At 38.6% G+C, this 215,809-nt stretch overlaps 2 protein-coding genes across 2 annotated transcripts; one reads left to right on the top strand and one right to left on the bottom strand.

The window, feature by feature from the left end:
• Positions 1-29,445: 29,445 nt before the first annotated feature.
• JMY (junction mediating and regulatory protein, p53 cofactor) lies at positions 29,446-102,498 on the top strand. The gene is made up of 11 exons (XM_084304902.1): positions 29,446-30,510; positions 49,062-49,235; positions 63,219-63,369; positions 65,437-65,606; positions 75,490-75,655; positions 79,876-80,063; positions 86,955-87,041; positions 89,253-89,348; positions 90,661-91,213; positions 93,588-93,898; positions 98,336-102,498. The coding sequence occupies exons 1-10, from the start codon at positions 29,716-29,718 to the stop codon at positions 93,893-93,895; spliced, it is 2,688 nt and encodes an 895-aa protein (XP_084161028.1). The 5' UTR covers positions 29,446-29,715; the 3' UTR covers positions 93,896-93,898; positions 98,336-102,498.
• A 12,817-nt stretch (positions 102,499-115,315) lies between these two features.
• HOMER1 (homer scaffold protein 1) lies at positions 115,316-179,228 on the bottom strand (the record flags this gene model as incomplete). Its single annotated transcript, XM_084305143.1, has 9 exons — positions 115,316-115,504; positions 119,462-119,542; positions 121,025-121,135; positions 135,136-135,292; positions 159,237-159,379; positions 166,443-166,535; positions 171,164-171,295; positions 178,408-178,701; positions 179,208-179,228. The coding sequence occupies 9 exons, from the start codon at positions 179,226-179,228 to the stop codon at positions 115,316-115,318; spliced, it is 1,221 nt and encodes a 406-aa protein (XP_084161269.1).
• Positions 179,229-215,809: the final 36,581 nt, after the last annotated feature.

The following is a 215,809-nucleotide window of genomic DNA, read 5'->3' as shown; positions in this document are numbered from 1 at the left end:
TAAAATACAAGCTACAATTGCTACAGAAGTGCTTTGTGCAATCATTACCAGTTTAGGGACTTCCTGTAGGAAAAGATGCAGCTTGACCATCATTCTGTACAGAAGCAGCTGGGCTGATTTTTTTGTTTGTTTGTTTGTGTGTTTTAAAGCCCAAACATGCAAAAATTCGTATTGGAGTGAATTGTCAAGGTTGGAAGGGCCTTGCAGAGAGATCTGGACAGATTGGAGAGCTGGGCGATCACCAGCCACATGAAGTTTAACAAGAGCAAGTGCCGGGTCCTGCACCTGGGACAGGGCAACCCTGGCTATACGTACAGACTGGCGATGAGATTCTGGAGAGCAGCCCTGCAGAGAGGGATCTGGGGGTTGTGGTTGACAGCAAGTTGAATATGAGCCAGCAGTGTGCCCTGGCAGCCAGGAGGACCAACCATATCCTGGGGTGTATCAAGGGTGGCACTGCTAGTCAGTCAAGGGGAGGAATTGTTCCATTCTAGTCTGCACTGGTGCAGCCTCATCTCGAGTAGTGTGTCCAGTACAAAAAGGACATGAAACTGTTGGAGAGTGCCCAGAGGAGGGCTACAAAGATAGTGAAGTGCCCAGAGGGGAAGACGTGTAAGGAGCGGCTGAGGTCACTTAGCCTGTTCAGCCTGGAAAAGAGGAGGCTGAGGGGGGGACCTCATCACAGTCTACAACTTCCTCATGTTGGGGAGCAGAGGGGCAGGTGCGAGTCTGTTCTGTCTGGTGACCAGCAATGGTTGGACTAGGAGATCTTGAAGGTCTTTTTCAACATTAATGGTTGTATGATTCTATGATCTGAGGAAATGGAGTCAAGCTGTGATGGGGTTCAGGCTAGACATCAGGAAGAGGTTCTTCACCGAGAGGGTGGTTGCACACTGGAACAGGCTCCTCAGGGATGTAGTCACAGCACCAAGCCCGTCAGATTTTAAGAAGTGTTTGGACTGTGCTCTCAGTCATATAGTCTGAATTTCTGGGGACACCTGTGTGGAACCAGGAGTTGGACTGGATGATCCCTGTGGGTCCTTTCCACCTTGGGGTATTCTATGATTCTGTGATTCTATGACTTGACAATACACAACATTTAAGAACCATAACATTTAAGATAATAATCAAATATTATTTTAAGGACTTACTTTTAGACACCCATTTTTAAAAGGACCAAATTTTAATAACTAATACTGATGATGAGAAACATTGAGGAGTTAAAAAAACATTCAAAAGGGGACCTGGCCCGAGTGTAAAGGTGCATGATACCTGTTTGGTTGTTATCTCAAACTGGGCTTAGAAAGAAATTGACCAGGTGCTTTATTGATCACTGCATAACCCCCAAACTCTACAGGAAAACAAACAAAAACCAAACATAAACAAAAATCATGCGGAAAAGCCAAAAAAGTTTTATTTCCCATTTCTTTCTGTGTAACATCTGAGTGAGAAGTTAAGGAGCTGTTAGATTTTTTAAAGCTTTCTAACGCTTTATTATATGACTAGTTAAGGAAATAAGATGGACCAACAACACAATCCTAGGAAATTTGTTTCCCTAGGAAGCCTGTCTGCAAACTTTGACAATTAGAAATGAAAGCGGCTTTAGGCAGCCACAGGCTCTATTTAGTACCCTAAGGCAGGATCAGCTGTTCATAGGATGCATTTGTATCAACTGTTTGGAAATGCACCTAACCATAGAGACCCTGTGCCAACCCCACCCAATGTGGTTACTTCCTTTGTCTTGAAATTGTTCTTAATTTGGTGACCCCGCTTGAGTAGCGGTGTTGGACTAGATGATCTCCAGAGGTCTCTTCCAAGCTCAACCATTCTGTGATTCTATGATTAATCTGAATACTCCTTGATATAATTTGAATACACCATGATGGAATTTTAATCCATTATTTCTTTCCAGATCATTGTAGAAATGAAGAATTTATTCCCTTTGTCTTCCCTGAAGACTTTTATACAATTGATTAATACACATTCCTTCTTTCTCTCTTCTGATTGAGAAGAGAGAATGCAACACTTTATTCTCTCTTCTGCTTCTTCATTCTTTCTCTGTGGCTTCCATGTCTGTGATTCATCACAAATCCAGAGGTCATCTCCATCAGATCTTTTACCAGATCTTCCTAGGTCTTAGCATTTTTCATGTGGAAGCAGAAGTGAAATGACCTGAACTTTGGAAGTTTAGGTCCAGAAGTGAAAATACAAAGTCTTTGCTATGTAAAGAACAAACCTTTCCTAACTAGGATGAATGTAAGGACAAGAGGGATTTGAACAATAAATAAGCTTTGGAAACTTCCTACAAGCTCACTGTGCTTCACAGAGAAGAGAACTACATTTTTGGTGAGCTCCAATTTTTTTCAGGAATCCCATGCAAAGAATGTTTGATGGCTTAAAAAAATGAGTTTTACAATCACATCTCTTCATCCATCTTGCTGGTTGGCTTGATTTATCACTGCTTGATTTATAACTGCAGGAAAGCAAAGACTTTCTTTTGTAATATAGGATATTCTGGAGTAAGACACAAAATCATGGAAAACACTTTTTTCCTTTTGCTTTTTGAGAAGAGTTTGATAGGAATCCTACTGAAACAGAAATCTCCATGTACCACCGAGTTCTTCCAAAAGCAGTTTGTGCCTCATGCCTTCTTATTTCAATTATATCCTCAAATGCAGTGGTAAGTTCAGTGACAGTTTTTATCTAAGCATTGAAAAAGGTCAATTCATATATCTGTCTTGTTCTACCGTATTGACTTTATAAAATATCTAACATAAATAATCTAATTTCATCCTCCAATGTCTTAAATTATTCTAGGTATAGATACTAATGAAATAGGATGAGCAGAATATTTTCATAAAATATATTTTTAGTATCTCGCTTTATTATAAAAAATTCTTCTGTATTACCTTTTCTTTATGTTCCACTTATTGACATGTTTATGGACAGATGTTTTCTGCTGTAAGTTTTGTAAAGAGAGAGGTTACAGAGCTCCATCTACATGCAGTTCTATGGAATTATGATAATCAGTTTGGTTAACAGTGGATGATCAGATCCTGAGACAGACAGTAATCAATTACATCCCAAATTTAGGAATCAGAAGATAAAATTCAATATATTTTGGTCAACTTCACCTCAGAGCTTCTATATCCAATAATGTTGCGAAACTGAAAAGAAAAACAAATTCTGGGTAACAAGATTTGAGGCATTCAGAGCAGAGGGTAGTAGCTAACAAAAGAATTTCAAAGCAAGTTCAAGAAGTGAGTATGTGGAATACAGAGAAGAAGCATAATTCTATCTCATGACTAACAGAGCAATAGCAAATATGCATTGAGCAAAAGATGCTTTACAGGCATTACCAGTTATCAACTGGTGGTTCAGAAGTGTTTTGTAGCATTCATTTGCAAACATTTGCATGCCGTCATTTCAATGCAATGGAAGAAAGAGACCAACTGGCAACTGAAATACAATAGGAAAATGGTGAAAAATGAATAAACCCTACTTTGCAATTTATCTGCTTGCAAATCCAGAGACCAAACCTGTTCAGCCCAGTATGCCAGTCATTGCCTTTTAGCAGTCAGGGTAATAAGCTTTACAGCAGGTGTATTTTCAGCCAAAGAACAAAAGCAGGAGAGTTTGACACATGGAAGATAGAGAATAAAAAGACTGTACTATTATCTCAGTCAAGCAGCAGTGTTCTTTTACACTGGGAAGGAAGGGAAATCTTTTCTGCAAAAGGTGTGCAGTGGAGTGTAGAAGGAAGAACATTCTTATTCTTTGATCTACCTACCTTATCCCAAGTCCCACATATCCTGTTGATGGTTCTCCATCAAAGATGAACCTCATATCTTGGGTTCCATAGATAGTTCCATAGGCTGATTTGCCATAGCTGTACTTCTCCCAATACTTTATGGTCCCTTTTAGCTTTAGGGACCCTCATGCATTAGAATGTCAGGTTGTAACTACTTAATAGCTTGCTGTTACTTATCCTGAGTGTGGTGCAGTTTTTAGACATTTTTAAAAGATCAGGCAAATTCCGTTGCACTAAAAATGCTAATTACAAACAGTGGTACTAGTAAAAGCCTACCTACATAGTAATCCAAAGCTAAATTTCTGATAAGCAAAAGCTAAATCCATACACATTTGCTGATGCAATATCATTAAAGTTGCTGAATCTCTGGAACTGCTTTTTTTTTTTTTTTTTTTTAATCTCTCTAATAGAGGAATTTTGCTCAAATACCAAAGGACTGAAGTAAAGACTGTGATATTGTTTTTGCATTTCATGAAACTGGATATAATTGTTGTCATACAAATGACTCCTCTAATTGCCAACTCATTTCCTTGATCAGTGATCAGCACATTAGTAGAATGTAATTGTTTCCAAAAAAAAGTTATATGTTTCTGTATATTATGCATTATATATAGTTACAGTATAATTATAGAATCAAAGAATATCCCAAGATGGAAGGGACCCACAGGGATCATCCAGTCCAACTCCTGGTTCCACACAGGTGTCCCCAGAAATTCAAACTATATGACTGAGAGCACAGTCCAAACACTTCTTAAAATCTGACGGGCTTGGTGCTGTGACCCAGGGATGGTGCTCCCATCCCTGAGGAGCCTGTTCCAGTGTGCAACCACCCTCTCAGTGAAGAACTTCTTCCTGATGTCCAGCCTAAACCTCCCTTGCCTCAGCTTAACACCATTCCTGCAGGTCCTATCACTGGTGATTACAGAGAATAGGTCAGCACCTGCCCTTCCACTCCCCTTCATGAGGAAGCTGTAGGCCATGATGAGGTCTCCCCTCAGCCTCCTCTTTTCCAGGCTGAACAGGCTAAGTGACCTCAGCCACTCCTCATATGTCTTCTCCTCTAAACCCTTCACCATCTTCATAGCCTTTCTCTGGACACTCTCCAACCGTTTCATGTCCTTTTTGTACTTTGGTGCCCAGAACTGCACACACTACTCGAGATGAGGCTGCACCAGTGCAGACTAGAGTGGGACAATTCCTCCCCTTGACTGACTAGCAGTGCCACCCTTGATACACCCCAGGATATGGTTTGCCCTACTGGCTGCCAGGGCACACTGCTGGCTCATATTCAACTTGCTGTCAACCACAACCCCCAGATCCCTCTCTGCGGGGCTGCTCTCCAGAATCTCATCGCCCAGTCTGTACGTATAGCCAGGGTTGCCCTGTCCCAGGTGCAGGACCCAGCACTTGCTCTTGCTAAACTTCATGTGGTTGGTGATCGCTCAGCTCTCCAATCTGTTCAGATCTCTCTGCAAGGCCTTTCTACCCTCAGCTGAGTCTACAACTCCTCCAAGTTTGGTGTCATCGGCAAATTTGCTCAAAACACCTTCTGGTCCTACACCCAAATCATTTATAAAAACATTGAAGAGGACTGGCCCTAAAATGGAGCCTTGAGGGACCCCATTAGTGACCATCTGCCAGTCTGATGAAAAGAAGTTTCTTTTCTTATGAAAGAAAAGAAGTTGAAGAAAGGCTTGTATGCAGGAAACCTTGCATTTATTTATTTTTTTATTATTGTTTGTTGGCCTGCTGGAAGATATTACCTTTTCTTAGTAGAATCACAGTACTACAACTTCATGAAAAAAACGAACAGATGTCTTATTATAGCTAAAGCTTTTTTAAAATCTTGGGTTTTACCCTTTAGTTCCTGCATAAACTCTTTTTTCTGTGTGATGAGATGTCATCGTATTGCAATTTAAACACAGAGGCTTGTTGAAACATGTAAATGCTGCCTCCTGGCGACTCACTGCATGGCTACAGGATGGGGGAGTGTCAAATGGCTTCTCAGGCTTATACACAGAAATCAGAAGAGCATTTTATTTATATCTAACTTCAGAACAGACTTAATCACACCTGTATTTGTTACTTAACAATGAATTGTTTTTTTTTTTTTTTTTTTTCACAAGAACTGTTGAAGATAATGAAGCACCCGATTGTGCAACATTTCATTCTTATTTTCCTGCCAGGAGGAAAGAGATGGAGTTTTACTTCAAGTATGCTCAGGCTGGCTCTTATTTTGAAATGTTAGAGAATGTAATATGGAATATGATGTAGACAAATATTTTAAGTTATATGAAACAGGGTAGTGGAGAAAACATGAAAACAGAAGGTAGTTAACAAGTGTAAAACCTAAAATATATCTAAACTCTGCCTTCTCCTCCCCTCCCCTCTAGCACTACTCTGAAGTCCAAGCATTACTAAATGCAGATTTTTCTCCATAGTTTATTCTTAATAGTTAAGAAACTTAACCAGTCATCCTTAACTCTGTCTGTGTGCTCGTCCTGTACAATGAGTAATATGTAGGCAAAGAGATACTGTGTGCAATATTAAATGGTATTCAACACTGTATCAACCACACAATGGGGCAGAAATTAGCTGACTTGACAGGCATGCAGTGCTACATCCACTGTAGCCACTGCTCTCTGCAAAGCTAGAACTTGCCAGGTTTTGTCTGCTGTCCTGGTGAGACAGACCTCTGACTGAGCAGCAAATCAAGGCCATATTCTTTAAACCTTTTTACTGTCTTTCTTGATGCTTTTATTAATTTATGAATTGTTTTCACAGACAAATCTTTGTTATTCCACCCTATTTTGCTACTGCTACACCTGTGTTTAATATGACTGGTTCTGCTGGTTGTGTGAGGCAGACAGGACTCAAAGATAATTAGTATTTTCACCACTGACCTGAAAGACAATTTGCATTTGTTTTTTGGACCTGAAGGTGTATGTGCTCCATTCTGTTCACACTGATATGACAGCACAAAGGAACGGAAACTGGATTAGTTGTGTTTGCCTGGAAACTAAGCAATCCTTGGGTAGCACAAAGATGATATGTGTGACTCTTGCTACCAGCTTCTTCCCAGTTGTGGGAATACAGAACATTCCAAAGATGTGACGGCATGGCCACAAGAACTCATATTCCAGCTACCTTTGACTAGAAAATTAAAATATCAATAGTTTTGTCATGTAAGCCTTTGAAAAGAGGGCTGCATAGGACTACAAGTAAAGAATTATGATCTATTTATTCCTTACATTCATTCTGGATAGAATTATTACCAGCTGCACAGGGTTTAACAGCATAGCAATTTAGACTTTTAATTTTCACTTGTAATTTCTACCAAAATATTTACTGTATATACACACTGAGACGTTACTGAAAAGCTGTGCAGGAAAGTTGTCTTCAGCTGAGGACAGGAGATAGGAGTGTGTCCAAATGGCAACTGCCAGATGTATTTTCAAATGGTATACAGAAAATTGTTTGGCCAAACAAGGATTTGGTCCCTGGTCCAAAGCTTCATGAAGAAACCATGGAGAAATTCTCTGTAAAACAGATTAGCTATTCTGTTCTCATGAACAGAAGCAAAATAAATAAATAAATAAATACAGATTTAAATCATTATTCCCTTGGGTTATTAATAGCCACACATTATCACTCAGGTGAGCATTAATGGCTGGCATACCAAAATGCTTTGCTCCAGACCTCCAGGCTGGTTGCTTCCCTGTGGCATAACTGAGTAGCTGGGATCAAGACAACAGACAGACCACATGCATGTAGTCCACCGCAGTAGGGACACTAGAAGCAAGAATGTGTTGTGTTCACTGTAAGGTACATTTTTACTGTTTACAGCTTCGTTTAATAGTCTGGCTGATACAGTACCTGTATTAATAGTGTGTCTGGTTAACAAGCAGTTATTTCTCTGAAGCACAAAGAGATTTCTGAGTAACACTGACTATTCAGTTACTCAGCTAGCTAGTTGCAGCTAATAAATCAAAGCTCTTCTCATTCTTTTATCCTAATATTCTGGCCTCATTTCTAAAAGTAGTGCCTCAATATGTGCTGTGCATGTGATAGATTTACTTATGAAACCAATCCTACAGGCACTTTACAGCTTTGCAGACACATCTGTTAGGACATTTTTTTTTTTTTTTTTTTCCCCAGCTATAGAGAACATGTACATCAAGCTTCTACAAAACAGCAAAAAATCACTTTCATTTACAGGAGCATACAGTGACATATTTGTTATAATCTTCAATGAGGTGATGCATGGAATTCATTACAATAATAAAGTGTGCGATACTCACAGCTCCGTATTTCCTTAAACATGAAAGACAGTAATATTTTCCATGTGAAAACCTGCTGCCCCTCACTGGTTTCTAAAAGAAACAATGGAACAATGCCATCAATCACTGAGAACAGTAAGGACCTGCTTAGAATCCACAACTTTTAGTTAATAACTAAATCAAGAATAGTATGATGTCAGGGAATAGCCTGTAAACAGAGCTAATCATGATGCCTTGTTGGTCTACTTACTTACTAAGCCTAGCACATGCACTTTCTTCCCTCCAGTGTTTGTTGTCATTTCCCATAGAATGACAATGAACTTTGAGTTAGATTATAGCTAGAGGTCATAGTTGATCCTGGAAATGGCACAGAGGGAAATGCTGTAGTAAAGAAATTCTGAAATTCTTCAGAAAGCCCTATGTTTAGAAACATTCAGTGTTTGCAGCTACAGAATGAGGCAATGTGACCTGCAAGCAGTTCATATGTTCAAAACAAAATTCTTCACCGAGTAAAGAAAATAAGGCTGGGATTCCTCATCTGAAATAACATCTAGTCTCTTCAACCACTAATAGCATGAATAAACAACAAGGATGTAGCAGAGGGTTATGGTAATGAAAGTGCAATTCATCTGAAGAAGCTTATGTAATTGGATTATATTTATATAACCTCCCTTTTTGCAGCATCTCATTGCTCTGTACTCTTATAAAGTGCTTGATTTTACAAGAATCCAGCCAGGCAAATAACTACTGAACACAGATGGGAAACCAAATTAAAAGAAAGAATCAGAGCTACATTCAGACTGATTCACAAAATTAACTTCACTATCATAAATGCCTCCTCCGTCGGTGCTGTAGGGTCTTTCAGCCTTGCAGAAGCAGTGTTCTGAATTGTTGTGTGCACTCCTAAGCCTGGATACCTCAGCAGTGGCAAAACCAAAGGTTTGTACTGAGAATAAGTGGGCTGAATGGGGCCCTAAAGAGCTTTTTCATGGTCATGCTTTATTTGAAGTAAAACAGACAGCTGTAGTTAGATGTTTCACAAGTCCTGCTAGTCAAGCAGGAATAATTTTGGGGAAGCAGTAGTTCTGTAAGTAATCCTTTAATGTAATGACAATTTTAGGTGAGCCAGGGAAAAGTGCAGTCCCCTCTGTGCAGCTTCCTAAGGTCTTGTAAGTTTTTGGCAGATACTCACACACCCGTTTTACCCCATGATTCCTTTCTTCCCCACAGCTAGTTAGTCCCTCTCTCCTCTGCGACCTTTTTTCCATTTAAGAGACCAAAAGCCTTATTTTCAATTCAACTGAAGATGATTATAATTGATGTGAATTATGCAAAGCCTCTTGTCACATTTTCCATTCTGGCTGATTCAAAGCCCTGGATCTCAAACCCCACTCTGCACTGCTGTTCCAGGTCTGATTCTATAGATCAAATCCATTTCTAGTTTCAGAGATCTTTGTCTAGTTGATCATATTAGTAATTATGGTCTGTATGAACATAACTCACAATATTTAAATGTGAGTTAGTGGATGAATACCATCAGATGAAAGTGTCCTTTAGTAAGTCCTTTGTAATACATAAATAACTCTGCTGAGAGCAAAACAAAGGCCCTTTGTGTTATTGCAGAGTGGAGCCAAAAATGTTCTTGAAGCAAAGTTTGTTTTCAATATAATTACATACAGCTCATACATAAAGCAGCTTGCCATGCTGTAGCCAAAAATGTAGTCCTTTAGATTCCATGAACATCTCCATCTATCCATATTAACAATAGAAACAAATATATGGTAAGACTGTTTATATTTCACTGGTTCCTTTATTTTATTCTACTTGATGTATTACTTGTTGTCTAAGGACGCAGTCCTGCAAGAATCTTACTGCTGGCACAAATATCTGCCTGTACAAACGGCCTCTCAGCACTGGGAGTCCTGTGAGTTAATTCAGGACTGTTTTGGTATGTTTTGGGATAGCGCCTGTTACTGATTGTGACTGGGGACTTTAAAAGCTGCAGTGACAGAACAGAGCAGAAAATGTAGCATACATATTCTAAGGTACTATAGAAAAGGATGAAAACAAAATCTTGGACAATTTCTTTAAATTAGGTGTGCTAAGGACAGGAGAATATATTCAAACTTCCCAGTGAAAGCTTAGATGCCTAAGAAATTATTTTAGGAAAATGAACATGTCCCCAGACACCTGATATTAGCCAGCTGATAGATCGGCTGAAGCATCCTGTCAGGATGATGTATTTGGAGACTTCTCAACAATTAAATAACCCTTCTGCACTTGAAATGATAGAAACAATTCTGAATCCCTCAGTATTGATGGGAAAACACTCCCTCCAAGGAAGCACCATAATTCATCTGGAAATTTTGTTCTTTAGTTATTTTTCCTCAAATACCTGCATCCTTCCATTCCACAGTATAATGACTGTAGAGCCAAATGCCAATCATAACCAACTCTCCATTGTTTTTTCACTTGTATATCAGTATTTAACATCTTTCTTTCTGAATGCACTAACAGAAAAGCAAGTGATGATAATCCACAGTGCAGTCTCATTACTCAGTAGTGTATGTTTCTTTGCCACTACAACATGTTTATGTGGTTCCAGGAAGAATCACCACTACAGAAATAATTTTCCTTGTATAGAAGTCCATAGTCAGTAAAGGCCTGCTATAGTTGGACAGTTGGGATGTGACGTCTATGCCACACTGAGATGTGGAACAGACCAAAGGAGAGCTGGTAGGTGAAACACCTCAGAACAACATAAAAGCTTCCTTTAAAATCCTTCCTCTGCTCAGGATAGGTCAAGTCCCTGGAGGTCTCAGACCAATGTAGACATGATTTGCACTGAGCACAATTTACTTTGCTAAGAGAGCATGAACCATGATGTCACCAAAGGATCTAGGTCTCTAGAAATTTTCTCTCATTTTGGGGGAAAGTCCATTTCCATCTCTGCTTATGAATTATTTTTTTTTCATGAAGCAGAAGACAATTGTGACCCTGACACAACCTACACAACTGGAACATTACAGAGCTATTATTTCCACCAACAGGCTGGGAACCACATCATCAAACATCCATAGTCCTCTTATTCTTCCCATCTGCCACTACCACCTGCATCTACTCATGTACTAGCAAAAAACATGAATAAGGAAGCCATCCTAAACCCTTTTACATTTCTCACACAAGCAAGCAGGCTAGACCACAGTCTTGTCCTAAATCACTACCTGTTTAACCTAGAAATACTAACAGCACACCAAGCTGTGCAGGAGTGTTTATCTGGTTAAGGCTGGGAAGACTCTGCAGAAGGATCTGGACAGGCTAGGTGAGTGGGCTGCATCCAGTTGTGTGGCATGCAGCAGGGCTAACTGCTGGGTGCTGCACTTGGGGCATGACAACCCCTTGTAGTGGTACAGGCTTGGGGCAGGTGGTTGGAAAGTTACCTGGCAGAAAAGGAGCTGGGGGTGCTGGTTGACAGCCGGCTGATGTGAGCCAGCTGTGGCCCAGCTGGCTAAGAGGGCCAACGGCCTCCTGGCCTGCACCAGAAATGGTGTGGCCAGCAGGCCTAGGGCAGGGATTGTCCCCTTGGATGCAGCACTGGTGAGACTGCATCTTGAGCACCTTGAGTCATCAGTTTTGGGACCCTCACTACAATAAATTGAGCTGCTTTTTATAAAAAAGAAGTAAGATCTGCTCCAAGGATCAATATGCATTTTATGTTTGTTGTTAAACCCCTGGAAATAAAATTGTTTAAATGACTTCTTGTCTAAATAGTTTCAAACTAACTGATAAGCTGCACTAACAAAAGTACTTCTTGTTCTGAGAGACAAATGAAGAGGTAAAACCAGCCATGATGAGTATTCTCTGTCAGAGAAGGAAAGCTCTATACACACTTTTCCAACATGTGTCACAAATGAAAGCTGGCAGATACAGGATCCACCAAAGAAGCTACAAGTTCATAAAATCACAGAATCATAGAACCATCTGGGTTGGCAAAGACCTTCAAGATCATCAAGTTCAACCACCAACCTGACCTGCCAAGTTCCAATGCTAAGCCATGTCCCATAATGTTCCATCCACACATCCTATAAATAACTCCAGGGAAGGGGACTCCACCACTTCCTTGGGCAGCCTTTTCCAATGTTTGACCACTTTCTCTGTGAATACATTCTTCCTAATGTCCACTCTAAACCTTCCCTGGTGCAACTTGAGACTGTTTCCTCCTGTCTAAGACAGGATAAGATATCACTTCTAAATTTAAAATTGAAGCAGGGAACAAACAAACAAAAATTAACAATGGGGTTTTGGACTCTTGAAACTTTAAGCAAAGGTAACTGAGTCTGCCAGACCAGGACCACCTGTATCCAGTCTCAAGGTAATGCTGCACCTCAGTTTCAAAACACAGAAACCACTTTTATATCTCTGCAAACTAACACCACGCTGGCAGTCCAGGCCCTAAGTTTTATCTTTGGACACTCTCCCTGCATTCCAATAAAAATTTCAAACTTAAATAAGAACAATATTGATCAGATCCACTAGATACCTAATGGAAAAAAAAGTCAAGCTGAAATTTTTACTAAAAACATCATTTAAATATGTGGAATTTAAACTACCTAGAACTCACTGAAGAGGACATTTCCAGAAAATGTGTATGCCAAAGTAGAAGTAAAGCCATGTGTTATATGTTGTTTTCTATGCATACCCCTAAAATGGTGTTTCAGTGTACCCTGCATTCACAAGCATTATGGGTTCCTGAAGACAGATCAGTTCAAAGCATTCCTGTTAACGCAGTGACTAAAGGTAAGCACACAAGAAGCCATAGATGTTTTCTGGTAAAAACGAAAACCTTGGTTTTCAGGAATAGATATTGCTCAGTCCCAAGCTGTGCCATCTGCAGAACAAGAGGGCCATAAAGGATGATCTATCTCTCTCTATCAGCTAAATTCCCCATAAGCATGTCTTTGATCTGTGGACAATTGCATGACTTAGCTGAAGTTTCTGGGCATGATAATTACTTACATTCAGCCTATGTGAGGAAACAATTTAGAGAGACCCCTTTGTCTGGTGATGGCTAAAATAGGAGCAAATCTGTCACACGGGGACTGAGCCATGCGGAGGCCACAGCAACCACGGAGCTGCACAGTCCCATGGGCTCTCCCCGCGTGTGGGAAATAGCACGGGCGTATGGGATTGATTTGAATGCAGAACAGTGTGTGTGCATGCATGTGTTTGTATATGCATGCATATGTATACATGTGTAACAAACACAGCAGTGAAGAGAAACTCTGCTGATACAAACAAGTTAGCAAAAAAAGCAAGACCCAAGCAGAGAAACAGAAGCTGGAACGTGACCACAAACAAAAACTAGATCGAGCAAGAGGTTTGGGGCTGCCTGTGCTGAAAAAGGCCTGGAACTGAGAACAGAGAAACTTGTTCCTGTTACTTGAATTCAAATATACTCAGAGAAATACGCTTTGCTTCTGTAAAAGCACTGAGTTGCATTAAAAAAAAAAAAAGAAAAAAGAAAAAAAACAACAACAACAACAACAAAAAACAACAGCATTTAGCATTTTCAGTTTCTTGTTTTACAGGAAATATCTCAAGACTCATCCCAAAAATTATTCATGCCAAAACAGGGAATCAACATAAAGGTAGAAAATTTGGGAAGCTGTACAGGAACTGGAACTAAAATCTCAAATCAGAAGATTATCTGGAATGTATCTGCAACTAGTTGAATTTCTTGGTTTGGGGTGTATGCATTTGAAATTGAAATAAGTAATGCCTTCAGCTACTTGATTTATGATAGTTGCACAATGCCAGGTCTTGCACCTTATGTTTTTATAAAATTGTTGTTAAAAAAAAAAAAAAAGAAAGAAAAAAAAAAAAGGTTGCAATTCAGTTTTGATGAGAGAGGAGAGAGGACCTCCTCAGTGCCTTCTCTAGCCAAGTAGTACCTCCAGAATGCAGACAGTCGTCTTTCTCTGGCCTGCTTGTTCCTTGCCTCATCTATTAGAAAGTAAATAAAACTGCACAGACCAACAATGTTAATGAGAACAGTAGAAGTTCTTACTGAATGAAATCACCATATTGGAAAAGAAAATGTACCACATATATATTACAAATTAATTGCACAATATTCATGACTTCCCTTACCACACAAAAGAAGATGTAAAAAAGAAGAGATAACGTAGTGATTCAACTGGACTCACATATTATGTTATATTTCAGAGTATCTGTGTTCTGCATTTTCTACTTTGGTTGAGGTACAAACCTATGTACTTGCTGAATATTGGAATATACTCTGAATATTATTTTATATATAAAATAATAATAATATTATTTTCCTCCCATTGTTATTGAAAAAATTTAGAAGAAGTTGTAAATGATGCTCCTTTTTTTAGAGGTGCCTCCTCCACATGAGAATCAAGAGGCTACAAAAGGTCTTACACCAACAGGGAGTTGTACCTAGGAATCAGAAACAACCTTGCAATTAGAAGTCCCAATAGCAAAATGAAAGAAAATGGAAGTAAAAAGTATGCAGAGCAGAGCTAGCCAAAAATAAAGGCACAAAGATTATTGATTTGATTTAAATTGTAATAATTTTAGAGGGAAGAAGGTAATAAAATATCTTTATCTCTATAACGCGTATACTCATGTACAAGGTAGAAAATTAATTGAAATTTTTGAAAAAATATTTCAGGGTCAAAATTTCAATAAAATTTTATCACAAACCAAAAGGGTTTAAGTCAAATTAGGTTTTCTAAGGAGAGTGTAGTATTTATATAACATATATATATATATATATATATATATATATATATATGCTATAATATATATATATATACATGTATATAATATATATATGTTATATATAATATATAACAATATATAATTTGTTTTATAAGTAGTTATAAAACAAGTATAATTGTTTTTTTTAATCCAAACATGTACTTAGATATTATTTGGGGCAGTCAAAGGCCAAACAACAAGAAGGCAAGTGATGGAGTTGGAGAGGAAAGAGGAAAACAATAACCAGACTAGAAAGGAAACAAAAGCAGGAAAAGTAGAACAGTAAGGAAGAATGAATCAAACTGCTTACCTCTTGCTGCAGTGCTCTGGAAGGTTTTATGTCTGACTTATCTTTTACACTTACAGTGTCCCACCCAGGGATTTCAGTGTTGAAATGCATCATCATAAGAATGCATTTGCCTCACAGTATACCCCACATTCTTTCAACCTTCTTTTTTCTTGAGTTGCCTCACACCTGCATCATTGACGACAGTCCATCAAAGTTATTTACAGTGCGCTGCTGAGCCATCAGTCTGTCTGCAACTAGTTCATCATTTTGGATTCACACCCAGCAGTTTCCTGTCCCTCTGCAGCTGCACCTCCCACTTCCTTCCAGGCTGCAACTTCTCAAGCTGACAAAGTTCGTGGTGGTAAAATGGATGCATGTGGTTAAACTGGAGAAACTGCTTCTTTCAAGGTGCTTCAAGACCATAACAAACAGTACTAATCCCTTATCCAGGCACCAACTAATTCTTCCTGAACCCAGAAGTGAATAAATAAATAAGTAAATAAAAAAATAAATAAAGGTGGTGTTTGGGGAGAGTGGGAGGGGGAGAGGCACTGATTTTCTTCAAATCTTGTTGATTCTTTCAAATCCTTTTGCCTGCAAGCAAAAAGGTGTGCCCAGCTTCTGGGCCAAGAGGCAGAAACTTACATCTCAAATTGTCCAAAGGAAAAAAATCCAATGCTATCAGTATGAAGAAGATGCAGAGTTAATCTGAAATTGTACAGTGAAGATGGGAACTACAAAGTAGACTGTATGACAGGATATCATGAAGTGTAGGTTAAGAGAATGTGTGCTGCTGCCTGAAGAAAAACACAGAGGTTTGACATGCCATGTAGAATCCCAGACAGACCAACTGTTTTGAACACTGGGATCATCTGGTCCTAAAAAAGAAGAACCAACCAAACAAAAAGCAAACAAACAAACCTTTCCTTACAAAATAAGGTTTTCTGCCCAAGGTAAGGAAGAAAATGGTTAATAAGGACTAGTTAACATTTACCTTGTATCCATTCCAGCTCATAAGAAAGTCCAATCATTCTTTAAGGAAAACACAGACAGCAGTGTGGTAAATTATGGTATTTGAAGAGTGATGCATGGCTGTCAAACTGTAATGGGAACAGCATCTCAGATTATCTGATATTCAATGGCACATGCTCTGAAAGAAGCTCAAACTGAGAAAAGACAGACAGGAAACATCACTGTTGAACAGAAGCAGCAGGATGTTAAACAGTATTATTTATAAAAGTCAGAAAAGATTAAAGCTAGAAAGGTCTCCAGGTACCCACCAAGACAACCCATAAAGACTGTGTGACAAACAAATAGATCCACCACTGGGTCTCCTTTCCTCAGCCCTAAGGAACTTCCTAACAAGAGGTGTGCCTAAGGGAAGGGCATGCATGACACTGCCTCTTCTGCCAGCTTAGCAAACGCTGGGCTGGAAGACAACTTGCACTCCTCCTGTCACGTCTCTTCAGTTGTTCCCTTTTGTTTCCCCAGTGTAGATCTTCTTGCTTCTGTTCCTCTCCCTATGCCGTCAGCTTATGTCTTAGCTGGTCAGATCAGTATTTTTGGCAGCACCGATGCAAGTCTAAAACAGGGAGGCAGAGGAAAGCAGTGCCTTGAAACAGCTCAGTGCTTATACAGGTTAGCCAAATCTTGGAGTCACTGTGTGCTGTGCTCAGTCTCCTCTAGCAACAAAGTTGTAAATTAAAGTCAGGAGCAGAAACAGAAGGTGCACTTTCTAACTTGGCCTTTCCCCCCCCCCCCTTTATTCTTTTGTGTGTGCTTGCCTTAATTTGTCATTGAAGAGGCAGATTTAGGCTTTTAGTGCAACAATAATAACAGCAGCTCTGGCTCATCATCTTAATTTCTTCTCTATCCAAAAAGAACAGTTATTATCATCTTTAATACCACCTAAAAGACTGCCAAATACAACAGCTTCCCTTATAAGAAACAAAACAAAACCAGCAACCACTACTGCAGCTATGAGGAAGGAAGTAAGAGATGTGGTTAAAATCTCACTCAACCATTTTCCCTGTTCTTTTTTTTTTTTTTTTTTTTTTTTTTTTTTTTTTTTTTGTGGCTAACAAATGTTAAAACTTCTTGGCTCTTTTAGATGTGGGTATTTGCTGAAATACATTTGGTTGTCTCTGAATGGCCAGACCTTAACTACTTAGCATTATACAGTGGGTCATGTAAATAAATACCTCTGACCTTCTTGACTCATTTGTTCCAGTAAAACATGCTTAAAGCTTCTAATTAATACAGGATGTCACTATCATCTTTCCATCCCCCACCAATGACTCCATAAACACTGTGCCATTGTTTCCTCATTATTTTCTTCTTCTCAGTGCTTCTCCTCTCACTGCTAGAAGCTGACACTCCTTGGGTTACTTCCTCATCCCTACTGACTTAGGAGCACTAGTTGTTGCTGCTTCCCCCAGGAAAGAGCTGCTGCTACACTAATTCCTTTACTGAGCTGAAAGGTCAGTAAAGGAATTTTTTATTAAAACCTTTATGCCAGACCCCAGGGTTTTAATTACTCCCTCCCAGTGACATAATATTTCTGATACCTGAGAAAACATACTATTTCTGGCAATGACAAGATGAGGCCTGAGTGCCTTTTTATAGTTCAAATCATTCATATTCTTACCCTCAAGGTTCTGGCCCATTTCAGTTCAGAAGGCTCTCCTTTCTGGTCTCAGCAGCCATTGCAGCATGTCCATTTCTTTGACGTTTCTTTGAATCTTGGAAAGATTCTCTAAGCAAGCCAGGCTTCCAGATATCCATTCACTCCCAATTTGTTATTCTTTACTAATATCACATGTTCTAGACAATATAAAGCCAAAGGACTTCACCCAATATTGAAACTGCAGAAGGTAAATCAAGTTAGATACCAGAAAACACATTCTCATTGCAAAGAAAACTAGCCATTGTAATAGTTCACTGAACAAGAATGAGGAATCTCCATCTTTGGACACTTCAGAAAGGAGGTGACAGGGACATCTGGCAGTGTATTATGTTCTGGGAGAATGGGATCTTCGGCATGATCTGTCCAGGTCCTTTCCAGACATGGTTACTGTTTCTGTAATAAAAATAGCAATGTCTGAACCCGTGTAACCCAGATAGCCTAACCTGATTTCTGTTCAAGAGGTCACTTCAAACCAGTGGTCAAATCACACTGAAGCCAGCCTCTTCATAACAGTTTAACAAAAGAAACTTTCCCACTACGTGTGGACCCAATGCATGTGCCCTTTTTGTACCTGATTTTCCCCATAACCCCTCCTCTGCTTCTTAGTGCCTGCTCTGACTACAAACTTGTTCAGACAAATAGCTTACCTGAAATCTTGGCCATACCATTCCTGGAATGGAAGATATTCTGTTTAAATCAGTGGGATAATTCAGGGTAGTGAAGTTAAGCACATACTTGTCTATAAGATATTAGCATAATAATAGTGCAGATTTGAAGGACAGTGGGGACTCTCATTCAGATAGCTGTAATATGGAATTACAAACCACCTACACTGACGTTAAACTTTTGATGACTGAAAGATGATGATTGAAGCTTTTGCAGTTCTTTAAAGTAAAAACAGGACCCTGCAATTAAAATAAACAAAACAAAACAAAAACAAATAAACAAAAATATTGTTTTCATTGCCATATAAAATTATAAAATGCACTTGGTAGTACTCAGAGTCCTCAGGAAATTTCCAAATGAAATTTGGGAAACTGAAATGAAGGGATGATGAACACAGTCACCAGATGGGGAGTCTCCTTTTAACCAGCAAGGTCGCCAGTGAAACACCTCAACTCTCAGAAGGAAATGATAAGCATCTCACTGTAGCAAGGGTAAACAAAAGATGAAGCAATGGATTTTTTTTATTTGAAATGTTGAACTTTGTTGACATATCTAATAAAATCAGAGTATCTTACAGCTGATGTGACTTACTCACAAGTGAAAATCTTCAGCATACTGGTTTCTGTCAGCAAACATATTCAAAACCTTGGCTGAAAATGATCAAAAGATGGAACACAGATTAAAGTCCATCAATCTATTCTAAAGCCTTATAGAAACCAGGAAGCATTAAAAAGAATGCAGTTGGTAATTGCAAAATGATCAGTGATATTTTAAATAAGCAAAAATAGAGAGATTAATGTATAAATAAGCTTGCTATGTTAAATCAAATGACAATACTTGAATACTTTTTCCTCCCAGCTATATCTGTCTAGCAAAAGATCTCTCTGTCCCTTGTTTTGAGTAGTTAATCTTTTATTTTTGATAACTATGACAACCAGGATATCTCCAAAAGGAATAAACATGCAGAATATACTTTTGATACAATTAAGCAGAAGGGATTTGCCACAGGACAATGACAATAACTTACCAACAGGAACTTCAATGACAGCTCAGACCTCTTTAGTTCTTGCATCAACAGCAAAGAATGTTAAGATGCGTTTGTCGTATGATGCAATTCTAAGAATAAAGACTGGCTGGAAAAGGTGTCAGCTGATAATTAATGACAAGCACATGAGAAGCCATTAATAAAACCATTCCTGCAGATGACCTGCTCCTCTGTAAAAGAAAACAAGACTGCAGTCTTAAAGCAAATATACCATACTGTTATGAGAAATGGCCTGTGTTATGTATGTTACATCACGTTACATCATGTTAAAAACCTAGCAGGTGATCACAGTCTCACTAAGTTTCCTTTCAGTAATGTCAGGCATGGATCAGATTTGTAGAACAGATGCTGAAAGTAAACCTTGGTAATATGAAAAGCAGAGCCTGGGCTAGCAACACTGAAATGCCAGTGCCACAGCCCATTGCTAAGTATGCTGTGGTAGCCTGATCTGAGAAAGCAAGGATTACACAGTCACCACCAGTCAGTTTGTGCCTCTGTTACTCCATCCCTTACAATATTTGAAAATGCTGGCCAGTTTTAAGCAAATTTGAAACCAGCATTGAATTGCAAAATCATTCAGCTGGATGATTCTGGCAGATTAAACGTCCAAAGGTAAACTAATTTTAACTGTGTTGAAGCACAAACTGATTCTGGTTGGATGAGACCTCAAGAAGTCATCCGGTTCACCTGGTGAAGTGCCAAAAGGGTAAATCAATCTTTCACAACTTTTAAAAAAAATAAAATAAATCAGTCATTATATATATATATACATAGCTTATATTTTGCATCAGATATGTGACTAAGACATACATACCTATATTAACATAGCTTTGGGCAAGTCATAGCACATTCTGATTCTTACTCAGATGGGGTGGCACCGTGGGGTAGTGTATGGTGAGTTAGGATATTGAATTGAGGATACAGAACATAAATCTGTAAGGAAATAGTTTTGAATATTCTATTGCTCATATTACAAATTGTTTGCCTAAGGCATAAATGTTAGAATTGAAAAGAGTAAGGCTCATCAAATAGGCTACAGAATACTAGTGTTAGTCTTCTGCATAAAATCTGACAAAAGCAACCTTCTGATTTTAATTAGAAAGGCTATGTGTCATTTCTGCCTATAAACATCTTTGTACAGTAATGATTTAGATGCTGTTTCCATTCTGAAGGGCCCACAGTCAGAAGCTGAATTTTTCTGCAAAGGATTTCAGATACTGCTTAAGAGGAAAAATATTTATTTCTAAAAATAAAAGCTGCTCGTTTTCTTACAAGTCTGATTTGCTTTCAGACCAGCTATTCATCACCAGTCACATGACAGTAACAAAGAATCAGATCAACAACCACTTTCTACTAATGCTGAACTTATTTGGATGCAGGAAAGTGTATTATTTCTAACACTACAACCTCTCTCATCCCATATCTATGAACTCTGCTGTTTCACTGTAGAATGACAACTTAAGAGGGTTGCCAATCAGCAATGCCCGGTGACGTTAGAAAAAGAAACAAAACACATTTCCCCCTTTTTCATTCTCCTTTAAACTACAAATTACTGTTCTGTATGAAACCTCTCTTGGACTTTACTACTCTTCCAGATCTGATCATCTGGATTCAAGGAGGGATTTAACCATTCACTGGGAAGCACGCAGGCCCATCAACACGAGATTTGGACTTCTTTTTACAAGGACTGCTTCCCTTTTTCAGCGCTGCCGGTGGGATCACATGGCAATTCAGCTGAAGATGGAACCAGATGAAGATACCATCTGTTTCTCCTGTACTGAGTAACTGGATCAGACTCAAGAATGCAGCAGCTTTGGGTGTAGCTACATCTACAGACAGCAGCTCATGCTACCCAGTATTTCTCCAGAACAGTTTAATTGGGATGAGAACTTGTTTCATAAGTGAGGCTAAATGTCAGGCCTTCTACTTAGGCAGGCAGGAGAACACCTAAGATCTCCTAGATGTAGGTGTCTCACCCTGACAAACTTCGGAGAGGACACTTGTGATTCAGGCTTGCCTATAGCATTAGCAGTGTTGTTGTGACTTTTCACTCCATATACTGAGTTTATTCTGTTGTGTAGAGTGTTTATGCAGCGCTCTGGAGAATTTTGTTGCAAGACTTTCTCACTAGTATGTATTTTATTTTACTCAGCAGGCTGTTCTCTTTCTTGAACTGTCTCCAACCTCGTTGGATCCCCAAATGCTGGAACAAATATCTGGCAAACTGTAGCTGCTATCTATAATTATTTCTGCTCAAAAACTGTTAAGACTTTAAACATCTCTCTAGCCTGCTGACTCGCATTTTATTAGGAGACAGACTTCCAAAATGCCTTGGAAAATACTCTGTGCTTAGTAAACATCATACAAGTCTAAAATGTTTTATGCTGCAGTCTGTTGGTATTGGCATTATTCTGGCTTGTGTTTTACCTTCTGCCCCAACTCTGCCTCACATGCTAGCATACTCAGTTGCTATTGTGATGACCAAAGATGAATGTATAGATTTTCTGAGATGTTGCTACTTAAGACTATTTACACCACAGCCAGGGCTGTTACTATATCTTTCACATATGTTTATAAGGCAGCTTTAATATAAGCAGGTTGTGTATTTAGAACAGTGTAGCTGAAACTGTGGGGAGATAACATACAAGCTGGACATGAACTAGCTTCTGTGGAGAGGCTAACAAATGATTCAAAATACACTAGGCATTCTTGAGACAGTGTGAATAATAAAGCTAATCAATAAGTATCCATGGTCTTCCCTGACCTGTATGAAAGTGAATGATAAACAACAGAATGTTCTGCTGGGAAAAAATAAATAAATAAATAAATAAATAAAATCACAGTGTTCCAGTGTTAACAGTGTGATGTTTACAAATCAGAAACTTAATTCAATAACTACTATGCTTAGAATACTTTTGATTATAGCACTGTATTTTACAATTATTTTTCAAGAGTCTTTATCCATGAAACATGCAAGAACAGAACTACCATCAAATAGAAAGTGTTTCTATTAAAACTTACATTTTTTGGATGTATTTTTACTTACGCAGTTCACATTTATCTAAAACTTAAGCAATACAAAGAAAGCAGTAAGGATTAACTGGACTGCAAAAGACAAATTTCCTGTCACTCCACTTAGGTGTTTTGACTGGAAATCTCAGGATTCCTTGTCTGCTATGATAACTGAAATTTACAGAAAATGCAAACAAATCCTGGCACTTTCTTGGCTCAGTGGCAATTGTTGACACCTTAATAGATGAAATCCATCAGATTCAAGCTAAGACCTCTTGAGTATTCGCTAGAAGTGCTATATTTACCGCTCACATTTTATGTAATTTATGCCCATTACTTAATCTAGTCTTAGCCTTTTAGAGAATGTATTTAGAAATTTTACCATCCACTTGTGACCCAAATACAGCATTGGCTGTACATACAATAGTCTGTTATGCTCATCTCAGCCAGCGTACAATGTAATGACACAAGTCCTGCAGAATCTTACAGGGGTCAGATGGCCTGGAAATGTACTGGAAACAGAGTGACTCATCCAGTCTTCAAAGTTTTTTTTCCCTCAGAGCAAAGGAACAGCAGCTTACATGTTTATGGGAAGTGTCAGGATCACACACTAAATCAAAAGCTCAGTAGTCTTCAACCCAGTCTTTTCATCCAAATGTCAGTACAGAATTCCTCAGATAAACCTTTTTCCATATAATCAAATTATTTTAGTATAGACCTTGTATGATCTTGCAGACAGATCAGGCTGTTTGTCAATTTATCTGTATATCAGGTTGAGAAAGGATGGAAACTGAAAGGCTAATTAAAAACATCTGAATTGTGTTCTTGTCATATGTTGCACTGATTAATCAGAAGGTAGACTGCATTCACAGCCACGGGAACTATGATTTCCTTTTTTTAGATTCACATAGGTATTTTGTCTGTTATAACTCAATGCTTGTTCTGTGGTTTGGGGCTTCCCCTCTCTAGTTACAAATGTTCTTGATTGACTGAGGTGAATTGTGGATGTGGCTAAGCATATTGCTTCCTCTTTCCCTGAATAACAACGCCCAATACTCCACTACAGCCTGTATACTGCTACACAGCTGGACACACTGTATTCACAGGCAAGCAGGCATTTTCTTTATTTCTCAAAATATCTTGGACTGGACTTTTTCACTCTGGACCTAAAAGAAAATATGACTTTTAAGGAACTATTTATGAATTCCCTTTTTTTAATTACAAGATACTAAACATGACCAAAAAAAAAAAAAAATGCAGTTAGAAATATTTCTTGCATTTTTGCACTTAACATGACTTTAAAAAAAATGTTTTCTCAAAACTACAAATTTTTCTTTCCGTCATCAGGATCATTTTTTCTATTCCCATGTACTTGGGTGGAGCACATTAGAATATGGTTTCTGTAAACAAACAAGTTGAAGAATTGCTTTGTAAACCACTACAGAGAGCTGGAAGCACCATCATTCCCAACTCATCCAGCCTGCAAGACAGGACTGCTCCTGTTGTGTCTCTTGTTGCAAACTTTTTTTTTTTATTTGCCACAGAGCCTACTAATTACTTTCAAATAACTTAATAAAATTCTTATGAAACTTGGAATTTTCCCACTATAATAGTACATTTAAGTTGGAAGCTTAGTTTTTGTATCATCTGAGCTTTCAGGGAGGGATTCTGGAGTATTACTGACACATTTTTCTCCATTGTCACTTAGACAAACTTTATGAATCTCCTTGATTGGTTAAAAGAGAAAAGATTGACTTTTATGAATGATTCCTTTCAAGGGAAGATTGATTTGTATTTAAATTATCGGATCCTCTCAGCAGTGAGAGATTCCATTTCATGTTCAGCTTACCATACATTTGTAAAGCTTACCACACAGTAATAATTCCACGTTCTACAACTGCAATAATATTTGGTTGCAGAAAATTCTTCAGTTTGGAGCCAGCATAAATATCCGAAGTATCCAGTTCTCCTACATTCAATGGATGGGCTTATCACACACACTGCACCTCTATTGTTTCCCCTGTACAATACAACTCCTTGTACTTGGAAACTGCCCCAAATCTCTTCTTATATCAAACGGGTAGAGACTTCCAGAATTTCAAGTGCAGAGACAACTATTACTAGAAAGTGTGCTTTTTGATGGATGTTTTATTGGAAGAGTGTTACTAAGCCATCAGGAAGTCAATAACGCTTTCACGCAGTTAGCTTCTAGTCACACTTCACACAGACATACTCTTAAAAAAAAACACAACCTTTTGCCAGAAAAAGACTCCTACTAACAACAAACAGACATAGCTGTTTGGCTTGCCCACACTAAAGTTTGAATTACTCTATCAACAGAAACCTCTTAAAAATGCTTGTCTGCAATAGTTGCATTAACACAATAACAGCAATTAAAAAATTAATAGCAATTTCAGGACACCTCAGAATACCCACAATGCTACAGTACTTTGAGGCATGCTAAGGAATATTCTTCTCCCTCCATCTCAGCTACTTTTAGGGAATTGCACAGCTAGTTAACTAAATATACAACTGTCTTGTATTTGGACAGAAATCATATTACAATAGTGGTAGTTTGGAACTGATCAAATGTTAAATCAGGCTTCTCGGTTGAGACCTCGTTTTCTTAAAAATGCTTTGTACTAGAACTAGTTTACTCAAGGTGTTCAAAGATTCAGAGGGGTGTAATTTCGCTTCAGCCTGAAGCATTCTGTAGGAGTTACACTCTAGCTGGAATGTTTGTATAAACACTTAGAGGTGTATTTCTGTTCTTGTTCACATCATTAGCATGCAGAAGACAATTTAGACAGCACTATGAGATCACTTTGCAGAGGGTCTGGTTGTTCAACCCACAAATGACCCAACCTTTTATGACAGACAATTAATGACCCACCCTACACATCCACAAATATGTATGAGCAGTTCTATATGGTATCATCCTGTCTCCAGCCCTGTTCAGCATTTATTATGCCTGGATCTGCCTAGGCAGTCTACAGTCAATGCAGCTGAGAAGCTTTCAGTATGTCTTCTTCTGTGCTGAATTTGGATTCTGTGTTTTTCCAACACGAATGTGAACTGAGATCATGTCTAAGAACTAGCATAAACAGGCTCAGGTAAATGATATTGCAATGCACAAAAATCACAGATTAACACACAGAACTTTGCAAAATGACTTGTCATTGGCTTGCTAACTAAAAATTGTATTAAAAATCACTGCTTGGAGACTGCCCAAGGATAGCAATGACTCAAAGTACTCCCTGTATAAAAGTTCTGGCATTTAACCCAATTCTTTAAAAAAAAAAAAACGACATCAACTAAATTCCCAAGCTTACATTTCAGCTCACTAGCAATAGAGCACTTGTGGCTCTCAGAAACCTTTGGCTCTTTGAAACATAATAATCTAGCTTGCTGGCTGAATATCTGCTACTTCCAACAGCCCTGCTCGTAAGGTTGACCCGGCCCCTCCCACGTGCAGTTTCCAGGTTAGCGATGTGATCTACACACTGAGGTGCAGCAGCACTTCCTCAGCAGCAGCGCTGCAGGGCTCTCCACGCAGCTCATGTTCTCTTAGATGACAGAGGCACTCCCCAGTAATTGCTGCACTTTTCACTTTTCTAAACAGTGGAAAACAACCACAAGCCAGGCTGATTGGGTGCTACCTAACCCACTTCTGGTTAGTGTACAGAGTCGCAGAGTGGCTGAAGCTAGAAGAGAACTCTGAAGGCCATCTGGTACACCCTCCCTGCTCAAGCAGGACCATGCTCTCAGATGGCTCTCGAATACACCCAAGAACGGAGACACCACAACCTCTGTGGGCAACCTATCCTGTTGCTCAGTCAAAGTGAAGTCATGCTTCCTGATGCTCAGGAGGATCCTCTTGTGTTTCAGTGGTGCCCGGTACCAGGACAGCACAGAAAAGAGGCTGTCTCTGTCCTCTTTGCGCCGCCCTTTCAGGTATTCATGTACATTGATGAGATTCCCCTGAGCCTCCCCTTCTTCAGGCTGCACTGTCCCAGCTCTCCCCGCCTTTCCTCCTACGAGAGGTGCTCCAGGCCCCTGACCATTTTTGTGGCTCTTTGTTGGACTCTCTGCAGTAACTCCACCTCCTTCTTGTACAGAGGAGCCCAGAACTGGATACAACACTCCAAGTATGGCATCGCCAAGTGTGATGAGGAGAGAGGAAGGATCACGTCCCTCAATGTGGTAGCAACACCCCTCTTTAAGGCAGCCCAGGATACCAGCACACTCCACTACAAGCCCTGTTTGGAAGGTCATTCCTAGCCTTTCAGATTTTTTTTTTTTTGCTGTTTTACTCAGTGGAGTTCATTGACATATTTCTTTTAACCACCTTTATGAACAAATCAACATAGTCTGAAAAGCCTGTCCTATTATATTGCTATGAATGAACAGTTATGCATGTACTGCAATACAGACATTACTCTGAAGTTTACTCTGTGCTCCTTGACAATGTGAGCTTGAAAAATTGCTACTACCTTGCAAGTTTTGTTTTGTTTTGTTTTCCCATAAGGGTACAATTTTGGCAAAATGTAATAGCTGTTGAGATCTGATGGCATAGCTTTTCTGCTGCATTGGAAGAGGCCAGTCAGAAACTTGACTGTTGCTGAGCAAGTTTCGTACCAGTTTTCATGCTACATTTACCTGTTATCTCCTTTAAATTCTACAGGTTTGTCCCTCTGCTATCAGAGCACAGCCAGGTGAACAGTGCTTCAAAGACTGTTGCAGGAAGAACGGCTGAAGTCATAACACACACCAATATGGTCAGATCATGCTCTCTCTTTATTACCCGAATAGCCTGACTCTTACAGCAAATTTAGCAGGGGCGGATAGCGTTTCACACAAGATTATTGTTCGAAAGCACTCAGACAAAACAACTGCAAGAAAACTACCCCACCTGCAAGAAAACAACCCCCTTGTGATTAGCAGTCACGTAGATCTTGTCCTTGAAGAAATGCCATCTGCTTGCAACATTATTTTTAATTCCTCAATCGGGCGATAGAAGAACATCTTTATGGCAACTCTTCGTAGTCATCCTGGTAGCTTGGCTTGCTCAGCTGCAGCAAGTGGTGGCCTCCTTGCGGCTTCAAAAATTCCTCAACAAAAGACCTTGGCTTCTGCAGTAGCTTACCTGAAATATTAGGACTCTGATCCTTTGGCTGATGAGGAATCTTGAATCCATGTTTAATTCTTTTAAGCCTGGATATACACAAATGCATCTTCATTGTTTTTTCTTTCGTGCATTACTGATGACAAGACTGGTTTGCTGCTTACATTCATCCACTGCAAATTTGCTTCTGAATACTTAAAAGAATCAAACTGTAGTTCCTCCACCAACACATTGATGGCTTGTTTTCTTAGCCACTTCTACATGGGGTATAACCTTATCTTTTGGATCATTTCACAGATGCTTTGATCTGCACCTGAATTTACAGCAACAGAAAAAAATGTTGTTCTCCAAGATGTAAAGCACACCCGTTTATGGTCCTTTCCTGTGGCTGCTGAGCCATCATTTCCTTCTTTTCCCTAACAGCTGTGACTTTTGGTATTTGAGATGTAACCATGAGTCTCCTGAATACACGAGGTTTCTGAGTTAATGACCTGAGAATGTTTGGATTGTCAGAGGCTCTCCCCAAATACTTTAGCCTCCAAGGACAGGATGCTAGTCAATACCTTAACTTCAGAAAAAAGCAGTGATGGTGACTCACTCTGTTTCTCTGGCAAGCTCAACTAGAAATGTTTTATTCCCGTGGTGCTTCTTAAATTTACAGAGGAACAACAGCATCACAGATGAGCCAATGCATACTATGTTATTTTTGATTAAACTATTTTTGGAGCTCTATCATTAAGACTTTTTTTTTTTTTTCATTTATACAAAGCGAAATGGAGTACCCTAAAGGGCAACAAGAAACGGACCACGGGCCTTAAAATTGCATTTGATTAATCATTCCTTTCAGACTTGAGCTGTCCCTGCTGGCTTCCTGTAACCTTCGACGTGCTCTGCAATACACTTGGAAAACTCCGCGAGGTTTCCACGCTGCCAATTCCTAAGTAGGACAGGCCAACACAAGCACAGAACGCCGTGCCTCGGCGCAATCGGTTAGCTCCGTTTTTTTAAAGGCACAGAATTGCCCGAGACAGCTACTGCAGAACATGCCCTCCTCCCCAGGGCTCCCTGCAGCCGCTGCGGGGCACGCTCGATTAGGGCCTTTCAGCTATTCCGCTTCAACCTCTGGTCACGACGAAGCACGTAAAGCTGACGGGGCGACGTGCACCTCCGCGGTAACCACGCAGACAAAAAAAAAGGCTTGGTGGAGCGGGAAGAGCAGGAAACAAGCTGGAAAAAAAAAAAAAAGAGAGAGAGAAAAAAACAAAAACAAACAAACAAACAAACAAACAAAACTCTGCCAAGGGCTTTGGGGAGGGCTCGGGGGGGGCGGGGAGCTGCTGAGGCCGGTACCGGCATGGGCGGAGCCGTGAGGGGGGACCCGTGAGGCGCCCGCCCCCAACGGCCGCCAACGGCCCGGCACGCGCCCGCCCCGGCATGCCCCGCGCACCGCGTCCGAGGGCCGGGGGCCGGGGTGAGCGCGAGGGGCGGGGCGGAGGAGGGGGCGGGGCGGCCAGCCAATGGCGGGAGGTCCCGCCGCGGGTGGGCGGGGCCGGCACCGAGTTGCCGCAGCGCCGCCGCCGCCGCTTGTAAACAGAGCCCTCGGCCCACGTGACGCGGCGGTACCTGCGCGGCGGGCGGCGGGCGGGCGGGCATTGTCCGCCGGCAGCGCGGCGCGGCGGGCGGGCGGGAGGAGGGCGCTGCGCCAGCACCGCGCGACGCTGCCTCACCTCACCTCACCTTAACCCAACCCCCCCCGCACCCCCTCGTCCTTCCTCCTCCTCCTGCTCCTCTTCCTCCTCCTCCTCCTCGCCGTCCTCCCTCCCTCCCTCCCTCCCCCGCCCCGCCGCTGCGGCCCCCCGGAGCGCCCGCCCTAAGATGGCTGATGGTGGGCGGTGAGGCGCCGCGCGGGGCTGCGGGCCGGCCGGCGAGAAGCGGGGGCGGCTGAGGCGCGGCACAGCCCGGCGGAGCACGGCACGGCCCCGGGTCCGGGTCCGGGTCCGCGCAGCAGCAGCGCCATGTCCGCCTTCGCGCTGGAGGAGACGCTGGAGGCCGACTGGGTGGCCGTGAGGCCGCACGCCTTCCAGGAGCGCGAGAAGCACAAGTTCGTCTTCATCGTAGCCTGGAACGAGATCGAGGGCAAGTTCGCCATCACCTGCCACAACCGCACGGCGCAGCGGCAGCGCAGCGGCTCCCGCGACGTGCGGCGGGCCGGGGCCGGGGCCGAGGCCGAGGCCGGGGCCGGGGCCGGGGCCGCCCCCAAGGCGCTGCGCAGGGGCCCGGCCTGCGGCGCCGACCCCCCCGTGCCGGCTCGGGGCTCGCTGCGTGCCCGCAGGCCGGCGGTGGAGGACATCGAGGTGCTGGAGCTGGGCCGGGAGGAGGCGGCCGGCTCGCTGTCGCTGTCGTCGTCGCCGCCGGTGTCCGAGCCGGCCGCTGCCGACGCGGAGCCGGCGGGGGAGGAGTGCAGCTGGGCCGGGCTGTTCTCCTTCCAGGACCTGCGGGCCGTGCACCAGCAGCTGTGCTCGGTGAACTCGGAGCTGGAGCCCTACCTGCCCGCCTTCCCCGAGGAGCCCTCCGGCATGTGGACGGTGCTGTTCGGGGCCCCCGAGCTGTCCGAGCAGGAGATGGACGCGCTCTGCTACAAGCTGCAGGTCTACTTGGTGCACTGCCTGGACACCTGCGGCTGGAAGATCCTCTCGCAGGTGCTCTTCACCGAGACGGACGACCCCGAAGAGTACTACGAGAGCCTGAGCGAGCTGCGGCAGAAGGGGTACGAGGAGGTGCTGCAGCGGGCCCGCAGGCGGATCCAGGAGGTGAGGCTGCTGCGCTTGGTCCCGGTCTCTGTGCCTTTTCCTTACGCTCTGACATCTTCTGTAGTTGTTCTCCCCAGCTGCTCCTCCCCGCCTCTGTAGAACTGATCGAGCCATAACAGACACACACACAAAAAAAACCCAACCAACCAAACAAAAAAAACAGGAAAACTATCTAGTTGGTTTTTTTGTTTGTTTGCTTGTTTTTTGATGCTTTGAGAATCACAGTAAGAAACCAGGACTTAACCTTTCCAAGGGGTCTAGGGCCAGGATTTAAGAATGTGTAGATTCCTCGCGCTATCTCAGCATGGCTCCCTACTTTACCCTGTGCGATCAAATGTTCACAAATGTCTACAAGAATCTCCAGGACTTGGCAGTGTCTTGCTGCCAGATTCTTGTTGTTGCGTTGCTTTGCAGCAGGATGTGTTGGAGTCTGAATTCTCCTGTTTAATAGGAGCAGCAACATGTGGTGTTTATTTTGACAGTACAATTTAGGCACTCGAGGCCAAAAAAGCTCTAGGTTTTTACAGGCTCTGGGTGCTGAATCTGGTATTTCAAGTGAGATGATGTCTTCTGGTGGAATTGGCATAAATACAACTTTTGTTCGTTCTTGGTTGGGATTTCAAAAAGAAAGCTATCTAATCTCAGCGAGGATTTACTGCGTTGACATTGCTGGAGTCTGACAGGTCTTGGATGTTTCAGGACTTGAGTGTTTCAGGATGTTTCATCCCGCTTCCCCATACCCATACTCTGTTTAGACAGAAGCAGTTGAGAAGGTTGATTCCATTAACTTCTTACATCAATGTGTAAGATTTTTTTCACATACTTGTGTGCTGAGTTGTATGAGGACCCAGACTTTCCCAGTTAAAAAAAAAAAAAAAAAAAAAAAAGACGTTTACATTTGTTTTTATGCTCCTGTGGCCTTGGATCAGGATGCACCCAGAGTGCATCTAGGTGTGACTGTGGATGAATCAGGTTATGGAATCTGGGGTTTTTGCAAACGCTCTCTAAACTTTGTTGTATCACTGTAAATCAAGTTGGGTTGCTTCAGCTGCCCCCTTATATTCTTCCAGGATTGCGTGTTCAAAAAATGTGTGATGGTGAATTTTTTTTTTTTCCCTGATGGAGTACGAGCATATGTGCTTGCTGTCTGTTTTGATGGCATAGCTTTGGGTCTTTGTAGGATTCTGTCTCAGCTTTTCCATAGTGACTGAAGCTACAGAGTACGAAAAAACTGTTGTCAGCGATGAAATCACGATAAGGGCATCTCAGTGTAGCATTTTCAGGTACAAGCTTATTTCCAAACTATAACATTAGGATATGTCATGGGAAAACAAAAAGGAAGAAAAAACACAAATAGCTATTGAAAGGGAAGAATTCAACCTCATTAATTTTTCTGTACTACAGGTAATTTGTCTAATAGTGTTCTGCAGTAGTCTTAGTCCAGAGAATGTGAAAGCGTATCATTGTCTACTTCTTTCTATGGATAAATGAATGCTTGGTTGTATGTACTTAAATTAATTTGGCCCTCAGCTGAGCAGTTTTTGGTCAGGACGAGAGAAGTTCCTGTTAAACATCGAGTTTTGGAACTGGCTATTGAACTCAGCGCGTAGTGCTTCTGAAGAAACACTGATTCAGAATTACTGTGCAAGAACTATTTATTTGTTTCTTGAAGAATTTCAACTTCTGTTTTGTTAGGACCAATGCTATGGTCAAAAATTAAATCAGGTATTAGTAGGCAATGAAAGCTTTATCATAGTCAACCCACCGTTCTCTGTTAACATTGAGAACTTGGAGGAGTCAAAATGGCAGAATGTATTTGTGCATTTGACTACAGTACAACCTTCCTTTCCAATGGCAAACAATCCTAGCATGCCTCAAGTCGGTACAGCTGTACTTCTGTCACTGTTCATGATGTAAATCGATCCTTCTTTAATTAAAGGTAGTTCATCTTTAAGAAAAGAAACCAATTGAATGACCTGCTTGACCCTTTTGGCTCTCAGGTTTCTCTTTCCCTTACCTGTTAGTGGTTTGTATGGTCCATAATGTCTTCCTTTCAGGCAAATACTGATGTTGCTTGTCATTGAATTCTAAGCGAATTAAGCAGTGGGTGATGGGTACCGCCAGGTATTTCTGAAGGAAAGGTTTTTCATACTTTCAAGCAGAACCTACTGAATCAATGCTTTGTCTCTCATTTTAATTTACTTTTCCATCTGTACTTGAAGCCTGCCTGTTAGCTGTTCGGAATGTTGGTTTCCGGCAATTTAAAACAATTTTACCTCTCTTAAGAGAACTTCTGAGGAGAAGGGGAAGGACTTGGCACTGGCAACTGAAATAGTATGAAGGAGCATAATAAGTATAGAGGGTTTTCATGCATGTAGAGTTGTGTAAAATACAAGTTTAGAACTCCAAGATTTTGGCTTAACTTTTTAAGATATACAGGAAATAATTATAAAACCCAGAAGTGTATCTTTATCCAGGACAGTTATTCTCTGTGCAGTTACAGTATTATTTAAGAAGTGCTTGTAGTTTCTGTTGATCATGGTCTTTGGGGTGGAGAAGCAAAGAGCAACAAAACCTCATTGTTTCAGCATGCCCTATTTGGCCATTTGTTGCTTTCCGTAAGTTACACACAAGCAAGTTTATTTTCACAGCAGTTAATAATTGTTGCTTTTTGTAATAGGCATTTTTATCATTGTCTCAATTATAAAACTTTAATAGGCCAGAAGAATGTTACAAGTAAAAACAGATCCAAGATGAGAAAGCTCTTCTGCAAGTATTTCTATATGACATGAAATTATTTTCTTCTGCATAATTTGCAGTTTAAAATTAGCACGTCTTTTATTAAAACACACACACACACACAACAATTCTGGAATAATTTAGAAACAGTAAATTTATGCTACAGTGAAGCTATGTTACAGTAAATATGTGTATCTAAAAGAATACATGTGAGTGTAGTAGTATCTAAGATGGTATTGTATCTCTGCTTTGTTGGCAAAAGGTTGAATGTAGTCACAGTATTACTGGATAAAAACTGCAGTTATTAAAAACTATGGTTAAGGCGATTTGTTAGCATAGTCATGCCAACAAACGCATTTTTTCTATGGTTATCTTTTTACTTGCTCCTGCATAGCAAGTTGTGAACATGGGAACCCTGTCTTTACATTTCACGCTTAGTTCAGCATCTTTGAATTAGTGGTACAAATGAATCTCTCTTTTTCCTTAGAGTTTTAATTGCTATAGCATTATGAAATTTGGCAGGTAATAGTCAATAGCTATTGACTACTGAGTGCTAGTTATAAGACTAGTCACAGACTTGCTTTTGTTTTGCTGCTTCTCTAGGAATTCTTGTGTCTGTAGGCAGACTCTTGAAAGACTACTTAGTGTATCTGTTTTCTGTGTGTTCTTCTGAGTTCTTTTAATATAAGAGCTCAGAAAAAAAACTCTTAGTAGTTGATTAAACTCTAAAGAAATTCTGAGAACCTTATTTTCAGCGGCTAACTTAAGAATGCCTTGGGAGTGGCAGTGTCCTTGCCCTGTATAGTGGAATATCTTACTAAGCACCAGAGTAGCCCTGCAAATTTTTATGTTGGTTGGCTTAGTTTCCTTTTGACTCAAAGGGTTAGAAAGGTTACGAAAAAATAATGTCCAAGTCATTTACATGTTTTGTTATAGTAACAACTTCTTTATAAGAAGATTTTTTTTTGACAGAAAGCTGTTTTGCTATTTTCTTTCAAATTAGTGTGTATATATATAATTTTTGAAGATACTTTTGCACAGCTTTAGTAGGGGAACATTGTTTTCAATGAGTGAAACGTGACTGTCAAATCACACAGATGAGTAAGTATTGGCTCACGTGTAAATCAAAGGATCTCACGTGCTTTCTAAAGGCACTGTCAAATATTTTTATTTACAAGAAAAAAATGTAAATAGTATCCATAGGTTATTGTTTTGTTATTCTGATATTTCAGTGAAAAATAATAGTTGTGGTAGTCTTAGTAACTTGTCTTTATTTTCTTGCTTCTGACCATGTGTGTTCAGTTCTAAAGTAAGTGTATATATGGTAGGTAGTGAGGCACTCTATGAAAAATTAAAGTTTTCCAGAGGTGAGGTGACCTCTCCCTACTCAGTGATCTACTCCTAAGCACAATGTGATTTAAAGAGAGACTTTGACATCAAGGTGTTAAATAATCCAAGAGTAATACAAAACAGTACAAAAAAGTATTCAGTGACGCAAAAATTAGATACTAGCAGTGGCGTTCCCTTCAAAACCGGTGAAACATCTCTATGCAAGAGGCAAAGAATCCTGGATGTTAACTACAACAGCTAGATCTAGAAGACACACAAGGTGTTTCATGAGGGAACAGAACACCAGTTCAAATTTAAACTAGGGTGCGCAGAAGATTAAAATACGATATACTGTAGATTATTGTTACTATTATTACTTCTCTATCTCTGTTGAAATTAATAGAGCAGGGTTAATTATTAATTACTGCTCAGCAATAGTCTAGGGCATTCTGGAAATCCAAGCTTATTTCTGTTTGAAAGCTGTTTTCATGCACTCATCAGTTGTAGTGGTTAACACTTGTTTGTGGTACAACTACTTTAATTCACTCCTAAATGCTCTGTAAATAAGCCGTCTAACCAATGTACTGCTACGATAAGTTAATAGTAACCAAAATATAATATGGCAGCAGCTGTAGGGCATGCTCTATAGAACAGGTAAGTAGTCTTCACCTTCCTAAGAAACAGTTGCGTGGTAATAGTACTCTGCCTAGTACTTCTGTCGTTGCCGAACCAAAGACTTTTTTTTCCCCTCAGTGTTAAACCTTGCCAGCCATCATCTTTTTTATGTATCTAATCTGCAATTGGAGCTATTAGCAGTTAGGTTTGGTTGTTACAAACTAGTCCTCAGTTACTAAATATTTTAAAGGCCTGGCATTTTAGTGGTTGGAAGTTCATACCTGACTCATTCTGCAAGCATCAAACACTGGTGAGGATACCATGACACATTTTCAGATAAGCAGAATGAAGCATGGAGTGGTTGCCACACTTTTCTGTGAATAATAAAAATTTAAGTCACGCTTAGAATGAATTCTGTGAATGTAAATAAATGTTACAAGTTAACCACTTTATGATGTGATACCACTGAAAGGCAGGGAGCTGACGTAGAGAAGGCTGTATCATTTGAGATGCTCGGTCCTTGTTGCGGCAAGGATAAATAAATACTGTAACAACTTAATCATATGGTGGACTTAAAATTGCTGAAAGTCAAAGCTATTATTGCATACCATTGTAAAATGCATGCTTTAAATTGGCTTCTAGGAATTTAGCATTTAGGGGACATTGACATTACCACAGTCTTTGCTTATCTTAAGCCTGTGAGTTAAACCCTTCCAAGTACTACGCAAAATAACTGTTTACCTTTTAATTTGAGATCTTTTATCTCTCATCCTTCTGTTGGATATCTTCCTGACTAAATGTTTATTTTTTTTTTCTAGTGCCCTTCCATTTTACTTCTCTTTCATAGGTAGCAGCAACTTGCTTTTGATTGCTTATGACTTGCAATTGCAGGTTAATTAAAGTTTTGGGTGCTAGGTTTGTTTTTGTCAATGCTTTGACAAAGACTACTTTGTCAAGACTACTGTGTTGTCTCTTTTTCCAGTCTGAGTTTGATACTTCTGGATTTGAAATTATATCTTTTTTTTTTCCTTTTGTAATTCACTTATGGCATGCACATGTAGATAAACTTAATGTGTTTTTCTAGTTTTGCCTTGCTAGTGTGACAAGAGCTAGCTAAAGGTGATGAATACTGCTACTGTATCTGAAAACAGTAGAGAACGTTTAAAACAATACATATTTCTTCAAGATGTATAAATGATATGTGCACAAAGAAAAGGACTTCTGCTTGGAAAGTTCAGTTTCCCTTGACAGAATGCAAGTACAACGTGAAAAATAAAAGTACATTCTATAGAGTATAGCAATACCGATCAGGATGACCCTTAATCAGTAAGCATAGGCTTAATATTTAGAAACTGAACACAGCAGTTTGCCATTCTTATAGTTTTCTGCCCTATCAAAATACCTGGGAGAAATGCAATGTATGCTCTGTTTAACAGTCTGAACACAGGTTGAGGAATCATTTTTGGCTTGTAGTTGAGGAAGTATTCTAATGAAGAGTTTATTTTAGAGATAGACTTTACTTTTAAAAGTTGTTGCCTAATAGGCAGGTGTAGCATTTTCATGTGCTGGAGTACTTTGACAAGGTGGGCACAACCTATGTGATAAACACTCTGAAACACATTATGCTCTAGGGAATTCACAGCCTACCTTATTTCTTAGCTTTTAGATACTGTGTTGGGTTGTTTTTTCTTCATATTTACATTATCTTCTTGCATATTTTTCCCCCATTTTACCATTTAGCAATACCGTTTACCATTTTTTAGCATTACTTTCCTTCTCACTCCTGAACTGAATGTCCTCCAGGCCTTCAAGTCAATGCCTTTTAATACTGCTTTCAATATCCAGTAACTTTTTTCTTCTCAGTTTCTTGCTGTGATAATATAACACAGGTTGGCTTAGAATTGGAAAGCAGATTCTTTCTAATCATTGCACCTTCTTACATTTCTTTCTGTAAGACACAGCTTACTAGTAGATGGTCTTTGAGGTTTATGTTGTACTTTATAAACATGATATAGCTTCCACAGAGCTTAAAAAGTCACTCTAAAGCCTTATATTTCAGAAATGGCCAAATCTACCATTTTTCCTCTTTTGGGAGGTGAATTTTTGATCTTAATAGAAACAAATCCTTGTAGTCCAACATGAAACTGCTGTTACTGAAAAGAACTTCAGATAAAGTGGGGACCTGGTGAAACTAAAGATACATATATAAAACTCTTCTTTCAGGAGATGAAAGCTTACCTGTAAGGGGTATGTTGGGGAGAGAAAGAAGACAGGCAGAACGAAAGGGAAGGGAAGGAGAATAAATAAAGGTTTTCTGAAGATACATTTTAACTAACTCAGTTATATTACGTATATATCTGCCCTGTTGCTCAGAATGCTATCTGCTAGATAGCAGTAGAGTAAGGTTGCACCTGTTGATTTAGCAGTTGAGAGTATCTTCTAAATAAGCTCGATCCTCCTCTTCCTCCTGTATTTTCTCCAAAGAAGAATCAACATTAAGATTTCTTTCTACTAATTCTGCTATGGTTGATAGTGTAATGCCACTAAGTACTTTTTTGTTTTTTTTTAGTACCATGCAAAACCAGGAGAAGCAAATGAGCATGTATTGCACTCAGCAGAGGAACCTGCAGCACCTAGAACATTATTCTAGGTGCAGTGTTGGGCAACTAGAGTGCTCAGAAGTTGCCAGTAACATAACACATGTTACATTGCATCCTCCCTGTATCCTAGAAAGCAAATGAACAGAAAGGTAGCTAAAATAAGTAAGTTTAATTTTCAAAAACTTGTCACAAGTTGTTAATTTACCTTGTAATAAAAGCATGAAAGTGAGGTATTCTGCTGTTGTAAACCTTCTGCTATGTTAAAAGTGGAGTGTCCAGTTGTTTTGTCCTGCTCTGTCAGTGGTCAGCATGATAGTGCTCTGGGGAAGGGCTAACATACAAGGCCAACAGAATCTGTAGGTTTAACCATGTTATATATACACCAATCTAGATGGTTTTGAGAAAGGGTGCCAGTATACACTGGAACAATTTACTTGAACTAGTCATATGTTTTGCATAGTACTAACATGACTATAACCATTCAGAGCAAAGATCTTGGATAGTTCATTGAAAATCCTCCTCTAAGTGCAATGCTGTTTAATAGCAAACAGGCAAGAATGTTTGAGGAATGGTAATGAAAGAATTCTTGAACCCTTAAAAGAAGTAATAATATGATCTCATCAGAAATCTGATGTTGATATCTACTAGAGTATGGGTTAGTCTCTAAGAATAATTGTTGAAGCTCATGCAAAACTTGATATGAGATCGTAAAGTCTAGAAAATAGTCCAGATTTTTTGGACAGGAGAATGGATGATTTCATAATATCTTCCAGTCATAAATTGCATAAATTAACAGGGGAAATGTGTTTTTGTTTTAATTAGTTCGGTGTTGAAACTTGCCCAATTCCCATCTTCTGAAGAATTTGGGCCTGAAATATAAATCCAAGCCATTATAAGTTTGCCTGAAGACTCCATGAAGAACTTTGAAACAAAGTGCTAGATTTTAACTTGCAACATTTCCACAAATGTCTTCTTGTTTTGTAGCTCTTACTTTTCAGCTATGTACATTACTCCTAATAACTTCTTACTAGTGGCACATTTGTGCAGTTTGGATTTTACCTTTTGCTTACGTCCTTCAGCTATAGCAGCCAGAAAGGTGTTTCAGTGTGATGACAGCTTCCTAGGCAAGCTAGTTTTTGAAAATCTTCATCTGGAGCTATTGAGAGTAGATATAAATAAATTTCTGCTGTTTAACTACCAATGACTGGTTGCAAAAATTTTGGCATAGGTTGTTTTAAATTAAAAAACCTTTTACTGGTAAGTTCCTATCTTTGGGTTTCCTTCTAATCTTTTTTTTTTTTTTTATGGTATTTGTGTAGTAAAACTATGGATTTTTTTTTAATGTATAGGGCAGACAAACAATCACAACAATTTGAATGCTTAGTAAGCATTTCTGTGTTTGCTGTTCTTTTTGTCAATTCAGTAGCCCATTTTATTGTTTCTTTTTCCAGTTCTGAAAATTGTTATTTTTTGTGCTACTGTTACAATACTTTTCCAACTGGATTTATTTACTTTTGAAAAACATTGCTATTGCTCAACTAACGTTAACTAAAATGAGTTGTAGAGCAACTTTTCACATGAGTCTACAAAACCCAAATTGTTGCAGTTTGCTTCTGTAAGGAAGTTATTTTGCTTTTGGAATAGTACAATATTTGTTTATAATTGTGATGTCAGAATTTCAAACTGAACCCTTTGTCACTTCATAGAAGTAAAATTTAGGAAAATATCCATACATGGCAGGACTTCTAAAAATCAGCAGATGTGGAAGAGTTTAGTTAATAGGTAAATTGTATGCATTATTTCAACTGTGTTTTATCATGCTGATTTATCACACATGTATTTTATTTCTTTGTGACATTTAATACATATACCCATATATATTTAATACATACATAATTTCTTTATGAAAACAGGACTAAATCCAGCCCAACTGGGTAACACTGCAGAACACAGGTCTATGATCACCTGATATTAAATTGCTCTCTCCTTAAATGTTATGCTGCTACAGAGGTGAGATAATAGCTTACTATTTGTGTGGTATTTGTTGCTAGAGCAGAAGGAAAAATAGCATGCATGATACAGTGTTTCAGGAGTTTCTTCATACCACAGCCTTTTATTAGTAGCAGTGGACTGTAATAGTGGACTGGATGTTATATTTTACTTCTAGAAGCTTTAAAAATAGGGTGTAGTCATGTGTAAACCTGTTCCTTTCTTAGGCCTGACTTTATCTGTCTTTCTGTGATTTCACTGTTATATAAGGTGCTGCAGAGTTAGAAGCAGTATTGAACTACACGAGCCCTGCGAAGCTACACAAAGGGCCATTTCAGTTACACGTCATCTGTTGTCCAAGGTTTAAAGGTGGCTAATCCACCACCCTGCTGAAGAACTGGACATGCTGTAATGCATCGCTTACTGATGCTGAAGGTGGGGGTGGGTGGGATCCTCCTGCAGCTTTGTGTGCCTTCCTGTTCTGCATCTCTGTCCTTGATGATTCAGTGCAGCATAAAACTCAGTAAATTCATCCAAGGGAAGTAGCTTTTTGCCTGGTGCTTAGTTGGCTTGTTGAAGACGTGACAAAGGTAGTGCAAAGGAGGAATGGTGCACCTGAGAGGAGAAAAACGTGGAGCCAAGGTGGAGCTGGAAGAAGAGGGGTGGGAAGTGGGATGTACTTTCAGTAAGAGCAAGCTCACCTCAGCTTTAAAAAGTAAATTCAGGCTTACTGGTGCCTGGAACCTGTTGTCATAATGCTTTACTGCCTTTGCATTAGATTAAAAAGCCTAACATTAGGCAAATACCTGATTAGTATCAGGCATTTGAGAATATTTGCTGCCATGACAAATGTATTGTAAGATTGGTAAGAGTACTAATCCTTTACTGAATACATGGGTCCCATGAGTTGACTTCAGCGTGACGATGATAATATACTTGTTGTTGCCATCAAATTCTCACATTTGTTTTTGTAGAAGAGTATTTGTTGTTTAGCAGAGTGGGTGTTTCGTTTGTATCCTGTGTGTATCCTGACATTGCAAACCTTACACAGAGAAAGTGTTTTTTAGAGTAGTGTCGTAATACTTTGTCAATTAAATGTACTCAGTGTATGCGAGTATTAGTTGGAGATGGCTGTCAGTTTTGACACTCTTGAATATGTTTTTCTGATGAATAGCGTAGTTCAGAAGCACAGAAAAAGAGGACCAAAAGGACCAAAAATTAATGTATTTTGTGTCACAGCATGAACATGTCTTTAATGTATGTTCTAAATCTTTTTTTTTTTTTTTGATCGGATTACTGCAGAAAAAGTTACTTAGAACTCATTAGGACATGAATAAAAAACTAGCTCTTTGCCAAGCCTTCAGGGTGAGGTGTTGCCTAGAAGTTTTTTGTTCAAAGTTACCATGTTCCAACTAATCAGTGATTCATTACTGACTTTATCTTTTAGTTATTTTACCCCTTTCCAAGGGGAAGGAGTCCCAGAGTACCATATTAACTTTGAAATAAGGTAACTATTAGATGCCCCTAAGGGGTCTGTCCTGGAACCAGTACTGTTGAACATCCTTACCCATGATACAGACAATGGGATTGAGTGCATCCTCAGCAAGTTTGCATATGACACTAAGCTGTGTGGTGCAGTCAATACACCAAAAGGAAGGGATGTCTTCCAGAGCGACCTGGAGCAGGCTGGAGAAGTGGGCCCATGTGATCCTAATCAGGTTCAAGAAGGCAAAGTGCAAGGTGCTGCACCTGGGTCCGGACAATCCTAGACATGAGCACAGACTAGAAGACATCATTGAGAGCAGCCTTGCAGAGAAAGACCTGGGGTTTCTGGTGGACAAAAAGCTAGACATGAGCCAGCAGTGCGTGCTTGCAGCCCAGAAGGCCAACTGTGACTGGGCTGCATCAACAGAGGGGTGGGCAGCAGGTGGAGGGAGGTGGTTGTGCCCCTCTGCTCTGCCCTTGTGAGGCCCCACCTGGAGTGCTACATCCACATCTGGGGCCCCCAGCACAAAAAGGATGTGGGGCTGTTAGAGCAGGTCCAGGGGAGGGCCACAAGGATGATCAGAGGGCTGGAGCACCTCTCCTGCACGCTGCGATTGCTGGGACTGTTCAGCCTGGAGAAGAGAAGTCTCAAGGGTGAAGGCTCCAGGGTGACCTTATCACAGCTTTCCAATACTTAAAGGTGGCTTATAAAAAAGGTTGAGAGCAACTTTTTGGTCAGATAATGACAGGACAAGGGGGAATGGTTTTAAACTATAAGAGGGGAGGTTTAGATGAGAGGTGAAGAGAAAATTCTTCACTCAGAGGGTGGTGAGGCACCAGAACAGGCTGCCCAGAGAAGCTGTGGATGCCCCATCCCTGGAGGTGTTCAAGGCCAGGCTGGATGGGGCTCTGGGCACCCTGGTCTGGTGGGAGGTGTCCCTGCCCATGGCAGGGGGCTGGAACAGCATGGTCCTTAAGGTTCCTTCCAACCTGAGCCACTTTATGTAGGGAATTTGTACCTTTGCTGTTCCAAGTAATACACTAAATTCAAATAAATAGCTGGCTTTTAGGGGCATTCATTTGGCATGTAGCATGATTTAAAAGAGCTACAGTTACATCATAAAGTATTGTAGAGTGATCAGAGATGTACCATTTCTATGTCATCTTAAAACAAAAGCAACTTTACCACACTGTTACACATATCTGTGTCTTGTTCACAGAAAAGGAGATGTGTAGTTTTCACTTGTTGACATCTCCCTGTCGAGCTTTTAGAAGAGATCTAGCATGCCATACTTTGTTGTCAGAGCTGGCAGCGCTAAGTCTGAGCCATGTGATACTCCCATGAGTTATGTATACAGAGTTCTGCTGAGATTTCTATTTAGGATTTTGGGTGGGAGGAGAGAAATGGCATTGTTCAGTAATGTTGCATACATGGAAATAAAGTTTTGGCTCACTTCACTGCATTAAAATACTACTTCATTTTTTTCTTACCCAGTAATTGAGTACTTTTTCTTTTCTGCTGACTTGTTTTACAGGTAGTACATTGAAATGAGGTGCATTTTTGGCAGGCAGTGTAAATGAACTTGACAAAAATAATTTTTACTATCCCAGGAGCTGTTAATCTGAGCATAAATGAAAATAAGTGTTACAACTGAAAAGAGGTCAAGATCACCAGTCAGCACTATGCTGGTCTTAGTCTTAGCCTTCTGGTCGGCTGTCTGCATTTAGGTACTTTAGGTGGTAAAAGACTGTTTTAAACAGGGTTTAAAGAGGATTTAATCGAGTAACTCACTCTATGTGAGCAGTTCTTCACAGCCCTAAAAAGAGAAGTGTGAAACATGTTATGAAAGTATTCCTTTTTGTATCTTGGGTTTTAAAGAACCTGTTTTACTTCTCAAAACCTTTTTGTTGCTGTTTTTTCTTGATGTTGTATGTGTTGCTGTTTGTTTCTTAGAATAGCTGTGAAGTTTGATAAACTTGTTTGTGTGTGTTTGGTTTGATTGTTTTAACTGGCTCAGTCCTTCTATAAACAGCCATTCAGAAACTCCTCCCCAAAATTCAGACAATAACCTTTGCTACACATTGGCATAGACTTGGTATCCCCTATCTTCAAAAGCCTGTTCGAAAAAACTGGACCTTTTGGTCCGCTCAGTAGGTAGAGGATTGCTTTATGTACTAATTATAAACTCTGTGATTTCCAAATAAGTTTAATATGTAACTAACTCGTTTGTATCTTTTAATTTTGAGACTGGAAAGATGTAGTGCTGCTTCCAACACTTCTGAGCAGTAGTATCTGGCTTATTTATAGTGTCCTGTAACTCCGTATCCTCTTAGATGGTTTATTTCTCAACATTAAAAAATATCTTAGATCTGGATTGGAGAGTCAAGCTTTGGTCTGCTTTGACTGAATTTAGCTGTTATAATAATGCAAGTGGTTCTTTCTGTTTTACATACAAAGCCAAGGCTGTTGATGGCAATGCAATCATACAAACAGAAGTAAGGATTGATCTTTTAACGACAGTGGGTGACATTTCATTACAGGAAAATACATTAAGGAGAGAGGAAAGTAGTTTACCTGTAGAACAGATCTCATGTAATTGAGACTCCTACTCATTACCAGGATATGTATGTGTGCATGTCTTGTGCATGTGTTAAGAAGGTGGTTCTTTGTTTAAAGACAGCTTTAGAAGAGAGAACAGAAACAATTTTAAACCTGTTCTAATGTGAGAGCTTGAAGTAAGTTCAGTTGCTGAAATCTTGCATCCCAATTTTATGTACTCCGGAAGTTTTACTTTGTAACTCATTGTCTGGAATTCATCGTGGTCTATTACAACTGTATCAGCAGGTGGATTAGTTCTGGAAGTAGCAAGTAATACTTCCAGGCATTTGAGAACTTAATAGGAGAGTATCACAGAATCATAGAACATCCTGAATTGGAAGGGACCCATAAGGATCACTAAGTCCAACTTCTGGCACCACGCAGGTCTACCTAAAAAGTCAGACCTTAAAAGTCAGCACAGTCCAAACGCTTCTTAAACTCCAACAGACTTGGTGCCATGACTACTTCTGAGGGGAGCCTGTTCCAGTGCACAACAGCCCTCTCAGTGAAGAGCCTCTTCCTGATGCCCAGCCTGAACCTCCCCTGCCTCAGCCTGACACCATTCCCTCGGGTCCTGTCACTGGGCACTAAAGAGAAGAGATCAGCGCCTGCCCCTCCACTTCCCTCATGAGGAAGCTGTAGACCTCAATGAGGTCTCCCCTCAGCCTCCTCTTTTCCAGGCTGAGTAGTGCATTTCTGTAATTACTGTTATTTCAAAAATATGTAAAAGCTTGGGAAGGGACTGAAAAATACATTGCTTGTTTTAGCTAAAATCAGGTATGTGTCATGCTGTAGAGTTTTTACAAATTCCCAAAACAAAATGGGGATAACGGTGAAAGTTTTGGGAATAACAGCAAAGGAAATGTATGAAAAGGCCCTTCACTGATTAAATGAAGCATTGGATTACACCCCCAACTGGTGGCAACTTACACATAATTGCACTGTCTTCTGTAGGGCTTTTTAAAGCTTTATGGACAAAATGTTTTTTTAATTCTGAAGACAGAAATAATCTTTGTTATATAGTTGAAATATGTGCTGTTAAATTGGGGGGAAAAAAAAGCCTGTTTCCTCTGGCTAGAGTCTATCTGCATAATAGTTGCCTAAAATATATGGATTCATTTAGTTGTGAACAATGTAGCATCTGTGAAACATGATTCTTAAAATAAATGCAGTATTCAATGGGTATTGCACTAGTCAGGCCTGTACAGGATATTACTCTACCCTCCTCCACCCACTTCTTTAAATAATTTAATTTTAAAAAGTTGTGGAAGTCAAAATTTCATACCAAGGCTGTTGAAGCAAATGAATGGTAGCACTGAATGTCTGTGTTGAGAATTAATCATCAGTGGGACATAAAATATGCCACAAAACTTGTTGATGTATTTTATGCTAACAGTTTGCAAACTGCACAGTTCGAAGGTACCGGGTTGGTTTAGGCATTTGGCCAGCTTAGCCAATGCCTCCATCTTTCTGAAAGGTAATGGCTGACTTTTTGTATTTCTAAAACAGCATATCCTCGAGATACTGCCTGCAAGAAAATTGGAATATACAGAGTTAAACAACTTGTGAGACTGTGGAGGGCCAGGTTTGCCTTATGACATTATTAATTCAGTGGATTCTGTGCTAGACCAGCGTTATTGTTATCTGATAGTCCAAGTACTGCCTGGATGGCAGCCAGCTAAGACAAATGCTTCATCTGCCTTGGATCTTTGACAGGAAATCTTCCACCAGACTGCTTTATGGAGCAGGGTGGGAGAGGTCCTCCATGCAGCTGGCAGCTCCATCCATCTGCAATATTAGTGGCCCCTTTAGGACTGGTAGCAGTAAACCAGCCTTCACTCTTCCTTGGGCTTATTAGTCTGTGTCTAGTAGGAGAACGTAAGCTATCAATCTTCTGTTCATACCATGCTGTATCAGTGAAGGGTGTGTTAATCACATCCATTCCAAACAGTGGGACAGAGTAGTTTCAGACTTCCATATTCTCTTAAACATTGCAAATCATAAATGTCAGTTCAAATGCAAGTCATAAATTCTGTGTTGTTTTTCTTTTCGAAAACTGGATCATGTGATACTTCTTCACTCTCTCCTTTCCATCCTGTAGCTTTTAACCCAAGTGGAATTTGAGGCAGCAGTTTTATGGTGTTGACTTGAGAGGATGAAATATAGGCATGCTTTTGAGCTGATTTGCAGCTTTTGTAGAGGAAGTTAATGTTTAGACATTTCCCCTCAAATGCCACCTGACTGCTTTTTATAAGAATGTGTTAATAGGTGGGTGGGTGTAGTGAGGCTATCTGTCACCTGTGCTTACAGTTCAGTAACTGTGCTACCTGTTTTGAAGAATATCCCTATTTGATAGCTCTTTCAAGTAACCAAATAAGGTGGTGTTTGGTTGTTTCTAAATCAGCTTTGCATTTCTGTTATGTCTCTTCTGGTAACTGTAGCTTGAATGAAACTGCATCACCATTTTCATTGAAAAAGATCTTCATTAGGCGCAGGAAATGGAAAATGGGGATTCTTGTAGGAAGTAAGAAAGGTTACTCGACTTTTGTTAATTTCAGAATATATGTATTATGTATAAATAATCTGTCCTCACTTGCATGTGTTTTTAAGAGTTTACTCCTTGGGGGTTCAGTGTCTCTGAAGGAGTTGAGGAGCAACTCTAGGTGTAGGACTGGGGGACCCCAGGAGCAGACCCAGTAAAATTGGACAAGACCCTGATATGATGCCCACTTATTTTTTCTATGTGCATGAACTTCGTGGTGCTTCTTGACATTATGAAAACTGTTTCTCATTATGGACATGATTTTCACTGAACAACCAGCTAATCATAAGTAGATGTATGCTGTTAGTGTCCTGAAAATGTATCCGTGCTATACTGATGATCATAAAATTTAAATGGATCTTCACTTCCTGGCACATTTTCACACTGAATTCTGCAAAGTTGTGACTGTTCCAGAATATCAGAACTTTTAGAAAGACCAAAAGATTGATCTGTGGAGGGAGGGGGAAAAAAAGGTACTGTATTGTATTGTTCTGTTCCTGAAATTAGATTACTTAAGGTTCTCCTTTAAGGGTGATAAGTTTTCTCTAGCTGTTCCTTTTTGTTGCTGTGTAGGATATGTTTTGCATTAGTTTTTTTTTTCAGTATGTTGACGGAGATGATTATAGTTTTGGGAATACAGGTAGAGTAGGAAAAGGCTTGAGTATGGCAGCTCTTTTTTGAGGCACTAGAAACATGCTAGAGGAACTGAGGAAGATGTTGGCTTTGCAGACTAAAGGGTTAAAACTGCTAGAGGACTGGAATAATGCATGAAGTCTGTAGAAACTTAGGAGTCAAACCCAAGAGCATCTGGGATGACTTCTGTCCCTACAATTGCAAGCTAAGGCATGCACATTTTGCCCAGAAAGCTCATTAAAATACTGGTTTTACAGACTACAAGCCACAGAACACTACCCAGTACTTTCAGTGAGAATTCAAACACCACGGAATATTACGCACCGCTGGAAGACAGGAGAAGGGCAGTGTTCCTGTCTTGCAGTAGGTAATGAAATTAGTAGGTAGGTGAAATTGCTTAGGGAATACAGCAGATTGCTGCTGAGAAACATCATATCCATTCTGCACCATCTGTCTGAGACCTCTCTTCCGTGACAAGCCTTGCTGAGGGAAAGCTCTTCTTGGCTTGTTGTTTGACAATCACTTTAATGCTGAACATGTAAATAAAGCTACTGCGAGCCTCCTTGCGTTCTGTCTATAATCTTGGCCAATCTTCAGAGCTTCAAAGGAAGTTGAGGTAGTGTTGCAAGGATCTTTAGAAGCAAACTTTACATCACAAAAAAAAAAAAAAAAGCTAATTCATTTGGGTAACAAAAGAGCAGATTAATACAAATGTTATGGAACAGAGTAGACACTATGGTAAAATGTCATGTTTTGACATTCTTGGCATACAAATGGACCAGATGCCAAAGGACTGTTGATCAAAGCTTTGGTTTCTAATCTGCAGTTCCCTCTGTATTGTCTTCCAGTAATTACACTTGATACAGCTTAGTATACTGAGAATATTTCATGTAGGTTGAGCATTCAGCTTGACTGAACACAGACAAGATAGGAAATGCTTATTCCATGTTATTCCTAATCTATATTAAGTTTACTTAAACTTGGACTGTGAATATATGCTTTTAAGTTGTTGATACAAAGAACAAGAGACCGACTTTAAATATCTGAAAGTTGCGTAAGAGGGGCATTAATTTCAGCTAATCTTGTCTCTGTGAACACATCAAGTACTCCACGTGTCTGGATGGATTAGTTTTAGTTAAACATTTGAATATTCTTTTGGAATATTGGAAATGGTAGAAGACTTCCAGCAACATGTGAGGTCTGCCCAGGCCAATGCCCAAAATAGATGCAAAGCAAACATATAAATTGAAAACATACATCATAGCAAATTTGTAGAAACAAATGAATTTTCCACTTCATAAGAACTAAAGGAAGGAATGGACAGAATCTTCAGATATTGTTTTACATGAATTAAGACATAATTCAAATAAAACAAAGTGTTTTTGTTTTGTTACTATTAAAAGCTTCTGATTTCCTTTTTTTGAAGATATCTAATGGAACCTTTGTGGATTTGAACTTCATGGGTAAACTGTCTAGGGTGAAATGCAGATCACTGTTCTGTTTTGTGTAGAGTCTTCTTTCTGTCTGGAGCTGCACTGATATAATAAAGCTCTGTGAGTCTAAAGTAAAAAGGAGGTTTAAAAAAAGCAACTAGAAAGCTCAAAATCTGAATTCTGCTTTGAATTCCCTTTCTTTCCCACCACTCCTTCTCCCCACACAACTGGAAGCAGGAAACTTTGTGAAGTAGCATATCTGATGAATACATCGTAGATTGTCTAACACTAAGTTGCTTTTTGTGCTCTTTTTGTGCTAATTTTTACTATCTTCTTGAGATCTTTGGAGAGAAGAAATCAAAAGGAGTGCTTCACATTTTGAGTTAAGATTATCAGAGAAATGACCATACTTAACTGGCTAAATTCAAAATATGGGTGGGGTTTAATACATTTTTTTGTTTGGTATATCAGAGTGGTGACTTTAGTCTATCCTCTTCCCTCATTAGTAAAAATGTTTTTAAAAAATTATCACTTTCAGTAGGAATTTTAAGCATATTAATTAAAATTGATACTTTTTTTTTGTACAGCTTCTGGAGAAACACAAAAACACAGAAAGCATGGTCGAGCTGCTTGAACTGTATCAGATGGAAGATGAAGCCTACAGTAGTCTTGCAGAAGCTACTACGGAGCTCTACCAGTACTTACTACAACCATTCCGAGATATGAGGGAACTTGCAATGCTTAGAAGACAGCAGATAAAGGTATGGTAAAGGTAACTGAACTTCTCATTAATGGGGAAATTGTGCTTTTTATTTACTGTGTACTAATTAGTTCCCTTACTGTGAATATATGCAGTTACAGTTTCTCCACTAACTGCTGACTGTATATTTCTGGTTGCTATGCTCAGAGAAGTGCTTTTGAAGAGAGAGAACATCTTTGACATATGTAACTAACCATTACTTGTTTAAGTTTTGTTTGACTTTCACCTATTTAGCAATGAGTAACTTAAAAATTTGTGATTACTGGGATACTAATACATAAAATAGAGATGCATGCTGTACAGTCTATATGTATCACTGTTAATTACTTTAAAAGATTCTACAGGCAGCTCCTTTTCGTTTTAGTTTTCTGAGAATTTGATAAACCATTAGGAGTCAGTAGTTTCCAATCTTACGTTGTGAAATGCTTAAACGTGGAAGCGTTTGAAAGTAGGAAATTTGTTGTAACACATTATTAATTTAGCTCTTTTTCATAGCCAGCTGAAGAATACTACGTTTGGGTGAAACTGTTTTATGACGCATGTGTTTTACTTAAAAATAATTCCCATCTCTTTAGACTCCTTTCTCATCTTTTAAGTGCTTAACCAAAAGGAACAAACGTCCTCTTCACTGTATTGCAGAAGTACTTTTGATAATCATCTGTTCCTTTGCTGTTTATTAGCCTATAGCCTTCTGAATATTTTTAAATCTATATTATGACATAGGAGCTAAAGTAAGCCCATTTCACGTAATCTGTATTGCAGATGTCAGTTTATCTCAGCTTGGCACCTTACTCAGTTAGCCAAAGTTCATTTTACTTGTTTTGATTCAAAAGATTTTTCTCTGTTTGAGTATAGAATAAGGGAGACAGGCAAGAGGATTTAAGATTCTGAAACTGGTTTTAGTTTGAGCTATTGCTATGTCTAAAAGCAATTTTTTTCCAGAAATTCAGCAATCTGAAACTTTCTCAAAATTTATCAGTGAGATAGTTAATATAAGAATATTTGAACTAAGAATACCTTTTACCAATGAGTGACCAATGTTGTTGTGTAGAGAATTGGGATGAATATTTTTTGGATGTATTATACTGTTGAAAATTATGAACAATACATTTAATAAAAAACCTTCAAATCATGTTGAAATAGCTTCCATTTTATTTGAATTTGTAGAACAGGAAAGGCCTTTTTTTTTTTTTTTTAAAAAAAAAAATTGCTCTTTTGTCAAAAAAGGAAGAGGTAAACACTGTATTGCATATAGAACATGAATTGAGTCTTTTCTATTTTCAGCTTCATTGATCTCTTGTATTTCAGTTTTAAAGAACTCATTTTTTTCCTTTTTGTGAAATAATAACCTCGGTAAACTAACAAGACATGTTCTGTGGTTTATTACTTTATTTGTACATAGTTGCATCTAATGTACATTAAGTTCTCTTCCTAACTTGGCAATTTGTGAGTTATAAAACTTGGTCATCTGTATTATGTGGTAGAGAAAGATGCCATCTCTTGTTTTTCATTTCATTGTTTGAGAGAAAGCAGTACTTGTATCTATGATGACAAAATATATATTACGCTGTGTAGCTAGGGTGGAGGAACTGGTTTATAAATAGAACTTGTGCTTGAGATGGTTTGTGTTAACTTGCTGCATATGTTTTTCTGGAAGGCTTAATAATAGAATAAAGATCCTTAGGTTTCTATAGACCATGATGGCTGGGGTTAGCTCCATTTTCATATATAACAGAAATATTTCTGGCACTTACTACCTCAGTGAGATGGGAACTATGAACATACACTGCCTAAATACTGACAAGGAGAAAGAGTTTAGATGTAGGGCAGGGTAAGGAAGGTAGAGGCTGTGGAATGAGTTAATAATATGAAAACAGTAAGTTACAGGGATAATTATACCTGGATACAAATACCAGTACTTGGTAAAGATTGTCTATGTCTCCTGTAATTCCTATATCTAGTATTTTTGCAGCTGTTCTATGTTGGGTACCTGTCTCTGATTTGTGAGGAAGTTTTATTTTTTTATGAATTTGGAGTTTTTAGTAAGCATTTCAGTTAGTTTCATTTTGTCTATTTTCAAAATAAGATTAGGAAGAAAGGAGTTTGTTTACCTATAATCCTTGAGAACAATGTTTATTGTCCTCTCCTTTTGGAGCAAGACATAAAAATTGTCATATATTATCTGGGTATTGAATTTCTACTCTTACTATGGAAATTTAGGTGAGAGAGACGCCTATAAGAGGGAAGTGAGAAACACCAAATTGTGTGCTCAGTGGAGGGTTGTTAGGGTAGGGCACCAGGATTCCCTACAGGTTCCTTCTTGGCTTAACATAACAACTTAACATAACACTTAACAAGTTTGTAACGAAGTTAAAGCATTTAGAAACTAAATTGCAGAGTTCGTGTTGTACATGAAATCTTTTTATTTTTTTTAACTTGTATGTCAGTATCTCAAATTGTATTTTGTATTTATTGAGCCCAAAGAATGGGTAACTCTGTACAGATGAGGAATCAAAGCTGTAGTTTGAAGCAGACAGTTTAAGCAGCTCCTCACTTAAATATTGCTGAATTGGAAATTTTAATGAAAAAGAGATGACTTAAGTAGTAGAATGACACTCTGGAAAACTGTGTTTGCCAAAATTCTATCATGGGCTTTAGAATAATTTGTCTGAGTTGGTTTTTAAACAGGGCATTTATTTTTTTTTTTCAAGTCTCGTATAATATTTTTGAGGGCATGATTTTTTGTGGTGAAGATTTGGAAAACAAAGTTACATAAGGCTCAGAGAGGACACTTAAAGCAGTGCTGATTAAACTATGCCATTTGCGTGGCAATCAGCTCAACCTCATTCTTCTCACTTTCGAAAACAACATTCTCCAGTAGTTACAGACTAGTGACTTACTGACAAGTTAGTGAAAAACATCTCATATAAAAACTATGGTAGTAAGCAGAAAGTGGAAGAAACACTTCAAAGAATGCCTAAGTCTCTTTCAGTATATCTGTAGCTGCAGATGTATTCTTGTATCATCAGAAATCATAGTTAGATGAACTTGGAATTTGGAAAACCTATAGAGCAGGTAATAAATATTAATCTAAGTTCATGCAAGATGGATGGATTTGCAAATAAAGGTAATAAACTGAAAATACTGCTTTCTTGTTTGAGAAACTGGTGTAGTATAGTGTATTATGATGTGATAGCTTTTATAGTTTCAAAGCCTATTTAAGAACTTATTTAAGAAAGGTTATATTCAGTCCCTGATTACATTCTGAGCTATAAATCCTGTAGATTATATAGCTTTTCTTTATATGAAACTATACCAAAATGTTTTGCTTACTTAAAATTAGGGGTTTATGGGCTTTCAGAAAAATACTTCTCTAAACAGGCAATCTGATGGAAGGCAGGCTGGTAAACTGAGCAGTGAGGAGCCTGAACTCTTTTTGTAAGGTTGCTGACTACAAATCATAACAAGTATCTGATCACTTAAATCTGTGAGTGAATGAAATTTAAAACTGCTTGGATATTCAGCTGTAAAAGTGACCAATAAGACTCTTAGAAAATTCTGTTTGTTTGGATGCCAATCTTCTGGAGAGTGTTGCCTTACAAAAGACAGGATTGGATAACAAAATGACAGATGAAGTTGTTAATGGATGAAAAGTAATGAAGGGTGAAATGAACAGAAAGGAGATGACAACATCTATGCTTGTTTGTATGCACTTAGCTGTAACTCCTGATGAAAAAGTATGACAATTATATCAGACAGTTCTCTGAAAATGGCTTGCCTTAAGCATTGTTAAAAAAAATGATTTTTTTAATTATTAGAGGGGGAAGAAAAAAGAGCATTGCATGGAGACAAGGAGGGGTATCACCCTCTATGTCAGTGAGAGGCTGGAGTGTGTGGAGCTCTGCCTGGGGATGGGTGAGGAGCTGACAGCTTGTGGGTCAGCATTACAGGGAGGACAGGGACAGGGACAGGGGTCATTGTAGTGGGGGTCTGCTGCAGGCCACCTGACCAGGAAGACCAAGCAGATGAGGCCCTCTATAGACAGGTAGCAGCAGCCTCACATTCACAAGCCCTGGTTCTCATGGGGGACTTCAAACACCCTGATAACCCTTGGAGGGACAGCACAGCAGGGCACATGCAATCCAGGATTCTGATGTGATTTCACTAAGGGCAGACGGAGCCTGACAAGTCTGGTGGGCTTCTATGGCAGGGTTACAGCATTGATGGATAGGGGAAGAGCAACTGACATCATCTACCTGGACTTGTGCAAAGCATCTGACACTGTCTCCCATGATATCCTAGTCCCTAAATTGGAGAGACACAGATTTGATGGAAGGACCACTCGGTTGGTAAGGAGTGGCCTTCCAGTACCTAAAGGAAAGCTGGGGAGGGACTCTTTGTCAGAGAGTGTAGGGATAGGACAAGGGGGGATGGCCTTACAATAAAAGAAAGAATTAGGAAGAATCATTTCTGTTAGGAAGAAATTCTTCACTCAGAGGGTGGTGATGTGCTGGCACAGGTTGCCCAGGGAAGCTGTGGATTCCCCATCTCTGTAAGTGTCCAAGGCCAGACTGGATGTAGCTTTGGGCAACCTTGTCTGGTTGCAGATGCCCCCACCCATGGCAGGGGTTTGGAATGAGATGGTCTTTAAGGTGACTTCCAACCCAATCCATTCCGTGATTCTATGTAGTTGTGAATGTGTCTGCATATACTTGCATTGTGAGCACTGCAGTTTTTGTTCCTTCCTCCCACTAAGATGCTGTAGAATTAGGATAGTTGCAGGATGGCAGTGAGAATGGTAAAGGTATTTCCTCTGAACAGCCTCAGTGCAAGGAGAGTAAATGAATCAGATTGCATGCTTTGAACAGCAAAAAAAAAAAAAAAAAAAAAAAAAAAGTAATGAACTTAAGATAAGAATTAGATCTATAAATCATGAATGCTGTGGGAAAGGATATAATGATAGTTGTCCAAGTATTGTATACATATTGTAGGCATTAGACTCTGTTCCTTGTGGGTCCCTTCCAACACAGGATGTTCTATGATTCTATGATTTCTTTTACTTTTTTTTTTTAATAAGAAAAAGCCTTGAATCTGACCACAGAATAGCGTATTTGGGGAAAGGGTGAAGGAAGATGGTAAACAGAAGTGTGCATTCAAAACACTTCTTGATCAAAATACAAAAGGATTTTAATCATGAAGAAAATACTAACTTGTGTCACTCCAGGGGTGACTCTTGGCTTGTGGCTCCTGTGACTCTTTTACTCTTGTAAAAGAGGATATAAACAGGAGATGTGATTTTTTTTTTTTTTTTTTCTTCAGCCATGATAGAGATGGAAGGAATAAGAAAGAAGGAAGAGACTTAAAAGTGGACTGTGGAAGGCAAGAAAGGGAGCTTAAGCAGTTCTTCAAAGACAGAAAAACTCAATGATGAGATTGTGAATTTTGCAAGTCCAATTTTTCCTAAATCTGTAAATGGATTAAAATCTAGTACTTTTTTCAGTAGTATTTTGGAAAAAACAAACAAACAAAAAAAAATAACACAGGCTTTTCTAACCTTTCACAATTTTTGCTGGCTTTATGCTGCACCTATTAGGGCTTTATTTGCAGTTACTACAGTTATTTGTAGCGTTCCTATTCTTGGGTATTTATATGGAGTTATTCAGATTTCTTGTCTAATTCTTAAGGGTTCTCATTTTCCTTTTGTTCAGTAATCTGTATATACAAACTACATATCAAGAATTCATGAATGTGTACATGTGCTTAACATTTTGTCTGTTGCATATGCAAAGTTTTCATTCACAAAAGGATTCTATAGCTTCCTGAAACAGCCAAACCCACTTAATTTATCATTTGAGCTCACTTTCTTAAGTGATGTGTTCATGTAACAAGTATTTTTCTTTCTTTCTTAAATTAACCTTTTGTAGGTGAACTTCTTTTAACCTGGAATTCAATCAGTGAAGTTGAAAAGTTAGTAAAGGTTGTATCACATATGCATGGATAAATGGGAAGCCAAAACTCAGGGTACAAGAATTAGCCTTAATCCTGTGAATTACTAATTAAAATCTTTTAACTGTAATTTAACTTTAGTACTTACATACACTGTTATGTGTCTGGAGATAAACAAAGAAAAGCAATTGAATAATCCCAGTCATTCCTCTTTACTCTTGTCATAACTCTGATCTTCTATATTTTTCTCTTCTGAATACTTTTAAATTTCTCATTGTTCTCCGTAGTTCTGGAAAAAAACATTCACCAGTGTAGTTTGCAGTACAATGACATTCTTGTTTTGTATTCTTTCTGTATATGCTAACATCTTATTTGCTCTTTAGTTTGTTACTGCTTTTACTGCTAATACCTTAATTAAACTATTTCTGTCATTCTCGTATATATCGATGCAGGTAATCAAACCCTTGGAGTTTTTAATGGTAGCCACAGGCTTCAGATACGTTTAGGATTCAAACCCTCTAATCTGAGCTGGTTTGGATGTATTAACATTAAAATTAATCTCAGTATTTGTTAGATAAAACCAGTAGAACTGCAAAGCCCATTTTAAAGCTGAGTGCTTTCACTGCATGTATTTAGGACTGTACATACAGCATTAGAACATCTGTTGGGAAATAGCATTGGGTTCATGTTACTAGCTGGGAGCATAATTAAATTAAAACCTGTAAGACGAGCTTTAAGAGTCCCTGAATGTGTGATGAAGCTGAAATGCATGCTTTTTCTTGCTATATATCTGGAATGCTGTGCTTAGTTTTTGTGTTTTTTTTTTTTTTTTTTTTTTGCCTGCTGGACTGTGTCAAAGAGAGGCAGCTAAGGGGTTGAACTGAAACATACCTTTATGTATGAAGTTGTTTTCCTCTTTGTATATTGCCTCTGCCATGTGTAGTTCTCTCTCGACTTACTTTTTTCATTCCTATAATATAATGACCTACTGTTGTTAAATCTTGTGGGTTCTTTTTTCTTCCTTTTCTCCCAATTATATCTAGGAAGATAATAAAGGGAGCTGGAGAGATAGGACAGGTTCCTACCTAAGCGGTAATGTGACGTGGGCTAAGTCTGTTTTCTGTCAGTCTTGTCCTTTATTGTCCCAGTTATCTTGAGTCAGAAATTAAAAATACTCAAGAGCCTTGAGGAATATTTCTTGGGAGATGTATACTGCATAAAACTTAACAAAGTCTTACAGTTGCAGGCCTGTTTTTCCTATCTTCTTGCAGTAAACTTACTTTGCCCTGTTTAAAAAAGGGATAAAAATGTGACATAAGAGCAATATCTCTGAAATTATTTGGAGAAACATGATTGTTTCTGTTAGAAAAGTTTTGCCTCTCCTATTTCTTCTCACTTTCTCACAGAGTAGGCTGGGGACCTCATTTCAGTTTGTTTCCTCTGAAGAACTAATTAATTGTCTTTCTGATACATATCCATGCAATGTAGGAATGTGTTTTTACGATCTGTTAATCTGAAGTGATACCAACTGGAGATAAATGTTTATGATAATGTGTTGCTGTTTCTTCCTTTCTTGTGTGCTTTCTGACAACCACTTGTGTGAAAGCTGTAAATAATTTTTTTTTTAATTTCAAACATGCAAAAATTTGAAAGCCTTCTAAAGCAAATCTCATCTTAAGAAAAAAGTGTCTTAGCCAATTTTACAATTAGACTTGGATTCTTCTCAAAGTGAACACAGTTTTTTTTAGGAAGTAATAGCTGGAATGTGCTTTCTGAGAAAACAGTTGATAGAAAGTAAACTTAGGATTTGAGGAAATGACCCCAAGTTGCAGCAGGGGAGGTGTAGATTGAATATCAAAAGATTTCTTCATGGAGTTGGAATGGACTCTCCAGGGAAGTGGTGAAGTCCCCGTTCCTGGAGATACTTAAGAGAAGTGTGGATGTAGTGCTTAGGGCCATGGGTTAGTGGTGGACTTGGTAGTTAGGCAGATGGTTGGGCTTGATGATGTTGAAGTGGTTTTTTCCAATCTAAATGATTCCATGGTTCCATGATTTGACTATGTGATCTGGTTGTGAGATGAGATTTATTTTCTCATAGACCACACTTATTTTAGAACTTCAAGTCCAAATGAGGAACTTCAGAACAAAAAGTGAGTTTGTTCTTTATGTTAGATAAACTTCAGCTATATAAAAATTCTGAATTCTTAACTAACATATTTTTTACTGAAGCAGATGCATAGGTTTGCAAGAAGTATCAATTAGATGATGACACTTTTTTAGTTTTTCTTTCTTGATGTCCATTTTAATTCTTCAGCATCTTCTTTTAGTCATATCTATCATGGGCAGTAGTCATTTTGATAACACAAAATATAACAGAACCACCTTAGGTGTAACCAAAAGTTAAGGTATATTAGTGAGGGCATTTCCCAAATGTCTCTTGAACACTGATAGGCACAGGGCATCAGCCACCTCTCTATGAAGTCTCTCTGTGTTTGACCACCCTCACAGTAAAGGAACTTTTCCTCATGTCCAGTCTGAACCTCCCCAGCACAGCTTTGTGCTGTCCCCTTGTGTCCTGTTGTCAACGGCCAGGAGCAGAGGCCAGCACCTCCTCTGCACGTCCCCTCCTCAGGAAGCTGCAGAGAGCAGTGAGGCTGCCTCTCTGCCTCCTCAGCTCCAGACAGGACAGCCCAGGTGTCCTCAGCCTCTCCTCACAGGACAGGCCTTCCAGCCCTGTTACCAGCTTCATTGCCCTCTTCTGGATGCTTTCAGGTAACTTAACATCCTTTTTTATTGTGGTGTGGAGCCCAGAACTGTACACAGTGCTCAACGTGAGGCTGCACCAACACTAAACATAGCAGGAGAATCACTGTGTGTGGCTGGCTGTGCTGTGCTGTGCTCAATGCACCCCAAAATGCAGTTTGTCCTCATGGCTGCCTGGGTGTGCTGCTGGCTCATGGCCTGTCAGCCAGTACCCCCAGAGCCCTTCTGAGCTGCTGTCTGCTGTTTCTGTTTATGACCTGTGTTTCTGTTTCTGACCCATGCTTTTTTATGTCCTATAAAAACAAAGGATGCTGGCATCATAGAGGTGTGCAGTGAGCAAAATTGAAGCCAAAATATATTACACATGCATTGCAAACAGTAATGGAATGCAGTAGCACATAGGATCTTCCTTTAATTTCTTAATGACATTTATTACCGTCACAAATGCATTTATTAAAAGGGATTAATTCTGAAAAGAACATAGAAAACAAAGCCTTCAAAAAGATGGGCCTATTCAAATTGCTGTTCAGTGATCCATGTGTGTTTCCCTTTTCCTGTTTAAACTGTCACCTACAGATTTGAGAGCGTTGTTTCTTCCGTCTTCCTCTTTCATGAAGGTATTGTAGGTGGGTAGGCAAACTGCCATGTGTTCTTCATGAGTCGCAACCTCCATAGACAGCTTCTATCTCTCTTCTCCCCAACTTCTTTCTCTATGACAACTGTCATCTTTCCTTAATTAAATAACTAGCTTTTTACTAGCTTTTTCCATGGACTTTCTGTTTCCTAAGATAACATACAACTCTAAATAATTACAGTTAATATATCTTATACATGAATATAATTTAATTATGTATCTTAAATGGTATATTACAATTTAACACTTACTTGTATATATATCCTCTCGTGAGCATTTGTAGCTCTTGATTCGCAAGGCTCTGTCCCTTATTCTTGTAGTTTCACATTCTGAATTTGTCACTTTAAACTTCAATTGCTTCTTTGTACTCAGGTCTCCAGTTGTGGATATCCTAAACAATAGTAGCAAAGACTAAACTTAGTGTTTCCTTATGGTCAAATGGTCCAGCTTATTTTCCCATTATTATAGGCTACTTGTTGGCTGTGAAGGGAACAAGCTTTTCAGTTAGTAGTATAAGGGTTATCCTTATGTCCTACCTAGCCACGTTTCTTAAGGAAGCAGTTATGGTTTTTTACTTGTCAAAGACTGTTTCCCACTGGTACCTAGATTCTGTCTCCATCTATTGAATGGCCATTCCCTTAGAAATGCCCCCACCTCCATAATTTCCTTAGTTCAGCAAGGAGAGGAACAACCTCAGGCACCAGGACATGCTGTGGATCACCCAGCTGGAGGGCAGCTCTGTAGAAAAGGACCTCGGCTTCCTGGTGGCACCAAGCTGAACTGAGCCAGCAAGGTGTCCTTGCTGCCAGGAAGGCTAGTGTTATCCTGGGCTGCATTAGCAAAGTATTGTGAGCAGGTTGAGGGAGGTGATCCTTCCCCTGTACTCAGCAGTGGTGAGGCTGCACGTGGAGTAGTGTTAATTTTGGTCCCGCCAGCACAAGAGAAGTGGACATACTGGAAAGAGTCCAGTGAAGGACCATGAAGCTGGTGAAAGGAGTGGAGTGTCTCTCCTGTGAGGTGAGGCTGAGAGAGCTGGGACTCTTCATACTGAAGAAGAGGAGGCTTAGGGGGACATCACCAATGTCCATAAATACCTGAAGGGAGAGAGCAAAGAGGACAGAGCCAGTCTCTTTTCAGTGTTGCCCAGTGCCAGGACAAGAGGCAGTTTACACAAGCAGGAACACAGGAGGTTCTCTCTGAGCACCAGGAAGCACATCTTTACTGTGTGGGTGACTGAACATGGGTACAGGTTGCACAGAGAGGCTGTGGAGTCTCCTTACTTGGAGGTAATACCAAAAAAAAAAACAAAAACAAAAACAAAAACAAAAACAAAAACAAAAAAAAAAAAAAAAAAAAAAAAAAAAAACAACAACACCTGAATGTGATCCTGGGCACCCTGCTCTGGGTGTCCCTGTTTGAGCAGGGGGATTGGACAGATGGCCTCAAGAGGTTCCTTCCAGGCTCAGCCATTCTGTGACGGCTTTGGAGCCAGTAAGTTAACATTGTGTGCATGTAGAAGAGCAATGGTTCTGCTGCCTTACTGAAGCTATGTAATGGAGAGGTCAAAATGCCTGTGTATTCCCCTTGCACATCGTGTACACTGGACATGCCTTGGTCATCTGTTTGGTCATCACTTAAGGAAGAATCCTCATCTCCTCATCTATTCTATTCTGAATGTCTTGCTAATTGACAAACAAACTGTGTAGCTACAGATGTTAAGCATAAAATCAGGTAGTTAAGGCCCATAAGTGAAATGCATCTGTCCTATGTTTCTTTCCAGGTCTCCATTGAACCTTTTATTTAGTGCGCTACTATTGTAGTAGCCCCAAGGTGTGAGGTTGGTCTGTTCCTGTTCAGGCAGCTTCTTGGGGATCTGCTTTGCAACAGTAGTCATTTCTGGAGAATGCTTCTTGGTATCTTTTAAATGAGAATATGTGTATGAACAGATGCATAAAGGGAAAGTTTCTTATGAGCATCTGTACCACCTTGAACAATCCTCATAAATGTTTACAACTCAATCTTATTGTGTTTCCCCAGTTTCTAAAGCTTTATAGAACCATGGCCGTCTGCCTTTTGTGTGGTGGTTTTACCCAGCTGGGCAGCTGAACTGTACCACAGCCACTCTCTCACTTTCCCTCCTCAAAGGGAAAGGGAGAGAAAATAAAACAGAAAGGGCTCAGGGTCTGAGATAAGAACGGGGAGATCACTCAAAAATTGTCATGGACATAGGGAGATTAAATAAGTCTATTGCCTACTACTAACAGACTAGAACAGTGAGAAACTAAAAGCAAACAACAACCACCTTCCCCCTGTTCACCCTTGTCTACCTCCTCCCTCTGAAATGATGTAGGGGAACGGGGAAAAGGGGCTGCAGTCAGTCCCTGACACTTTGCTTTCACCACTCCTTCACGGTCACCCTCTGCCCCTGCTCCTGCAGGGGCTCTCCATGGGCCGCAGCCTCCTCCAGGCCACATCCACCTGCTCCACCGGGGGCTCCTCCACCCATGGGGGGGCTGCAGCGTGGAGATCTGCTCCATGTGGGACCCATGGGCTGCAGGGGGACAGCCTGCTCCACCAGGGGCCTCTCCCTGCACAGCCCGCAGGGGAACTGCTGCTGCCTGCCTGGAGCACCTCCTGCCCTCCTGCTGCACTCACCTGGGGGCTGCAGGGCTGCTGCTCACTACTATCTCTCTCCACGCTGCTGTAACACAGCAGTATTTTTTCCTCTCTTCAATCTGCTCTCCCAGAGACCCAACTAGCACTGTTCCCTGGCCCAGCTCTGGCCAGCAGCAGGTCCCTTTTGGAGCTATCTGGAGCTGGCTCTGCTCACAGAGGCCACCCCAGCCTCACCCCTGCTACCCAACCCTTTTTCAGCCCTCTGATCATCTTTGTGGCCCTTCTCTGGACCCACTCTAACAGGTCCACATCCTTCTTGTGCTGCGGGCCCCAGACATGAATGCAGTACTTCCAAGTGGGGCCGAAAAGGTGCTTCCCTTTGATACTTCTAAATACTGGCTCTTTGGAACAGAGGCACACTTGTATTGTGTCATGCTAGATCTCTAGCTTGTGTTGTGTGTGAATAATGTTTTGGCAGGCAAAACTAGATGAAGAAATGTGAAGAAATGCTACTTTGAGGCTTCTTATCCTCATAGAAGTGATGGCTAAAAAGAATGTTACTCACATTACTCAGTGATCCCACGTCAGTTTCTATATCAGAATACCTCATTTTTGTCTAGGAGAAAAGAAGGAAGACTTTTAACTATATTGTTTTTGTTCTGCCTCTCAAAGGAGCTTTCTTCATAGTTCCGTGTAAATGAAAAGCATTAACTTACCAGTCATCATTCACTGATGTCTACTTACAGTTTGACTTCATTTAGAAATTCTTGTCTGTTCACTCATAAGCATTACCTGTGGAAACTGTGACACGTGTGCTTCACTGAATTACATGTTACAACCTATCTAGTAAGATTAATATTCACTTAAGATTCGTTCACATTTTTATTTTGCCTGTGTCTTTTTTAATGGCTTTGGAAGTAGAAGTATGAAATAGATTAAAGTATTGTATTAAACTACTTTAAACATTTTTCAGTAAATGAATAATTACATAGAATATACCTCCTATATTTTTACTTTTAAAAATCATCTTTCTAAGAGATGGGTTAAATGCATATGTAGAAGTAGATCTTGAATATTTTAGTAAACCTGTAGAGTGGAATGTTTTTTTTGAGACCAGAGTGAAGCCTTGTGAAATTGAGATGAATATTTGAGTCATTAGAGCTTCAGGTGAAAATATCTGGTTACACAGAAGATTATGAGTACTTCTGGCTTAGTTTTTTTGTCTTGACTGATATAAATGAAATATTCAAGTATGTGAATATGAAGTAGTAATTGAAAATTCAAATATGCAACTATAAAAATATAAAAATAATCAAAATCACAATATTTTGGTATTGCAGGATCAAGCTTAAATATTTAATTACTTAGAAATACAGTCTGTTTTCTGCAGTGGGACTACAGATAACTTCAACTTCTAAAGATGAGTAAAAAATCAGTTTGGGAGAGAAAGCTATAAATTTCATGAATTTAAAAAAACAAACAGACAAACTCCAGATCTTTTACTGGCTTCTCATAGCTACCAGATTGCTTTGGTCTTAGGAATGAAAAAGTATTTGAATTCCCAGACCCTGACTCTCCAGAGGTCCCTTTCAACCTCAACGACTCCGTGATTCTGTGTAAAACCGATGATAACTTCCCAGTGCCCCAGCACGTTCCCTGTTTCCAACTTAATTCTGACCGAAGAGATTTTGTTTATTTCAGACCAGAATATCCCAGGCTGGAAGAAAGCCTGCATAAAGCATGCTTTTTGTCTGAAGATATGAAATTTAACAAAAAGATACTGGTAAATCAGATTTATATTTGAGTTTGTTGTACTTCCAGTAAAAATAGTAACGAAACCACAAATGTACTTTTTCAACAAAAACACTTTCTCCTGTTGAGTAGGACACATGGTGATCTGCTGTTGGTTTACTCTCCTTTTTTTCTTTCTTTAAAGTATTTTCTTAGCCAGACTGAAACTGATCGCCGTTTGCAAAATAGCAACGATTTAATCGTGTTGTTAATTATGGTCTGATTTATTTTCAGATCTCAATAGCGAATGATTACCTAGGCCCCAGAAGAATTGAGAGTCTGCAAAAAGAAGATGCTGATTGGCAGAGAAAAGCCCACATGGCTGTGCTTTCTATTCAAGATCTTACAGTTAAATACTTTGAAATAACAGCTAAAGCACAGAAAGGTAGTTATTTTCTTCTATCCTATACTTAAATAAACTATAAAGATTTTTATTTTAATGCTTGTCATGCTCTGTATTGCGTTGTGTGACTTACTTTTTTTGATCAGTCTTCTGTAAGAAAAATGCAGTCAGCGTTCCCATTTGTTTTTTCCTTTATGTCTATTCATATATTTCACAAATAAGCCTTTTCAGAACATCATCAGGAGCAGGCAGAACAGAAATTATTAAATAAAGTTTCACAAGCATCTTCTCAGCGTGATTTTATTAGTTTCACTGTACATTTGGAAAAGGTTTAGGGAGCACGGAGTCCCTGACGAATTCTGTTTTCTGTACTGGTTATGGCAGACCACAGTAGTAAGTGTTTATTACTTTTCAGTTCATTTCTTTTTTCCTGTCTCCCCAGCCTTCAATTTTTTCATAGTTCTAAATACTGAGTAACATCTCAGTTTAACTCTCAGTGAAAACTGCTCTGCTTGGAAATCTTCATGGATACAACCTTTGCAGAAGTTTTACTAAACGAGTTGGTGCAGTTAAACAAGGTTGTATGACTTGCATAGACATCTGTATTGTTATCCTTGTACCATTTTAACCTAAATGGGTTAATTAGGGCAAACAAACCTCAGGGTGTGGTTTCACGTTACCTATTTTAGTTTGACTGTGGGCTACCACTTGCATGGGTTGTCCCACTCTTTTCCATGCCTGACTGATGGTTCCCGTCTCTTTCTTTGCCTTAGTGATAGTGATTGTACAATCAGATGAATGAGCTGTATCCCTGGGAGAAAATCTTTTTTGATGGGTAGGTTTCCTGTCATCTCCCTGCATGACAGCTAGATCTGCCTCAAGAGAAGCAGTCACTGCAAAACAATTCCTCTCAGTGACAACTCAGGTTAAGGATAACGTGAAACTCCACCTTACTTGGAAAAAGTGACTAAACCAGTTCAAGCATGTTGGAATTTAATTAGAGCAAATTCTAAATGTATTTAGTTCCTTTTCTAATGTGATAAATGTGTCAAATAAAATACCCCATTAGTTAATAAAGAATGTATCTTTATAGTTACTTTAGTTTTTTCTACATAATATTTTTATATACAGCTGTAAGGATTATGAGAGAACACTGGGAAACAAAAAGTCTGGAAAATATTGGCAACTGTAGAACTTTGGTGTGCAGGTTGTTTTCCTGTTTTGCTTTTTTTTGTGTGTTTTTTTTTTGGCCTCCTCCTTATTTCAGGGAGGTCTTATATACCAAAGTAATAATACATGACAGGAAAAAACACATGACTACAAATAAGTATTTATTACCTACTGACAGCATGTGATATCTTTTAACGTCTAGGGACCAAATGCTACCCTTTTGGTTGAATTGCAAGGCTTTTGCAAGTACAGTATCATGTGATCTGTATATTAAAAATGGTGAAAATCTCATGTATATTAGCTCAGGTGTTGTCTGGGGCTCAAAAAGAGGGAGTCTAAATCAAAGGCAGATTGTACTTTGCTAGTTAATTTAAATTAACTCTGTCAAATAACTTGCATTTTGATTTTTTAATTTTGTTATTTAAATTCATTCTTGCAGAATTGTAATTGACTTGAAGATGAAATTTTGGTTTTAAATTATAATCCTTGTTTCACTGCTAATTTCTGTTAAACTTACTACTGAAATGTAGAATTTATCAAGGGAACTGGAGACCAGTATGTGATGATAGAGGCTTTCTGAAGCAGGGGAAATTCAGGATGTAATTTAAGACCACATGGTAATATTAAACAGTGTTTTTACTAACTCAAGAATTTAAACTTGTTGTTCAGATGTTCAGGCATTATGTATTTAGAATAGTTCCTCTGTGAATAACAAAAACTGGAATTACAGTGATGAAATTATCAACAAATAGCTAATTGCATAGATCCTAAGAGTAATTATGTATTGGATATGAATGTTAGTACTCTGTAAAATAACTATTCTGCTAAGAGAACTTTGTATGTTTTTTGGTACAAATGTATGCATGGTCTCTACAGTAAAATTACTAGAGATTTGAAGACAAAACTGATAAGCTTTCTACTTTTTCTCCCCTTCTGTAGCTGTGTATGATCGAATGCGAGCAGACCAGAAAAAATTTGGTAAGGCAGCATGGGCAGCAGCAGTGGAACGTATGGAAAAGCTTCAGTATGCAGTTTCTAAGGAGACTCTGCAGTTGATGCGTGCTAAAGAAATCTGTTTGGAGCAGAAGAAACATGCATTGAAAGAAGAGGTAATTTTTCATAACAATAGATTGAAAAATTAAACATGAAGAAGAAAAAAGAACTGTAAAGAGTGTTAATGCACTTGAAAGTCATTATTTTTCAGTCTTTTATAATAAAAGTCACTATCTTAACATTCCCAGCATCTTACCATTTTAGGCAAATGGAGTTGCAATGTTGGTGTAGGTGGTAGGTACAAAACCCACCATTTATATTTTCCTTTCACCTTTTCCTGTTTAGTCAATCAGGAAGATGGCTTCTACTGTTAATGTTTACAGCAGTCCACTGAAATTAATAGAAGAAAGAGAGAGGGATAGGAACAGAAATATGCTGCTATGTAATCTCCACACTTTATCTCTCAGAGACATGAACACCTTTTTGGAGTAATTTCTGACAGTCCAGATGGAAGAAGTCTGCACATTAGTAATTACATGGATGACTAGCCTGTTCTACAGCACTTTCTTTGTCTCTGCTTAATCTATTTGTTAAAGCAGTCTTCCAGAGGGGATGGTGGTATCTAGAGCACTCAAGGAAAGAGTGCATGCATTAAAATTGTACTTAAATGCCTTAGCAGGAAAAAAAATAAATAAAACCACGTGTATTGGATTTTATTATACCTTCTCAAAGGAAAGGTACTACCAATCCTCTTCTAAAATTCACTGTCTTATGGATGCTAAATGTTAAGAGCTTGGCTGTCATACTTATGTTAATGTACATTTTAACCATGGAATCACATTTTTAGAGCACTTTCAGATTCACGTTGGCCAGCAAAATTTCACTAACCTGGTGGCTTTGCCTTAAAAAGGTTATGCAGAGAACTCAGGACTTTAACACAGTATAGATTGGTAGGTTTGCGGGCCTAATAGACTACGTACCTATTGTATGAGTTTCTGTAGAAGACAGACAACTTGATGTGCAAGGAAGAGAGATTAAATGAAAGACCCACAGCATGAAAAATAAAGTTGTCTTCTTTACACAGTTGAGTTTTATTTAGGAAGCCAAGAATTTTTAGAAAACCTGAGTTTATCAGGCTGAGTTGATGAGAGAATTTAGCACTGACAGCTGGAAATACTATATTTAATATATTCACATGTTTAGGCTAGGTGTGCACTGTCTTTCCATTAGCACGTTTTATTTTTCTCCAAGTGGAGTCCTTGTAAATTTTTGATAACAGAGATTCGGTTTGGTGAGTGAATTATGGTTTCAATGTGGAAAAGCATTTTGGGCTGGATAGAAAAACAAGTTATGTTACAGTGTCGTGGTGTGATGGAGGTCTCTGAAGTGAGAGGTTGAGGGCCTTTTGGGAATGAGAGATGAGAAACATCTGATGGGTGTGAGTCAGCATGGTGCTTCAGGATTACAAGCTATTGAGAGTTCTGGATCAAAACAAGCTGATGGGGCGATACGAAGATCAGCTTCTGTTCTGAAATGTCTTTTTTGTGCTTTGAGAATGTAATAGCCCTAACTGTGCAAATTTGGATGTGACAATGTGACAGGGAACCTCATATTATAGGTGGCAGGATGCAGTCTTATCATAAATGTTAGCTGGTGATATGTTAGCTGCTTGTTTTGGAAGAGATGGCATTGAAAAATAAATAAAAAGATGATTAGGTTTTTTTTCTTTCAGCTTGAGAAGTGCATTTCTGATGCATTTGGTTACACAGCTTTGTTCCTACTGAGTATGAAAGGGAGATGAATGGGAAATAATATACATGCTTTTCTTATACTTAATAATTCCATGTTCTCCCAGTCTAAAATCATCTTGCTGATTGATTTTTAAGAGGGATGAAAAATACATCCTTGTTTCTGAAAAATGTTATTGTTTCTGTAGTTTTCATTTAGTATGTAAATCAAGCACTTTTTTGTCTCCTAAAATGTGTCCATGCTTAAGTACCTAGAAAGTTGCTATGTTTTCCACATTATCTTTATAGGTGGATCATCTGCCTTTTTCTCACCTGAGAAGTAATAAAATGGTTTTCTCTATGTATAATACTTTTAAAAGACTTTAATGAATAGTTGCCTGTGGAGGAACAGTATCTTTTGATTTTGGTTTCAATACAGTTTTCCAACTACTGTGCAAAGCTCTTATTTGGAGATGATGGAAATAAGCATAAATACTACAGACTTAGTAAAGCCTGTGTAAGCTGCAGATAACAGCAGCTGTGTTGGAGGAGTACTGTTAGATTGGCATTCAGAAGGTTTGTTAGTGTAGTACACGTAGTGTAGTTCTTTCTGGTTTTTAGTGATGTCACAACAAAGGTGGAGTTTGTTGGTGACAAAGTTGGGAGATTTTTGTTATATGATTGAAATGACATACTGAAAGAGATGGATAATCCTAGAGACTAACATAGCGGAAACAGAATGAAAGCACTGGGGTCAATTCTAAATTAGCCAACTGACATAGTAGAAATGATACGCACATAGCCATGGCAGTGCCAAAAGCATGAACAGCTTCTGGAAATACTTCCGACCTTTACAGCCCTTTATTATTCTGCAAGTGTTGGTCTTCAGTTTAAATACCTCTTCTTCTTCACTGGCATTTATAATCTCTAATTTAGTTATAGGAAGCTGTGCTATGCCTGCTCAACCTTGGTTTTGCTAGAAAAAAGCAAGACAGGTGAGGCTCTATATTCAGTTTATTGACCTGATAACCTTTTCTGTAACTGCTCCACTTTGTGCTTGTTTCTTTAATAGAGATAACCACTGTTACATTTACTACACTTGCAGCAATACACTTCTGTCTTTTGTGTCAATTTATCTCTTGGAATAAAACTTGGTGAGCCTTATTGGGTATTATGTAGTCCCTGCATGTCGACAGGCCTACAGAGACCTAGCACCAGCTGTTCCTCTACCATGATCTTAGGTCAGCAGGGGTCTGTAGCACTATGAAGATTAGGGACTGAAATTTCCCAAAGCCTGGGATGCCAAACCGCTATGCTACCAGCCCTCTGAGTCTTGTAGGTATATAGAACTAGCGAATGGTTTGGGTTGGAAGGGACCTTAAAGATCACCCTCTTCAGCCCCCCTGCCATGGTCAGGGATGTCACCCACTGGATCAGGATGCCCAAAGGCCCATCCAAGCTGGCCTTGAACACAGTGATGGGACATCCTCAGCTTCTCTGGGCAGCCTGTTCCAGTGCCTCCGTACCCTCTGAGTGAAGAACTTCTTCTTAGTATCTAATTTAAACCTACCCTCTCTTAGTTTAAAGCCAATTCCCCCTTGCCCTATCACTGCAATCCCTGACAGAGTCCCTCCCCAGCTTTCCTGTAGGCCCCCTTTAGGTGCTAGAAGACCGCAACGAGGTCTCTCCAGAGCCTTCTCTTCTCCAGGCTGAACAGCCCCAACTCCTTCAGCCTGTACAGCTGATATTTGATCTGCCAACCAGCTGTCCCAGGTGTGTACAACTCAGGAAGACACAGTCATAGAATCGTAGAATCATAGAATATCCTGAGTTGGAAGGGACCCTTAAGGATCATCAAGTCCAACTCTTGACACCACACAGGTTTACCCAAAAGTTCAGACCATGTGCCTAAGTGCACAGTCCAATCTCTTCTTAAATTCAGACAGGCTCGGTGCAGTGACCACTTCCCTGGGGAGCCTGTTCCAGTGTGCAACCACCCTCTCTGTGAAGAACCCCCTCAGTCATTTGGTTTGAAGGGAGTACGTAGTTGTGAAATAAAATAAACCCTGCTAGGAAGTCACGTGAAAAGTTTCTTTAAAGGATTATGTTGATTATGAAGTTATTTACTTGGAATTACCATATGGTTATTAGAGAAGAATAGCTGGTCTCCTGCTACTTGATCCTTTTGCACCCTCATGTATATTATGTATTGGATAAAACAATATAAAACAGCTAAAGTTGGCAGTTGAACTAAGAATAAAGTCCTCTTTTTAATACGTCACTTAATTTATTTCTCACTGTGACAGTATTTTTTTTTTTTAAAGGAAAGCTTTTGCTTTTTTTTTGTTCATAGACTGACGACTACTCTAGTCACACATCAAAAGCTGCTTAAAGAAGCTGACCATGTAAATTATAGTGCCTTTGAAATGACTTTAGTGTCATCCACATTTTAATAAAATGCCAATTTTAATATTTTGACTTATCTGAGAGAAATGGAGATTCTCATAAATCACTAACACACTTACATATGTAGAAGGAGTGTAATTGAAAGTATAGAGTGAGGGCTTTAGGCAGTTTGCTACAGTAGGAGGAACAGCCTATGAGCTCTAACTTTGCATGCATAAATACTTGGGATTTGAACAACATCTGTGAAGTCTGAATGGTTAGCTTTATGGTTATCAGTATTTTTGTACCTTAAAGGAGGCTATAATGAGGTGGGAATTGGTCTTTTCTCCCAAGCACCAAGTGATAATACAAGAGGAAATGGCCTTAACTTGTGAGAGGAGGTTTAGACTGGATATCAGAGACATTTACTGAAAAAGTTGTGAAGTATTGGAACAAGCTGCCCAGGGAAGTGATTGAGTCACCATCCCTGGAGGTCTTCAGAAAACATGTAGATATAGAACTTAGTAGCATGGTTTAATAGTGAACTTGGCAGGGCTAGGTTAAAGGTTGGCCTATATGATCTTGGAGGTCTTTTCTGACCTAGATGATTTTATGATTCTATGAAAAAAGTCAAAAGAATATCTCTACACTGCTTACATATTGAGCTATTTTATTTCCTGATTGGTAGCACGCCAAATTGCATATGCTTTTCTGAATTTTGTTTGAGGGGAATGATGAAAACTTTCATTTTGAGGCAGACCAGAGTCTGTTTTTGTGGGCTTGTTCCCAAGCCTTGTCCTCATGACAGTAAACAGAATCACTAGATCACAGTGAAAATCCTTGGTAATCCTCTAAGTATGTGAAATAGTTTGGACAAATGGAAGTGACTGGACACTTAAACTCCAACAAGGACCTTCCTGCACATATAGGAATTAGTAACTAGTCTTTTTTTTCCCCTTTAGAGGTGTACAGTTGAGTTCTAAATGTTCACTTCAAAACAATTTAATTTATATAGTAAACATTTAGAGATATTTTCATAAAAATTAATTTCAGCAAAGTATTGCTTGGGTTCTTTAATTTTTTTTTCATAGTTTGGTAATTCTAAAAGTTCTTTTTCCTATACATTAAGCCTGAATCAAAGATACATCTGCTTCCAATGACTTTGAATATTTAAGCATGTCTTGGATTTCACGTCTGTCATTTTGCCCACATTGGATGTATTGGCAAAAATAGGAATTTTATTAGGGATTTTATTCAAGAGAGCATGACTAGCTATTCCTGGAAAATTAATCTGTTGTTGTTGTTGTTAGAAATAAAGAGCAATTTAGTAAAGATGCAACAAAATGTTTTTTTTTTTTTTTTTTTTCAGAGAACCGTTTCACTGTGGTATGTTTCTTTGTACCTTTTCTCAGCCATTTTTCTTTCTGTGATAGATTTTTGGAAAGGCTAAGTAAAAAAACTAAAATTGGGAAATCTTTGAATTTTTATTTAAACACATCTGATTCACTTTTAATAACATATTAAATGATTTTGCTTTATTCACTTCTAATGTTCCAGTTGATGGTGGCAATAAAATAACTGCTCAGTACTGGTGTAAAAACAAGTGGTATTAACTGAATTAACAAGCAAATATTTAAATACAGAAGAATATTTCTAGTAGGGTAGTAGAGGAAGGAGTAACTGGAACAGATTTCCAGTAGGAGTTACAAACAGAGGCTTTAGTGGGAGCTTTTTATGGTTTGTTTGTTTGTTGTTGTTTTTCTCCAAAAGCAGAATAAGAACTACAGCTACGACATGGAAATTACTTTAAGAACTTACTCTAAGAAAGCAGTTACTTTTATATTTGTCTGAAAGCATTCCATGATGGTAGAAAGCTGGATTTGATGACCCTCTGTGCTATATTCTGTTTGTCTATTTTTAATTAATTTTGTCTGTTCTCTTAGTATGTGTGCTACAGTTCTTGTAAGAGGTTTTCTGTTTTAATCCATTATATCTTTATTACCTGTGGGGTGGTTTACAGATGCTGTTTTTCTGTTGTAGAACTAGTAGGAAAGCTGGGTTCCTTCACTTAGTATGAGTGAGACAACAAAGACCTTAAACACTAACTTATATTAGGGCCAGAGAGATTAAATTGAGTAAATGCAGGAAGTTTAGGTATAGCAGGAAATTGATCTCATATCTCCTCAGTTCCAGTTCTTCATCCAACTGTAAAATGTTTCTTTCCTGTAATTGCATTCTCACTTTAAAATTCCTGGTATTTTTTTCGCTATGTTGATCAGCCTGCGACTTTTTTACGTGTTTCTTTCCTAGCAAGGATGCAGCAAATTACTAGAACAGATTAGATAACATAAAGAGTCAAACACTCTTAAATTATACAACAATGCTCAAATTTTCCTAGAAGTGGTGATGCTGGTTTATTATCTAGATGTACTATCTCGTGAACTTACAGCACAAATGGCTGAAATTAAAGGTCCTAATTTTTCTTTTTCATGAGGCAGTTGTATAGCTAGATTGTATGACATCCATATGACAATATTCTTTTTCCATTGCTGTTGCATCTCAAAACTGAATTATAGTGATGTTGTGTTCCTAAAATAGATCTGGTAGTTGGCAGCATCTGTAGTGTGTGCTTGCAGGGCTAAGATTTGGTTGGAGAAAGGTCTTTTATGGTGCAGACACTGGTGCAGCTGAAAGAAATTTTGAGCTGCTATAACTTAATTAGCTGACACTTTTGAAGACTGTACAGAGACATAAACTGACTGTCTTTCTGCAAAATCTGTGGATTTAAATTTGTAAACATCTTTTATTAAAGAATATATATGTTTGTCAGTGAACTGTAAAATTCACCCAAACGTGTGTGTGTATACACACATGTACATATATATGTATATACATATATTAATATATATGATATACATATTATTTGTATATATATACATATTATATGTATTATATATACACACACACGTTTGGGTGAATTTTACAGTTCACTGACAAAGCCCAAGAGTTCTAAGTTGTGACAGAAGTTTTAATGACATCTATACTGGGTCTGGCTGGGATGGAGTTAACTTTACCTGCAGCAGCTCATACAGTGCTGTGCTCTGCACCTGTAGCTAGAAGAGCACTGGTATCACACCAAGGCTCCCTCCAAACTCCCCCAGCAGCTTGAGGGTGGGCAAGCTGTGGGGAGGTGACACAGCCAGGACAAGTGACCTAAGCTGATCAAAGGGATATCCCATACCATGTGGTGTCACACTATTTCCTAGCAAGGAAAGCTGGGGAGGGGGAAAAAGAGGAGGGAGGGGCTCTCATTATGAAGACACCTGTACTCCTAGACAGCCCCTATGTACTGAGGCTCCACTTCCTGGGACATGGCCAAACATCTTGCTCATTGGTGGGAAGTAGGGAACACTTTTTTTCTTTGCTTTGTGCTTCTGCGTGACCTTTGCTTGTTTCCCCCCCACCTTCCCTTTCTTTTGCCTTTAATTAAATTAGTCTTATCTCAAACCATGAGCCTTTTTTCTTTCCATTGTACTTTCTTCTCCCCCCTCTTCTTTTGAGCAGGGGCAGTAAGAGAGCAGTTATGGTGGAATTTAGCTGCCCAGCAGGGTAAAATCAGCAGAACATAGCATTAATTTGTTAAATTAATATATATTATAATATAATATAATATAATATAATATGTAAATATTATGAATATAATATTATATTTATATATAAATATACTATTATATATAGTATATATATTAATACATACATATGTGTGTGTGTGTATATATATATACATATTCAGAATGAAAAAATAATTTTAAAATGCCAAAACACAGGAATCTCTCTGGCAAATTAACACTATTCCTGTAGTAAGGAAAAACTGGAAGGTTCAAGAGGATCTGTTCTTTTGCCCTGAAAACTTGCCAGCATCATGTCACTTACTGTTTTCATCACAGATAGTAGCTTGGTATGGATGTAGAGTAACAGACTGCTATAGCAAGACGTTTTGGTGTCACTGGACTGATAGACATGAATGATGCATTATTGACTGTAAGATTTATGATAATCACTTAAAGACGTAATGAGCCTTTCAGGCTGATAGCTAATATATCAAAAATGCATTCAGTAAATAATGTAGTAGAAGGAATTTCAAAAGTAGAAATTTCAAGAAGCTATTCACAGTCCTTCCATCTGTTAGTCTCATATGGAACAGAATATAATTAAGGGAACTGCTCCTTCGTGTTTAATAAAGCTGTGAAATACATATCAGTGAACAATGATGCAGATGCTAAAAGCTTGCATGCTTTTAAAAAAGGGGTAGGATAAAGTCATGAAGTAAAATGCAGTCAGTGTACTTAATATAAAAGTGTACTTAATATAAAAGCCATCTTTGGCATTGAGCTGGAAGCTGTGCAGGAGGCTGGAGAAGCATTTTATAGAAGTGTCACTGCACTGCTTGCTGCATTTCATCCTCCTGCATATTTGCTGTTGTAACCTTTGTCCAAAAAAGAGTATTGAATAAGACCAATTCTTGGTTTGATTCAGTACAGGTATCTTCCTGGTTTAGTATAATTATTTCTAAAAATGCCTGATAAATAAATCCTAGGAGACCCATTTGTGGCTATTAATTACAGTCTTAGTCTTTGAAGAAACCACTGAAAATGTGAAAACCTCCTAGCAACTAGTTTTTTGAATTTATAGTTCGCTAGTTCTTTTTATTTTTCCTTAGCAGATGTTGCTTTTCAATGCGATAGGTAGATCACAAGTCTTAGTAAAAATCACAATTACTTTCAACTTTCATATGGGAGAATTATAAGACATTAATTTTTGAGAAGGTAGAGAATTTGAATGTGGGTCTAACATGCAGATTATAGAGCTGCATGTCTTGGATTTCCCTCCACATTGAGCTCATAAGATCCACTTGCATGTCACTGTTTCTTGAATATGATCTGATTTGCCAGCTGATGAGTCGTTAAATCTTGTTTTGTTGAATGCATGCTTGCTGTAAGTGGAAAGGAGAATGATCTGAGCTCACTTAGGTTGTTCCTTGTGTATCTTTCTTGGGTCAGACATATGAGACAAGTGCTAAAATACATCAAAATGTTTAAATCTACATTTATTTTATTCTATGAAAGATTGCAGAAACAGTGCTGCTATAAAATTCTATACATTCTGATGAGATAGAACTTTCTTAAGCTTTCTGGGTCTTTTTCCTTCCAAGCTGCTGTACTAGGTAAAGGTTAAGAGATTTTTTTGAGGAAAAAAATAGGAAAAATCATATAAAGGACTGCGGCTTATTAAATATTTTGCTTTTCCGCTTTGTTATGCCTTTACTCAAGAAGGTTAACTGTGCAATACAGGAGAATAAAATATGACAAAGCACCAATTTACCCTCTTAGACTTTTTTTTTTTAACTTTTAAAGAAACTCCTCAGTTAAGTTGTTATTACAAGAGGATCAGTACATGTAATTTTCCCAGTTTCCACCACCTTTCATTTCTCTCCCTTCTTTAGCTTTACTGACAATTTTAACTTTATTTTATTAGATGCTGTTAGCAAACCAACTTTTACACTTTTTGAAGATAATAGTAATTTCATTATCTCATTAGAAAATCAAATGGTAGAGTAAATGACTTGTAGGGATATGTCACACTACTCAATATGTGACTTAGCACTTCAGCAATCACAAGGAGTAAGCCAATATCTTAACATATGGAAAAAATGTCAAGTATTATGGCTGAAAATGTATGCCTGATCAAAACCTATCTTCTCCTCTTGATGTGTTTAATTTTAACATGTTATATTTAGTGTACCAGACTGTATCTAGCTGTACTCATAAAGTCAGTGATGTATTCTTCTTATCCTGTAACTGTGTTGTTTTTTTCTCTTTCCATTTAGATGCAAAGTCTGAAGGGTGGTACAGAAGCCATAGCCCATTTGGACCAGTTAGAAGCCGATTATTATGATCTACAGCTTCAATTATATGAAGTGCAGTTTGAGATCCTAAAATATGAAGAGCTACTGCTGACAGCACAACTTGAAAGCATCAGAAGACTGATGTCAGGTGCTTTATGCATTTTAATTAACACTTCTTCTGTAGAAGATAATTCTCTTCCTAAAAATCTAGTAAAACCTGTGGGAATGAAATGAGAACAGTTTCTCTACCACATTGAGCTGGATTTTCTAACATACTGTTATCATTTACACTTGTTCATAAGATGAATACATACAGATACAGAAGTTTTGGTATGGTTGTCATTGTCTGTGTTCGGAAATAAGTATATAAGGTACTATGTAAGGTTTGGAAGACTAAATTCGGGGAGGAGGATATGTCTTAATTACTGGAATTGTCTCATGGAAATCTGCATTGGCAATACTTTTTTCTTCAGAGTGATTAGCTTCCAAAGTATATTCCTGTAAATCAGAATTCTTCAGCTAAACTTTAAAGCTTGTTGTATTGCCATCGTACTCATTTAGAGCAGTGATGCAAATACCATGTTTCCAAAACCTATTCTATATCTTATACATACAAACTATTGAAATTGTATAGGCAAGTTGTACAGCGTTTTTGAATCCAGTTCTGTCTTTGGACCTTTTTGTGCTTAACATCTTCATTCACATTAAATTCTGTTTTATTTAGCGAATAGGGCTTGTGGAACAAATTCTCTAGGGATAGAAAAGTCACTTGAGAATAGAGATATGAAGGTAGGTTGTATTTTTGACTTGCCTCTGGAGAAAGAAAAAATACACCTATCACTGTTGTGAAAGGAATCCTTCTTTCAAGCTTGTGGTGCCAACAATATTAACTGCTCCTGTGGAAGATCAGGATTGAAAATTCTGACTTGAAAGAAATATGGGAGCTTTGACCACATGCCTCTGTGGAATGCTAGTTAGTGCTTTATAGATAGTTGTTTGTACTTGGGAAATCAGTAGTGATTGTACTGAAGGAAACCTCTTGAACAGGAGGCTGAGAAGAGATGTGTATCAAAATCCTTTCTCTTTGGTGTAGTGACAGTAAAAACTCAGAGCCTTCAGACATTAAAGCTGCTGTAAAGACATAATTGGTCATTACAAGTTGTCACTAATGTTTTCTTCAGAAATCTAAAAAAAAAATGCTCAGCTCCACAGCCTGACCTGAAATAAAACAAAGCCCCAAGTCAACGAAACAAATAGCCCTCTCATTCCTGGATGGCAGCAAAATAGTTCACTGTTTTGGCTTCCTTTGCTGTTTTAAAATTATAAAGTATTCTTTAATAAAGAAATCTAATACATATATATTTAATGAGAGCTGTCTTCGTTAGTAGGAATTATTGTTTTTAATAACTCTCAGGCATATCAGAAAATGGAAAATGCGGTTTCTAAATGTATTGAAATTTTGTTCAAATGATGAAGTTACCTCTTCGGACTTTACTTGGGCAAGAGGAATAGAAAAATAAATTGTGTGAAAATTGTGACAGTAAACGAGCTACACCTTTTCCAAACTATGCTATACCTCATCTGAATGAGAGCTTCTCAGTGATGTAGTGGTCTTCTTGTATGTGCAACTTCAGTAGGTTAAAGCAGAAAAGTATGGTCTGTGGCATCTTCAGTTATGCTTTCTTTTTAAAGCATACTTACAGTCAGTAAAAAAAAAGCCTTTAAATTGGGCACAACTGTGTGATTTGAAATGCATGTGTCTTAGTGACGTCTAGAGTGTGTTGCTATTCTTTCTTCAGTGACTATATGGACTCTGTGCAGATGTATTGGAGGGTTTTGGGTTCTGTTCTGATTTACAGGACACTGGCAGTACTATAGATGAAGCCTCAACTGAGAATTTTTTGAGAGCATGATTTGATTTCTCTGCCAGATTGAATCTGGAGGTTGAAAGCTGGGAGAAAAACACTTCCTTTTGTGAATTCAGCACACTGAGTCTGAAAAATATTGAATAAAAATACATTGCTGTATTTTAAATGGCAATAGTAGGCTTTTACTGTCATTAATCAAATACCTGCACTAACATTCAGAAAATGTGAATTTACTAAGTTAAAATTCTAAAGAGTGTTGTTCTGTCCATACAAACATCTTTGTAAGATGGATTTGAGGTGGATGCATTGCCATCAGCAGAGCAAGTGATAATGGCTTACTGTTTCAGTTGGAAGTTACTAACAGTTAGAAATAATGTGGATCTTATCTAAGGAGGAGTCATTCTCATTGTTTTATTGAAAGTGTTTGAGCCATTAAGTTTAACTACTTACCAAACTTAGAGTTAAAATTACAGCCATTTTAGAAACTCAAAAGCAGTTCATAGAAAACTTGTGGAGTTTTTGAAGGAAGTTGCAAGAGAATTGCCAAGTTTTTCTTCTATTGGTAAAAAAAAATAAAAAAAAAAGTTTTAGATGTTTTAGGACTGGTATGTTTGACTAGTTTGCAGCTGAGCTGTTGGGGTTTCATTTATAAATTCATCCTTAACTCTTCATGAAAGCAAATTCTAAAACAATTTCCATATAATTTCTCCTGTTTTATTTGTGTGTAGCAAAATATAATTTAGTTACTTTTTAAAATTTTACTCACTGTTCCAAAGGTGTGAGAAAAATCTCAATTTTCTTCAGACAGGATCTTCTGTGAAGCTATTTTATTTGCGATTGCAATGGCAGGCGTCCTGCCATTTAGGAGCACGTTATAGTAAACAAATCATAACCATTTATTCCCTATTACCTGACACCTGATCACCTCTCCTGCTTCCTCATTGTCTGAGTACTACAGGTTCACAAGCTACTCAATGCTCCTCTAGACCATATATGTACAACTTTTATTTTTTTAACCCTTTAATTTCTCCCTTTTCCCTTTTTTCCCATTTCTTATGTTTTGAGAACCTGTGATCTTTATTTTACAGTTCCCTCACTGCTCATCCTGGTTTTCTCAAGCTTCCACCTTATTTTGGAATAGTGAGGCCTTCTGCTGTCTACTTACCTACTTAGCATTTCTCCTTGTTATGACAACTACCTTGAAATACAGAAAATTGGTTCTCTACTGCAAAAACACAGCTTAGTTTCTCACAAAGGGGGTTCTAATGACTTGGCTGTTTTATGTCTGCATGGAACTTTTTTTTTTTTTAAACTGAACACTAAAGTAAATTTAAGTAGATCTGTTTGTATTCAATTTTATTTTAGGGTTGATATAATTCTGTTAGTTCTTTTCTGGTTGTGCCATGTCCAGCTGAGCTGAAATTAGCATGACACAACCAGATTTTTGGTTACAGCAGAGACCTTGCACAAATAACAAGAACTAAAAACTGCTTTTATAAAACAGTCAGTGTTCTGAAGACCCTGCCCTCTTCCCCAGATAGTCTAGGAGCAGAAGTAGGAGGAAGTCATGGTACTTCTTGAAAGGTAGTTAAAGGAGAAAAGAGAAGGCTTGGTATTGCTGCAGAGGAGTCACTTGACAGTCATGCCGGCTATAGGTGCTTTTTAAGCCATCAGTAATGCATATCTTTCTTGGTGTATTGCAAGCAACTCGTACTGCTATGCCAATGAAGCAGGGAACGAGACCTTTTCTGCTTCTTCACTGAAACATTCGGCAAGGATTTATAATTATCACTCTTTCCTTCTTGGCAAGAGATGAGAAGTCAACAGTTAGAGATGAGCTCAATGTTACACTGACTGTTCCACTCAGGAGGCTGAAAATTATGACTGTTGATAAAATGATTTACAATGACAAGCCTGTAATGCTTTGAAGGATTCCCTTGAAGTTACCCTCCCACTGCTGCCTCTGAGCACAGGACGTGACTGGGAGGTCAAAAACCTCCCAAGAGGATTTTTATCGTTGTGTTGTTTAATTTCCCTCCTATGAAATTAATAGTAGGTTGTGGCAGAGGAATCTCATGTTAAAGACTTCAGAGAGTCTGTATATCCTGAACTTTGTAATGAAGACCAAAGGATATTACTGTGCAGCATGGATTCCTTGTATTAGTTAAGAAACCTGAAGACATGCATGGGCATTATGATCAAGTTAAATTACAGACTTAAGCACACATTAACAGCGTTTATTCTTTAATGCTCTGAGCTTACCTGAATAACAGGTTGTATGTTTCATTTGTATTGATTTCTGTTTGTCATACAACCTTTAAAGCCTTCTAGTGCTTTGCTCTTTAATGCTATTACACTGACCTTTTGTTTCTGTTCTTACTCAGAAATGACTAGCATTCTTATGCGTTATGTCTTGCAACTTGAGGTTGTTGTTGAACAAAACATTAATCAAATACAAATTATTGATTTGACTTTTTCATTGCTGACATTTTTAAAACAGAGAAGAGAGATGAAGTGGTATATTATGACACTTACGAAAGTATGGAAGCCATGCTTGAAAAAGAGGATATGGCAACATCTGCACACTTGCAAAAAGAGGAGCTGCAAAAATTGCAACAAAAAATTCGCCAGCTGGAAGCAAGGCGTGGACGTATTTCAGCCAAGAAAGCCTACCTCAGAAATAAAAAGGTACTACAAAATTGTAAATTTCTAGGGTAATTAGCAAATTTAATAAAACTTGTAAAGATTATATTTCAAAAGATTACATTACGTGCAAGTCTCTTAAAATTTTTGTGGACTGTATTTAATAAATACTAGAATTTATTTTACAGTGTAATTAGAATAGTATGTATTTTCAAATCAATATCTTTAAAATTCAGTATGTCTTGTAGCTTTAAAGGAACCTTTCATTACTTAGAAGTCAACAAATATAAAATTGTTTCTATTAACTACTCAGAATACTTGCATATGGAGATGTTATCATGTTTTTACAGAGAACAGATTTGTCTTGATTTACAATTTACAGAAGAGAATCTTCAAGAGTGTTTTCTCTGTCAAGTTATATTTTCATTCTCTCACTTTTGTCCTTTGAAACCTAAGTGTTATGTAATTGATTCTCTGTTTTCAGCAACCATATATGCAATGAATTCTTAATTTATAAAACTAGGTGTATAATTATGTACTAAAATTAGGGTCAGTTTCCTTTTTTATGCATTTCATGGTTGAGATGTGCAGAAAATGGTTTTAATACAGTAAAGGTTTTCAAATTGTATATGAAATGTAGATAAGTTTATTAATTCCTTTTTCCAGAATGACTTGGGTTTTGTTCACAAGCAGTTTGCATTTACATCAATATGCATTATTAATAAAATAGCTTAGTGAGTAGAATAGATCTAAATTTTGATAGAGGAGTGTAATACTTATTAAAAAGAGTATTTCCACCCCATGCTACATACTATAAGGCTATATAAAAGTCTCAGTTGAGACCCCATTCTAAATAAGCATCTTTTATATTTTGTGTTTTTATATGATTAGTAGAATATGGGAAGACTGTAAATAATTATAAAAGCAATTTCTCTTTTTAGCCAGTTACGGGAAGTAGTTTGCTCAAAGTCATTGTGTTTATTTTATGTGGTTTTATAAAAAGTATCACAAAACAGTACTTCTTAGTCCTTTAAGTAGTAAAGGACTCTTGTCATGTTATGTTAATTAATGCCTACATTAATTACATTGTAATAATTATGCTATTTTCTTCTGAATATGAAGAGACACTGCAGGCATCTTATGGAGTACACAGACCTGCTTAAAAGCCAGAGGCTAGTTGTTGTTCCTTACTTACCTTAAGGAATTACCAAGCTGAGAAGTAACCCTGCGGCTTGAGTAGAGATTTTTTAGCGTGTCATACCAATGTAATTAACTGGGCACTGTCAACTGGTTTATTTGTTTCATTGTTATGCTGTGATAAAATGCCTTGTTTATGGGGAAGAAATTGGTTGTTTCAGGCTACAGCACTGCAGCATGCCTACTTGTGCACTAAAACATGATGTAGGGATATGTATGGTAGTATTGCTCATCAGGGAAAAAAAAGAATCATCAAACTCAGTAGTTTGGTTGCATTCTGCAGCATTTGTATGAAAAGAGCACAGCACATCAGCCAACAATATTTATGTTAGAGGTAGTTATTGTGGTGGCTCTTACAACTGCTGAACATTACTGGGAACCCTTTTCAGCTTACTAGTAATTACCTAAAAAATCAAGACTCTTGTGTCTTTGATTGAAACATAAGCAATCATCATATGTTGAGTTGCCATTTTCGTTATATTGCAAAATATTTTAATGAATTCTACTTACAGTGCCTGATGCAAATTCATTATACTTTACAAACCTGTGAGGGGGAAAAAGGGGCTCTTGCTTTGAAGATTTTGTGATTTACCTTGGGTATGCAAAACAGATACAGAAGGGGTGCAGAAGAGGAGTCTAGATGGTGAGAATGAGTACAGTGATAACTGAATGCTAAATGGAGAAAAGAAAGAGGTTTTGAGGCTGGTTTTAGAAAGTACTGACTATATAAATATTTTTTAAAAGTCTGTCTCTCAGGTATGTAACGTTCATTGCTGAGAGTCTATTTCATGTTTTTCAGATTGTGTTCCTGATGATGTTTGTTTCAGCTTAAATGCAGTTTTAAGCAAGTTCAGATTGCATTGGTAGGGTTTTGGTAGGGCCTATGGTGGTGTGTCCAAAAACGTTGTGGTATATTTTGAATTTGTAGTCCTTGCTCATTATTAGCTTCTTGGCAATTGAAGAAAACTCTTAGGAGAATGCCTCCTTTCCAGCAGCATATGTGTATGATGATTAAGGAAAAAGCAAGCAATAGGAAATGATTCTCTATGATCAGTTTTCATTTTTCAGAGGAGGTTGTTTCACCATCCAAGTATTTTAAAATTTTGTCTATTGAGATAATGAAGCAGTTGTGATGTGTAGATTAAGACTTCTATGTAATACAAACTTCTGTGACTACAGTCACTTTGTTTTCCAGAAATTCTTTGCTTGTTTTTGCAATTGATATTTTTGTTAATAATATCAGATAATTTTAAATAACCTTTATTTAGAAGCTTTTTCTAAAGATTTGTTAGAGACCTCACACAGTGTTATTTCTGAGTTACTGGGCCAGCATTTTTTAAATGTATGGCTTGCTGAGGTTGATATTCTTTCACTACACTATTATTTTACTAGTATGAGTATAAATTCTTATTTTCAGCTTTTTTGTTGTTTTTACAAATTTTACATTTATTAAGCAGTCGTTTCCAGGTGTTACTTTGTGTTGATGGCAGTTACGAGCAAAAGAAGATTTTTTGTTGCTATTATTATTTTTCTTATTTCTTTAAAGCTTGTTATGGATTTTTCATTTTTTTTTTTTTGGTGCAGGATGTCTCTATTGTTATCCCAGTCTACCCCCTGCTGGCTGCACAGTAGTATTAATTAGTTTGTAGTATGAAAAACATCTGTTTTATTATGGATCTAGATTTATAGCATAGTCATGGCAATAAAGATAATCTAGAAGGTGTTTGTAAAAATATCTTAGAGAAAAAAAAAAAGGAATTAAGAAGAAATTGAATTATTTGACATCCCGTAAAAGTGTTCCTTCTCATGAGCAGTGGAGAGGAGCAACTGTTTGGTGGAACAGTTTGGGGTGTGCTTATAATGCATTCTCTGATCTAAGAAGCTTTTTTTGTTGTGTCCATTCAATAGGAGACCTTTACTACTTTGCAAGCACACAGGTTAAAGCATGGCCAACACCAAAGCAGTGTATGTACTTACAGCAACAGTTAACATTGGGTTATGTTGTATACTTTAATACTGTTATTATAATTACATTTTAAGGGTATAACTACATAGAAAGCTTACAATATGCTTCCTGCACACACTGAGTTTACTAAAGGAGAAGATAACTTTTTAAGTGGGATGCTTTTCAATTTGAATGCAAGGTTTAGTGGAACTAATTAAAAATACTAATACAGACCTCTTGGTTTAGTGGAACTAAAACAAAACTAGTACAAACCTCTTTTCTTATATTAGAAAAGAGCAATATATATATATTGCTCTTATATATATATATAATATATATATATTGCTCATATATATATATATGGTAATATATATTATTTTTATATATGTTATATGCTTCTCCCAAGCACCAACTGATATGCTGAGGGGAAATGGCCTCCAGTAATGCCAGGGGAGGTCTAGGTGGGATATTAGGAGAAATTTCTTTACTGTTGTGCAGCATTGGAACAGGCTGCCCAGGGAAGTGATTGAGTCACCATCCCTGGAGGTCTTCAAGAAACGTGTAGATGTAGAACTTAGTAGCATGGTTTGGTGGTGGACTTTTCAGTATGAGGTTAAAGGTTGGACTGTATGATCTTGGAGGTCTTTTCTAACCTGAATGTTTCTATGATTCTTTGATATTTCATGTTGCTAGTCTTAAATGTAGTAGCTTATCCAGTGATAAAGGTTGAAATGGTTCATTAGCTCTCCTTTTTCGTCTTTACGATAGAAGCACAAGTTGATATTACAGAAACCAGTCAGATGATTGAAAGAGAAATAAACAGTTCTGCTGTATGCTTTCTGAAGTTCATACAGTTAATGAACATGTTTTGTGAAGTGTGGCCCTCTGACTGGGCATCATGATCCTAATAAAGTTTTACCAGTCCCGAGATGGAAGTATTACTTCACATGTGTGGCAGTCTACACTCCTGTTCATATATCCATGTTTTGATGTTTTTTTGTTGGTTTTTTTTTTTTTTTTTTTGCCATAGTATGAGGTTATTGATTTATGTTAATCTTGTCATCCACTGAAGGACTTCTTGGTTCTGGTAGATGAAAGGCTCGACACGATCCAGCACTACATGCTTGCAGCCCAGAAGGGCATCTGCATCTCAGGCTGCTTCAAAAGAGGAGTGACCAGCAGGTGCAGGGAGGTGATTGTTCCCCACCTGCAAGGCTGCATCTAGGTCTGGGGTCCCCAGCACAAGGAGGATGTGGACCTGTTAGAGCACGTCCAGAGGAGAGGGCCACAAAGACAATCAGAGGGCTGGTGCACCTCTGCTATGAGGAAAGGCTGAGAGAGATGGGGCTGTTCAGCCTGGAGAAGAGAAGGCTCCAGGGAGACCTATTTGTAGCCTTTAAATACTTAGAGGAGTCTTACAAAAAAAAAGATGGAAAAGGATTCTTTACTCAGGTAGATAATGATAGGACAAGGGGGGATGGTCTTAAACTAAAAGAGGATAGATTTAGACAAAACGTTATGAGGAAATTCTTCACTGTAAGGGTAGTAAGGAACAGGTTGCCAAGAGAAGCTGTGGATGCACTATCCCAAGGCCTTGGCCAACCTGATCTTGTGGGTGGCATCCCTGCCTGTGGCAGGGGATTTGGTGTCAGATGATCTTTAAGGTCCCTTCAAGCCTGAGACATATTATGATTGTAAGAATCCAGGTCCCTTCCTTCAGTTCTTCCACCTGAGTATTTTTTCTTCATCCTTACTTTGCTGTCGGTTAATCTTGCCTACAAATAGAACCCTGCATTTGCCCTGTGAAATTGCAACCTTTCTTTTCTAAGAACATCTCTGTAATTAAGATGATTCAGAATTCTAGTCCTGTGCTGTAACATGTTTTCAGCCCCTCCTAGTTGCTTTTTAAAAAAAAAAAATATTATTTTCAAATAATGGAGACCTAATTAAATTAAAGTAGGTCATTCTTTATTAGTATAAAGTCAGCACCAAACATGTTTTTGTCCAGTTTATGATCTTTCTTTAAATGCTTAAAATATATTTCTTTATTGCTCTTATTCAGAAATATTTAAATATTAATGCTAAACAGAATATTTCAGAAAAGTTTGATCCCAATTTAAGAGAGTAAATATTCTTGTAGTTTGTATACTTTAGTCTTGCTAGCATATCAAAAACCCAACAACAAAGCAACAACAACAAAAAAAAAAACACACATAAACAGAACATACAATCTTAATTATTTCATAATATTCTTTTAATCAAAATGAATGCATAGAGAATAAAGTGTACAGGAAAATCAGTACAAGTTTTACAAAAAGTTAGATTCTCTAATAATATTCTTAAGCTATTACTGTGTCTTTGAAATGCAAAAATTAGGTAGAATGTAATTCTGTAGTTACAACTTTAATGGATTATCCTTTGAGATGATATTAATTGAAACCAGGGAGGAAAAACGAACAAACAAACAAAAAAACTACACAAGCAAGCATAAAACCCATCAGCATTTAGTTATATGTATATATACATATACTCTGAAGTTGGGACAGTATTTCCTCGGAAACTAGTGCTGTTGTCAGAGCATTGCACGTGTATGGCAGTGAAATTGATAGACATATGTTCAAGACAACATGGTATTTCTTGCCTATGCAGGAACCCTGGCTACCTTCTTACAAATGTGAACGTGGTCACATAGTCAGTATTTAGGAGAAAGTAGGCTTATTTCTGCAGTTCCCAGTGTCTAAAACAGGGCATTTTTATCCCTTCCCTCTGTGATTTTGTGTCTTTCTGCCACGACTGCAGAATCTTGCTTGATAGCTGATATTTGATCAGCTGCTCCGAGTAATGTGTGACTGTGAAGTGCCTGTCTGGCTCCAGCCACTCAGTCAAGCTGATGGATCCTGGGATGCCCCATAGGTTCTTCCAGTCACAGTCACACTCCAAACTGTTTCCTAGTAGTGGCCCCTCTTATACAGCCATGAGTCTTGTTTCCAACTACACATCTGACCTCGTTCTAGTTCTGTCTGGTGCCAGTACTGGCTCCAGTTTCGTGGCCTACAAGGGATGTCCTTTCCCTCAGAATTGTCCTATGAAGTTGTCCATCACTTCTGTACTCGAAGGGTATGCCCCATGCTTATTCTTTGCAACAGATGGTTAAATCAGGTCTTTTTATATAATATACCTTAAGTTTGAGTGTCATGCTTCTTCTTGTTATCTACTGTAACATGTCCCCTTTTCTTTTAATCTGTTCTTATTCTCAGGCAATGTAATAAATACTTGTTTCTAAAACAGATACTATAGCCACAAACTTGGTATAACAAGTAAACTGTGTTTGCATAAAATTGTAACAACTTTGTTAACGTTTGTGCTTTCATATTACAAATGCAAAAGATAAGCTCACACTTGTAAATGGAAGCTACCTACTTGTATAAACATACATAATACATAATAATTATCCATATCCATGCATGGAGCTACACAAGGCTTTTATGAAGTACCTGACAAATCAGTATTTCTTGCCACCTACCTGCTTGTAGAAGAGACTTTTCAAGCAGGTGTTACTTGTATATTCTTTTGACAGCTAAAAGTTATGTTTGTTGTGTTTTTTTTCCTCTTGCTTTGTTTCCATTTTATGGTTTTATTTGGAAGTTAAATCACCTTGGTTAAATTAGGTTGTCTGAAATGGGCTTAATTTTTATTTTTCTAATTCTTAGCACTGTTTGTGAAATATTACATTATGAATTGAAAATTAGTATTTAAAATTCATACTTTATAGATAATATTTGATGTCTCTACAGGAGATTTGTATTGCAAAGCATAATGAAAAGATCCAGCAGCATCACCAGAGTGAGGAGGAGTACAAAATGCACCATAATGTTCAGCTAGTAAGTTCAAGTTTTCTGCTTTTCAGCTTAGCCTTAAAGTTAATAGCTTGCATTCTTTATTATACAATCATTAGTAATCAAAGTGATAGCTGTTTTAAAAAGATGGTGCGTATCCTTGAACTTCAGATAATGGATTTTTATATCGTATTGTGCTGGTAAGTAAGAATGTATGCCTGTGTTAAGATGTCATTCAGTCCAATCAAGTAAAAAGGTTCAATAATACGAGGTTCACAGTCCAAGTGATTACTGTTAGACTTAAAGCTGCATGCAAAATTTGTTATGATGTGCACATAGAAGATTCTGGACATCTCTGAGTACAGCATGAGGTATGCTGAAATGAGTAAAGAAACCATCCACATTTATTCTTGCAAGGTAATAAGCTTGCTCTTCCTCTTTTCACTACAAAAGAAAGCAATTGGATTGTGTTGTGTAATACAGTTCTAGCTGTATGCTCCACAGTTCTCTGCAGTCTCATCACAAGAGTAGGCTGCCTAGTCTGACTGTTGTGCTGTACATAATAGACTTTATTTTAAAGAGTATTCAAACTCTGGGCTAGGTCTTTGGAGCTGATACAGTATCAATATTTAATAAACATCACTGACAAAGATGCATTGAAATCCAAGTCTTCTTAGTTCAGGCTTCATTTAGATTAGTGAAAGGGATTCTGTTTCATCCTTATACATTTTTAACATTGATACATTTGTCCAGGAAGTCAGCTGTATAATTTATTTTATGAAAAGGCTACTTGTAAAAGACCACATGTACTGGCATACTCTTCAGGAACTTAGAAATATACATTTTCAGTTCTTACAATGCAAAGGATTTTGCTGTGTGGATTGCAGTCTATTTATCACTCATATTTAAGACTTGACAAATGTAAATGACTTTCTTGTCTCTCAAATATTACAGGGCTTTTTTGTTATTTCATGGATTTGCCAACTTGCATTATATACAAGACATTTAAGCTATTTTTTGTCTTTTTTGTTCTGTAAATAATTTAAATTAAAATATCCAATATTACATAAAATAAATTTTCAGCCACTTTTTTCATGAAAAATTTTGAAAAGATAACCTTGGAGGTGTCCAAGCCTGAAACCAAATAAACGTTGCAATTTCACTGTGATTGCTAAAACAAACAGAACACACACATGGCCCACCTGCTCCTCCCTCAGGTTTGAGACTGCTTCAGGAAAAATTTGACTGGATTGCATATGAAAAATGCAGGTGTGGTGGTAGGAGAACTATCCTTTCTTCTTGTTATAATCTTTTCTTTGTACTTCTCTGTTAATTTATTTGCTCCATTTCTGTTACTTTCTTTCACCACGTGCTTCTCCTTTTTGTTTCCTGTCCTTACCATTTTTCACACGTCCTCCTCTTCTTTTCCCTAATGCATCCATATGTATCTCCTTCAAAATCACAGGAGTTGGCTCTTTGTAAAGGACACCAGGAAACTAGCTGATTTCTGAAAACAACAGGCAGGCAGACACTACTTTTATGTTGGTTGAATGAGAATAAAAGTTCATGAAGCTGATAATCTGAATGTTAATGACATTTATGAGCTTTTACTCACTTAATGCTATAAGCCTTTTAAGAATTAAGGCTCATGTTAATGCTCTGATTTTTCTTTTGTAGTTATTTGTTCTATGCCTCATCATTCTTCTGGTAATTCTTGTACTTATGCATACAGCAACTTTTGCCATCCGATAACTAGTGTCCATTTTTCAATTTATTTTCAATAAGTTTGACTGTAGCGTTTTCTTCAAAGAATTAGTAACTTTGCTGAAATTTTATGAAAAAGAATGACTAGTTAAAGGAGGTGGACCCACATGTGTTTCCACTGCAGTAAGATCTCCAAACAAGAAAAAATACTACTGTCTTAGCTGCAAGGAAGAGCTTCAAATGTTTATTTAAATAAGATTACTGAAAATCAAGCTGGATTAATAATTAAATAAAGTTCCAGTCAAGTATTCCAAATTCAGACTGAAATCTTTCTTTACTGAGTTTTGTATTTCACTGAGGTTATAAAATACAAAATTTATACTATTTTTAAGGGGAAAACAAAGGCACAGTTTTGAGGTTCAGAAATGTATTTATTGGAGAAATACATTAAGTAATTCATTAAAACTAGTAGAAGAGTTATTTTCATGCAGTATTTTTATGATGCTAAACATAGCATTGCATGTAACGGTTATTTTCCATATATTTTCTCAGAAGCGAGAACAACTGCAAGATGAAGAGGAAAGAAAGAGCTCCTGGGTTAGTCAGGAACGACAGAAAACACTGGACAGACTTCGCACATTTAAGCAGGTAAAAGAAGAATTGTTGTTCTTCTTTTACACGTTTTTCTTCTGCAAAACAAGTTTTTACTCATTCCAGGACTATACTATACTACTAGGTATTTTCTTTCATTGTTCACTTACCTATTCTTTGGAAAATTTACAACAAAATACGGTACAGGTGGTAGCAAATCTCTCTGGTCATTGCATTATCAGTACCATAATAAGCTTCTGTTGTCTGTCACGTATGTCAAGACATTTAGCAAACTTTTAGAAAAGAAATATGATCCAAAAGATACTTCCTACAAGGAGCATTGTCATCTGACATAGCCGCACTACCACTGATTGTTAAAACACCTGCCAGTACCTGTCCCTTCCTATTATGATGTTGGTATCAGAAAATCAATAGAAGATGGAATGAAGGAGAGAAAGTAAGGAAAGGAGCTGACGTGCAGGAAAATTGAGACTGTATTGATTCTATGTTAATTGGTGAAGACTAAGTTAGTTACGAGATAGAAGTTTCTTTACTGGAAAGCTGTCTTGCTTGTCAGTATACTCTTCATATCCCTATTTTTTGCAAGGCTTTTGAATTGCATAGACTCAGTAAATTGAGGCAAGTTTACTTATCTTAATCGTTTCTTGTTAGTGAACTGACTTTTTACATGAGTATGTTTATCTTGATACAATCTCTCTTGCTTTAGACTTGTCACAATTTTTAAAAATGTTTTAGACCTGTCTTTTAGAAGCAGTTTTTACTTTTGCATTAAAAAAAAAAACCAACAACAACAAAAAAAAACTTGTTTGAGGAGACAGACACACCAAATTTAGGAACTAAATTAAAACCTCTTTGGAAATTTTAAAATGTTTGGTATTTTTAAGAGGTAACTTTTTAAGCAGTGTAATTCACATCTACAGCCAGCATATTAGTTCAGAGAGGAGTTTGTTGCAGAGAGAGCCATTGACCAGAGTTAGACAAGAGATGCAAGAGAATTCAAAATGGAATTCTGAATTTTTGTTTTCAGAAAAAACAATTTTGAACATACAGTCAGATTATTAGTGAAATCTTAATTTTAAACTCATGTGTATCTCTGATTAGACCTATCTGCATGTAAATTATGGCTTAACTAGAAATATGAAAATATGAAATAGAAATAAGAAAAGTGGATCGTATTTGCATAAAGGTAAGGATATATTTGCTTTGTTTTTATTTTTAGAGCAAAATGAATGAAAATAATAGACAAATTCTACTTGTCAGAAAGGTAAACCCTAATGACAAGTATTTAATACCTAAAATGCTGTGCTTGCGTGTACTTACCTAATTGTAAGTATCTTATTCACTCTAGCGGTACCCTGGGCAAGTAATACTTAAATCAACCAGACTACGACTGGCTCATGCAAGAAGAAAATGTGCAGCCAGTTCAGTGTCCTCTGTAGATCAGCCTCAATCTTTGCCAGCAACCATACAAACCCAAGATAAAAGTGAAGAGGTGGAATTGGAAAGTGCAGTTCAGCCTTTGCAAGTGCAGGAATCCACAAGCTTAGAACAACTTCAAGATGTCTCGTTACCTCCCAATGGTGTTACCTCTGAACTGCCTCATGTTACTGCTTCTCCACTCATCAGTAATGAGTTTCAAACAGAGACTGTTACTGTAGTACCACTTCCACCCCCTTTGCCTCCACCTCCTCCACCTCCGCCTCCACCCTTGCCATCAAAGGAAGATGCCACCAAATCCTTAGAGAAAAGTGACAGCTTTGTTAAACGTCAAAGTGAAGAGAAGGGAGTCCAGCACTCTTCCAGTGTCCCAACAGCACATCTGTTTGACAGCAGTCAGCTAGTCAGTGCCAAGAAGAAACTTAAGAAGACAGGTGATCTAGAGGGTTTACAGAGAAGGAGAGGTAACGTTTTCATTTTTGTGTATTTATATGTAATATATATCAATTCCTCTTTTGAATTTCTATATAGAAAAGTGTATGCTGTGATTTAGGTATACTTATTGATGGGCTGAAGAACATTGGCAACTCAAAACAAATGTTAGGACCCTCATGACCGCATAATGTATACATGTTCGGTTAAACAGAAAACACTTACAAATCTGATTATGTGATGCACCATGTCAGCCTAGCTCGAAAATGGAGCTAAACATGCCTAAAAGAATCTTTTCATACCTTGTTTACAGCTTAAAAATGCAAATAGTATATGCTTAACCTGAGGGTTCAGTGTTTTTTTAATAACAGAATTTTACATAATTTATGATCTAATAAGATGAATACTTGTCTTGGGACGTAGGAAACCTTGAGAATGTTTTCTTCAAGGTTTCTTCAAATTTTCATACAAAAATCCACAAATCGTGGCATCAACTTGAGAGCTGAATAAGAATGTACAAACTTAACTACAATTGAGAATTAAACATGTCATAATTCAGTGAAGCATCTTAACTTCATTGGAAACTGAGGTGAGTAAATAGAGCACAGGGTTAAGTTAGATCTGTTACAGCTTTACTGTATGATTCTGTGCAGTTTTCTTTTAACTGTTTATCACATATTTAAAATGGGGAGATAGCAGCCATGTTTGAACAAAATGATGTTTAGATGAAAACTGCAATATTAGAGTTTTTATTTGAAACATGGAGATGGGATCTTCAAAAGCACTTGTCTGCACCATTCATTGTCCTAGGAGTTGCTGAGAAAAAGTACCTCAGGTGGACCTTGATTCACACTGCTGCAATGTGACTGCAATAAATTTCTATTAAAAATTCTGTTTTTGTCAGTTACAACTGCAGTAGACATCCCTCAATCAACATTTCTCCTCATCCATATAAAATCAAAATTACAGCTGTTTTCATCTATCAGGCAGAAGCAAAAGTGTTTCTTCCTTAATGCTCCTTAAATGGCTAAAATGCCTTGAAACAACTGAATAGTTATAGAATTCTTAAGTTCTTATGAGACTTGCAGGTCACAGGTACGGTATCTTCAGTTCGTTATCAATTTTGCTGCTGTTGTACTCTGTTTTTATTTTTCTGTAGTCCTATTTTTTTTATTTTTCTGATACCAATTCTAGCTTTCAATTTTACATAAAACATATATGTGCAATTTGATATACCTCATAAAACACCAAATAGAAAATTAAATTATATCCTCCCCCTTAAGAGTATCATTAATGTTCATAGCTGTACACTACCTGTTGCTCTGTATTCCATGAGATGTTTCAACTCTCTAAAGAGCTTCAGAAATGTCACTCTACAAGAGATGAGTGTTCTATAATCCTTCCTTTCTCCTTTAAACTACAAACCTTATATCTTCATATCTTTTCCTCATGTCTATTCTGACTGTCTGAGCCGTTAGTCACCTGGACAAGGTCCACTCATAAATACAAAGTGGATTTTAAGTGTATTCTACAATATGAAGAAAAGAACTAGAGCTCTGTATTCATCTGTGTGCTGCACTCTTATGTGCTAGTGTATGCTGACTAGTTTGGATTGTTTTACTTTATTGTATCACATTTTGAGACATAGAAATCTGCCTCTCGTTCTTGTATAGAGCCTGACTTTATTTCTGCAGAGAATGAGTTTCAAATTGGTGATAAAGGAAGGATTTCTAATAAAGAATAAACTCTTATTTCTCTGTCTTCATTAACTATAAAGGAAAGGAATTTATATAGGCACTCGGTAACGGTGCCTATATAGGTGACATATCTGAATCCAAAAGAGCAGGAAGATGTTCCTGTTGCAGCTGGCTGTACTGCTTCCCTCACTGGCATGTAGTAGTATTCATATTACCTACTATGTAGGTATATCATCCACAAAATGCAAGCGCTGGGGATATAGATTCTCCGCTCTGCTTGCATTCCTGTGACTGTACAATCTAGTACTTAAGATACATGTTTGTTACCTGAGTTTCAAAGTCAAGAAATGGAAAGTAATACACACTTTGATTTGGCTTACTGCAGCTATTATGATTTTCTGGACTGCAAACAGGAAAGCCGTCTTGTCCAAAAAGTTCTACCGCTGTCCTGTTAGGAGGTTACATGGTTTCAGAGATTATAATTGCCTGTATAATCCAATTTTGTCCTGGTAATAAAGAAGATTTGGAGGCTAACACAAAAACAGAGCTACAGAATGGTAAAATTGATAATACTAGAGTCTCCTGTATTTTTATGGTATAGGACTAGTACATGAATTGCATGTGGCTACATTTTGTTATATAGGAAACATAATCGGATACTGAATAAATTTAGTAAAAATCATACTGAAAGTCTTTTGATTTACTGCAGTGAGTTCCCCGATGGATGAAGTGCTGGCTTCCTTGAAGCGTGGGAGCTTTCACTTAAGAAAAGTTGAGCAGAGAAGTCTCCCTCCTTTTCCTGATGAAGATGATAGCAATAACATCTTGGCACAGATCAGGAAAGGAGTGAAACTGAAGAAAGTGCAGAAAGATGTTCTGAGAGAATCCTTTACAATTCTGCCTGATACTGACCCTCTGACAAGGAGCATCCATGAAGCATTGCGACGAATTAAGGAAGCATCACCTGAATCAGAGGATGAAGAGGAGAGTTTGCCTTGCACAGACTGGGAAAATTAACCTGTAATTAACTTACGTTTAAAAAAAATCTATTCAACATTTTTTTATAACAATAGCTGCTAAGCCTCAGGTTATGCAATCTAGGGGACATAGGATGAATGTGACTAAACTGTCTGATGTACAACATGACAAAACATGCACATATGAATTTAGTATCACTGACTTTTCAAAAGAATTAAGGTTTCTATTAAGAAAAAGTTTTATAAGGCAACATCTTAGTCCTGTTCTTGTTTGAATACTTTTGCTGAATAGTAAAAGGACTGCTCCTATAATAAATAAATAAAAGCTCTATTTTATTTAGTAAATTTGGAGGGACTGTTTGCAGCTTATAAAACAGCTTAAAAATCCTTTTAAGTAACAAAGCAGCACAGTCACTTTTGGACATACCCTATAATTATTTCTAATTACCTTTGGCCTTGTGAAAATGTAGTGTTCAGACTGAATAGCTCCAAATCAAGGATGATTAGATTTGACTGCTGGACACACTGAAATCTCATTGGTTATCCTGTGTGACTGACTCTTTGATAGCTTGGTTTCAATTTGTGAACACTCTGACTTAATTGAATTTCTAAACTATAAACAGTAAATGTACAATTTATACTTCAGCTACTCATACAAATCCCGTGAACTTTCTTTATATGAAACTACAGTGCCTGAAAGTATAGATATTAGACTTCTGCAGATGAAGTTAGTGATTTCAGAACAAAATAGAGATTGGCAAGAAAGGAGGTTTCAAATTTAAGGTTGTATCAGCCTTAATTCTTGATTACAACAGCACTGTCCTTCTCTGGTGATTCTTTTCTGCTACTGGTGTGCAGATAAGCTTAAGTCTGAATGAAAGGTCCCACTAAACTTATTTGTGAGTATTTAAAATCTGGAGAAAAGAGAGGTGTGACAATCTCTAAAGAATTTAAAAATCTGTTCAGAAATTGAGGAGTATGGCAGATAAATATTTACAATCCTTGCAACACAGCAAGGAGTAGGAAGAAGATAACCTTTTTGGATGCTTTCAGTCAGGCAGTTCTATACTGGTTATTTTTTACTGTAGCTGTAGTGTGGCTATTGGTACAGCTATTTAAGAAGTGATGGTGATGTAACTCATCATCTGCTGAATATTGTTCCAATTGTGTAATACTGTCTCAAATTGTTCATTGGTACGCCATTTTCAAATAATTCTATTTAAGATTTATAAAAAGTAAAATGAATGTTGCTTTTATTTTCTCATGAAATAGCAAATCAGTAGTGTGGCCAATACCTACTGTTTAACCATGGTGTGTTCCTACTATACGAAACATACTAGTACATGGTCTGTTCTGAAAGTAGTAGGACTCATTTAAAAAAAAAATAAAATTATTCATGAGAATAGAACAAACTATTAGAATTTTTCAAAGTAGCACCCTTCTGCATCTACACACTGCTGCCAACGAGTTTTCCAGTTTTCATATGCTTCCAGGAACACCTGAACCAGAATGTTGTTTAGCTCCCTCGTCATGGCCTCTTGAAGCACCTCTACCAATGCGTGGCGCTTCCCCTTGAGCATTGATTTTGTTCTCGGGATTAGAAAAAAGTCTGGCAGGGCCAAGCCGGGGCTGTAGGGGGGCTGAGGCAGTGTTGCCACCTTGTGCTGGGCAAGATACTCCACTACGCGTAACGCTGTGTGGCTCGGCGCCGTGTCATGGTGCAGCCGCCAATTGTTGACGATGGCTGGGCGGACACGAGCAATGCGTTTTTGCAGTCTTGTGAGGACTTCCACGTAAAAAACTGCATTAACTGTTTGTCCGGCTGGTACAAACTCTTTGGGGATGACTCCATGTCGATCAAAAAAGCAAATGAGCATGGACTTTTGCTTGGATTTGCTCATTCATGCTTTCTTGGGGCGTGAGGAAGCAGGGGTGTGCCATTCTGTGCTCTGCCGCTTACTCTCTGGGTCGTATTCAAACACCCACGTCTCATCACTGGTCATTACATTGTCCAAAAAGTCAGGCTTCTCATTCACATGATGAAGAAGCTCCTGGCAGATCACTTTCCGGTTGGCCTTTTGCTCCTCTGACAACACTTGCGGCACAAACTTCGTGCACACTTTCCTCATGGCTAAGTTTTCTTTCACCATCTCAAAAACTTGGGTTTGAGGAATGCTCAAGTCATCAGCAATCATTCTGATACTCATCCTGCGATCACGGTTCAGTAAATTTTTCACTTGTGACACATTTTCGTTGGTCTTGCTGGTCGAAGGGCGTCTGGAGCGGTCGTCGTCTTCCATTCTTTCCCTACCTTCTTGGAACAGCTTGTGCCACTCAAAAACACCCGATCTACCCACGGCAGCATCACCGTAGGCCTCCTTAATCGTGTCATGAGTCTCTTTGCCCGTTTTACCAAGCTTTACACAAGATTTGGTCGCGTATCGCTGCTCCAGTAAACGCTCCATGATTCTCCGTGAGGAGGCATTCGGACAGGTGTTCACAGTACAAGCGACCTGCTCTCTTCAACGGCCAACAGCTGACTGCCGATTTTTCCCAGTGTTCCCAATATCCCCCTCCACTGATCCTGCGTGCACAGACCGCCTCTCATCCGCCTGTTCGCCCAGGAAAAAGCCAGTCCTACTACTTTCAGAACAGACCATGTATTTTTGGAGTTAAGGAGTGCAGATAGATGTACTAAACTTGTGCTGAAACTCAAAGTTCTCTATTAGTTTGCATATTGAAAATTCCCGTTCTCACAGCCCTTTAGAAATGAAGTCATAGCTATAAGAAACTTGCCTTGGAATTGACTTGGTTTCTCAATGTAATTATTCCCTCTTCATTTCCTAGATAACCTAGCAAGAATACTCTTTAACAGTATAGAACTCGTAAGCAAATTTACTTTTTTTAAATCTTACTGGTAGACCCCATAACAATCTTCCATTGGAACTGTGTCCTCTTAGGAGTTTTATGCGCACATTGCTGTACAATATAAATACACACTTTTCTCTGCTGTCTTTCACAGCCCTTTAAAAGCAGTTCAAAGTGTAGGTTGAAAATCACAGCCATGCAGTATCTGTAGGGCCCAGTGCTTGTCTCCTTTTTAAAGGAGTACTGACCTGAATATGAATTATCTTGCCAGTTTACAGCTAAGATCTTTTCCCTTTTTAAGGATGTACTCCTGCCACACGCTGAAGTCCCAGTAAATAGTTGGACCTAAAGCAGGGTGCAGTGTCACTGTTCTTTGTGCTTGCTCCTTGGAGTTTTCCATGCATCTGGGATCTGCTCTCTTACCAGTGTCTTATTTCATTATGAAAAATACCCTGTTTTCATGAGATGAGACTTTAAATTCATGCTATGGAATTATGTGAAATAATCTGATAGGCCAGCAAGTTGAAACAAAGCCCTTGTGAAATTCAGCTGAATGAAAACTTTTCACATAGATGAGTGGTCACCCAGAATTTATTACAAAGGAATAAAATCTAACAGAAATCTGTTGTAGAATAATGTTTCTTACTATTATCAGTTAGTGCTGTTCCCAGTTTAATCCCATGCTTTATTTAAAAAAGAAAAGGTTGATCTACTGATTTCTAGGTTAAGCTCTGCATATCCAAAAATAGCTGCATAGAAATTTTAGGATCAAAGAAGTTATATAAAAGTACATCGGCACCTTTGTTACAAACTTCATTTAATATGTACACATCGTTGTAGGCTAAATGTAATGCAATTATTTGCCTTAAGAATAAAAGCTAAATTTGATATGATTTATGTTTATCAAATGCCAAAAAGTGTCTTAATTCACATGCAGTAGAGGAAAGAGTATTAACAAAGTACTGAAGTCATTTCCTTAATTATTGAGGTTTGAAGATAAAATAATAGTAATTAGTTCTTACAGGAGATCTAGTCATCTCTTTTATTAGCTGCTGTACGAGTTAACTTCTGTGTAGCTATGTTACTACCTTTTCTTTAAGAGCACTTCCTTCCTTATGGACACTCTAAGCCACGTACAATAGTGTTGAGGCATTCATGTATCTGAAGTACAGCTGAACAACCATTATAAAGATGTAGTAGCTTCCATACAATAGCACAGAATCTTGGTTATCAAAAGTCTCCCAAGCTTTTATAGCTCTTGAAGATCACAGTAGTACATTTGGAGGACTCTGAGTAATTCAAAGCCCACATTCCTGGGAGCAGTGGACAAAGTAACTGGGTGAAGAAGTGGCTTTTGTTCTCCCTTCTGCTCTAATTCAGGGCCTCTCCAAGCTCAGATGTGTGTTCGCTGCCAACAATACCAAAAGAAAAAAAAGACCCAGTCATATGTTGTGCTAAAGTGTCATTAGGCCTAGGAGCAAAGAGAACTGAGGCTTTTAAAGACATACCTTAGTACTGCATGTTGGAATTGCCTAATACATTGATCAGAGAGGATTTGTGAAGCTGTTTAGCTTTTCAGATGTTCCTTTTTTTTTTTTTTTCCTCCAAACAGGTGACTTACAGCCACTGGAGTGAGAAAAGAAACCCCAGTTGAAGATTACTTTTCCTCTTCATTTCTGAATATTGAGAGCCAGCAGTTTTGACCATCAATTCCCCAGGAGGTTTTTTTGGCAAAGAAATAGCATTTCTTTGGCAAAAGATTAGCACCTGGAAAAAATGACCTGAAATGTTACTTTTCAGATCACTTTTTTCTTTATTTGTTCCAAAATTCTGGTTTGAGTAGAAAGCTAAGTTGTTTAGACATGCATTTCATATAACCAAGAATGCCCAATTCATAAGCACTTTTCATATTTGTGTTACTAATGTGTGGCCAGTTAAGTGAAGGGAGTATTTTGAGTTGAGAGAATACTTGCATTTAACTAACTTTGGGATTTGGCTGAAACAACAGCTATAAAATCCACCCTTCACTGCACTGAATATATCATCTGCTTGAAAACCAATTAAATAGCTCCTTGCAGAGAAGCTTGCTATGTAGCAGTGTGATGTTACAGAAAGAACAGAATTTCTAGTTGCGCTACTGTAGCTGAAATTCAGTGTTGTGCAACCAAGATTTTTTTCTTCTTAGTTTGAAGAACTGTGTGTCAGGATGAAAAATAACACGTGGCTACAACATAATGAGAAGTAAGAATTGAATTCAGTACATATTCAAGAATGTATTTGTTTCCAGTATGGTACAATTCAGCAAGACATACTGCAGCACCTTTTTAGAAGGTCATTTGTAGTATTAAACCTTTTTAAAGTAGACATTTTCATGCTTTCTTAAAATAATATTTAGCTATGGGAAACCAAGTTAGTTATACTTTATCATTTACTATAAGAAGCAATATTTTGTAATTTCATACTTAAAATTATTTTTCTTTTTGGTTTAAAATGGCTTTGTTTGAATACTGTAAGCAGCCTTCTTTAAAAAAAAAAAAAAGATCAAAGCACTTAAATATACTAATACTTCAGTTGCTTCTCTTGCTGTTTTTTATTATTCTCTTTAGTGGCTGCAAAAAATATTTGTATTTCATACCCAAAAGCCTGTTTTCTGAAAAAACAGCTTCCTTTTGATCATGACTGTTGTTTTTTTCAAAGGAGAGTTATAATTTCCTCTGCAGTGAGTTCTTAGTAGTAATCATAAACTTCATGGCTAATGGCTGCAGGCAGCTACACTTACAATAAATATCACAATAGTAAGAGGTATGCCAGTACAGAGAGAGATAGTATTGGACCATCTAGAAACTCCATGTTATATTAAAATAAAAAAGCCCATTAAAATTTTTAAGGAAGCTTAAGTTTTTACTAGCATTGTATTTTTACTAGCATGACATACACTGTGTTTGAGAAGTACACAATCCCTGTCCTTTGTGTAGTGTGTTCCATTCACTTTTCCTTTTGTGAAGGACAAACTACTATGTGAATGATTTTTTTAAAGTGGAATTATGCATTGCTGCTGTCACATAACAGAACATATACTGTGTCAATGTTTATAACAGGAGATTTCATGTCTTGCCATTTACTTTTTTAAACAGGAGCAGGAGTACTTACCTTAGCAACAGACTATATAACCTACAGGAACCTCAGATGTTGGACGCATCAGCTGTTATGCTGTGGCTGTCCTGAAATTAAAGCTCTATCAAACATCTCAAATGGATGCCACTTTACCCTTGCTATTGACAGGCATTTTCTTAACCTTGTTGCCTTATTTATAGTTAGCAAACATTCATTTTCAAAGCACCTATGAGCAGCATTATTCCAGAGATGTATTGATTTTGCTGTATGTATTCGTTGCCAGGTCTGTATGCTTCTCTCCTGAGAAGATCAGCTCTATAAAATGCTTGATACTGGCTTTCTAAGGACCTAAAACCACAAGGTATATTTTTCGTAAACTGCTTCTCTGAACTAAAGAGTTAGACATCTTATAAGCACACCATCTAATACCATGCTCATGCAGCAGTATTAGTGATTTCAGAATTCATCATTATCATCTGACATTGCCTGTACTGTAACCTGTGACGTGTTTTTGCTCTACGTTTGTCTACACTTCCAGTCATACTGCACTTAAAACTGAGTTAATCAAATATTTTTTTGGCCATAGCACAAAGCAGAACTATGATGTAGAATGGTACTTCAAATTACATAGTTCATCTGAATCTTTGTGCTATGTTAATTAGTGGTGATTGAGCAACTTTTATGTCAATTTTCTCCTGTTTTCCAGCCTGCATTTTTATTCCTTACAGTATGGATATGGGACACCAGCAAAATTCCAAGTCAAGAGAAAATAGTGTAATTTTATGATACAGGTGCAATGGTCCCTTTGCACAGTGTTTGTGTCTACAGTTTACCATTGTGTTGTGATATATCTAAATAGCTCAATGCTTTACTGTACTACGATCTTCAGATTTATTTGCCATGTGATCTGTCAACTTTGCCTTGAAAATGTGTGCATGATGAGAAAAAAATACAAAATTACTGTCCTTAATCTGTTCTATATTTCGTTGAAATCGTAGATTCCTGTAATAGCTTAGTTTATAGAAACGGATTTCTCATAGTAGCAAGTGTTTTATGTGCACACAAATAGAAGTTGTTATGGTGAGCAGAGCAGTTTGTATCAGTTCAGAACTGCCATCTTCCCTGTGGAAAGTAAATGTTTTTTCCCCCCACATACTGCTAAAACCCCAAATGCTTGATTTTAAGCTTCCATGAGTCCCTAGATGTCACAGTTTCACATAAGTCTCCATTGTGATATGAAAATTGTGCATATGTAGAGTACAGTTAATGCATAAAACTTCCCATTTTTCTCTGCAATGTGAAGTTCTGCAGTGGGATGGCTGGAGCAGCAAATGGGGGAAGTATTTCCACAAGAAACTTGGAGATATTAGGACAATCCTACATGAAATTTGGTTCCTCCATAGCTAAGAAAATTTCTGATGAATATGTTGGACCTTGAGAAATCGTAGCAAGCATCATGACAGGAAAATAAACCAACAGTTAAACATATGCACAGAAAGAGAACGTCATTGTGGTGGCTGCCTTCGTCTGTTCTTAGTCATTTATCTTAAAGCAGTGTGTTAGTTTTCAGCCTTTTTTGATCTTTAGAAACTTGCTTTCTTGCTTCAAGTTAAAGCTGTTGTAGTATCGTATAACTGATCCAGTGAGATAAAGAGTTGGAGTGCATAATGTTTATTGTGTAAATGAGGACTGAAAAATCTTGAATGAGTGGGAACAGGAAATACTGAATTTCTGTTTACATAACCAAAATGTAAGGTAAACAGGAAGTTTTTCCTCAGATATAGAGTTTGCATCAACATGAATTTCATCCTTGCATTCACAGAATTTCCAGATCCTTAAAAAAATGACCAATATTCTTAGTTTGTGCACATTCTTACTCTTCTCATGTCTTAGTTAAATAACCTGTCTAAGGTAGATGAATGTTTTTTTACCTTCCTTAAGCATCTCCTAATTTTTCATTTTTTAAATCTGATAGTCTGCATCCTACACCAGACACTTTTAAAACAAATTAGCATAATTACATATTGTGTTCTTTTGTGGCTGCATCAGGGGTAGGACTCAACATACTTCACCACATTATTTGAAAAGAATCATTTTGAGCATAAGCACTATATTCTGTAATGTCTAATATTAAATTAATGACAGGTGCATTATTGAAGATGCAACTTATTGAGAAGAGGAAACAAGCTTATATTGGTTAATGTTCCCCGTATTCATTTGTTGCGCTGAATTTCAAGAGTGTAATTTGTAAATCAACTTTGTTCACATGTCTATCAGATTTTCATTGTAATGCTTATGTAATTAAGTTATCCATATATGTAATGATTCCATAAGCATGGACAATACATTGTTATGTTTAGCACTACAGAATTAATGTTAAGAACAAGTGAAGCTTAATGCAAAGAAAAGGAGCAAACAGAAGCACCTTACTGGGAGAGCGTGTTGCATAATTTCAGTGCTGCGGGAGCTGACAGACAGTAGGTCATTCTAAGCTAGACTGCAAATTGCTCTTTGGTGTAAGCACATTGACATACTGCTATCAATGCTGTCAAAAGTACAGCAATGGCTGTTTTTAACCTATAAATATACTGTAATTTAAATTTTTCCTACAAAACAAATTTATATTTAATTGCTGCCTAATACATGTACGTAAAATTAGGATTTTTAGCAGGGTTGAGGGTGGGTGGGCATGCCAGTGTATTTTGGGGATGGGTTGTTGTATATACATTTCTTTGCACTTCCTGTTCAGTTTAACTATTAATCCAAAACTCCCAGCTCTGACTGTCGTGAGTCTGCAACCTGACACTTATGTATTTTTATTCAGGTCTGCTATATTCTGTGGCACAGAGCTTCAGAATTTGACAGAAAAGGTCTTTCCATTCTCAAATGTGAATACTCTGATGTACCTCTAACATGGAAAATGACCAAGCAATGAATTTTACTCTGCTGAGTTTAATGTTACTGTGGAGTGTTATTTAAATCTGATACCTAAGGCTGTTAACCAATGGTGTGTCCATTTAGGAAAAGTATGAAGGGTGATTGTTATTTCAGTGGGTATAGTCCAAACTCTGCAGAGATTTTATTCTAGATACTGTCACCTGTTCAGTAACTAGTTTGCCTTAGACTGGCTTGACTTTCAGATTCTTTCAGGAGCATTTTTTTATTTCTGAATTACAGAATAGATATTGGGGATAAGGGACACTTCGTGTGTCCCAGCACATTACTATAGTTGCTATATGTTTTGGATTTTGTCTTACATATTTATGAATACATCATTATAAGATGAAAGAAATATAGATGGCTGCAGATTGTCTTGCATGAATGACATCAGTAAAGGTTAATGACACTAGCTTCTTTTTTTAAGCCTGTTGAATAAGAAATAATCGAACCAGTTTGCCATTCACTAGCTTTGTGCAATATTATTGGTAGAATCAAACACTAGCACACTGTGCTTGGCTTTAAGGAAGCTCTTTAACACCATTATATTCAAAAGGACATATTAAATGCATATTTTATTGTAAACAACTGCAAATTTGCTATACCTAAAAATGCTTAATGGTATAAAGTATTAAGCAACAAGTATCTTTAAGAAAAAAGGTAAAAAAACTAAGCAAAAATTTCCAGCAATACCTAAAAAAAAAAAAAAAAAAAATTAACTGTCTGCCTTTTGCTCTTTTTTCTTTACTGCGGCTTTTCTGCAATGCAAGTTTATTGCTGTGTATCATGGTTTTTTATTTTCTTGACTCAGAAGTTTAAACCTGTACACAAAGTACTGAACTCACCTTCTTGTACTTGCGATGTAACGTCATACTCACAGTTTTGGTGCTTAAAAATGATTCCTTTTTTCTTTATTAAAGGATATTTATTTGACCACTGTCTTGTTTTTACTTTGCATATATAGCAATGTTTGATAAAAAAATAAAAGTTTGGTTCCCACAGAAAAAAAAAAAAAAAAAAAACAAAAACAAAAACAAACAAAAAAAATATATATATACTATAGTTTTCATTGTTATTCTTTTAGTTCTTCAAGCTGCCTTACTGTCATTGCTTAATGGCAGATGATTGTGTATAATCTATGTTGCAGCAAGGAGTAATATCTTTGTAAATTGTTATATAAATCAATTAGGTATTACAGAAGAACCTTGCTCTTAAGTAATGCAGGATAATTGAGCTTAAATACAAATAAAAAGTAGTTTCCATCTCTTAATGAAAAGACAAAAACCCTTTATTAACAGAGCAGAAATTTAAGTCCAGAAATGTTAAGAGCTTAGATCCCTTATTGCAGTCTCCTACATTTTAGAGCTAGCTAGTGACAATGGCATTCTATGGAGAGAGAGAACAAGCCTTCAACTGCAACCACTTAATTTACAAAGAGCAGTAATGATAATGGAAAAGCTCAAATTGAAAACCTTCACTATTTTTGATTTTTTGGTGTAAGTGCAATATAATATTTCAAAAACAAACTAGATCATGCATGAATAACTCAGATACTTTACAGGTATCGTTATGAGTGTTTTGAAGAAAGTTTCTACCTGTTTTCTGAAGGAAAAATACCCTAAAATCCACAGCTGATCATTTTCCAGACTAGTGTTGCCAGTTGTTTTTTTGTTTGTTTTGTGTGTGTGTGTGTTTTTAAGTAATACCACAAAATGAATATTATCTAGAGATAAAACTACAAAAATACTCATGGTGCATAGGGGTCTGTTTGCATTGTGCACCTTTTTCCTTCCAATCCCGTGTTTCTGGTACAAGAACTGCACCATGGGTAAGTCAAAGGCAGATTCTATGCCCAGCTGGTCCTTTAGCATGAAAAAAGAAAAGAAATAAACTGTGTACTTATGCAACAAGAACCGTTTAGAGCTATATAATCCTGAGAAAAGTAGAAAAAATTACAATGTTTATAATAGCAACCTGAAGCAAAGGTTTGCTGGCAATGCAAACCTACACTGCAAAGAGTCTCATCAAAATACAAATCAAAATTTTTCTTGTATTGTTTGCCTCTGGTAATAATGGCATAAGCTATTAATTTTGCACTGTGGCAGAACAAGTAAGAAATCTGCTTTGAAATAAGCAAACTATTCAGTCATCTCTGACTATTGCTTGTGAAAGATGAGGATTATGTTTGTAGCCAGGGTGTATTACTAAATGCTTTCACTGTGCTCAGCAGTGTGCTCACATCTGGTCTGGCAAGTCTGCTTCCACACACGTTTTGCTCCACAGAACAAACTTGTATGTAAGAGCATTTGTTGCCATCAACTGCTGTCTACCCTGGCATTGGCTCGAGCAGGTCAGTAGCTCCTTTTTTAATCACTTTTAGGGGTATTCCTACAGCCTGGAAGTATGTCTAATGCATGCAGCAGATTTGCAAATTAATGAATGGATCTGGATGCACACTTCAAGGCAGCGATGTGCTACTCAGAATAAGGCCTAAATGTGTGCACAACACATAGAAGATGGGAGATGGGTAGAACCATCATTTATTTATTTTTTTTTTCATATTAGTTACATGTCAGATGGAAAGGTACATTGTAAATAAATATTAATTGGGCCACAGTCCATCTCTAAGTTATAAAACAACACCTCTTTCTCACAGAAATCATGGGTATATTTAGGGTTTGGTCTCCTTCCACCAGTTTATGATCAGTATATGAGGGGGTGTGGGGAAGGGAGAGATAAATATGGTAATTGAGTTTGTTTCAAAACCTGAGAAATGTTCCTTTTTTTGGCAGCTCTTACTGCTGCTTCCCATTGTACAGGTTTTGCTCCTTCTATTGTAGCAGGGAGGTTACAGCAAGCCACCCGTGTGTCAGCACTGCCAGCAAATCCCAAACTTTATGCTCATGCCACAAACAGCTTATGTAGATCTAATGCCATGAAGTTTTGTCAGCATGTTTTTTCCTCTTTTAGGATGGAGCAATGTAATTAACTGTAAAACATCTGTAAATTTCAGATGTAGTATGTAGGCCATGTAAGTGACGCAAGCATCACTTTGCTGATACTGCAAAAGATCACTCCAAAGGTTTTACCAGGTGACTACTGGCATGGCCATGTGGCCAGCCCTGGGTGCAGGCATGAGCAGTTTTCCAGCCTGCAGAACTGCAGTCGTCTTACTGCCATCGCAATGCCCTCCTGCCCCTTCCTCATTTGTTCCAAGACTCTCAGTTGTGTAACTCTCCAGACTTCATGCAAATCTGCATCCTTGTTGTGTTGACTGACTTGACTTTTGTTAAAGTGACAAAAGATGGCAGATCTTTGAAGATGGGGATCTTAATTAATGTTTTGGGGATCTTATAAATGTTTATAAATACCTTAAATATGGGAGACAGAGGCATTTAGCCAACCTCTTTTCAGTGGTTTGTGGGGACAGGACAAGGGGCAATGGCCACAAAAGGGGTTAAAGGCAGTTCCGCACCAACATGCGAAAGAACTTCTTCACGGTGAGGGTGACAGAGCACTGGGACAGGCTGCCCAGGGAGGTTGTGGAGTCTCCTTCTCTGGAGATATTCAAGGCCCATCTGGATGCCTACCTGGCAGCCTGCTCTGAGGAACCTGCTTTGGCAGGGGGGTTGGACCCGATGATCTCTTGAGGTCCCTTCCAACCCCTACAATTCCGTGATCTCCCTTGACACCTTGCCTTGGGGGGGAGGGCTGGTGGATAGAAACAGGCAGAGATTCTTGCCCAGGCTATTACAGCTGCTGCCTGTCTGCACTAGTGTTGGGGCATGCCCTCTTCCCTTTAATTGACAAAAACTGGCAAAAAAAAAAAAAAAAAAGTGTACTGCATTTAAGATCAGGCATCTGCCACTTTCTCCCATCATTCCTACTATAATTGTGAGCTGTCTGTGGTGTTTGTTGGAGGTTTGTGCCAGAGATAATCACTTGTATTATTTTTTCACTTTCTCCTTGCCACCAAAGACAGTAGGTGATTTTTCTCAGTGTGATTTCTCTTTTCACTACCTGCATCCTGCATTGGTTATAGAAGGCCAAGCACATTTATTGTCTTTCAAGCATCATTTACTGTTTACTTCATTTTTTAATCTTCTTTTCTAACTTGCATCATGCTCTCTCTGTATTTCACTATTTAAAAGTCACAGGAATAACAAAATCAAAGAATCATGCAATACATACAGAGCATTTATATTGACTATACTTTTTCTTCCTCGATATTTTATTTTGATCCCATTAAATTTCAGTAGAAATGCATCTGAACTCTTAATGTACAAAATCATCAACATATGCTCTAACTGCCATGCATGTTAACTACACAGTTTAACCACAACAGATGTTTTGTGAATCAGCTTTATATGAAGCACCATAAAGCGATGACCTTTCTTTTTCCTCCTGTTCACTTGCTGAGAGTAAACTGACAGACGGAGTGGTCTGAGACCCACAAAAATAAAACATTAACAAGCAATTGCACACTACGCTTGATTTGTAATGGCATGTTGGAAAAGGAAAAGTCTTGAGCAGGCATTAAGAAATAAACAAATCACATAGCCTATCCCCTTGTTGCTGGAACACATACACCTATGTTATTCCTGTAAGTTTCCTGAGGGCTTCTACTGGTGTAAGGTCACAGCCTCTGAATGAGCCGTCACGGTGCCTAGAGGCTGAAGGCTATTAACATCAGGCCATTAATTGCCATCCTGCCCACCACTGCTGTATGAACAAATTACTTCATCCTCTCTGCAACAGACTATTCATACATCCCCTTGCTCCCCACAGCTCCAATACACACACCCACCTTACCTCACTCTTCTACTCATCATTAAACCAAACAGCACCTGGAGGCTCAGCCTGGTGGAGGCTGGCCCTCTGAGAGGCCAGGACATTCAGCCTCCAGACATTCAGCCTCCAGCGCTCACGGCCAACAGATGCAACCAGGGAAAGCAACCTGCTGGTGAGCGATGCTCATAGCATGTGCATGCTGATTTAATCCTCTCTGGGAAAAGCTGGGAGGAGTGTAGGGCTCTACTTTTCTCAGTCAAAGGTGGAATTAATTAAACTAGCTTGATGGAGCACCTTTCTGTTCAGGAAATGAAATTTTGTCACTTAAAAAAAAAAAAAAAAAAAGAGTCTATTCAAGCTATGTGCCTGGGGAAAACATCTGCAGGTTGCCTACCATGACATGCTTTGCTTAGGTTTGTATACAAACTAGCATATCTTAGCAAACACATCTTAATTGCAATAAGAGATGTCAAACAGAAATCTAACCAGCATTTGCCAAGGCTGCGCTATCAGCGAAATGGGGTTGACCTGTGTTCTGCTCCCAGCCACCAGCTGCCCACAGATCTGAAGTCTTTCTGCCTTACCAGGCCTAGACACACAATTTTGCTGAAGTCCTTCCTTTGTGGATGCTAAGTTTCAGGAATGCTTCTGACTAAGAGGGAATGTAGTGCTGTTGGTACCAGCTTGCTTAAACTGAACACAAAATTTAGGTCCTGCTCCTTCTGGAACTTTCCCAGCAGCAGGGACCTACCCGTGCCCCAAGAGTTCATAAAGGTTTTTTTCCATTATTCCCTCAACCCTCAACATGTCATTGAGATAGCAGATTATGGCTTGCCTTAAAAATAAATAAATAAATAAATTATTATTAATAATAATAATAATAATAATAATAATAATAATAATAATAATAATAATAATAATAATAAAATCTCGTGAATATACTTCCATGCAGCAGCATTTTCCAACACAAGGCAGAGCTGTTCTTACAGGAGGTCATGGAGCTCAGCTTTCAATTTCCCCAGGTAGTAACTCCCTCTTCTGGTGTTAGAAGATATCAAAGGAGCGAGTGACAAAAACCTTCGACTTTACAGGACAGATCGCTACCTACCCAACCTGCCAGCCCAGGCTGGAAGCCTTGTGACGAGCTCTCCCAATCTGATTTGGGAATACTGCAGCTGCAGTCTTTCTACAGTGACATTTCCAAGCAGCGCATTTTGGTAACACTTGTTCTGAACATGCCTGATGCCTCCTCGTTGCCTCTTCTCTCCAATTCTGTGGCTTTCCAATTCCTCTAAGACTAAGTCATGTTCAGACAGAATCAACCTCACCCCATACACACATCCATGTACCTTCTGTGTGCTTCTAAATTGTATTTACGATAAGAACACGGATGCAAATAAAAAGGAAAACGAAGAAAAAAAAAAGGGTTGAAATAAAGTTTGGACCTGTAGGTTTGAAAGATAAAAGAAACCACCCCAAATAATACTTTCATAATTTCGTTTTCTTTCAAGGGGGTGGGAAAAAGGTGCTTATATCAAACCAGCAAGTTACTCTGCTTCTCTCAGAGCTGCTGAGCAAACATCCCCATCCATTTTCTCCCCCTGCATGCCCATATCCAGATGTGGAGAGTGTTCTGCAGCAAAAGGGTTTGACCAGCAGTGATGGTGCTGCAGCTCGAGTCAGCAGCTCCTGAACAAAGTTGAGCAAACCCTCAGGCACCTCCAGGATGGGCAGGGGTGCAGCCAGCACCACCGTGAGTAGCAGGGAGGAGCAGGGAGTGCCATGCAGGATGCTTGCTCCAGATGAACCCTTGTTTTTGCTCAGCTACCCCCTGCTACCCTGGGTACTCTCACTAAGTAAAAGTCAAGGAGAGAACTGTGTTTTTCTTTGTTTTTGAGTTATATTCTGGTTCCCACTGCTGTGGGTTCCTGAGGAACAACACTGCTGGAATCATAAAAGAACAGTATATTGAGAAGTAGAGAAAAAAATTTTTTGTTTTGTTTTGTTTTGTTTTTACATTTCCATCTACTATTTAAGGATTGTGATGTCTCTCTTGCAAAGAAGGACAAGATCATTTTGCTTCCCATTTGCTTTTTTGTGTTTGTTTTTGTTTAAAGAGAATTCTGCCATGATTTAACATATATAATCCAGACTAAGAGAACTTCAAAGGTCTTGTTTCCTCTTGGAGAAAGCTTAGCTTGCAAATGCCTATATGGCCATATGTAATGTGACTCAAAAGGGGGAAATCCATACACACAGATTTTACTTAAACATACCTTTTCAGTGTAGGTCTTCCTCTCCCTTTAGTACCTGGATGCATGTAGTGTTTGTGATGGTCCAGGACTCTGCATCCTTCTTGATCTACTGGGAAAAAAAAATTCTTCCTCTTCAGACCTGTCACAGGAATGTAAGTTCTCTTTACAAGAAAACTTCTGGTTGCTACTCTCAGTCTAGTGGAGGCATAGAGGGCTGAGACACTGCTGGATCCAATCCTTGCAGTGAGATGAGACTTGCATGGGAGCAGATGAGAATCCCCAGAGCAGGGATGCCAAACTACTTCAAAGTTAAAGACAAGAGTGAGAAACCCCTCCTAAACCCAGCTCAGAACTTTGTTTCACAAACACCACAGATGGTAGGAGCTGAGGGCAGGAAAAATAGGAAGTGTCTTCACCTGCTGCAAGTGCCTAATACCAACAGCAAACCTCTAGACTTGTGAAGATGAAAGATTGGAAATGAGTGGGGTTTGCAGACTGCCAGGATTTGGCTCTGTTCATAAAGCCTAATAACACTGACCTCAGGAAGCAGTATAGTTTCAGGGCAAGTCAGATGTGCTCAATATTGGCATGATGTGATGACCTAGAGGAAGCAGGACACAGTTTAACAAACTTTCTGTCACTGCTGCATGGTTCAGATGGTCTGTCCTCTGCTGTGAAAAACTTTCTTGCCTATTTTACAGCTACTGGTGCCATCTAAGGGAATCCTTTTGACAACTCTACATATCCCCCCCCCCCCCCAATCTGTAACGTCTTTGATAGTCATTCCTCCTTCCCATGCCCATCAGAATAAGAACTGGCATTTGAAAAGGACACAAACTACCAGACGTGTTGTTCCAGCCAAGCTGAGCTTATGCAGGACCAGGCTAGGAGGGAGAAAGCGTGTATAAACTAGGCCTGTGTTTCTTTGGTCCTAGGAGGAGCTGCCACCAGTGCAGAGGCAGCACTGACAGCTGCAAGTCCCTGAGAGGTTGTGGCAGGCAAGCTGTGAGACCCCGTGAGAGTGAGCACAAACCCACCCCACGACCCAGAGCTGTTGCAGGCACTGCGATGCCAACCACTGCACCTGCCTGCTGGCTGCGTTGCTTAGCCAGGACGGCGGAGGTGAGCTGAGCTGACTCTAGGATCAAACTAAACTCCATTTGTTGCTTCTGAACGTTTAACAGAACGGGTGAAATTCATTGTACTTATCTGAAGTAAGTGGAGTAAGCCAAGGAACTAATTCTATAATGCAAAAATCGATATTTTAGAAAATGTCTACTACTCCGTAAAATATGTTCTCTGCTTAGCACCATTCAGAGGTAGTGCACACATGCAGCATTATTGAGAAAATGTAAACAAGATGATCTGAACATTGTTTTGCACGGTCAGGTCTATTTCCCAAAAAAAAATAAAAATCAGCACAGAACTGTGCACTTAATTGTCATGTTCAGTTACCGAGACTACACACATTTCGCTGGAGTTTCTTGATGTTTGTTTTTCTCAGTTGTCTTTGACATCCAAACTTAATCTCCCTACTGGACTGATATTTGGCCTCAAGATCCAAGATTTCTTTAACCAACCAAGTTGAGTGCTTTTGTTAACACGCACAGTGCTGCAGAGAATTGAGATCTGCAACATCCCAGCCCTCTTTCCATGCTGTATTTCTGAAAAAAAATATTTTGATTTTTGCCTTTGAAATGAACCTCCTAACGAATGTGGTGTTCACAGATCACTGTTCAAAAGCCGCTTCAGTACAGAATATGAAAGATGATTAAAAAAGTAAGATTTATCCCCTTATTGAAGGGGCTAACATGGAGTTAGTCCCTAAATGGTAGAAAAATTAACAGAAAACAGAAACCTTCCACAACTGACAAGACACATCCCAAAATATTCATCTTTAATTGATGCATCGTTCATTCCTGTAGGGTTTTTGTTAAAGGAATTGTCCTGGGAATGCCACCAGTAGCATTAAACGATACTTGTTTGTGTAACATCTGGTTTAGCCCTTTATTTATTTATATTTTACCTGAAAATGTGTTTTTGTAGAGACCACATAACAATATTTCCGCATTATCAGTTCATTTTGTTCTCCTCTTTCCTGGGTATATTAGCCAGGAAAAGAAATTCCCAGTCTGTAACAGACATGAATTCACACACTTTACTTTGTCCACATAGAAAAATGAAGTTTCTGGATCATTGAGGCAGTTGGATTATGAACAAGACACTCAAAAACTAACTATCCAGACGGGGATATACTTACAAAAATCTTTTATGTCAAAGTCAGGATTTCACAACATAACACGCTAATGCAAAATCCAGTAGCACCTGAAAGATTAAGGTAGCTGCTGCTATCACTTGCACATACTTGAAAAAGATTTAAAGAAAAAAAATAAAGAATAAAAGTACATTCTCCAGAGAACAGCAAATGTATTTCAAAATAAAATGGTATTTTATGACTTTTCTTTAGTTTTTGTTAGGTGTTTCTGTTTTTATTTTTTTTCTGTAATTCTTTTTGCTTTTTTTTTTTTTTTTTTTTTTTTTTTTACATGACTGTAGTTGCCATAAAACAAATTATATGCAATGTGACTGTTTGCCTCTCCCGTGCAAGTTCATGTTTTCATGCTACAGTACTCAACACTGTCTTCAGGTATATACATCCCCATAGTTTCGTCAATGATAAATACAATTCTTAATACCTGCCTCTGGGAAAAGTAACATTTCAAACAGGCAAAATACTATCTTAGAACAGAATTGGAGAGGCTATAGTAGGTCTAACCGCCCAAGTATGAACTTTAGGTTTCAGTTACTAAACACTCAACTACTGTAAATAAACATTAAAAATCCTCTTAGCATTCAGATTTTATTTATATGTGCACGTATGTCCACCATATCCCCATATTTATGTTTGACAACTATTTAGGAATTCAAAGGTGCAGCCCTCAGTAATTGTAAAAAATGAAATGAAGCATATCTACTGAATGAGAAAAGAAATTCTCAAATATCAATTTCCAATTTAAAATTTAATTTCAATAGGAAAATATTAAAAATGTGCACATCTAAATTTTTCCATGTTCTTTATATACATATGTGTGTGTACGTATACATAGAAATACTCATGTACCACACATATTCACAAAATTTAAGTGGAAATATTTCTGTCCACTATTTTCCCACATGTAAATGACATCATATCTTTAAAAATGTCAATAATAATATCATTAAAAATAATATTACATTTATTCCATCATCAACTTTCTTTTGTTTTTAGTTTCTTCATCCTTATACGTCCATCGAGCATTAATGGGCCAGATTTTCCTTGCACTACCACAAATGTTATGCCAACTGAATGTTGCTGACAGCACATCAGAGACACATCTGGTTTACAGCAGCACAAGTGACAGGAGAATCAGGGCCAAACATCACCAAGGCAAATTAAAACCTGGCGAAACTAGCTCATGTGGACCTGATGAAGATGTACACACCATTGCCTAAAATCCACCAAATGAAAAACATGTAGCTCACCACAAAGTTTTCAACCAGTAGCACGCTGAATCAAGCTCCCCCCACCCCATTAATAAATAAAATAGGTGAGAAAATACCCTAAAAATATGGATAAAACTTAAACATTGTGTACATTACATACAGTATAATACATGGTGGTTTAGCATTTGACCTAAACCATTTTCCTGACTAGTCAGGGGACACCTGATAAATCACTGGTAAAGAAAAAAAAACAATATCTTAGAAATAAAGCATGTATTTCTAATATAAATGATAACTTGTGTGTATTATATGGTATATACATACAGTACACACATAAAACAAACTTTCCTAGTTATCAATAGCAGTCTCTATGTGGAGAACATTGTGTTGTACAAATTTAATAAGCAGCTAGATTTCATGTTTAACATTCAAATAATTTGGGGAGCAAACAAAGGTCAGTGCATCTTTCGACTCTGAAGTCTGACACTCATTCGTACCTTTTAAAAAAGCCCTCTTCAAAGTTACAAGCAATTTATGGCAAGAATGTACTTTGATGCGAGACACATGACACTTGGCTTACCTTTCAAAGAGTTGTGTGTGTGGTTTTTTTTAAAGAAATCTGTTATATAAAGAAATGTGTGTTTGCCAAAAGTCTGTTAAAATTACATCAGAACAACTTTAAAACCTGCTCACTGAGGATAATTGAATTCAATTATTTCCTGTTTTTAAACGTTTAGTTAACAGTTCAGAATATTGCCTGGTGTCATTTCAATAAAGATGTGATATGAAGACCCATAAAAGAGTAAACATGTCTCCATTTCAATTTGTTATGACAACAAAACTTCTAGAAACAGCTTTCTTGGCAGGACAAGTTCAGTATATGAGTAATCCCTTGCAATAGCTCTATGCTCTTAATGCAGTCTATAATAAACAGTGTTCCCCATAAGCCATTATAACAAAACCTGAAATTCATGTGACATTCTGAAAAAGTCTCCTGCAGAACAGGCTAACAGTTAATTCAACATACATATTTGATACACGCAGCAAGGCCAGAAAACAAATGACTGGCTTGCTATTTCTTGTTACCTGTGCATGTTAAATTTTACATTTAAAGTTCTCATTTCTTTTTTTTTCTTTCTTTTTTTTTTTTTTTTTTTTTTTTTTTTTCGTGGGGGACTCACCTGCCATCATTGGTTGGCTTCAAAATACAATTTAGTGGAAGATAGTATCTCACTGTAATTACATGAAATTCATGTGAAAAAGTAAACCTTACATTGGACAATATTGTAGAACACTTGCATAAATTCCATAAACAAATACGGTCTTTTATATAAGTAAATAAATTAAAAAAAAAAAAAGGCAAAAACAAAAGCAACAAACAAACAAGCAAAAAAAACAACCACCAACTGACCAACCAACTGAAGTACCCCAAAAGGAAGAACTTTACACAAGCAGTTAATAACTTCATTTCAATTAAAGATGCAACTCTCTCTCACCCCTGGCAAGAATAAATTGGTAATGGCACTGTTTCTCCACAGTGCAAAGTATCCTGAGAAATTATTAAGAACAACAAAATACAGGGCTGTCATCACTAACTTCTTGCACAAAACACAGCAATTAAATATTTTAAATAAATAAAACAGCAAATAACCTATATTGTGTCTATCACAAAAAGGGGATGTGACCTGGGACACTGCTAATTCTTCCATCACTGGATAATTAGAAAAGGATTGCATTCAATTACTGTTAATATCTTTCAAGTTATCTATGGCCAATAATGTACAAGGAGGTAATTTGTAATTCAAGTTTTTTGTTTTGTTCGTTGTTTCTTTTTCTTCAACTAGCTACAAGCTGAGTTCTAAATTTTACATTGAAATATGACTCAAATTTAAAACAAGCCCTCTCAGAGGAGCATTTTCTAATTTTGTGCAACTTTGATGCAGAGCCCAACACAGTCCTACAAAGAGAGACAGTGCATCTTTAAGCTGATTGGCACTGAAATCCCATTTTCTTTAGCTGCATTCTATCAGCTTGGCCAAGTTATCCCGTAACTCTGTTAGTTCAAATATTTTTCCATCAAGAATTTCTAAAAGTGTCTTCAAGTTATTGCGAAAAGCTTCTTGCTCATTCTGACTTTTCTCCAGACGTTGCTCTAGATCAGACAGCTGGCCTTCCAGGTCTTTGTTTCGAATTTCTACTTCCTTCAGAGAAAATACATAACATGTTAATGCGTTATCTACAAACAGAAAGCAGTTTAACCTCCTCCTGGCATTCATGCACTACTTTTGTTTTTAGAATAATTTGTGACCCCTTGAAGTTTCCAAAACCAGAGCCCAGATTATTATTTGGATTGAGAAAATATCCTTTCCTCCATTTTTTCAATAATTCATCTGAAGGACAGATTCGTTTGAACAGAGATAAAATTTACTCAGTGCACAATGTATTTAGTCATCACTTCTGCCATTCAGAAATATGCCACCTAGTGAAAACAGCTTCTCAAAGGATTACTTAAGTTCAAAACTCTCCTTATTTAGACTACGTGGATTGCTCAAGGACATCAGTCCCCATCAGATGGACTCACACAGAAGCCCATCCAGATCACTGCTTTATGTACGGAGGAGTACCACCTTAGTTCTGTCCCACGTTATACACCTTTTCACACTGAAAATTAGGACTGGAATAAAACCGAGCAAGACTGGTCAAGGTGAAACCACTTGTAGAATACTTAAAGCCTCAAGTACAGGCTGTGTGTCCCATCTGGCTGCCCTGTCGGCGAGGTCTGCAGCACAGTGGTCAGGCTGAGACCACCGTCAGTGCTTGGAGGAGAGCTCAGGGCCACTCTGCTGCAGGGGCAGATAATAATTTCTTAATTTCAGCTAAGAAAACCACTTTCGAAGGCAGCACTGGGACAGTGCACTTGGTACACCATACACCCTAAGCAGCCATTTTCCAGAAAAGCGCATACTGAATTATTATTTATGTGCAGTGACATTTTTTAAATTCTGCCAGCCTTTACAGCAGGTTTGTCACACAGCTTCAATGGAGCTGCTCTCAGTTTTCAGACCAACTTGTTTCATGCAGCCACATCTCCTCAAAACCAGAGTGCCTCACCTACTGCTTGTTTGTAAAGGGGCAAGGTAAAAATGACAGATTTTTGGCCACTGGCCTCGAACAACAGAGCTGAGAGCAGGCATTACCCCTTGCCGCCAGGATCAAGAGAAAGATTATTTTAATCTGTTTCACACAGATAAAATAGCTGCCAAGGGATTAAAGGAAACTAGTTGAAAGGGTGAGCTTGTAGAAACTACGTAAATTGAAACAGGTGTGTGCTTAGGCAATGATCAGCTTCCTCACAGGTGTTAGGAACAAACAAGCTAGGTGACTGTAACCCTGTCAGTACCTGCTGCAGGCTGTCCCTCGCTGGGCCTACACCTGACCTCCACACCAAACGCTGGCACGTGCTACATGGCTTCAGGGCCACAGGGATTCGGGCCCTCCACGGCAAAGTGACCTTGTGTGGCATGGAAAGGGGGCTCAGCGTCCCCTCAGTTCTGCTGGGTGGCACAGCCCTTTCGGTATTTCACACAATACTGACTGTTCAAGCCCACTCTTGGTTTCTGGAAAACGCTGCTTACCAAATTTTACTTGTGATCCTGACATCTTACCCTTGATTAGTTTTATATAGTAGTATTGAATTACAAGTTCATGTCTGGATCATGTGCAGCTTCCTATTACAGTCTTCCTCAGAATTGCTGCTTCTTAATGGAAGAAGGGGAGAGCTATCCACGTAACATAATCCATTCCCCTACTTGTGTCATTTCACTTTATTTGCAGTTAATCTCACAGGGCAATAAACCTACTCTTCTGATCCGTTCAGGCCCTTTACATGGTTTATTGTACACTGTTTTTTCAAGCTCCTACAGCAGGAATAATCACTTCTCACAAATAATTTTCTTTTAGAAAATAAATAAATTGTTAATAAGTAATTTTTGCTATTCACACTGTAATAATCTCTTGTGGAAGTCAGATAAAAGATCAGAATTAAATATTCAAATCATACACAACAGCTGTATTTAGGGATCAGGCACGGTAATAAAGATATCCTGACTTGCTGTGAGAGTCACACTGATCATGACTGATTGAGATGTCTTAATTAATTAAACTATTAAGTAACAAGGGCCCTGATACTTACCCTTTGCAGTGATAACATACTGCTGTTCACTGAGATTTCTCAGTGACAGATTTCAAATTCATTCCCTGATATAAATGTTTCAGAAATGTGACATACCTTGAAATAATAATTTCTTTGTATACTGTTTTTCATATAGGTGGTATTCCAAAATATTATAGAGTTACATAATCCATTTGTGAACACAAGAGGATGAAAAACGAAGCGGAAGAGAAAAGTGTTTGATGAACAGATACAGACCCTAGAGACAATCACTCTGAAAACAGACAATGAGTCAACGAAGAGAACAGACGTGGGATGGTCAGACCAGAGCTACGGAAGAAAACACCGTATGTCTGACATCACAGGTGCAGGGTGAAGTGGCTTGGAGAAGGCCACTGCAGTCGAAGCAGGATGAGTACTTCAGTACGCAAAGACTTAAGATCTTTTGTAAGAGCTGAATCAGGTCAGTAATAAGCTTTAACCTGAAGAACGGCAACTTTTATGTCAGATCCTAACCATTTTGAAAAAGTGATCACCTACAATGTGACATATGGACCTATGTACATAATACATCCATTTGGTTCCTAAGATAAATATATATTTCAAAAGGAAGCTACAATCTTTGTGAAGTACAATTATTAATAAAATGTTAGGATTTACAGATTCTCAAAGATCTTTAGCCTTTTGCTAGTCTCTCATAACTCTGCTTGCTAGGAATAGCTATTTCTCAGCTCATTATTACTTTTCATGTGATATTATGCTGATATTATTACATATGCCACTGCTAGAACAATTTCTTTCATTATAAGCTCATTTTTAAGTCACTCATATAAGTTCCTTTTCATCTGAAAACTCCCATGCTTAAAGTCAGCAACAATTTTTGGAATAGTGAAACAGGCAAGCTCAGGTATATTCAAAACAATCTTCAAAGAAGCACTGTAATAACATAGTTTTTTTTTACAAATAATTTGACTTAAGAATGGGGGAGAATGAATACAGTAATTTTGTTCTAATGTGGTTTATTCTGTAGGTTAAAATGAGATTCAAGAAAGTTTCAATTCACATAACGCATTTCAAAGAATATCTGCTTGATGATCTTTTAGCTGTGGATAGCCTGGCAGAGCTTGTTTTTGCCACGATTTAGGTCAAGATGCAGAATAGTGATGGTCACATTTCAGCACTTTGGATTTGGAGCTATTTAATGCCTGAGTTTCCAGCTGTATCAAAACTCTGATGTCTGAATTCAGAGTTTAAACCCATCTCAGCTCTGGGTCAGCCTCAATCAGAAAGCTGATTCTTACTAAGGGGGGCATGTCCGTGCTGGCTGGTCAGCCCAGCAACAGAAGGACAGGAGCTCAGACATAGCACTGCTTCCAGTAGGCTGAGGTATCTGGCTATACACACAGTGAAGGATCAGCCCAGAAAAAAAGAAGAAAAACAAAAAACAAAACACAACAAAACAAAGTAATACAAACAAAAACAAAAAAAATATATTCTAAATAATTATATATAATCCTCAAAATAAAATGTCAAATTCTGTTTTTAAAGTCTGTATTCTGCAAGAACACTTTAACCTTTATCAGAGAATGCTTAGAAGCTGAATATAGACTCATCCCAACATGATGCCTATCAACAAGCCTGATAGTTTAGTGGCACACAAGACCTATGACAAGGCATTGCTGTGAAAATGAGACCAGAACTGCCCACAACATGTATTGATGAAGGACATCTGCTTGCCTCAGAGCTGGGTGGAGTTCGGTGGCATTATAAATGAAACTTGGTTCTGTTCCCTCAGTGAAAAAATAATGACTTACCCCAGGTAGAAATTGTAGTACAAATTCCCCAGAAGCATCTTGACCCACCACTTTACTACTTACGTATTTACCCAGAAGCTTCGATCAATACAGCAGAAGTTGCTGATGTAAACTGCTCACTTGAAGATCATTTTGCCCTTCTACCTAAATTAAGATGATGCACTATAGCTCACCTGTAACTTCTGGGTCAAAGAATCCCTCTGTGCCTGGAGCTCTCTGGCGTTGTCAATTTCTTGTTTCAATCTTTCTATTTCCTGAAGGAGAAGAAACAACTTCTTTAGCAACACATTATTTGGATTGGCTTCAGTACAGGTAAGCTGGCTGCTTCTTCCTCTCCATAGCAATGATACCAAAACTGGCAACTGGCTACTGCCTATCTTAGCACGTGACGTTTAAGCTCTGCTCCCAATACTCCTGAATCACAGTCCCCAAAAGACAATCCCATTGTGAATAAACAATAAAGATAAGTATTTTCTTTGTCATGCAAGTCTAAGCCTCCTTTCCATACAAAAGACTTGATTTTTTTTTTTTTCTTGGAATATTAAGGGTCCTTGTAATTTGAGAAACAATTTTGTTTTTTATGTTCTGTTATAATCTATCCTCCCCCATTTTTTCATGAGAAAAATCCGATTTTCATCTGTGCGCTGCTTATTATGTCACTAGCAGCAGGGCTGAGCATCAAAAAATTGCCAGCCTTAACCATTGATTTCTATAAAAAACTTAAAGCTAACAAATATTTCTCCCTACAGGGGCATATTTACCTTCCAGAATACCTCTTGGAAAGGTATCTCTGCGTTCAGCAACTCAGCATAATTTGAAAGAGCAAGGGCACCAAAATGGGAATCATTACCAACCTAAGGCTAATCTCGTGTCTGAGGGAGCTTGAAGAAGGCTTTCCTCCATTTTGGGAGGATGTTCTGCTTGCTCCTAGGAGCGCTTCTCCTGCATCCTTCTCAGAAACAGCTAACAACAACACAGCTGGAGACCCTGTTGGACACGCTGGCCCTCCAAATGTACATACCAGTGCGTGCTTTGTCTGTGCCCATGTAGGGCTCAAGGGATCTAGTCTTAAACAGGGCAAGCAAACCATCATACGTGGCCCCCTCCACCTCCTTCTTCCCATCCATAAAGGGGCAATCCCCAGTCGTTCTGTGGCACAAATCTGTTTTCCTCTAGGACCCCTGCCAGTGCACGTGTTACTCCAATTCTTTGTATTTTCCTGTTGCTGACTGAGCCCAAGGCAGATGGCACAATAAATTTCATCCAAGTTACAGGCTGGGGGTTTGGCACGCTTTGAAGGAGAGGGCTTATCTTAGGGATCATAAAAGTCAGCTATATTAACATAGACTGAAAAACAGATTGGCCTGAAAAATGGCATTGATATATTTCTTGCTCCAAACCTCTCTCTCCAGAAAAAGGAAAGCATGCTTATGACTGCTTCCCTTCTTAGTCAGTGTGGACAGCATCAGTGTGGTGATTGCTCTAAAAAAACCACATGTGCCTCAACGAAGACTTACTTTTGCAAAGAGCAGAAGCAAAGAAAAAAAAATATATTTTTTGTTCTTCAGATACCTTGCTTTATATTGGACAGATGTAGAAGGAAAAATATTAATCATTTCAAGTAATCTGAAAAATTAAAAGGAAGTACCACAACATTTGCTAGCCATTGCAAGATTAATATTGAATGCCTTAAGAATAGATGTAACAAAAAAGCCAAAACAAACATTAGCAAGTACCTCTTCTTTTTTCTTCAGCGTAGATTCTAATTCCTGTATTGTCTGGTTTAATTCTGTTTTATGTGTGTGGACTGCATTGGCTTGACTGCTCACACACTCTAGCTCAGTCACCTGTTGAAATAAGTGGTGGCAACACACAGAGAATTAATTGCAACAATTTCAAGGTACCAGTATTTCTTAGAATAAATAGCTGAATTTGAAATATACCCTTAGTTCTGGGTGACTTATGTTGATTAAAATGGTGAAGCTGTTCTTTTGAAGTCTGCATACAATTCCTTAACAAGTTGTTTTGCAGCAAATGGCTGCTGTGACTTCTAATGTTTACTGTAATAACTTGGGAACAATAAATTTAATATACTGCAGGCTGAAAAGAACATTAATTAAAAGTTATACTTACTAATTATTGAAAATTTTACAGAAGAAGCTGAATTACCATTTCAGAAACAGTAACATCTAGATGATTAAACACAGATCTAAGTAACCTCTCCATCTGACATTTTTTAATGTTGCACCATCTTAATCAACTAAGCCACAATGCTCACCCCTTTCCTAGCACACCAATTAACATTTCACAGCCTCAATTTCTGACTCTGCATCAGAAGATACTCAGCTACCAATGTACAGCTGCCAGCTTCTTACTTCCTGTAGTCTCAGACTTCATCTCCCAGTCACAAAACTAACAACTAATGGCACAATTTGGATTTGTACAGTTCCTCGTTATTAGCAGGCAGCAAACATTCTCCATCTGCCCTTGGATAAGATAAGATACCTGGCAATAGTATGCCCTTTTAATTTTATTTTTTTAATTGATGAGATGTTAATATCCTAACATTCACAGAAAAATGGTTGTCAAAAATGGCTTATGCATTAAAGAAATAAAATTTCATGCAGCTACAGTCTACACAGAGAGACTTTGTTCATGTATCTCTCAAACTACAGCACAGTTTCAGAGAACTCTCACACTGCACGTCTGCATGGATTTCTGCACTAAAACCTTTTTGTTTAAGAACAAACTGTAAAAAAAATACAATTTAAAAACCAATAACTTTTTTTTTTCCCAGACTGTCTGTCAATCTTAGTATACAGTGTTTGAGAGAGCTGCAACATCTACCTACAGAACAAATCTGCCCCAAAAACTAGTTTGAACATAGCATGTTTCTGTGCTACCCAATTTGTCAAGGAAAACCTCTAGGTCACAAATTAAATTCCTTAGAAAAGTAGCCCCTAGATAGAGGGCATGTATTCTCCAGGACATTTTTCTTTCTTACATGAAAATCTTGAGGAATCAAGGGTGGTGCCTTCCACCACCAATATAGTCTAGCCAGAGAAGCCACTGTGATGCCAGTAATTTAAGACTCTGAATGGTTTGTAGGCTTAAAAAGTAGATTACTGAATGCAGGGAGAAGTTGAGGGAAAGCCAAGATTGAAATACAAGAAAATTAAAACAAAATCCCTCTCAGCGTTTCTTTCTGAGTCACAGGGCATGAAATTCCCTTGTGTTCCCCTGTGGCCTGAACAGCGATGAGTAGTCTCGTTTCTCCTCCTGGAAAGCTGTCATTTGACATTTTTGCACACCAGGTTAATAAATGTAGAGACACTAAAATTACAGCAATTTTTTGGAGGGAAAAGGAGAATGAGGGAAGAGAAGGTAGCTTGACAGGACCCCCCAAGAACTATCTTATTTACTGGAATTGCCCCAGAAGAAACATCTGTGCTCATGGCGCAAAGTAACAGCAGTTTGTTCAGTTTTATACGTCACTGAGCATTTTGATTGCAGTCTTAGATCTTTTCCTCAATTTGCCAAAACTGCACAAAAATATATCTATTTAGATTTTTTTTTTTTTTTTGGGGGGGGGGTAACATCTGTTACAAGCTAACAATTGTTACTGTTGCGGTATTCAGTACAATAACTACACAGACACAACCAATCAGAATCGCAACGCATCAGCTGGGATAAAGTTATGTCTAAACAGTGCCTGCACTAACATGTTGTTCAACATTACACTGTGTAAACACATCAAGAATCACCAACTCGCAGAATAATTTAGGCTGGAAAGGGAGCTTGGTGCTCATTTGGTCCAGGCCCCTCATTCAAAACCAGGACAATTTTGAAGTTGTATTTCACTGCTCAGGGTCTTGTCCAGCCAGGAACCATTCACCATTTAGTAGCGTCACCACACTTTTATCCACATCAACCATCTTCACGCCTTCTGAAGTTCAACCTAGTAAACATTTCCAAACTATTCTGCTGAACAAAGTCTTGAATTAGACGCTGAAGCTTCTGTGAACCCAGAGGTAGCGTTGATTTAGAAAGCCACATTCAGACCCTTTTTCACTCATTTTGTAAGTCTGGAACTTTATACAATAACCTCCAAGAAGGTCAATTTCTCTCTTAAAGCTGTTACGCCCACTGGTTCTTACCAAGTACTGGTGCAGTGAATACTCATTTACACCGAGTGGTACAGCCTCAACAGGAGAGACGGGAAAAATCAGCCCCCAAAACACCTTTCTCCTGGTGCTGTAGAAGCAAGGGGGCAGAGGTGTCTCTCCCTGTGACTTAGGAAGAGCTTGAACCCTACTGTTTTCCATGGGGTTTCCTCTGGGCAGGCACACAGGGTGAGGATGCATGCATACTGTTAGTGCAAGCTTGGAGTCTGAGGGGGCTGGTGGATTGAGCAGGGGATGGTTGAAATGTTACCTTGCTCTTGGCTGCAGGTATTGCTACCAGCCAGAAATGCCTCCTGTGAGAGACCCACTGGCTGCATGCCTCGCATGAACGCTCCTCAGTGTGCTCTGGACATACTAACTTGAGACACCTATTGAAATTGCTTAAGCAAACACAGTTGATTTTGCTTGAGCAGGGTAGAGTTTGCTCCACAAACTTTCTTGCCTACAGTCAACTGCTCTCAGAAGAGGCTGCGATACCTTGCTCTGGTCCAGCTTTCCTGTAGGCAAACACCCATTTTTTACTGCTTGTGCAAGAAAATAATGCATGGTTCAATTTTTTATTTTATTTTATTTTATTTTATTTTATTTTATTTTATTTTATTTTATTTTATTTTATTTTATTTTATTTTATTTTATTTTATTTTACTTTTTTACTGCTGAAAGCCCAGTAACTTGGGAAAAAATTTTCAACTTAAAAACATGTTTACTTTAATAATAATCTTATTTAAATGCCCATTCCTATACAAATCTGAAAAGATGTCAAATATGCTCTCTTTCTGAATGCACCTTTTAAAAAAGAAAATCATATTATGAACCTTTCAAAAAATCTGTAGAGTAAGATGGAAAATGATGCGATATAAAGCATATGTAATTGAAAACAGAAGTAACAAAAGATAAAGCTCTAGGCAAAAAAACATGGATAACATTTATTTGCTCTATTTCCTTGTTTCAAATTGAATTTATTTTTCTAATGACCATTGGTTCAAAAAACATCAAAAATAACTGTTTATGTGTTATGCACAGAAGGGGGCATAACAGGAAGCTAAAATGCTTTAGTCTGACCCTCCCACATGCTATTTTCAGGGACATCTCATTTATTTTTTCACATTTAAGAGCAAGACTCGAGCAATCATTCAAGTCTTTGCACAGCAACACTAAATAATGAATCTCTGATTAAAACTTGTTTCCAGTACAGAATTCTGACTGTATTCTGACTTCTGACAAAGACTGAAAAAACAGTCTTTGAACAATAACTGACCAAACAAGGTTCTTCATCATAAGACTGCACTGACTTGCAAATCTGGAAAGTCTGTACTGTGGCTTCATATTTGAGACTTAAAGGAATATTATTCTTAGCCCCTGCTTCTGTGTTTTACATTTGTCATCCAGGTAAGGATTGCTTGTAGAGAAAGAAATTCTGAAAGGGCTTTTTAGTGACAATCTAATGGGCTATTTTTTCTCTCATATGGACATTATTGTACTTAAATGCATACTTTATTGAGAAATACATCAGTAGAAATCAGACAGAAAGGCAACTTGTTCTGACAGAGCCTAAGCCTTCTCAGCAGAAGCCATTGAAGAGTTTTCTGGAAATTCTGATCTAAGGTCAATAGCCTATAAATAGAGGAGAATGCCAGGCAGAAGTTTTCATCATACTGTGCAGCTGTTGCCAAGACAGGAGGAGTGAGGCCACATAACAGAAGGGGCAACAGATTTTATATAAGCTTAAGACAGTAATTGCACAGAGCTTCTCCAAGAAAACAAACCAAATCAAAGCATGAAGAAAACAAATGTAGAGATTGTATCAAATCCTAACAAAGACAACTGCTTCATGAGTGAAGACTTTGGTTAGACTGAAGCAAAGAAGTGGGAATGACAGAAACATTTCAAGTGGTTGCCTTCCCAGAGCAAGTACTGACAGAATGAATCTGAGCTACATTTGCTCGAAGTTGATTAATTTTTTTAATACCACTTTCCTGAGATAGATTTGTATACTTCTAATCTCAATCAACAAACTGTTTTTTTTATTATCTTAAGAGTCAGTACCTACAAGTCATGAACTTCTTTTCAAACTTCATACAGAAATTACTTTAGCTATTACAAAAATGCTGAGAAATATGGGTTAAAGTACATTTTTGGGGTTGCTTTAGTCTATTTTATAGATATACCTGACTATCTTAACTTGTTGTTTCCTAAAGGTATTCCACATATTTATTGTGGAACACAGTATTCAAGGTCTACTAACCTAGGCCACAGTGTAGAACAGAGAGAGTACTCATGCAAGACAGAATTTAAGTATTATTTATGTATTTTTAGCTGGTGCAGTTATCTTGCTTAATGGATTACAACCGTGATTGTGATATTATTCCATCAATAATTGAAGATGAACGTCCTTCAAATTAAAAAGAGCCCTTTGCTTTCCACAGTAAGTAGAAAAATGATACTGTGTAGCTCAGCAAAACAAGGAATAACTGCATAAAATTTCACATAACTTTTGCAGAAGAAGCTTCTCAGTTCTTCATGGTAGACAGTAAGATGGAAGACAGCATGCAAACAAGACAACCATAAGAAACAATCTAGTATGGCTTTCAAGAATAAAAACTGAGAAAAAATTTGGTTCTAATAAATGTGAAAACGCAGAGAACAAGGAAAATTGCTTTCCTATGTTGCTGCTGAAAAAACAAAAAGTGCACCATCGTATTATCACTTCTGACAGCAAATTAACTACTGTAGTCTTCCAAGATTTATCTATGGATAAAATGATAACCTAAGGATAAGGGGAAGAGTTTTGTGTATTACCAACAATACATTACTTTTTTCAACTTAGAAATCAATTAAAGATTTTGCTGAAAAGGACACATTTTTCTCTGTGGGCACTGAAGCCTCAAGCCATGGAAATATCAAAATGTTTTCTACAGTTAGATATTTCTGCAGAGATGAAAGAGGAATAATCCATCATCTGCTTGATTTTTGTGAAAAACAAAATGAGACTGAAGTAGGAAAATATGAAAATACAAGAAGTGTACTAAAATCAATGCTCTGAGCTTCAGCCAGGCATTGCTATTTGCAAGTGATAGTGTTAATGCTAACTTCAGGGAATATCCCTTTGTCTGAAATTCAATTAGAAAGTGTTTTTTTTTGTTTGTTTGTTTGTTTGTTTTTTTATCTGCTATCTGACCAGTTCATAAAATACATGCAATAGCAAACACAATACAGATATGTCATCTTTTAATCCTGAGGACCTTGCAATTTCCTCATTCTCTAATAGAGTTTTGGAATTATAAGTTATATTTCATTCTACAAAGCTTTGACTACATAAAAATGCTGCAGTATGTCTCCACAAAGTGCGCTTTGTAAAACCTGCAGATCTTAATAATATTCCTTCTTTTTAGATAGATGATGAAGATGGAGATGAGGGTCCTTAAGAAAAAACACATTTTTTTTTTTTACTATCCCAGAGTAACAGCAGTTACTTTTTTATCACCCCACATTCAGTGTAAAGGAATTTCCACAAAAAAAAAAAAAAAAGATATTGTCTTGGGTCATAAATGGAAATCTACTCTAAAAGCAAATCAAGGCAAGCAGAAGAAGATGATAAAGAACTTGCCTTCAGTTCACCATCCATTAAAACAAACAAACAAACAAACAAACAAACAAAAACATTCTGATTACAGGAAACAAAACTACTATAACCCGATTCACCTGCTTTGTCTGAAAAGGGGCAATTTTTTCAGTAAATTCTAAGTATTAAACAAGGTTTGAATCTTAATAAAGGCTAGATGTGGATTATAAGTATTAGGAATCATGCCTAAAAAGGGACCTGGGAGTCTGTGGTAGACACTTCTGTTCAAGGAATCATTCTAATCATTCTGACATTCTAAATTCAAGACTGACAACAAATAAAATTTCAAAACCAGTATGAAATTTATGATAGCTGAAATGGATATTGGACAAAAATGTACATCTGAGAGAAAAACACATATCCCTTGAAATAAAATGCTCACATTTTTTCCCTTGGTTATCCCCTAATATCATGCAACAAAGGTGGTCAAGTCACAAGGCTCTTCTCAAGGATTTTTAAAATAGCACTGTGGATTTCTTTTTATTAGAAACTAGTTCTACTGTTAGGATAACAGACCTTAGGAAGGTAATTACAGCCTACTTTAAAACATAAACTCTTCTTTTAAGAAATTATTGCAATTTCAAAAATAAAAAGCAAAGTCACTGTTTTCCCACATATCTTCTAGAAACTTAACAGTTAGAACAGTTAGCCTTTCCAACACAGAAACTTAACTTCTTGTTTCTTAACTTAACGCTCCCCAGAACGTTTGGTCAATATTTAACATTACTTAACATCACTTGGGCAAAAGCTACGTATGTATTTTTGCTTTATCAGCATTTTCAAGTGCAACAAAAATTTGCTTGCAATTCCAGATTAATGGATTGCATATGTAAAAATACAGATTTATTTGTCTGGTTTTTGTTCCCTTAGGATTGGTCCAACTGCACACACATTTGTTTCAATTAAATGCATTAAAAATGTTAGCAAAATGATAGTCCCATTGTTTCAATTAAATTGCCAAATGAACCATATTTACCCTGCAAAATGCTTATCTATTTTCTTCATTAAAGAATGGCACCACATGACTACCAAGCTGCATGCTAATTACAGTAATTTAAGAAGGAAGTTATACTCAAGTAGCCTTTTTCTTTAATCAAGCAATCTAAGTTTAAATATAAGTCCATATTTTTCAGGAAGGACAGGAGGGACACAGTCTTGAAGACTGTATAACAAAAGGTAGACATCACACAAAAAGCATGCAATGCCAATAATTTTTTGGATTAAATCTCTTCTTCTTACCACTCTTTCTGTCACCTTATTTCATATTTCCACTTTTAGAAAATTTCTTTCCTCACTCAAGTAAGTTATTCACAGTAGTCTCATATTGGTGATAATAAATTCTTCAATGAGCACTGACTTCTCAGCAAATCAGAAATCCACAGTATGGGCTCTGATTCAGCAAGCAGTTGCACATCTGCACGTTTGAAACTGAGTCTTGGCTATTCAATTATTAATGCAGGTGGTGGAAATGTGGAGGTGACTGCTAAGGGTCTGCAAAGATTTTCTATTGACATTTTTAGGATAATCTGAGCAGATGATTTATATGGGACCTCATACTTCCTGTGGACTTCACCAACTGCATTTAGACATTTGTTTTCTTTAATCAGCATAGAAATGGCATAGTAAAATGATCATAGTTTTATTTCTGTATGCTCATGCATTTTTTTAAATTTCCACTTCAAAATTTCTTTTTACAGTAGTGAAATTCAAGATCCATTATTCGTCAGGTGTTCTTGATGACTGCATAAGATGTCTTCATACTTATTTCATTCACCAGATGAAAGAACCAGAACATAATAAGCTAATTTTATCTAATTTCCTAAGTAATCTTGGTAAAATAACAACCTAGAATTCAAGAGTTTACCTCTCTGTTCTTTTAGAAATACCCAAGAACTTGATCACTTGCCTTCATCTTGTCATTGCAGGTTTCTTTTCCTGCAGATAAATGATCTTCAAGGACTGCAGCTCTTTTATTATGCACTGGTGTTATTACTCTGAGCTATTGCCCAGTGTCATAGGATGATTTACTTTAGCAGTTAGCATGCAAGAAAAAAAATGTATAATTGTAATTTTTTACATGACAAAGATGAAACTTTGGGATATGTTGCATAATTTATATCACCACTCAATCATTTCCTTTCTATGATACCAGGATTAATGTTAGTACCACTGCTATTTTATTTGTCTGAAGTAGCTACTTCAGTTGGTGTTTTTTTCTGTTACTGAGCTGTTCTAAACTCATGAATCCCTTTTGACTTCAAATGTTATGCAGGGTGTGTAGGAGTGCTCCCCAACCCTGTTCAAGGGAAATCCTTGTTGTTAAGCTGCTTCTGAACAGATTAGAGGACAGAAGGCTCAGAGCTCTAAGTTAAGCTCTTGATTGGGCAGTGTGTCTTCTCAAAATTATTTTCTCTTTGTATTTTGAAAGGAAAAGTCCATTCAAAAATTTAGTCAACTTTTGAAAAATATCTGACAAAATATCAACATACAGTATTTCTGACTTAAGCTCAAAATATAACAGAAGAGAGCACAAAACTTTAATTTATGGAGAACTTTGCACTCAGACACACTGAATTTGTATTCTATTTCTTCTCAGCTCTAAGCATTACTAATGCAGAGAATAAATGGAACAAAGAAAACAAAAGCCTCAGAGAAAGCAAATAAGTGCAGGTTAATGTGAGAAACTAAATTATCAGATGAGGAAATCTTAATCAAAAAAAAAAGATAATAAATTAACTTAATTTTTTAAAAATTAAATCACAAATCTAAGAGGGGGCATTATAGCTTTGTTTCTATTACTTTAAAAGTGTAATCTGTGATACACAGAGCAACTATTTCAGTCAAATTTGAAAACAATTATGGAAGAAAAAAAATGATGGGTTTAAAAGAATTTAAAACACCTGAAAAGTCAAAGTTTACAATGAATACTGTATGAGGATAGGAAGGATCTGCAGAAGGATCCGGACAGGCTAGGTCAATGGGCTGCATCCTGTTGCATGGCATTCAACAGGGCTAACCGCTGCATGCTGCACTTGGCCTCTTGTAGTGGTACAGGCTCGGGGCAGGTGGCTGGAAAGTTACCTGGCAGAAAAGGAGCTGGGGGTGCTGGTTGACAGCCGGCTGCATGTGAGCCAGCTGTGGCCCAGCTGGCCAAGAGGGCCAGCAGTGTCCTGGCCTGCACCAGAAACGGTGTGGCCAGCAGGCCTAGGGCAGGGATTGTCCCCTCGAACATGGCACTGGTGAGACCGCACCTTGAGCACCTTGAGTCATCAGTTTTGGGACCATCACTACAAGAAAGATATTGAGTTGGTGGAAGACATTAAGGGAAGAACAATGAAGCTGGTAAAGAGCCCAGAAAACAGGAGTCAAAAGGAGTGGATGAGGGAACTGGGGCTGTTTAGTCTGAAGAAAGGAGGCTGAGGGGAGACCACATCACTCTCTACAACTACTTGAAAGGAGATTGAAGCGAGGTGGGTGTTGGTCACTCTTCTTGGGTGACAAGTGATAGGATGTGAGGCAATGGCCTTCAGTTGCACCAAGGGAGGTTTACAGTGAATATCAGGAAGCATTTATTGTCATAAAGGGTGGACAACCATTGTAACGGGCTGCCCAGGGACGTGGAATTGGTGGAGTCAGCATCCCTGGAGGTATTCGAGATGTGTGGATGTGGCATTCAGGGACATGGTTTAGTGGTGGGATATGATATAAAATCAAAGGATATTTATATATAAATAAAACATGACAAAGTTCAAACTGTGGAGAAAGGTACCATAAAAAGTCACCTAATAGTAGCACTAAAAAAACATTCCCTTATTTTTAAATAGAGGCAATTATTTAAGTAAGACTGTTTATAAAGCTATTTATATAGAGAGGAAGCTAAAAACAGAAATAATAAGATAAAATTTCCTAATCGATATGCATTATTTCCTCACCACTACCACATTTGACAGAGGGCATGAGTCTGCTGTGGCTTGCAGATAGATGACTCAGGTACCTGAACTTGTAGATATTCTTAAAGCATGTAAGGAGTGAATACCACAATTGCATTATATATAAACCACATAATATGTTATTAAATTGCTCTAAACTTAACAGCTAGTGGTGGAAGTACAGTTCTTTATTTTGAAAGCTGTTCTATTCCGTACAACACTATGATCTTATAAGTGTGTGTATCCCTCTAATGAATACAGATCTACACATACTCTACTTCTCCAGTGGGCAAGATGCTGTAACAGCCAACTTTTGCATGTAAAACAACAACTACATTGCAATTAAACATGCAAACTAATTTCCAAACTTTTGTTTATCCTTGAAGTGTTTTTTTCTACAAGTATTTTAGAATATCATCTATCAACTCTTTCTCAACGCAGTTTCTTTTGGATTAAAAAGCATTTTTCTTCTGAACTGGCATCATCCACAAGTTGCAGTACGGCAAATTCTGAATAGATATTAGGAAAACCAATTTGACAAGAAGGGTGGTCAAGCATTGGAACTGGTTGTCCAGTGATGCTGTGGGTTCTCTATTTTTCTGGATTTAACACACTGTCCTGAGTAACTTTATCCAACCCTGGAGCTGGATCTGATTTCAAAGTTGGACATACTTTCAGTAGGGAGTTGGGCAAGATCCAAAGTTCCCCTTCATGCTAAATTATTCTGTGATTCTGTGAACTAAAGATGGAGTTCATCACATGTCTAGAGGATTACCTAGATGATTATCTATGGAGAAGGACAAGCACTTAGAGAAACAAATTAACTCAGTACGTTAGTCAATTGTCTTAGACTGGTACACCCATTCATGTTTCTGTGTCTATATGAATCATCTATATAAAAAAAGCGGACCGTCCAAAACATGATGTGTAACTTCTACATAATCTCAGGAGAAATGGATTCCAATTTAGGGAGCATTTTTGGATCAGTTGCAGCTGGTGCGTACACCGAGCTTAACAGATAAACCTAACAGAATGATTACATGATAGTCTTTTAACGCTGCTTGCTATCAAACATACCATAGCCAACAGTCTCCATATTCACCTTTTCAAAAGCACATTTTCTGTCCATGTAACAGAGAAATATCTGAATTACAGTTTCTTTTTGGAATGTGGGACTACTTCAAATTGAAAGATCAGTGCCCAGCATGCAGGTTAGAATAGCTCTTGTATTGTGCTGCAGGGGTAAGAGATAAATTGATTTTTAACACCCTCTGAACACTTTTGCCTAGACAGTTTGATTTACTGTGTTAGCCAAGTCTATATCTTTCTCAAAGCAATTCCAACAGAGGGCAGTATTCTTGAGCTGTAGTAATTTACGGGCATGCCCACTGAGACATAGGCAGAGAGGTTTGTGAGATATTAGTAAGCCCTGAGGTCATGGATTACAGAAAGATTTAATACAAGCACATAAAAGCTGATTGTAAAAGAACATTGTAGATGATTCCATGTTATAACATCCTGTATTTCCTCAGAAATACGAAATAATTGTGGGAAAATTGCTGCGTTCGCTTGGTTACTACTTCTGTTACTACTTCTGTTACTACTGTAGTATCAGGTGCAAGCAAAGTAACATACAAAGAAATTCTATATTCATTAATTGTGTTTGCCAGTAACAAACTGCCAATGACAGGATAGGGCTAAGAGTGACAGTAATATTAAGAAAAAGGGACCTTCTATCACCATGCCATGCTCATTTTGTCTGTTTGGGTCTCCCCACAGAGAGCAGGTAAATAATTCAGTTTTTGTTGTTCTGTGTTGCTTTTCTTTTCGTTGTTGGATCAGAACTCTATTTTCTCAGCTTTGCAACTGAAGTTGTTAATACATATTATTAAGAAGAATGATACCTCATTATGTCTATATTTGAGCAATAAGTTCTTCACTGTAAAACTTCACTAGTAATGAAATTCACCTGGTATTCTGCAGTATCAAAAATTTATCAAATATGACTATTATCTTTCATCCACAAACCTAGAAAACAGGTTAGAACTTCCACCCTGCCAAGGGAGATGCCTAAATGAGACAAATAAGTGAAAACATCTCTGTACAAACATATATGACAAGCTTGTACCTGAATAGAAAAGTTTCAAAGGAATGCAATTTTGTCAGCAACTGTCAATTTCTTCAATTGAAAGAACCAGTTTTAATTACATTTCATTCATTTCATTCAGACAGGTATCACACACGCAGTAAGTGTCCATTGGAAATTGTCACTCCTCCCTATTAAACTCGTTTGGCTGGGATTTCAAGATCCTTGTTTCAGTTCAGTCTAGGTATAGGACAGCCCCAACAACCTGACATTTCCCCAGGTTTCTCAAGTCATGGGAATTCTCAACACTCTTCCAGAGCTGGGCGAAGGTTACGTGCAACCTGCTGAATTTCTCGTCCTCAGACCAATATGATGCTTGTTCCTGTGATAGCCTTCAGTTGGACAGGTCCAGTGCAGGTCTGAAAGAACCTTTGGAATTTGCAGGGTTTAGCTAACTGTTATTTCCATATCTTATTTCATATAAGAGACTACAGTCTATAAAATCAAATTTAAAAATCTGCTGTGTTTGCTACATTACCTTTCATGTCTGTCAGCTTATTCATGAAAGTTGTCTTCATCCACAAAAGTATATAGGTCTTCTGCCACTTTTTTTTTTTTTAATTTCTTAACTAAATTCATCTTCTGATACTAAAAAAAAATCTAGAAAAGCTCCACTAAATACATCTTCACTACACACGTGTAGGCTTGTCTTCATTTTGCACAAAAGTATGCCCTACACTAAATTCACATGGACAAACATGAATAAATTATACCAATATATTAAGTGTCATATATGAAAAGAGAAGAGGAATTGTATACTTGTATTCACAATGCAGACTTCAACACTGCATAAGCTTTATAAGCTATATAAGCTTTTTTACTCGGCTCTGGTGAGGCCGCACCTCGAGTACTGTGTTCAGTTTTGGGCCCCTCGCTACAAGAAGGACATCGAGGTGCTTGAGCGGGTGCAGAGAAGGGCGACGAAGCTGGTGAGGGGCCTGGAGAACAAGTCCTACGAGGAGCGGCTGAGGGAGCTGGGCTTGTTCAGCCTGGAGAAAAGGAGGCTCGGGGGCGACCTTATTGCTCTCTATAGGTACCTCAAGGGAGGCTGTAGCGAGGTGGGGGTTGGCCTGTTCTCCCACGTGCCTGGTGACAGGATGAGGGGGAATGGGCTTAAGTTGAGCCAGGGGAGTTTTAGGTTAGATGTTAGGAAGAACTTCTTTACTGAAAGGGTTGTGAGGCATTGGAACAGGCTGCCCAGGGAAGTGGTGGAGTCACCATCCCTGGAGGTCTTTAAAAGACGTTTAGATGTAGAGCTTAGGGATATGGTTTAGTGGGGACTGCTAGCGTTAGGTAGAGGTTGGACTCAATGATCTTGAGGTTTCTTCCAACCTAGAAATTCTGTGATTCTGTGATTTATTCCTCTCTCAAAGGCTATTACTCCTACCCCAATTGTGTTTTAATTTCTGCTTTACCAAATGACTTCTGCAAATTTTACAGTGAAGGGAAGAAGACCCTGCTCCTCTTGCATGAATGCAAGAGGAGACCATTATTTGCATACAATGTGTTTGGTCCTACACACGGTTGGTTTTCTTTGGGTGCAAGTTCAAAAGGAAGCTGCTGGTCCTTGGTAACTCTGGGAACTACAACAGGTTTCCTTTAACTTACAGATCTGATGTCAAGTTTCTACAGGCTTAGAGGCAGGAGGGAGTCACATGTAATGTTATGGTGAAAGTCCTGAAACAGATGCAATGCAGCTGGCATAAAACAAGGAGTGAAAGCTGGCAAAGGTGGCCTAAGGTTTACAGCAGAGATAACTCTGGATACAACAAAACCCTCTGCAGAAAAGGAACTGCTACAAAAGAATTCCCTGAGAAACAGTGTGTGCTTTAAAGTGATCTTTAGTGTCTGTCTCAAAGATTTACCTAAAGCCCCAACAATAAGCTTATTTGTTCCACTTCAAAATGAGTGAATACAGTCACCAGGACTTCCATCTCAATGATCCTGGCTGTTTGCCTCGACTTACCCGCTTATGAAGACGTTCTGCTTCCTCCTGATATGCAGCAAGCTGTTGTTTCCATTGTTTTACATTGGCAGTGGACTCCAGCAGGGCTGCTGTGAGCTTAGCATTATTACCCTTGAGCGTGGCCAGTTCTGCCTCCCAATGCTTGCTGATTGTCGAACTGCAAAGACAGAATGAGAATGGTCAGAGACTTCAAACCTCTAGGACTAAATGTTCAAGTGAGAATACAAGTGTGCAAATCATCAAAACTTCAAATTCAGAAAGTACTCATCAACAAAATTTTTAATATAGCTATATCTTTACCGGAAAACAACCTCTACCTTCCTAGTTCAAGAGAGGTTATTTTCTTAAAATAAAATGTTACGGATGATGAAATCCAACCAGCTCCAGGGGACACCTCCTTGCAGCCTTTCAATCCTTAATGGGGGCTTATAAAAAAGGTGGAGAGTGACTTTTTACATGGGCAGATAGTGATAGAACAAAGGGTAATGGTTTTAATCTAAAAGGGGGAATACTTAGATGTTGGTAGCAAATTCTTCACTCAGAGGGTGATGAGGCACTGGAACAGGTTGCCAAGAGAACCTGTGGATGTCCCATCCCTAGAGGGGTTCAAGACATCAGGTGGATAGGGTCTTGGGCAACCTGATCTAGTGTGAGGCATCCCTGCTCATGGCAGGAGGATTGGAACTAGATGATCTTTAAGGTCCCTTCAAACTCAAACCATTCTGTGATTCTAGGAAAAGCAACAGCTTGTAATTCTAGAATATGCACATGATTAGTCATCACTTTAATATATATGTATTATGTATAAGTGCTTTTTCAATGTATTACTTAATGAAAGACATTATAGGGAAAGATTTGTCACCAACATGATTAAGAGAGCTAATGTAGTGCTTTGGAACTACGGATTAGCTGCCCTAATGCAAGCCTTCTATGCCTGAAATATACTTTTTATTATTATTATTATTAAATACCATACTTAATTTGGACTTACAAAATCGAAGATCTTGAATTTCAACAACATAATGCCGTTAATAATACTTCAGTAATATCAGCGAAGAAGCTAAGGATCAAGAAGCATAGAGATATTATTGCTTTATTGCAAATAGGATTGTGATGTTGGGATTTATTAATGTAGCCATGGAGGAACAATCCTTGCCTATAATTTAGTTATTATATGCACGAATACAGGATTTTAATTTTCAGAAATAATTAGCCATCATTTGTAGACCCTGTCCTTCTACTTAGAATGCAAAGGAAAAACATCTTATATATCAGGTGAAGGTATTTGTACACAAACAGGTCATTATCATTTACTTTTATAAAGACAACCACATGTGAGTTGCATACCTACATGAAAAATACATAAAGAAAATAATTAATTTTTGTCTAATTAACTTACTATTAAAGGCATCACTGACAACTAATGATCTGTAACTCTAACTAAAATGACTTTGCATATAAGTTTATAGTGAATTATGAATAATTATTGTAATCTATTTCTAATAATTAATATAATTTAATATCATAGAATCATAGAATGGCTTGAGTTGGAAGGGACCATATGTTTAATTATAGTTTACTGATATTTTGTATATAAGCTGATAGGCTTATTTGAACTTTGCACATATGAATCATTATGCCACCATTTCACCCACCAAGTTTCTTTTTCTCACTTCTTGCATATGCACAGTCTGTTCCACAAATGCACATTTCAAAAACATTACGATTCCTATAAAAACTCCTCAGGTGTTCAAAGTCAACCAGTCACTAAGTGCCACTCATTATCAATTCAGATCACATCTACTGTTTCACTAAAATGGGATGTCTGATTCTTCCATGCTCCTGCATTTTCTTTCAAATATACTGCTTCTTCCCTTGAACAGGAATACAAGCTCTTTCAGAAAAGAAATACAGGTTCTTTCAAATTGCTGTACCATTTCATGATCTATTCAACTAATTAGAAGTTCACCACTGGAAATTTTAAATCTTCAGTGACTAAACTAATATAATGATAATTCTACTTCATTAGGGAGCACTGACTCACATATTAAAGAAGATGAGAACAAATTTATGTAACAATATCTATACTTCTGTTTCTCTGAACAGATTTACTTTTCATCTATAGTAGCACAGCAGATCAACAAATTCTGTACAAATCATGTGAAAAATTTGAGTTCATCATCATAATCACATTTCCTCCTAGATGTTCTGATCTTGCAAACAAATCTCCACACCAAGTTCATGCGAGTGGTCCTATTTCATAGCCCTGCTACAGCAGGACTAGAAGTTAACTGTGTGTGTGACACTTACTCACGTTTACAAAATGTATCTTCCTATTTGTCTTTTCTCACAGAAAAAATATACACACAAGATTCTATATTCATGTAACCCTGCAGATTACAAGCTAATTATCTGGGACGGTTACAGGAAGGGAACCATTTGATTGCTTCATATCATAACTGACAATGCAAAAAGGGTAGTGAATGGATCTTTTTCAACGTATTGTTTATACTCACAATAATACAAGGCAAAATTATAAGCAATGAAAATCCCAGGAGACAGAGTCCTAGCCAACGCTGAGTAACCACATGAGTGGGATTCCTGGCATGTCTCACCTGCATCTTTGCCGAGTGCCCTTACAAGAAACCCTGACAAGAAAGCAGCTAGGAGGCTCTTCAGTTATTTCTTGTACAGTGGAACGTCAACAGTAATTAAAAATCATGTATTTTCTGTAGCTGCAATAGCTACCCTGGTTCAAAAGCTGGAAGGTTTCTTTGGAGCTTGTTATTTTAAATCAGTCACTTTCAACAGGACTGCACTAGTACTATTTCTCCACTTTACTTTTTACCCCTAAGAAATCTAATACAGTGGGTTTGAACATGCCTATTGTAATGCAGAAGTTGTTTATAACATACACTGTACATTTTTTCCTACAACTAATCTCTACAATATCTTCTGTAGATTGTACTACTGCTCCACAAATAGAAGCATATTACTTGATTTAGTCTAGTTTTGTATTTGATAATACACTATAACTTCTCAACTATTTAGACATCCTGTTTCTTCCGAAAAAAAAACTCCACATTCTCTGACACAAAAATGTGATGGATATCATACCGAGAAACAAGGGCCAAAGACACATTTTTTTTTTTATTTCCATACTTCATAAAATCATAATCTGATTAAAATAGCCTGTAACCAATCATAGCAGTACATAGTTATTTTCAAATAACTTTTCACACACACATGCACACAGACAAATGTATGGTTTGTGAATTATTTTGGCTAAAACTAGACTTATCTTGATTTAAATTAATTATTTTAGAAACAGATCAAAGCACACCTACAACAGGCTGTTCTTAAACTAGATTAAGATTATGTGCATCGATGCTCGGATCTGTAGGGTTACATGTGTTCAAGTTTATTAACAGCTCCAACATGAACACTGAGAAACACACACTTCAGGCACATACTTTAGGGAATTCTCCCTCAGGAGAGAAAATTCTGGAGCTAATACCTGGGATGGTAAACGCTCAGGTCCTGAAGCTGAAAGTACCACGCCTGGAAAACCCAAAGGGCTCACAACAACTGCTGGAGCCTGTGGCCACGATTTTTATGATGAAACAGCTGCACTAATGTCCCTTAGGATAGGTGTAGGTGGGCTACCCATACTGTCTCTCTCTAAAATCTTTTATTTAATTCCTGATTGAAAGGCTTTTTGCTAAAAGGAATTGCTTTTGCCCTCACTGCATTACATTGCATCAGAGGAAATACAAACACACCTCTGTCAGGTTGTCTTAATGGTTGTAACAAAACCATTACACAATGAAACAAAACCAAAACATTCTTCAGGTGTTCCAAGATTACTGGCCTACATGGAATGGCAACATTTATTCAGTGATGAAAGTGATCCAAATTACACTGCCAGGACACCCTTCAGAGTTACACCATAAAGCAAAAAGCTGAACTGTACATATAAACACAGTGACACAGGCACACACACATTTGCAGTTTAAGAATTCAACCTGCACAAGTATGTTGTTTTGTTTTGTTCTGAAAGCCAGGCATCCTTTTGCTGGCACTGTCACAATTTAAATACTTAGTTCTTCAGACTTGTCACAATTAACATCACTGGCTTCCTGGCACACTTTAAGTTGGTCTTTCAAAAAAAAGAGACATTTTTCATACTTCTTGCCCACTTCTCATCACGAAAAGCTCCACTGAACTTTTAAAAGTATCATAACAGAAAATGAAGCCTTGTCATTTCCTTGTGAAAATTCTGAATATTTGAACACAGATGACAAACTGCTTTACAAACATAGCTGCATAAGTGTTTCTACAGCAGTGGAGGATAAACCCAATGCAAGAGCAAAAATAGGTCTGTTATGGTTAACAGCAAAATACAAGTTTTATTGTTTCCACTGAACATGGTATAAAAAAAAATATTCTTCCATAACACAGGTTTAGGTCACAGCGATTGTTTGTAAAATTATGTCTACAGTGATGACTGTTCATGGGATCATAAGCACTTCTTAGCAAGTAAAAGCTCAAAAACTTCCCAGAACTTCTGATCCTTGCTGTCAGCCACAGTACGTGGTATGTGGGTAATGTTAGACATGTTCACTGCCAGAATGGTGCATGGTGTTCACCTTCAAGGCAGAGGATTCAAAGTCAGATATTTAACTTCTATAGCACACAATAATTTTATCACTACCACAACACACTCCTAGAGCAAACCACTGACTAGTATCCTAGGGCATAACTGTGACATCTCCTGAGACTGAAGTAGGATTTGATGATTTTCAATACTTTTAGGCATTCTGACCAATCAACATTGACCTGATCTCCACTCTCACTAGATATTAGCTGCAACTCCGGTAAGTGACTGAGGAATAGCTTTGCTATCTGTCCATCTGTGACCTGAATAGAATGCAAGAGGCTACAAACATACGATTATCTTTCTCTGTGAAGTAGGTCACTTAAGGAAAATTAATCCTAAAAGCTCCAGTCCCCCTGTTTAGGCAGTTAGAGAAGACTTGCAAATGCAGGTGCAGGGAGCCCATATTAATGAGTTGTATTCAAAATTAAGTTACTTCAAGAGATCCCTTCACAAAACAAAGAAACAAAAGCAGTCCAGGTTAAAAGATGTTTTCTGCTTTTGGAATCAGCGTTGCTTATTCATTGCTTGCTGCATTGCAGGCAATATCAACACTATAAAACATGGTTTAAGCTTCAGTTTAGATTTATAGAAATAAAGGGTGTGAAGAATTATGCTTTATTAATATTCTATGTTTTTAATTCTGGAATTGTTGCTTAAAAATGAATTAATTTAACAGTTGGATTTCTTATTCTACTGTAGTCATAGTTTCAAACTACAGCTGCTCAAAGGCAAGTAAATTCTTTTCTTCAAGTGTAACTGGTCTGCACTGCAGATATATGATGAGCAGTACTCTCTTAGGGTGGCAGAAATGAGGAATTTGGTTGAATGGAGACTGAAGTACTTTCACTATAAAATTTGACATCTGGTATAGTAACTAACTCCATAAGACTTGACAAATATGAATGGAGCAGAGTCCCTGTAGCTGCTGTTCAGATTATAAATAGAGGCATGTGCTGGAAGCAGACCAAGTGCCTGGTGAAGTAAGCATTACCAGTCAGCAGGAGAGGTACGTCAACCAGCTGGTAGCAACACATTAGCTGCACTGGCAGCAAAGGTTGATCCTTTCTGACAGCCTTTCTTGTGAGCTGCACAGAGCAGCTCTTCAAGCTCAAGGAGGCAAAGGGTTCTTGTGAATGATTTGGTTCCCTTACAGTAGTGTCTGAGAGTTCTAGTGCATTCAATCAGCATCACTTCTCTTTGGAAGCATAAGGCAAGTGTTTGGACTTACATAAGGCTTTCAGCTGAATTTGGGAAGGAATTCCGCCTGAAGTCCTTATGCAATCCTTCACATGAAATAAAGCCATGTAAGTGTTCTTCTACAGGGGCCTGAGAATGGTTAATGCTCCTGGCTGCAATAATGGAATCTATATATGATGCTGTTGCAATAAGATGGTAAACTTTAAAGGGTGCTTTAAGATAATTTCACAAGCTTCTGGATGATGCTGAGATCCCAGGCAAGAAGGCTGAGAACTCTGCAATGGGCTATGCTTGCAATTGCTTTCATTGGAACAACATGACTGCCCTGTTAGAGGCCAATGATGACGCTGCTGGCACACAGGATGATTGCAGCATTCCTCAAAGTATTCCTAAAAGTTCACAAGAAACCTACTCTTTCATTCTCACTGAGAATTAGTCTTAGACTCCTTACTTCGCATCCTGATTTAGAAAAACAAAACAAAACAGAAAAAAACAACCACATACTTCTGGCATTTGCGGAATTTTACCCCTTTTCAGAGATTTCAAAGAGCATCTGCTGTGGCCATCTATTAAAAGTGAAAAGCTACTTCCACTTCCTTCTTCTATGATAGGAAGGATATAAAAATTATGGTTTTAGTTTGTCCTGCTGCTAGTCCAAAGCACCATATGTTCTAGGGCATGAAATTCAAATTCTGCAGTCTCTTCCTCTCTCTTGAATATTCAAAACAAATTTGGAAGCAGAAAAGGGTTTTGTCATGTATTTAATTATACCTAACTAGGAGTCCTAGAGTGAGTGGGAAGCTGAAGAAAGAGCTGAGGACCAATCAGGTCCTATCTCACCATTCCAGGAACAGGCAAGAAAGAAAAGTCTTGAGCTGCTTTGCCATTTTGGCCTTAACACAGAGCTGTCTGCTTGTACAAGCCCAATAGATTCAATCCCTGAAAAGACTCTGAACTTGTCTGCATGAAGGACGCCGTCATCTGCTGTATAGTTAAGTAATTAGAGTGAAAAACAGCAAAAGAAGGAAAGCTAGGGACATAATGACAGCTTTTGTAGAAAGGAAGCCCAAGAAATAAGACAAAACAAAATGACTTCTTCATGGCCACTGCTTCTTGTATTTTTATCAGTAGTTGTGACAAACTGGACACATGCAAAAGGAAGTTTTATTTCAAAAAATGGAATTTATTTTAAAAAGTGGTAAGTCTCTCAAAATTATAATCAAGAGATAATTACCAGGAAATTGCTTTGAGTTAAATATTTTCAATGAGGCCAGTGAAAAACTAATTAATATTCAATGAGATTCTTATTCTTAATTAGAGTATTCAAAAGAATCTCTAGCAAAGGAGAATAGGTACCCTGGGGAGAGAAGTAGGAATGTTAACTGAGCATGAAAGATCTGTTCTTCCCTTTGGGACAAGGAATATCGACATGATCTCAATGGAGTTACATCAGCACAAAACCAGGGAAACAGTTGTGAATCATCTCTTTAGACTGGAATAATGTGCACAGTTTAAATGACAATTTGATACTAGCAAAAAAGATTAGGGAAGCTCATGAGGCACATCATATTTGAAGTGAGGAGATTAATAACACACCTCCTTGAAAGTGAGAAAGGCTACAGTATGGCTGAAATCAGTAGGTGAGAGCATAACTTTTCAGAGAGTTTCTGAAAAGTATTCTTTGCAAAGGTTGAAGGTTTATCCCACTCCAGGGTGTATTTTCTGTTGTTGTTTTTATTTTTGTTTTTATTTTTTGTTTACACCTCTTTATTCAATTCAGAGCTACAATATGCTTGAACTCCTAATTCCTATCTCAGTGTAGAATACTGAATTGTAGAAGCTTTTCCTGCAAATTTGGAACGAAGGGTGCTTATGGAGTGATTAGCGATTTTTCTTTCAAGGTGCTTCAAATATAACCTTTCATTTGCATTTAACCTTTGAGTTTGACCGTGCTCGGTTTTGAATTGCCCAATGCACACATACAGCTTGTGGACAGAAGTGTTGATTTTCCAGTGTTGTTATAGGCTGTTCTGTTATTAGGCATCTTGTCATGTTTTATCAGTCACTGGGGCAGGGTCAAAATCTTTGCAGAAGGAACCTTCCACAAAGAAGCTGCCCAAAGAAACCTCTCAGTAATGGTACAGACCCCTTCCACTATGTGGCAGACGACTATGCAATGAAAATCAGTGGCTATATCCTATTTATCTCTACCACCTAAATTTACATTCTATATTTCATAATACTGTCCTAATTCATCACAGAACCTACAGAAACCATCATAGCACAAACCTTTCAATATGGAAGCTTAACCCTGAGGAACAGACAACAAATTAAATTCTTTTTAAAGGACAGAAAATTCTATATAAGTATTTTGCACAATATCCCAGTATCATACTCTTCCAAAAGGTAACAAAGTTTGAAACAGAAATGCCCAGGTATGGTGTTATTCACTGCTTACTGGAACACAAAGAGTCACTAGTAGTAGAAGAGTTCTTGAAAACCACTCCACAGGATGCAGAAGACAGGGCATTAACACAAAACAAATGTTTCAGCTATGATCCTTATAAATCAGGGATTTAGATCGCAGTCCTGACCCAGCTTAAAGTGGTGTTAAAAGAGAAGAGTCACTCCTCTCCACAGAAGCAATGAAAGAAGTTTCCAAGCTTCTTGTATTGTCTGCTATTTACATAGCTGACATTTAAAGTGTTTCTCATTAAACTACACTATTAACAACTTAATGCATGTCTTTTATATACTGTAACACAACACAAAAGACTTGTATTTAATCTAATTTATCACAGCAGCACCAAGAAAATCCCTGATTCCTCTGAAGAGGTTCAACTTTTATTTTAATTTTATTCTTTTAACGAGATCTAATTTTTGTCTTAGTCATTTGGTTTTATACAATAAAGGGACACTAGGTTATCTCTTTATGAAGGTCATATAGCATAAAACAAAATCAATAATTCTTTTTTAAAACTTTTAGCTCTTTGCAAGAGCAAGCATAGCCAATTAATTCCTACCTTTTTGCACTAACCATTAAATCCTTGCAGACCTAAAATTTTAGCATACTCTGAAAAATTAAAGATTTGTCCTTGTCTTTTTTATTGATAATACTTAGTACCAGTAAGAGTATTTTATTCTCAAACTTGTGAGACTTTGCAGACCTAAAATTTCATTGCACCCTCTGAAAAAGTAAAAAATAAAAGATTTGCCCTTATTCCTTTTCAGAAATAGCTTACCAGTATCACTAGACCTGATACTTTATTCTCACACTTGTAATGTAACTGATATTTTTCAAAACTGATAACCAGTCTTTTTTTTTTTTTTTTTTTTTTTTAGTATATTAAATTACTGTAGAAGATGAGGCATAATTCTATGCTGTTGCTATGGTGCTGAGCACTTCAAATATTCCAACAAAATGAAATTTTCAAAAACAACCTGGGTTATTTAGGAACTTATGTCTCATTTTCTAAAATGACCAGGTATTTGGCTGTGAAGAAAGTCAAACTGCCTTGGGCTCCTATGGCACTTAATGAGTTTTAAAAAGTAATTAGATGATGTGGTTATCAGCAAGTGAGGTAACAGGACATGATGACCCTGACTCTAAACTTATTTGAATTCTGACTCTGAACTTATCTGAATTATGGCTGCTTTCATTCTGGAATTCATTTGTATGCACAAGAATTTAAAGCAGTTTAACTGTAAATTAATTCTTTGAATTAGTACAGATTAATTTTCCAGAGGCCCCTAGGTAGAAAAAGCCCAGTTTCTTTCAAAAATCCTACCTATAACAACAATTTATGTGTACATTGATATGATCTGTTCTCTGTCAGTAATGTAAGAAAAGGTAAGAGACTATTTGACTGCCCTTCAGTTCTCTTACTCATTTACTGAATGATGTTCTGGCTTTAAGGGTTTATCTGAACTGTACTCTCAATTACATCTCTGTGAGTTTGAGAAACTCTCCTACTTTCACCATCACCATGCTGTGACAGTAAGGACAAGGAACAGCTCTTTTCCCAGTGATCACAACTCCACCACTAAGTAAAATAGGGCCCGAAGGCCCGGAGCTTCTGAAGGCCATACAAATTTGCAGTCTCCCCAGACATCTCCGATCCACACCAGCTGGCCCAATCCTAAGCACAGTTTGGATCATAAGACATGCACATAAGGCAGGGATAGTGCCCTTGCATCTACTGAGTCTTCCAAAACCACCCTATTAGGCTTTACGCCACCTGCAGCCCTCCCCTGCCCATCTGAAACACTTCTGGTGGTGCGTGCACGTCCTTGCTGTTGTGCAAGAAGAAGCCACACTGGGGGTAGCAATGTAGCCTTTAAATCACTGCAGATACGTGGAACAGGAAAAGGACCCTACACCAAAGTAACTGTGCCATGGGCCACAGGGACAGTGTGTAGGCACATGCTGTAACATGTGGATGTGGTTTTGGCCTTAATTGTCCAGGCCTGTTTTACTTAGCTGTGTAGACATGGCCAATATAAGGCTGCTGCAGCTACAAGTTGGTTCTGTGGAGATCAGCAGAGATAGACAGATTTGCAATGACAGAGTGAAGACGAATAGAGCTGCACCAGAGTGGGCTGAGGAACAGCAGCCAGGCTGCAGCACATATTGCAGTGAGGTGGTAAAGGGGCTCTCTCCCAGTCATCTAAATCCAACACACACCACACACCAGGGTTGGAAATTCTTTGCAAAAGCTTCTGCCATGTTTCTGGGCACTATCATAGCTTAAACTAGAGTGTGTGGCACCTCTGCTGATGAGAGCAGCCATTACGAGTGGTATAATGTGAAAGGTATACATGCGCTTATTTTAGATTTTATTGGAACTTCCTGTCAGTGGTACCACAAGATGTCTCAGTCTCTAAGACCCTTAATGCTGGTTCCTGTTCTCACTATCACAACAAACTGAATCTACCTGAACAACCATTGCAGATGCAGGGCCTTACAACTCCACTACAGGAACAGAAAGACGTGCTATAGAATGACAGAAATATTTATATTTAATTAGGTAGTGGGAAAAAGGTTCTGAATGGTGACTATTTGGCGTCTGCCCAGCTAGTACATTAGGTTATGTCCCAGTATCAAATAATAATAACTACTGGTGCAATTCATGTTTGAATTACAATTGTCAATTTGCTTATCCTGGGAAATATGACGACATGAATTAATCGCACAGTTGGTATCAGAGATGAACTGTCAGTTTACATGCTGACAACAATATCATTTTATTCCATTAAGGGAACAGAAGCTACGTGAAAGCATGGTAAATTTAATTAAGCTTCATTTATCTCCTGTGATAGCCGTACAATTACTCAGAGGCAATAGCATAAGTATAGACCCCAAACTAAATAACCTGTGGAGCTGTCAGAATTATTTTGAAGAACAAGCAGTAAGTCCACACAAACTATGTGACCACAATAAACCACATATTGACTGTACAAATTTAAACAAAACAACTTTCTAGTGTGTTGCAGCACTTCTCTGTGGATACTGCCATTCATGTCGTTTTCCATCACAGCTTTTTTAAGAGAATCAAAGTACTAAGTTTGTCTTGTTTAAACCAATTCTGAATCCACAAAAAGAATATATTTCTTGCACTAGGATGATTCTAGAGTCAAATTTACTGAAGAGAGACTACATTGATGAAAAAAGATTAAATTTGATACATGAAAGTCTCTGATACTGGCACTCTTTGTATGATAAACAGGTGAACATTTGGAAGAAACAGACCCTATACAAGTTTCTCTCTTTCCCCTATTGTAAAAAATTAACAATTTTTCTTTAAGAAAAAAAAATCAGAATGTCATCTTCCTTAATTCACTGGTCATTGCTAGTTCTTTTTTATTCAGCCTAGACTTGCTGGATCTAAATGATTTTGTTTTCTTCAGCCTCTTTTCAGAACAATACACAGATCATATGATTTGGCTCATAACCTAGCTTAAGGTTAGAAAGAAAAAAAAATATAGACCAGTTCTTCCAAATTCAACACTTCTTTCAACTGAACTATTAGTTCAGTTGAAAGAAGCATGTGACTTCTGCTAGTTGTGATTTCACAGATAGCAAACTTTCACAAGGCTGTGCCTACATGTCATAACAGTGTTGGAGCACATTTATTTTCTAACATTGTGAGCTCTATCTCACTTTCATTGATAAGGCACCTGGAATAGGAATAGGGTAGGGCAAGCCACAGGATGTGAAGATTTTTAAAAGCAAGCAAGATGTTTAAAAACTACTGTGAGGCATTCCCGAGCCTCCCACTGCTCTGAATAAATGTTAGCCCAGCACAGATAAAACAAGATGAATTGCAGTCACATGCAGTGATTGGATCACAATTTGAGCATGTAGCAAGCTATTTTAGTGATCCTTTTAAAATTCAGGCCAACTTAATAGGAACGTATAGCCTACATGAAAAAGTTTTTGTTCTAAGACAACAAACCCGTATTTCATTTCCATGCTTATTCTCGCTATAGAGAGGGAAAAAAATATCTTTTTTTTTTTTTCAGCAAATGAAAGAGTTGGATAACTTACTACTGGCATGAAGCACAATTCAGTTGGTGTATATGTGTGTCTGTTTTGTTTTGCTTTGCATGGGCCTTGCTGTTTAAATAAAATGACTTTGTAATTTCCTATGTGGTGGCAGCCTCCCAGAAGAATGGTTTCCAGAGTTCTAAGTCGAATTTTGAAACTGAACCCTTTGCATTTCATGAGAAGACAGAATGCCATTACACTGAAGTGCCACAAAATAAATTGTAAAGGTGACAACCCTACAATCATCACAATGGATGGACCACTAACAATGTTTTGTTATTGTATACTTGAGAAAACAGAGTCCTAGACATCTGAGGCATTTTATTTCATCACTTTCACCCAGCTCCAGCTTCCTTCATTTGCCATGTGGCTTAAAAGCCAGTAAAGAGAAACCCTCATATTCTACATGATTGCTGATTTGCGTCCACCCAATTCATTGCTGACAAAACTCTGTCAAACAAAAAAATGTCTCTTTTATGCTTCCCTAAAGCATAAAACTGATGAAAAATTACAGGTGATGTTGATCTCCATTTAACTGTATTCCCCCTTCTATTCTTCAAGCTCAAGAAGAGATTATATCAAGTACTTCATAAATTTGACTTATAAAATATTCTACTTCCACGTTTATGTGTGCCTATCCCTAACCTCTACCCACATCTGCAGGAAGGTTGATGCCACTGAACTTCTGCAAAGGGTCTGCCTAACAAAATACAACAGAAAACAATCAATGTGACAGCTATCCCGATACAACTATTTTCAGTAACACACCTGATGCATGTGGAGCCTCAACAATGCTTATGTACATTCCAATGCATTTTGAAATGGCTCACAGCTTTGGACTCTTTATCAATGAGTTTTTACTTTAGTCTTTCAGGGGCTTAAGCTATCTTGATAGGAACCATCACCTAGCTGGGGAGGTCAAGTGAATTAAATAATAGCCTACAAGGAGCCATGGCAGGATGACAGCAATGCCAAGGAGCAGGGTAATGTTTTACCTTCATAGAAAAACATGACACATAACTCTGAATTGTAATGTTGGCAGGAGGTACAACCTTACGCTGGACCCGGTAAGCAGAGCTTAGTGGATGAAATCCATCTTCTCCGAGTTTAGATGTTTGAAAGCTAAGACAAGTATCCTCAGATGGCAGTTCATCAGACCAATCTAAGGTGACTATCTAGGGTGAAATGCATCAGGCACTATAGAAGGCATAATTTACAGACCTCAGTGTCACACAAATGAGACAGATTTTTGCTGATTTACCCCAGCAAACACACGCCACAGAATGTTCCACAAGAATTACTACCTTAACTAGGTTTACTTGTAAAGCCTACCTATAAGTTAGGGAAAAATCTTCCGCAATCCTAATTCATCTAACAAAAATGTCATGCTCCAAAGAGTATGTTACTAATAGGTCAGTGTGGATCTTCAGGATTTAGACTCAAAAACAAGTTTTTTGTTTTATGTGAAAATCCTGGCCACTGGTCCTATATCTCTTGCAGGGATGCAGTGACCCATCAAAGCATACACAGCTTATGAAAGTCAGTCAGCTCTACTGCACAGAAATTCTGTACAAAAATTACTTTGATTAAAGCTATTTTTTGCTTAAGGGTTTTATTTGAACATGAAACAATTATTTTAAAAATACACTAAATAGTCATGCTATGTATTTTTAATATAGAAAGTCCTCTAAACTGCTTTTCTCTGCTTTGTCAAACTTCAGTTTTTAAATAAGAGTTCTTTCAAGAAGTGGGCAGAGGTAACCCGTTTGGCAGGATCCTATCAGTAAACATAAAAAGACCATCAAATGGCTTTATCAAGCTCACCATGATTTCTCTGCACCACAAAGACTAACCTGTGTTGGCTCTGAACTGAAGAATTCAACAGGCACAGCACAGTCACTGCCTAAGCTGGGCTCCACGTGTGCCTGGAAGTAAAAAATATTCTAGGCGAGAGAAGCATTCACTCAGCTCTATTCAAGCCTGTTTGCTCTGTGACCTCTGGGGAGTCCATACCAGCTGCTCTAGGTATTAATTAGCATGAACTATGGCAAAGGAACAGGAGGTGCAACCACTTACAAAACTCACACACCTTCTCTGCTTCGTATTAACCCAAACAGAATTTGGCAGAGCAGCCCATCTATTTCATAACTTCAACAGGAAAAGAATCCATAACTTAAATAAAATATTTGTTGTCAGCTATCAGTGGCTCTGACTTCTATGGACAATCCCCCGGGAGAAAGTTATCTAATAAATTAAAAAATCATTAATTTGTAAGTCCATATGGACTTCATTAACTCAACCTGAGTGCTTTGCAAATGGCAAAACACTCTTTTCTGAATCTATGTAGTACCTTTTAGTCCACAATTAATAAATAATTCACCATGACTGAAAGTGGAAACACTATATGACTTAAGATGATAGGCACCTTATAACTTAGGTCAGATGCAGTGTAAATTCCCCTGCCCGATATCTAATCATATACTTATAAATGACTACAAGAATAAAGTAAATTATAGGCTCTTAAGATTAAATCACTACAGAGAATGGTGCTGGGTAGATTGATTTCTGCTTCCAGAGTTCCCTCTTCTCCAAGGACAAGGGACAGTTAAGAAGGCAGTAATGCAGAAAAGACTAGAAGGAATATAAAAATCCATAAACTAAATTGATCATTCCATCTTCAGTGTGAGCTGTTAAAGGCTGTGTTTTTTTTTAAAAAGGTGTATTTATTTATATTCTGCTTGGAAGTTTGAGAAGAAAAATGAGTTTTGTGGTGTTTCAAGAATAGTAATTAAGCCATTTGTGTTTTCATCATACTTGTATGTTATCAACCAGTATTCTGGATGATGGTGAAACTGTAACCACGCAGCACACACACACAAAAATAAAAATGAGAGCTGGGTATCTATCTACATGTGTATGTTCAACTTCTCATATGAGAACTACGTGTTTCATGATCCAAAACTACACCTCAGAAAACATAGAAGACAAACAATGTTATCAGCAAGAAAAGGACTAAATTGGCATCAGCTGTGTTCAATGGAGCAATCAACATGGAAACACAAAGAGCCTGCATTTGTAAAGACCTAATAACTGGAAAGTTTGGGCTTATTTTTGTTGGAGCTTTTTTACAGCTACTTTTGTTCATATGATTTAATTTTAGATCCCATCTTTTCAGCAAACTGGGAAAATAATTTTTGGAATACAGATGAACTTAGAGTTACAACTGGAGAAGTTTCTTCAGTAAGAGTATACATTACAAAAAAATTCAAGAAAGAATGGCTTTGGGATACAGGTTTACAAGTGTTTGAAAAAAATAAAGCTATAATTTTGAAGTCTATAATTGGAATGAGTTGTAATGGATTTTAACATACCAGACTGAAAATGTTGGCCTTCTGAACTATGAAAAACTAAGTTGACTCTTGTTTTCTGCATTTTTGTTTAAAGATATTTTTTAGCTTGTGGACTATAAGCTCAAAATTGTTCAGGAGTGCTTCATAATCCTGTACATCTCAGGAATGTGACAGGAGCATTTTACCATGAATATAGCACTGCTATAAATTAAACAAGTTCATCAATGTTCTGTATAATGATTTTACAAAATAATCCAAACTTGACAACAAATGAACAAGAAATGAAACAAGCATCAAAATAAAACAGTAATGCATATTTTTCTGCAGTATACTTAGGAGTGATTTGAATCTTCCTTTCCCTGAAACTACGCAGCCATTTCAATGTTTTCTGTGTGGATGGGAATGCATAACCTGAAACCCAGATTTAGACTATTCTCCACTTTCACAGAATGAGATTGTGACTCCAGAGTCCATTCTAGAGATAGAAAACAGCAAACGAACAAATCTGGGAAAGTTTCTTTGCTGCTTGTTTATTGAAACAGATGGTTGACTAAGTGTTACGTTTTTGTGTTGGCAAAGATAGGTGGCCTAAATTTTGCACCTGAAACAAAGCAGCTATGTATCAGCTACTATGAGCTTTTACTCTTCTAACATACTTTTTTTTACTGTCTGTGGGGCCATTATTTGAAGAGGTCCGCTTTTGGGGAAGCAAGGCACATGTGTGTACTGATGAGTGCAAAGTGGGTGATACTCTTACCTGCCAAACAGATTGCCATAGGAAAGTCTTGTTTACAAATAGTCAAATTCCAGACTCTAAAGAAAGCCCCCAACTTCCTGATCAAAAGTTGACCCTAAAATGAAGGTATAGTTCCACACACCTATTTCCCTCACCAATCAGGATGAGACAGTGAAGTCTGAGTAATCAGGCACTATTAAAAGTGTGGTCATATTTGCCCTGCAAAACATCCCCTCTGCCTTTGCTTTTCATAAAGGCTTCTCTTTTCAAGGGTCATGACTGTTAGAAAATGCACTTGAGACCTCAGGGATTGATAGAAATGTGTGTTTTTTTTTCCTGGTAACTTCAGGTGTTAATGGCTTTCTGTTCACGTAAACACATTTTTTAAATGGGTGTCTGAAAAATAGCTGTAGGTATGTACTGTGGTTTCCAACCCAAACAAGGCGTGCCATTTGTACATTCAAAGTATTAAGTCTTTCCACAGATGATTTATAAAAAAAATAGCAATTCCTCAAAGTGTCCATTTCCTCTCATCATTTTTCACTTTTTTTTTCTCCCCACTGGAGAAGAGTGATTTGAGAGCTGCAGCATTTCTTTGGTGTCTGCTTTTTAATGCTAAAATGTTGAAAACAGTTTCAAAAGCCACTGGTAGAAGAAGTATTTGCTATAGTTAGAAGTGCTGACCTAATTTCAACGAAAGTTATCCAGACATCTCTGGTGTATTAAAGACAACCTCTTAGACTTACTCATGGTGTCCTGGGAAAGTTCAGTTTGGAGTTTAGCCCTAGTTACTGGTAGAACGATTTCTTATGAGGACCTGTCAGTAATGCCAAAACACACTGAATAATGGAAGTATGAGTGAAGAAAACATGAGGTACGAACTGTCTACACAAGATCACCTACAATTGCAGTTGGAATTCTTCTTGAAAAGATGACATGTTTGAGCTTAAAACTCAGAAAACCACAGATATTCTAAATACTAGATGTACAAATAATCCTATAAAAGAAACCTCACAAGTTTAAACAAGAATACACACCCAGTACCAGAACATACAAAAGTTCATTGTGAAACTAAATTACTAGGAATATATACAATAAAGAGAATAGCTCCACCATCAGTGCCTAAATATAGCAAAAAAGCCACTATGTAGTAACAGTAGACTCCTAAAGGGAGTAGGTATTTTCAGGAATACATTTCAAGAATACATAACAAAATTCATGATGGTGTCTTAAAGAACACTGATTTGGTGCTGTATGTGATAATCATAGCAGCAATGTTTATAGTTGGTGAAATGTTAACAGAATCTTTTAATACCATCCATATTTTGTATTGGTAAAACAGAATGGATATGTTCTTTTAAAAAATGAAAGTTTATTCCTTAAGCAATTTAGGTCTTTCATTTTTACCAGGCCTTCTTTTTTTCCTTTTTAATTTTTATGCATATGATTGAAAGGGGAAAAAATTACATGTTCCAAGTTGTATGCTTTTTTTTTTTTTTAATTTAAATTACATAAGGATTGTATTCCTCTTCTAAGAATGTACTTGCCAGATAAGTTAGAGTGCTCACTGGTCCCTGAGGATGGTATTTACATCATTGTTTTTCAAACACCCAGCTCTCATCTTCTGAATCACCCCTTGGAGCATTCATTAAATAAATGACAGGAAGTGGATAATTCACATGCTCCAAACTAGAACTTGCTTAGGAGCTCAAGGGAGACAGTGAAATTACTTTTTTTTTTTTTTTTTTTAAAGTGTTGGGCTATTTTTAGTTTTGGCTGTCATTCATTCCTGCAAACATTATAATGTATATTATCAGCTGCTTTATTTGAAAGTATTTGTAAGCAACACATGTACCATGGCCATTCTTCTAGTAGTATATACAAGTCCTCTCCACCTCTCCTTCCATACCTAGAGACATCTTATGGAAATGTTACAGTATGAGCTGTACTATACTGTGCTTGACACACTACTGGATTGAAAATATGTAAAGGTTTAGTACATATTCCAGATTTCCTATAGCGCTTTCAGTAATTGTTACAATCAGGGAAGTCAGAGAAAAAATAATTTACACAAACACAAGATCTTCACTTCAAACCAATAATTTCCTAGCAAGAACTTTTATTGCAAAGTTGTCTGACTTGAACTAAATCCCAGTCACCTAGGCATAAGTGTAGGAGTGAGGGAAGCAGTGGGAGTTGGGTCAGCAAGGAAACGAAGAACAATCCTTCTCCATGTGCTTCTTCCTGAGACCACCAGGGTCTTGCTGGTAGAGCACAAGAGGAAGAAGAACACCACAACTAAGGCCTTCACAACATCAAACAAAATGTTGTTTGAGTTTCTTCTCTAAATGTGCCTGAAGAAATAATCACCTTTTCTCAACAGAGTAATTGAATTTACCAGTGTTCCTCTGATGTGCTCTAAGATGCCACAGTTCATTATAGCACCATGCAGTCTGGAAACAGTTACTGCCTTTTATGTTATAGATAAACCTTTTCAAAAAAGTCTAGCTTTAGCCATTTCCATTCCTGGAAGTTTTCAAACCAACTAGGTAAGACCTAGAGCAGCCTGGTCTGATCTCATGGCTGACATATTTGAGCAGGAGCTGGCACTAAACACCTCCTGAGGTTCCTCACAACATGAATTAATGCTACAATCAGCTTAGACAGCGTTGAAAATCAAGAGTTTAAAAAGTTATGCATGCTCCCACCCCATTTGGTAAAAAAGCTACATATAACACTAAGGAACATCCAAGCATTAGGATTTGACTATAAATTGAAACCAAAGAAAAACAGCACAAAAACTTATTACCTCAAAACTTGTCTTCAAAGCCAACTTAATTCAACATGATCCACAAAGTACTTTTACTGTAAGGTAACTAAAATATTTTAAGCTTATAGAAGTGCATGGTTATGATACGCAAAGTGAAAAGTCTACTGAACAGATTTCTGCATACAACTTTTAATGAAAACTCAGTTAAGGAACATGAGCTAGCAGCAAGATCTTAGGAGGATCTTATCTTTTTTGTTGTTGTTACAGCATTGGATTTACATGCAGCATTATTAAATAGTAAGCTATCTAGACAATAACATATCTAAGATATAAACATCATTTGAAATAAGTCCATTTTCACTAAGGCAATGAGTCAAAATTTCATATTAAAAACTTGTTTGAATACAAAAATAGGAATTTTAACGAACAAGCAACAAACACATGTATATTGTCTAATCGAAACACTGTTATAGAAAATCCAAGTTTCTTTAAGTTTAGATGGAACAGCTTATTACATGAAAAAATGACGTAACAGGTTCAAGTCATGCTTGACAGAAAATTGAAGACGTTCAAGATTCATCCCAGAAGAATCCTCTTATAGTAAGTTTTTTTCTGAAAGTATGTTTTATCCCACAGCTTTCTAAAGCGCCAAGAATGGAATAAAACTTGTTACAAACAAATGTATTCTTTTCAAAGGGGAGAAAAAGCAACTTCACTAAGTAAATTTCACCAAGCAGGTACCAAAACATCCCAAGCAGCAGTTGGAGATTTACATACTATTCAGTTTTTGTATTTGACTTATATTCTAAGGCTGAATAAGCTTAGAATAGTATTCCTTTAGGCTCATTCAGATGACTAGGCATTCTGTACTATGCACCAGCATGATTAAAACTTTTATTTAAAAGCAAGGTGCAGGCACATCGTAAGTGGTTACAAGTTTTTTTAGCATCTTTTTTCTCTCCAAACTCCATTTCATGACCAACCTATTTTTCAGTTAAAAAAAAAAAAAAAAATTATCACTAAATAATATGCAAAATATTGGGGGGAAAAAAGGAAGAAATAAAAAATAACAATATCTAAGCAGACCACAATTTAGTTAAGAAAGGAAATCTATACCTTTTTCAGTCATATTTTAAATATTAGATTTGATTAACAAGCATTTGTTACAAAAAAGCATTCCTGGACTAATCACAGTTCAGAAAAGGACTGATCAGCGTCTCAGTCAAGATTATTAAAATTCTAATGTCAAGTTTATGCTTCTTATTTTCATTTATTCTGGCAACATTTAGTAATGACAGCAGTGCTCAGGCTATACATCAAAATAAGTTCCCAATTACTTCATAATTCAACATTAACCATATTTAGTTAAAAAAAAAAAAGGTTTAAAAGAGGTTTAATTGCAAGAGTTTATCTTTCTGTGCAAGGCTGATGACTGATTAATATCCTTCTCTCTCGCGCATCTGACTAGAATCACACTGCTTGTGAAGAGCTTTAGGACTTCCCAGTTATGGATAAATTGAAGCAACTAGACTGACTTTTGCTATGTTATGCTCATGGGATATGAATAGAATTGTGGACATATACTAGTCAAAGTTCATTTCAATACTAGCAATTATTTACTGAAATAATTGGAAACTGAAGTTCTAATAACAAAACTCTGGTGACTTGCATAATGCTTTTATTCAGCTTTTGGGTATAAATGGTCAAAAAATAACTATAAATACCGAAGTAGTCTACATTTATGCTGCAGAAACAAGACAAGCTCAACTACCTACACCAGAACATACGAAGTGCAGAGAAGAATGCTTGCAGAAGACGCCGTATCTGTCCAGAGAGGATGTGTTATAACAAAATGAAATTGAACATTTTTCAAGTATGCAGATTAAAAATGACAAGATGTAGACTAACGCATGAACTCCACACTTCTGGTTTCTGACCTTGTCAGCTCCTATCAGGCCCTTCCAGTTCACACAAAAACATATAAACTCCTTCCCCAGATCACTGTTTTGATAAACAATCTCTGTCAACCTTTTACTTCCATCCTCTACTGCCAAGACGCCTGCACTCAGCTGTGCTCACTGACCCTCTCAGCAGCAATGTGGTTCCCACCTCAACAGTGTGGTGCCACAGCACCTTGTCCTGCCCACAAAACTCAAACTTTTGCCCTGTGGCTGCCCAGGCTCCTGCCAAGTGGCTCCACGCGTGCCTTTCCTATGCTCCAGCCTATGCTGAGGACATTCACTGGATGAGCAGGTACTGCCATGCCATAGTAGAATATAGCTTTCCTATTCATGGGAGAAGTGAAGCACAGCCAGCATCAGTAATTCTCACATCCCCTACAGCTGAACTCATTGGAGGGATTACTGTACAACCTTTTCTTCTGAAAAGCATTTAGCATCTGATCAGTTCCTGAAATAAAAGTAAGTATGTACAAAGCGTTGCTGCACGCAAGACTAGACACACACCTTCCAGTACTATCCTCCTCACCCAGAAGCACTACCTAAACTTTCCTTTTGCTGAAACACAGGTTGAAGGAGGCTCACTGATCAGCAGGAGTCAACAGGGTGCAGAGGGAAAGGGTTCAGCGTGGCAGCACTTCTCTGTCAAACGTGGAGCGCCACCAACGCACAGCTTCAGCAAAAGGCAGGAAACCATGAGGGCTACAATCCCTTTCCATACCACTGACACATGGAAAGCCCAAAGAGTTGCAAATGATCAGAGTGTAAAAGTTAGTTTACCTTTTTTCTTTTTAAATCAAGGACAGGCAGACTGCCTGCAGAGAGCACTCTTCCAGCCAACACAAGTATCTCTACTTAGTTGCCCACTTAATATTATCATGTCTTCTCAAAAACATGCCCACTTAGACACAGCTAACACAATCCTGGAGGCCCCACCTTCCATCTCTTTCATGCATGTGTTATATAGTGCCATTTTAGAGAGCCTTCATTAGAGTTTCATTATAGCTAACAATTAAATCCAATTGAGGCAGCTCATTCCCAAACAGAGTTCAGACATCAACTTGTAAAACATTATGGTGCCTGGGAAGTACCTGGAGACTTCTGAAATATATAGGATTTTAAATGGTAGCTTCCCTCTGGTTGAGATAGTGTTCCTTGACACTCACACACACATAAGAGGCTTCTTTGCCTTCTATATGAAAAAAAAATTGTGAGAAAGCACTTAAAAGCATTTTCTTTTCAGTTAAGTAGCAGTATATAAAAAGCCTCAGTTGGGCTTTTCAGTGGCCTACACAAATTTTTGTTTATAAAAATTATTCTAGCTAGTGGTATATGACAGGGCAATAAATTAAAAAAAGGCATTCACACTGCATACATGAAAGAAAAATGCAAAGAATGTACATTTTATAACCTCTATTCTACCCCATCTTACAACTGGACAGTTTCAAAAATATCTTCGGTCAGGCTCAATGCAGAGCAAAGTAGTCACTACATTAGCATACCAGAGAACACATACAAAAAGAGAGGGAAGATCCTGCAGCTACAACATAGAAACATTTCTAGTGTGTAGACTTTAACACAACTACTTTTCACAAAAATATTGAGAATTCCAACGCAGAAGTAACAAGTTTAAACGGATTCTTTACAGAACACTGACAAATGTGCAACATTTGTAATACTCTTTCAACATGCACATAGTACTCTTACAAAGCACCATTTCTTCTAAAATATATGATAGATGCACTGGTAATAGCTGAAGTATAAAAATAAACAGAATCATTCTGCTAAAAAATTAGTGCAAAATTATACTACTTTTCCTCATTTGAAAATGTAGATTATTTTTTCCAGATACCTTTAATAGCATTATTCTCTTACATAAAATGAGAACTCTTCAACAATACCATCTTTACTCATTTCAAATTATTTGCATTATATATCTGAGGTGCTAGAGTTCCCCAGATATTGATCTTAAACTCAACTTAAGCTGCAATAAGACCGTGTTATTTAAACATAAACAAATGTAGAATACTTAGTTTTGCTCTAAGTTCATCAAATATTTATAGTACTCTACATGGTCTCAGTCCATAATGTGTTTTATTAAGTGTATCCCACTTAATGATAACTTAACAAGCAAGATACATCCATCTTAACTCATTGTTTAAATAAAAAGTCCTTTTTTAAAGAACAATGATGTACAGCATTCATAGAATCACAGAATGGTTTGGGTTGGATGGGACTTACGGTCACCCAGTTCCAACCCCCTGCCATGGGCAGGGTCACCTCTCACTAGATCAGGTTGCTTCCTAGTGCAATGAATAATTCAGTCTGGAGCAGGACTACACATCTCTTCTGTTCTCAATACAAGTTGAAAAATGTTTTCAACTGTCAGAACTGTTCAATTAAAGATTGCTTTAAATTGTATAATCCAGAAGCATTGTAAGAGTCCCTTTTCTTCCAACAACTTGTCACTGAAAGGCTGATCCAATACTATCAGTCATTTAAAGAAAATGTGCAGAAAAAATAAATTTAATTGGAATATTCTATAAAGTGGTTAACTTTAAGATCTCAAACATTGAAATAATGCTTCCTGTTAAAGGGACATCTGCACTAATGAGTGTTCAAATGATTGCACTCAGCTGATAAAATTATAAAATAATGCCTCCCCAGTCTCATTCCAAGAGATTTCCTCATACGTGGTTTTGGTTTGTGAAAAAAAGAGTATATTGCAAATCTGAAAGCCAGTCCTGTATTTTATATTTTATTAAAAATCAGGTAACTTAATTCTTAACTGTGCCAGGTGGAAGCCACAACATGGGAGAAGGTCCCTTTAACGAGGAAGGAGACAGGTATCACTTGATTAGGATGTGGGAACGGAATCTGTACCTATGGGTAAATGGCAATGCGTTCTGGGTTGGTTCAGCCCTTGGTTCTGAATTCTGTGTCACCTCCGGCGTCGCTCTCTCGTCATCTGTCCCATTGATACTTTCTGGTGTTAAAGGAGACTGAATATCCCCTCCAGCTGATTCCTTAAGTAAAACAAACAAATAATAAATTAGAATTACAAACTGACCTCCTCAGGAAGGCAATGTCCTTATAAGCACTAATAATATTTCTCAAATAAGATATTAATTTTAGGCAATATTGATATGAGGCTCACAGATTTCCTACGTCTCCCATAGCTATTTTTCATCATGTGATTTTAATTTAGAAGCGTATTACCATCAGTTCACACCATCTTGTGCAAAACACAGCTGGCACATGATTTTCTTTGTAAGCCTCCATCATCCTGCTTACTACAGACTTCTCTCACTCTTGCCTGATACTACATTCAATCACAAACTGATGACTGCTTACGCCCAGCATTCTTATCTCTCACTCTATATTCTAACACAAAAACAAATTCTGATATGTGTTTCAACATCCAACCTTCACATTCAGTATTAACCAAAGTGAACAGTGGGAGGGCCCTTGTCAGTACAGTCAGCCTCACACTTCAGCCTCACGTTTAAAGAACACTTGGCCAGCAAAGTCCCTGCAAAACTTCCACAGTCACCTTAGCCTGACCCTCACTCTTGCTGTTCGTGGTACTATCTGGGAAGGATAATACTCCAACTACATGTACAACCAGACAGCTTCCACTACTGCTACATAACTGGATACCTGAAAAAAAAATAAATATCAATGGCTACCTCCTATCAGAAGGCACTGGTGCACTTTCAATCAGCCTTTACCATGCTAGCATGTACATTTGTATTTTGGCCAACAAATACTATTTGCTGTTTTCTAGTCGCCAAAAAGTATGTTTTTTTAAAAAACAATGTACACCATGTAGCCCACATCCAATCCCTGTATGTTGTTTAATTTTAGCATTTTCTTTCCTAATATATTCTTTTTCAAATAATGTCTTTCAAAGGAGATAATAGAGTCATAAGCTAAGTAGCTCATCTTGATTTTAAAATACTTTGCTAAGCTTTTAGTAATCAATCATCTAACTCCAAGGAAGAAGACTCATGAACAGAGTTCAGTGGATGTCATGGAGGGGTGTCTGAACAGTAGAGGATGGCTGAATAACAAGCTTTCCAAAAACTAAGCATCTCTATGGCCACAAAACATCTAAACATCTGCATGGGTAACTGATAACACTGCTATTTAATATAATTAAACTGAACCACAAGCACAGTCTCTGAAAGGCTAACTGCTTCTCTTTCCAGCTCTTCGAATTTTCCTTTCTGCATAGCAAGCTGAAGAACAGCAGTCACAGAAGGAACTGCTAAGTACCTAGAGATGCTCACTGTCTTAAGAGATCAAGCTCTAATTTTGAGCCTCCACTTGTAGCCTTCAACTACTTTACACAGATTAGGCTTTTTGAAAGCCAGTAATGAATCTGATCCTCCATCTATAGGAAAGGTGGCACAGGACTTGGAGATTTAACCAGATGGAAAAATGCAGATCTTTTGATGAATTTAAGTTCTTGCTGTCAACGTCACCTTCCACAAAGCACTGGGTGTTACTTAGCCAACAATACAGTAGATCGAAGTTTTCATCGTACTTTGAATTACATTAAGCAGTTGCAGCACAACAATTATCAAAATTGTGCTTTTATTCTGACTTCTCACATAATGAGACATATCTCACATTCTGACAAGTGTCTTACTCTACAACACAAGCTAGTGGGTGATAGAGTTGTACTATAACATTTTTAATACTAACTTGAAGTTCTATTGTATTTAGTGTTTATCAAGCAACACCACATGTGCACAACTGTCTCCATTCTGCACCTTTTTATTAAATTCCTGTGGGTTATAAAGCAGAAAATAATGATCCTAATTTGTTACACAAATTAATTTATACAATAAATGCTAATTGTTTATTATGTGAACATAAATAGTTTCCTACTTTCAGAGAAATTGTTTTTTATTTTTTTTTCACAATAATATAAAAGTAAAAAAATAAATCTTGATTTTTACAGGATGCTTTTAATGAACTGAAACTGAATTGAAATTAAGTGTGAAAAAGCATAGCTGGCAAGATATTCAGGTATATACATTGTGTTATACAAATTAGGCATTTTTGTCTATTATTATCCTCTGATGTGGGAAACAGTTTCCACTAACATTAAATGAAAGGCATTATGGGCCCCAAAATCTCTGTTACTACCTCCTCTTCTCCAGCGGTACTACATGTTCTGAAAAATACATACTACATCGCATAAAGACTAGTTTGTTTTTATCTTTAAGCTGAAATTCCTGCAACGTCATTATTGCACAAATAAAGCCAAAGATTATTTATTAACATGTTTTATTTATAAAAGCATGAAAACTATTTCACTAGAAGAAAAATGTGCAGGTTCTACCTAGACTTATTCTTCAGTAAAGCACTTTCATAGACTTATAATTTGAATGAAATTCAAGTGACAAAAATTCACACAGAGAAACACTGCAGTCTATGTGATACCTAAAGTTTCACTGCCTACAAATTCATGAGGGGCTGATATGTATGTAGCAGAGAAGCATCATAACCTAGTACATATTTCTTCTGCTAATGTAGGTCAGTCAGTGCTCTCATACACTCACAACTATCCCTGCCACATTTATTTGCAGCCAACTGTAATGAAGCTGTCTATGAATAAAGTACCAAATGCAACAGAAAAAGCATCACTTACACTGGAAAAAAAAAGTTTACAAATAACGTATTTGCATTTTATATTACTTAGAGAGAATAAAAGAATTATAGAATCTTTTTTGTGAGATTAAGTACCAAAGTTTTTACTCTGCATTATAATTTCACACATCCAAATCAGATGGTTTTGCAGAGCTGGGCAAGAAACTATGGTTAGCTTAAAAAGATGTTCACGCCTCTATTCCTGTCGAAAGAGCAGGATAACTTAGTTATAACATTCACTGCATAGATCCTGTATGGAGAAAACAGTGCTTAAATTGAAAATGGAATGTATTTCTGAAAAAAAATATATATACTTTAAGGTCTGCTATTTTCCTCTCAAGAGCACTACGAATAGGTATTTCATACATTTGAGAAGAAAGGATTACCAGCTCTCCTGTGTATAAGGCCACTATCACATCATATATAGGTTTTTGGAGGATATTGAACTTCAAGTCACTCACCAGTCCTGGATTTACACATGAGTTAGTGAAAATTATACTCGGGAGTATTTTGTTATTCTAGAGTTTGTCATAGATCTGCACGGTATAAAGGAGCCCTGGCCCTACTAATGAGAGGCAGGATGCTGGTGATGCCAAGAAATATATAAGTGACAGTGCCTGTGGTATTCAAACTATGCATAACATAGGGCAATGCATCAAAAGATGTCTAAAATTTCAGAATCCTGTAAACAAAGTACATGCAGCCATAGAATAGTCTCTACAGTAAAACAAGCAGACTTCACAGCACCAATCAGGCCAACTTTCAATGGTGAAAAAATACAGAACAGTAGAAAAGGAGGATGTTGTTCTAAAATTAAGAACAAGCTAAATCAATTTTTTTTATTATTATTATTCACTTTTTTTTGTTATTAAGCATTCCATCCATTACCCTGGAGTTGCCATTCTTCAAAGAGCTCCTCTGTTCAGTACTGATTGGCAACAGCACACAGCTGTCAGCTACCAAGTCAGACACTATAATATGACACTATAATATTTCTAGTATAGAAAATCAAACATCCCACAGTCATTTTTTCACAAGTTTTGTAAGCAAACAAAAGCTTTGCAAGCTTGCACAAAGAAGCCAACAAGCAATAGAACTGCAGCCATTTTGCCCAAATCATCCAATTCCTTGCACTGTAAAAAAAAATCTAACACTAAAACTTAACTATTCCTAATAGTGCGCATGGGAGGGGCTCAGAATTACTTAAGGAAGAGTTGAACTGTTTTGAATAAGTTACTCACCACGCGATTTCAGATATATTATTAAAATGACAATGGTCCCAAGAAATATCTGAGGACAGACTGTGGCTTAAAGAAGAAAATACAGATGTTCAGACTCCAGTTGGTTTTAAGACTATTGGGGTAAGGCACCCCAACCCACACCATTTGGTTCTGTACTTGAACCTAATTAAATTTAGTTTCAAAAAAAAAAAGTAGAAATAAAAAAGGTTTTCAGGCTACTGCTTCATGCAGCTTGGTGAACTGCAGAACAAAGTGTTGTTCTTTCAGTATACAGGAAAACCTGCAACTGAAAATGGGCCATAGGTGGCTTGTCATGGGTTTTATATCATGAAAAAAATAATTCTCTTATTGAAGGATGAGTCTGGAAATGAAGAAGTGTCAGAGCAGGGAGGGACAGTATTTTATTTTTATATAAACGAGGTAAGACCCTTGCAAAACCCTATTATATAAACCTGAGATAAAAGGACAACAGATGGGGTACCTCTGTGCACAGGTGATCTTAGAAGTACCAAAATAGACAACTTATTTCAAGTACACCTCGGACTGAAGTCTCCAGACAGCCCATCTGTATTATTATATATATCCTAATAGAGGTGGGTAGAAAGTGCAAGTTCTTTGACACAGCAATAATGCTTTTCTCTTTATTTGAAGAAAGCAGTGCACTCAGTGGGACTTACACATAACAAAGCAGCATCTCTTTTGTAATTTGTTGGTTAAGACCACTGTCCTTCTCTGGACAAGTAAAGTTCTTTTTAGAGTCAAGTTCAATGGTGAGTTTATACATCACCTGCTATTCTGGGAAATTAAAGCAAAAGCTGCAGGTCAATAGGAGGAGAACAAGCAGTATTAAAGAAAAAATAGGAATGCAAAATTTAAGTTGAGCAGTGGGATAATGGCCCTGGGGAGCCTGTCCCAGTGCCCTGGGTGCAGAACCTTTCCATAACCTCCAGCCTGACCCTCCCATCCCAGCTCCATGCCATTCCCTTGGGTCCTGTCACTGTCCCCAGAGAGCAAGGGGAAAGAGAGCTGTAAAATGACTGAGAAATGCAACACTGGAATTACGTATTTTGCTATCATTTTTGGTAGACAATCAAAGTGACAGAAAGTACTCCAAGTGCCTCTAGGGTCCCAGCTCCCTTCCCCACTACCAACCACCACCCATCTTCAACACCAAGTCATTAATGTCTTTGAAGGAGCCCCAGCACTATGGAAATGTTACAGTATGCTGTGAAGCCATCACTTCTCATCTGCTCTAAACTCCAAAGTTCCTGATTCAGCTCCCTTCTCTCTGGGAAACTAATGAGAAGCATTAAGTATGTGACGGTTATTATGCTGATGTGTCAGCACTTGCACTAACTGTATCTTTTGAAATAATACACTAACTTATCAACACAGCTAAAAGCCAAGAAATGAAAAGTAAGGCCTGAATATGAAATTATTCCTAAGTGTGCAGTAATTAAATTGCAGCTCTCAACATGCATTATCGAATTGCTCAAGGTAACGCTTCTATAGCTGCCTACAGCATAAAATGTTGGGCTCCAAGTATACAGGGAATTCTATACAGGAAAATGAACAATATTAATAGCTCATGCAGAATAAGAGAAAGCTTTAACCATAGGCAACAGCCAGATGAAAGCAGGATGTTTTCTCTGAGTAATTCAAAATTATGTCCAAGCCAAGTAAGTCACTCCATTTGACAATGTCAGATTTAACTTTGGAGTCCAGACTATTAATCAACATGTCAAAATAGAAGCACAGTAATTGCTTTGCCTGTAACACTGAGTAACTAGAAGCCTGGCTGAAGTACTCGACTGGCTGTAAAACTGAGTGTATACTAGGTTATAGCAACAAAATATCCATATCTATTGTCTACGTGGTTATTCATGGAATTTGCCATAAATTTAGGGACAGTCAAGAAAACCTGACTAAAAAAAAAAAAGGCTGAATTTAAAAAAAAAGACTGATTTTTTTTTCTCCTGTTACGGTACAGCTATCAGCTTCCTTTTAATACTTATAGCCAACTGGGCAAAATGCCTACCAGGGAAAACAACATGAAGTTGGTTCATTGTGTATATGCTTGTGGTTGTTCCACTGACTTCTCTTGGAAGAGCACCAGATGTAGCTTTCTGGTGGCAATAAGCCTATTTCTACAGCATCTTTGTAAACTGCCTGCCATCCTTTTTCCATCAAAGCATAATGTAGTGCAAAGCACCCAAGAGATGCACTGATTCAATGAACAAAGATGCACTCCCCAGAAAAGAAAAAAAAAGACTCATCTACATTAATCCTACTCAACTCAGGAGTCCCTCCTGAAGTTTTAAAGCTGCTTCATTCTCCAAAAGCAGGAATTACCTTTGTCTTTACTATCACTTAAAATAAAACATGGCTACACACAGAGCCAGAAACGCTGGAAGAGAGAGCCATAAATTCCTCATGCAATTCCTTTTTTTCAAAGCAAATTCAAAGCATCCATTTTCAAGTAAATTAATTTTATACATGACTAATGTCAGTATGACTACATTATATTAAGTTATCTTCCTGTTGGGCCTATATTAGACCAGTTTGTATGTTTTAAGATGTCTTTTTTGGACTCTTGTTTTACAACATGGCTAAATGTAATAAAAAGTCGCATGTGACTGTCATCTCCCTTTAACACATTTCACAAATGGGTACTACACAGTAGGAAATAAGCAAAAATAGTTTGCTGGTTTGGCTTTGATTTTTGTTTTTATGATTCTTATATTAAGTTCTTTACAATGTATCAACTTAAGTTTTACAGATATAATAGGAAAAGACACAAGAGGTCTTCACTATAGATTTACTTACGTAACTGCTTACTATCTTTATTCTTTTCTAGGGAAACCTCAAAGGAATACGAAAAAACATGAGGCCTATTTTTCTCCCTAAATAAGCAAATAAATAATCCACCCTTAACATGGTATGGGACATCCCTTTGGTAATTTCAGGTCAGTTATCCTGGCTGTGTCCCCTCCCCACCTCTTACCCACACACAGCCTACTGGACTTTGCAGGGAGCAATTGAGAGGATTCAGGGTAACTGGGCAATACCTTGTTCATTTTTTAGTACATGTGTGTGTAAGATACAATACAAATTCTTAAAACAGTTAAGAACAGTTAAATAGCATAGACTTTAAAGTACTAGGCTTGAATCAAGCAGTAAGACTCACTTGGGAAGGTGTACTTGTTAGCTCCATCTTTTCTTGGGATTTTTCTTTTGCCAGCCGTGCAGCTTCTTTGAATTCCTGAAATTTTTCCGCAAACTGAAGGTACATAAGTTTAAAAGGGAGAGAGAGAGAGATTGTAGGCGTGAAGTAGTTACTTTACATGCAGAACAGAATGCTGTACTTAACATTTTACAACATAAAATTCTGTCAGTGGAACTTGTTAATTTTTCTCCTTATTAGATACTTATCTGAGCAAGTTACACAGTGACATACCTTCCAGTACCTTTCAGACATAACATACTCCATTTAAATGGCACGAAAATTGAGATTTAACAAAGTTTCATCTGTTGCTGACAGTGTTAAAAAGAAAAAGAAAAAGACCCTCAGGTATGGCTAGTAATAGCGGTAAAACTGACTTACACATTGGCTTTCAGATTAAGATTTTACTCTCTTCCTCACAATGAATGATTGGGTTCTGAAGCCTACTGTGGTCACTACTCACTTCAAAAAGCTCCATTCTTTCCTAACTGATAAAACACTAATTTTTCCCCAAATTTCAACATTCATAATTCCAATAGCAAACTAAGAAATCAGCAGTGGGAATACTTAGTCAGGTCCATTTCTTGTAGTAACTGTCATGTGAAGCTTGATTTCTCTGCTACATGTACTTGTAAAGCAACAGTTTAGAAATACGTGCAGACTTAAGTTCCAGAGTTAAATCGATTTTAGCCTAGATTCTCTGGCCAGAAAAAACTTTGGCTCCATTGGTCTCAGCTTTACATTACACCAATTGCTGTAGCAGCCAAGCGCTCATTTTCACTTGCTACCACTTTTGTACAGAATATGATCTTACTACAATCAACTAAAGACTGAAATTATTTTGCAGAAACACTGGAGACCTTCATCAATAGCTTTTAAACTTCTCCAGCAACAGCATACAAAGGAGCTGTTTTGCACTGCATGTATTTAGAAAGATGAAGGCTATTTTTGTGTGACATAATCTTCTCAACTATTTTCAGTCAGAATTTCACTTGTTATCCAAGAAACAAAAAATCTTATTGTCTTTAAACTCCTGGTGTGCTATTAGTACTTGAGGAAGTATCAGTTTTCTCCTCCTGAATCCTATATTTCAGCTGGCAGGTTATTTAAAAGTATACACTTCCTGAATACAGAAGGAGACAAATGCCACGCTGAAAAACTAATCCAGCATCAAAAGAGGTCTTAGAATAGATGATAGAACTGGCAACAGATCCCCAGATCTATACGATACTCATTTAGGACTCAGAGATAGACCTCAAAATCTCACAGGTAGCCTATTATTTAAATAGATTTGAGGAACAGAGGACTGGTAAGTAGAATACATGACACCACTGATGTCTAGAACACAGGACTGAAGAAACACTAGGCAGTAAATATGATCTTCTGTATCACAGAAGAAGGTAGAAACTGTAAAAAAAAAAAAAAAAAAAAAAAAAACAACTACAGCAAACAAACAAATAGGCATTAAATATTCTGAGAAAGAGGCAACAAGGCTAATGTAGAGGAATTTTTCATAAATTTACTAGAATTCCTTGATACATTCATGTGACGTATTATAGCAATCTCTTGAAACAATCCCTAATTAACAAAGATAAGATCTTACGGTATGAAAATAAGGCTACTCTGGAGAATTAATAATCTAAGGAAAAGATGAAAAATTGTGGAAGGAGAATACCCATTATGACACTTTTGCCATATAACGTACTCTTAAATTACTCAGAATAAACAAGGTCAACTAGTTCAAAGGGATAAGAGACAGCAAATCTGAGGAGTATTTCTTCCCATACAGAAGAATACTATCAAGACTATCAAAATATTTTGGTACTTTATTTTATTACTTATATTTTATACAAACATTTGTATAAAATTTAATTTTAGTGATTAATTAAATAATTGTATATAGTAAATGATTATTAAATTATATAAAGTTTTGTTTATTTTAGATATATTATCTTTTATATTACTTATATTTTGGTTGAGAAATGAGCTTCCTTTTTCACTGAATATCATGAGACATTCTGCTCCTACTACACCAGCAAGAGGGACTGTAATAAGTGCAGTACTACTGTACTACTCTGAAGAGAATACTCTTCAAGATAGAGATCATCTTTCAAGTACCATTGACTTCTGCCTGACTTCTAACAGAACAATCTTGAAGTGAATTTGTGTTCTGACATATTGAGAAAAGGTCTAGTGAAGATAAACAAATGTTTAATTAATTTTCTTGTATTCTATTTGAATGTAAGGAATTGGTAACCATGCCTTACTTTTCCATCAAATATTCTCAGTCACAACTATCATACAGAAAGAGCCTACCATTGTTGCACTCTACACTAGTAATCAGTTTATGAGGACCAAGGTACATGAACCAAGTAGTCCAGAAGTCAGATACTTAATATGAGCTTTAGTATGAGCTTTGGAAGTGATCTGCTTGTTTAGAGAGACACAGCTAAGCAGACAATGATATATTGATAATATTGATATATGATAATAAATATTTTATTAGAAGTCCTGATTATGTTTCACTAGTCTTCTGAAATCACTCACAGACTAGTCTAAGTGTTTTGTGGTTGTTGGCTCCCTGGAACTTTTAATATTTCTCTGGGGCCCAGAAACACTACTGTAAAACAAATTACATGTAACAGGGCTGTTCACTTTGAGACTTCAACACAAATACAGAAAAACGTTCCAGGATCAATTTTAAGGCTACTTCTAGAAGCAACCTGTTTCTGAATAAAACCATTGATACAGTTTGTTAGCACCATTACTACCACTCAGTAGTACCTCCAGCCCTTAATTAGATTTCATGTCCTACAGTAGTAGGCGTATGAAAGAGTGCTCTGGTGAACATGACTACAATGTCATTGCATAGAAATGAGAGTTGGTAACTCGAGCAGACAGACAAGAAGGAAAGATAGATGTGATTTCTCTAAAACTACATAGCAGATTCATGGTTTCTAATTCAGCTTTTCTGATTCCAAAACCAGTACAGCTACCAGCTCCTGTGATTAAACAGGTTATGATCTAAATCGGTTTGGTTTTCCTCAAATACATCTTCATTAATTTTACAACACGAATATGAAAATTCTCACCTCTTAAATCAAGTAGAAATGATCAGCAACTTCTACTACAATCAAAATCATAGTTTGTAATTCCGATATAGTATACTACAATTTCCTGAAAATGTCCTGAGGATTCATCTTCCAAATAGGTCTGTGACTTGTTATTTTCCTCAACAGATTTGTGTATTCTTCATGAATCATAGCAATCTGAGTAACTGCTAATCAAACATGTTATTTGACAAAATATCTACTGTAGCTTTTCAAATAATTAGGCTAGATTCTTTGAAATATTAGCAAGAGTTATAACCAAATTGGTGAGCTTGTGCTTCTAGGACATACACACCAATTTAAATAAATGAGAAAGTTTCTAAGTTCACTGAGGCAATAATATACACAAATGCACATGCATATATACAGCATTAATACATTAATATCACTTAGAATTTTGTGGATTTGTGGTTCTTCATAGTAATGAAAGCTCTCTGATTATGAAATGAAGAAACCCTATAAGCATATCAGGTTGTCCAAACAAGGGAGATGTACTGGTTCTCTTTTTAATGATTTTTTTTTTTAGCAGGCCCATGCTTACCCCTTGGAAAGTGACAACTATTTTCTAAAGCGGGCAGGTCTGGTTTTTTTTTTGTGTGTGTGTGCGCGGTTGATTTTTGTTGTTATTGTTTTTGAAACAAGCCAACCATTATTCCTTACTTGAACATGTACTACCACTCCTTTTTATTGCATTTGGGTTTCCAGATCTTTGGTATATTTTGGTAAAACTTTCTTCTTATTTCTTCTTATATGTTCTTAAACGGAAAGTCCTTATCTAGAGAAAGATGATGTTGTACATGTTCATGGACTTACCTACTAAAGTAGGTATCAATAGCAAGAGGTATTGTAGAATTAGCACTCACAGGAACTATACCACCACTTTGAGAAAAACTCAAAGGGGGTTACTGCTTTCCTTGGATTAAAGCTGACTACCCTCCTGCATAACTAGACCAGATAAAGAAAAGCCATATTGGGCTCAGCTTCTTTACTAAATATTTCAACAAGAAATTTGTATTCGAACAAGAAAATGTATTTTTATTTTACATGGAATAGTTTTCCCACTAGCTTTACCTTAAGCCTACAGATGTTGAAATATTGGCAACAAGATGCACTACATAGCAGAAAAGACAAATGTGGCTTCAAAGACAAAAATGCATCTGAAGATTATCAACAACTTTTTTTTCTGGACTGTCTCAATATAGAAGAAACACTACTCTACTCTTTTCTCTACTCTACTTTTTTTTTGTCTACTCTTTTAAACTCTGTCATGAAAAACTGTAACAGAAGAAAAACTTTAAAATTGAGAAACCTAACTAATAATTAGAAGTCACAGAGAGCATACAGTGTGATAGCTTTAATCTCCCTCCTTTTCTCAATCAGTTAGAAAATTCACAGGTATCAAAATGTTAAAAACATATTGCCATCATGACCCGTCTTGTCTTTTACATTATAAGCACAGATACAGATTTTGTAAATTATTTGTAAATAACAACAGTTAGTCAAGATACAACCAGAAAGAAACAAATATTTTTAAGCTGTTTGATTGGCCAAATAGTTTCCATTGGTCACACTTACTTTTGACAGATGATGCTCAGATGAAAATCCCAAGCCATAGACTGTATTCGCTCTGCTGTCTGCCCATTGGCCAAACTTCTGGGATGTTTTAGTAAATGTCATGTTGGGGGTGATAGTGCTATTTATTATTGCCTGAAAAAAAAGTAAAAGTTTTTTTTAAAAAAAGTGTTTTTCTTTTGTTTGCTTCAGTTGTTTTTTTTTTGTTTTTTTTTTTTTTTTTTGTTGTTGTTGGTTTTTTTTTTTTTTTGGAAGACTACTTGTAACTGAAACTACCAACACTATAGTCAATTTTCTGTGTACATTGAATGAAACAAACTAGCAACTAGGGAACGGTCTTCTAATTCAACCACAGCTAAAACTATGAAAACATATTGGCATACTTTCTGAAAAAGACGAGCAAAAGCTGGAGGGATACTTGTTTGCAACTACAAGTAGTGATTTAATAAGTCTAAAAAGAGCCCATTAAAGCATCCACATAGGCTAAGGCGATCTGAAGAAAAGAACTAGCAAAGTTTTTGTTTTCTTTTTTTGTTTTGTCTCACTGGCGTGTGTCCTTGTTCCCTAAGGTAAGGCCTCTGAAGTTCATCTGTTGTAATCCCCACTATTGCAAATACAACTCTTACCAGAAAACATGCAATTAATCAAGAAGCACGATTTCTTTTTAAGCTTTTGTATTGCAAGAACCTGTTTCTTCTCCGCACACACACACAAACATTGCTAACCATGACAGGGTCATACAACTACAGAAGAGCTACTACTTCATATTTTTCTCCTCTTGTTCTTATGTACAGGATGGAAGACACACACATGTTCCAGCATAAAATTTATTCTCGTGTAAAGAAAAATACAACTTTTAGATGATATGCTGGTTCCACTAAAGCCAGCTGAAGTTTAACCATCGATTTCAACAGTATTTCCATCACAATAAACTTTGTCTAACATTTGAAATCTGTTATATGGAACTATTTGAACAGTTGACTTGAAAGTATGCCTGGATAGTCTTATGACACCAATGAGTTCAATTTAACTAAAGTACTGACAGTTACCACAGATTATAACCAATGTAAATAAGAAAGACTAGTCATAAAGCCAAAGACATGCATATTAAAGTGAAATGGACGTATGCTTTCTATGCATCTGGCACTATCAAGAGTTTCAACTGTATTTGTGAAACAAATAACATCCCTTTTCATAAAAGCATAGGTCAGCATGTGCTTTTTAATAATGACATGAGAGAAATTTTTTATAAAGAACATCCTTAAAACTTCATGGAAAATTATATATACTGTGAGCAGAAAACAATATAGAAAAAAATCTTTATGTTAGCAAAAAGCAGGTTCGAAACCACCTGATGAAGCAGACTAGGTACAAGTCTATGGGGTTTGATGACATGTATCGCAAGGTCCTAAGGGAACTGCCTCTCTCCAGCACATTTGAAAAGTCCTGGCAGTCAGACTGGAAAAAGGGAAGTATCACTCCTGTATTTAAAACAGGTAGAAGGAAGAGCTGCGGTACTAATGACTAGTCTGCCTCACCTCTGTGCCTGGAAAGAACATGGAGCAGAGCCTCCTGGAAGCAACGTTCAGGCACACGCAGGACAAGGAGCTGCTCCAAGACATCCAGCACAGCTTCACCAAGGGTAAATTGTGCCCAACCAACGTGGCGGCCTTCTGGGATGGAGTGACTGCAGCAGTTGACAAGGGAAGACCAACCAAAGTCATCTACCCAGACTTCTGCAAGGCCTTTGACATGGTCAGCCGTGAAATCCTTCTCTTTAAATTGAAGAAAGAAGGGCTTGAAGGCAGCACTACTCGGTGGATAAGGAACTGGCTGGATGGTCACAGCCAGACAATTGTGGTCAACAGCTCAATGTCCACGTGCAAATCAGTGACAAGTCATGTCCTTCAGGGATCTGTCTTGGTACATGTGCTGTTTACTGTCTTCACCAATGACACTGACAGTGGGATCAAGTACATCCTCAGCAAGTTTTCAGGCAACACCAAGCTGAGTGTTGCAGTCCATACAACAAGAGGAAGGGATAAAATCCAAAGGGACCTGGACAAGCTTGAAAAGTGGACCCAGGTGAACAGCCACCATCCACATCAAATTTTGTCTGAATTCTACAGGCCAACCCTGAAAAATTATCAGCTGAAGTGCTAGCAAAGCCTACAAAGAGCTTCCAAGCATATATGCTGATTATCAGACGAAGTGGTAGAGAAGAGCAATGTGAGTAAACTCACAAGAACCTGCAAGCAACAGGCAGGTTGAAAGCCTGAGGACTGGAATCTGATACAGTGACTGCAAACTAACCTAATGGAAAACCTTGGAAGAACCAACCAGTTTTCAGCTGATGCTGCTCACTGCTTCAGCTGACCACAGGGTTGGCTACATAAAAGAAAATCCAGGAACAGGCTGCATAGATCAGGATGTGATATCAGTTCTTACAGCAGTCTGCATCTAGGTTGGGTTACCTAACTTGCCTCCTTCCATTTGGTAGGAAGAAATACTTCAGAAAAAATAATTGCACTGAGAAGGAGTTGCTGTTATTCTGCCCTTTGTCTTCCAACAGAGAAAAATAAGTATGCTCCACTCCAGCAGACAGCATTAGTCTGCAGATAGCAAGTTTATCACTGGGAAGATTACACTCAGATCCCACTGATATAAAGACAAATCCTTTCATTAGAAACACCAAATTTAAAAGAAAATCAAGGCTTTCAGTTCTTTCTGAATTAAAAGCATTGCTGTGCTCAATCTCTCATGCTAAATGAATTATGCCTGAAGTGTGCATGCTAGAGCATTCTACAGATACAGCTGCTGTTAGCCACTTCTGGAAATACTAGATTTGATTCCCTCAAACCTTCAGCTTAAAAAAAACTCAATTTTTAAATTATCATTTATAATCAAACCTGTCTTGTCTACTTAAATAGGTACTGTTTTTAACTGCTCTCCTCTATGCCATGAGATTTCACTGTACAGTCACCAATATAACAAATGTCAAATATTTCATCAATCTTTTAAGAATGTTGTTAGTCTAAATGTACAAGAATATCTTAAAACAGAACAGAGTCAGTCTGACAGGCAGACATTTAGCTTTTGAAGAAAACTGATTTTGTTATCTTTAGATTTGGTTGGAATAACAAAATAGCTTTCATGTTTTCCTTTCAAATGAGTTTAGCTGTGAGAAAATAGGGCATGTGTTTAACTAAGCTGTTCATTTTACTGACAACAAACCCAACACCTGCAAGAAAAACAGCAGCAGCGGCGGCAGTCAAGTATGATTTTATCTTGTGCTAAAGATGATGCCAATAATAGTTAAAACACAAAGCACCTTTGAAGTTCTTCAAAACCATCACTGAAGACCTAGGCTAATAGGTCTTACTTTAAACCTGAATTTATCATTAGAGAGATTATCAATTTAATCTGACTTTAGCTTATTTTAAAGTCTTTAAAATGTAAAGATCACTTATTGCAATAACACTGAAGGCCAACTTGACTCAGAAATATTACATGCATAGCTTATGGAATCTATGGACTACTATTTTCCAGAGTCATCTTTCGTTTTAGATTAGCAGAAATTACTGTATTTTTTTCTAATTTTGCATCTGTGAAAACAGTATCACAACGTTAACTAGTTCTGTAGGAACCACTTATTTTCCTTTCTTAGTGACTGCAAGAGACTGAATGGAAAAGACAGAGGGGTTATGGGAATAATCTTAGTGTCTGTCTATATTGTTACTGAAGAAATAATGGAGGCATCCTTCTACAACCTAGGAGAAAAAACAAAACACTAAGACACAGGAAGATATGAAGTGACTATATAATTAATGAGATCTGAAAGCCTTAGCAACAGCTTCTCGATGTTGTCATGTTGTGTTGCATAAGAGATTTCATTTTTCAGGCTTCCTCTTGATTCTTTGATTGTGTGAGGAAAAGGTTGCATAAAAGACATTTACTTGAGGTCACACAAATCAGCCTTAAATTCTATCAGATTACTTGCATCAGGATATCCCTGACATCAGTGTCAGAGATCCAGATACTGAATGTGACTATAAAACATGGCCTGTTTACTGAACACTATGGTGCTTACCAGAGACAAGTCAGAGGGAGATGCATTATTTCTTGTATGAGGTATTTTAAGAGAAGACAGTATCTTCAGTAAACAAGATTACACAGAAGCAGGACATCAGTGAACAGGCTTTAAAAGTGCATAACCTATGTGGACTGAATAATAACACATCCTGTGGAATTACTCCTCAAAGGACTCATAAAGGAACAGTTAAGTCTACCTAAATACTAGCATTAACCCAATTATTTGCCCAGCTATGCTTTGTTTTACATAAGCATTAATTTACAAGCTAAAAATGATTGATTTCACACAATTTTGAGAAGGAATAAAGTTGTTTGGATGAGTTATGCTTGGCTGCTGCTTCACCCAGTTTATATGATACATTTATTTACTGCATCTGTGAAAAAAATAAATAGAACTTGTTTCTGTAGGACCTATCTCAGTTGAATCTGGCTCACATAGCAATTGATATGGAATAAGGAAAAAAAAAAAATCCTCTCACAAAACACACCAAGGATCTCCACAAGCAAATTCAAGTGGATATCTGAGATGTATGGTAGAATTTCTCAGAGGTGAGTAAAGATCACGTCTTACAAACATCATGTTTTCAAGCAGAAATATTTAATCATGTTCTGTCAGTCAGTACAGAAGTTAAGTTTTATCCAGCAAACCTACTGAAACTGAGAAAAAATAAAGAAATTATGTGCCTCATGTATTTTTTCCCTTTAAAGCAGCACCAAAACTTCCTTGTTTCAAGGTACTCTGAGAATACAATCAAAGAATCGTCCCAGTTACTAATTCAGAAAAACAAATTCAATTAAAGACAGGTATGGAAAATAGCTCTCAGAGAAGGTATCTCTGCACTCTGATTTGAAACATCCAGCTTCTGGCAGGATAAGCAGTCTAAGATATAACTCCAGATATTCTTAAAAATGCTTATGCTCCTTAAGAGCTGCAGAAGGTTTTGCAGAGGGTGAAGTTTTGCTAATGCTCTTTCAGTTACCCTAAGGGAAGAGGAAGGACCTAAAGAGCAGAAAGAGACAGGGATGGTAGAAGTAGGATTATCAGTCAAATCAAGTATCTTTCTCTTGCAAGCTTTCCTTTCTACAGTCTAGATGGACATGCATTTCAGTTGCTATCACTTGTTGAATAACTGCTCAGCACCTAAGCCACTGTAGCTGAGCAACCACATGCACTTCATTCTCTCCAACATACAAACCCATAAGGTGCTATAAACCTCGACAGTACTATGTCTTCCAAGAAAATAATGTTGGATAATCTATTTAATCCCCTTGAGGGATGAGTGCTGCAAAACCAACATAGTTTGACAAGTGTTTCTGGCAGCTGACAACATGCAAGTTTGAGACATTTTCAATGTAAATTAAGAAAAAAATCTTTATACAATTTCAATTCAAAAATCAAAGATGGAGAATTAATTTACATTTTCTTAATCCTTTGCCAGTTTCACACTTGTGTGACCGACAATATAAGGCATTATAGGCTCAGAAACTAGTAGTGTTACTGCCATACAACTACATGTATGCTATATATCACAATCACGAATGCTTTATATTTATATTTAGCTCTTCATACATACATTTTATATGCACAGATATACACATATATTAAAAATATAAGACCATAATTAGAAATAAAAAAAATCACTGGGAATTGTGCCACAAACCTCTTGAAAGTTCTTCCACACGTGCCCCTGCTATTCATCTGTGTATGTTTCAGAGCAGTGTTGTGATAGCTAAAACAATGGGTCTGAATCATGATTGTGATCCTCGATTTTAGTCAGATACATAATACTTGGTATGAAAACATTATTAACAATGCAGCGATCAGAGAGTAAATTAAGTGACAGACCGCATTATCAATACACTTTGCCAATAGTACTGTACATATAAAGGAAATGCTGCAGTAGAAAAAGAGCAAGTAAACAAAAACTCAGCAGTCATATTGCAAGAAGTGCAGCTTTAGACAAAGGCAAAGGGACTCCAGTGGATATCAGAAGGGTTTTGTAAACTGCAGATCAGCTTAGGTGCTTCAGATTACAACTAGCAGCCTCCATTTCATACAGCATCTAGCCCCAGTCCAAAAGTATTTTCTAAATGGTCACACAAAAGGTATCTTAATTATCTGACAGAATGAATAATCATTGGAAAAAAGGCTGGGAAAGGAAGAAAAAGTATGAATTAAACTCTGAGACATTTTGCCAAACTTTTATGGCAGTCTCAGTCACCAAAAGAGGTATTCACAATGATCCTTGACAAAAAACTCCTACAAACTTCTGTATGATAGAAATTCTTTCCCCCACTAAAATAGAAATACTCTAGATATTCTTAAAAATGCAGAGTAATGCTTTTCAGCTTTCAACAAATAGCCAAGAAATCTCTGTGAATACTACTATGCTTTACCAGTGTTTTAGTTCCAACCATCATGAATTGACACACCCCCAGAAGCTGTAAGTGATGTACCTTGAAAGAATTACAGCTTTCCATTACACTTTGTATATCTTTAGTGATCTTATTGCTGAAGTTTCTGACATAATGCTTGTAAAGCTACTGTTCTTATACCCACTTGGGTAGAACCTATGCAACAGTCAAGCTTTTACCCCAAATCCTCTAAATTATTACATTAATATTTCTTACAACAGCAGCTCAACACATTATTTTTCCTAACTTAGAAAAAAAAAAAGATAACCCTCACCTAAAGGCCAACCCAAATGAGTTTCTATAAAAGCTTACTATGGAGAGTCACATTCTATACTTCTAAAAATTGAAGACTAGGTAACAAAGAAGTATCTACTGAGAGATTACAGGCACTGAACAGATCTCTTTCATAATGCTGAAGCCAATGATATTGACAGCGAAATAAAAAGAGCTTATTGTAACACCCTGTGCTTTTTACTACACCTCATGGGGAATGTTTTTTTTAGACAGCTCAATATTAACTAAGTAGCAGGTCATCGTTAACTTCAGCAACAGATTTATCAAAATAAATATGAACACAAGTAAAACACTTTTTCAGTGAACACTGAAAACATCTAGTGAAACAATATAACAATTTTAGCACATCACTAATGCTAGAAGTATCTAGAAAGATACATGAAGGATGTCAGACTAGAAAATTACAAAAATCAATCAGCATGCAAGTTCTCCAAAATAAAATCTACCTTGGAGCCATCCAAACTGATTATCCTGTAGACATTTCTTGTGCTGTCATAGAAGTAGGACACAGTAACAGCATGCTTGCTGGTGGGAACCCAGTTCTTCTTAGTGTTTGGGTCAATCTGGAAGACATGAGCTCGGGTGCTGAAGATGGGTTGTTCCCTGAAGAACAGAAAGTAGAAGTCATTAATTTGATAGGGAAGTAACTTATATGCAATAACATTATCTAACAGTTGTGCCGACTGAGATATTCGTGTTTCACTTTGCTCAGTATTTTTCCCCAATAACTTTTTTTGTTGCTACAAACAGCAAATAAAGAGCATTAACATACATACGCAAGCAAAATGTAAGCCTTCTGCAGCGAAAATGGACACCTAGCTGTACAGTCAGATAAAGACACCTCTAAACATACATTCGGCCCTGTCCCATCCACTTCCCTCCCCTCCTATCACCTTCCACCTATCCCGCTAAGCTGCCACTGATACACGTGTAAAACTTCATCTCATTTCACTGCACATTGCAGAAAGTGTGAAACTGAGTGCTTATCTTCTCAAGTCTTTTAATACTCTGGTTTTTCAAATACATTTTATGGCCATAATCTGAAACTGAAATGGCTAATTCAAGGTGATTGCTCTAAAACTGACATTAACTAGGATCAGGAACATTATAATTGTTCTGAAAGCCTCACTCTTTAAAACTTTACACCTCAATGTTTTCACAGAAACACTAAGTATGTGTAACATACATTGTTCAAAGTTAACTGTTTAGCAAATAAAATTATGTAACTGAGAAGTTACTTTCAAACGTTAAACATACTTTTCCTCATGATCACTATCAAGATATGTGGCATGGGAGTACCATCGGGATGCTGCCCAGGCTGGTAAGGAAGAGATAAAGAAAGACAAGGCATAGCTAGAGTTGAACATGGCAAGGGATGCAGAGAATCATAAGAAGGGATTCTATGGGTACATTAGCCAGAAAAGGAAGACTACCTCTTGACCACCTGATGAAATTGAACAGGCACAAGCCTAGGGGGTCTGATGACATGCATCTCAGAGTCCTGAGGGAGGTGACTGATGGAGTTGCCATGCCTCTCTCCAGCATATTTGACAAATCCTGACAGTCAGATAAGTCCCAGTGACTGGAAAAAGGGAAGTATCACTCCTGTATTTAAAACAGGTAGAAGGAAGAGCTGCGGTACTAATGACTAGTCTGCCTCACCTCTGTGCCTGGAAAGAACATGGAACAGAGCCTCCTGGAAGCAACGTTCAGGCACACGCAGGACAAGGAGCTGCTCCAAGACATCCAGCACAGCTTCACCAAGGGTAAATTGTGCCCAACCAACGTGGCAGCCTTCTGGGATGGAGTGACTGCAGCAGTTGACAAGGGAAGACCAACCAAAGTCATCTACCCAGACTTCTGCAAGGCCTTTGACATGGTCACCCGTGAAATCCTTCTCTTTAAATTGAAGATTTGAAGGCAGCACTACTCGGTGGATAAGGAACTGGCTGGATGGTCACAGCCAGACAATTGTGGTCAACAGCTCAACGTCCACGTGGAAGTCAGCAACAAGTCATGTCTCTCATGGGTCCATCTTATGACCAGTACTATTTGATATAATCCACTACCAATGACACAAAACAGTGGGATTGAGCATGTCCTCAGGAAGTTTTCAGGCAACATCAAGCTGAACGGTGCAGTTGACATGACAGAAGGAAAGGATACCATCCAGAGTGACCTGGACAGGCTTGAGAACTGGGCCCAGATGAACCTCACAAAGTTTACCAAATCATGAAGGCCCACAACTTTGATCAGGGCAATCCCAAAAATGAGTACAGACCAGAGGATAAATGGATGGAAAGCAACCACATGGGGAGGAACCTGGGAACGACAGCAGATGAAGAGCTCAACATCGGCCAGCCATATGAGCTTGCAGCCAACCAGAAAGCCAACCATATACTGAGGTACATCAAAAGCAGCGTGGCCAGCAGGGTAAAGGGAAATGACTCTGCCCCTCTTCTTTGCTCTCATGAGACCCCACCTGGAGCCCTGCATCCAGGTCTGGGGTCCCCAGCCAAGACAGACATGGAGGTGTTGGAGTGGGTCCAGAGAAGGGCCACAACGATGATCAGAGGGCTGTAGCACCTGTCCTGTGAGGATAGGTTGAGGGGAGTTGGGATTGTTCAGACTGGAGAAATGAAGGCTACAGGCAGACCTCATTGTGGTCGTTTCATAATTAAAGGAGTATTGTAAGAAAGACAGAATTTTGACAAGGGCCTGTAGTGATAGGACAAGGGGGTAGTGATTTTAAACTAAAAGAGGCAAGATTTAAGTTAGATATAAGGAAGAAATTCTTCACTCAGAGGGTGATGAAGCACTGGAACAGGTTGTATGGAGAAGCTGTGGATACCCCATCTGGAAGTGCTCAAGGCCAGACTGGACAGGGCTTTGAGCAACCTGATCTAGTGAGACACATCCCTGACCATTGCAAAGGGGTTGGAACTGGGTTATCTTTAAGGTCCTTTCCACTATAAATTGTTCTTTGATTCTAGGCAGTATTGCACAGAAATCTATAAATATTTTAGTATTACTAAGATGGTTGTTACTTTGAATTTGACTCCACTTAATTGATAAATAGATTGCTGTATACTTCAGGGAATGTTTCCATCAACTCCCAAAGATATGAACTACCGAAATTTGAAGTTGGGTATAACTGTAGGTTTATTTATTTATTTATTTTGCTTTCTCCCATTTCTAGGACATGAATAAACATGTCTTTTGTCCCTGGCATCATCTCCCTTTAAGTAAGAGGCAAACTCTTAATACATTTTTCTGCCAAAAATAAAAGCAAAAGAAGAAATTAGGACATGGGGTAATCACAGTCAAAGGGTTTCAATCTGGCCTCATTATAAACAAGTACATGTGAACTCTTAGTAAGATTTCTAATTCTTGGAAGTGACAGCACTCAGGGCCAGCTGCTTTCAGTAGCAGAATTGTATTCTTCGGCTGTGAAGTTAAGATTTCTTGAAGCCGATCTGCCAGAATGTGTTCTCCTACACTGGGTGTTCAAAGGAGGAATATGGAATATGGAGGAATAGGAGGAATATGGAACAAACCAAAGACAGTATTGTTTCAGTGAGAGGTAAAGAAGAAGGTATACAGCCAAGGGATATCAATGCACTTGCTAGTCCTTCATACACTCAGCATCATTAATGTTCTCCTATACCACCCAGTTATCTGAGGTTGGCTGTCTGTTTTCCTGGCCCCAGTCCCTTGCACAAACAGAAAAGTTATGCAAAAGTGACTTTTATAGCCCTTTTGTTTTACATAATCTTTAAACTAATTCTTATAGCTCCTTTGAATGTCTATAATTACTTCCTCATATTTAAAATTTTGTTCTCATTTTCAATATTAGATGAAAATATCTTCCATGTATTTCCCAGTTGAGCATACCCAAATGCAATGTAATGCATATTACCATAATGCAACCAGTTCTTTAACACTGAGACCATTAAAAAAAAAGTCTTAGAAGCCATCCAGAATTATTTGGATGAAGGCTGACACTGGAAAGAGAAAATAATGGCCCTAACCACATTAACTAAAAAGACAAAAAAAGAACTGAACCTAAATCATAGATGTGTGGATAATGAATACACATTTGACCGGAACTGCTATTCAATTCTATCACAATACATCAGGATATCATACAACTGAGACATTCAAAACTAGTTATAGCCTTTTCTTTCCATGCTTTAACTAAAGCTAGATGTCTGCTGAATGACAAGCTGTCTAGTAGCAGAAACTGCTAAAAACCATGGCATAAAAGTATAAAGCGATTAGATAAATTATGATTTTGCCAGATTACTGGGGTAATTACAAGTTGTTTTTTTTTTTCAAACAAGGATGCTGAACTTCAGATGTCCCTAAAATTAGATTAACTAGAATAAGTTGTGACACTTGATGACGAACGTTTATACTGATTATTTCTTCACACAAATGTGAGTTACCTTACGTCTATAGGATAAAGAGTGTTATAGAATCAGTCACTAATCTGCCGCTATTGACCTTCAAAGCTGCTGTACAATTACATCACTTGTACTTTCATTTGGCAACACACGATAGAGCTACTTCAATTTTAGATTTGCTAAAACATTCAGATGCAAACATAAGTTAGTATGTAAAACATACAATATTTACAACATCAGTTAACCAATCTATACTCTGAGACTTTTTGTTATTCCATTATCCTCGCAGGACACGGTGCTCACCCAGTATGCAAGTTTAAATTAACTCAGCTGAAGTAGTTGTATTAAACAGGAGAACAGCTTCCTTTTTCTCTTGCTAAGAGCTCAGACATGCACAGTGTGCAAGTGTATATATACATAAAAACATATAAATGTACCTTTGCCAATAAAAACTACACGAGAAAAAACAACTTTAAGTAAAAATAATCCTGTGGAAACTGTAACTTTCTTACTCTTCCCTCTCTTTCTTTCAGCTTTCTCATATCATTCTTTCATGACCATGAGGTATTTAGTACTTAATAAAGGCACTAATAAGAACTAAGGCAAGAACTCATCACTAATTACAATGAGAAGTCATCCATTTTTCCAGAAATATCCTGAATAAGACAACAGACTAGCAAACTGTCACAGTAACACAGATCAACTATTACAAATGTTCGCTCAGGCACGGCAAAAACATTATAAGCCACTATGCTGCTGTTAATTTGCTTACACTGCAACATTACAATAGTTAAACAGACTGAAAAGCAGCAAGTGGTAAGTGCTCCTGGACTTAACTGGCAATGTGAGGACTAAAGAAGGATGATAAGCACCACTTAAGGAGGTAGCATCACACCTTTCTTTTTTTCCTGTCACTGATACACAAATCGATTTGTTGGTATGTGCCCTGTCCTTAGTTAGGTTTAGGAGACAAACCTGTGTCCTAACAGTTGAATGAACATGACTTCCAAGTTATTTTCACTGCTGAAGTATCTACATCTTCTCAATCTTGGGATTCTGTTTTAACTACTCTAAAAACTATAAGGCCACTGAAAAAAAAGGTGTGAACTTCTACAACATTAGCTGATGTCCTAGCTGCCTTCCCTTCCAGTGTGCATAAAACAAATAAAAAGACAAACAAAAAACCTCCCTCTACCTCATACTGAGCTAAACTGCCAGTGCTTTAGTAGTAGGGGTGCCACACCACATGAGAGGTAGTCAGGGATTGCTCTGTAGAGACACAAGAACAGAGATGAAGGACTAGAGAAAAAAAAAAAGCGGTAAAACCAAAAGGAAAGAATAAACAGGTCCATTATGATGGGGTCCTTCTACTCAGCTCAGCTAAGATAGCTCTAAAATACCCTAGTAACAGAAAGTCCGTGAGAATGAATGGTTATGTCCATCATCTGAACCATTTCTATTTTCCCAAATATGGATCTTAAACTTAACGCACATTAGAGAACCATATTTATCAAGACTGTTTTTGAGGAACATGGAGTTCATATACAAGACTTTTTTCAAGATTAGTCCAACAATAAATGCCTGGAGTTCCTTTTCAACACATCTGCAAGTTACACATAAAGCAGGATCTCACCCCTCAGATTTGTTTCAGAGGTTCTGAGGGAGACGATGCTACAAATATTCAAATAAAACAGGACAACATCCCTGTGCGCAGAAATGGAGGGGTACAGCCACGCACCGAGTTTCCTACCCACAACAAAGCTTGGACAAAAAGTGTACCGCCCTCAGCACATTGCAGTGATGCATACAGAAGACCATGCCATGTGGCAGCTTGCACACATGCTCTGGCAGTCCTGAGGACTGCAAGCTCTCTTGGTAGGCATCACACACAGTTTCACAGGCAGTAAGTCTGCACTAAGCTCTGGGCCACTGTACTACCTGTCATCCATGCCAATTTCTCTTTATCTCAGAAAGTGTGAATCTTCTACAAGATCTCTCACATGTTTGCTGGTTATCCTCAGATTTAGGTTAAGACAAAGACTTCTCTGCTTTTTCAAAATGACAGCATACCAAAACTACAGCTTTCTCCCAATGCCCTACTACAATCTTAAAAAAAAAAAAAAAACTCTCCCTGGCTTGTTCATAAAACTGCAGCAAGCTTTTGTTACTCTAAGCAGCTTCATGAGGGATCCCTGAAAAGAAATGAGAAAAGAGATTAACAGTGCAGCTACAGTCAAAACTAATTTGTCAACTATGGCATCCAAACATGACCAATGGTTTCTCATGAGTCTGCATCAACAGGCTCTGTAAACACAGAGCAAGAGAAAAATACAGAATTTTCCATAGTTTTAAAAATGCTGTGTGAATTCCTGAAGTCTGATAAACACTGTGTGCAGTAGCTTATGGGGATAGTATCACATAACATTGGCTTATTGTTGTATGGAAAACTGCTCTAAAATAAAATCTTTTTCTGGACAGAAGATGACTGTGACAATTGACATCTTGAAATAAGAATGAAGATTATAAAGTACTTGAAACATACTCAGTATACTTGTGAAATGAGTAAGTCCTAGGATTTTGCTTTCTATATTTTATACATGTACTAAGAACTTTATCATAAAATGAGTTTGAAATAGTAAGAAAAAAGTTACAATTTAGCAAACAGATCAAAATCCTCCATGCCACCAGTTATGTATCTAGTTTTACACTTGCATTCTTAAATTTACTTTTGCTGTTAGGTTTTGGGTTTAAGGCAGGCTTACTCACAGTCAAAGTTTAGGAAGTTGCTCTTAAAAGCTTGTTTTTCTGTATTCCGACATAAGTTAATACAATATATGCCTATTTACTTGTAGCATTCAGTGACTTACTTTATACAATATGCTTTATGACTACATAATTCTGCAGAGAGCAGTGCCTTCAAGCTATTTTCTAAACTGTTTTGTTCCCATTTAACGATCAGCTTTCAGTATTGGATCTTTGACCACTTCTGAGCCAGCATATCATCACAAGTAATAGCAGCAATTTGTCAGGAGTTGAGGGGAGAAAAATGGGCTAGAACATTTCATTAAACCTAAAAGGTTAAGGAAACAATACCTTTACCTGGGCCAGAAACATCGCCACATTGTGAGAATTTCAAGGATCTGAAGTTTCGACCAACTGAAGTGCTTCAGCTTGAAGTCAGATACTGTGCAGTACTTAACAGACATAAGACACGGGAAGCCAGAAGCAAATGATTTAGTTATCTGCTCATGTTTTCATTTCATGAAATTCACCTCCTGTCACAGGTGAACAAAAAGCAAGGTTTTGCTGATATGGGACAAGACATCTGCAAGGCCTGCTGGCTTAACCAGCTCTGGCCAGTTCTAACACTGTTTGCTTTTCCAAGCAAAAGTTATAGCCTGTGTTTGCAATACGCATTTAAAAAAATCTACAGTAGACATTCTGATGCAGAGTATTGCCTGTTTTTAGGCAGGAAAGGTCCAAAACCCAGCCTGTGGACTCCTGTCCCATTCTGTCCCCTCTATCTGTGCCTATGCTGCACAGTCTGTGCTAACTCCCATGCTCTTTCTTCTCCTCATTCACTCCAACATATGAACAAGGAAGTCTGAAAGATGGTACGAAACACAGCATGCTTTGAAATAATTACAATTCTTTGAAATTACAAATCAGACAGAAAATTCTAAATAATTATTCAAACATTCAGATTTTTAAAATTTCTTAGATGTCAAATAACTTTAAAAGATAATAGCAAACCTCCTCCTGAAATGATGAAACAGCTTCTAATATTGAAGAGTACATAAATAAACAAAAGCATTGCTGGACTCCCTTCTTAGTCAAACTGCATTGCACAACGGTGACACAGACTTTGAGTCATAGCTGGTTTTAGAATTCAAATTGATTTAGTAGCTTCAGTCCAGTGAATGGGAAATCACAACATGCTGCAAGTTACTTTAAGAGTTGTTTACTACTGGAAATGAGTCTATTATGGGTTTATTTGAAAAATATCTTACAGGAAAGGACTCCAGAGCAGTGGTATTACTTCTAGTGAAGATAGGCAATTATGGATTTGGTTTTGGCCCCAAATGCATGATAATATAAGGTGTCAAATTATGAGTCAATGTCAAAATCAGTCTGAGTAAAGGGAAGAAAGTGGGTTTGCAGAAGACAGAACAAGAAAAAAGAATACAGATATAGAAGAAATAACATGGTACTGATTCCAGTGGAAATGCAACAGAGGATTTCATATTCACCAAGTTTTATACCTGTACCATTTGTTTCATCCTGAAGAGACATCCTATCATTCAGAGACACATTCTGTTCACTTAATAAGGAATTGCTGGTGATGACAACCCCTTTTCTTCTACTTTAGCAAGATATATAAGTATCCGTAAAAATAGTAGAATTAAAAAATATATTTGTCTAACACCAAATTCTATCTCACAGTTGGATCTCCAGTGTCCAACAAAAGAAAACTTCCACCTGAAACCTTTCTGGCAGTTCAGGAAGACCCTGTCTTTATTCTCATAAAATTCTCAGAAATCTTATATTTGAAACATCAATACCCCTATAAAAACGCCCCTATAAAAAATTATTCAGGCAGGACAGGGAGCAGTCTTAAAAAAAAAAAAAGAAAACTGTGCAAAGAATAGAGTAGGCTCCATTTCACTGACTGTGAAACCCTCCAAAGCAGCAGGAATAAGAGTCCCTTAAACAGCTGTCCCCTAAACATTTGTCTCTGATGCTCTTTGTTCTGTTTCCTTTCATTACCTTAACATCACACTCATTTTGACACAGTCTGATCAGTATTTACACATATCACTCTACATATATTTATACACATATATACACCTTAAAGCTATTACACACATGGAGCTACACAGACAGGACTGACACATTGCTTCAGATTTCTTAAAACAATTAAAAAGACATGCAAAATTAAAAACGAAGTTATCTATGAACTAAGTTCATATACTTTGAGCACAGCATGTCAACTAGATTCTGCCTAAATATCTTATATTAAGAACAACCCCCTCATAGCCAGCCTTCTTTGGCCCTCACCACATCACCAGGCAGAGAAGATGCAAAAGCACTCAGAAGCAAAGAATTGTCCTCTGCCTCATCATCCACTCTTCAGACACCTAAAATGTCAGATGGGAAATATATTAACTTAGAACTCATGAGATTGATGGAATAAATTATTTTGGTAACTTCACTGCATGAAGATGCTTCCAATTTCTTTTTTTTCCTTCTTCTTGTCCCAAGCTAATTTGAGATAACAGCAGAGAAGTTGAAATCAAATCCCCTGGGTGCGTTAGTATTTCTGAGAATACAAGGAAAATATAAATGGCATTGCTCCATTCATTTTCCTTTAAGCAAGCAATGAATCAAATTCATCCTTGACACAGTGAAATCAGGTGGCCTTAACAGATATGCTCTATGTCCAGATCAACAGCAAAAACACATGGTTTGCTTTGTCACAAATCAGAGAAAGCAGAAACCAAAACATGAATGTATGTGGGCATTTTCTGAAATAAGAGGACAGAGCACAGAGTATTCTGCAATAAAATTTTGCTTACTTAGATGTGAGTCATTACGGCACCTGTAGCTCAAGCATTTCATCCTGCTCTCTAGATAGTGTCTCAGCTTTTTGCCCTCCCCATGATGAAACTCAGGTAGAAGTCTGTCTCCTAACTGCACAAAATGACTTTTTGTGTAGTCATTTTTTTGTAGTCATTTTGTCACTAGCACTGCTACTTTCTGAGGCTGCCAAGATGGTAAAGACACTTCTGCTGAGGTCTAAACAAACAGAGCCAACATGTCCTTATGTCCTGATCAAAACAGAACACACTGAACTACAAGCTTCTGCATTCTGAACACATAAAATTAAGATATGTACACTGTACTGTTAACCTGATTAAAAAAATAAATTCAAACTTGCTATCATTTCTATAATTCTAATATTTTAAAGGTCCAAACTGGAAGAAAAGCCTTTTCTATAATGTCCCCAGCTACCATGTGCTGCTCAAGTTCTGTGGACAGACAAACATGCCAGAGTGTTACTGGAAAAAATCCATACCAAGATCTTACCACTCACTACGTAAGTTTCTCTAAATTCAATATTATCTAATTTGACATTCAATGTGATTTTGTGCCCTTCATCAAATCTTGTCATAGCCTGTGCCAAACTTCCTCACTGCTGTTTTTCATGAGTATGTGGCAACAGGGACACAGATGGTGTATTTGTCAATAGAGAGAGGTGTGGATTTTGGAACCTAAAAGGAATAGAAGGAAGACAGGATCATACAGTCACTTCATTAAGTGCTTTGACTGAGATAATCAGCAAATAGAAGATAAACAGAGCAAGTATTTAAAAATTAAGTTTAACTTCACTAAAAATACATAACTAATTTTTTCAGATCATCTTTGACTTTGAGAAAAAACACTCAATACTAGCCATAATTCTGCTGTTCTAAAGAATAGATTGCTTGGTAAGTTGTTCACATGAGGAAAAAGTAAAGTAAGGAATAGGCATCTTCCCTGTTTAGTATGAGACACTTGGAATTTGTCTCTAATGAGTTTCTGTAGCAAAATAGGGCTTCCTCACTTGGCACCATCATTTTTAGCAACCCTCTTTGTAATGTTTCTTAGCACTGCTCTTTCATTACTCTCTTTATTGGCTTTAAGTTTCGATTTGCTCCCTTGTACATCTCCATACAGAAATAACCACATCTTCTTACCACTTCTCACCCCATCAACCAAATCCATTTCACCTTCTTCATCTCTAAGTTACTAATTTCTGCCTTCTACATGAGAAAATGCTTTTTATTCTAGTGGCCTTGGCACTTGTCATTCCCTTTATTTCCAGCTTAAACCCGACAAAGCCCTTACTAGAACATTAAGAAATTGCCCGTTAACAATCAGTTTTGAGAGCTTTTACATTTAACCCTCAGAAATAGATGCCTTGAAGTAAATCACTACTGCAACCTTGACTGCAGATGCCTTAATGCTGAAGACGCACTTCCACCAGCACAGAAGTATCAGAACTTACATATGGAATGGGTAGAATGAACCGGGCTGGAAAAACACACATTTTGTCACTACCACCACCACCAACTGCAGCTCCTTCCAGATTGCTGCAGCTGTATGCTATGTTTCAAAAAGAATCATTGGTCCACATCACAAGATGGGAATCAGATTATTTCATTTGTGTCAAGGAACTGAATTAGACTCCCAGAAAGGTAAACAAATTAATTTTATATTCATAAGTAACAAATCAATTTGTATCATCCCACTGAGCACTGCAGGAACTATAAAGCCTCTTTAATTCACTTTGAGTATGCCATTACCATGCCAGCAAGTCCCTCCCTTTTAATAACTTACAGCCTAGTAAGCACTATTGAATTTAGGAAGCAGTGGTTGCATCTATATTGAGCCATAACTGGAAGTGACAGATCTCCATTCCCTTGACTGTTCACAACACACACGCAAAATAGGGTCTGAAACTCATCCTAACACAGGACCCCCAATCCCATTCCTCTGAAGCAGTTTGCAAGAGAAATCATGCAAGGCACTCCCAGGACATCATGCCAAATGCTGGGCCACAGGGATGGACCCTGACTGCAGCAGAGGAAGAGCCATGCTAGGACTAGGCTGTCTCACCAATAAGCAGCTCACAGGGAAGGTGATGGTGCTGGAAGCACAACCCATCAGTACTACCCATGGATATTGCCTTCTGAATAAAGAAGCATCTCTTCACTGGCTGCTCACATCCTTGCTTTGGTTGCACTGGTAAAGGCAGAGTCATGTGCCACTTGTACTGGAACACAAATATCAACTAGTTTGCAAACAACACTTTAAAATGTAATTTAGACATCAGAAAGGCACCTCACAATGACAGTTGTTCTGACTAGGTTAGCAGGTAGGTACCAGGTATTTACCCATGTGGAAGTTACTTTACTTCTTGGAAGTGGAATTACCAGACAGAATCCAGTCTCAGGAAACTGCTCAGCATTCTGACAAACTGAGAAACAAAATGCACAGCAGTCTGCACAGAAGGGTTTTTTTCCAAGTTTCTGTGGACCTGGTAAAACTAGAATTTTCTCTACGTCACTAGGAATTAGAATTACCTATGTTAAAGCCTGTATTTAATTATTCAAACATATTCAAGCAAGGAATTCATGCCATTATAGTGAGGAAACATCTAATCAAAGACCAGGAACCAGTGCTAGCTAGTTATCTCAGTATTACCTCTCTTCATGAACAGGAGCTATTTTTCTCACATGGTACCTGAATGGACTGGTAGGGTTCAACCCATTCGAAACTCATGTATGAACCAAGTAGAAAAGCTTCCTTCCCTCGCAGCTTTGCATAAATGTTAGAATAGATACTTAACACTAGGAACACGAAGTCTTACTGTTTCCATATCCTTGAAATAAGCAGTGGTCAGAAACAAGTAGGTTTACTATATTATATTATTGTACTATTTCTTCTATGAAGAGAAGCTGAGGGAGTTGGGACTGTTCAGCCTGGAGAAGAGAAGGCACCAGGGAGACCTTATAGCGGCCTTCCTGTGCCTAAAGGGAGCCTATAGGAAAGCTGGGGAGGGACTCTTGGTCAGGGAGTGTAGGGACAGGACAAGGGGGAATGGCTTTAAACTAAAACAGGATAGATTTTGCTTAGATAAAAGGAAGAAATTCTTTACTCAGAGGGTGGTGAGGCCCTGGCACAGGCTGCCCAGAGAAGCTGTGGATGCCCCATCCCTGGAGGTGCTCAAGGCCAGGCTGGATGGGACTTTGGGCTACCTGGTCTGGTGGGAGGTGTCCATGCCCACGGCAGGAGGACAGAACTGGGAGGTCTTTAAGGTCCCTTCCAACCTAAACCATTCTGTGATTATTTACTTACAAAACGCTTACCTTCGCAAAGTCACTTTCAAAGAAGCTGTATGTAAAAACATTTTACTCACATATGCAAAACATAGTATAGCCTTACCCAACCGAAGCACACAGTGCTCACATGTTTACATCCAAAAGAGGTTTAACTGAGGCAGAAAATACACGTCCATGTAGCAGAAACTGGCATCCCTTGATCACTAACAGGTTTTGTGTTTAGAAACAGTGTACATACTATGCAACAGAGCTACTTCACTTGGTAAACAGAATTCTAAGAGTAAGAAGCACTAAGTGCAGTTAAGTACCATACTTAACTGCAAAAAAAAAAAAAAAAAAAAAACACTCAGTGTTTATGTGCAAATTAAGATGAACATTTCTTTACAAAGGCAAACATCATGTATTCTATTTTATTTTTTAACTTGACTTCATTAGGATGTCAGGTGACATAAGCAGGTCACCAAGACAGTGAAGTTTCAGTTAAGATTAACTGCTATTGTGCCACTCTGGTTAGGGATATTTCTTGCTCAAGACAAGAAGTTCAAAAAGACACCACTTCTTCCCAAGCATTGTCAATCACTTCGTGGTAGGAACCCAATTCCTGCCTATGTCTAGATGCAGAGTTCTGGATGTCTGAGCAGCAAGTTTGCTAAATCAGACGCAGATTTAGGAAAGAATGAAATTGTTATGTTTTGCAGAAGAACAAGAACAAATATTGGCATGGAAGAAACATATACTGGAATGCTGACAAAGCATTTGGAAAACTGGAAAACGGTACTCAGAATGTGAAAATAATTTAAATGAGAAGAAATTGTTCCTGTCTAATTGCAGATTATCTGTCACTTATACTCACACAAAAGTCAATGGAAAATACAGCTGGTGCAAAAGCAGTTTCAAAGTCAATTGGCCAAGGAGCTGCTTAGAGCCCCAGTTATGGTATGGAATAATTTGACAGCAAAACTACCAAGAATATATACGCTTATTTTTGTTGGCATAGAAAATACTTTGTACCCTAAGATCGCCCTACAAGGCAGCATAGTCCACTGTGAATCACGTGTTAGAGAAAACACATATACTGGTTTCACCAGTATAAGGCAGAATATTCTTTTACATTTTTGTACAGTGAAGCCAGGGCTAGCAGACTGTTGGAAATGAACAAGCACAAGAAGTAGGAATTGTGAGAACACATGTCAAAGATGATTTATTTCACCAACACTTCACTGTTAAGTGTTGACCATTTAAATGTCATTCTTCAGTTTTCAAAACTGAAGGAAGATCTCCTTATATATCTTGCTACAAGAATAGCTCCAAGATTAACTATGGGTTCAAGGCTGTAATATACTGTTTACAGAACAAGTAATTTAAAAACGTTTTTAAAATTCTAAAACCTTAACTATATTATGCTATTTCTTTCACTACAAAAGACAACAGGAAAGGAAGAAAAATGCTATTGCTCAACATGCTGAGAGACTCAAACTGGTGGACAGCCTCAAAAAAAGAAACACCTTCCAGGCTTCAGCTTCAAAACTGAGGAGCAAACTAGGGCATTTCAAGACTTCCTGCCAGGGTAAGCAGACACTGCTGTAGAAAAAGGTAGGCCTAACTCACCTGCAATGGCACTACGCTTGAGCCAACTCCTGCATTTTTACAGCTGTGTAGTAGCTCAGTTAAAATGCTTACCTGGCATACTGCATAGTCAAGCATTTGTGCCACAGTAGGTGCTAACAAGATAAAGCAGTCCCCATCTTCTGTTGTTCCCTTTTTTTTGGTGACTAGCTCAGTGAAAACTTAATGATCAAGATATTGATGTAGAATACAGCCACAAAAGATGGACAAAGCAATGCATGTGAATTGTTTGCAAGTACATGGAGGAGTAAGAAGAACCTGAGAGGAACTACCTATTTCAAGCGCTTCCTTCTTTGTTCAAGCAAAGCTATTACTCAAAACCAGTCACACTCGTGTCTTAAGTTAGCTCACTTGGTATCTGTAGCTGGGGAAAAAAAAAAATCATGACAAGATACTGGAAATGTCAATATATGCTTATATCTGGCAATCCAGCATGATCTATTGAATGCTTAAACAGTGTCTGCCTAGACTAAATTTTTTTTTAATGATGACTGGCATTCACCACTACCTGCCACCAGAAAAATGTGTCAGAATGCAGTGTCTTGCCAGAAGCACATTTGTGAGGCAGTTCCAGAAAAATCAATACTAAATCCAAAATTGCTCCATTACTTTGCAGAATGGAGCAGATGACACAACGCTACCACCAGGACACTGTATAGATACAAAAGGGCCCAACAGTGCATGTGCAAGACTGTATGTGGCACAAAATCACAGCTCCCTCTGGCTTTCCCTCTAACTTGTCTTGAGTGTAATGCTAATTTCAGTGGATCCTGTATTACCCAGTTTTGGGAAAAATAAAAGCCAAGATACAACAGAATCAAGAAAAGAAACTGATGTTCACAATTAGGTCTAAAATGTTATATTTACTAATGTGATGCTTCCGCACCCATTGTGCTTCATTCACGTCTCTTCACATGAACCTTCTACAGATGTCTTCTGTGTAAGTATGGCTTTTAAATACCTAACATGGTATCTTAGGAAGGAAAGAAACAAGAAAAAAAAAAAGAGGATGGACCAAATTATCTTATTTTTACTTATTAGCAAGTAATACAGAATAGTTTGTTTCTTTGTTCATTGTTACAGTTTCCTGCTACTAGAACGATAACCACACGCAGGGAGGCCTGAGATTTTTCTCTTGAAAGAGTGCACTGTTGTCTCAGATACAAAATGCACGCTACTAAAACCCAAGCGCACTGAATTTCTGCATAAATACATGCCTATAGTGACATGAGCCGCAGATATAGCCCTAGTCTCAGTGGATAACTCTACACCATATTCACACCCTTACCTCTTAGGACTTCTTTAAGAGTGACCATCCCTTGACACTCATTTTAGACCTTAGCAACTTCAGAATTAAAGATATGATTATATAGATATAGATAAGATATATATAGATATATAGATATATCTTATATAGATATATAGATAGATAGATCTTATCTATATAAGATATATATAATTAAACAAATGGAAAAGCTAGGTTTCTAATCTGCACATAATGTTTGCACTGTTTAGATGGTCACTGATATGGAATACACTAGAAAATCATGGGCTTAACTAAAATCATGTTTCAGGCACCTACACTATTGAGAAACTTGTAGTAAATCAGTGCTGCATCTCTAGATCTTGTCTTCTCTTTGTAGTATGCTAATGCATAGGCATAGACTTGGAAGGCTGTGATTTAAAGACTGACCAGCTATGAGCTTTACATCAAATTACAGTCTTAAGAGTCAATCACAAAGAGAAAATGTTTTCCAACAAAATTTCCATAAACACGATACCTGATTTCAACTTATGTTATTAATTAGGAAGCATAAACAGTCTCATGCCACTTAGGTGTTATCATTTTCCCTGGTTAGCAGTGATGGCCTGCTACAGTACTTCAGTTTATTACTTTCTTTGTCTCTTTGGTTCCAAGACTGCATAGTTCCTCAAGTGCCGGCCTGACATCCAACCATGAGGCCTGCAAGATGATGGGAGTTGTGGCTGGGAGGGAGACTGTGCAAGAACACAAAAAAAACATTAGTCTGATGTTTGCTTGGAGACATTGAGATGAAAAATAATCTCATCATGACAAATGAGAAGGATTTACATGTTTGTCAGCAGAACTAGGACTTCACCCAAAGAGCTGATCCATACAATCTATAATGCACAGCAATATTGAAACAGATCAGATGTTCAAAAAAAACCCTAAGTTATTACAAACACCTTTACTGAATCAATATGGAGGTTATCCCCCATGGCATTCAGGATACTCAGTTATGTTTTGACAAGCCAGAAGAGCTGTTTTAGATTTCTCATGCTAATTTCATGCTCATAAAACTACCGTGACAGAGGATAACTTAAGCAGGTAGAGGTCTCCATGCCTTACTGCCTCACAAAGTAGTTTATTAACCATTTCAAGCTGATTTACATACAGTCCATCTGTCTAGGTATTTATACCTTACCAATTTTTTTTTTTATTTTTTATTTATTTTATTTATTTATTTATTTATTTATTTTTACAGACGATCAAGTTTTGTGGGTGTTGCCTACAGCAAGTGATATTGATCTGTTTCTGCTACACTCTACACACAGCTACAGGAGACACCACAAACTACCTTGCTGCCACCTGCTGCTTTCCCACAACGAGCATCTCATATTGCACTTGAGATGGCAAGATGATCAGGAATTGAAGTAACACTGAAACACCACCAAGAAGTCACACCTTCTGCCCTTTTATCTGCAATACTTCTGTGTCAGGAGGAGCACATTTGATCGAAGTTGCTAAGGTGAGGTTTTGGGAGACCTATTATCTGCGTGGGAGTGAAGAAGGCTGAAGAACTCAAGTGAGGTCAAATTCAATGGTTAACAATGCTTCAATGGTTAACAATGTTTCTGGCTCCTAGTAGCTTTTTAGTGCTCATCGCCCAGCTAGAGAAAGGAAATCGAAAACTTATAGGACAAGAGTTTGGTTTGGAATCACCTGAAAAAAGCAAGAAGTCAACAGGTAGCAAACAAAACCCACTTTCCACAGCAAGCTTCCCATGTCCCCAGTTAACGCATATTTTCAGATTCTAAGGCTTCAGACTAGCTTTGTAAGTTATTACATTCTAGAGTTCATCATTCTCAGTTCCTCTATATACCGTAGCACCCTCCCTTCAAAACAGGACTTTGCCTTAAGGAAATGTGTTTGACCAACCCACCATACTTCAGCAAGGATAGGAGCTAAGAGTGAACCAGTCAGTAACAGCCAATTTTCCCTAATTGTCAAAAATTAAAACAAAACACTTATTTCCAGGCAACCATGATGCAAATAGGTACATCTTAAAATATTCATCTTCCACAGTATTCTCTAGCCAGCTTAAGAACTCTAGTATTGTAATTCTGCCATCTCAAACTGACACATACCATAACCATCTCTGCGAAGACAACATACTAAATATAGTCCAACAAAAGTGAAGCTGAAGTCTTTATAAAGACACCTTGATTAACGTGACATGACAGAGACAAGCAGATCTAAAGAAACTTTTACCTTGTAATTCCACATCGTTCAGCAGGAGTGAAGGGAAAAGACAGTTAAATGAATTTGGATGCCTGTCCACAACACAAAAGGCCAAAAAGGAAAGTAGCTACAGAGAAACTACTGATTGATAAACTGGGAATTAATCCCAGAGATTAAGTTTCACAGAACAAACTCTCTACCAGAATTCATGGCTGTACAGATTCCAGCATCAACTGCATTTCACTCCATCCTCAGCAATGACAGCACCATAGCCTACAAATACTAACCTCCAATTCCCCTGCCATCAACTGAAGTAAAAGCACTGCCAATGACCGGTAAAATGCGGTAATTTAACTAGTGAATGTATACATTAATCTGGGCTACCAATACACATTCTGAGTATGTTTACTTAACTGTTTCTTCAGGATTTTTAATATAATCAAATCCCTGCTCAAAGATGCCATTGTACAATACTGGTAATGTTTTTATGTCTCGATACTGGCAGTACAAAAGAGACACAGCACGAACTAGCACAGAACATACTGATGAAGCACAAACTAGAAGACAATGAGAGAGAGCGGCAGGTAGAAGAACAAGAGTGGACATCCAACACCAAAGCACCTGGTCTTTGCCTCAGGCTTGATTCATTTACCTTCTCCCATATGAGAAGAGGAACACCCACGGATACACAAGACACAGCACTAAGAATAGTGGCTCCTCATCTACTGCACCCTATGAACTGCTCTGAAGCTGCGAGTTTCTCAGAACAAGTAATTAGCTGCCGTATAGCTTCAGAGACCAGTCACCTAGAGCTCAGTACCTACCGCATACTCTGCATAATTACCTCGCGTGCTGGATGGCACACGGTGAGCTGAGCAGGCTGAACTATGCTGGCAGAACAGTGAATACTTCGCTACAACACGTATGACTAGGAAAGCTATTGCTGGTCAGGTAAGCCAGTATTGCTCCATAGTCCCACACTTTCTTTGTTCTGACCACTGGCATAGGTAAACTCACCACCATCCAGGCACTACAAGTTCACCAGACAAGCTCATGCTAGACAGCAGCACCATTAAATACAGAATACAGTACACAGACCTTCATGTGGCCAGGTAAATGAATAATCAGTCACTTGCAATCTGCTTCTAGAGGGCTTGATTTTAAGACCTTAGTAGAGTATCAGAAGAGTATTTTTTAAATAACTGCAGCATTAAGAGTCTAGCATGTGCTGGTCTCAAAGCAGCCTGAAATCCACAGGCAACAGCATTTAGATGATCTTGATTTAGATCAAGACAGTGTTTGGAAGAGGACCTCTGCTATGAATGTTAGCAAATATCCAGTACATAACTGCAGACCTCAGAGCTGGTGCTGGGTCTGCTCAGTCACACTTACATAGGAGGGAGCCTACCAGTAACACACACCCACATTCCTGGTTTTGTCCATCTGTTAAAAGATGTTCTGCAAAGGAACTCTACGTTGCCATGCCCCAGTGTGTACCATCTAAAGAGTCTTCAGAGTATGTGCCAGCAAATTTTGCCTTCATCTCAGTGTGCCAAGATCCCACCCAGAACTCATCACACAAGCAACTTCACATTCCTTCTCCAAGTAATTTTTGTCGTCCTTCAGTATGTAGGGTTATTACCACTCCCTCTACAGATAAGGGTTTGTACTGTTATTAGGGAACTGCTGCATGAGAACACCGCTGCACGAGAACAGCAGCAGCAGTTAGTTTATGAAATGGAAGGGTCTTCTTTTTTTGTTTAGTTTTAAGTCAGGTGTTTGTATCCAGAAAGGCTCGGTTTAATTCTGGAGAAAGTATCAAGTTTATTACTCTACAGCCCTTCCCAGTATTTGCAGTGAGTTACACCTGAATGACAAATCTATGAGCAGTACTTATTTTAAAGAAATGTTTTCCATTACGTGAATTTAAAAGACTAAGTAATCCTGCCTGTTTATCAGTTTCAAGAATACAGAAACCCAAAATATTATACTATCATTTAGAATTTTGGCAGGTTTTTGAAACACACTACCACTTCCTGAAAATGCAGACAGCAGCTGCAAGCTTAGGCTTATTCTGCTTGGATGCATCATTTATTTGTTTCAAATGGAAATGAATACAGGAGGAAAACAAGATCTAAAGACTGAAAAGAAGCCGTTCCTCCCTGCATCTTGTACAGGGAGCGTGCTCCAACGACTAGGGCAGCGGCAGGGATGCAGCTGTTGCCTCCCTCCCAGCAAATTACTACACTGGAGAATACCAAGCACCCTTAGCAGCTCGAGCACAGAAGCACTCGCAGCTCCCTCCACATTACCGCCTTCACGCTCAGGTTCCTGCACGACCAGCACACAAAGGGGCTCGAGCGGTCACCTCTATACCTTTCACTACGTGCCGGCATCGAGAAAGCCAGCACATAGGCTTGGTCGTGCACTGCGAGCCTGCAGATAGCCAAACCACAGCGGGCCTCTGCTGCCCGTGCATGCAGACGGGCATCCACCCGGCTCGGAGCCGATGGGGACAGAAGCGGGGTGCGCTCCACGAGGACACAGCCGCGGAAAGTTTTCACGGGTACCTGCGTTACTCCTCCTGCATGAGCCGGAGCCCGGCTCACGGCAAAGCTTCCCCTCTCCCTGCTGGGAGGAGGGATGGAAGGAAGGAAGGTGCCGGGCTCCCTGCAGCCGCGACCCCCGAGCCCGCGGGCTGCGCAGCGCTGCCCCCCGCCGCCCCCAGCCCCCCGGCTCCTTACCCCATGGCGGCGCCGGGCACCGGCGGTGCCTCGCGGGCCGCTCCTCGCCTCGCAGGCCCGGGGCTGGGGGAGGCGGGGGGACCTCGGCGGCGGCCGCCCGCACCCTAGGGAGCGCCCCCCGCGGGCCGGGCTCCCATGGCCGCCCGCAGGCAGCGGCTCCGGGGGCAGACGGGTCCCCTCCTCCCTGCGGCGCCTCCTCTCCGCGCGGGGCTGGCGGCTGCGGCGCTGGCGGCTCAGGGACGGGGGCAGGCGGTGGGCGCAGGGCTCCGCGCCGCCGCTCCGGCTAGCAGCAGCCCCGCCGGCAGCGCGGCGGGCAGCGGCGCATCTTCCCGAGGAGGCTGGGCGAGCCGCGGCACCGGCATCGGGCTCCCGGCGTGCGGCGGCCGGAGGACGACGACAACGAGGAGGAGGAAAAAGGATGAGGAGGAGAGGATGAAGAGGAGGAGAAGGAGGAGGAGGAGGAGGCGGCGGGGGGCTGCGGCCGCGCGTCCCCCCGCGGGCACCGGGGGTGCCGCCGCCGCTGCGCTCGCCCCCGCCGGTGGCTGCGGTGGCTGTGGAGGTGCGGGAGGTGGCGGCGGTGGGTCCGGCGGCGGCCGTCACGCCTCCTGCTGCGGCGAGCGGGCGGCGGGCATCGCGCTGGGGGTCGGTGCCGGTGCGGAGGGAGGGAGGGAGGGAAGCGGGGAGGGGCGGCGCGGAGCGAGCCCGCGATGCTCTGCGGCGGGGCCGCGGGCTCGGCACAGCCCCGCCGCTGGGGTGGGAGGGAGGGAGGAGGAGGTGGGAGGGATGCGGGGAGGCAGCGCCGCGTCAGGCAGTGCCCGGCTGCTGCTGCTGCTGCTGCTGCTGCTCCGCCGCCCGCACCCCCCCGACGGCCCCCGACGGCCCCGCGGTGCCGGTACCGGGCGCTGGCAGCAGCCCCGCCCCGCCCCTACGGCGCCGCCCCGCCGCGGCTCCCGCCCGCTCTGCCTCCATCCGCCGCCCGGCCGCCCTTAAATAGCCCATCACGTCACCGCGCTCCCCTACGCACCGACGTCACGCCCCGCTCCCGGCGCTGACGTCACCGCCGTGCGGGGGATGACGTCAGAGCGGACCGCCGGGCCGGAAGCGCGGCTATAATAGGGCAGGGCGGAGGGGCTGAGGGGAGGGGGGGAGCGCGGCCGCCTCCGTGCGCCCGCTGCGGGTCGGGGACGGGGGGAGGCGCCGGAGGGGGGCTGTGGGCGAGCCGCGGGGGGTGGGCGCCCCGGGGAAGGGGAAGGAGACCCGTCCCCGAGAGGAGGGAGGAGGGCGAGTGAGCCAAATGGCCACGGGAAGCTGCGGACAGACCCCAGCGTGAGAAGCCTGCCGTGAGTCGTCCCCAGCAGCAGCAGCAGCAGCAGCGGGGTGCCACGCGGATGGACACGGGGGGGAGAACGACGCGTTCCTCAGCTTCACGTTTCTCACTAACTTAAAGCCTAAACCGAGGGCACCACGCTACAAAAAGTTCCGAGTGTTTGTGGTGGCGTCGGTCTGAGGTTTGGTGTGGGCAGCGCTCAATGTGCACGGTTACAGTCAGGCTGCTTTGCTCTTCTGGGCTGCTGTTGTCATCTGGGGGGCTTCACATACTCAGTCTGAGAGAGATGAAGCTCTATGCATCGCCCACCAAACACCAAACGAGATGTACAGGTTTCTAGCAGCAAGCCTGTTCATGGCAGTCTCAGTTGTTGTTTGGGGAAAAACAAAGATCCATGCTGTTTGTTGGTTGTTTTTTTTTTTTTTTTTTTTTTCTTCCACATTGTTTCACTCTTTTCAGTGTTACAGACTAGGATAAAAAATAGTTCAGTCTAGACAAATGTAAACAGCACACGCCTTATAAATATTTTCATTGATGTCAAGGAGCTGGGAGCCCAGATTGATGAGCTTCTCAAAGGCCCACATGACATTTTGCGTGCAGTAACAGCAGGTCAAGAGCAAAGAAACCAAGGCTTTAAATCCATACACAAGCAACTGTTGCATCGGTTTTATTCTTTCAGCTCAAGCTCGCACACTAATGAAAATGCTTTAGTATTTCACTATGTCCAAAGTATTTTGTTTAGATATCACAGAGATGGCTCCATCTGTCTCTCTGCCTTTCAACTCGTTCACATATTTGGCTTGCATGAAGTATGATGTTTTCCCACTGCATGGGTGCAAAAACAGAATTCACTGAGACTGAAGATAAAAGAAAAAATATAAAAGAAACCAAACAGACAGTGAGCCCCCAGGGGAAAAAAAATGCATGTGCACTTGAGAAACAGAGGTGTGAACAGATTCAGGGACAAAACAAAACTGCCATCTCAAGAACAACCCTGTGTGGGATACCAAGAATGTATTTATACTGACTTGTGAAATGCCCTATATGTTTCATGCTCCTCTATAAATAACAATATGTGAGTACCGGGGGGACAGGTAAGATCCTGGGTAGGGTAACAAGAGCTACAGGGAAAAAAAAAAAAAAAAGAAAAAAAAAAAAGCCTACAAATCTCATAGTATCTTTTTCTTCTCCTCCTTTGTATTCTTTCTCCTTCTTCTCCGTATTCTTCTTCTCCTTATTCTTAGTTTTTCTTTTAAACAGTGTTAATTTATTGTTACAATTAAGCATAGCAGCTCAATGTAATTTCTTGCTTCCCTTCCATATTTATTGTTATTGTTCTTCAGGTCTGACTAAGCTATCTCTAAGCCTTAAGCTTCCTCTCAATTACATGCTTTTACAATTTTGATAAGTTTCCAGGTTGATTTGGTTGAGTTAACATTATTTGTCTGGTGGAAAAAGCCTTTGTTTATGCTTGCCAAGCTAACTGAAATCACTTCTCCGTCTTGCCGTTCCACAAATTAATGTAAGAAAACATGGTGACATCCATCAGCTAAAGCTGCACTGTACATGCAGATATAAAGACAGCAAGCTAGGAGATTAAGTGATAGGCAGCATACTGTGCCATTAACAGAAGCGATACACGATCACCTTATCTTGAAGACTGAAGAAATACAATGCAGTGAAATTCGATGGTGATAGCTAGAGGTTCAGCTTTGCCATGGCTTTAGAACCTTCTCTTTGTCTGGAGCACTGGTGGAGGCGGTCTTAAGCTGCAGAGCACACACTGCCCGCTGGAAACTACCAGCAGGTCAGTGGCTGTAACGTTCTGTAAGGAATGCCACCGTCAGACGAGAGGTGGATGGCTTCAGGCAGGGCAAAGCACAGGATGGTGCAGGAGAAAGCCTGTTGGCTGCTGCTGTGAAGCAGTGTATTCCTGGCACGTGTGTCCATAGCCAGCGACTGAGCTGCCAAGCCCTGTTCTGACACCCTTGCCCTAAATGGCCAACCAGCTGGGGCAACACCTGTAAACTTGGCAGCAGCATCAGTACCTCTAAGAGGAGCGTGGGTTGAATCTCCCAGTGGGATACCTGCAGATGGAAAAAAAACACAGATGGCTGTGCCATCCCAGTCCCTAGCCTGCTGAGCACCAGCATGGCCACTGGCCTGGCCAAAGTCCCAGAACAGCAGCAGAACAGGGCTGGAAAAGCAAGGAAGCAACACAAGGGTCTATGTTTTGAGTAACTCTGCATGGTAACTCTGTATTCCCGTGCAAAACCAGATCTCTATACATAGATCACACATTGGTTATGAGCTATGGTTCCTATGAAAAAGATAACGAGAGACAGGGAAATTCCAGTTGAAAGATTTGATATGTAATCCCTTGTTCAGCTCCAGCCAGCACTTTGAACAGAAAGGAATTGTACCCACAACAAAACCAGACAAATGATAAGGATGTTTAGGGAGCCTGAGCGCTGTTATTTGAGAGTAGAAAAATAAAACTTGGCTAGTTTGGTCTGTCAAACTAAAATATGAAGTAACATAGTAATTATGCTTTCCAAATGTTCTGGCTGAGGCCAACACAAACAACAGAGCAAAAGATGTTAAAGGGCGAAAGAATAGAAGATACAAACTTTCTGTTGATAATTTCTCCTGGCAATCCAAAGGTTGATTTTCAAGGAGCTGGTAGCTTCAAGAGCAGCCATCCAAACTAAATTCAAAAAACAGGTGAAAAAGAGACAATGACTGAAGAATCATCACAGGATGCGGGTGGCAGCCCTCGCTGCCTCCAGGTGGGAGAGGTGAAGGAAGCTGTAGGGAGACACGCTCTGGTGGATCGCAGCCTGCAGTCACCACTGCGACCACGACTCTGGGCTGCTCCCTTACATCAGCTGCTGTTTGGTTTAATGCCCAAGGAGTGTAAATTCCAAAATCCCTAAGGAGTGTTTATTCCCTTTGAAGATGAGGGAGCCAGCACCTCGCACTTTCCTCACTTCTTCTCATGCACTGCTGCTGTTCTGTGTCTCTTCCTCCCTCCTACTCTTTTATGCCTTTTCTTTGCCCTGCTTTCTCTTGCCTAATCACAAATCTTTCTCCCCACACACATGGTTCTTTCAGTGAGTGGGATCACTTCTCCATCATTTTCACTGGCAGGATCTGTATTTAATTTATAAATGAAATAGAGAAGAGAGGGGAAGAGAGTAAATGGCCTCTTCTTCCCTGAGCTCAAGGTTTCTGTCTGCATTTTCATCAGTCTAAAAAAATCTTCACTGTCATATCAGGTGGGCCTGGAGGGATTCTGGAAGAATTTATATTCACCATTTTTTTTTTCTTCTGGAATAGATGAAGGAACTTAAGTGCTGCTTTATATTCAAGGAAATGTGGTACTGTGAAACTAGGACTAGATTTGTTTTTGAAAGCAACTGTATGACATAATTCCCTCAAATGCCTTATGGTCCAATATTTCTAACTCAGTCCTGTTGCCAGTGAATGCTAGTTTTCCGGCACCCACTTCCAACATCTCATTGTTTTACCACCACAAATAGATCACACATCTCCTACACAGTTCTGTGGCACTACACCCCTACAGGATTTTTTTTTAAGATACTGAACCCTGAGTAATGCTTTCATTTCTTAGTCAGATTTATCAGTGGCTGCAATTCCTTCCCATGTTTTTTCTGACCACAGAGAATGCACAGTTTATGCCAGCAGACTGATTATGTCAGCTTGTCATTTCTGTCTAAGTACTCCAAGTTTATCTAGATACATTACTCAACTTGTTTCCCCAGTTCCTTACAGGTATTTTTGCAATTTCAGCCGAAGATGCTGAAAATACTGTAAAACAAACATAAAACAACAACATAAAGAAGAAGACAAATATATTTTGCTTATTAGTTTTGGAATATAGCAATAATGGCATTGTGAATATGAAACCTCTCCAAGAACGCTCCTTTCTTGGCAAAACTGTATTTGCAGACAAAAAGCCATCTTTTCTCTGTGGGTCACATCCGAGAAACTGCATACTTATAAAAAACCTTTTTCAGTAATATTTACACTACAGGCAATATGATCTGTGTTTCCAGAAAGATTAAGTCATAGCAGTCATATGGCATTTCTCTTTTTGATAGAGAAAAATATCAAACTCCTGTCAAAACAGACTAACTTGATTTCTAGTAGAGCTCCTAACAAATACCAAATTTCATCCATGATTTCTGTATCTGTTCCTCCAATTGCTCCCATCTTTGAAATAGTAGATTGGTATTATTAACATTATTTCCCAGTGTCTGAAAGCTTGCAGTATATGAAGTATTCATTCACTACTGAGTATGAGATTGCCTTAGAATAATTAGCTTCTGTTTCCAGCAGTTCTTCTTTCCTACTTATTTTTTTTAAATTCTTCTAGAAGTTCTAACAATGGAATCTCTCTGGAAATATTTGAAGAAACTGCCTAATTTTCTGCCTGAGTTTTTCTTCTTAGTGGTGAGTTTTTCTGGGACTTTGAGAGTGGTATTTGGATAAATTTATTCTACTTACAGAGTTTCCATGCACCTGGACTTCAGCTGCTGCTAAGAATGAAGTCCTACACGTTTGTTATCTTGTGCCCATGAGAAAGTTTTGGCCAAGCTTCCTTTGAGAAGTACTAACATCTCCATGCTGTGAAGCAGGAAAGAGAAATTTGGCCGTGAATATTCTGAATATCTTTTTATTTTATTTTATTTTTTTCCCCAGTTTTAGTCCTTTTCCATTCCTCTGCCAAGGATTAGAAATTCCAGAAGTGAGGGTATACAGGAAAACTCATCTTCTTCTTGTGTATATACATAATGATGAAGTCATTACATGATTTTATATAAATGTATATATATTGCACAGAATTCCCACCTCACTCAATGAATAGGACAGTTCTGCTATGAAGACAGATCTGCAAAGAAGGAAAACTTTCCTCTAAGAGGTCTTGTTTATTGCATTACTTGGAAAGTATGCCTTTCCTGGAGGAAACAATCTTTACCTGCCTGGAAAAAAAGGCTTACAGTGCTAGGCTACAGAGCCATAGAAGAGCCACAGAAGCAGGTTTTAAGTGCAAATAGAGAAATAAAGGAACAGAGAGGATGATTTTATAGTCATTGCAGCCAAATGCTGTTCCAGGAAGTCTAACTCCTCCTTGCTACACTACCTGTGCAATTCTAGCTGAGGGGCTCCTCTAAAGTTGGCATGAGTTCTATCCATCTCCTGGGAGACTAAAGATTTGGGGGATTCTAACAGGTTAGGATTAGTGTTAATAGGATTTCTGTTTGAACAGACTAACAGATGTATTATTTCAACATAAGGCATACACATAAAGTAGCTGAATTAAAATTACAGAAGCAACATCATTTCTGTCATTTCCCAACCTCCAAATGCCTGGCATTACATTTAAATTCTACTGGCATAGTTTAGCATAGTTCTTTCTATGTCTATGATTTATGTAAAGGGGTTAAGGTTTTCCTTTTTACAAATCTGTGAAATACAGAATTCAGATTGGGATGTTACCTTTCTCCTCTATCTCTGTTCCTATTTTCTGATGCATTCCATTTATTCTCTTTGTCTTTTCATCTTAATCCTGCTCACCTAATGACTTAACAAGCTCAGTAATAGCCCCATGTCAGCACCCACTGCCTTGCCCCACCACCAACCAAGACACTTCCACCCTCATATTTCTTTCAAGCTGTCTAAAAAAAATATACTATTTCTTTTTCCTCTCGCCTGCTGATGGGGCCAAACACCTCACGGTGTGCTTCCAGCTACTCTGCCTTGTCTTCTGTTAGCCACACTATCAGCTCATGGGCTAGGCAGGGCAACCGGTGCAGCCTCCCATGCAGTCCCATTCAACATCCTCCTCCTGTGGCACGGCCTCATGGAAGGCCAGGAAGGGACAAGGGTGCTGCTGCTGAGACACTGCATGATGTCCTGGGGTTGCATGCCTTTTGCTGGGCCTGTGTATAATAACCATGCATTTGGGCTCATAAGCTTGTTTGCCCATGTAACTGAGCCCTAAGCACTCAAAATTGGTTCAAATCAGCAGGACAGAGTAATTTGAATCAATTTACTAAGTATTTCAGCCTTAAATCTCTTCAGATGCTGCTTGATATTGATTTTAGCCATATAAATGTAGATAATCCATTACCCATCAATTGACCAGTACATGTAGTCTGAAAGTTAAAGCAGGTCAGAGTATCCTGACAGATGCCATGAGGTAGCATTCATCCCCACCCCACCCCGTTGTCTACTGCAGTTAGTACTTTTAATTTTTATTTATTTATTTTTAACAGATTCTCTTACTTCATGGGAACTATATAAACCTTAGGAAGCATTCTTGTACACATCTCTGCTTTTACCTTATGGGAAGCACCATAGAGGGCACAACTCCCACTCTGAAAAATTAAGAAAAATCTGAGATAGAAAGTCAGATCTGATTTTCAGCGTATTAATTAACTTCATAGTATCTATCCTCATACTTGTCACAGAAGGAAACCTAAAACTTCTACTGCATACCCTGAAATGATACTGGGCAGTGACCTCAAAGTCAAACCATTTCAGACCTTGTTGTTCCACAGCTGAGTAAACTGCTTTTCTAAAAACTGAGGTATTCCCCTCACTTGCCCAGACGACAGCTCTGAGTGTGTTCTAATGAAACAGGAAAATTTTTTGATCTAGACTTCTACATAGTAACATACTTGATTTTTAACCATCAGCTTGAATTTCTTAAGGTTTAAGATTCTTTATTGTAGTTATGAGCCTACAATAACTTCTGTGAGATATTTTCGATGTGCATGCCAAAAGATATTTTTTTTTCCCAGTCAAATAAGGATACTAGGTAGCTTTTTGAAAAATTATTTTCTGTAGATGTAGGTGGTGGGCTGGCCTTGGCTGGCAGATCCCCACCCAGCCATAGTTTCTGTCCCCCTCCTCAAAAGGATTTGGAATAAAATAAGATGAAATATCTATGCATCAATATAAAGACAGGGTGATCATTTACCAATTATCACCATGGGCAAAACACACTTTACTTGCAGCAAATTAATTTAATTTACTGACAGTTAAAAACAGAGTAGGATGATAAGAAACAAAGAGAAAAACCTGAACACATCTCTCTCTGCCTTTTTCCCAGAATTAACTTCACTCCTATGTCCCCTTCTCCCTTAAGAAGCAGAAGGGGGTGGGAAAGGGGACCTGTGGTCAGTCCGTAACAGTTTGTCTTGGCCACTTCTTCCTCCTCACACTCCTCCCCTATCTGATGGGAGCAGCCATAAAAGACAGCTAGTTGTAACAGGGAAACACTGACAGCAGAAAATATCTGCTGAAACACTGACAGAAGATATTTGCCAGCCTGGGAGCTGCTAGGCTGGGAACCTGACCTAAAAGCCAGCCCTGTGAACCTGAAGCATCCTTGGGAAGCACAGCTGGCAGCTTTGAAGTGCAGCTGGGTACCTGAGAACCACAGACATCCTGAGATACCCTCAAGATGCACAAAACCAAGAAACTACTTATTGTCCAGAGAGGTAAACAACAGTCAAAGGGTGGGACACAGCCTGGGAAAAAGGGAATTAGCAACAGCTACTGGCTCTTTCAGATTGAAGAGTAGAAAAACTGTTTGGGAAAAGTAAACATTTGTCTGAGAGAACAAAAAAAACATCCTCTACTAGCTGTCCTAGGGGAAAAAGAAGTTAGCAGTAGCTACTGGCTGCCTCAGGTGGTGGTGTCTGATGACCTCTTATGTCTCTACTGTATAGAAATAACTTGATTTCTACCCAGAATGGACCCTCTTTCAGAGACATCTCCTTGCATGAACTTCTTCTGTCAGACCTCCTGGACAGAACAAAACTTCACTGGGGATGCTGGCTGACTTTGGGCTCTGTGAAATGGATCATTTCTTACTTTGTCACCAATTGGCCCCACTCCTGGAAGGGGTTTGTGAGCATCATGCTGGTAACACTTTGAATATATATATATATATATATGTATTCAAAACGATATTCACTGCTTATATATAATTTATTTTTCCTTACATTTTAAGTGTTTTATCTGGACACACTCAGAAGAGTTTTTCCACAGTCAGAAAATTCAGTGGGATGAGGAGGACATATACTACATTTTTTAATAAATTCAGAGTCAGTGAATCATCCACAAGCAATAAAGCTCAGAGTCTTAATGCATGTCTTCTTAATTGTTTAAAAGAAAGTAAATCATATTTTGTTATAATTTTAGCATTTAAGATGTTTCTTTGATGTTTTCTCATAGCTTGCTTGCATCTCAATTTCTTGTAGGCTAATCCTATTTATTTATTTATTTATTTATTGCTTGCCCTATGTACAAGAATGGTGCTATGGCAGCAGTCAAGATCTTAAAGAAAAGCATATCCTGAAAGTTGTTCCCTTCCATCTTGCAGTAGTTACATTGCAGCTGTGTTTTGAGGATTATGTTAGAAACTAGTTATAAGTATGAAACAATCTTCAAGCGAGGAAGGAAAATCATGATGTGACCTTTCAAGAGGAATAAGTTTAATACCTTTCAGCACTGTAGTTCTTAAAAAATAATAATAAAAATAAATAAATAAAAAAATGAAGTGATAAGAATTGAAGAAGTCAACATGTTTACTTATGCTCTTGGACATCTAATCTCCTCAGACCGCAAAGAGTTACCTGCATGAACTGTCCAGTATATATGACAGAAAACTAAAGCACAAACAGGTGCTTACCTGTTTGTTGTAATCAGGTTTGAGTTATTTTTGAGGGTGAGCAGTCAGCTATTTTATTACCTCAGATGTAAATGCAAATATATAGAATTTACAGTTTTTCCCTATTAATAACAGAGAGCTGCTTAAGCCATAGAAAATAAGGGTTTATTCAAAGACTTGACAGCATATAAATATGCACAGAAAAAATACTGTTGCTGCCCAGTACTCCCTTAATGACATCTAACAAAGAGAATAATAGGATGTTATTTCCTACACCTCTTCACCTCTCCAGAGTTGGACAATATTTGGAAATTATATGGAAAGCATATAATTACAGTTTACATGCTTTTACCTCTTATTTCTTAGAAATATTTTTGCTGTTCAAAACCTCTCACTGTAGTTTCGAGTTCTCTTCCTGTAATCAAAACACAACAGCTTTTCTCATACCTCCCACCCCCAAAATATAAGAGAAATCTCTCATCAAAGTAGATTCACAGATATATTGCTGTGTCACTAGGGAAGAATATTGCCATTAGATTTGACCTGTTTGTGGAAACTCTGACAGAGAGAGAACAGGGTTTATTGTATAATAAATGCTAGCCAAAATGTTCTGGCTAGTTCAATACCTTTCAGAAGACCGCCCTGTGCTCCCTGAACCTTGCAGTATCTGGAGTAACAGAGAGTGCATCCTTTTTGACTTCTTATGTTCTGGAATATAGACTGCCTTTTAAGCATGATCTCATTCATAGCCTATTTGTGAAACTCCATGTTGTGATTCCAATGTCTTCAGGGGTGGTAGGGAAGGGGATAGCATGGTAAACATATATAAACTTTGCTCAGTGAGGGGGGGGGGGGAAACACCTTCGAGAATGCCTCTAAATTGAATTATTTGAAAATGAGCTATCTATCACTGTCTGTCTATCTATCTATCTGTAATTCCTGGAACTAGGGATTCTTGTGTTATGATTCATGCCATCAGTGATAACTTGGATGATACATCCCTTCCACCAACTTACCTAGGCAAGTGGATGAGAATTACACTTAATCTATAACATTTAGGTAACCAAGTTACAATCATCTTTTCCTGTCTTACTGCATGCAATCGTAGTGTCAGATAGGTTGCACGGGGAAGGCCACAGCTCCAATCAGAGACATGTAACACCTTGCTATACTGCACACATGGCCCCACTGCTATGGAATGCTGCAGTTTTTCTCACGTGGCAGGAGTCAAACCACCAGATGAGCTGTGGCTAGCAGGTCATCCTCATGAAAGGCACCAAGGTTCTGTGCTGCCAGGACATGACACAGAGACTCTCTGAACTGTGGGGGACACCAAAGAAATCTTGTCCATTAAAAGGATGGGTGGCAGTAGTCTATATGGTCATGCAACAGGTGCTGCCTAGGTATTTGTTTAATGTATTTTTCAGAGGCACATTAACAAATACATCCAGTTTTATCTCATATGTTATGAAATAGAAGAAAAAATGCAGTTGAGAAAAAAGTATATACAGGATTATCGCACAGAAAGAGTATTGTTAGCCCCTCTACCCAACACCGGTGCAGAGACAGGAAATGATAAGGGATAATTTTCCTCCCCTTACTGCAAAATGTTGGAAGACACAGCTAAAAAAATTCTTCCTCACACATTTAAGGCTTAATTTAGAAAGTAAACATAAGCATAATTTTCTACTTTTTCTTGTGTTCTGTGTAACTTCTTAGCATGATCTTTCTCTTCTGTTGATGTACACAGTACAGTAAAAATGAAAGCATCATGTAAGATCAATCAGCAGGCAGAGGGCAAAAGGATAGCTAATGCACAGTAACAGCCCCTCCTTTTCCTTCTATTTCAGTTTAAGAGGAAGGCTTGCATCTTCAATATAATTGAAAATTGAACAGGTATGACAAAAGATTAAAATATTTTGCACAAAGTTGAGCTTCAAAGCTGTTGTCTACAAAACCTGAATAGACAAAAGCAGCTGCCAGTCATTTACAGAGATCAAACTATAGCTGAGACTGGAAGGGATCTCTGTAAATTCTCCAGTCCAGATACACCGGTCAAAGTAGACCCAACTACGGCACATTATTACTCAGAACATTATCCAGTTGAGTTTTAATATTCCCAAATATGGAGACACCACAACCATTCTGGGCAACTTGTTCCATTGTGTGACAAACCTCAGAGTGAAAATGTTTCTTCTTATCATTAAACAGAATTTCAGAGGATTTTAGGATGGAGGACTTTGCTGTTTTAGAGAGGTGAGTTCGGTTTCCTCCTGAACCCCAAACATCTATGAGTCTAAAAGCCCCTTCACCTTTATCACAAAGTCACTGAATGGCTGAGGTTGGCAGGGATCTTTGGAAGTCACCTGGTCTAACCCTTCTGCTCAAGCAGGGCCACCTACAGCAGGTTGCACAGGATCATGTCCAGATGGCTCTTGAAGATCTCCAATGGTGGAGACTCCAAAACCTCTCAGGGCAACCTGTGCAAGTTGCTGCAGAGATTCAATGTGTGAAGGGCTGTGGGAGTCCTTGCAGGACACAGGATACCTAAATGTTACAAGGGGATGTTGTTCAGGGGCTTATGCTGGGATGTCCCAGGGAAGACCCAAAGGCAGGGGAAGGGGATGGTCCAGCTGGTTGGGGGAGGAAGCAGTGTGGGCAAGGGGAAGGAAAGGACATTGGGAGGTGCACAGAACAGCTTCCTGCTATAAGCTGCATGAGCCAGGAGATCACACCAGGAATCACAGAACCATAGAACATCCTAATTTGGAAGGGACCACAAGGATCACCATGTCCAACTCCTGGATCCACACAGCACAACCGCAAAATCAAACCATGTGTCTGAGAGCATTGCCCAAATGCTTCTTGAACTCTGGCAGCTCGGTGCCATGACCTGGGCCCTGGGGAGCCTGTCCCCGTGCCCGAGCACCCTCTGGGTGCAGACCCTTTCCCTAAAAACCAGCCTGACCCTCCCCTGTCCCATCTCCATGCCGTTCCCTCGGGTCCTGTCGCTGTCCCCAGAGAGCAGAGCTCAGCGCCTGCCCCTCCGCTCCCCTCGTGAGGGAGCTGCAGGCCGCCATGAGGCCTCCCCTCAGCCTGCTCTGCTCGGGGCTGAGCACACCAAGGGGCCTCAGCTGCTCCTCATATGTCTTGCCCTCTGGACCCTTCACCACCTTTGTTGCCCTCTCTGCTAGTTTTATGTCCTTCTTATACTGTGGCTCCCAATACTACACACGGTACTCGAGGTGAGGCCACACCACTGCAGAGTAGAGTGGGACCACCACTTACCTCTCTCAGCTACCAATGCTGTGCCTGATGCGCCTCAGGGTCTGGCTGGACCTTTTAGCTGCCAGGGCACACTGTTGATTCACTTTCAACTTACTGTCAAGCAGAACCCCCAGATCCCTTACCGTGGGCCTGCTCTCCAACCTTCTTGTCCCTCAGCCTGGATGTATAACCAGGTTTGCCCCATCCCAGGTGCCGGATCTGGCACTTGCTCTTGTTAAACTTCATGTGGTTGGTGATTGCTTAGCCCTCTAATTACTGCAAGGCCCTCAAGGGTGTCAACAGCTTCTCGTAACATAGTATCACCTGCAAACCTACTTAATATGCACTCGAGTCCTGCATCCAGACTGTTTATAAAAACACTGAAGAGAACTAGCCCTAAAACAGAGCCCAGAGGAACCCTACTAATGACTGGTCTCCTACCTGACACAACCCCATTTACTACAACCCTTTGATTTTGAACCATGAGCCAATTGTTCACCCATCATATTATGTGCTTGTCTGGCTGTATGCTAGGAGGCTCAGGTACTTCTCCAGCCTGCTTTTGAAAAGGGAAGCAGGGACAGGGCTGTCAGCATGGCTGCTCTTCATGGCACCCAGATTAGCAGGTCTTTAGGGCAAGTGCCCGGCTGATACTCAAAGGACTCAGAGAGCCCCAGCCTGCTGCCTGAAGAGGGAGGCTGGGAGAGAATGAGCAAATTGGGCTCTTCTGCTGCATATGTGGGAAACCAAACAACCAAGGAAGACTCCCTTTTTGCCTTCCCACGTTGCAGAGACAGTGCTGGAAAGCATTCCCTGCAGAGAGTTGTTGATTGGTTCAGAAGAAAACTCCCCAAAATGCTTCTGGCTGTTTATTGGATGTTGAGGAAGCACAGGAGCTGAGCACAGAGCTGCAGCATGCCAAAGCAGAGGACGGTCCTGTCCTCAGGGCTGGCCAGGCGCTGCCCTGCACTCAGCAGTGCTGACTCCCCAGAAGCACTGACTGTGGGAGCTTGCAGGGAGGAGGCACTGGAAGGCCCTGCAGCTGTGTCACCCTGCAGTGCTCGCTGGCTTCCCACAGACCCCCTTCTTCCATCCGCAGGCTGTTTGCTGCTGGTCAGCAGCTGCAAGTTGTAGTGCCACTGTGGGGACCTGCTCTGTGCCCTCTCCCTGGATGCATGCCTCTGGCGCTGGGCAGACACGCTGACCACATGCTCCTGTTAGCCAGAACCTGCTCACACCACGTGCAGGATGTGGTCAAAAGGCCGCCTGCAGAGAAGGCACACAGCTCTCGTGGCAGCCCACTGCCAGATGCAGTGGAAGCAGAAACTGCGGCAGCAGACAGGCACGTGGGCTGCGTGGTGCCTAGGCAGATGGGGCACTGGCAATCTGCCTGCTGCAGCTGGCTCACGCTGCCCATCTCTGCAGAGCTGCTCTGCTCCGGAGCCTTCTGGGTGCCCAGTGCTATGCCCAGCCAAGAGAGGTTTCCCAAATACCTCTGCATTTTTTAATTTTTTTTTTTTTTTGGCACTGGAAGGAGAAAAGCAAAGAAAAGCCCAGAGAGCAGTGGGAGAGAGGAGGTATGGGCACCCCAAAAGATGTACTTGCAGGTGCATCCCCACTTTGCAGGTGGGCCACTCAACCCAAGGACAGACCCTCCTGTCCTGCCTCACCCCCACACACTGTCCCCAGTCCCAGACCCGCAGGACTCCTGCTCTCTCCCAGACAACCAGCACAGCTGGAGTTAGCACAGGGAACCTGAAGGAGCAGGCCAGGGAAGATGGAGGGGCTGGATGGGAGTCTTCCATGGTGCCCACAGCCCTGGTACAGCCACCCTGCGAGACCCACAATAACCCCACCAACCATGGCTCTGCACAAAGGCACTGGGAAGCCCACAGTCTTGCAGTCACTTGAACACCGTGTGTGTGCCGTCACAGTAGCCCTGGACCTAAGGCACTGGCACAGAACCAGCATCTGCTCTAGAGCAGCAAGATCATGGGCAGTCACAGACATTTCTCAGCTACATCCCTGGGGGGTGTGCGGCTGCTACCCAAGGGACACCCACAGAGGAGTGCAAATGTCCTAAAGGTAGGAAGCCTGCTGCTTCACAGGATATTTGCCATCTTCTTTTGGGGTTGTGGGAGAAAGGGTTTTAACTGCAGGCTTGTCAGGTCCTGTGATGAGAGGCTGGTTCTCCTTGGGCATGCTGGGCCAGCAATGTGGAGGGCAGACACGAAAGCCTGGTGACCTCCTCAGTGCAAACAGAGCTCCCTGACTTGGTTCCTGCAAGGGCTGTCAAAGGAGCAGGACTTGCCTATTGTCTCCTGAGAGAAAGCCCCAAAGGTTGGAAGGGACTTCTGGAAGTCCTCTCATCCAGCCCCCTGCTTTGCTGTACAGAGAGGCACTGTCTCATGTTGAATTTGTCTTCCATGAGGACACCGAGATTCCTTTCTGCAAAGGATCTTTCCAGTCAACCCCCACCATATATAATATTGCATGGGCTTACTCCTCCCCAGGTACAGAGCTTTGCAATTCCCCTTGTTGAACTTCATTAGGTTCTTGTCAGCCCATTTCTCCAGACTGCTGAGGTTGCAGTAGCTGGCAGTATTGCCCTCTGAGTATCAGCTACTCCTCCTAGTTTTATGTCTTCAGCAAACTAGCTGAGGATATGTTGCCAAAATCACTTTTGGAAATGTTAAACGGCATTGGACCCAGTATTGACACCTGGGATACACAACTAGTTACTGGCCTTCAGTTTGACTTCATGTCTCAGCATGGTAGATACACTGAGGTGATGGTCCTGTCAGTCTTCATGATGACTGTACAGGAGTTTCTTAGCTTTTTCTCTCTTTGTGTGTTGTGTTACCAGCAATTGCTGAGTGCAGAATGCTGATTCCAGACAAGCTTATGTAACCAGATGTATCCTGGATGCAAAGGGAAGAATAAATTAGTGAAAGCCCTATGTTTTAAGTATGATGCAACACTTACATCTGAAAAAAACAAACAAACAAACAAAAAACATTCTGATAGAAAAGAGATGAAACAGTGATTCACTTGAGGTAAGCTGGTGTTTTAAACAGAGGAATAGTTGAAAGTAGACAGGAGAGGGCCTGAAAATCAGCTGCAATAGACAGGATTTTAGTGAGGCAAGGAAAATGTTTCTGACTGGGAATGTAAGGAGCTGATCATCTGCTGGAACCTGAGGTGTGTATTGTGGGTTTTGAACTGAACAGAGTCAAGATAAACTTCACTGAATGTCTGGTATATGAGTGGGTTGCTGGTTTAAGCATGCTGGGGAGAGAACAGGCACTACAGAGTTACAGTGAGTGTAGAGCAGGGAAGTGCATGCTGGTACAGTAGAAGTAAAACCACTGAATAGAAATAGGTATCTACACGGCAGAAGAA

The sequence above is a fragment of the Netta rufina genome (genome assembly GCF_964035555.1).
Source record: "Netta rufina genome assembly, chromosome: Z".
In the NCBI taxonomy this organism is placed as follows: domain Eukaryota; kingdom Metazoa; phylum Chordata; class Aves; order Anseriformes; family Anatidae; genus Netta; species Netta rufina.
This window is presented reverse-complemented; position numbering and strand designations above follow the sequence as displayed.

Excerpts from the sequence above, each read along its gene's own strand:
- JMY (XM_084304902.1), top strand. The coding sequence starts at position 29,716 with ATGTCCGCCTTCGCGCTGGAGGAGACGCTGGAGGCCGACTGGGTGGCC. Across the intron at positions 65,607-75,489 it reads AACATGCATTGAAAGAAGAG|ATGCAAAGTCTGAAGGGTGG; the intron begins GTAATTTTTCAT and ends CTTTCCATTTAG. Across the intron at positions 80,064-86,954 it reads CCTACCTCAGAAATAAAAAG|GAGATTTGTATTGCAAAGCA; the intron begins GTACTACAAAAT and ends ATGTCTCTACAG.